Genomic DNA, 268,863 nt, shown 5'->3' on the forward strand with positions numbered 1-268,863 from the left:
TTTTTTTTGCATACAAAGTAAATAGGTAAGAAAAGTGCCGTGAACTTTGTTCAGTTAATTTAGATGGAGAGTAAAAAATTGCGGGAACGGATGAAAAGCGCCAGATAACAGATATGTAAGCCACGTTATTTATTAATAATTCATTAACTAGCTAACTGAAGTGGTTACGTTCCTAACGTGAATCGATGTCAAATTATACCCGAGCTACTTGCATATATAACCCTACATTTTCTTTTGATTGTTCGCGTCTCTGAAAATAATTATCGGTAATTATTATACTGTACAAAAATCGTTTAAATAGTCTCGTACGATTTTTTCTTTAGTAAGAGTAACAATTTGGATACTTTCCCCTCTCACTTTACAGGTTTAAACAATCGTGAATTATATTTTCACAATGATTTAAAAAAAGTGAAAATTTGATTCGCGTAAATTTTATATACTGTTCTAGGTTCTGATCGCAAAAAACATGACGCGGAAAAAACCTGACATACGGTTTTATATAAAGCAAAACAACACAAAGACAAAATGTCATTCCGGATTCGATCGAAGTGAAACTATTTTTGATTCGATATTCTTCGTACCATAAGCCGAGTTGATTTCAGCGAGTAATACTGACCCCTCCACGGTTTATAAACTATCCCCACAGCGAAGATTGATGTGTTCCCAGCCAGGTACACACCATTAGGGTTAGCACAGTGGCAACGGTTGTGCCACCAGCCTGATGGGTACAATTCGGCACAATTACCTTGTAGCAATTTATCGTTGTCTTGATCCTTTGTGGTAAACATCATGTTGTTGATACTTGCACCGAAACAATCATCTACAAGGGAAATCGCACACATGGAGCTTCAAAAGACTTTTAATTTTGAAACAGACAAGAGAGACAAATAGTCCCTGTGTTCGGCTAATACAACAATGTTCAGCTTTGATTTAAGTTGTTTACAACATATATGTATCTACATGTGATTATACATGAGTTTTAAAAATGCAATATTTCGTATTGTTTAAAGTATAAGAAGATTTATTTTCAAAAAACAAATAATTCTGCGTCCAAACTTAAAACTCATATAGTATATTTTGACTTTCAACGATATCTAAATTTTAAAATAAAACTCACATGGTCATCTTTTAAAAATAGATATCTTTCATATATATATGTGCTTTTGAAAATGTGATTCTCTCTAACCTTCGTAATTCATAATTTTGGATAAAATGAAACATCATTATGGTTTATTAGCTTCCTTAATATTTCAATAAACAAATTTATCAAAACTGAAGCGAAGCAAATTTTTCGAACGAAAAAAAATAAAGCAGTATTTTTTTAGAATTTTATTTTGCCACAAAACCTGCTAGTACATGTATGATAAATCTGCATATAACTTAAACTTTTATTATAAATAAGATTCTAAAAAAAACCATTAAGCTTTGTCAGAAGGAAGATTTCTCTTCTAAAAAATATATAGCAGATCAATTTTAACTAAGTACGACAATAACTCAATTTTGCTTTACTTTAGGCTTCTTAGCGGTTTTCCCCAGAAATGTAAAAACCATTTTTTTGTAAGTTTAGTGGAAAAAATATTTTAAAACCATAAAAATTTAAACTCAAAGAAATTCTTACCAACATTACCCGAGTACCCATGTAATGTAACACTATAGTTCGATGTCTCGTTTCCTACGTTAAAACTGCTGTACTTGACGAAACGTGTCTGGTTTTCAAAGTCTGCCATGTCCATCCGCATCTCATACGTCCCCTGACGTAGCAGATAATGGAGGATGTCGTTACCTGTAAATGAATATTTCAGTTTATAAAAGTACATTCTTAAATCATAATATTACCACGTTAAATATGTATATAAACTATTCAATAAAAAAAAAACAGCAACTCAAACATATTTTCTTATTGTTTGTGTTCGGTTCATATTGTAAAAAGTGATAAAAATGTGTCTGTAAAAAGAGCAGAACATGAAATAAAAGATTTTCTACCCAGCCAGAACTCATTTCTCAGATCTCCAAATCCCGTCTTGTATTCTTTCCAATTACGAATAAAATCTTCTGATCCATCTTGTCGCCGTTGAAACACCTAATTGTTTATAATATTCTACTTAACTATTTGTCTCATCAGCATTTTTGTTTGGCATTTTAAACATAAAACCGTTAACACTTTGCTCAAAATCAAAATCATTTGCTTTTAAAATAATTATTTGGAACACTAATTTTTTAAAAAGTAATAAATAAAAGCACTTTTGTGATAAACATGTATTTTCATTTTATAATCTTATCTCAAAAAATTAATCACAATTCAAAAGAAAAACCCTTTTATATCAATAAACGCTTTATCATTGTCATTTAAGAATCTTGGTTTTAATAGCAATAAGAGATACCAAAAAACTTTTGTAGAACATATAACAGTTTAAAGTGAATTATCTGAATGATCATACAAATAGTTCTTAAACATCTTAAAAGTCATTTACCGTCCATCCACCGCCATCTATAACCATTTCACAAAAGACGTTCACGTAATCTTTCACTGGAAGTTTCACCCTATATATGCCACTTATTAAAGTTGGTTCCTGATTACGGTATGCTATGCAGTCAGTGGGAGGAATAGTATCTGGTGAAACATATTTAATCATATCAAAGGCTAAATTATTTAAATAAACCAGAAGATATCCTGCGATATTAAAATGATGAACCATTATATATATATATATATATATATATATATATATATATATATATATATATATATATGATTCATTTTCGATTTTACTGTTTGTAATTTTTTTCTTAATTGTTTTCTTAACATATTTTTTTAAATTGAAATTAAAAAAATGCATAGCTGGATAATTAGATGGATAAAAATTTCGGATGATATATACATGTACATGGCCTTGATTCTTTTTGTTGCAGCTGAGTGGGGAATGATAACAATGAATTATTTTAAACCATTTAGATGGGTATTTAGGACGTTATATCTCCAAATTTTGGTGTTTTTTAGGTCAAATTTCAATACAATTTTTACTACTGTCCCAAATACGAATTTCAGATAAAATACAGATTTCAAAAAAATTTGGGGAAGGTAGTCACCTCCACTCCCCCAATTAAACTTCCTCCCTGTTTAATGCATACAGCATTTATTCATACAGTTACAAATTAATGTCTAAGTTTAACAACCAAACTGTCGTGGTATAAAAATGTATGAAATTAAAAAACGCTAGTGTATGCATATTAATTTGAATTTATCAACCAAAGTTATTATATTTAAAGTATCTCCCTAATGGTTAACTCGTCCATGGTGTAAATTAGTCAAACCGCGTTCCTGGACACCCCGGTGTGGAAAATAAATTCTTTCGATCAAAATTAAAATCGGATCAAATTGGTCCATTTTATTTATTTTCTTTTTTGTATTAACCAAAGATGTCCCATCCAAGGTACATCTGCCGTCGATACATAATGAACTCGTCCTATACGTTTCGGCATGACGGTAATTAGTCAAACCGCGTTCTTGGTTACCTTCTACTATTCCATTCGTTCACAAGCAGTCGCGCTTCGCTAGCTTCTATCAATCAAAACTAAATTCGCGCATTTAAGAAACGAATTGCCTTATATCTTCAGCATTTGTCAAATCTTAACTTCTATGTATAATGCATATTACGCTGGTGTATGCATTTTTTTAGTAAATTTGCAAAAAGTCTTAATTCATAAGTACTGATAAGAGGAGAAGGTTTTGATATACGCCCTACTTCTTAAAATAGAAAGTGTCTGATAATTTACATGTAGTATTAAATATTCTTTGTATTAGTTTTTTTTTTACTAACGAAAAACTAAATCATCATTAATTTTTATACAATTTTGATTGATATCGATGTATGTATACCTTTGACACAGTAAGTCTGTTTGCTTGAAAGAGTAACACATTTTTCACTTGATGAGCAAGATACACATCTATTGGTCCAATCCTAAAAAGTGCAAATTAATATCAGAAGGGTCTATTGTTTTTGAATACCCAAACAGTTAAACCTTTTTTATCATTTTGTCAAAAACATTTTAACTTAAGCAAATGGATAAAAACGGATCTATTGTTTTGATTACACATACAATTAAACTCTTCTTTTATCATTTTGTTAGAATCATTTTAATTTAAGGGGTGAAGTTAACGTATCTTTAAGGATTGTCTCATTTAGTGTATTCATATTTTAAACCTAATATGGATGAGGTTGATATATTTGTTTTCAAACTTTAAAAATGATTTCATAGCAATCCAAATAAGGATTACATATATTATCAAATAGACAAAAGCTAAAACTTACTAGGTCAAGTTCAAATCTAGTATAATCAGAGTTTGGCTCAACTTCCTTTGTGTCAGATACCAGTTCACACAGTAAGTCTTGTTTCCGGTAGTTCACTCCACGACACAGCCTCGGTCTATCCCGACATTCCCGGACACACTGCTGCTGACCCACCATCCCTACCACCCGGACAATGGGACCCAGGAATCTTTCCCCGGGAACACCTGGGTAACTTTGGTCTATAGCCTCACATATAAAACATAATCTGAGTACGAAAATCAGACGGAAGAAAATTGTTATAGGTGTAATTTGCATGGTGATCATTGTTTAAAGTATGAACTAAGGCCTAATGAAAGAAAGTTCAGAGAAGTCCTATCTTTAAATCGTTTTTACGGAAATTTATTATTCATTGACATCGTAAAAGACATAATTATACAGCAATATCTCACATCAATAAAATCAAGGAAATAAATTTCTATCGTAATTTCAGACCATAAACTAATTATCCACAAATGTGAAATCGATAAAAAAAAAAACCACGGGTCTTGTTTTATAACTCATTAGAGAGGGGTTTTTTTTAAACCACAAATTCAATTTCTTTCACATAATTTTCAAACTCACACTTATCATCTTTTGCATCATATTTGAAAAACGACAGACATAATTGATATTATCTGCAAAAGTCCAAAACGTTTTCCTTTCGAAAGGAAATTAGTCGAACCGTAATTTTGAACAACTGCTTTTGATTATGAAAAGAATTGGGAGATGAGTACAAAAAAGCAGCAAAGAACTATATATGATAGGAGTTGAATTTGGCCCCCATAATTCGCCATTATTCATAGTGTTTCGGTAACATTGAAATGTTATGTTATTTTTTAGAGGAGTTGGTATAAAATATATTTTTAACCTACTTATTTGATTTATTTGCACTCACTTGCAGTATATGACGTCAGAAGTGACGCTATTTCTATGAATCAATCAAAATCAGTCAGAAATTGACATTTTTCCTACCTTATAACGAATGGGAAATATAGAGCGCATGCTTGAACAAGGACATTTTTTTTTTGTCAGTTATTAGTCTTGGCTAGTTACATCTCTGATTAAAATATGTTGTTTGTTCAAGCATGCGCTCTATGTTTTCTGAAAGAAAAACTTCTTGAAAACAAGCTGTTTTATGCTAAAAAATGGCTGGAAAAGTCTGTCTTCATGATACCATATTTCTAAATTTTGGGCACTTGAATCAAAATGAACATAATGTTAAAACATCACATATATATCTGTACAAAGAAAACAAAGAATTACAGTAAAATGATGATGTTTATTTTAGGGGGCCATTTTAGGCCCTTATCATATATAGTCCTTTATAATAAAAACTAAGAAAGTGCAAGAAAAAACTGAACCGCGTTATTCAGCCTGTAATTATTGAACTTCATTGTTTTAACATTTGAACAAATTGTATCTCAATGTCCCAAAAATTAAAGATTAATGACCTATCCAAGGAATTTAATTGTTAAACAACTAAAGCCTCTCCATAGTGTAGATTAAAACACCTGTGTATATATTCTTTAGGAGCCTAAAACCATTTTCTTAATACCTTTCTAAAAAGTATAACGCGATTTAACTAAAACTACTGTGGAGTCATTTAAAATCGTGGGGGGCCAATTTTTGTGGATTGTTGGATTTTGCTTATTCGTGGGGATGTAATTTTGTGGATATGTTGGTTTTCAGTTTTAGTCAGAAAAGTTACTCTTTCAAAACTTGTTTTCGGGAGGACGTAAATTCATGGGGGAGGGCTACCCACGAAAACCACGAAAATTGAGCCCCCACGAATTCTAAAGATTCCACAGTATGCAGGGAATCCTCCGCAGTTTATCGTTTGCGAGATAATGCAGGAACAACTCAAACAAAGCTCGTTGCATAGACAAGCAAGTCTTTTGTTGCTGCTGAAAATCAAATAAAAAGTTGTTACATTGTAAGAATTAAAAAATGATATTTTGGCAATATTTTACCATAAAAGCAGCAATTAAACGCTTAGTTTGTGCCCGACCTTGATTGAAAAACGTAGAAAAATGTGACAGAAACGTTTATAAATCAATTCGAAAAAGTACCTGTACAGGAAATTTTTAATCGACAAAAAGTTTTTTTTTAATTTATTTAAAGACAAACACATGATTACGGTACAATTAATAAACAATTATTAGTGGAATATTAATGAAATGTGTGCAAAATCCAAATACTTTATTATCTTTGGTTGAACGGAAAATGGTATTATAATAGTTATATCAAATTTCTGCCGCATTAAAACAGACCGGTCAAAAACAAAATTTTGTAGACCACATTGTTAATTTGTGTTTCTTTTCGATAGTTCAGAAGAAAACGTCACTGAGATGATGAAAATCTGAAAAAGGCTTAATTATAGGTCGATCCACCTTTCGAAGTTCAATGCTTTGACCATACCTCTCAATGTGAAAAAAAGGTCACTTCAAAGTTTCACCTATTTTGGTCTAAATGGGAATGGGCCATGCATGTGCGAAAAGCCGGGTACAACATGTTTAACGCAATTCTTTCGCAGATGAATGCACAAGTGCTTGAGGAGAGGATCGACCCCCTTTCTCCATCACCCCACTCCAAGTATCTAGATCCCCGGGACTCTACTTATTTTTTTTCTTAAAATTATCTTTTTTGACATATATATAATACCGAGCACAGTGAAAGGCGGGCGAAGGTACACGTATATATAAGAAAATCAGTAAAAGGAGAGTTGAATCAGGGCTTCTATGGGCTAAATGAATTTTCTTTCAGCCTTCGGCGCCGCCATACTGGTCCCCATTTTGTTTTTAAAATATCAGTTTGATCATTAATTGACTAGCACTTATCGATGTTTTTGCCCCTAAACTCGATCAAAAAAGTTTTTGATGTTTCAATTTAAGGTAATTCAAATTTACAAAAAATTAAAATGAAAACAAGATAAGTTTCCATGGTGCTTTAATCAAGAAACACGACTAGTTTTACGTATGTCTTATCAAATTACTAAATGGAGAATAAAAACATTAACATCAAAGAGCGGACCTTTTAGATACTGTACGTATAAAGTATTAAAATTTTTTATCACTGGTAGTCAACATATGAATTAAATTGATAAACAATGAAAGAAGAATTATTTTTTTCGGAATTACGTAACTCTCTTCGGTTACTTCCAAGGACAAAACTTGTACGTTTTACGCAGGAAATGACGTCGTAATGTAGACTGAACACGCGACGTTTTGTTTTAACCTTGGCTAATGATGTGAGTTGGCGGATCCTACTGTGTGCGTTTCGAATAAATTGTACAAAAATCAAACTGCACTGTGTTAAATCTGCGCTCTGTCCAACGGTCACACCGTTTACATATTATAATGTATACATACATTCAACAAAATTACTTAAAACATGCAAACATTTTGAAAAAAAAAATCATATCCCCTCTATATATAATACAAAAAGGTTGCAAACTTCGTCTGCCAGCTAAAAGGTACCGCCGATGCCTATTTATTGAAATAGTCTCGTTCAACCAGACGTTCGGCTGTCTCCGTAAATCTCCGACGAGCAGAGAGTCTGGTAAAGCGTCACGTTAATAACTGCTACCGATAGGGGCGCTGATTTAGTTTCATTTTGAATTGTTGTGTCAATGTGTGCCGGTTTGAATTTGTGTGATATACAGTACTTTATTTTATTGCTGTTAAACTTAAGGAACGTTCGTCGATTTAGTCTTATACTATAGTCTTGCTTTCCACAGACTCACTAAACATGGCTGAACTTACATTTGAAGCAAGGAATGTTTGTTTACGTGTTATAACGTTACACGATAGCTAGATTTTAAATTGAAATAACTTAAAAACATTTATGGGTTCTACCCTATCCCATAAGGTAACACTGCAAATAAATAAATAAATTCCGTTATTAAACTTTCAAGTTGAGATCATTCAGTTTAAACGGCAAATTCACAAATAGTTGATTCCGTCATTGTTTATATGTTATAGGTGGTGGGTTTTTTTTTCAACCAATCAAATTCAAAACCAGTTTTTGATAAGCCTCGTTTTGAGGTCACAAACATTTACGTGACGCTTAACTAAATCCAATCCATCTTCAGCCAACGGAAGTGAGGTTTTATTTCAAGAAAGGTAACTCCACTTATAAACAGAGAAGTTTTGTGTGTACACGAAACAATGAAAAGGTAAGAGATTTACGAAATTGCATGGAAAAATCGACAACGAATAATGTATCCGTGAAGTTTGATCAATATAATAGTAAAGGAATAGTATACATGTATATGGCACAGACGAGGATTTTAAATAGATAATTGTCATGACATTGCCTATTCACTTAGAAACTTTCAAATTGTCCAAGGTCAATGGATCTTCTTAAAAAACAGACAAGTTGCTGGTTATGGATGCATGTTATTATATTTGGTCAATGGAAGATACCGATGATCTCGTCAAAGATGATGCTTTGAGGTCTACTATACTAGTACCTACGATTTATAAATATATCGAGGTCCCTGCATATTCTTAACTGATAAGGACAGTAAAGACAACGGGTTTAAAAAGACTTCCTATAAATTTGTCTTGGGTTCTTTAACAATTCTGCCATATTGAAATTTGTGTAAACGATGTATAAAATATAGCTATATTCAATCAAAGGAGAGAATTTATTTGTAACAGACAAGAATTATGTGAAAGACGTAAAGACAGACAACTGATTTCTGTTTTCATAATGTACTTATTGCATGACCTTATAGATAGATAGATAGATAGATAGATAGATAGATAGATAGATAGATAGATAGATAGATAGATAGATAGATAGATAGATAGATCTAGATAGATAGATAGATAGATAGATAGATAGATAGATAGATAGATGATAGATAGATAGATAGATAGATAGATAGATAGATAGATAGATAGATAGATAGATATTCTATAAACCTGATTGATAATTTTTCAATGTACATGTATATGCGTCAAGAAATTGTATGCTTCCTTGTCACAAATCATGATAATGATTACTGGAAGCAGTTTTCTTGTCTCTCGAGGATGTAAATGCCTAATTCAAGAGTTACTACTTCCAAATCCTTGCCAACATTCTTCAAAATCTCTTCTTTTTTTTCTTTGTCTTTTAAGGTTTTTGGTGTTGGTTTAAACAAGTATTACATTTATATTTGTTTTTTCAAGGCAAAGGAAAAAACCATAGACCAGAGAAGCATCTTCTTTAATTTATTTATCTTTTTAGATATGAAGGGAAAATGAGAATTTAAAGGTAGACATGACTATAATATCGAAACTCCAAACAAACCAGATCCTGTTGTTATCTGATATAAAATCACAAATGAACATTGCAAGTACATGTACCTGTTACATATGTACTATATATAAATGGAAGTAATTACCTTGTTTGCGTCTTTTATATTTAACGTTTATCTCAAATTTCAATAAAAAAAATAATACAGGCTGATTATGCATTCCAAATATTGATTTTTTAATACTGTGATTCCCTAGCATTTGATTTGTTAGATACGCGGGGGTGTTAAGAAGGCATATGGGAAATCAAGCGTCTTATTTTGACTGTTACATTGAAAATCGTGAAATTAAAAAACTATTTTGAATAAGATCAAAAACCTAGTATTGCCCTTTAAAATAGATGTCAGTGCAATAAAATTGGGTAGTACATTACTGCCACATTGGTGCATTATCACGTGACAACTATAAATAGCTTATATTTTCCTTAACATAAAATGTGATAGAACAACACTACCCCGCGGTTTCCAAAATAAAATAAACATATATCACAGTGCAAAATTGACTGTTCTATAATTATCTTTATTTCGGACTTTACTTTTCAAATACAACATTTGTTTTGTCATATATTCTTGGAATGTAGTGTTAACAAAGTGAATTAGCCATTGACACCTGGCAGACTCTTTAATTAATTGTAATTACAAATCAGACAGATGTTTTCCCTAAGAACTACTTATTTCTTGAAACAACATTGCGTAATTATATATATGCCATTCATGTCCTCCATCAAAGACTCATTGAGTTAATCTTATTAACTAATACCTGCCTGTGAATCTTTCACTCAATTCATTTGATTTCATCAGATTGTCACTTTCACTCATTGTTCAGATTCTTATAAATACTGAATTGTATTTGTCAATCTTCAGTTCGGAGGCCTGACGCATTACCGGCCACTTCCGTCTGTATCCCTTATTTGTTTGTTATTGTTCATCTTTTAAACTCGATTGATAATACATGTAAATACGGAATCCTTCATCACTAGGTTCTATTTCTCTGGAATTACATATTGGTGGACCCTTGGGAATACGGCATACATAACCTTAGACTTTTTATTGGTTTACTGTCAGCCGAAGTCTCAAACCGGAAGGCACGCGTAGAACACATGAATTGAGTCTACGCGTAAGAAAATAGTGCAGAAAGTTTTCATGCATTTCAGTAAATATGTATTATAAAAACACGCATTAAATCTTTTTAAGGCCTCTGTGTATGAACAAAATTCTATTTAGAAAATAAACAAATAGTTTTATTGATCAAAATATTCTTGCTCGTGTTCAAATGTGGAATGAGTTACGTAACTAAATGCACAGCGTCGTTAACGATTCAGTTGGCGTACGAGCTCATTAATCAATAGAAGAGGTTGATGGTGGAATCGAAATTAAAGTTCCCAAACGTAATGTGCCATTTTTGAAAAGTTGTGAATTTTATTTTGACAATCTTTCACCTTAATACTACCAAACTTCATGCGCAAGCCGAAATTAAATTCGGGACGGGTTATACAAATTAAATAGGTGTTTCACTGGCTTCCAGTCTACTTGCGGTATGACTGCTGTTCGTCTCGAAAGGAATTTTGAACAAAGAAAATAAAAACAAGTCTTAATTTGCCTTCTCGTTCGTTGGCTCTTTAGTTGATTAGACTGAATTTAAATTTTAAACAATGCATTGTAAGCAAAATCTATAATAGATTATACATTTTGGAAGACTTATACATATATGCAATCTTATCGATTGAAGAACCAAGTTAAATGTTACTGTTCATGTATTCCGGCATAGTTGGAATCAGGCTTGGAGTGAATTACATTGTACATGTAAAATAATCCATTACATTACCATTACTTCATGAACTAGGGCATTAAATTACCATTACCATAACTTATTTTTCTTGAAGTATTGCATTACATTAACATTACATGAGTAAAGTAATGCATTACCATTACTTTGTGAAAAGTCAATAAGTTTTAAAAAATTAATTTTAAAACTAAATAAAGAGTTTTTGTAAATATTTCATAAATAAAACATGCTTTGAATATTTACAGGTTCATGTTCATGTTCACTATCAGGTTCAAATTTAATAACTTATACAAGATTGCTGTTGCACTTGTAGTTCTCAAAGTAAGGTTGTTCCCGTACATTTACACGCTAATGGCGGAGTTGACAATCTCTGTTATTTATGTCTCTGATTTTCGGAGTATGATTTTTAATGAAAGGAACGGTTGTATCGTAATTCGTGTAGGTCATGCACGAGTTTACACAAAAAAGTAGTAAGTGGCGAACGGATTTATTTTTACATATTAATTTTGCATGAATCGCAAATGAAGAAAATCGTGTCAGATAAGTCGGTCTTAAAAATCAAAATGGCGACCGTGACAAATCTTTTTATTGTCAAAGTTCTTGGAATCTTATTGTAAAGAAATATTTTTAATGTCAGGTGCCTGTGTTTGTTATCGATATACAAATGTTCACTTTGTTTGTTAATTTATCAGTTTTAGAGTTTTCGGAGTTTTCATAAAACTTTTATTACGGATACCGTCCGACTTGTGGATTTTCCCTTGGATCACAAAATTGAATAAATCTAATACTTAAAATTATCTACTTTGATATAGTTGTTTGATTTTCCCGGTTAGTAGTAATTTTTAAAATTTTTCCTTTGGGTTTTATTTTACATAATATACCGTTGTGTCAATTTTTTACAATTATGAAGACAGGGATTGAGTAAAATTTAGACAAAGTATCAGACAATTGCAAAAAAGCCGAATTAACATATTAGATTGTAACAACTAATTCAAACTCATAAATTTTGGAAGCATATTCGAGGAAATCCAGGACAATTACAAATTCAAACTTTCAAGACCCCGTCTTTCAGTACTCTCAGTACCTTGATTAACTTACGGCCCACAGCGCGCCTCAACCTTATAATTGTTCCTTTTACGCCAACATTCCCTTCCCCCGTCCGTACAGCTCACGACGGATGCAGTTTTAGAAGAATTTCCCTAGCACCGTAAAACCTACGCGGTCACACATACCAAGTGAAGGCAAAACATTTCAGTTTAATCAAAACCGCTGCTTGAATTCTATGTTTTTCTAAATAGTAATTCATCCGGCTCTCGTAAAACCTTTCCAACCTTTATAAAGTTTGCACGGAAAACGCTTTGTTGCAACAAAACAACACAAAGCATTGGATTCTAGCAGCGCTTTTTAATTTAAGCATTGATCAAACTAACGATACGTATAAACTTTCAAGTTAAATATATACGGCATAGGCGTCGGAACCAGGGGGAGGGGGGGAGCTAAGCCCCCCCCCCCCACTTTTTTGCAAAGTTAGACCTAACCATTAGGCACATAGCATCATAGAGGGTTCAGCCCCCCCCCCTCCCACCACTTTTTCTCGCAGCAAAGATAATTGTTCCTAAATCTACCTCGAAAGAGTGAGAAATTGTCGTCCCCCACGGATTAGGAATTCCATGATTTGGTGAAAAAAAAATTGTTAGGTACTAAGAATTTTTTTTGGAAGTATAGGTATACCCCCACGGATTAGGACTTTCATGATTATGGGAATTAGTTTTTTTTTCTCAATATTTCTGAGGATTAGTCTAGCCCCCCCCCCCCCCCCCACTTTCAATTTACTTCCGACGCCAGTGTACGGGGTAGTGTTGTTCTAATCGGACACAAATATATAAATGTCAAATACTAAACGTTTTTGTGATCGGCTTCGGTCGATCACAGTTGTCTCCACATATCCGGCAAGTGTGACTGTTTGCGCACGCTTTGCGCTTTGAACTACTAATTACTATTTCATGATAGCTTCATGTAAATCTTTCATTGCGTGTAGATTACTAAAACATTATTCCCACGCGATTGCCTTGAAGGTAAAACATGTATACGCTTACATACATAATGAATAAAATCACGTTTTTCTTTACATGTGTAAAAATATTAATCGGGGATACTATTCGCCAACTGAAAGTAAAGTTTATTAATGTCTTCCTATTTCGGAAATCAACAAAACGATGCGATATATCTTACTAGTATTTATTATGTTTTTGCACGTACCAAAGCTGACCAATGATACATGTATTACATGCCGAAAATACTACCCGTGTGATATACCTTTGCTTTATCAAACGGGTACGGGTGGTGCTTTATTAAATACTTCCAGTTCGAACTGTTTTTGACACAGCCCCTCGCTTCAACGCCTCAGTGAACTATTTTCGAAGATTTTCTAGCATTTTACACATAACTAATAATATCTACTAACAAAAATAAATTAAAATGGATTTTGTCGAAGATTTAAATTTAAAATATGAAGGAAAACACATAGCTGTTAAGTTTATAAAAACTGCAAATCACGTTAGCTCCAAAGGAGTTAATTCTGACGAAGCGATGAAAACATAACAGTTTGATTGTGTTTCTATCAAGATACAAGAACTTACCAAAATAATGTCGCCCAAGACTTTTATTTCATCACTAGTAAGCATCCTTTTTTTCAATAGTTTTAACTTTGAATCATAAGACTAGTGTTTGTTAAACATCAACAACTGTTCCTCCTTTGAGTCAATTCAAACTAACGAGCATTCGCAACTTTGTGTATGTCAACAAACGTCTTCTTCTGATCAGTATTTCTATCTAATTAAGTGATAAAGGTCCATGAAAAAAATATTAAGAGGTAAATATTATTTCAAGGTTTATTTCAGTGAAACATTGCTTTAAAATAGTTAGATTTATCTAAAAAAAAATAACATACTAAATCATATTGCACAATTTTGTGTCAAACAAATCGGTTTTTTTTTAAATTGAACTGTTAACAGAAAGCATACAACTTATAGTCTTACTACAGAGGCCAAAATATTTATTCCTTTACATGTATGTTTTCCTACAGTAAGCTTCAGCTCACAAGGTCCAACAATTCAACAGCCAAATTACAACACTATAAAGCAGAATCTCATAATTAATTAAACTATGCACAAAATTACATTATATAAGGTTATAGTTTAAGAAAATCTTATGAATGTCGTTAAATAAAAGAGCCTCGTTGATATTCTACAGAAAATACTAGTATACCAAAAATATTACATTATTTTATTCTTAACACAACCTTCCAAAAAATTCACGATATTTCATAATTTTGGAAATTTATCAAAAATTATACAATTAACATACTATTTTTATGGAACATCAATTAAAAGTTTTATATTTAGCTGGCAATAAAACATGGTTTATCTTAATTGACCTGCTAGTTTTTGTTTGATAGTCTCTTGAACATGAATATCCCCATACTGCTTGGTTAGTTTTACATGTACAAAGTTTTTTATATTTTTTTTGCAAACATTGGAAAACCTGAAAATGTACCAAAAAGACATAACCTAACAGTCACTTAAAGGATATACTCATTCTAACTTTATAATAAATATTAAAATGTTGGTCCTAGCTGGCAAAACCGTAGAATCAAGTTCAACAGTACCACCTCCCCCTTTTTTCGGCAAGTAATTTTCGTAAAGTAATTCAAGTAATTAAGTGTTTTGAGATATTTGTGGTGTTCCTCTGCTTTTGACAAATATGAGCAATATATTTGTACTGAAGACACCGAACGATACTTGTACAATACTTTAATTCAAATACAAGTCATCTTAAAAGAACATTTGATGTGTTCAAAACTGTAACAGAAAATTAATAATTACGCCGTGTAAAAAAATAACCGGACACGAAACCACTGGAATTACCCTAACCTAAAAATTCAATTTGGGTCATATATGGGGCTGTCTCAGAAGCTTTATAAAAAAAAAACTAATTGTATGAGATAAATAGAACATCTATATTGTGTGTTTTTATAGTATCTTTATTCAACTCGTTGAAATGGTTATATTACCTCGGCAAGCCTCGCGAATATATGCACTATATCAACCCGTCGGATTAAGCGAAAATAAAATCACACAATATAGATGGCCTCTTTTATATATGAAGTGCATAATTTTTTTTTACCGGTATTAACCTAACACTATGTACTATTAATGCATAACAAATCAGTAGTTCCCAAAAACACTGCTTATGAAAAAATCTTGGTGAATTCAAAACATTAAATATTAAGATAAGTCTCAGACTCCATCTCGATGATTTCTGGAACGTGCGTGGAATAATTATAGTGTGGTTTAACCATGAACTGTATGGATTTCAGTGAATACAACTGGCCCCGCCATGCTCTATATGTTATCCCTACTCCAAATTGTGTGTTGTTTCCGGCTAAGTATTTGCCATTAGGGTTAGCACAATGACAACGACGATACCACCACCCAGCCTGGTATTTGTTTGCACAGTCTGTCGTTGTCTTTGTCCGGTGTTGAAAACATCATATAGTTGATTCCCGTATTTGTCGTGAAACAATCATCTAAAAAACCAAACACAGAAATGATCGGAATTTTCCGTAAGACAGAGGTAAAACCCAAATTGAAAATAATGAAATACAACATATACAATATAATGCAGCGAATAAATTTATTTCTATTCTGGTAAACCACATTTTTTCCTCTCCTAACCGATTATTGCTGTGTATTCAACTCGTTATCTTTTATTTTGTAAAACTGAAATTTGCTTTTTTATGTAAAATGGTAATTGGTTAATTGTAGCTTTTCCATCCACTTTTGAGAAAAAAACAGTTCGTCAACTTGCAGCCAAAAGTTCAAACACTTACTGATGAGCTTGATTTCTAAAGGTATCTAATATGTAAATGACATGTGCTGATAATACTACTTATTAGTACCGAACGAAAAATATCCTTCGGGACAGACTGTCCACCAGCAGAGATACATTTTCGGTGGTTAAAAATGAAATGTAGAGACGTAGGTGATTAAATCTAAAATAGAATATGAATCGCAAATCGTTTGAAAAAGCAATCAAACTTTTGCTGAGAAATGGTAAAACACAAAAATCTGTAAAATCTCACCAACGTTTCCCGAGTATCCGTGTAATGTAACTCTATATTTGGATGCCTCGTCTCCAACATTTAAACTGTTGTACTTGACGTAACTAGTCTGGTTGTCGAAGTCTGCCATATCCATCCGCATCTCATACATCCCTTGAGTCAACAGATAATGGAGGATGTCATTGCCTATTATAAGGAGTAGGAACACGGAAATATATAAACGCTGGAAAATCCCCTTGTCATGTAACAAATGTATTCGGTAATTGGTTGACATTGCAACAACTTTCAGTAAAATCTAAACAATGACGAAAAATATCTTGACATTCTTACCTGCCGTCACAACTAAAAAAACTAATAAAAAATCCAATAAGTAAAATGAAATGGACTTAACGAGTCCCTCAAACATGAAAATAAATTTAACTTTAGTTGAAAGATATCCTTTAAGCTTTACAGAGCTGATTAATTTCAAAAATGTTTTAAGCATGGATTGGAAGGTGAGAATTTTTTTAAGAAACGGATTTTTTTTTAAAGACTAAAAAATATCCAAGTTTTAATCGCATAAAAAAAAAATTAGTATGTGTTAAAAAAAAAGCATGTTTCTTTCTTATTACTTTATAATATTGCAGTTTTTATTGTTTTAAATGATCAAGGGGGTCTTGAGAAAATTTTAAAGTATACAGAGACAAAGGCAAAATGAGATAGATAGGAACATATCAAGAAATTTGAAGACTGTTTACCAAGCCAGAATTCATTTGTAAGATCTCCAAATCCGTGCTTGTACTCAGTCCAATTCCGAAAAAAATCCACAGACCCATCTTGTCGTCGTTGAAATACCTAGAATTTTAGAATATTATGAAATTGGCTACCAACTTTTCATTGTCATGCATTTAAAAAAAGAAGTAGATGGTATCATGCTAAAAGCTATGAGCTAATACTTGAAAAAATGTCAGACTAGGAAAATGACTTTTAAAAAAATTTCAAAGAAAAAAAATGTGGAAAGGTAATTAATTAAATTTTAGGACTTAAATATGTATACAAATAATCTGCCAACTTTACATTTCAAGGAGTTATTTTAATAGCAAAAGAATATTGCAAGAAACATTTTTATGTAGAGCACCCTAAACTTGGAAAAAATGAAATAATAATGCGCCAAAAGGCCAAACATTATAAAAATTTCATTTACCGTCCATCCTCCGCCGTCCTTAGCCATTTCACAAAATACGTTTACATAACCTTTCACTGGAAGATTCACCCTGTATATGCCACTTAGTAGAGATGGTTCTTGATTAAGGAGTGCTGAGCAGTTATTGGGATGAAAAGTGTCTAGAGAAACAAATTAATAACATGAAAAAGGCCAACTAATTTGAATGAATGAAAAGGGAGGGTGGATTTTGATCTACCCTCTACTTCTTGAAAAAAAAGTAATAAAAATTGCAGTTTTTTTCCTCATATTATGATTTTCCGTTAAGGAATAATTAAATCACTCTTTGTACAATTCTTATCATCGACTATTTACCTTTGACGCAATAGATCTTGCTGCTAGAAAGAGTGACACATTTTTCGTCCAAAGAGCAGGACACACACTGACTAGTCCATTTCTACAAATGCAATTCCAGTTATAACCAAAGGATCTGTTATTTTAATATTAGGCTTTCTTGAAAAAAATCTAAGGGTATTCTAAACATTTTCATATCAATCAAAAAGAAAATAACTTATAGCACCGATGAGACAAAAGCTTAAACTTACCTGGTCAAGTTCAAATCTAACATAATCAGAGTTGGGTTCCACTTTCTCTGTGTCAGACACCAGTTCACACAGCAAGTGTTGTTTCCGGTAGCTTACTCCACGACACAATTTCGGTCTATTCCGACACTCCCGGACACACTGTTGCTGACCAACTGTCCCCACCACCCGGACAATGGGACCCAGAAATCTCTCCCCATGAACACCTTGATAACTTTGGTCTAAGGCCAACACACCTAAGTTGATTAGGTCTCCAGTCTCATATATCAATCTAAGTACGAAAATCAGTCGCAAAAATGTTACCAGAGTAATTTGTTTGGTCATCATAGTTCTAAGAATGAATCAAGGTATAATGAAGAAAAATCACTGTAGACTTCTCTTGTAATTGTGTTCATGGTTCATAAGTATCGATTTTAACTTCAAAGACACATGCATGTATTATCTTACATCAATAAATTTCTTCAGTAATTTTAGATCATTATCATTTTCAACAAATGCGGAATCCGTGAAATACTGTCAAGTTTGTTTTTCCAAATGAAAAAAAAATAATAACTCAATTGATATTCCGGTGTCAGCAATTATTTTTCTACATAATTTAGTACCCAACATATGACTTTATTTTACTTTGTTTCATCTTAGAAAATAACAAACGTAATTGGTTTCTGTTTAATGTTTATAGCTTCTTCCCATCAGTCAAGTGTATCAATATTTTGAAGTATCTGTTGGGGAAGGGAGACTTCAATTTGGATATTAATGACCTCAGGCCTAACCACCCTAAGGCATACATTGTTTGGGAAACTTAAATCAAAAAGTATTATAAAATCTCGAAACTGTTATTCTCTACTCCGAGATATCAAGGCTGTCAATGCGACTATTTTCATGGCCATTATTCCAACAAGAACATATCCATTCAACTATGAAACCGTAATGTTGTAACAAATTGAAATATCTATTTTATCATGTTTTTTCACGATTTGTTAATAATCTAGGTTTTAAAATTAATATCACCTAGATAAACAACGTCCTGGAGCGCTTCAACGGATGTAATACTTGCAAAACAACCTATACCATTATTAATGATGGTCGATTAACCTTTAAACAAGTAGGAAAAATTTAGTAGGCATTTTATCGGGTCAGTATTAAAAAATTTAAAGAAACACATTGGCCTCAGCAAGGTTAGTGCAAAATGGATACCTCATCTATTAACAGAAAAAAAAAACGATTGCGGGTTGAAATGTGTAGAAAACTAAAAAAAAAATTGCAATGGACGACGTTTATCGGAAATAATTGCAGGTGAAGAAACATGGATATATATTATTGAAACTCAGAGGAATACTGATAACAAGATGAGGTTGACTAAAAAGGCAAAACGCCATGTTATAGCAAAACGATGCCAGAGTACAAAAAAGTATATTTTACAAAATTTTTCTTTTAATAGTGAAGGTCCTGTAGTTCAAGCTACTATTCCAAAAGGGCAATTAATCACCGGACATGTACATGTATACAAAAATTATGTGCTGAAGAAAGTTGAGAATCATTACGAAAGGAGAAGACTAAAGTCTGGAATTCGCAACATTCGACTTCATCGTGAAACCCCCCAGCACATAAATCCCACAAAATGATATTATCTTTGTCAGGAAGAAGATGTGCTTCAAGGAACGCCTTGGGCTCTGCCATTTAACAGTACATGAACCCCCACCCCCTCCAAAAAAAAAAATAAAACAAAAATAATAGATGAATGATTTCAAAGCTTGGGTAAATTGGTTGAAATTAAGTGTGTCTGTTAAGGAGAGTATTTTGAAGGTCATCATTAAACTAGAGGCCAATGGGCCACATCGGTCACCTGAGGAACAATAGGTATGATAAAATCAGCTCAATGGAGTCATGATACAAACTATCTGGACAATGTACAATAATACATGTAGATCCTGTATAAATAAAATCCATTTTCCCCTGGATATTCTTATGTTTATAATCATTAGTCCCTTTTCTAACAGGATGATTTTATAGTCATATCATTTGTTGAGTATTGCAGTTCTCAAAAAGATCCCTAACAATAGTTTATATACATGTATGGGATATAAACGTACATCAAACTCTGAACCTTCTCGTGAGGCCAAAGAATTGTCCTGGGGCCAAAGTCTTAACAATTATAAAGAATCATCTGGCTGATTAGTTTCTTAGAAGATTTTTAAAGATTTACCCTATATATTCCTTTGTTAAACTTTGACCCCCCACCCCCATTGTGGCCCCACCCTACCCCTGGGGATCATTATTTTCACAACTTTGAATCTACACTACCTGAGGATGCTTTCACACAAGTTTTAGCTTTCCTGGCTGATTAGTTTTTGAGAAGAAGATTTTTAAAGATTTACTCTGTTTATTCCTATGTAAAACATCGACCTCCCATTGTGGCCCAAACCTACCCCCAGGGGTCATGATTTTCACAAATTTGAATCTACACTACCTGAGGATGCATCCACACAAGTTCCAGCTTTGCCGGCGGATTAGTTTCTGAGAAGAAGATTTTTAAAGATTTACTGTATATATTCCTTTGTTAAACTTCGATCCCCCATTGTGGCCCCACCCTACCCCCGGGGGTCATGATTTCACAACTTTGAATTTACACTACCTGAGGATGCATCCACACAAGTGTCAGCTTTCCTGGCCGATTAGTTTCTGAGAAGAAGATTTTAAAAGATTTACTCTATATATTCATTTGTTAAACTTCGACCCCCCCCCCCCCCATTATGGCCCAACCCTCAGGTGAGCTAAAAAGGTTAAGTTTACAATTCAATAAGTTGGTTTCTGGAAGAACAGACTTTGAAAATTCTCGTAATAAATATTGACAAAGGACTATATATGATATGGGCCTAAAATGACCCCCTAAAATGAACATTTTCAATTTATTGTAATTCTTTGTTTTCTTTGTACAGATATATATATATGTGATGTTTTAAAATAGTGTTCATTTTGATTCAACTGCCCACAATTTAGAAATATGACATCGTAAAGACAACCTTTTCCCGCCATTTTTGCATTTTTAGCAGTTTTTCTTTCTGGAAACATAGAGCGCATGCTTGAACAAACAAAGTATTTTAATCAGAGATGTGTCTAGCCAAGGCTAATAAGTGACAAAAATGTTTTCCTTGTTCAAGCATGCGCTCTATATTTCCCATTCATAAAAAGATAAGAAAAATGTCAATTTTTGACTGATTTTAATTGAATTATAGAAATAGCGTCACTTCTGACGTCATATCCTGCCAGTGAGTGCAAATAAATCAAATAAATAGGTGAAAAATATATTTTACATCAACTCATCTAAAATATAACATAACATTTTATTGTACCCGAAACACTTTCAAAAATGACGAATTATGGGGGCGAAATTTAACTCTTATCATATATAGTTCTTTTTTACTTTTTTAATCTTTAGCATTTAAGATCTGTGTACAAACATAGAATTGGGAGCAAATCTCTGTATCTTGCTTATAATTCGAAGCTTAACACTCAAATATGGTTAGTAAATAGAAATTGTAAACAATTAAACACAAAAAACATGCACTATAACAAATAAAGAACACAATTTATTTTTTCGAAATGAATCATATATATATACATGTATATACCTACATATTTCCGTCAGCGATATCAAACTCTATTTAAATTGAATAAACTCGAGAAAATGCCGAGCATCTCAACAAAACCTATTGCATTAATCTACCATTACGCAAAAGATAATGCCGAATTACCGATAGAATGAATTGTATTTCAGTACCCCTACATCAGATTTTGCTTAATTTGCGCAGGTAAACAGTTAACTGTTTGATTTACCGAAGTCTCTGTTTGATTTGATACGTAAAAATCAAGAAATACAGACGATAGTTCCCAGGTTACAAAGCATAAATAATGAAAACGAAACGAAAATCAGAACAAGCTAACACCAACGTCATGTGTGAAAACTGTCAACGCATTGAAATATTTAGCCTTAATTTACTTCACAAAATCGGCACCAATATATGTTGCATGTTTCAAAAATTTCCCTTCATACGCGAACGGTTGCATAGCAAGCAAATTCATCATAGTCAGATCGACCCTTTTTCGAATAATGTCATGGCTGCTTTAAACAAAGAACCTCGTTTTAGAAGTATGGAATACGAGACTTGGTAAAATGGGTATGCAAACCCGGGCCGTGGCAAAATAAAAGCCGGGGCAGATCGGCAATCGTCAATTCCAAATGCGCATTATTTTGCAGCAATATTTACAGCGAATATAAATATACTGGTCCATCAAATATACCGAAATTTTAATGAGATTGGCAGATTAATACCTGACAATCTTTTGTTTTGTTCAGGCCAAGTCTTGCCTACCCATTTTACCGTATGCCGAGCCCGAAGCTATTAAACTGATTGAAACACGCCTTTCCTTTATCATTATTTTCGTAATAACTCAGATTTGAAACAGAATTAGCACTTAATTTTTGCAATTTATATTTTCCTTCCCATAAGGATAATTTATGCTAAACTACGTTGAACTGAACTCGGTAGTTCTTGAGAAGAAGATTTTTAAAAATGCACCCCCCTTTTTCTACAGTTTTAAGGTTTTCTCCGCTTTGAATACAGATCGGACTTTTATTTCTGCAATTTATATTCGCCTTCCCATAAGGATGCTTTGTGCCAAATTTGGTTGAAATTGGATAAGCGGTTTTAGAGAAGAAGTTCAAAATGTAAAAAGGTTACAGACGGACAGACAGACGGACAGACGGACGACGGACAAAATGTGATCAGAAAAGCTCACTTGACCTTTCAGCTCAGGTGAGCTAAAAAATAACAAAAGATATCTAATCGGTTTTTTGCAACAACAATGACAATATTTAGTGAACGCACCTCGTATAAGGAGAAAATGACCACACCTATTGAGACAAACGTTGGTAAGGTAAACTAAGTCTCATCAAGAATTTTAAAACCAAAAAATTAATGAAACTATGAACTGCACCTTACAAATTTGATAGCTGACATTCTTAAACATTATACTTTAAACAAAATGAAGAAAACATCCAAAACAAACCCAGACTTTGAAAATTTATATTTAAAAAAAAAGAAGTCATAATTGGAGTTACAATGTATGACATTTTTTAATCAACTTCACACTTTTTGAATGCAATAATACATGGCGTATTTTTTGCACATCTTTTTTCATTAATAAGATCCTAATTTCTTAGATGTTGAAAAATTTCTTTATTTTTTACAGAGTTAGAGTCATCTTAAAAATTGGCTTAATTTTATAAAGTTATTTTGGATAAATTTTTAATACATGTGTTACTCACTTTAGACACTTGAAAATACAGTAGTAGATATCAGTAAACTTGCCGGGAAATAGCTGTACAATCTACGGATCCATTACTTGGAAAATCGGGAGAGAACGGATTGCCTTCCATTGAATTAGATGACGTAACTATATCATTAAATAACACCCTTAAATAAGTTCTTAAGACAAAAAAGGATCACAATTGTTTATTAAAAAAAATGTTAAGAACAAGATGATTGTAAGAAATTATTCCGCTTATTTGATATCCTGCAAAAGAATGTTTCTTTAGATGAAAGAAAAAAGATGTTTCCATATTTTAACGTTTATGCTCTGATTATTCTATTATGTATCGTTTTTGAGGTTTTGGGGTGGCCAGACTGAAAAAAAAAATTCTCCTTGAAAATCTTGAAAATCTTTATCGCCCAATCCATTTGATTATTCAATAAAATATGCTTAAATTAAATTAAATTATATTAATCTAATTAAATTAAGTAAAGCTGGTATGTGACACCTTCATATTCAAACGTTCTTCTTATCAACCAAACCTACAAAGTTAATATTAGCTTTATTTTTTCCTTTCCAAATAATGTTACATAACGATGTAGCACATTTGGTTTATGCTTCAACATAAACCCCGGTCACAATTAAAAGAAAAAGACCAACAGCCGACAGTACTTAAGGCAATCAAAGTACTGAAAGTTTTCTTTAAATTCACACTATGTTTAAAGATAGCAGAATGCGTTGTGACTTCACTGTTGTTGACGAGATTTACGATTCAACCACCATTACCTCTAATAATTAATGAACACCAACTGTACATCAACTGAATGGTCAAGGGTTATGTGCATATATTTACATTATCCACTGTCTTTGCCTGTGATAACACTACGTATCGATTTTGTACTATATAACTCATAATACAAATGACGCTAAATGAGGCGCCAGCAGGGTTTGTTTATTTATATTTAAATATTTAATCGTAAGATGGCCTAAAATTATATAAATATAAGTAATAAGGAATCATTCTTGGAATATTATGAGGTGATAATTTCGGTCGGGGCGTGATCAAATCTATCATTAAGCCCTTCGGGCTTTATTGGATTTGACCAAAATTATCACCTCATAATACTCAAACAATGATTCCTTATTCCTTATTTAGTAAGCAAGAATATTTAACCAATAAAACTATTAGTTTGTTCTCTAAAATAGGTTTTAGATTTTACATAGAGTACCTATGAATATTTAATAATCGTGTTTTAAAGATTATATTAACTGAAATACATAAGAATTATTGCAAATTTTTTGGCGTAGGTTCAATTCATGTCTTCAACGCGCGCACTTCCAGTTTAAGGCTCCGGCTGACAGTATGACAGTTAACTAAAAAACAGGGTTACATGACCCGTCTAAAAATGGGATTAATTGGGCACGAGTCGTCTGTTCGTCAGATTTTGTATTGGACGATACCGACCTTTTTTTAATATACTTAAATAATTTTTTAAAAATGCAATAAATTACTGAATAAGTGGCTTGGTTATTCTTGTTTAAACAACACCCCCATGTACTGGCCATTTTGTCTAGTCTGGCAGCCTGCCATTCAAGAGAAGTTTCAAAGTACATGTTTTTTTAACGCAGTATCACATACCATGATATACAAAAATTAACTTGTACAAGTTTTTTGTCGCCTCTTTTTTTTTTTTATCTGTATTAGGTTTATATGTGAAGAACGCAACACCAATGAAAGGTTAGTCTTCATTGAAATCGAAAACATTTTCTTCCCACCTGCTAAAATAAGTATACCATTTTATATTATATTTGTCTCTATCTGGTTGAAAGCAAACACATATCCGTCTAGCATAATGTTTAATTTTAAGAAATTAACAAGAAAGCATCTTCAGAAACATAAAAAGAGTAAATAAAAATTCGTAGGTAAAAATGACCTAAGTACTAATATACGAACAAATTTATACAGTATTTTATTCATAAATTAAAGCCAATCGATGAAGGTATAAAATCAATACGCAAAAATCTTGATAGAACATGAAATAATGTATGTTAGATTTTGATTTTAAATGTTATCAAATGAACAACTACATTTTAAGATCAATATCAAATGAGAAAATAAATGCTGGAAATAAATTTGTGGGCTACGTTTTATCCTACTTCTAATCCCAACTTTAATAGAAACAAAATGATACAGAATGCATGTATATATTACACATGTTGACAGGTTAAAAAAACAATCCCCTTGCTTGCTGTTTGTTGTTTCTTTGTCTATGTGAAAATAGATATTATTCAAGGAATATAATAATATTCATTTCATAATTCCGAATCAATATCACTTTAGAAATTATATTAATTTGGTTTTTATTATTTCTACATGAATAAATCTTATCTAAATAAAAATGGTTTATAATTATTTAAAGTAGTGGTGAACGTAATTCATGATCAAAACACAAGGTACGATTGAAAATAAACCTACTGTCAAAGAAAAACATAGATAAGTTATTCTACCTATTTAACTTTATTTAACTACAGTAAGCTGGGTTTTTTTAACTATTATGATTTAATTGATATGGAGCAAACAGATAAAAAAACTAGATACGATCTCGTTACGAGTAACGAGTAGGTCTTCCTTGCGATTTCTGTTTTAAATCATACCATGAATATTCGATATAATTTCAGAATTACCCCCCCCCCCCCACACACACTTTCAGATAATGTATACACATCCCTAATTACGTAATAAATGGGTGTTGCAATGAGTTTTCAAGATAGATATTGCTACAATTAACAACTTTGCTTTTATAATGCATTACGAAATCTTAATCGTTTTTATGTAATTTGTAATAGACTTTACGAGTTTCTTGCCCCCCCCCCCCCCCAAAAAAAAGGGGGGGCCAGCCCCTTTTTCTTGATTTCTTTGAAAAGGTTTAAGAATACTAACATTTTTTGTTCTTACACCCATTTAGAATTGTTGATCATTTTTGAGATACAAATGTTTGAATATTTTAGGGGCCAGCCCTCTTGATCCTTAATGGGGACAGAAATTCGTGTTTTGATAAGTGGAATCAATTTAAATTATTAATTCAAACATTTTTTCTTCTATGATGTCTAACAAAATATTTCTACTTCTCTAGTTATATTGCGTCAAAGTTTAAGTATTTTGGCCCTTAAAAATCCCCAATTACGTAATAAATGGGCGTGGTAATAATTTTTTCTAATAGATATTGGTACGATCAACAACTTTGCTTCTATAATACATTACAAAATCTTTATCGTTTTTAAGTTATTTGTAATAGAGTTTACGAGTGTTTTAACCCCTTAATAAAGGGGCCAGCCCCTTATTTTTGATTTTGTTGGAAAGAACTTTTGATTATCTACCTCTTTTGTTATATATGTCTTAACAAAATATCAACTGATAAAAAGATACAGATGAAAACGTATGAAAATTTTGAATGAAAATTCGTACCCAATTTTCGTGCCTAGGCAAGCTCCAAGAAATGGCGCCACTGGCTTAAAACAAAATAATAGTGCACAACTTCAGACGATAGACTACCTATCCTGAAAATTTCATAGTCATATCTCTGATAGTTTCTGAGATCAGCTCTGCACAAAATAGGTCGTAAAAATGTACAAAATGGCCGATAAATCGGTACCGGAAGTGCCGACAGGAAAAATCTCAAAAACGTATGAAGTTTACATCAAGACTCATCTTCTCTAAAAAAATGGTCGAAATCGGTCGATTAGTTTTCGAGAAATCTCGTGCACAAAATTTGTGGAAAAAAATAATAATAATAATAATAAGAAATCGTACGAAAACTATAAGGTCTTCCGTTGGAAACGGAAGACCTTAAATATCACACGTTTGTAAATGTCAATCAAAGAACGGTTATCAAAGGCAGTCCCCCCCCCCCCCCCTGTATATTGTGAACACGTGTTGACTGGTCTTAACCGTTTAGGATAGTCGCATTATTTGCAATCGATGCTTAATAAATAAATAGTAACCCATGTACACTGAATAAATATACAACCTTTTAAAACACTGGACACAAAGTTTGATGAAAGAGAATTACTTAACTTTTTCGTCGTATTTTATCTTTACCAAATTATATTCTGTATTTGTGATCATGTTAAACAGTGCTTTAAACATGTAACACATAAAAAGAAAAAATATATTCTAGTTGAAATACAGAGCATGAATAATAAGGAAGAGGCAAATAATCCCACTCCATGATTTATGGAGTGTATGTGGAGAATTGGTATGGTTTAACCATAAATTGTGTGGATTTCAATGAATACAACTGGCCTCGCCAGTCTTCATATGTTATCCCAACTCCAAATTGTGTGTTGTTTCCGGATAGGTATTCGCCATTAGGGTTAGCACAATGGCAGTTACTGTACCACCATCCGGCTCTGTATTTCTTGGCACAGTCTTCAGAATCATGGATGTCGTTGTCTTTGTCCTTTGTTGAAAACATCATGTAATTGATTCCTCTATCTACTGCCGAGAAACAGTCATCTACAAATCCAAGCACAGAAATAATCAGTATTTTCTGGATATGTTAGACACGACCTATTCAGTTAGGAAATCACTAATCGTTTTCAAAAAAGCAATCACTTCTTTGTTGAAAAATGATAAAATACAAAACTTTGTGAAATCTCACCAACGTTCCCTGACAGCAGGAATAATGTAACTCTATAGTTAAATGCCTCGTCTTCTACGTTAAAATAGCTGTACGTGACGTAACGTGTCTGGTTATCGAAGTCTATCATGTCCATCCGCATCTTATACACCCCTTGACTCAGCAGATAATGGAGGATGTCGTTACCTGTTATAAATAGTAGGAATAAGGGAGTAAATATATGCAGGAAAAAATCTTGTCATTCAACACGAAAATAATTGATTGACATTATAACAACTTTCAGTAAAATGTATCTGCCGTCACAATAAATAAAAAAAATCCAATAATGTATTGAACTTATCTGAAGGGTCAATTGAAAATGAAGAGAAAAATTAACTTGAATTGTAAGATATCAGTTAAGCTTTATAGAACTGATATAAAAATTGAAAATGTTGTTCATTGCATGTGTAAGAGTGGTGGGTTTTAGTATTTAAATTCAAAGTTTTTATCGCCATATTAAAAAATAATTGTCTGTATTTGAATATTCATTTTCCTTTCTTATGTAATACTTTTTTCCGTTTAAATAGTTTAAATTGGTCAAGAGAGTCTTGAAAAGGAGTTGAAACATATACAAAGACACAGGCAGGGAAGAGAGATACAGGAAAATATCATGAACATTTCAAGATTGTTTACCTAGCCAGAATTCGTTTGTAAGATCTCCAAATCCGTGCTTGTATTCGGTCCAATTACGAAAAAAATCTACTGATCCATCTCGTCGTCGTTGAAACACCTAAATGTATATATACATGTGTGTGTAATATTTGTCTTATCAACACTACTTCGTCGGACATTTAACATTTCATAGTAAAGAAATAAGCGTCATTCCCTTGTAAATAAATTGATTAGAAGCCTGAAATGTATTAAATCACTTCTTACGACATATTTATACAGATGAATCTGCTAGTTTGCGGTTTATGAAGTTATTTTATTGGCAAAAGAATAATGCAAGAAAATATACTTGCAGAACACCTTTTTGTTTAGTCTGAAACATTGTAATAATTAATGATAATGCAAAATTGCCAATCATTAAAAAACGTAATTTACCGTCCATCCTCCACTGTCCTTATCCATTTCACAAAATACGTTTACATAACCTATCTCTGGTAGTTGCACCCTGTATATGCCACTTAATAAAGTTGGTTCCTGTTTATGGTATTTTGCACAGTCATTGTGAGGAACAGTATCTTGATAAGCAAATTAAAAACATGTTAAAGACCAACTTATATGACTAAATGAGAGTGACACGTTTCGATATATTCCATACTTTTAAAAAAAACATAAATGAAATAAATATAGTGTTTTTCTATATATTTTGATATTTCGTTAACAAAAAAACTAAATCATACTGTGTGTTATTCTTATTGATTTCTATTTACCTTTGACGCAATAAGTCTTGTTGCTTGAAAGAGTAATGCATTTTTCACCCGATGAGCAAGACGCACATTGACTGGTCCATTTCTACAAACGCATTTAATTAAACATCTATAACAAAAGGGTCCATTGTTCTAGATTATGCTTGCTGAAATAAATCTTAAGTACAGTTAAATAATGTTTAATCATTCTGTATATAAAGCCTTCTAATTTAAGCAGTGGTGTCAACATAGCTCTGAGTAATTTGCCTCATTAGGTGTAGTCAAAAGAGTTTCGTAGCAATCAAAATAAGAAATACTTATAATATTGAAAAGAAGAAGCTCTAACTTACTTGGTCAAGTTCAAATCTAACATAACCAGAGTTTGGTTCCACTTCCTCTGTGTTAGATACCAGTTCACACAGTAAGTCTTGTTTCCGGTAGCTTACTCCAAGACACAACTTCGGTCTATCCCGACATTCCCGGACACACTGCTGCTGACCGACCGTCCCAACCACTCGGACAATGGGACCCAGAAATCTCTCCCCGGGAACACCTGGGTAACTTTGATCTAAGGCCAACACACCTAAGTTGATTAGGTCTCCAGTCTCATATATCAATCTTAGTACGAAAATCAGTCGGAAAAATGTTATTAGTGTAATTTGTTTGGTCATCATAGTTCTAAGAATGAATCAAGGTATACTGAAGAAAAATCACTGTAGACTTCTCTTGTAATTGTGTTCATGGTTCATAAGTATCGATTTTAACTTCAAAGACACATACATGTATTATCTTACATCAATAAAATCTAATTAATAAATCTCTTCAGTAATTTTAGATCATTATCATTTTCAACAAATGCGGAATCCGTGAAATACTGTCAAGTTTGTTTTTCCAAATAAAAAAAAAACCATAACGCAATTGATATTCTGGTGTCGGCAATTATTTTTCTACATAATTTAGTACCCAACATACAAGTTAATTTTACTTTGTTTCATCTTAGAAAATAACAAACGTAATTGGTTTCTGTTTAATATTTATAGCTTCTTATAGCTATTTTGAAGTATCTGTCGAGGAAGGGAGACTTTAATTTTGATGTTAATGAGCTCAGGCCTACCCACCCTAAGGCATACATTGTTTGGGAAACTTAAATCAAAAAGTATTATAAAATCTCGAAACTGTTATTCTCTACTCCGAGATATCAAGGCTGTCAATGCGACTATTTTCATGGCCATTATTCCAACAAGAACATATCAATTCAACTATGAAACCGTAATGTTGTAACAAATTGAAATATCTATTTTATCATGTTTTTTCACGCTTTGTTAATAATCTAGTTTTAAAATTAATATCACCTAGATAAACAACGTCCTGGAGCGCTTCAACGGATGTAATACTTGCAAAACAACCTATACCATTATTAATGATGGTCGATTAACCTTTAAACAAGTAGGAAAAATTTAGTAGGCATTTTATCGGGGTCAGTATTAAAAAATTTAAAGAAACACATTGGCCTCAGCAAGGTTAGTGCAAAATGGATACCTCATCTATTAAAAGAAAAACAAAAACGATTGCGGGTTGAAATGTGTAGAAAACTAAAAAAAATTGCAATGGACGACGTTTATCGAAAATAATTACAGGTGAAGAAACATGGATATATATTATTGAACCTCAGAGGAATACTGATAACAAGATGAGGTTGACTAAAAAGGCAAAACGCCATGTTATAGCAAAACGATGCCATAGTACAAAAAAGTATATTTTACACAATTGTTCTTTTAATAGTGAAGGTCCTGTAGTTCAAGTTACTATTCCAAAAGGGCGATCAATCACCGGACATGTACATGTATACAAAAATTATGTGCTGAAGAAAGTTGAGAATCACTCCGAAAGGAGAAGACTAAAGTTTGGAATTCGCAACAGTCTACTATCGTAAAACCCCCCAGCACATAAATCCCACAAAATGGGATCATCTTTGGAAACAGAAACGGTTCCTGTTTTGCCACATTCTCCCTATTCAACCGACTTGTCTCTCTGGGACTTCTTTCTTTTTCCTAAACTAAAACAAACGCTTGTCAGAAACAAGATGTGCTTTGGGCTCTGCCATTTATCAGTACATGAATACCCCCCCCCCCCCAAAAAAAAAATATATATATATATATATATATATATATATATATATATATATATATATATATATATATATATATATATATATATATATGAATGCATTCAAAGCTTGGATAAATCGGTTAAAATTAAGAGTGTGAATGTTAAGGAGATTATTTTGAAGGTAATCATTAAAAAAATAACAAAAGATATCTTATCGTTTTATTTTTGTAACAACAATGACAACATTTATTGAACGCACCTCGTATAAGGAGAAAATGACCACACCTATCGCGACAAACGTTAGTAAGGAAAACTAAGTCTCATCAAGAATTTTAAAACCAAAAAATCAATGAAATTATGAACCGCACCTTAAAATTTGATAGCTAACATTCTTAAACATTATACTTTAAACAAAATGAAAAAAACATCCAAAACAAACCCAGACTTTGAAAATTTATAAAACAAAATCATAATTGGAGTTATGACACTTTTTTAATCAACTTCACACTTTTTGAATGCAAAAATACATGGCGTATTTCATTGCACATCTTTTTCAATAATAAGGTCCTAATTTCATAGTTGTTGATAAATTTCTTTTTTTTTTTACAGAGTTAGAGTCATCTTTAAAATTGCTTAATTTCATTAAGTTATTTTTTGTTAAATTTGTAATACATGTGTTACTCGCTTTAGACACTAGAAAATACAGTAGTAGATACAAGTAAACTTGTCAGGAAATAACTGTACAATCTACAGATCCATTACTTGGAAAATCGGGAGAGTATGGATTGGATTGTCTTCAAATGAATTAGATGTTGTAACTATATCATTAAATAACACCCTTAAATAAGTTTAAAAAAAGATCATAAAAGTTTTTAAAATGTTAAGAACAAGATGATTGTATGATAAACAAAGAAATTATCCAACTTATTTGATATCCTGCACAAGAATGTTTCTTTAGATGAAAGAAAAAAAAGATGTTTCCAAATTTTAATGTCCATGTTCTATGAAGCTTGCTTGCTGATCCGATGTAAAATAAATCAATTTTCAATAAGCATTTTGTCCGACAAATTAAGTGCATAATTATTTGTCTATGATTGTGTGAAACAAAATATAACACAGATTTGAAACGTTATATTGGTCGCGTAGTCCACTTTAGAAATTTTTACATAGCAATAATTATTTATTGCGTTTACAATGAAAACACTATGCTTATACATTGTAAGCATGTATTCGTAATTCTATTTAAATTTAAGCACAAAAAAGAGAAGAAACCCTAAATCAAAAAAAAATAAAAAAATATTTGTCACTCATAAGTACATGTGTATCACTGAAGACGAAATTACCAAACAAAATCATTTTAGAGGGACAAATTAGCGTTCACACAATAGAAAGCGAAAGTTTCTGTTTTTGTATGGGTCATTTTCAAAATTTGTCCGAATTCCACAGGCAATATTTCGAAAACAATATATGCAGAGTTTTATTTTTTTTTTAAGTTTTATTTTAACAAGCAAATATCAGAGTTCTATAAACAATACTTAAACACAAAGAATTATATTGACATATACTAAAAACATGGAATTTTATGTACATGGACCCAACAAGTAATGTCCATGTTTTTACTTGCTTAGAAGTCGCGTTAAAATTAATATTGACAAAAATTACAGGTTTGTAGAATCATAATCTTAACATCTTGATTAAAATTACTGAAAAAAATCAAATTGGGTACATAATCAAGAAGATTTAAAAAACATGCAGCTGTAAGAGTTTAGTATGGTAGCATATGATAATCCTTTAAAATATAACAAAATAGATTATTATCCGAATCGATAAAAACCTGGTTTTGCCAATAACTTTTTCATTTGAATAGGACAGTTTATTGTTGCAGTTCAAAAAAAAAAATTGTGCAACAATTTAAAACAAAAAAATTAGGGAAAATGTGCCAGTTAACGCCAAGGAATGCAACAAGGATATGGGCATAACACAAAGGGCAATAAAAGTTACACAAAGTATATGTTGCGCAAAACTCCAAAAGAAATAATGAAGTTCTTCACTACCCATCCTCTCAAAATAGCAATCATATTCATTTGCCAAATGGATGAAAATAAGAGCATTTGATTTCAGAAAGGAATTGGCATAGGATTTCACTTTATACATTTAAAATCTGACTAGTACCACCAAAGATAAAACAATAACAACATAGATTACAAGTTTATTCAACGTGTTAAGTGACAATATAACAAATTAAAATCAAAGTGTAATGCCCGATATCATTACATATTTTAATAATGATGATAATCACATAACCTCAGAATATTGACCAACTTACATGACTTGTATTACTGTATCAAATCAAATATTGTAACACTAAAAGATAACACAAAGGACAAAAAAAAAACAATCTTAACTTTATACAAATTTCTGCACTTGACACTTTTTAGATAATATTATTTCCCATCATAACTCATATGTACTAAATTTCTATAACTTTGTAAAACGTTTGGATACCATACAAAAAATTTCCAGTATATATAAATAGAAATATACAATCATATATACACGTATAAAAAATTAAGAGCAGACAACATCTGAATGATGTTTACAACACTGAAATTTATCCAGCTGAGGATCAGGTACTAGTAATCTTAAGCTAATACCATTCAGCGACAATTTCGCTATTATTTCATAATTTTATTTAGTAGTTCAACATTCTTTGTACTTAAGACATGTTTACAAGTGTCACTACTTTTTTTTGTATTTGTGAAACTGCGATTCTTTATTTTACAGGATAGAAACATTGATAGAAAAAAGAATATGTACGGATTGCAAGAATAATATACACTTGCAGTAAAATTCACACTTGATGAAAGAAAAAGGGAAACGTTGTCGATTGCTTCTCCAAACGCTTTGTATAATTTTTCAGCGATTAGAAATATTTGAAATAGTATAAATGCAACTGTTATTCCAGTGATGACCAGGTTCATTTTCCTTTGTTGTGTTTCCCTTCGAACATATGAAGAGTTTTGTAGAGCTTTAATTTTACGAATATGCAACGAAATCATTGTAGAGCAAACTGCACACAAAACACCCAGATTGATTATGACACGAATAATAGTTGTCAACGAATGGGCATCTTTGTTTGCCATTACATAATGAGTTATAACGCCCAAGAGAGCGTTTAGAAACCAGACTGAAAGTGAACACAAGGAGACAACTTTAACTGTTAAATGTCTCCTGCTTATTAAGGGACGGACTGTAATTAGATATCTTAAAGTGACCAGTAGCAACAAGTGTCCAGACGAATTATAATAAAACAAACTAATGGTAAATGTTTTACAAGTAAAAACTTCTAAATATAGACAAGTTGTAAACCGCACCAAACCGAGAATAATGCCTGCAAAGAAATCCGCTAGAGCTAGATATCCGATAGCAGCAAATGTCGGTGTATGGAATTTTGGTTTGTACAGGATTATTGCCATGGCAGCAATGTTTCCAGTGATACCAAGAAATGTTATGACCAGATAAACATACACGAAAGCTGTTTCAAACGTCGTGTCACCAAACATGATTTCAAAGGTAGGCTTGGATTGTAGTTCGTCATAATTGAAGTGAACAGTAATTTTATTTATAGTCGAATTGCCGCTTCTGTTGAAAATATCACTGTTCTGAACATCATCGTAAAAATCCGTAATGTTTGTTGGAACACTGACATACATGTTAGCCATTTTTATAACTTTAAGTTAACAGCAATTGGTTCTTGAAAAAGTTACCACGATACATGTATCTGCAATACACAAAATCTAGGGTTGCAAAAATAATAATTAGAAAATGTGAAATCAAAATTTAAATAATGAATGTTCTTAATCTTTGTCATTTTTATGTATTTTAAAAAATATCCTGTGTTTGACGTGGAAACATTTCTGAAATGATTGTTTTCACAACATTGAAACCTCTTTATTTAAAGAAAACGGACGTTTGTTATGTAATACAGAGGAAAAGATCTTGTGCATCTTGTGTTCTGAATTGGTAGATTCAAATTATTGATTCCGGAGATATTATCTAATATGACAAAAACTTTTTAATGAGACCTTAGCAAACGAGGCAATACTGTATACAGGGTTATTTCGCCCTGTGTTATTCTCTCCCTTCCACACATGCAATCATTTTCGCCCCATATTCAATTCGCCCAGACACAGTTCTGCGTAAAGAGGCATAATTTGAGACATTGGAATTCGCCTAGTCCTGGATTAGCCCCCTGACAACGAAGCAAAAATAAAACGAGGGCGAATATTCTCCTGTATACAGTATATAAATATTTTATTTGTGATAAGAAGCATTGATTACATAGAATGGTGACGGACTGACACAAATATCATGAAAATTAAATAAGGTAACTTTATCAAATGAAATTATCAAATTACTTTAGATTACAAAGCAAAAATATTTTTCCCCAGGAAAAGGCTTTATACGACAACGAAATACATGATCAGAAAAATTCCTGAATAATTCATAAATTTTAAATTTGGTAAGAAAAAACAAGTTAATAAAGAGGAGTTTTATCGTGGTCCAACATAAGTTGAAGAAAACAAGTCCTTGTTCGTATGTGGAACGAATTATATTTAAGAGCATAAGTGCATACACCGGATAAAACTGTGCCCTTCAGTCAACTGAAAAGTGACTGAAACGTTACTTAAAAGTGACCAAAATGTTACTGAAATGTGACTGAAATGCTACTGTCACGTGACTGAAATGTGACTGAAAAGTGACTGTCATTCAGTCATCATTCTTTTTACTGAACGCCATATGTTCATTCTGTTGTTTCTTCCAATTATCAAACCAGACTAAGATGAGCTATCCTCTCCAATCTGGAGAAGAGTGTTGTGCGAACTCCAGACAGTGACTTGAGACGATGGATCCTTCCATCCTGCCAATTTACTAACTCATCAAGACAGATTGTGACAAAGCATTCTTCGATCTTTGGGGAAAAGGGTATGTTTGAAGTTCTATGGAAGAAGTAAAAAATTAAGTCTCTGTTTGCTCTACATGTATATAGTTGCTCTAAGTGTTAAACAAATTAAGCAATTTGTTTCAATGTTTATCCCACAAACAAGTTCACATATACTAAAGCAAGAAAATCTAATGTCAAAAGAAAAGTATTATGTCCGATTTTAACTTCCTAAAGCATTATTTACCCATTAGACAGTATATTCAATCATATAATTCGTTTAATGCTTCATACACATGTGAAAGTAACTAAGCTGACGACACCGGACAAACCTGTATCATCCGCTTCCATATTTTGAGCAAAATCTTGTTTGTTTCTGTATAAGCAAATTACTATTAGAGAAACTGTGTATTTGTCAGGCAAACTTAGAGTGTACAAGATATGGTCTTGGCGAAGGCTTACTATTACGCATGGACATGCAGCTTGAGAATATAATTACATGTACGAAGGGACAGTTTATCTTTTTGGTATTAAATGTCCCACTAGAATAAACATATATAGGTTTACTTCGTATTTACATTTCCATATAGGTTTACTTCATTTGGATCTTCTTTACCTATAATTACTTCATTATCTATACTACTATATTAAAATAATAGACTCGAATTTTTGGGCTTTAATACCGAGAAATTGGAAGAGAACTGTCATTTATTTTATATATTTTAAACATTATTGGCACTTGAAGATTATCAATTCGTTTTTATTTTTTCTTAATTAAGCTTCGCTAATTAATAATCAGCGAAACTTCCTTTAAAAAATCAGGAAATCATATGGATTTTTTGGATTTTACAATCTTGCGCATGTGCATAACATTCATGCTAAATCAAGGAAGACTCTTTAGTTTTTGTTTCCAGAATATCACATTTGCATGGATAAACTCAAAAACGATATTACAAATATGTGTAAATTTGTCATATATATACTCTTTTCATCAAAGGAAATACGGGAGATAACTCTAACTCAGTGAATCTAATATGAAAAATATGAATGTCAACTCGAAGCGAGTGAAAAACGTTGCGGGAGAAAGTGTCGACTTCTTCATTAATAAGAATTAAATTCTTAGATGGAAGGTATCTACAGCCTCAAAATGGTTTATAATGAATAATTTGACTGTTATTTTCAGTGCAGCTTCATTAATTTTCTCCAAAATCGTTTCGGAGCGTTTCTGCAATTTTTTGCTACACTACGGGTATATGGGAGGCATTTTAACTGTGGTATAGGCCTGTCCCGAGTCACAGTTCGATTATTCTGTGTCGATGCATCTATTTCATAAATATCCGATATCATATACAATGTTAACCCGTGCATGCACGGGTCAATAGTCTAGTATTCTTTTAAGCATATTGCTAACAGAAAGTGTATTAAATACCAAATCCTTTAAATTTGACACATGCAGATTTTATATATATTCATTTCAATGAAATACGTGTATATATTATATACATGTATCATATCTTCTTTAAATAACAATTAAACAAAGTCGAACACTTCATCTTTTAAAATTGACCTTTGTGAGGAACAATGTTAAATATCTTAATTCTGCAACTTTTAATTTTATTTTATTTTAAGTGTATTGCCCGTTATCATTACATGTATATTTTAATAGATGATGACAATCACATAACCTCAGAATATTGACCACTTTACATGTATTACTGTATCGAATCAGATATTATAACACTAAAAGATAACACAAAGGACATTTCATAGAAAAAAAGAACAATTTAAACTTTTATACACATTTCTGCACTTAACAGTTTTCAGATAATATATTATATTTCCCATCATAACTCAGATGAACTAAAATTCTTCAACTTTGTTAAACTTTTGGATACCATACACAAAGTTTCGCACCATATGAAGAAGAGACATTTTAACGATGTTTACAACACTGAAATTTATCCAGCTGAGGATCAGATAGCCATAGTAATCTTAAGCTAATACCATGCAGCGACAATGGCATTATTTTTTCATAATTTTATTTAGTAGTTCAACATTCTTTGTACTTAAGACATGTTTACAAGTGTCACCACTTTTTTTTTGTATTTGTGCAACTGCAATTCTTTATTTTACAGGATAGAAACATTGATAAAAAAAAGAATATGTACGGATTGCAAGAATAATATACACTTGCAGTAAAATTCACACTTGATGAAAGAAAAAGGGAAACGTCGTCGATTTGTTCTCCAAATGCTTTGTATAATTTTTCAGCGATTAGAAATGTTTGAAATAGCATCAATACAACTGTTATTCCAGTGATAACCAGGTTCATTTTCCTTTGTTGTGTTTGCCTTCGAACACATGAAGAGTTTTGTAGAGCTTTAATTTTACGAATATGCAACGAAATCATTGTAGAGCAAACTACACACAACACAACTAGATTGATTATGACACGAATAATAGTTGTCAACGAATAGGTATCTATGTTTGCCATTACATAATGAGTTATAACGCCCAAGAGAGCGCTTAGAAACCACACTGAAAGTGAACACAAGGAGACAACCTTAACTGTTAAATGTCTCCTGCTCATTAAGGGACGGACTGTAATTAAATATCTTAAAGTGACCAGTAGCAATAAGTGCCCGAAAGAACTATAATAAAACAAGCTAACGGTAAATGTTTTACACATAAAAACGTCTAAATATGGACAAGTTGTAAACCGCACCAAACTGAGAATAATGCCTGCAAAGAAATCCGCTAGAGCTAGATATCCAATAGCAGCAAATGTCGGTGTATGGAATTTGGGTTTGTACACGATTATTGCCATGGCAGCAATGTTTCCAGTGATACCAAGAAATGTTATGACCAGACAAACATACACGAAAGCTGTTTCAAACGTCGTGTCACCAAACATGATCTCAAAGGTAGGCTTGGATTGTAGTTCGTCATAATTGAAGTGAACAGTAGTTCTCTTTATAGTCGAATTGCCGCTTCTGTTGAAAATATCACTGTTCTGAACATCATCGTAAAAATCCGTAATGTTTGTTGTAACACTGACATACATGTTAGCCATTTTTATAACTTTAAGTTAACAGCAATTGGTTCTTGAAATAGCTACCACGATACATGTATCTGCAATACACAAAATCTAGGGTTGCAAAAATAATAATTAGAAAATATGAAATCAAATTTTAAATAATGAATGTTCTTAATCTTTGTCATTTTTATGTATTATAAAAAACATTTTAAAAAATACCTTGTGTTTGACGTGGAAACATTTCTGAAATGATTGTTTTCACAACATTGAAACCTTTTAAAGAAAACGGACGTTTGTTATGTAATACAGAGGAAAAGACCTTGTACATCTTGTGTTCTGAATTGGTAGATTCAAATTATTGATTCCGGAGATATTATCTAATATGACAAAAACTTTTTAATGAGGCCTTAGCAAACGAGGCAATACTTTATACAGGGTTATTTCGCCCTGTGTTATTCTCTCCCTTCTACACATGCAATCATTTTCGCCCCATATTCAATTCGCCCAGACACAGTTCTGCGTAAAGAGGTATAATTTGAGACATTGGAATTCGCCTAGTCCTGGATTAGCCCCCTGACAACGAAGACAAAAGGTGCAAAAATAAAATGAGGGCGAATATTCCCCTGTATACAGTATATAAATATTTTATTTGTGATAAGAAGCATTGATTACATAGAATGGTTACGGACTGACACAAATATCATGAAAATTAAATAAGGTAACTTTATCAAATGAAATTATCAAATTACTTAAGATTACAAAGCAAAAATATTTTCCCCAGGAAAAGGCTTTATACGACAACGAAATACATGATGAGACGTTACTTAAAAGTGACCAAAATGTTACTGGAATGTGACTGAAATGCTACTGTCACGTGACTGATATGTGACTGAAAAGTGACTATCATTCAGTCAACATTCTTTTTACTGAACGCCATATGTTAATTCTGTGGTTCCTTCCAATTATCAAACCACGACCAAGATGAGCGATCCTCTCCAATCTGGAGAAGAGTGTTGTGCGAACTCCAGACAGTGACTTAAGACGATGGATCCTTCCTTCCTGCCAATTTACTAACTCATCAAGACAGATTGTGACAAAGCATTCTTCGATCTTAGGGAAAAAGGGTATGTTTGAAGTTCTATGGAAGAAATAACAAATTGAGTTTCTGTTTGCTCTACATGTATATAGTTGCTCTAAGTGTTAAACAAATTAAGCAATTTGTTTCAATGTTTATCCCACAAAAAAAGTTTACATATACTAAAGCAAGAAAATCTAATTTCAAAAGAAAAGTATTATGTCCGATTTTAACTTTCTAAAGCATTATTTACCCACTGGACAGTATATACAATCATATAATTCGTTTAATGCTTCATACACATGTGAAAGTAACTATGCTGACGACATCGGACAAACCTGTATCATCCGCTTCCATATTTTGAGCAAAATCTTGTTTGTTTCTGTATAAGCAAATTACTATTAGAGAAACTGTGTATGTATCAGGCAAACTTGGGTTGTACAAGATATGGTCTTGGCGAAGGCTTACTATCACGCATGGACATGCAGCTTGAGAATATAATTACCTGTACGAAGGGACAGTTTATCTTTTTTGTATCAAATGCCCCACTAGAATGAACATATATAGGTTTTATTTCGTATTTACATTTCCATATAGGTTTACTTCATTTGGATCTTCTTGACTTATAATTACTTCATTATATTCTTTTAAGCATATTGCTAACAGAAAGTATATTAAATACCAAATCATGAAGAGTTTATATATATTCATTTAAATGAAATATGTGTATATATTATATGCATGTATCATATCTTCTTTAAATAACAATTAAACAAAGTCGAGCACTTCATCTTTTAAAATTGAGCTTTAAGAGGACCAATGTAGAATATCTTAATGCGTAATTTTGCAACTTTTTATTTTATTTTATTTTGGTTTCTGTAATAGATTTTTTTTTTTAAATTTCTTATTTAATATCTCTCTGAATTATTCACAAATGTTATGTAATTGCATGCGTAATGTAAAGAACATACAAAAAAATAATATTTTATAACATTTATAATTACAGTTATATTCATAGAAACGCTTTATCATTCACACTCAGACGGATATTCTCGTTCAATTCCTGTTTCCGTTCATGCAATGATTATATTTACAAAATGCAATAATATATTGATATACAAAAATCAGAATAAAATTATATATCAAAAATAATAAATGTATGAAATTAAAAAAAAAATTGTGAGTTATTCAAATTTTCAAAATATATAAAAATCTGTAATTTTTTATCTTTACTTTCATTTAATTTCTTTTAAAATCAATTTATACCATTGAATTTTCCTGTGACCGGGCTACACTTATGCTTTGTTATATAACTAGCCAAAAAGATACATATCAACAGTAGGGTATTTGGTAATAATTAAACTGTTCAATGCATATAGTCACTGAAGTGCTTCAACGAAGCAACTGTAGACAAGTCAATCAATTTCTCTGTCCTGTTTAAAAGAATCTAAACCGAACTGCATATTGTCATAAATGCTCATCTTTGAAGACGACATTTGATAAAAGGTTATAGGTCGTCTGGCAGACGGATAAACAAGAGGCTTTGGTTCAAACGTGTCGTCGTTTGAAGTTTTGAAATGAACAGACTGCTGTTTTTCTGCCATCAATGGCATAGTTTCCACGGGATTATCGTAATCCATGTCTTCGGCGTACGAATTAAATCTAAAGTTGCTTTGCTGGATATCATTATGTTGTTGCTGTTGCTGCTGTTGTTGATGATGGACGATTGGTTGCTGTCTCTGATTTTGTTGCTTCAGAGTGCTATATGGTGTTGGATGCGATGAGTTCATTGGAAAAGCATACGATTGCTGCGCAACTCGCTGAGGCCCTTGTTGAAACTGTTGCTGTCTTGCATTAGATGTTGGATATTTAGAATTGAATCTGCTATTTTCATGAGCCGCAGTTCCATACTCTGGAGTTGTCCTATTATGAGATCCCAAATCTGCTGCGTTGTTTTGGGATGCATAACCACCAATGGTCACGAATTTCTTTGGTGCAACTCGACCGTTATGGATGCTGGAAGGTGAAGGTGGCGGTTTCTTGTCAATAAAAGCGTATGTCGGAATTTGATCAGAATCTCTTTTGCTGTTTGAAGATGTGTTGATGTCGCTCTAAAAATACAGAAGACATTACTACATAGGCAAGAAATTGAGTTACAGAAAACAACAACATATAATCGCTATGGAAACTAGTCTGCATCTCGATCACGCTTGTCAATGCTGATGTATCAGTATATGATTGAAATTTAAAGATGATACTTGCATGTGTAAAATCAAAGAGGAAAAATAATCTGCCATTTTTTTTCATCTAAGTGATTCGACAATCAATATGATCTTTTTGAGTCGAAAATAAGTTGTCAAATTAAATATAATTATGTAAACATAATAGTCTAAATCTTGGCCATCAGGAGTTATTAATAGAATTTAACACTGGAACCAAATATCGGCGCCACTTTGTTTTACAAAGTGCAATCTGTTTAAATTCAGATCCTTGAGATTCCGATATCTCAGTCCTATTAATTCATACTGAGATTAATGTAGATTCCAATAACAAAAAAAAGGCCCTTAGATCCTACGAACTGTAACTTACATCTTGGGTTTGCGTTGATTGGTCTTTGACGTACATCACAAAACAGGCGTGTAAGCATAACAGAAAACATGACAAAACCAGAAGCAGACCAAGGGTGAATAGTAAAGCTCCAATGACGGTCGACACAGTACTGAAATAAAATATAGAGATCACTATTCTCTCTCTCTCTCTCTCTCTCTCTCTCTCTCTCTCTCTCTCTCTCTCTCTCTCTCTCTGACTCACTCTTCTCTTTAATTCGCAAACTATGCCATGGTCACACGTACTTTTTAACATAAAGTTTAGAAACTGTCGCCTAAAAGCACATGGGAATATCTAACGAATATGTCTTCACAATATGACAAATAGAGCTACGCCCAATTCACCTGACTCAGATGTCATGAATTTCACATTTATTTGCAGGGGAGTACAAGATATTATGATTCAGCATGTTTGTTACATATCGTTGCTTACAAGTAGTTTTTGTTTTGTCTCGAGCTAAAGTGGCGCAACGTCATTGGATAAAACCCGTCGAGTGATTGTCGTCTATATTTCAAAAGTCAGCAAGTGTCAAAACAAAATAGTCGGTAAACGAGTCAGTACAATATAATATATACGTATACAATATACGGTTACATGGCGGCTGTTATACATATTTTTTTATCACACATGGATTTGTTTAATCTATTGAAAACAAACAATTGAGTTTGTTACTGAATTTCTTCGGAGATATGTCTGATCGCTAAAGAATATAGACGGCGCGGTCAATGGACTTTAGCAACCGAGCATATTTTTATTGACAGTCAATTACAAATCTTATAAATAATATTGAATATAGAGAGAGATTTTTAATATGACTATTAGAGCCTATTGCTTTCAACAGAAACCTGACCATGGGGTACAAAAAACCCCACAACTGTTGCAGCAGAGGCTAACTACATGCAATTGCTCACCATAAATATGTTTGTACCTAAATTGTGGTGTGTAATGACCAGGTGTAGAGAAAATATTAAAAGACCTGGAATGGTAAATAAGGATTTAGAATATTGTACATTTTACCAACAGCTAAACGTTATACCAAAGGACTAAGTGCGGTTTTATGTAATTTTTGCCTCCCAAAATCAAAGTTTTAGAAAGAGCTTTAAAATAAGGTGAAAGATAAAAAATCATATTGGAAATAAAGGTGTAAAAGGTAATCACCACAGTGACGTCATAATGTAGAAATGACGTCATGAATATTGCATTATTTTGATAAATTGATGTTTTGTAGCAAAATATGGGTGTTTTCCGATGGTTATTCGACTGGGAAACATCGAGCGCTGGCTTGCTCAAGTACCATTTTTTAGTATAATATGTATAACTATCTGAAGAAAAACATATGTTAAAATCGCACTTGAGCAGACCTGCGCTCTATACTTCCGAATGCAAAATATAGAGCAAAAATGAGAATATCTTCATTTGTTTGCAAATTTGCGGGAATTAGGTCATTTAGGTGACGTCATAGATAAACAGGGAGTGAGCAATGATGACTAAAATCATTATTAAAGTTATAGCATCCTCTTTACAATGATTTGTGAAGATTTCATTTTTATACGATACTATTTGAAAATTGGTTGAAATGGGGGCAGATATTTGACCATACCGCACATAGTCCTTTAGTAAATATTGGTTCAGTAAGAACTAGATAGGATATATATAGTAGAAATGCCCCCAATTTTTCTATAAAATAAACTGCACGTACATTAACAAATATCATATTTTTTATAAAGTTGATAACAAGCACTAACTATAGAAACTGTTTCATTTCTTCACAAGTGTTGGTGAAATAAAATTAAATGGATGGAATACATGCCTATTTCTGAAAAACACCAAGAAAACCACTATTTTCAACTTTCTTGCGTTCTAAAAAATATGAGCGACTAAGAATACCACAACAAAATTTCGTCTGTAGTAAGCAATAGATATGTACTTTCTTTGTTTAAATTTTTTTCGTGGTATTCTTAGTCGCTCATGTTCAAATATGGAAAATTCGGAGAAAAAATCGTGTGAAAAATTATAAACATCAGTCTGAATCGATCGGCGTAATTTTTTCCGGAAACAAACATTGTGACGGAGAAGCTGAACTTGCAGAAGTTTGGTAAGTGCACGTTATTTTATGTAGTTACATATGTGTATTTTCACAAAATTATCAGCAATGTTACTTTTCATTATGATTTAATTTAGTTTTAATCCTTTAAAGTATGAATTTTAATGTGAACAACACAACAAGTATCAAGATTGACGCGGCTTACACGTGTAGCGTTCCTGCAGCACAGCTGCCGACTGCTTGAAATGACTACATACCATATCCTTATAAAAAGTTAAAATGTACTAATTTAGAACAAATATTATTAAAAATGTTCATATGTATTTAAATAGAATGTGTTTTATTATTTTATATTTATGGAAAAAGTGGTGTAAACAAACGCATTCGTTTTTACAGACGACGATTGTCGCCTGATGTCACTATAGAAACTATAGTAGCCTCTACAGTGAAATCGTGCACAAAAGCCATGTAGTACTTAGTAGCTCGAAGTAATGTAAGTGCTGATTGGTTTTTGTTAATCCTTTTAACATTTTACAATGCTAAATCACGAATGTATTGCTGAAAAGCAAATTCATCTTCAAACCCCCGAAATCTATTTTTAGAATGTGGAAAGCCCCCAACTTTGTTGACAGTACATAATCAAAGTACTGAAAGTACTGAAAAGCAGATAGTGATTGTATTAGATTACACTGAAACATTACCATATGGATCGTTTAAGTATCAAATATAAAACAAGATTTCGTTGTTCAAAGAAGAATATATGCTTTAAAATTATTTTATACAATATTGTTTTTGTATTTCTGAAAAAGTGGAAATATGTTTGTTTCAATACATGCATAATATTAATATCAAATAAATTAATTATACATTTTATTCTTTATTAAAAATTATTTATGAAAATAAATTAAAACATTCATATTTTTCAAACCTATATGAATAAAAATTGCAAGGTACCTCATTTGGATTTTTAAAAAATGCTTTATTAAATTGTATCAATCATTATGATTGAACATCATCATAGCACAAGGGTAAGGTATTGAGCTTGTAAACAGATGTAGTGATTGAGTCAGTGACCTTGAGATGAATAGTGTCGTAATTAAAATATATAAGAAGAAATATAAGACAATTTAATCAATTAAATTGAATCAAAATAGTGAAACCTTAGAAATATTGCTTATGAATGCATTTCATGGCATATGTTTAAGAAATGTGTTTTGTATTGTTGATTTTTTTTCAGATCATGAATCTTCATTGTATGTGCCAGCTTGTGAAGATCTGCTTCATGAAAATTGGACTCAATTCAGATGAAAATGCAAAGTAAATGGCCATGAAGGAATATTACATATAACAGAATTTTTGTGACCAGGCATATACAGTAAACTAACTTTTATTTGTATGCGAGAAATTTTTGCAAGGGCTTTGTCATCTCGAATATATCTCACCATGAACCAGTCTTTGGCGTATAATTGTAATAACAAAACGTACATGGATTAGGCTTGCGAAATAAAGTCGTCGCGAATAAATGTTAGTTTACAGTATGTATATAGCATATATTTTTAAAAGTGTGTTGTTAAAAATTGATTTTTTTCTTTCAGATAAATAATTACAGTGCACATATGTACATGTAATTGTTATATGTATTTGCTAATGTACATGAATGTACCATACATTCTGTTGATAGTATGATAAATTCTGTTAATTATTTAATTTACATGTAGCCTGTTGTGAAGAATTCTTTGATGTGTATACAACATGTGTACATGTACAATCACAATGTTGTTGACTATAATATGATTTCTTGAAACCATTACTTTAATATGAATACTATATATGTTATGTGTGCTTGCTTCAGTCATTATAAGTGAAGTATAATGGACGATACTAATTTGTACATGTGTTTCATTCATGTTTGTTAATACTTTAGGGAGATATGTATCATTCTTTGTTACATGTACAGGTACCAATCATTGGGTTTGAAATATAGTAGATGATACTATTTTGTACATTATCTTCTCTCTCTGTGTGAACCAGGCTTGGGGTAATGCTAAATGTAATGGTAATGCATTGCAATGCATTACATGTTTTCAAAGTAATGCTAGTAATGTGTAATGCCACAAAATTAGCATTACAAGTAATGGTAATGTAATTAATTACTTTCCAAAATCTAGTGTAATGCTGGCATTACATGGCATTACTTTGCATTACTATGCCTATTTATGCATGTTCACTTTTAAAAATGTTATGAATAAACGAATAGTTGAAACTGAATTTGATTAAATTTTTTTTTAAAGAAGAAAGAAATCATTGAGATAAAAATGTTTTAATTGTACTATTAAAAAAAGATTTTTTAAAATTCATTTTTGAATTGTTAATATTACTAAATATAACAGCACAATTTCATAACATTTTTAAGTGTTGTTATTAAGAGTTTTTAATCATTTAAACAATTTACTGATCCAATTAGTTTGTACTTCAATAAGAAATGTGTCAACAACACACTGTGCCCCCAGGATAATCTAAGTATCAAAAAAATCTATTGTTATAAGAAGTGCTAAACACCCCAATCCCCTTCCCTTTGCTATGTCCCATAGAATAGGAGACAGACATGCACCTTTAAAAGCAAAATGAATGTACTGTCCATCCATGATGAAATTAATTATCACTTCCAATATCATAACCCATTTGAAAATAATTATAATTACTTATTGTCTCTCTCTCTGTCTCTCTCTCTCTCTCTCTCTCTCTCTCTCTCTCTCTCTCTCTCTCTCTCATTCGTATATTAAGTACACTGTACTTAAGTTTGGACTTATAGAAAATACAGGATTCATGTATTTTTTCTATTATTGCACTTAATATATCCTAAGATAAAGATCGTCAAACAGCACTTTTCAGTTCAAGCTTCGACTGCTCCTGTAAAACATTTATTTAGTATTATAAAAGCTGGGAAGATTTTCAAACTAACAGGATGCAGTTAAAAGATGAACCCTTCGAAACTTCGATCATAAAGTGCAAAAGCAATCTTTTGTCTTAAAGTGTCCTCAGTAGAAAGAAATACGATTAAAACACCGTATCTTAAGAAATATAACTGGGAAAAACCATCTGTATATGAATTAATACAATTAAGTGTCCAAAATTATATAGATTTGTGTAATCTCTATTTATATATAAATACATGTATCTCTATTTAGCTTTTAATAACCGCAACATTATTCCATGAAATGTTTTTTGTTATGCATGTAATTCTGTGTCTCTATTTCGTATCCTACATTGCATCATGCCAAATGTCTATAAATATCATTTTACTTATGTAATACGTATGTTGTTCATAATGCCACAAGATGATTATATATTGAGCAAATAAAGAATGACTCTTGTATAGTCATTGAATTTGAACCTGATATTGAGCATGAACCTGTAGATATGTTAGAGAGTGTTTCATATTTAAAACATTTGCAAAAACTCTTTATTAGCTTTGCTTTTCTAAAACAAAGTAATGGTAATGGTAATGCATTACTTCACTTATGTAATGGTAATGTAATGCATTACTTCAAGAAAATCAAGTAATGGTAATGGCAATTTAATGCCCAAATTCATGAAGTTATAGTAATGTAATGCATTACTTTACAATGTAATTCGCCCCAAGCTTGCTGTGAACACATATATTCTGGAATGTGTAGCTAGGAAAAATTCACATTTCAATTTGTAGAAAAAATAAGGGAAAAAATAACTGCAATGTTAAATACTATGAACCTTTTATACTTGTGCATGCTGTTTGTATTTGGGCTTGAAATATTATTTAATTGGTTACCGAAAAAAATCATTGAATAAATGCATTTCTGAATTTAAATTACGTTTTTCTTTTGATGTGTTAATGTTATTGTTAGTTTTAAAAGTTTAAAAAGAAGGATGATAAATACGTAATTTATTGTAACTACCATATAAGTAAAAGGACAAGGTGTTTCCTTCATCTATTTAATAACAGAACCCTCACTCATATCTTTTGAATTGCATGATTCTACGTGTATATGTAAATCAAATGGTTACCAAGAAAATCCTCTAAGATGTCGAGAACGAAGGTCAATGCTATGTTAAGCACAAACAACCTTACACATTTGCAGATCTATCTATATTCATATGGTTGCTATGGAATGTTTTTTTTTTTGGTAACAGGAAACACAATGTCATGAACATTAATGTAAAAAAAAATGTTACATTATTTATTTAAAAGCTTTTAAAAGTTTTTTTTATTAAGTTGTATACTTCACAGAATGCAATCGGGCTTGAAATAGAAGCTAATTAGTTGGTTACTATGGAAATCCATGGTTGTCATGGAAACGTTGAGTAAATAATTTTATGCATTTAATGCATGAATTCATGTTGGTACTTCAATTAAACAAACTTATGCTAATCAAATAACAGTAACTTAAAATTTCCCAATTGAATGAAGAGGTTTTTTTCTTAATTTAGACCGAAACCATGGTCACGTTTGTTTCGTTGCTAGGCAACTATACTGAAGGGTTACTAAGAAAAAAATCCTACCATGTTGATTACTAAGGTCAATACTATGCATGGTAGTAAAATGAAAATATTTGCTGAGGGGGCCAGAAATGGCTCTTATCCTATCTTATCCTTTCAGAAAAGTAAGTATTAAATATCGTGTCAGGTGAATATTGACGACAATGTATAGGAATGGGTGACCTAGATAACATAAAATGTCGAGTGTTTTTTTTTTTTACTGGGATTAGGGAAAATAATTTTAAGTGTTCCAAAATACTTAATTTATTTAGTAATATATCTTAGATAGTAGCATATAAGATGGCTTTGCAGAAATAAGATTGCGTTCTGTTTGTGAGTTTGCTTTGATGAGTTTTTTGCTTGAATGTCGACAACTGTTTTTCGCCCCTATTTCCTTCACTTTGGCACGACAACAACTGTGCGATATAACGCAAAATGCTTGCATGGATCAATCTGTTACAAAAATGTTCTTCAAAGATTACGTAGAGATTTACAATACTTAATGCACGTAGACTAAAAACACGAATTAAAGCGGTAAATGTTTCAAACGCAATTAAAGGTTGAAACACATTAAAACACTTATTTTCATGAGTAAAACTAGTGGCTTGTATATACGAACGTACATGTACTTACGTAAAAATAATCATCAAATAATAAATCTCAATATCTGTTTTCCCGTTATTTTATTTTTTTTGGGAAGATTAATAAGGTGTCAAAAGAGTAATGATAGGCAAAAAAATCAAACTTAACGACGAATGAATGAAATAGTGGTACTTCCCTTATTTAATATCTAAAAAATTAATTTTGTACACGTGTATAATTCTGCCTCCAAAGTATCTGAAAAACAACATCGCCATGCATGCTTATACATGCACCATTACCAACCAAAACAAACCCTGATAAAATCTCTGCTTCAACGCTTATTATTTTTTCTCACATACTAATTGGAATGACACGACATTTTCCCATAACGTTACTCAATCTTAGAAATAAAAAGTAGACGCGACTCACACAGAACCCCCGCCCCCCACCCCCCATCCCCCTTCTCATAAATTTGTCAGTGTAGTTCACATTGCTAGCTAATCTTTACATTTGTGCCGAGTTACGATGCGATATCCATAGTAACACTATAACAAATAACACATGTTTATTGGCAGGCTCACAGATATGAACCAGACACAGAGCAAGCATCCTGAGAGTAGCGTACAGTATAGGCAATGTTTGTTCGAATTCCCTACCGGCAACCCATGACTTATTTGATTGATGTCGTTCTATATATGTTTAACAATCTTCGGGGAAGTTGAGACATATTAGTTACTAGATATTTGTAAATTTCTGTTTTGAATAGAAAAATTAGGTGATTTTGGTCTTAATTTTCCTTCACAAAGGGAGGAATGTATTTATATATAGTTTCTGTTTTTGTATGGGTCATTTTCAAAATTTGTTCAAATTCCACAGGCAATATTTCGAAAACAATATATGCACAGTTTTAATTTGTTTTTTTTTAAGTTTTATTTTAACAAGCAAATATAAAGTTCCATAAACAATACTTAAACACAAAGAATTATATCGACATATACTAAAAACTTGAAATTTTATGTACATGGACCCAACAAGTAATGTCCATGATTTTACTTGCTTAGAAGTCGCATTAAAATTAACATTGACAAAAGTTACAGGTTCGTAGAATCATAATCTTAATATCTTGATTGAAATTACTCCAATGAAAAAAATAAACAAATTGTGTCCATAACCAAGAATATCTAAAAACATGCAGCTGTAAGAGTTTAGTAAGGTAAAATATGATAATCCTTTAAAATGTAACAACAAGATAATCATTATCCGAAGCGATAAAAACCTGGTTTTGCCAATAAACTTTTCATTTGAATAGGACAGTTTATTGTTGCAGTTTAAAAAAAAAAATTTGGAAAGATTTGAAACAAAAATTTAGGGAAAATGTGCCAGTAAGACCAAGAAACGAAACAAGGATATCTACATATAACACAAGGGACAATACAAGTAACACAAAGTATATGTTGCGACAAACTCCAAAAGAAATAATGAAGTTCTTCACTACCCCTTCTCTCAAAGTAGCAATCATATTGCCAAATGGATGATGATAAGAGCATTTGATTTCCCAAAGGAATTGGCATAGGATTTGACTTTATACATTTAAAATCAGACTTGTACCACCAAAGATAAAACAATAGCAAAATAGACTACATGTCTATTCAACATGATAAGTGACAATATAACAAATTAAAATCAAAACCTCAGAATATTGACCAGTTTACATGTATTACTGTATCGAATTAAATACTGAAACACTAAAAGATAACACAAAGGACATTTAAAAAAAAAAAGAAAAAACAATTTAAACTTTATACACATTTCTGCACTTAACACTTTTCAGATTATATATTATATTTCCTATCATAACTCAGATGAACTAAAATTCTTTAACTTTGTAAAACTTTTGGATACCATATACAAAGTTTCGCACCATATTAATTCATGTATAAACGTATAAAGAACGAATAACAGACATCTTAACGATGTTTACAACACTGAAATTTATCCAGCTGAGGATCAGATACCTAAAGTAATCTTAAGCTAATACCATGCAGCGACAATCGCGATATTATTTCATAATTTTATTTAGTAGTTCAACATTCTTTGTACTTAAGACATGTTTACAAGTGTCACTACTTTATTTGTATTTGTGCAACTGCGATTCTTTATTTTACTGGATAGAAACATTGATAGAAAAAAGAATATGTACGGATTGCAAGAATAATACACACTTGCAGTAAAATTCACACTTGATGAAAGAAAAACGGAAACGTCGTCGACTGGTTCTCCAAACGATTTGTATAATTTTTCAGCGATTAGAAATATTTGAAATAGCATAAATGCAACTGTTATTCCAGTGATGACCAGGTTCATTTTCCTTTGTTGTGTTTGCCTTCGAACACATGAAGAGTTTTGTAGAGCTTTAATTTTACGAATATGCAACGAAATCATTGTAGAGCAAACTGCACACAAAACAACCAGATTGATTATGACACGAATAATAGTTGTCAACGAATCTTTGTTTGCCATTACATAATGAGTTATACCGCCCAAGAGAGCGCTCAGAAACCAGACTGAAAGTGAACACAAGGAGACAACCTTAACTGTTAAATGTCTCTTGCTTATTAAGGGATGGACTGTAATTAAATATCTTACAGTGACCAGTAGCAACAAGTGTCCAGACGAATTATAATAAAACAAACTAATAGTAAATGTTTTACAAGTAAAAATTTCTAAATATAGACAAGTTGTAAACCGCACCAAACCGAGAATAATGCCTGCAAAGAAATCCGCTAGAGCCAGATATCCAATAGCAGCAAATGTCGGTGTATGGAATTTGGGTTTGTACAGGATTATTGCCATGGCAGCAATGTTTCCAGTGATACCAAGAAATGTAATGACCAGACAAACATACACAAAAGCTGTTTCAAACGTCGTGTCACCAAACATGATCTCAAAGGTAGGCTTGGATTGTAGTTCGTCATTATTGAAGTGAACAGTAGTTATCTTTATAGTCGAATTGTCGCTTCTGTTGAAAATATCACTGTTCTGAACATCATCGTAAAAATCCGTAATGTTTGTTGTAACACTGACATACATGTTAGCCATTTTTATAACTTTAAGTTAACAGCAATTGGTTCTTGAAAAAGTTACCACGATACATGTATCTGCAATACACAAAATCTAGGGTTGCAAAAATAATAATTAAAAAATATGAAATCAAATTTTAAATAATGAATGTTCTTAATCTTTGTCATTTTTATGTATTTTAAAAAACATTTAAAAAAATACCTTGTGTTTGACGTGGAAACATTTCTGAAATGATTGTTTTCACAACATTGAAACCTCTTTATTTAAAGAAAACGGGCGTTTGTTATGTAATACAGAGGGAAAGACCTTGTGCATCTTGTGTTCTGAATTGGTAGATTCAAATTATTGCCGGAGATATTATCTAATATGACATAAACTTTTTAATGAGACCTCAGCAAACGAGGCAATACTTTATACAGGGTTATTTCGCCCTGTGTTATTCTCTCCCTTCTACACATGCAATCATTTTCGCCCAATATTCAATTCGCCCAGACACAGTTCTGCGCAAAGAGGTATAATTTGAGACATTGGACTTCGCCTAGTCCTGGATTAGCCCCCTGACAACGAAGACAAAAGGTGCAAAAATAAAACGAGGGCGAATATTCCCCTGTATACAGTATATAAATATTTTATTTGTGATAAGAAGCATTGATTACATAGAATGGTTACGGACTGACACAAATATCATGAAAATTAAATAAGGTAACTTTATCAAGTGAAATTATCAAATTACTTAAGATTACAAAGCAAAAATATTTTCCCCAGGAAAAGGCTTTATACGACAACGAAATACATGATGAGACGTTACTTAAATGTGACCAAAATGTTACTGAAATGTGACTGAAATGCTACTGTCACGTGACTGAAATGTGACTGAAAAGTGACTATCATTCAGTCAACATTCTTTTTACTGAACGCCATATGTTAATTCTGTGGTTCCTTCCAATTATCAAACCACGACCAAGATGAGCGATCCTCTCCAATCTGGAGAAGAGTGTTGTGCGAACTCCAGACAGTGACTTAAGACGATGGATCCTTGCTTCCTGCCAATTTACTAACTCATCAAGACAGATTGTGACAAAGCATTCTTCGATCTTTGGGAAAAAGGGTATGTTTGAAGTTCTATGGAAGAAATAACAAATTGAGTTTCTGTTTGCTCTACATGTATATAGTTGCTCTAAGTGTTAAACAAATTAAGCAATTTGTTTCAATGTTTATCCCACAAAAAAAGTTTACATATACTAAAGCAAGAAAATCTAATTTCAAAAGAAAATTTTTATGTCCGATTTTAACTTTCTAAAGCATTATTTACCCATTGGACAGTATATACAATCATATAATTCGTTTAATGCTTCATACACATGTGAAAGTAACTATGCTGACGACATCGGACAAACCTGTATCATCCGCTTCCATATTTTGAGCAAAATCTTGTTTGTTTCTGTATAAGCAAATTACTATTAGAGAAACTGTGTATGTATCAGGCAAACTTGGGTTGTACAAGATATGGTCTTGGCGAAGGCTTACTATTACGCATGGACATGCAGCTTGAGAATATAATTACCTGTACGAAGGGACAGTTTATCTTTTCGGTATTAAATGCCCCACTAAAATGAACATATATAGGTTTACTTCGTATTTACATTTCCATATAGGTTTACTTCATTTGGATCTTCTTGACTTATAATTACTTCATTATATTCTTTTAAGCATAATGCTAACAGAAAGTATTTTAAATACCAAATCCTTTATTTTTGGTACATGTAGAGTTTATATATATTTATCTAAATGAAATACGTGTATATTATATATATATATATGTATCATATCTTCTTTAAATAACAATTAAACAAAGTCGAACACTTCTAATTCATCTTTTAAAATTGAGCTTTATGGAGACCAATGTAAAATATCTTAATGCGTAATTTTGCAGCTTTTTATTTTATTTTATTTTGGTTTCTGTAATAGATTTTTTTTTTTAATTTCTTATTCAATATCTTTCTAAATTACTCACTAAATGTTATGTAATTGCATGCGTAATGTAAAGAACATACAAAAAATAATATTTTATAACATTTATAATTACAGTTATATTCATAGAAACGCTTTATCATTCACACTCAGACGGATATTCTCGTTCAATTCCTGTTTCCGTTCATGCAATGATTATATTTACAAAATGCAATAATATATTGATATACAAAAATCAGAATAAAATTATATTTCAAAAATAATAAATGTATGAAATTTTAAAAAAAATTGTGAGTTAATCAAATTTTTAAAATATATAAAATCTCTAATTTTTTTATCTTTACTTTCATTTAATTTATTTTAAAATCAATTTATACCATTGAATTTTCCTATGACCGGGCTAAACTTATGCTTTGTTTCATAACTAGCCAAAAATGATACAAATCAACAGTAGGGTATTTGGAACATAATTAAACTGTTCAATGCATATAGTCACTAATGTGCTTAAACGAAGCAACTGTAGACAAGTCAATCAATTTCTCTGTCTTGTTTTAAAGAATCTAAACCGAACTGCACATTGTCATAAATGCTCATCTTTGAAGACGACATTTGATCAAAGGTTATAGGTCGTCTGGCAGACGGATAAACAAGAGGCTTTGGTTCAAACGTGTCGTCGTTTGAAGTTTTGAAATGAACAGACTGCTGTTTTTCTGCCATCAATGGCATAGTTTCCACTGGATTATCGTAATCCATGTCTTCAGCGTACGGATTAAATCCAAAGTTGCTTTGCTGGATATCATTGTGTTGCTGCTGCTGCTGTTGTTGCTGTTGTTGTACGATTGGTTGCTGTCTCTGATTTTGTTGCTTCAGAGTGCTATATGGTGTTGGATGCGATGAGTTCATTGGAAAAGCATACGATTGCTGCGCAACTCGCTGAGGCCCTTGTTGAAACTGTTGCTGTCTTGCATTAGATGTTGGATATTTAGAATTGAATCTGTTATTTTCATGAGCCGCAGTTCCATACTCTGTAGTTGTCCTATAATGAGAACCCAAATCTGCTGCGTTGTTTTGGGATGCATAACCACCAATGGTCACGAATTTCTTTGGTGCAACTCGACCGTTATGGATGCTGGAAGGTGAAGGTGGCGGTTTCTTGTCAATAAAAGCGTATGTCGGAATTTGATCAGAATCTCTTTTGCTGTTTGAAGATGTGTTGATATCGCTCTAAAAATACAGAAGACATTACTACATAGGCAAGAAATTTAGTTACAGAAAACAACAACATATAATCGCTATGGAAACTAGTCTGCATCTCGATCACGCTTGTCAATCCTGATGTATTAGTAAACGATTGAAATTTAAAGATGATACTTGCATGTGTAAAATTAAAGAGGAAAAATAATCGGCCCTTTTTTTTTCATCTAAGTGATCCGACAATCCATATGATCTTTTTGAGTCGAAAATAAGTTGTCAAATTAAATATAATTATGTAAACATAATAGTCTAAATCTTGGCCATAAGCAGTTATTAATAGAATTTGTTATACTTTCATGTTAAATACTGAAATCTGATTGGTTAAGACGCAGTTAATAATATTTACTATTACCCTCAGCGTTAGCAACGCACTTGGCAACGGGTAACATTAAAAAATGTTACATGCGCGAAAATTATGCGCGTACGGTTCGTTGTAGAATTCACGTTATTCCTATATAAAAGCAGTAAAACTTTCTTAAAAATTTAAAAAAAAAGACATTCAGTATAACAAAATAAATAGTGCCTGTTTGGGAGGATAACAGTTGAAATTGACACCCCTCGAAAACCATTGTCAACCTCCGCTTCGCGTCGGTTGACAATGGTTTTCTCGGGGTGTCAATTTCAACTGTTACCCTCCCAAACAGGCACTATTTATATATTAACACTGGAACCATATATCGGTGCCACTTTGTTGTACAAAGTGCAATCTGTTTTTAAAATTCAGATCCTTGAGATTCCGATATCTCAGTCCTATTAATTCATACTGAGATAAATGAAGATTCCAATAATAATAAATTTGTAGAAAAAAGGCCCTTAGATCCTACGTAACTGTAACTTACATCTTGTGTTTGCGTTGATTGGTCTTTGACGTACATCACAAAACAGGCGTGTAAGCATAACAGAAAACAGGACAAAACCAGAAGCAGACCAAGGGTGAATAGTAAAGCTCCAATGACGGTCGACACAGTACTGAAAAAAAATATAGAGATCACTACTCTCTCTCTCTCTTTCTCTCTCCTCTCTCTCTCTTTTCTTTCTCTCTCTCTTCTCTCTCTCTCTCTTTTTCTCTCTCTCTCTCTTTCTCTCTCTCTCTCTCATTCTGACTCACTCTTCTCTTTAATTCGCAAACTATGCCATGGTCACACGTACTTTTTAACATAAAGTTTAGAAACTGTCGCCTAAAAGCACATGGGAATATCTAACGAATATGTCTTCACAATATGACAAATAGAGCTACGCCCAATTCACCTGACTCAGATGTCATGAATTTCACAATTTTTGCAGAGGAGTTCAAGATATTATGATTCAGCGTGTTTGTTACAAGTAGTTTTTGTTTTGTCTCGAACTAAAGTGGCGCAACGTCATTGGATAAAACCCGTCGAGTGATTGTCGTCTATATTTCTAAAGTCAGAAAGTGGCAAAACAAAATATACAGTTTACGAGTCAGTACAATATAATATATACGTATATAATATAAGGTAACATGGCGACTGTTATACATCTTTTTTCATGAGGCACGTAGCATCGATTTTGAAAATGTGTGTGTGTGGGGGGGGGGGGGGGGGGGGGGGGTATATCTATAACTTCGTTTGCCGGGGGGGGGGGGGGGCAACTCCATGGTAATTCAATTTTTACTATGTAAATTATTTGCTGTGAGAAAAAGTAGACCCCCCCCCCTGATGCTACCGTGCCTGTTCATCACACATGGATTTTTTAATCTATTGATATAAGAAAGGTTTGGGTCCTCAACAAAACAAAACACTGAGTCTGTTACTGAATTTATACGGAGATATGTTTGATCGCTAAAGAACATAGACGGCGCGGTTGCGTCCCTACTTCTATGGATTTTAACAACCGAGCATATTTCTATTAACAGTCAATTACAAATCTTATAAATAATATTGAATATAGAGAAAGATTTTGAATATGATTATTAGAGCCTATTGCTTGCAACAGAAACCTGACCTTGGGGTACAAAAAAAACACAACTGTTGCAGCAGAGGCTAACTACATGCAATTGCTCACCATACATATGTTTGTACCTAAATTGTGGTGTGTATATGACCAGGTGTAGAGAAAATTATAAAAGACCGGGAATGGTAAATAAGGATTTAGAATATTGCACATTTTACCACCAGCTAAAGGTTATACCAAATTTAGTACATATTGGTTCAGTAATTTCAGAAAAGTAAGTATTAAATATCGTGTCAGGTGAATATTGACGACAATGTATAGGAATGGGTGACCTAGATAACATAAAACGTCGAGTGGTTTATTTTTTTACTGGGATTAGGGAAAATAATTTTAAGTGTTCCAAAATACTTAATTTATTTAGTAATATATCTTATATAAGATGGCTTTGCAGAAATAAGATTGCGTTCTGTTTGTGAGTTTGCTTCGATGAGTTTCTTGCTTGAATGTCGACAACTGTTTTTCGCCCCTATTTCCTTCACTTTGGCACGACAACAACTGTGCGATATAACGCAAAATGCTTGCATGGATCAATCTGTTATAAAAATATGCTTCAAAGATTACATAGAGATTTGCAATAGTTAATGCACGTAGACAAAAATCTCAAATTTAAGTGGTAAATGTTTTGAACGCACTTAGGGTGGTATTGGACACTTGTCGGTATTTATGTGTATAAAAGAACATTGTAATCAAAATGCTTTCACCGTTTTAAAACTTTTAAAGTTGACAATATTTTGACCAAAATATATGCTTTAAATTTTTTGGGAAAGGTAAAAAAGCTTTATCGAACTCATGACTTGCCGATGTGTAGTTAACGCTCTCATCCATTGGGCACTAGCTACACTGTAAGAAAAAGTTTGTAAAAGTATGCTTGATTTTATTGTTTATTTCGATCGGAAGTGTCCCATACCACCTTAAAGGTTAAAGGGAGTAAAGCACGTTAAAGACACTTACTTTCATGAGTAAAACTAGTGTCTTGCATACGATACGTACGTAAAACGTAAAAATTATCATCTAACTAATAATCTCAAAATTTGTTTTCCCGTTTTTTGTACGATTCAGAAGGCGTCAAAACAGTAATGATGGGCGAAAAAATCAAACACTATGACGAATGAACAGAGTAGGGGTTCTTCACCTATTCAATGCTTTAAAAATTAATTTTGGACACGTGTATAATTTTGCCTCTAAAGCATCTGAAAAACAACATCGCCATGCATGCTTATACATGCACCATTACCAACCAAAAAAACCCTGATAAAATCTCTGCTTCAACGCTTATTATTTTTTCTCACATACTAATTGGAATGACACGACATTTTCCCATAACGTAACTTAATTTTAGAAATAAAGTAGACGCGACTCACACAGAACCCCCCCCCCCCCCCCCCCCCCACCTCATAAATTTGTCAGTGTAGTTCACATTGCTAGCTAATCTTTACATTTGTGCCGAGTTACGATGCGATATCCATAGTAACACTATAACAAATAACACATGTTTATTGGCAGGCTCACAGATATGAACCAGACACAGAGCAAGCATTTTGAGAGTAGTGTACAGTATAGGCAATGTTTGTTCGAATTCCCTACCGGCAACCCATGACTTATTTGATTGATGTCGTTCTATATATGTTTAACAATCTTCGGGGAAGTTGAGACATATTAGTTACTAGATATTTGTAAATTTCTGTTTGGAATAGAAAAATTAGGTGATTTTGGTCTTAATTTTCCTTCACAAAGGGAGGAATGTCTTTATATATAGTTGTTCAACGAAAACAAACTAAAATAGATTCGAGCGAACCCCAACACTGTTTCCGTATATCTGTTGTCTTATATTAAAATTATTACCAAGTGTATACATGTCGAAATTATATAGTTTTAATACTTAAATAGAAAATGTACATAAGTATATATCGGCCAGGAATGCATATACAAAGGAGCGATGTTTTCAAAATATGTCAACATTTTTTTAAAATTACTTACATTTAGTAGATAAGGAATGTACAATATGATTATCTTAATCAGTAATAACTTATAAATTAAAGTACCTTACTGCTTAAATGTGCTTATTAAAAAGATATACAGCACATGGGTTAACCTTCTGCACTGAGTACCAGAAAGCAAACATCCAATTTGATTCGAAATCGTTTATTTTTGTCTTAGGCTAGGATATCGTGCTGGAATGGTTGATCCAATATGAAAAGGATTGTGGTTGTAGGATTAAACCTGATCTTTTTGCTTAATGGTATTTCATATACGGTAAAATAGCATATTAATGATTCTGAATCAGACCCTCTTGTAAAGTTGTGTTTTGTAAATATATTTTTATTCACAAAATGCTAGACCTTTATCTGCTCAAGAAAATGTGCAAAATATTGGGAAAAAATTACTGACAGGTGCAATCGTGAATGAATCGTGGATGGATGTTTGATTTTTTTAAATTAAGTAGAAACGAACCCTCTCTTCCGTCCAGATGGTTACAAACTCTATAAAAACTATGTATTATGCAAGTTGCACACTGATATTAGTCTATGCTACCTCAAGCTTTGTCGAAACAATTTGTTTACATAAAAAGGGGAGGGGCTTGCATTAGGGCCTGAAATAACAATTACAGGTTTATATATATGTACATAAAGTTGGAGGTGGAACCATAAAATGAAACCGAAACCAAAAATTATGCAACATTATGCAGCCTCCCTAGCGATATGATGAGAAGCAGTAGACTGAATTCCGAGGCATATTTTCTGAGGAAAAACGGAACAGTTGAGCGATGACAATCATGCAGATGATGAACATGTTTACACATAACAGCAGCAAGTGTTGAATGGAGATATAATAAGCTATTTATTTTGTAAGAATAACGGATAAAAGAAGAAGTGGGGATCGATGAAAAGGTCTAAAAAAAAATCAAAAAGGCGAACTAACAAGCCCTTCGTTGTTATTATATATAGAACAGGGATTTATCTCTACATATTAAAAAAGAAATGTTTTGATGTCAAGTGTTCGTGATATCATCTACAAAAATCATCTATAGCACCGGCAGTCTTTATTGGCTGGTAGCCGCGCCAAAACATTGCTCTGTGGCACCAGTTTATGTATACATTTTGATACATGCGGGGATCAAAGTATTAAAAAAAAGTTCGCAAAAACAGATAGTTAAGTTACGAGAAATAGCTCACCCCCCCCCCCTCCCTCTACAATAAACAAAATTATCCCCTCGCCCCCGCCCAGCCATCCTGGAATTTTTTTGGATCCGCACATGTTATAACTTAATATACGTTCTCAGAATGTTGTATATAATGGATAAAGAAATTGAGTTTTTCGTATTTATTTGAATACCATAATTTTGCCTTCGTCAAAAGTGTATAAATCTCTCTCTCTCTCTCTCTCTCTCTCTCTCTCTCTCTCTCTCCATGCATATTTGCATTGATAACTTATTCATTAAAAGAGACCAAGTTTGCAGAAATATATTATGAACTGTAATTGTCGAAAAAAACTTTATTAATCTACATTCAAATGATTATGAAAAGTGCTTTAAATTATAAGTTTGCTTTCTTAGAAAAAAATGTCTGATAAGAACCTTAGGAACAAATAGAATAAGAAAACAGATGAATATACCTCCCTATCACAAGCAGAACGATACCGACGATCACAAAGACCGAGGCCAGGGCAAGGATCACCACCACCGCCCTGGAGGGTATCAGCCATTGGTGGAAGTTCTTGTATATCCGTGTCCCCTCCATGTCTCCTACTTCCGTGATAACTCGGTCTCAGATTAAAAGCATGAAGAACCACAAAGACGTTTTAACGATGTTGCACCCACAGTGGTGAATCAAGAAACGATCTTTAGGCAAAACATCGCGGAACTATTATAATGACTCCGGTGTATATAGTTCCGACAACTATAAAGAAAAGTACTGAGTGGGTTTGTGATTCTTTACTTGTACGTATATATATCGTCAGTGTTTACATTTTTCAATGAGAACATTCCACAAGGAAGCCGCCTTAATATCCTTCTGCCAGTTAGGCTAAATTCACCGCCACATCAAAAAAAAAAAACCTTGCATCGCTCTTCTCCCGCAGATTCTGTGTATCGCGAAGACATATATCGTCTAAGCGCGGTATTTCGTTATTTCTGCGACGATACCTACACATGTGCAGCACGTAATAAAGGTTGGCGTGCTTGTCTACAAACCTGATAATACGTGTTCCTGCTACTGTTATACATAATTGTATAATGTCTCAAATAAATATTGGAAAAGAGATACATGGATTACACTACGAGAGGCCCAGAGGCCACGCAGCTCACCTGAGCAAAACTGCGTTCGGCTCAAATATATATTGTGCTTTACTAGCTTTATTATCAAATACAAATAAAAACAGTGATAATTTTGTTTAACGTTATCTTACAAAAGAGCTACAAGATATATTTTAAAATTACGAGGGTTGTTGGAATAGTTCGCAGACAAGCTCCATTGTGAGCGGACTATTCGCATGATACCAGCGAAACTTTTCATATTTAATCTTGACGTATTTTCTAAGAAATATGTATAGATTTGTTTATTTTAAATGCACCTTAAAAAATATACAGATTAATTATTTTGATGAGACAAGCTTCACAGAGCATGTCAATTTTAAATTGTTTTATATTTTGTACGCATTTTTCCATATTAAGGAAATGTACATTTTAAGCGCATAAAAATAAACGATATTTCATATGAGATCACAATAAGTTATGGAGGTCATATTGGGAAAGTTTCAATTAAATTGAAGCATTTCTGACCGTTTTATCGCCAAATATGGACGACCAATGCTAGAAAAATGAGTCAAAAACCAGGAGTATCGAAACCAATTGCAATGATAACATTTTCATATATGTTGTCCATTTAGAGAAGTTTAATGAAATAGTATGACATTATTCCGTGAATTTTCATATTTGCAATACAAACTCTCCGAGGGATTTTTTTTACTAATCTTAACCGCGTTTTGTAACATGATAAGGGGCATTTCAAAGAAGAATCAAAGGATTTTATCACTCTAGAAAATGTATGTGCTTCATGGTTTTTTTTTTATACTTTCCGAAAAATTAGGAAGGATGTAATGCAGCAAAAAAATTTAAGAAAAAGTACATAATTATATGACTGTATCTTAGTTAAATATTATAACAATTTCACAGTTCAAGCCTTCGTCTTCTTTATTACAAAAATCAAAGTTTTTCCCATCAAAGACGATATTTGGCCCCTTCCTGACCAAAAAGGATCAGAGTTTGAACAAACTTAAACATAGCATATATCAGGGGATATGTATAGCTGCGGTCTGTAGCTCCCGGTCTGAAAAAAAGGTCGTCCATCCGATTTTTTTTCAGACCGGGAGCTACAGACCTGCAGCTAGGGACATGTACTACTACTAGTACATGTATGTTGAAAAGGTTTTGATATAAATTTCTTAAATTTTATTTCTGAAAAGATTTTTCAACGATCTAATCCTAGTTATTTCTATAATATTCTCTCGAATTCTTTATAATCTCCCCTTAAGCTTAAAAGAACCCTCATCCTTCATTTGAAGAAACTTGAAAGCTATTACGCTATTACGATCATTGATTCAAAACTAATGTTAAAACGATGGTATAGTGAAATTGCATATCAATTTTTCATCTCGTGGAAAGGTGCTGACATAAAACTTTTAATTCAATCTCGTTACCCCTTACATACAGGCATTTTGTTCAACTTGAGCAAGATTAAGCAAATGGGAAATAATCTACGGTCTAAAACTGATTATAAAGAGATCCGCTATAACCTTCACATTGACTCGGTTCAAATTATAAAGTCACTGCACACCATTAACCCAAAAAATCGGTTAATGTGAAGTAAGAGCCAAATAGGGCCAAGTGGAAAGTATATATATGCTCTGAAAAAAGAATTTTGCGTAATTTAATACGACCTTGACACTTGATCTACAGACATCATTCAAGGTCACTATACACCCTTTGATTACAGGCACTCTGAGAGTGAAGAATGAGCCAGATTGAACCAAAGGGAAAAAAAGATATGCTCTGTACATGGATTTTTTTTATATAATTCGGCTATGACCTTCACATTTGACCTTGAAACTTGATCCAAGGTCACTGCACACCCTCTACTCAAAAGTTCTGTTTAATTAAGTGGAGAGTATTACATATGCTCTGAAAACAAGAATTTTTGCATGATCAAATATGACCTTGACCCTTGACCTATAAACTCCATTTAAGGTCACTACACACCATTTGACCATAGACACTCTTTGAGGGAAGCTTGAGCCAAATTGGACCAAGGGGAGAGAAAATATGCTCCGCAGAAGGATTTTTCATATTAATCTGGTATGACCTTCAGTTTCATCCTAAAAACATGGTTCAAGGTCACTGTACACCCTTTGCCCAAAGGCACTCTGTGGTGAAGTATGAGCCAGATTGGGCCAAGGGGAGAGAAGATACGCTCTGGACAAGAGATCTCGGATGGACAGACGAATGAATGGAAAGACAGACAGACGGACAGACAGACTGATCACTATAGGGCGCCCGCAGAGCTGTGCCCTAATAAAGTTTCACATTGAAAAACAAAGATACAAATATGAATATATCGTATGAACAACCTTTATTTACAAAAATAAATAGCTGTTGGACAGATGATGTAACGTACCATATTATACAATATTGTACAGTATAACAAAATCTGAAAAGTCAATTTTCAGATAAATAAACATGCTTTAGAAAATGAATAACTTCAATAAGCGTTCTCAGCCATTCTATTTGAATTCATATAATTCAAATTAATGAATTCAAATTTTAAGACATAACACAAAGGGGGAAGATTACTAAAGATGAAATCTACTGACATCAAAATAGATTTTAAAGCCCTGGTATAATCATAACTCTGCCACAATAAGTGGCTTTTAATCCAGTAAATCAAATGGGTTTATTTTTTACCATATATTACATATTATAATAATTATCATTTTCATTCCAATCTGTATGGCTACAGAATAACATTAAATAGGGGCTTCCTTATAAATCACAGTCATATAATAATGAAAATTTATCATTTTTGACTAAAGTCTGAATTCTAATATGAATATGAAAGATTTCCAAATCCTTTTCACATACAAGGACATGTACAAGTCAAACAACATGTCAATTGTCATCAATAAAAGCATATCATACTCTTGGAACCAATTTCAATCCTACAAACACTTTGCATTACTTTTGAAATCACATATAGAACTGACATACACATGTTTGTTTATCAGTAAAACCAATGACAGTATATACATGTATATATATTATTATTTATGTAAAATACATACCAACTCAAATAATACATGTACAAATAAATAAATAATTTTGTATCGACAGAAAAAGAACTTTTATAATTTAAAAACATTTTTGTCCATAGGTTTATCTTTTTTTTTTACAGTATGGTGTATAAACATTCAGGAATTCAACATGTATAACTTATACTCAGCAAAAGTGGATAGACTCAAAGTAAATAAAACCATAAAAATTTTAAACATATTAGGTTCATCTGCTTGACAGGGTTACATAAAGATGTTAGATCTTGGGTTTTTTCCCCTCTTTTGTGTCACAGTTGCCTATTAAAAATAAATATGTTAAAACAACTATATAATATTCAACAAAATACATTTGAATATTACACTGTAGATAAACTATGAACATGATGAAAATGAAATTTCATAATGATCATTTGAAAACTTTAATAGCTGAGGTTCTTTAAAATATGATGCATACTAATATATATATATAATACTGTTTATCCCGAAAATATTATTTCTACTGTACCTCTTGCATATCCCAAAATAAATATAAATTGACAAATATTAACCTATGGTATTCTATTACAAAAATAAACTACATGTATTGAAAACTCTCCACTGATTTTTTTCTTAAACGACAAAATCAGCAAACATTTTTTTTTTCAAATAAGGACTCCGAGCTATTTTTAGAGTGGTTCAAAAGGAATGAGATGACATATACATGTATAAAATAAAATACATACTATTCTGATGATTATAATTACATTTGTACATGTATATCATTCTGATGATTATAATTACATGTACATCACTCTAAATATAGAACATACTCTCTAAGTGCATTTGTACCCTCAGTTTTAAACCAAACTAAATTCCATTATTTAAAATCAGATAAGAACCACACAAAAAATCTAATTGAATTTGTTCCCCTTTTCATTAAAAGGAACACTGAAATTTTTCGGGCATGATATTTTCATGCGAATGCATATCATTATTACAATACACGTGCGCCAATCATGTTTTGTTTCCGCCATATCTTTAAATTGGAACTTTTCTGGTTTCCTGGATATGTTTTCGATGTAGAGTCTATTTTGAACTCCTGAGAAACTGCAGAGGGAAGAGCTCGGAGAAGGTGTTTTATTTCTATCACGATTTGACGTCTGTGGATTCTGTCGTCCCGTTCACAGATCGTACAACGATCTCAGTGGAGCCATCTACTGGTGAATCCGAGTCACTCTCCTACATAGTAAAAATAATTTAATATTAAACAATAAACTGCACATAGATCATTGAACTATGATTAAAATAGATTGCAAAAAGGAATACTTCATTTGGAGCAGACTTGATATTGGTTCAATATGAAATACATTATCATCTAATATCCATGTAACATTCATGTACTAACTGAAACTTATAGTAGTAAAACATTGCTCAGTTAAATAGTTTAATAAACAGTTTTTTTAATGTGATCTCGGTTTGCATGACACATAACTTTCATCAAGTATGAAAAACGCATGAAACAAATTTACAATGCAGGATGGCTAGTCATTAAAATGTCAATGTGTGTTTTCAAAGTCTAGAAGAAAACTAATTTTTGCTTGGTATTTGACAATAATTTAACTTTTCAAGAATAGGTCAGTTTTGGTTCACTTACAGAATTGGAAATTTGATGCTGAGTATGTAAGACAGCGTCATGTATAGACACGAACAAATTGTCCCTGTTCAGGCAGCTGAAGAAACCAGTCTTCTCAAGCATTTCACGGATACCAGCTGCCAAAACGAAAAATTATTAAGATTTTTTAAAAATAAGAGCGAGAAAATATGCAATAAACAACAAGAGGCTCATAGATTTTATATGGTCACCCGAGTGTAATGCAATATTTAACTTATGAAAAGTCAATAAATGTATAGCATTTGCATTAACATACAATTAAATGGAAAGAAGTCCCTACACTGCCTTTATTGTAATACTGGTAGCAGATAAAATTACCTTTACAAAATGCTAGGTGAATCTTGATGTTTACTTCCCTGAAGTCATTAACAACCTGTAGAAATATAAAATCAACATATTCATGTAATTACACAGAAAATTCTCATGAAAGTTGATAAACCACAGTCCAAATCTTTTCTACACATTCCCCTCGCCCCCCCCCCCCCCCCCCACCCAAACCCCACTTTACTCTACATGTAAACAACAGTGGTACTTACTGATGTTAAAGCTTTAACCCCCATGGAGTCGATAAAACTCCACGTGGAGCAGTCTAAGATAATCGTGTCGATGCCCACATCGGGAACCTCCACTGTAGGGCAGAATTCCGTGATGTCATCGTTCGTCACTCGTAGCTCCACCTCATTTGTAGTGTTCTAAAAATACATTCATCTCATTTGAGGAAAATAAGGAAAACACATAGCTACATCTATGAACATTTCATTTTAGATCATTTGTAATTATCATATCTATATATAGGCGAAAAGAAAAATGAATTCCACATTAAGAGGCAAACTCTGAGGCTTTTCCAGGACACATCTTTCTTGGCAAAAAAAGTCACACATGCAGTAAAACATAGAGATAGGGAATGCATTTATATAATGAATTCAAACATTCAGTGAGTTTATCTTCATTTATTGTTGTTTTAAACCACATTAGGAATTTACTGCATACAAGAAATTACACTCACAGCAAATTTAATTGTTAATTAAAAGTAATTCTAACTACTGACCTGGAATGTTATCTTTTCAAAGTTGGCTTTCTCCTTCCGGATTTTGTTTTCTGCCGCTTCAATGTCTTGCTTCACGTGACGGGGGTTGCACGTGTACTTAAACAACATGTTCTTGAAGTGTTCCACACTCACAAAAAATATAGCGTTCTCAAATCGGAATATCTTTACCCTGGGGATTTCTACTGCCTGTAATCAAGAGCAAAGAAATGTTAACACTTGATTAATTTTTTAACTAAAAATGGTTATTTGATCATTTGATGAATGTTAATGCACTTCTAAATCAGTGAAATCTATATGTTACAATCCATATGATTAGAAATATTTTGTGGTCATATCAAAAAGTATCCTTAGTTTAATGGCTAATAAGATTTTAACAATGATGCAATTAGATTTGAAATATCTTTCATTTGAAAAAAATTTTGAATTGAATTCACAATGTATTATACAACTACAGCTATATTTTCTGTCACTGTAGGGTGATTACCTCTTTGTAAACGGATACATCACGATAAATGTCCGTTCCTGGCATCTGTCCAAGAACGCACACATAAGGCCTGCAAAATCAATGGCACTCTCTTTCAATTTCAGAACAGACCATAATGCACTTAATGATAAATTACAACTACTTTTGATCATAATAATTAAAAATTTATAACATTATTACAATAATAAAATACTGACATGAATGCATACATGTAGTACATATAAATACACATAATACATTAAAAAAAATGTTCATGTACTTCTTAAAATAAATGAATGAATATCAATGTATTTTTTCCCCATCTTTATTGAAATATATTTCTGAATTCAAATCTAAAACTTGTTAATGTACATGTATTAAAAAAATTTTAGTAGTATTTTGTTTCGGAATAATAATTAAATACCTTTGCACTCTGTACACAATGGTGAAAATGGCGACAACAACTCCGAACAACAAACCGAGATCAACATCTAATATCACAGTGGCGAGGAAAGACAGGATCCAAATCAACTAATAAAAACAAAATATTTACATTTTATAATTTTATACATGTATATCATTGGTCATATAATCTCATAAACAGTAAAAACAAAATTTTAGTTAATTTAAAATGTGCTTATGGGTAATCAAAGTATGATTTTCCTTAACAAAATTAATTTCAAAGTAAGGGACATAACTATGACATGTATAACTTAGCAGATACATATATTTGTGCAATTTCTTAAACAGACATGCAATCTTACGAAGTCAATCTTGGACAGTTTCCAGAGTTTGGGAAGTTCCAGGAATTGTCGGAACATCCCTTTCAAGGCAACAATAATAATAGCAGCTAGAACACACTGAAAAGAAAAGAACAAATCAATTATGTCACCATCTGAATTCAAATCTACCAGAAAAATAATTTTAGCAGATTGCTCAAACTATTGGATGGCATTTTGTATGTAGATACTGTAGATTCCTTATTTTATGCAAGTACTTAATTCCGCGAATCAACTGTTTTATGTCAAATCGTAAAAATATAAAACCGTATACACTGAAATTTTTATTATACTTTCAAATAGTTAAAATCTGCCAGAAAAATTAAAGCAAGATTTTGAAATCCACAAGATGTGCTTCTTGCGATTTTACATAAATATCAATTCCTCGCGTCTAATAAGGAATCTACAATATCAACACAGGAAGTTTTCTCCCCGCGTTGTTCCTCACCTTAGGAAGAGTTTTGAAGTACGGCCCCAGAACCAGGAGGACCAGCAGTAGGAGGGCACTGGATACCAGACCAGTCAACTGTAAAACACATTAATTCATCACTACTAAACTTTCTCATCTACACTGCATATTCATGCATTGTCTCTTAGTTTTTTTCCTTGTACATTCATAATATACATATATATATACAGTAACTTGATCCCAAGGGTCAGATCTTGCTCTGTTGCCAGGTGTGGATCATCAAATCAATTGAGACATGAAGCTCTGTGTCTCATTTGAGTTGGTGATTCCCGCCTTGTAACAAGACGTGATCCGGTCTTTTGGATCAATTTAATTACTGCAAGTTATAATGATAAATTATATACCCCTTTTAAAAGATTTAATTACAGAATTCTTAATCAATTGTATGACATTTAGTTATTCAACCAATCTCTTGTTCAACGAATTATGGGTAACTTTTTAAAAATGTTCTACAATACAGAAGTTATTTAATGTGGACTATGTCATCAGTTTTACAAAGTGGTGATATGGATTTAGAAACCCAAAGTGTGGTAATCCAGAAAATTGGATCACACTCTGTAAAATTTATAGTACATGTACCAAGAAAGAAAAAAATTAGAAGTACCATGAAAGGAAAAATTGATGGGTATACACATATAGTAAATTTGAATGTTGCATTTGTATTCATTATCTGACACGTATATTTCATTCTGGCCTTGTCACAGCCAATTTTATCTTATGTGAAATTCATGTGAAAAGAGCCTAATGTGTAGCTTAATTCATGTGAAATTCAAACAATTTATCAATATGTGAGGCACTGTTGTTAAAACTTAAAAACAAATTACAGTTTTTCCATTAAACATGATTTCCCACAACAACACAAAATTCCATGTGAATTTCAATCACTTTTTAATATCAGGTACTACTGTTTGGCCATACTGTGACCTTGTTGAGTACTAACTGTTAGTATAACAAATTAGTCATGAAACAACTTTGATACCTATATTTTGCATAATTGTATTTTTTTAATGCAAAGTGACAGAATGAACTTTATGACCTGACAAAATTAAATACTTTTGTAAACACGGCCAGATTATATTGTGCTGTAGTTGTGTCCTAAATGATGTTATGCAACCAGGTGCAGGATGTGGGCACAGTAAAATACAAATTCAGAATCTATAAACAAGTTGTCATCAAGTATCATAATTGGCGACCCCAAGTCCATGTCGATAGCTCTGGTACTATATAATTAGTCATGTATTGCATGTTTTATATAACCTTTGTAACCTTTAAAAAACATGTATTTTGGTATGTTTGTACATATGACATTTCAATATGGCCCATAAACCATGTCTCATAACCATGCGGGAGGCTCCCAACCCGCATCCCTCGATTCTATGATGGACAGTTTTGACAGATTTGTTACTGAATTTAGAATTAAAATATAACTTCGGAATTTAAGCGCTAAATGCACACTCGTGATCATCACAGGTGGACAGAACCAATCAACTGTTAGTCATAAGTGAAAAGTTATATAAACCCCTGTAAAATGATGTTAGACAGATTCTTGATTTAGATTGTTATTATATTGTGACAGTTCAGATCACTTGCGGAATTGAGCTGACTTGTGCTGCTATAATTGAGTTTGAAACTTTGTTAAACTATACGATCATGTTGTGAAAAAAACTGCTTCATTAAAACTGCTTCGAAAAACTGTCATGGTTTCTTCAACTGATGTTTAGTCCAAAGCCTTACATCAACTTTCTTGGTGCCATGACCAGGATCGCTGCAGAGTTATAAGGAAAAGTGAGAACAACAAACAAAGTAGGAACCATTTCTATACGTCTCTTGTAACTATCTCAAAATAATTAAACAACTTTGTCTAGCAACCAAAATGGCTACAAGTGATGGGTATGATAAAGATGAATTTAAAAAACAAATGGAACAATTAGAGCAACAGTTTTCGCGTATGAGTATAGAAGACAAAGGGCAAAGAATAAGTCAAAAAAAAAACAGAGAAAGAAAACATTACAATAGATTTTGGGAAAACAAAAATAATAAAAACACATCATGAAAGTAAGCCGTATGAATCTCGATGCAGGGTCCCAGATAAAAATGATCATGATAAAGATTTGTTCATTGGTCCAGTTAAAGCTATGACAGCCACACTCTCTGTGCCCCTATCTTCTGTGATAAATCTTTTTGAAGGAGACTCTAGAAAATTCCAACAATGGATAAAAGAAGTCGAACAGTTTGGTGCAATTATTATGGATGATCAGCAGTATAAACATGAAAGTGATCGAGGCGTAGAGTCAGGATCAGATGAGACCTTTGAGTCAGAACAATGTGAAAATAGTGGTCAAGAATATGAGATATCCCTGAATGTCCCAAGTGTACACTTAGATGAAGATATGGAAATTGATGAGAAAGCCCCTAAAGTAGGTCTATGCTTAAAACCAAACCCTGTAAACTGCTTGGGACAATCCCTAAGCCTCGTAAAGAAAATAATAAACAGGAGTATGTGTTGGCTATAATGAAGGAATGAAAATAATAAACTAAACAAATATTAGCCCGCTGCAGATCTTGAAAATGCTATATTGCAAGCTTTAAAATAGGTATGACAGGATAGTTCCTTTGACATTTGATCAGATTATATTTGAATACTTAATATAAACATATACTAGTATTCTGAATACATGATCTGACGACTAAGTACAGACACTATAAAACAGAAGTTTCATGATTCCTGACAAACTAAAAGATATTAAAGTCTTCCCTATGAATTACTGCACTTATGGCAGAATTGCCAGTAACTAATATGTGTCCCATGGAATCATCATCTTGGGTTTTGTGTGCTTTGACTTTGGCAGAAAAAAATAACGTTCAGAACTTAGGACTTTGTATTTAGAAACCTGAAACTAATAAAAAGTTGGGGAGGTTTATGCCTTGGTGGTTGCTGGTCAGGTTGTCAAACAAGAGGCCCAGGGGCCACATCGCTCACCTGAGCAAAAATTGCCTTAATTCTGATCAAATTAGCATTACAGTATCAAAATATCTTGATTGACAACTGAGTACAGTAGATCTTGCTAAAAAAAATTTTTATCAACCTTTTATTTTTTGGTAAATACCAAGCCCCTTTTGTTGTTATACCTGTAAGAAGATTTGTCTCTATTCCTATATACCCCCCCCCCTCCCCCCATTTCATGGCCCCATTTTTCTCTAGGGAATCATGGTTTCATCAGACTTAAATCTGCATAACCTTTGCTTTCACACTAAGTACTGAGTTTTGAACCGAACACTTTCCCAGAATAGTTTTAAAGATTTTCTCTTCATATTCCTATGTAAAAATTCAAACCGCCATCACGGTCCCGCCCTACCACTAGGGACTGTGATTTTGCAAACTTGAATTTACACTACCCGAGGATGCCTCTACACAAGTTTAAACCCTTTCTGGCCAAAAATTCTTTAAAAAGAAGATTTTTAAAGATTTTCTCTATATATTCCTAAGTAAAAGTTCATCCCCCATTGTGGCCTCACCCTACCCCTGGACTATTATTTAAACAAACTTGAATCTATACGATCTGGGGATGCTTCCACTCAAATTTGGGCTTTCCTGGCCTAATAATTTTGAGAAGAAGACTTTTAAAGATTTTCTCTATCTATAAAAATTCATCCCCCATTGTGACCCCGCCCTACCCCCAGGGACCATGATTTGAACAAACTTGAATCTACACTTCCTAAGGATGGTTACATGCCAATTTGAGATTTCTTGGCCAAATATTTTTGAGAAGAAGATTTTTAAAAGATTTTCTCAATATATTCCTATGTAAAACTTGATCTCCCAATTGTGGCCCCACCCTACCCCCGGGGATCATGATTTGAACAAACTTGAATCTACACTACCTGAGGATGCTTTCATTTCAATTTGAACTTTTCTGGCCTAATAGTTTTTGAGAAGATTTTTAAAGATTTTCTCTATATATTCTTATGTAAAACATGATCCCCCTATTGTGGCCCCACCCTACCCCCGGGAACCATGATTTGAACAAACTTGAATCTACACTATCTGAGGATGCTTCCACTCAAATTTGAGCTTTCCTGGCCTAATAGTTTTTGAGAAGACTTTGGCTCAGGTGAGCTAAAAAAGGTTAAGTTTACAATGCAATAAGTTGTTAAAGTTGGTTTCTGGAAGAAGAGACTTTGAACATTTTCTTAATAAATATTGAATTTTTTTTTTAGTTTTTTAATCTTTAGTTTTTAAGATCTGTGTACAAACATAGAATTGTGAGCAAATCTCTGTATCTTGCTTATAATTCGAAGCTTAACACTCAAATATGGTTAGTAAATAGAAATTGTAAACAATTATATAAAACACAAGAAACATGCACTATAACAAATAAAGAACACAATTTATTTTTTCGAAATGAATCATATATATACATGCACATGTATATACCTACATATTTCCGACAGCGATATCAAACTCTATTTAAACTGAATAAACTCGAGAAAATGCCGAGCATCTCAACAAAACCTATTGCATTAATATACCATTACGCAAAATATAATGCCGAATTACCGATAGTATGAATTGTATTTCAGTACTTTTTTGATACATCAGATTTTGCTTAATTTGCGAAGGTAAACAGTTAACTGTTTGATTTACCGAAGTCTCTGTTTGATTTGATACGTAAAAATCACGAAATACAGACGATAGTTCCCAGGTTACAAAGCATAAATAATGAAAACGAAACGAAAATCAGAACAAGCTAACACCAACGTCATGTGTGAAAACTGTCAACGCATTGAAATATTTAGCCTCAATTTACTTCACAAAATCGGCACAAATACATTTTGCATGTTTCAAAACTCTCCCTTCATTCGCGAACTGTTGCACAACAAGCAAATTCATCATAGTCAGATCGACCCTTTTTCGTATAATGTCATGGCTGCTTTAAACAAAGAACCTCGTTTTAGATGTATGGAATACGAGTCTTGGTAAAATGGGTACGCAAACCTGGGCCGTGGCAAAATAAAAGCCGGGGCAGATCGGCAATCGTCAATTCCAAATACGCATTATTTTGCAGCAATATTTACAGCAAATACAAATATACTGGTCCATCAAATATCCTGAAATTTTAATGAGATTGGCAGATTAATAACTGCCAATCTTTTGTTTTGCCCAGGCCAAGTCTTGTCTACCCATTTTACCGAATGCCGAATCCGAAGCTATTAAACTGATTGAAACACGCCTTTCCTTTATTATTATTTTCGTAATAACTCAGATTTGAAACATAATTAGACCTTAATTTTTGCAATTTATATTTTCCTTCCCATAAGGATAATTTATGCTAAACAACGTTGAATTGGAATCAGTAGTACTTGAGAAGAAGATTTTTTAAAATGCACCCCCTTTTTTTTACAGTTTCAAGGTTTTCTCCGCTTTGAATACAGTTCTGACTTTTATTTCTGCAATTTAAATTCGCCCTCCCATAAGGATGCTTTGTGCCAAATTTGGTTGAAATTGGATAAGCGGTTTTAGAGAAGAAGTTCAAAATGTAAAAAGTTTACAGACGGACAGACAGACGGACGGACAGACGGACGGACGGACGGACGGACGGACGACGGACAAAAAGTGATCAGAATAGCTCACTTGAGCTTTCAGCTCAGGTGAGCTAAAAAAGGGTAGTGACAGAGAAAAGAAAGGTTCCTCCAAAGATGTTTCGTACTGTTCTGTGAATCCAGAGATGTGAAACTCTAGTGAAACAATTGAACTTAATTCAATACTGGAAGTCATTCCAATTCTAAAGAAACACCAGCGCAGCGGAAAATTAGAAACTCGTAAAATGGTTCATAGCACAGGAGAAATGTCTACTGAATCAGCAGAACAGTTACTTGGAAAGAGGAAAGACAAAGAATCTCAATGGGCAAAATACAGTGACAGAAGTACTATAGACCGAATCCTGAGCTAGCATTTAGGTACCTGGAAGAAAAGGCCGCCGCAGTGTCTTTAAAACAGAGGAATACAGGAGATGTTGCGCGAGAAATCGTCTCGCCATATACGCCAACACTTTCTCCGCAAGTGTCGATGATGCACGACTAATCAGGCCGCAAGGAAGTTGTTTTCCTTGTGAACAACTGAATTTTGTAAAAGGTGTTAAAGGTGAAATGACATTGTGTGTTTTATCTTGTGCTGAATTTAAAGTTTGTCTTTTGTGATTCACTCTGGAGACTTTTAGGAAGGAACTGATAGACTACCGAGGAAAAAAGAAGGTATACTGACTTACTAACCCTATAAAGACTTGAGACATATATACCTTTACTCTGTGAACTTGAGGCATGCTTTGACTATATAACCACAATATGTATTATGTTTATACTCTAATATGCTTATAATCCTGGCCTGCCTTGCTTGTAATTGCTTCTAATGATGATGGATCACAATTGTATTAAACTTTGATTATATCATCCTGGTCATTATTGTCAAACCTTAATCATTTATTATTTATTGTTTTCATGAATGTGATGCTATATAAAACTCAATCTGTATGATCTCATGTGTATACTCTGGTCACAGATTTCCTCTTTTTAAGTGATTGATGTTTTGCTTAAATTTTGTTCCAAGCTGGAATTGGAAACATGTCACTTGGTGCTACTTCTTAACAAAGATGTTCTGACTGGTGTGTCACTAGGAAGTTCATCTGACTTAAGGGAGACCAAGGTCGCTTTCCTACTACGAGCACTAGACTGGAGAAACCTCCCTTCGGAATATTTCTTTTGTTTGGGGAACGTATGTAACCAGATAGCCATACTGTGACCTTGATGAGTACTAAATGTTTGCATGACAAATTTCATGAAATAACTTTGACACCTATATTTTGTGCAACTGTTGTTTTAATGCAAAGTGACAGAATGAGCTTTGTGACCTGACAATGGTTTTGTTAGCACAGCCAGGTTATATTGTGCAGTAGTTATTATTGTCCTGAGTAATGTTACACATCGAGGCGCAGGATGCAGGCACAGTAAAATACAACTTGAGAATCTATAAACAAGTTGTCATCAAGCATCATATTTGGCGACCCTGTGTCTGCATTGAAAGCTCTGGTACTGTATAATTAGTCATGTAATGCATGTATACATGTATTCATTTGTATTGCTGTGAATAAAACTGTTTAGTGAAACTACTTTGGACTTGGTGGTTGCTTCAGCTGGATATAAAAGGTAAGTAAGTCTTATAGCCTTACAATATCAATATTTACTGAGATTAAGGCATGTTTAATGTACATGGAAAGTTGAAAATAATTTGACATTTTTCATGATATTTAATGTAAGTGACCTTTAACCCCTGACCTACTGACCTGTGTGACCCCTCCCACGTGTTCCTGGATGAGACTCCTCGACAGGGAAGCAGAGGTTGCGAAGGAAGAGAAGAAAGAGCTGCCCATGTTGGTGATAGCATAGGCAAACAACTCCTGTACAGGAAAAAAGGGTGCATGTTTTAGAGAAAACAATCACATGTACCTACAGCATTTAAAAAAAAATTGTATATTAAAACCTGTCTTCATTAACTTGTAATAAAGTAACAATTACTCAAAGTGTGTAAAAAAAAAATCCCATAGATTGTAAAAACTAAAATGTAATTTTTTGGTGACAAAAATTTCTTGATATAATATTTTAAAGAGCTTTTAAACTTCAATAATAAAAAGACCTTTAAAGCAATAAATAAATTTTTTTCTTTAAAATATTGCCAAATAGGGTCTGTTATAATCAGAGGTTGTCTCTGTTTGACATCATGTATTTTACCTGGTTGGAGTCAATTTCGTATCCATGTTTCCTGGCTAGGATTTTGCCCATTGACACAGATATAGCGAACACAACAATAGACAAAGCGAAGGCGTCACTGAGGACATCGGGCATGAGAGAGAAGTTTGGCACAGTGGGGACTGGAAGTCTGAAAACAAAAAACACTGTACAGTTAAACAGGTCCCTATCTCCCGCCATTTTTATAATCATGATTTATTTTTTAATTTGTATTTTTGCTATTTTCGTCATCAATTTTTGATCGCAAACAATACAATTAACACACAAAAAACATTTAAACAAGCCCTTATCTCCAGCCAATTTCACAACCATGATTTATTTTTTCCTGCTATTTTCATCATCAATTTTTGATTGCGAATAATACATACAACACACAGAAAATTTTGTCCCTTATTTTGTACATGTTGTCATGTTCTATAGGAAACTTTTGAAATGGCACAGGACATTACACGCAGAAGGAACTCCCCTGCATTAATCTGTCCAACTTCTACTCAATTTTCATGCCTGAGCACAGTAGAATCGATTATAAATCAATATAATATCCCTTATCATAAGAATGACCTTGTAGTTGTAAATATAAAACTTAAACTTTATAAATTATGTCCCATTCACATTGATCGTTACAGCTGACAGTTGAAACAGCACCAAATTACCAAATATGAGATATTTTCTACTGTTATGAAGATTCACATAAGAGTGCTGATAGATTATAAACAATAACTGTCACAATACCATCCCCCCCCCCCCCAACACACCAATCACTGACCATCCCTTCCCCCCTTTGACATTAAGTTATATTTCTTACCCTGTAGGAATATCACCAACAATCTTGACACCGTATTTGCTTTCAATGTTAATGAAATAGGCTATCACAGTTCCTAGGACAACCTGGAATAGATCAACACATCAGTAAAACTCATGTCAGCTGTTGGTGGCCGTGGAGATCATGTCATTTTGCCTGCTGTGAAAAAGACTCGACTGATATCACTTCTATCATACATTGAGTACATTGAGTTCTGTTCATCCCACTAAATTGTCTTCTATCCAGAAGATTTAGCATAAACTTTTGAGTAATTCTAATCAGAAATAATTCCAACCACAAATATATGTATTACACTACAATTACATTGTGAAAAAAAAAATGCTTTGGAGAAATTTTACAGCACTGCAAGGAGTAAATACAAATTAAGTATAAATATCAAATAATTACAGCACTTTGAGGTGACTAATGTTTACAGTTTATAAACATGTATCTATACTTACAGCGATGAGTTCTATACAGGTGTACTTACAGCGATGAGTTCTATACAGGTGTACTTACAGCAATGAGTTCTATACAGGTATACTTACAGCGATGAGTTCTATACAGGTGTACTTACAGCAATGAATTCTATACAGGTGTACTTACAGCAATGAGTTCTATACAGGTATACTTACAGCGATGAGTTCTATACAGGTGTACTTACAGCAATGAATTCTATACAGGTGTACTTACAGCAATGAGTTCTATACAGGTATACTTACAGCGATGAGTTCTATACAGGTATACTTACAGCGATGAGTTCTATACAGGTGTACTTACAGCAATGAATTCTATACAGGTGTACTTACAGCGATGAGTTCTTTACAGGTATACTTACAGCAATGAATTCTATACAGGTGTACTTACAGCAATGAGTTCTATACAGGTATACTTACAGCTGTGAGTTCTATACAGGTATACTTACAGCAATGAGTTCTATGGGTACAGGCATCTTGAGCCTGGGTTTTATTTTGGGGTTGTTGTTGATGTACTCCTTGACTACATAAATCATGACCATACACACGACCGAGGCGATCAGGGTCACGGCGTTGGTGTGAGGAATGTTCCCAAAGAAATCACGATATGTCTGAAAGCAAATATATTTATGGATGAGGGTACATGTACAGGGCTCTATAAAGATTTACCTATAACTGTTTTATCTATGTGTAGTATGTGAAGGACTGTAGGTATTACTAGTACCGTAGTCTGTAATGAATACTGTAGATTCCTAATGAAACGTGAAGAATTAATATCCACGTAAAATCGCGTGGATCACCCTTCGCGAATTTTAAAATCTCGGCATTATTTCTTTGAGAGTTGATAAGTATGAGAAATAAGGATAAAAGTTCCGCTTTCGCGATTTTATATTCTCGGGATTTGATACAAAACAGCATGATCTAGCTGGAATTAAGTACTCGAGTAATATAAGGAATTTACAGTATCTATCTATTTGATGTATAAATTAAGCCTTGCATTTCAGAAACAAGGACTGACCTCGTCGCAAGCCACAGATTTTGTTCTTGCATTCTATTTCCATAAACCTGTGGCTTGCGACAATAAATTACCGGTACTGATTACGTGTAAAAATGAACAAAATCAAACAAAGAAATTCATGATACTGAATCAATTTGATCATAATTATTAACTTCTGTAAAGATTGTACATCTTGATTTGTTTGTGAAGTAAGACAATACACAGCCTGACAGGTGATACATGTATCAAGAATAACAGTTCCTACACATTTAAAGACAATAATCAATTGATCTTGTACTTACATAAATAAGTTTGAAAGCCCCGCTGTACCGATCGGTTGATATTCCGAACACGTGCTTAATTTGACTAGTGAACACGTGACACGCTGCACCCGTAGTGAAGCCGCTGATGAGCGGGTCAGATAAGTAGGTTGTCACGAATCCAAGCCTGGTCAAACCCATCACAAGCTGTTAAATGGAAATGTTGCACACCCAGTAAGAATTAATAGGCAAATAAATGAAGAAAGGTCAAATCAAAGGGAGAAAACTGATGTAGAAAAATATTTTTTTCGTTCTTTATGTATTTAAATGTTGTGGCACATGAAACAGTAGTTTTAGAAAAGTAAACATTTGTTGCTACTTAGAGTTATGGAACTTTGTTCTTATAAAACGGACAAAAATTTCAACATCATTTTGTCATTGAAATGAATTTTTAAGAATTGTGTTCTTACAGCATGTTTTGTTGAAGTTAATATAATGAACAATAATTCCATTTCACTTCAAGCTTAAATATTCTTCACTTATACAGATAATAAATACAATCTGATGAAATGAAAATGTTACGTGCATCTGTAAGGATACATTTAAGTCAATGGTATACATAAAGCATATACCCCATATGTAAAAAAAACAATTTTTCAACAGTAAAAAAGTTAAAAATGTATTGCATGTAACATGCATTGAGAGACTGAAAAAAATGTAGGTCATCTCATAAAATCAATAGCGTTCAATGGACGAAGTAATGCACACCTGTATTAATCCAACCATGAAAGTGACGGCCATGGCAATCTGTAGCTTCACGGACTCCGTGTTGTCACTACAAGACAGCGAGAACTGTTGAACCGTTTCATTGGTCAGATTGCTGACCGGTGTTACGGAGCTTGTCACGTTGACACACGTTGTTATGATGTGTACGTTTGGAGACTTCAAACCTTTCTCGATGGCTGAACCCATCATCAGACAAGCTACTGCAAAGGTACCTACAGTGACAAAAAAATATTTCATCTACATGTACTGGTATATACATGTAGAATCCTATTATTTTCATTTCATAAATGGTTTCCTTTCTTTTCAATCTGTATCACTTAGAAGATTAAAAACTGCTTACAAAAAATCTTATTTATTATGAAAACATCATATATTCATTTATTATGAAAACATCATAATCTCAATAATTTTTACAGTTACAATATAAATACATGTATTAACTATTCTACTACAGTTATTGCCGAGATCAAAGAGATGCCGCGGACATTATTCTCAAATATACCACAAACGTCATCCGTAAATTATCATATAAGAAATACCTATTTGTCTCGCACTGATCATGAAAGTACAACTTCTAACCGTTAAAAGGTTTAAAACCATGTCAATTCCACGTGTTTGTTCCAGTCGAAACGACGTGTATTGCCTCAAATTTTTATTTTTAAGAGATTCCTGCGGCTATTCCTAGGACATCCCTAGCACATTTTCACTGCATATTTTTACATAAAATATATAACGTGTAGTAGTAATAATTGTATTAAATTGCCCTTAAAATATTAGGAATGTGATTCAATGATATTTTATAAATAAGTGAAGAGTATTAAAGTCCTAAGAAAAAGTCTGTCGTCTGCATGCAAGATTCCTTTGATCGATACAAATATGTAAACATTACTAACAAAACCGTTGGTGTTACACGGAACAGCCATCAAAATGACCTAGATCGTCTTTCTATAGGAGAAATGATCTGTAGAAATACTGGGCTGTTTAAGTAGAATAGAAATAAAGTTCTTGTTTTCGTGAATGTTGCAGGATAACCTCCTTGGTCTCGAAATGTTGTTTGAAATATAAAAGCCTCGGCTAACGCATCCGCTTTTATATTCCAAAACAACATTTCTCGACCTCGTAGGTTATTCTTCAACATTCATGAAAACTCGTACTTTATTTCTTAATTATACATGAATCAAATAATAATTATTTCTTATGTATAATGTATAATTTCTTAATTATACATGTATCAACATAAATATTAATTTTGTAGATTTTCCCAATATATGCAAGTCTGATTTTTCCGCTCCAGAAGGTTAATTTTCTCCTACCTATAGATATATGCCGAGACGTTCCAAAGAAGAAATAAATGATCACAGGGAAAAAGGAAGTATAGAGACCGTACACTGGATCTAAGGTGGTCAGCATCCCGTACGCCATACCTACAATGTACAACAACTGTTGAGTAATCTTTTACATTATAAATGATGATTTCAGTAGGACATTACAAAATCTTTATCACAACCAATTCTCAGTAGTTTTTTGTTTTTTTTAAATGATATCATTTAAAAAAAAAAATATACTCTTTTAGTTACATTTTATATTAAACATGCATGTATGTAAACTAATATACATGTATAACTTAACAATTCATTTTCATTTATTCGAACTTGAGTCAGGTGCCCCTTTCCATTCACACTTTTTCTTCTGCAATTGTCTTATACCCGGTACATGTAATTTAGATGATTACATGACTGTACACTTATTTAGAACTCATGCAGAATGCTGAAAGTAATTATATTTACTTTATACATGTATAAAATAAAAATTAGGTCCTAGCTCTTAGTAATCTTCAGTTCATGTATATTCAGTCAAAAGAGAATTTAAAAGTTTTCCAATAATTTTGCTCTCAAAACTGAAATGTCTTCATGTTATTTATATATTAACATGAACAGTAAATGTATTGAGTGATTTTATGTAGCTAAAGAATCAAAGTTACATCTTTATCTAAATCCCAATTCAGTAAAAATAGTCATAAATGATATTAATATAAAGCCCTTCAATTTATGTTTTTTAACTTTCGCCACTGACATGCAGCCTCACCCTGAGGAATGTGCATGATCCCCACCGTCAGCCCTGACACAATGTCCCCAGTCAGATCAGTCCGGATATTGTAGTCCTTCATGATCCCGATGAATGGGAATATCTTGTAGAGAAATCCTAGGAAGCAGTCCTTGGAACACTGGCATTTCCTGCAGGACTTAAGGAAACTTTCTCGGAATGTGGTCTGGGGTCGGGATCCGGGACTGAACCCCTCGTCAAACTTCTGCTGGGAAAACACCGGCCGCTCGATGACCACTTTGGCGTGTCCATTGGGTTGTCCGTCCAAGAGTGACTCCCGAGACTCAACATCTTCGGAACTCATCTTCCTTTTACCTTAAGTTTAGAAGTAAGAATTTTGAGAATATATGAAACCAGCTGCAACACTGTGTATCAAAAAAATCTTGGAGATAATTTTGATGGAAAGAACAGAATTTCCAATAAACATGACTTAAATACCTTCCTAATTTCGATTTGAGAACATGCAAAATGGCACATGAATTAATGATGCATGTCTATTATAGTTAGTCATGTGTCTATAGTTTTAGTAAGTTGCCCACATCTATATCCATAGCGATCGGAACAATACATTAATTAATAAACTAGACCTGGGGCTGTTCGACACGAGATTTACAAGGATCTTTAGACTGACAATGGGGGCCATTGAATTGAAACATTAATACTGCACACACGTAGAGTGCAAACATGAATTATACCACATATATGCAAGTACTTATCCTACAATGAGGCTTTTACTCACCATGCAAACGTATGAATCAAGGACTATCGAGACAACGATGAATCTCATTCATTTAAAATTCAGGCTATTGTTCTACATGAGTACATCTACATTCACAATGTAATAGCTCGCTTATCATTAGCTAGCCGTATCTATGTATGCGCATTTCACAGGTGTAGTGTTAAAATCTAAAATTTCGACTATTTTTAAAATGTTAATTTACATTATCAAAACAATTACATGTATGTGAGATTCATTTTAGTTACTAATGATCAAATTACATGACTGTACTTTGCAGAGTTTTCATGCTTACATGCTATGTATGTGTACATGTACTTGTGCATACATGTACGAATACGCAATCACAAATTAAGCTTGTATGTATATATGTACATATTAATCACATATCAAAACCTGTACGTGTACATCAGTACAGACTGATCTATACAATCATTAACACATACGACAGTACATGATGACTATTTTATAACAACCCTACCCTTGACTCTGAGATCATCACTTAGTAGGCAGGATTTCTCAGTAAAACTTGGATGCCTTGACATCTTCTGTCAATATCTATCGATGTTCAAAAATAGCTGATTGTACATCAATGACATTGTATAGCAGAGAAAGTGTCCAGTGCGTGTTTTCTTTACATAACAGATAATATGTATATACATGCATCATCATTGAGAGCAGAGAGCATCCTATTAGGATGAGTAAACCATTAGTATTAATAGTGTACATGATGTACATTTATATATACAGTATCTATGACTAATTCTTTATGCTTTAAGATAATATGTAACATTCTTATAATAAGAATGCTTAGGTTTATTATGAGTTAAATGCTGTGACTGAAGTATAGTGAAGTCTGCATCTTTAGATTGATTCCGACTCCATGCACCTCTAGTGAGTAAAGAAAATGTTCTTAATTACTTTCTCTTTTCTTGCTTTCATTAAATAAGAGTAAATGCTTGCTAATTAAATGCAGATATACATTCCACTGCTGCAGTTGCAACTTAAAATGACATGTAAAATTCTGTTGTAAGTGCGTAGAATCACAGTGGAACCCCCCAGGAAATGTTTCTTTCTATTTCGAGACATTTGTCAATGTCCTTTGTTACCAGAATTGCTCTAACAAGAGAAAATTACATGTCGTCTCATCACTGCAAAGGTTTGCAACTAAACACTGAAAAACACATGGTCTGTCTAAGAATTTGCTCTGACCCAGGTGAATAAAGATTTAAGGTATTCACTGTATGTACGTTAAACTGTAACAGCAGATACATTAATAAACTTGTTTTTTTTCTTACATCAATGACTTAGAAGTTGTTCAAGAATAAAAGCTGCATGCAGTTCTCAATTTTTTATACAAAAAATCAAAATCAAGGTCTGACTCTGTCATTTTTTTGACAATTTTTATCAGTGACCCCCCCCCCCCCTTTTTTTTTTACATACCCCCCTCTTTCCTTGACGGCACTGAATTTACAAGTATAAATGTCAAATTTAGAGAAAATTTACAGAACATTTGCACATACATATGAAAGCAAAATAACTGTGTCCCCAAATCTTCTGCCACACATCTACATGTAAATACATTGTAAATATATATTCAGCAAACTTCTGCAAAATGCAGATAGGCTAGGACAGTTGTCGGATTTACAACTGAATTTTCAGCTCTGATCAAAGCCTTCCAAATGATATCTTTAAGACTTCAGCTGATAAATCATCTTCAACATGCAACTTCAAAGAACCCAATATCTTAGGTTCTACTTTCTGAAGAACAGCGAGGCCTCCATTGGATGCAATGCCAACAACTTTACACTCTCGTTTAGTTTTTCCAAAGTGACAGATAAAGGGTACAGTGTAATTTAGGAGTTCTTTCGATCAAAGGAGACGGTGCATTGTAAAGTATCCATGCTTAGTAAAACACTTGAGAAATGATAATCTTGTTATCATATAGCAGCCTTATAATTTATAAGTTTATAACAGTACAAGCAAACTTAAAGACTGCAAGATTCAATCACCGTTACCCTTAACATTTCTGCATAATAACCCTATAACCTTGACCTTTCTTGTACAACCTCATATAAGAGCTACAAAGACTCTATCTGAAAATTATAAATGCAAATTGTGAATCCTTAATTTTTTTTTTTTTTAATAGGTGCACATATTTGAAACCCTGTAGCACGTTATACACCAGAAATCATTAAAAAAAAACTTAAACCAAAAAATTGATATCACGAATACAGATTTGGAGAGTCAGAGAAATAGATAGTGAGAGAATGAGCTATTATAATTAAGCTGAGACAGAGAGAAAAAATGAGGATGGAATATGAGGAATGAGGTCTTAGACTTCCATTTTACATGTTTCACAAGAGTTAAGTAGAGATTTATGTTGCATGTCCTTGCACATTAATATAATGATCTTACACACCTGACATGCTACTAGACAAAGCACCATCAGAGGTTACCACACTGGGGTCGTGTTAATGGACCCATAAAAGTGACCCCTAACAAACGACATTGGACGCCATTAAAAAGATAAATGGGACACCCTCTGAATGATATTACTAATTAATCTTTTGTAAACTCATTTCTTAAAAGCTGTGGGAAACATTCTCTTCACCATCAGACTTAGGCCTGTTCACATGCATGGAAAATAAATCTGTTCCGGGACATCCAAAGGTCATGTTCGGGGTCACAAGGTCAAGGTGAATCAAGGTCCAAAAATAGACCATGAACAATTCATTTTCCTGACTCCTGCTACATTTAGTTTCAACTAATACAGGTACATGTACTGATTAAAGCAAAAGAGGTGTATTAAGGTACCTCACTATACACCCAGACTTACCTATACTTTTTAAGACACTACGTCCGTCACAAGATGGCGATTTAAATGTAATTTTGCATCCAAAATTGCACATTCTTTTGCCTATTTGACTTAAATACTTCTTATCCATTATGATATCTCTCATAATCAAGTAATTTTCTGTTGATCTGAGAAAATATTTCAAGGTGTAGTGAGCCACCTTAAGCTCAGTACATTTTTTCATGTTTATTTTACTGCAATAACAGCTGCAATTTGATATGATGAAGTACCTTGAACTGATCACATATGATTAATTAGATCAAAATTATTATGATCATCGAATTTTATTAGAAGAAAGACTTCAGTTAACTATGGAATATTTAGCAGACCAACTTTTGTTCAGGACAATTCCTAAAAAAAGTTTACAAACTATATTCTTTTTTGTCATCTTTGTAGTAATTAATCACAATATGCAAAATTTTATGATAAAAAATTGCAACAGGAAAATTGCGGCTCATACTGCTTTAAATGAGTTTGTAGATATATAGCACACATATGTATTAATTGCAATTTTAAAGACTATTTCTATTAAAACTTATTAATAAACTTTCCATTCAAATGTTAATACACCTTTTCTTACTAATTTCTTTCTTGAATAAAATTAAATGTCCAAGAATTTATTTTAGGTCATAATTACATGCATGTAAATATACATTCGGTTCATATCAAAGGAAAATCAAGGGGCTTATGTTTACATCAAAGTACAGTATACCAACTTATATAACTCAATGCTAGAAACATGTATATCAATAAATCCATACAATTACTTAAATCAATTTCCAATATTTTGAACATCATTAAAATTCTAAATTACATAATATAATCAACATAAACTGACCTTATGTATCCAACTCAAAAACTGTGTCAATTTCTATAATATCACACCTTGACCCAATTTTAATTGGGGTAGTACTTTATACTGCAAAAGTATTATCTTGTGAACAGGTGAGCCTGCAGTCACAGAATGGCCAGGTGAGACTAAGACAATCTCGTTTATATCTTCGTTTTACAGGTAAGAGCACAGGTAAGTTAAATAGTGCCTGTTTCAACTTACGTACATTATAAGTTACCACACAAAAATTTACAAAGAAAATAAAATCCTTGACTGTCATTGAAATCTTTTCAAGATTTTCATCTTTACAGGTGTGATAATTTAGGAACATGAGAATTAATTTGTAAACATATCATTATGCGTTCACAGTATTGTGTGTGTATATATAGTGAATGTCGATAAAACTTGAGGGACCGGTAGCCGTACAAAGGTTAAAAACGTTACGTCATTGAGTAGTGATACAAACATTAAACACATCAACGTAAATCGTCTTAATGCTTGTAATGTTACAGTACGTGATCATAGCACATTTTACGGTGTCACTTTCAGGTCCAAATAAACAAACAAAATACATATATGCACTGTTTTCTTGAAGCATGTTTTTTATAACAAGTTATGGATCATAATGACACAATCAGTTCTTTAAAAGTGTTTCACATAACAATTCTTTGTATTGTAGATGATAGTACATTTAAAGAATAATTGACGGTAGAAATATGATACAGAAATTGTTTACCTGAGGCAAAAATTTCACACAGAAAAATAAACAAACTCCTGCATAGTAAACACTAAAGAAATTGGGATTATATATATACGTCAATTTTTTCACCCTTATATCATTCTGCTTGATCAAATAACATTTTACAGGATAGGAAAATTGACAAACATCTGCAGCATTAAGAAGCAATTTATTCAATGACCTAAAATTGACCTGCACATCAATGTTTCTATATAATATATATACATTTACTTAAATAGATATTAAAATTAGAAAGAGTATCTGATAATGATATACATTTTTTAATCAATATCATTGAGCAAAAATACCAGTGCAATATTATAGGTAGTCCACCTGAAAAATTACAAACCCACAATGAAATTCTTATGAATTAAATCCATTGAAATTACATTTAACTTAACAGTGGTTGTCTTTGCAACTTATCATGTATGTAAAAAAGTATATGCATTTAATTAATATATAACTGTTCTGCAAGTTTTACTATATGGACTTAGACATACTCAATTCACCTGACCGAAAAACTAAGTTAACTTATCATAACTGCAGGTAAAATATTTCATTTTATTTTTAGTACCAACACACATTATTAAAATATTAATTACATCCTGTCGACTTTACGCTGTTAAGTGTTGAACCTGACGTCATTCTCTCCCCTAGATTTTTTTAAAATGATAGAGTTAACGTCAAATTCAACCTTTTTAATAAGATCTGGAATTGTAGGTCCTTGCTCTGCCATTAGCCCCGACAGGTACAAACCACAGGTAACAATTAACACACAGATTGTCATATCCATGCAGTCTGATATCTTGCACTCTTACCGGTACATATTCTCATGCATTTGTTGAATGCATTATATAATGCACAAAATAAAAAGAAAGAACTGTCTTTTACATGAGAATCAATGCCTGATGGAACCATTTGTACATATGAGTGCCCTGGTAACATGTAGTCACACATTTAAGATATATATGACTTATTTCTACTATACGCAGAAAGTTACAGCACAGTCACAACTTTTTGAAGTTCATTTGGAACTATATTTGACGAGATGGATCCAAATTGTGCTAATTACTTAGTTATAACCTTTTTAAAATTTGTAACTTTTTAAGGGGTTCATTAGGCATGACTTTTTAGTGTTTTGTTTAGTATTAATGCTAGTGACATTAATAAGTAAAAAGTTGCTGGGCTGAATTCTTAGCTACATGTTGGAGAAGCTTTTCCAGGTTTAGTCAGTCACAGACTGAATGATAATACATACTTTACAAATGACCGTGCATGAACTACGCGTACTTGTAATTAACATTTCCTATTGTGACTCTTGACATTCAAAATCGCCTATTGTAATCAACGTTATAACACTGTCACGTGGCATTTAGGGGGAATGATAAAATAGGCTGTGCTTGCTGCAGAATCCAATTTTTTTGGGGATATGCAGTGGGGTGGGGGTTAGCGGAGCCTTAACCCCCAATGGTGAACTTGTATTTACGGCACCCTCCCCCATCCACCTCCAAAAGACATACAAAATTATCCCTCAGACCCCACACCCCAGTGAACTTTCTGGATCCATGCATGGAGGAGGACACACACATTAGAAAATATCAAATATTACGCACTGAAGAATTATCGGTTCAAAACCCATGCATTTATCATGAAGCTGTCTAAACTGCACTTCTTGGACACCAAAAAAAAACCCACTCATATTTTTAAATATAAATTTAAAATAACATGTTTTGAAATTATTTCACCAGCTGAAGATTATATTACATGCAAATGTAGACTTGTAAACATACAAGTTATATCACAGCTGGGTAAACAATACTAATTCACAAAAGCATGTCAGTTAATGATGAGCACCTTAAATTAATACTGAATTTCACACTATAGACCATAGTCTTCACTTTATAAAGCTCAGATATCAGTATTGATTATAAATAAAGTTATATATATACATGTTACATGTATATAATTATGTATACTACAACATTCTCCAAGAGTTTAATTATATGATTAATTATATAATGACCTAAAAATTGCATAATGCCTATTCCAGTCACAGAAATTATTACCAACTACATGTATCTGACATGTCCTTTTGTTCTGAAAGATGCAGATTAATTAAAAAACTACCAAGCATTTCAAGAGTTATGCCCCTTTTATTGTGTTTTCTACCTACCAAAAATGTGGTGGATCCATTTGGACCTGGGCTTTTTAAAATGTCTTCTATTCATTGTCACTCGACTTGAGAAACCACACAAATGTGTGTATAAATGTCCCACAGATAATATAGCTAAAGTACTTGTAATATTGTTCAATAATTAATGATCAATGTTCCTCAACTCTGCACACAAGCTGCTCCATGAAAACATACAAGACGACGTATTCATTATTGCCTCAGACAAAATCTCACCAACCATGATTATACGCCAATATGGCACAAAAGTTTTAGTATCCACAGTACATAAAAATCACAAAATGGCAGCTAGAACATGTTCTTTAAAGTTTATAAAAGCACAAACTGATTTAACGTGCCTGCATGCTTATCACTTGACGTTCCTCAAAAACACTTTTTTCTAAATACCACTGAAATAAAAAAAAATCATCCTCCATTTCCTGCTGTTACTACATTGTTAGAGTATATAATAATCCATAAGCACCTGCTGTCACAAAGGCACAAGGTATATAATCAGACACACGCAGGTTTCATATAGAGATATTAGCCTGTTTTATACAGTGCAGTTATTGATGCAGAGAGAGATATTGATCAGGCTACGAGAAAACCTCCCCCCTAACACCACACCATTGCAACGATTCGTGCCAGCTAGCCTATAATTGTTCATGTATCTAAAACAGTTAAAAACTGAATGGAGCCAGTTGGATTCAGAAACAAGTGGAATTGCTTCACTGTAGTTATTAATAGGAAGATCAGAACTTCACTTATACAACATGATCGATGAATGGATGTAAAACCATTGCTGACAACAGATTGGGACTTTATTAAAATTGGTATTTATGAAAGTTTTCCATCTCTATTTGGCAATGATCTTACATGTAATTGATTTTTTTTTTTTTAAGGTTGCTATTAGTATTTTGATTATTAATAATTTATCTGCATTAATAGAACAAATTATTATTCCATGCAGTAATTATATATCGATCCAATTTCTTTAATCAAGAACTGTTTTTAGGCAATACAATCGTAATGCTTAACAAGCTTGGAGGCTGACACTCCTTACAAGTATTTTTACTCTGATAAATCTAAACACTGCATGTAACATATCCCCATGTCTGCATGATTATATGCTGTATTTGAATCAGAGATATAGGAGAGAACATATATGGTATTTTGTAGCCTGTACATTGAATAAAATACTTATCAAAATTAAATCAAATTTGAATCTCCATATGTATACACATAATATACATTCATAAAGTTCTTTTTCTTTTTTATATTAACTAAAAAGTACATGACTGTATAAAAAATATGCACATATAATAATACAGGTTGTCAATAAGACATATACCTACCACTGCACTGAGTATACATAAACTCAACCAGCAGTGCCTGCATGACTATAACCCCCCCAACCCCACCCCCTTCCTTCCACCCACCCACTGGAATCTACACTCACCACTTGTCCATATTTAATAAAAGTTGCACAATAAATTTCGTAATTCTAAAGTTTCTTATACATGCATAATCCACTCTTTATTCTCTAATCCAAATATTTCCCAGAGGGCATATAGAAACTTAGAGATGTATGTTAGATGTACAAAATCAATAAAGCTTTATTATATGTAGGTATATTTTGGCCAAATGATGATTTAACTAATACTGTATTATTTTTAATACTATAAATTTAAAAATAAATTTACAAGTGAAACATCTCAAACTGCTACATTTTATACTACGAGCCAAATTTTAACAAATAGGGTGAACAAATTTGCATACGTGTATGTATACTTTAACTATACATGTATTAATTATCACTCATTCTTTCAAAAAGGGAAAAGGCATATCATTATAAGCATTCCTCTTCTTAAGAGAGAGAAATTGTACAAATGCATACAGTTATTACAAGACACTCAAATATTTGTACTTTCAAGTTATATTATATTAAAATGAAAAACTTATGAATATAAAATGCACCTAAATAGTGTAACAGTCAAATCATACAGGTGTGCTATCATGGTTATGGTAGTTGGGTTATTACAGATACAGTAAAACTCGTTTAGTACGAACACGGATATTGCGAATTCACGGATATAGCGAAGTCATCTTGGATCCCCAGCTATGTAAATTTGATGAATTTCTTATACGGTTATAACGAATTACGGATATAACGAAGTAATTTCTTACGTCCCAGTGACTTCGTTATAACCGAGTTTTGCTGTATGTATACCATAAATTGTACTCACACTGGTAATTGCAATTTTTATTAATCACCCTTCAACTACAGTATGACAAGTCACTTATCTGAAGAAGTGACTGCTGTCATTAAAACATCATCAACAAACCAAGTTAAACACATATAAAGTAAGAAATTAAAATATTTTGTTAACTGTTACAAAAAGAAAATTAAAAGTTAAATTATCTTTACTATTCAAAGTATATCAATATGTATGTACATTAAACATATATTAATTATGTTAAATGATCAGCACTTTTGCTTTGCATATTTAAAAAAAAAAACAATCTTGCCAAAATCTATGAAATAATTATTAAATGAAATTTTATTTTCAATATTTAAGGTATAAGGAATAATTCTTTTAGTACATGTATTATGAGGTGATAATTTTGGTCGGGGCTTGGTCAAATTCAATATGATAGATTATTTCCAATTTCTAAACTTTAAAACAACATTTTAACACCACTATTTTATCTTGTAGCACATGATATGTATAACTACATGGCACATCCAATACCATTTTTTAAGTTATGCTCTTAAACACATCCATTTTGAGTCACTCATCTTTTATCATGAAATTATTGGATTTTAGGCTCAAAATTGATTCGTAATGTTATAACAGACAAAGACAGTGGAAATGTAAATATATAACATTACGTTACTTTTGTTAATTATCATAAAATTGAATACAAAACAAAGCCTATAACAATGTAAAATCGATCAAGAGAAGGATAAAAACAAAGCCAATTACCAGTAGAATTTGCTTGGCCTTTTCCGTCTAGCTAGTCGAGAAAAAAAAAACGGTTTTTCTCAACTTGACAGAAGAATAGGCCGAGTGATGCTCCAAATGGATATTAAGCCTGAATTGTGCATTAAAATTTTTCTAAACAAATTTCTTAATATTTCAATTCTTAAATTTTTAATTAAAATGATAATTGAGGTCAGTTTAAACTCACATGAACACTTCAGCATGTTTGCCATATACTGGCATACAAACATTAATCGCCAGTGCATACGTCATTTTATAGAAATAAAAAATATGTACGAAAAATGATGTTGTTACAATTAATGCATTGGCAAGAAATGGTACTTGGGGAGAATTGGACGCACACAAGTATATAGTGATAAATATCGTACACTTACATATTTCAAGTTAATATTAAAGTAATAACACGAATAATAAAGATTTTTTAAAATAAATTGTTATACATGATGATGATGATCATGATGATGATGTAATTGTATTCAAATGATATTAACTTAAATTGTAATGTTTAGCTATATTATATATACTTACAGCCTTAACTTGATTCAATTTCTTGCCTTTTTTGAGATTGTCTTTAAAAACTAGCTGTTCCAAAATACAACCTCGCTCCAATTTGTCACCCTTAACCATGTTAACCCTTTCATCATACTCATATCTTTATAAATATTACAACACTGATTAAGTAAAATTGTTACAACCGCCTTGAAAACTTCAGATCAAACAGATACATGATGTATACAATACACCAGTGTCTAATTTTCTAATTGATTTAACCTCTTCAAAGACACAGACACCCTATTATTCTCATATCTTTTGACAATGTTTTGTGTTTGTTTATTTTGTAGGAAATTCGAATTGTCCGTGAAACGTGACACGACCACTTCTGCTACGCCAGGAAAAAAAAGAATGAATTTAAACTTACTTGCAATTCCTTACTTATCCTTGATTCACATTTTGGCAAAAATCTCTGTCCGAATTTGTTTCTGTATTTGTAGAGCAAGGATGTACACAAATCAAATGAATGACAGAATACTAGATTTTAGCAATTTTCTGCAATATTTACGTTTTAAGTTGCGCACGAGTTTCTTCCCTTTGTATTTGTTAAATCATACCGAGTGTGTTTCGATAGAAATGTCATTCACGATGCACAACATCGCAACATCCTTTCATCTTTCGTCGTCGTCATGTAATTGAAAGCACCTGATTTCGAAAGGAAAAATTTTACTAGAGATCTCATTCGATTTTTTCTGACATTATTGTCAAAGTTCAATCAAATATCCCTTTTAAAAAATATTTCAATAAATTGATGGCCGGGCATAGAGCTTGAGATCATACAGACTTGATTTCTGAGTCAGCACAGGGATCATTAAATTTCGCTAGGCGTCTGATAATTCACCAGTTTACCAGTTAACTGACTGATAATATTTTCCTCTACTTCTCTTCAATTTTAAAAATTAAATTTGGGACGAAACATTTTACACAGTGAAACTCCAGCAGTTGGGCTCAAGTACATGTACATGTACCTTCCACGTCCTTTACCAGAAGGAAAGATAGAGAATGAAATTAAAACTTTCTGACATCTTTTGGCCAAAATATAATTTTTTTTATAATGATATATAACTCAGGCACGTAGCATCGAGAGGGTTGCATGGGTGGGGTGCAGGGGGGCCTGGATCCCCACTTCTTCTCATATACATGTATAGAAACATAGAAAATTCAAAATTGAACTATGAAAGAGTTGCCCCCTACCCATCGTCTCAAGCCACGGGGTTTGTGTCCATTCTATTTCCACAAACTAGAATGGACACAAAACCTGTAGCTTGAGACGATATCGATGAATATACTAGATAAGAAGTAAATTTAAAGTTTAAATGTCATATTTGGATAATTCAAACCTCCCGAATTTTTCTCTCTGTGTAATTTGTTGATATTGTCTTATGAGAAAAGAAAAATATTCTCATATAGAAACTGTTTATCAAGTTAGCTGAGAATGCAATGAGTTCTTTTTTAAATATATCACGTTAAGCTAAACAAGGTTAAAACAATCATTTATTGTATATACAACTATCAACTATTTTCACTGAACCCTGAACATTTTTTTCAACGACGATATCAACGCACTTATGAAAAAAAAAAAATTCAAAGTGCGTAATTTTTCAAAGTGCGTTGTAACATCGCACCGTTACATACACTAGAAGGAAGAGCTAAATTTCCGTATATGGAAGTCACGTATACAACTATTTGAAAGTAAGCGAGTCCAATATTGTCGTATCGAAATATCCGAAGCATAGTTAACCTCAAAAGCACGAAATAAGACAATGTGCCCATTGTTCATTATAGGTACTTAAATAAAAGTTGTCATTAAATGTAATTAAAAGATACTGCTAAATGAATAAAGACAAAGGTTTCGTACAACTAATTTTGATTGATGGTGAAATAACTATGTGCTATATACATGAAACATGATCTTCCGAAGTATTTCTATTTATTTTTTAAGAAATATTCGATAAATAAAACTCACTATAATGCGAAAAATAATATACATGTATATACTATAGATTCCTTTTTTACGCAAGTACTTAATTCTGCGATCCAACCATTTTGCGAAAAGCGCGAGAAAATTATCGCCAGCGCGGAATTTTCATCATAGTGTCATGTTGTAAATTTTGAATTTACCGGATGGCAATAAATACAAAATTTACAAATTTTGTATTTACTGCCACCCGGTAAATTCAAAATTTACAACAATTTACAACATGACAATAGTTTCATTTAATAAATATATATATATATATAGTTCAAGTCCAAAAAATAAAAGCGGTATTTAAAAAATCAGGGTTTAATTAGGAATCTACAGTGTATTGTAACGGAATCGGGAATTTTGCGATGTTTTTTGTAGAGAATTGTAAGGAACTCTTTAATAACGAATGAATGGATTAATTATTGTATTTATAAGTCATTTATCTCTCCAATTAAGATTATATGTAATCAATCATAGTTTAAAATGCATATCTGTAGGACGAAATAGATATTTATAGACCTGAGTGTCAAAATTATTAATTCCCTTTACTTGTATATAGGCCTCTATACTTATATCATGTATAATTTATTTAATCAGATAATATACCTGTATAATGAAATAAAATACGATTAAGTAAACGACACTTACAAATATCTTTTATTAGAAAGCTTTTGACATCTTCAGAAACAATTTTCCGTAACATAACGTACAGTCAATAGTAAATGCAATCTTAATTTTTGTTCATCATTCTTTGAGTAATATGAGGTGATCAAATTTAGTTGGGGTGATCAAATTCAATAATTAAAGCCAAATGGGCTTTATGGTAAATTTGATCAAGTCCGACTGTACATGTATTTGATCACCTCATAATGACAAAAGAATGATTCCTTATTACATGTACTTATATTTATATAGTTTTCAGAAATTACACTATTATATACTACTATTAAAATAGTAATTGATAAAATGTATTGGACCATACATTATAAAATTAACTTGACTTGTAGTGTTATCACAGACAAAGACACTTGAAAATGTAAATATACGTATGCAGAAAATACTCACTAAAATCTGTAAATAAAAGAAATATATATATGGAGAGAGAGAGAGAGAGAGAGAGAGAGAGAGAGAGAGAGAGAGTGTTAAGTTAAAAAAGAGAGGGAGAAACAGATGGAATGGCCAAAAACCATATAACAATTTTACGCTGCATATCTTTTTTTAAAAATAAACTTCAAGCTATTCGTAATGACTAATTTTAAATGCTTGCATATGAAGGGAACGATTAGTCCCTCCTCATCCCCACCTAATATATAGCTTAATTTGTTCTTTTATTAGTTTTAAAGTTAAGCGGTTTTATACATGTATGTATATCTATTTCTTTTAAAATAGTTTGATGATACTGTTATACATGTATACACTACCTGTTCCACGTACATGTATACACACATTATACTGAAAAACCTGTATCAGAATTCGTGCCCATTCAATGACCGCCTAACGCTAGGGTATAAAATGGAGCAAAAGCTGTCTTTTTTTCTGAGCGTCTGGCAGATGTCCACTGAATTTAAGAATATTGGTCTCTTAAGCTTGTTTGCTTTCCGAAACTATATCATTTGCCATAACTAATAGTGTTAAAAAGCACTTAACACCTCATCCCCCAATCCTATCGAAAGTTATATGTAATTCTACAAGCGGATCTCCAGAAGATTTTTTTTCTCGAATGACCACACGCTGTGAGGGACAACATCCGTAGTTTTAGACTTTGCCATAGAGTTTTTATTTTCGGAAATTGCAAAACGGCCAACAGAGGAAGATCATCGCGATTGTGAACATATTTAGATTCAATTCGACATGCCTCCTTGTAAATTCGGTTATCCATCTATGAATAGGAAGACTCTTCAATGACAATTGAATTAACGTTAACAATGTTAAGCCTTCTCTGTTTCCTTTAATATATCACCTCGGGATGTGGCCTCGAAGTGCATGCAATACAAAAGGTGGGGGTGTTGGGTGGCAAACAAAATTCAAAGGGGTCGAAAGTTCAGTAAGATTTTGTCAGAGAAGCAGTCTGATAGATCATTATCCCCTAATGAAAGAATGAGCCCTTGGTTCTGTTGGGTATTAATAGCTATTTGCTAATCAGATATACATATGTCATGTGCATGCTATAATTAGACCAAAAACAGAAAACCCGTCAGCAACAAGACCCCCCCCCCCCCAAAAAAAAAAAACCCACAAAAACAAAACAAGAATTAAACTAAAACAACAATAATTTTTATCGTTAAACAATTGTAGCAGAAATTTTGTTTTCAAATTATATAAAATATTGTTGTTATAATAATAATTTTTATAATTTTTGGTATTGAACCATCGGTCATGCATTTATTTAGTTTGTTTAATTCGGTGATTTTTTTAAAGACCAGATAAAACTGTAAAGATAGAGACCATGCAATCGATATCCGCATGGAGATGGAAAGATTCCGCAAGAAAACTCATTTTATCTTCTTTCTTTTTTCCTTTTTTTTTTCTTAATTTGAATGGAGTCATGTTATGTAATACTAGTATTCAGACCTGACACGGTATCGATCCCGTGATTTCGGTCCGGAAAATCAGCATATCTCATCATTTATGTAATTAAAGGACATCAAGAGAGAGTGCAAGATAAGGGGAATCCTGTGAGATCTGACAGATTTCTAAGTGGAAGCCCTCGCTTCCAGTTTGTTCAAACGATCGATTATATAACCAAATTGTTCCATCAAGACCGCATCCATGCAACGAAATGCGTTAATGTAACGGTTAAATGCCGGAGATACTCAACATGGAATTATACAGATAGTAATAAAAATGCTCTTCGATATCAAGCAATTGACAATACATGATAATATGGAATGTTAAAAAATAATTTAAACAAGCATAGAAAAGAGATAATTTTACAATTGCATGTGAATATCGAAGATTAAAATATGATAACAAAGCACATGTACACCATTCACTGCAAAAAAGTTAATTTAATTAACTCGCTGAAAAACAAATGGATTTTTTAGATAACCGTTTGAATAAATAGATTTTACCAAACTACACATTTTTCCCCCCAAAAAATATGCTAATATTTCACCAAACTTTAAAAAAAATTACGGTTACCGTATCAAGTTATTTTTTTATTAGAATATCGCAAACATTGAATAGAAAATAGAATTCTAAACAAAAAAATCATTAATAGAGATCATGCTTAAATAAATAATGAAAATATATAGAGTCTCTGTAACTGTTGGACTTCTTCAACAGTCTGCCAGACAAGAGGCAGCTTCCAACAACGAAAATATATATTAAATATGAGCTACGCTGAAAATATTCACATTTCAACCAAAATTTCATAAATATTGCTATAAAGATAAAATATTGAATAGGCTGATTTACCTTTTTACAGTACTGAATTGATATTATTATTGAAAAAAAAGTGAGAGAAAATTTCAACCCCCTACCAACCCCAAACCCCTAAACCCAACATAATTAATTAATAAAACTAAACAAAACCCAAAATCACTTCTAAAAAGCCTGTCAATTGCAAATTAATTTAAGTTCAATTGCACATAGAAATATAAATCGAAAACAACAATCAACAATTATTCATAATGAAAGAAAAATGAGCGTCCATTATATTTAATAATGCCGCAAATTTTACAACAATTCAAAAATTAATCTAGTGAGATTCTTGTCGGCAAAGTTTTCTGCGTCTTCGATAAACTTTAATATTGTTTATGACGATTTTTCTGAAATGGAAAGTAAAAGTAACGGGACTAACGCAGACTTGGAGAAAAGTGGCCAGGGTTGTAATCCTTCGGAAACCCTTTGGTATCACCGTGTCTGAAAATATAAGAACAAGAGACTGTATGCAATAAAGCGACCACAAAAGGTAAACAATCAACGTCACCGCAAAGAAGAGGCGAGTCAGGTGCTCGTTTTTTCTATGGCGAATTCGGTCTATCTGTCCACTAGCACTTGATAAATTTTGGGTGATGGTTGGAATAGGGTGAAGAGGAAGACCGTTCCAAGCCATCGGGAACATATTTTGTAATCCGGGACCAGCGAAAGTCCAGTTAGAGCTCATGGAAGGGGGATTCTCAAGTGGTTTCATCCTTCGATGATGTCGAAGGAAAATGAAAATGCGACAGTAAATAAAGAAAGATCCGAATTGAACTGCGGTTAAAACGAGGAGGAATCCGAAGGTGTCGTTGTGTTTGTAAGAACTATGCTGGAAAGTACACTGGTTCTCTTCCTCAACGAATGTGTAAGATCTGTCACCGAAAACGGGCGGAAGTGAAACGAGTCCGGACAGGAACCAGCCAATGGCAACCAAAACGAGGCTTGTTGGCCCCTGAAGGAGCCATCGTTTGTGTATGTAGGGGTAGGCGACAGAGACGTAACGGTCAATTGCAATGACCAAAATCGTGATGAAGGAATTGAACACGAAGAAGAAATTGGTAAAGGCTATCACAATGCATGACACTTCCCCGTGGACCCAGCCGACATCTTGGAGAACGGAGGCAATCACGAACGGAACACAAAATAAACATCGGCACAAATCGGAAATTGAAAGGTTCAACAGGAAAAAGAATGGTGCTCTATGAAACGTTGCATTGCGTGCAATGGTTACAACGACCAGCAAATTGCCTAGAAAGCCAAACAAGAGCACACAAGTCAATGCAGTAACGTATAGCGCCGAGTCCATGATGCCACAGGACCTCAGCAAATTCAAACCATTAGCAAGCCGAGTTGCTGAGTTCTGATGTCGAGTTTCTACGGTGTTGTTAAGTGACACCCATCCATTGCAGCCGGGATGAAATAGACAGAAGCTCATGATTTTCACGAGCGTTCCACGTAATTGTTTACTAAAGTGTCCTCATCACAAGGACATTGCCCACGTGACTTGTTTGGAAAATTTCAGGATCAATAGCGAGCACCGTTTATATAAAAGTCAAACTCGGCTAAAGTCCGCTGCCAAAAAATATCGATTAATTCTTAGTATCCTTGCTCTGTCATTAATAGAGGGGAGATTCGGCTTTGATTTCTCTTCAATTGTTCGCCGAATAGCAGAAAAGGCAATTTTCAGAGAAATGAAGAAGTTACAACCACAATTAGGCAGGACCGGCGACGCTTTTCCTCGCAAACAAGCCCAATAAATCTTTGACCGTCGCTTAAAAGCACTATTGGTTTTTCTAAATAAGCACCCTCGGGGTAATTCTTAATTTATATTCCACAAATAACCATGTCGAATAAACGAATAAAAGCAGAGATGATTTATGGCTTAAATGCTGTCCGAGAAACTAAAACGAGCACCATTTTCTGTATACATTTTGATAACTTAATTCCGATCAAACCATACATGTACAAGTTCTAATATCGTGTGCATGTTTCTCATTTTTTGTTTTTAATTTACATCTGTATATGCACATCATGTGCATATTCATGTAAATTAAATGTATTCCAGATTTCAATTCGATTGATAAAAGAAAAATATGCTTAAGACGAATAAAATATCAGTTTTATACCTAACAATCAACAATCTACTTCACAACATATGCATGCATGCACGTACACCATGCAGCATATGACACGCGAATATAAATACTGTGTACAGGGTTATTTTCGCCCGTGTTATTTTCGCCCTTAAACAATTGCAAACGATTTCGTCCCGTCTTCAATTCGTTGTGTTAACAAAGATATTTTTTGTAATATAGAATTCGCCAAGTCTTAAATTCGCCCTCTGACAACGAGGGCGAAAATAAAACGGGGGCGAATATTTCCGATTATACAGTACCTCTAAAGTGTATTAATGCTTCAAAACAATTAGCCACTGTTATATATACGGTCTAGAAAGCAATACATTTTGTGCAATTGAAGTGGTTGACATTAATTCAATTTGCCTATTAGGTTTCAGTAGTTATGATTGCAGAAATCACCATAGCCAAAGAGTGGAACGTGCATAATTTTTCTATTCGATTATGACATTTTAAAATAAACTAATTTGTAAAACGTTTAACCGATCCAAAAAACGTAGTGTAAAAAATTTGTGTAATGATTTTGGTTTTAAGATTCTTGGTAGTTTATTAAACAAAAGTCTCTACTTTTTATGAATCAACGCTTTACAAAATGTACTAATACATGTATAAGCATAGCTTTTTGAAATTATTATTTTTCAGCATATTCTTAGCCAAAAACCTTCTTAAACTGTTATAAATCGCTCATAAACATATACGGCTTTTGAATCGTTACTATCATTTGTACAGGCATATTCGCTAGCCAAGGGTTTTCGGAGAGCAAAGTGGACCGAAAACCCTTGGCTAGCGAAGATGTTGTACAGGTAAAAACGGGCCAAACTACATATTACATGTATGAGCGCATAGTTCAACGTGACAATCAAATATTTATTAGAATTTAGATTAACTTTTTCCAGAATTAAGGAAGGAGTCTTTTCTGGTTTTAGACTTGTCAAACGTAAATTTGATAAATTGTTCATTAAATCAAGATGAAAGGAAATTAAAATAGTATATTTTTCTTTCTTTTTTACTATCATACAACTTGGCATAGAAAAATGTAATCAATGTTTAGAATGGAACAAGGACTATATTTTTGGCGTAGGAAAATATCACATGTTGCGCAATTCAGCATTGCTCCAGATTATATATAGATAATGAGTCTGTTTTAGCATTTAAAAAACAATAACAATAATGTTGGATTTTTTTTTACTAATGTGAACTAATAATATGATACTATGGTTTCAGAATATGTTTTTAAAATATGATTTGCCTATCAAATAACATTTTTATAAGCTTTTTAAAGCGCCCATTCTATACATTGATTTTTGTGAAAAAATCACTAAAATCGGGTTTTCTCTCTTATGAAATGGTCAATATATTAGCTTTTCTGTCAATTTATATCTTTATATAAAGTCTTCATAATACATAAAAATTAGAAATATTTTATTATTGGAAGCATAAAAAAATAATCAAAATTTCTTCAAAATTTAAGAAAATTAGAGGAAATGCGGGCTAAGCAATATCAATTTTAGTATAAATATTTATTCCAATTTAGTAGTATAAGCTGATAGACACTCTCATGGTCTATGATTTCATTGAAGATTTGAATCTTCAAATCTTAAACAAATGCCTACAGAAGTATAAAAAGCTACACTTATTTTTATCATTCTTTACGATGAGGAAAAAGGTAGTGACCTTGACCTGACCTTTATCCGAAAACAAAAAAGGTCAAATTTAATTAAACTGATAGAATCATTAAGTTATATGATCCGTTTGACTGTATCAAAATTTCATGCATTTCTTATTATAAGAAGACTTAGTATGTTTGATAATGAAAAGACTCCTTCCTTAAGAGCCCGCAGAATGAAAACAAATGAACAAAATAATAATTATAAATGAATTAACTCATTATTTTATAAAAAGCAAGTTATCATGGAGTTTGCCCCTCCACCTTTTGGGCAGCATGTAAAAAAAGTTGACGCGGAAATTAGTTTGAAATTGAAGTTATATGAAAAACGCTAATGTAAGATGCTAGCGGAATTAAGCTAACAACAAATTCGATTCGAAACGGTAGTATAGTTGTACGTCAGTTTGTTTTCATACGATTCAGAGAGCCCCATAGTCTGATCTCGAAAGCTTTACAGGTTCAAGAAGTTGAGCTTGCTCAAATGTACCAGAATTTTTTTTTACTTATAGGAAATCCACTGCTGAGCTTAATTTCTAATTGCTGCTCGATGCAAGTAAACAAATGTGTTCTGATGTCTTGGTGACTTAGTGGCGGTTGTTTTCGGCGACTTTCTATCCAAATTTTGTGGTTTTGAGCTAATAAACTATACTATACTACACTACACTACACTACACTACACTACACTACACTATACTATCCAAATTGTGATTGGTTGTTACCTGGTTCATGTAGGGCGAGATAGAACAAAGACTGAAATAACTGAATGTCTGTAATTTAAGCAAAGTATGGGCCTTGTCCTTTAGTACAGGTAAAACCGGAGTCATTATAAACATTGTACCTAACTTATTGTTATCAAATCGAAAATTATTTCTTTCCTTTAAGCTTTAGATAATGGACCAAATTATCGGTTATAGATATGTCCTTGAAATCAAGAATAGAATTTTAATACGAATAATTAAAAAATAATTTTATCGCCAAAAACCGAGCTTCTGATTAACGAAGATTTTAGAACATGGAGAGTTTTATGAAAGTTTTCAAATTTTACAAAAGATCTTACTGTCCATCAATGTATTGAGATCATAGAAGACTGTAAGGAACGAACTTTACTAAAACAGCGCGCCAGCGGTGGATTAAAATGCACGCATTTATAAAACTATCGATTTTTCATGTGGGTCGGGGTGGGTTAAAAGTCAGACACGTTTAAAAAAAAATTAGTGAAATCAATTGCATTCTTAATTTCCCTGAAATACTAGAACTATATGTATTTGCAGTAAAATGTTTTAACATGTACAAGCACATGAAACAAAGCTCGCAAAACCAACAATGTTCGAAAAGAAAGATAAGAGACGATTGCCTAACGCACAAATGTTTCCGATGTAGTTACACTAATCAATTTGAAAACGTTGATGTTAAGAGGAAAATCAACAATGAAATGAATACACGAATTCCGTTCAGAGAGAGAGAGAGAGAGAGAGAGAGAGAGAGAGAGAGAGAGAGAGAGAGAGAGAGAGAGAGAGACGGATACTCGTGTACATGTACTTTTTCAAGGTATAAATCCGGTTGGGGGGGGGGGGGGGGTTATTTAGTCCTCGTCTGAGTCAACTAACTTCACAGTATTTTACATGGCACTGAATTACCAGTACATGGCGATATGTTGTACCCCCCTGTACGAATGAATCATGTTAGCATGGCATTGTCTTCATGAATGAGCCCCCTTATTCATCTACACAGAATCGATAGGCTCCTTATCAGGAAACAAACAAACGGACAACGCGGAACTCGTGACGTCACATACCCCGAAAATGTCAATAAATACGCGATTACTGCTAAATTCTCCATTAAGTCATTTTGACTTGCCAGGAGGATTTAATAGACCATTTTTATCAAAATATTTTCAAAATGATGGCATTAATACTGACACAGCTTGATGGCGCCTTTTCCCTACACAGTTCACTGACTCTTGTTTCCGGTCTAATGATCTGCTGGGGATTCTGTAACTTCGTCATGCTCCAGTTCACCACGGCCCCCTACGGACGTTACAGCCGCTCTGGGTGGGGGCCATGGTGCCCGCTAAGCTCGCTTGGTTCCTACAGGAACTACCCTCTTTTATCGTGCCTCTGTTAATCGTCCTAGGACGTTATGAAGATTTTCACAAAATGGACATTCACGACAAGGCATTGATCGGATGTTTTCTGGCTCATTATTTTCACAGGTAAGTGTGTTACACAATGATTACAGTTTTGTAATTAATTCAGCGTATTTAACATCATGTTGGAGTATAAAAAGTTTATTTTTAAAAGCACGTTTATGATCAAAATCATACCTGGCTTGCGAAACGTGCAACTTAAAACAGACGCGTTTTTTGGCGAAAAAGTTTTTAAATTGGTGTATCAAAAAATCGTTACTAATTGGCGTAAAAAAACAAACCTTAAACAGTTTTCATTGTGAATTATCTTTTTAAGATCTGAAATCAAACTTCCACCGCATAGAATAGCGAGTAAAAATTAAAATAGTGAGCTGGTGGGTGTGGCAATCAGGTTTCTCATGCAGAGGAGTAAACTCAGGACCCCATAAGTTGTGAAAGTTCATTCTAACAAATACCGTTATACATTTATTATTACAATGTAAACGTTCTCTGCAATAAACTGTATTTTACAGTTATTAAAATATGTACGTTTTGTCTATTCATGGTGCTATTTTAACTTACAGGACGTTTATTTTCCCGCTGCGGATCAGAGGAGGTAAACCGATTCCGTTGTTTCCGTTCCTGGTCGCCATGTTTTTCTGTAGCGTGAACGGAGCGGTCCAGACTTACGGTGTCCTTCTCCGGAACCCTGAGATCCGCCACTGGTGTCCCCAGGCCAGGTTCTATTCAGGTACTAGGCGCGGATCTAAGGGCCTTTCAGCTCGCCTGAACTGAAATATCAAGAGCATGAGGTTTTCCGATCACGTTTTATCTGTCTTCTGGCTGTTCGTCTGTCTGTCATTAAACTGTTGAAACTTTCAATTTTTTTCCGAACTACTGGTTCAAATTCAACCAAACTTGACACAATGAATCCTTGACTTAAGGAAATTTGATTTAAAAAAAATAAAATAAGGCGGCCCATATACAGACCCTCTTCCGAGGGGAGATAACAAAAAATTATTTAAGAATTGTTTATTTTAAAATTATTTTGAAATGTTAAATCTGGTTTTAAAGCATATTCTTGCAGTGTAGATTCAAATTTTTTGTTCAAATCATGATCCCCAGAATGCAATAATTATTACTAAAATTTATTTAAATGATAGCAATACTGCCAGATGTTCCGAAAGACTTTCAGCTGATCAGATATGTTAGATTTTACCATAAGTTATAAAACTTCTGTTAAAATCTGTATAATTTTTTTGTGAATCTCTACGGTTAAAAAGTTGACGTGTAAATAAAAAAAAATCTTTGCTTTTCCCCCATTTAAATCGATTTCAATTGTTCTTTATATTGACAATTCGCCAAAATGTGATGGAAAAAATAATTGTTTCAGACTTAAACAAGATACATTGTATATCTGATACAAAACATTGGAGTTCCGTTATCAACTTATTTATACGATGTATGAAACAATCTTTTATAGGAATTCTGATGTTTTTGGGAGGAATGTACATAAACATCCGGTCTGACGTCATACTGACACGGCTAAAGGACCAGTCGGAGGGAACGTATAAAATTCCAAGAGGTGGGTCCGATTAACGCTTGCCTCAATAAAGTTTGGTCAGCATAACTATAGGATTAGCTACAGGTCTGTAGCTCCTGGTTTGAAAAAAATTCGGATGGACGTTCTGAGAGCTACAGTGCCTCCCATAATAAAAATCTGGTAGATTTGCATCGATCATATCAGGTCTGAATGTTCCAACATGCTGCCTTATACCAGGCTGTATCAATTAATAAATCACAGAATTCACACTGTAAAGTATTTTGCTAAGCCGAATATTGGAATTCCATTCACTTTTGAGCTAATTATATAATATACAACAATTTCACATGTACATTAAAGAGTTCTGTTAACCATTGAATATGTATTCTTTGAAACCAATAAATCTGCAAGAGGTCACTGTCAATTCATGTGTACACATCATTGACATTTGCAGGTTTTCTATTCGAATACGTATCTGGCGCCAATTTTCTAGGAGAAATCGTGGAGTGGATCGGATTTTCCTTGGCGTGTTATAACGTACCTTCCGTGGCCTTCGCTGTCTTCACCCTATGTAATATAGGACCAAGGGCGCTCCATCATCACAGGTATATGTTTAGCAGGGGAGGGTTCCAATGTCTATTTATAGAACCCCCACCCACCCCGACTCTCAAACCCTATAGATCCGCGCCGTTAATTGTATATACATAATTATGTATATTTCATATCTAAAAATGTGAAAGAAGCAAGAATATTTAGGAAGCTGTTTGAATGATGATGTCTTTTTACATTTATAATTGATTAGAATACTAGTAATCAATTTAGTATTACATGGAAGATTAATGCCAATATCCCATAACATTTACACTAATGTATCTTTATAAAGGGTTTGCATTAATGAGGGACTCTTTATCGTGCCAGCACCTTCAGTATTCAAATTACCTACATTTATATCCTAAAAACTAGTATTTTTTTAGCGCTTGAGAAGTTATTTTTTTATTTGTTTTATCAAAAACTTAAGTTTTAACACAAAGAATTGGCATTTAAAATACTCATTTTAAGACATATGCATGGAAAACTGCTCGATGCACTGTAAATTTGTGTCCAATTTATGATAATAGTGAAATTAATATTTTGAACAAAAAAAAAAAGACCTAGAAATTGGTGGCCAAATCAGTTATGCTCATTTTCATCTGATTTTATTTTGAAATGGAAATGCACAGCACTGTTCTATTTAATTTCAGAATGTTATGCATTGTTACGAAATACATTTACACGCAAGTCTAGAATGGAAATATATAAAGTTCACCACTGCATTAATTAATTTCTTTATTAGCTTGCTCAGCTGACTCCTTTTAATATTTACTATATTGTATATATTAATGCAATGTGACAGTCAAATCCTGATTATGATAAATTATAGGAGTTTTAGTTCAGAAATATAGGAGATATTAGACACAGTACATGCCACACTAATATTTTGCTTGAATATATAATCTTCCTTTTGTAAGTATTTTTATTATTTTATATTTATGAATAAGTTATTTTTTAAATTTTGTATTCTTTGATACAGATTTTACCGCCAAAAGTTTGAGGATTACCCAAAAACCAGAAAGGCATTGATACCGTTTATCTTGTGACGTCGGTCTGCCAAAATGGGAAACTGCAATCTATATTTTAAATGATTTCAAATTCACAGTTTTGATACTAAAATATTGCAAAATAAATATCATTGATTTTGTATGAAATGAAAAAAAAAATAATAAATCTTACTTTAATATAAAATGGCTCCTGGTATGTTATATGTGTGAATATTGATTTGATTTTTTTTTTCTTGATTCGTGATTGTTTAAGTTATGAATTTAGTCAGGTCCACGAACGCCCAGAACACAATTCCATTCATTATTTCGGTGTCTGCATATACATGATTGTACAAGCCCATGTTCTCTCTTTGACACCCCTGCGAATGTGTTCGGAATGTTTTCTTTATCGCTGCTAAGTAACTATAAAATAAATCCAGAGGTGCTGGAAATAAAGATCACGTGACTTCACCGAGATTTGTTCAGTTCCTGTGAAATTTCGAGCGGAAGTATAATATACTTATGTGTTCGGATAATATTCTCAAAATACGTAAGTACTGGTCCTTTTTCATATCATATCCTACTTTGACTTAATATGTTAAAACATGAAATTTTTTTTAAGATGTATGTTTTATTTCACCATCTATCAGTTATTTGAATTAAACTATGATTTTCAGAACAGAGTTATCGTTCGTGTTCAACCTCGTGTAGAGTGGTTGAAAATACATGTATAAACATTGGGTTGCTTAATAAAAATCATAGCCATGTTTGACGCTTGTTGTGTGCAATACCATGTTTTTAAAAAAAAAGATAATGGGTGTCTGTTTTGCATAAAAACTTAGTATATCGAGCCATTATCAAGGAAAAGTCTGCATAAAATAATACATGCATAGTCTGTTTCACTATTGATGCTATTACTAGGTCAGGGGCGGATCGAAAATAAACCCTTAGGGGGGATCTCCACTAAGCATGTTAATTGTTGCAACAGCAGAAACAAAACTTTTTTTTGTATTGTCATATTTATTTCTAGAACACATTTTATCCACCAATTATTCAAGATTAAGTTTAAAATAAATAAACCTCTAGATTTTATATTTGACTACAAGTACCAAGATTCTATGAAATAGATTATAAAAAGCAAAATGTTTGTGAAAGTATGATTGGTTAATATTTTCGTAAAAGGAGCATCATCTTCTGATTGGTAAAGTAACGTTTATCAGTACGTCGGTTCGTGAATGTAGGCAATATCTTAGCAGATTGGTTAATGTTTAAGCGGTATATGTTCTTGGAAATAATATTATGATTCTAGCTTTATATTAGCTAATCGCTTAAAGTTTTAGCGGTAGATTCAAGGAAATAAGCAATACGTAGCTGATTGTTTAACGTTGTTAATTAGCGAAAGTTTCTTAGAAGAAAACACTATCTTAGCTGATCGGTTATCGTTTTAGCGGTCGATTATTGGAAGTAATCAATATCTTTGCTGGGTAGTAAACGTTTTATCATCCAACATATTGCAAAACAATTTCAACAAGTGGCATCCCTCTAACTAAATAAATGATAATAATTAAATATTATTTCATGAATTTTAGGAACACTTATAAGCCTTCAAGAACAGCAACTCTCAATTTTACAATAATATTGACTATCCCTTGTTACCGTATATCCATACTACTATATTAAAATAATAGACTCGAATTTTTGGGCTTTAATACCGAGAAATCGGAAGAGTAATGTCTTTTGTTTCATGTATTTTAAACATCATTGGTACTTGAAGATTACCAATTTGTTTTTATATTATTTCTAAATTAAGCTTCGTAAATTAATAATCAACGAAAAATCCTTTAAAAAATCCGGATATCATCTGGATGTTTTGGATTTTACAATCTTGCGCATGCGCATTACATCCACGTTAAATTACGGGGGGCTCTTTGGTTTATGTTTCCACAATATCACATTTGCATGGATTAACTCAGAAACGATAATACAATACGTAAAAAATTTAATTAAAAATTTGCGATATGTTCTGTTCATGAAAGAAAATACGGGAGATAACTCTAACTCAGTGCTTTTAATAGGAAAAATCCCGTGATTCCGAATATCAACATGGTGTGTAAAAACAAGTGTTGAATCCTTTATTAATACATGTATGAATCAAATTTTTAGATGAAAGGTTTTTACAGCCTCAAAATGGTTTGTTATGAATAACTGTTATTTTCATTGACGCTTTATTGATTTTCTCCAAAACCGTTTCGGAGCAATTTTGCAATATTTTGCTACATTACGGGGAAGTGAGATTCATTTTACTGTGGTGAAGGCCTGTCCCGAGCTCGAGACACAGTTAGACGGACCCCAGTTAGATTATTCTAACTAAGCAGAGTGTAGTGAAATTAATAGCATTATTGTAGGCTTAAAGATTGGTTATGTAAATGTCAACAAAACGGTGTGTCGATGTATCTACTTGAAGTTCGTAATAGTCCGATATCATATGCAATGCCAACCCGTGCATGCACGGGTCAAAGTCTAGTGATATATTAATTTATTTTATCATACACAAGTACAATGTTTGAGTTCAGTTAATAAATTTCAAGTGTTATAATAATTATCATTTAATCATAATTTGCGCAAAAATCGGTGTTAAAGGGTGACCCATTTGCACTTGTACCATTACGGAGATCCTTCATGTATTAAGTTGAAGCCCTCTCTCTTCCAAAAAGGTACATTATTACAGTTATTCAAAGCATGACTCGTTAAAAGTAAAGCCATTTATTTCCATATAACAAACACAAATAGGAAAAATACTCCTCTCATAATATTCATCAATAAACAATTTAAAAAAGTATCATAAATATCAGTCTTGAGTGACACTAGTCAATGTTTTGTTTGATTTTCGGAGTCACTCGTCCTTCTCTTAGACACAACACTGTCTAGTCCATCCTTAGCCTCTCGGAGTTTATCCATCCACTTTAGCTAAAACATAAAGAAACTCAGCTATTATACATTGTAAAAGAAAGAAAAATGGTCTATAAGAGTGATTTGTACTCGCACGCACACTTTAATAAATAACTGTGTTAACAAGAGCTTTCAAATTGACTTTCTGTGTGAAATTGACGCTGTTTCAGCGAAATATATATAAATCCCTGTGTGAAGTCGAGCGAGTTTCATTGGGTTCAATATATTCATATCTATAAGCCAATGACTGGGCAGTAAACCATGAGTAGACCCCGCCTTCATCAAATCGGAATTCGTCACGCAGCTAGGTTAAGGACGCCCATGGATTTCCGTATGAAATAAATACACTAAAAACGGACTTTATTTCAGACAAAGTATACAAACTCATCCAAATATGGCAATGATAAAGTTTATACATCACTATGTTACTACCGATCTCCCCTACATTTTTCACCGGAACACAGTCACCGTATCAGCTGTTTATCACGTGATTCGCTAAAAATAGAGCAGCTACATATGACTTCATTTATTGCAAAAGTTCAACGATATACGATTAAAATATTAAATTGTTGTTTATATCACTTAAAAGAAAATTAATTGCTTAATCTAAAAAGTGCTGGGAGCAACTATAGCAGTGCCAGCAACATGCTTAACTTTAGCATTGATCGTTCAAGTTTAATAAATTTTTTCGATAACAGAGTTAATTCACGTGTCAAAAAAATGTTTCCTTTAAAGCAACAACTTGCTCCCAGCACTTTTTACAATCACTGGCATTTGATGAAAATAAAAAAGTTAAACACAATCCTTAAAATTGACGGGATATCGTTGAACTTTTGCAATTTTAGCCAGATGTATATGATTTTATGCAAATTAGCCGATTTTCAAACGCACTGATGATCTGGATCAAGGGCAGATAATCCGGCGTTGTGAAGCGCGGAAAATTTAAAAATTTACATTGTTAATCGTTGGTTATTCCTTACCTGTACATTTCATTAACCTTTTAAACCTTTCAATTCTTAAAATACACAGGAATATTGCCAATTTATTATTTTTTGTTCAGTTTAAACAGAATAGAGTGATAGATTCGTCAATGCACCAGAACAGAATCAGATAACCCCATGCGCGGATCTAAGGTCTGTGGTGGGTGTTGGTTTTCTATAAATGTCTTCCTTATAATTTTAGACTAATTAAAGTGTATATATAACAGGCTAAAGGAAAGAAAATAAGAAGCCAGATCCACGCGTACGTAGGATCGTTTTTGAAAGGGGGGGCAGACTCATCCAAAAAACCTTGACAAGCAAAGAAAACATATCAATATTTCTTTATACATACTCTCAAAGCAGTTGGGGGCCAACTCCATGCATATTAATTTCTTATATGTAAATCATTCCCAATCATTGGAATCATTCCCCCCCCCCCCCCTCCCCATCTTATGCTACGTGCCTGCTTCAATCTACCCCTGTTTATTAAATATGTAATTTGATATTGTTATCAAGTGTGTTCATGCGCGGATCTAGAGGAGGGGTAAGAGGGGTCCCAACTTATTTATTAAATTTACATAGTAAAATCATCGCAAATATGCCTCGGACACGACCCCCCCGGCGGCAATCACAATCATCCTTCAGACATCCCCCCCCCCCCTGGAAATTTTTTTGCATCCGCGCATGGTGTCTCTGCCACGATATAAGTTAATCTTGCTTATAACTATAAGAGTATCTCTACCATATAGTCAGAATATTTTTTTCATCATATTAAGATACAGAATTCTTTTAAAGACACACTAAACCTCATATTTGTCAAGATTTTCATAAATAATTGTATAAAATTGTCATAAAAAATAGTGCATATGATATCAATTGAATACAAAATAAAGGCATCAATATATACTTTTATTGAAAAGCAAAATTTCAAAACTCACAATTGTAATTTTTTTAAACAGCTTAAATTTTGTTTTTAATAATGTCTTCACACATTCAAAATACACCAAAGCATGATGATGAGCACCTTTTTATCCATCATGTTTATGCATTATCAGATTATTTTTTTTGTTAAATAGTCTGTAGAACACAAGGAATATGTGGGTAGGGAAGACAGGGTAACCTCAAGAGTTGAAACCACAAGAATCGACCCGCAAAACCCATGTCGCCAGGTGGTAGCAGAAGTCCATGTTGGGCTGAAATAAAAATTTTAAAAAATCAATTAGCTGTGGGAACATTTGCATAGCAAATACATTAATATTTGTTACCAAAAAAATACACTGACCATGCAGTGTCATATGTATGAAAACATGCGCGAATCTAGAAGGGAGGAAGATTTTACATTGTAAAATTATCGCAAATTATGCCTCAGACCACATGAAAAAAACAATTACCCTTCGGACCCCCTCCCCCCCTCCTGGAAAAAAATTTCTGGATTTGTGCATGTGACAAGATGGCAGTACAAAAACCAAACCACATAGCTTAGGTCTAAACTATTAACACATATCAAATTGAGAGAGAGAGAGAGAGAGAGAGTGCTTACTCAAAGTGTGATACATGTAGTAAATATTTAATTTCTTTTGATATACTATATATCTCTTCTCGAAATAATCTTTGACATATTATAATTTCATTAGTTTCATTTTTTTTTTTCTATCAATGAATTGTCCATATTAATGTCACACATAAGCTGATGTACATGTATTTGTTTTCTCAAAATAGTTTGTATACAATGTACATGTGCATGTGCTATGCATGAACACTTTACCGAGAAGTGAATCAATATGTATTTACATAAAGATAAACCATAACTCAAAACAAATAACAATGATTCTGTAAAAAAAAATCCAGAAAAGACTGTATTATGAATATCAGCTAGCTAGGGAGTATAAATACCCTAAAATTCTGACCTTAGGGTAATATATATATTAAGTTCTTTTCAATTTTAAAATTAAAATCTTCTTTTAAGAAAATACATAAATGAATTGTAGAATAGCATATAAGTTAAATTTACATTGGTTAATTTTAAAAAAAAGTCTGCTATTGAGGAAATGTATATGTTATTGTATGCATGTACATGTGGATAAGGTAGTGAATAATAATAACAAACCAGGTCAGTTTAAAGCTTGTGCCCCTCGAATATTATCTAGCCACTATAATTTCAATCTGGTCTCAAGCAGCCAAGTCTGACCACCACATACCCGGTATGTTAGGTTTTACTGGTTGGGGTTTATTATCAGATTATTATGAAGCATAACTGCACATATTTAACACATCAAATATATTAATCATATGATTTTAATGCAGGCGCACATACAAATTGAATATGTAGTACAAATCTTTCTGAATTTTTGAATTCATAAATGAGGCTGTGAATGGCAATATGATACAAAATTATTAAAATAAAGTAAAGAAATCATGATGCATACATGCACTTGATGATTACATCATTCTACACTTGTGTACCATGGGACCCCACATGTTTATACAGTGTATGCTACAAGTATTATGGTGTGTATATATACAATAGTTCAATATAAACCCGAACTAAGACACACATGTACATACAGTATGTATATATAGCATAATAACAAATAAGAATTCAAAACAGTGTTATAGATATCTACTGTAAACTATACCAGCAAAATGAATTATATCATCTAAGATCCAAAAATTTACTGAAGTGCAAAACATGTGTATAATCACCATGCAAACATGCATATGCACTTTGTAGGCCCTAATGAATTCTACAATTGTGTACCCTGGGAACCCCACCTATTTCAAGTGCAATGTTTACAGTGTCTGGTGTGTAGTTCAATACACAAAATAATAGCCTATAGTATAAGAAATAATAATTCAAAACAGCGATGATGTGCAAAACAACACTTGTGTAACGTACATGTACACTGCATGGACTGAAAAGAGCATGTGATTTGAAAAGAAAAGGTCAACACTACATATCCTGTATTAAAACATACCTTTATTATCTCTCAAACGATGGTTGAGCATCATTTTCCACTCTCGGCGTCTTGCAGGCCATGCATCTTATGAAAATGTTGACACACCGCTGTCAGCTGTTCGCAACCAAAACAAGGCGAGTGAAAGCGCTGTGTTGACGCGGATGGTTAGCAAACGACAATGTAATTTTAAGAAATAAACACCTTTAGTCACATATTTTCGATACAATATTCTTTAAAATAAAATTCAAAATGATTATTTAAAGCAGTCAATCGATAAATTTTAACAGCGATTGCTTTACTATATCGAAAGTAGGAAAAAGATGAAAACATGAATAATGGGCGGAGCTAACGTCATGAAATGTCACGTGATATTCATAAGGTGAAATCTATGGGAGGCCTTAACCTAGCTGCGCACGTACTGCCCAAAGTCGAAGCTCTTGTTAAAACGGTTCTATATAATGACGTTACAAACAAACCTTTGTTGCGTCATTTGAGCATTGAAACGTGAAGACACCAATAATTTGTTGATACCGACTGATCTGTACTAAAACAAACGCTGACTTGATCCCATTAGCTGAAACATAAGATAAATCTATGACGTCACAGAATTACAATATACATACATGTAGCAGTGTGTTTTGACATATTTTAATCGATCACGTCAATCTGGTGAAAGTACATATCTAGTATACGACAGCTGTAGAGATCTGTATTTATATTAGCTTCAATTAATCGAAACTCACTTCTCGGTCTTTTTCGACAATCAGATATTAACCATATTTTATTTAGGATCCACGGCTTCCTTTTTTCACAAACATTAATTTCCATATATCTAAAGTTTAACAATTTTCTGTTGTGATTGGAGCTTAATAAAACCTTATTTTATAAAAACAAATACCAGAAAATTATGAGATAGCCGTGAATAAACTATACTGAAAAATATTTGAAATATTTGTCAGAAGAATATTTAAAAAGGTATAAACATTTTTAAAACTGTGCATTATCGTGTCAAGATCGTGTACGTACCGGCGGTCTCGGTGGGCGGCACGTCGTGCAGACAGATCCGGTCCAGTGATATGGGCTGTTTATACACGGTGTACAGATACTTGTCCCCCTGTAGGGGGGTCTTGGAGTCACCCCCAGAGTTCTGCTGCTTCTGAATAAAAACATCAAAATTCCAATGTTTTTCTCTCTACACCGTTTTGTTATTCGCGCTTTACAGAATTTAATCACGTGACAAACCAAGTTCATATCCTGTGAACTTTCAATAAGCTATAATTTATTTCTTAAACATTATAATGAATTTGAACAGCAAAATCCAAAACCTTATCAAGTGTTTGAGATTGACACATTTTAACCGAAATCAATATATATATATATATTACGAACAACTTTTTCACTTTTTGATATATAAGACAAATGAATTATGTTCATGATAAACTATTCGCATACATTGTTTACGACTCATGCAGCATTTTAGAATTGCATGTTTTTGGCGTACTAAAGCCATGAATGTAACTTACTTTTTTAGCGGACTTTTTCATCCGGGTTATTAACAAGATGTCATCAAACAGAAACAGGTATATGTCAATCATCTTTGTGGATTCTATACAAAATGGGAAATAATATATTTGAAACCACTCTTTAACAATTGTTATATACAAAGTTGCTGGGCAACCATATTTACTTGTTTATAAACACTTATCAAAGAAGTTGTTGAAATATACATAGATAAAGTTAAAATTACATAAGTTATTGAAATAATATTAATAGCAAATTGAAATTGAATATATAGATATATATTAAACAAATTATTAAAGTATTCAAGTTTATACACTTGCATATACTTTAAATGTATGAAAACTAGAAAGATTGGTATCGATTTTAAATTTGTTATACCCCACATAAGTATACGACTAGACCTACTAACATTGTGGACCACAGCGATAAGGTTTGCTGATCTTGGATCTGTTCACATAAGAATTATAACTACCTATAAGAGTTAGCTGCCCTTCATGAAGAAGCTGTCGATCGGCGCATGCCGCTAGGAGGCGGTCACACGGCTGCTTTATTAGCGTTGACTTCAAGTACTGTAAAAGGTATGGAAATAAAAACATATGGGTCTCATGCATCAGTTCATACAACCTAAAGTGATTCGATTTTGAACATGGATTTTTAAAAAAAGAATGGACTTGCCTCTGGAATGAATACCCTGGGGTCGAGATCAGTCACCGGTGGCCATGATAGTTGCCGCGCGATTTCCTGTACTCTCTCGTAATTCTTTGCCCATTTCATTTTGTCTTCCATTTTTTCTACAGCAAGCAATACAATAAATACATGAACCTAACAGTGAAAAATAATAAACGCATACATGTATACTCCAAAGAAATTGTTTGCCAAGAGATTCTATGATCACTTCTTTTACTGCGCAGTAAACCATATAACACAAATTGTGCGCATGCTCTTTAAAACAATGTTAAGTCATCCAAGTTAATGAAAACAAAAGACGCAATAAAGGACAAAAATGATTAAAAACTTTAATTAAGATAAGACACGCACGTAGAGACATTTCCACTCTGGCTATGGATTCTGTTAATTTCTGCACCTCATCCTCGACTTCTGTGTACTTCCGGATGTTGCTTAGCAACAGAGGTAGTTTTGTGCAGTGCTGTAATGGCGCCACCAGCAGATCGGTGAGTTTTAATCTCTGACAGCGAGGGTCTTGACAGCAAGCCTGTGATAGTTTGTGTGTTAAAGAACTATGAAGTAAAAATAGCCCAATTATATAATGCATATTATTTGACGGCATTTAAACTTTTTACCTCGCAATAAAACTTGCACAAGATCTAATTAAAATTTTGTGAAGAAAATAAAGTTTTATTGACAATCTCCGTAAAAAAAGCTGCAAATTACTTTGATCATTTTGATGTCATTTAAAAGAAATGACACTGAAAAACGTTTGTAATTTCTTGTTCATACTTTTTCAAACTCATTGAAGTCGTCGTTTCTGCGCAGCCGCTCCAAATACGTCAGAGCGTTTGTGTAATTCAGGCAATACGTGTGATACACATCGCCATCTTTGGAATGTGAAGAAAACTGTAGAAACAAATAAATCATGAAAATAAAAAAATAAAAAAACCAAAATGAATGAGGAAGAAAATTTTCTTTTAATTATGAATTATTAGAGTTTCTTTAATTTCATTTAATTTTTTTTCTTTTTATCACCTAAGAAATTTACTTCAATAATACTTGATGTCAGTTGAATTTGAAATTGAATTTTGAATTTACTCTTTAAAATTTTCTCTTCAAAACACCTAGATTTTTTTCTGAGTACAAACGTCAACTACGAGTTTTATTAATATAAAGACCAAAACATCATTATTTTATTCGACTACATTGATTCTTTAAAAAAAATTCATTGAACAGAATCGAATGCTAAGTAAATGTTTCTGCACATTCTCCCTATTGCCAATCGCTTTCAAACTGTTTTTTCCATGACATATTACAAATAACTTATCTGATTTTTTTTAAAATATAAGTAAATGGTGTAAGCTACTCACCCTGTCGAACGCCTTCAGTAACACCGTTGTGCTGCCGAACTCTGTGGAACTCATTGCCTTCACCAGTGTAGCGATAAAGTCCTTACAGAATGTGTAGCTCACCTATATAGATACAAAAAGGTATACAGTCACCTTAACGATAATTCGTTAATTAACTGAAGACCGCAAGCTTTCGATGCGGTGCAACTACTAGTATTGCACTGAACCTCAGGATTAAATAAATATGAACTATATTAATGGAGATTGCATGTATAGTATCAGGCATTCGGCGAATTCACTATTTGCACAAACATTACGTTATTAAATTTGCAGCTTTGTGTAAACTGATTTCATATTTTGATGCATTTTTCTTGAAATGTGAACGTTTATACGGTGAAATTATCATTTATCAATGCATTAAATCAGGTGAAATAATTATTTAATCATGCTTAAATGCGTAAAATTTTAATCGGGAAGTACACAAGCCTCATCTTCAAAAAGTATAGATAAGCTTTTTCAGAAAACAATAAAACATCGCTATTTATGCTATTTTAAGCATGTTGTGGATTCGGCATAACATACTGAACATATTCCATGATGCTGACAGTTTATATCACATGCCGATCATTTTTCTAAAAGGAATAAAATGTTTCTGTACAGTTCACAGACAATTTTACAATTATAGCGCCTTTGAACACGAGGATATACAATGTAACATGGCATCTAGATCCCGATTCGCATAAACGTGGGCTAGCCTGGTTCCATTAGCTACCCATAATATATCGCACAAGAACCAGACTAGCTCATGCGCAATCTGAAATTTCCCCATAGCATCCGGTTTAACTTCGCTTAATATACATTTTCTGCGTGGACCTCAGGGTCCACGCATTGATATAAACTCCAAATGTTGCAAAATGACTTATACATGATTATATACAATGTAGAAATAATGCAAACTTACGTAACACAATTCATCGAGGTTGCCGAACAAATCTTCGGGCTCGGCGTACATTAAATGTCCCTCTACTTGGCACTTTTTCAAAGGTTCCATGAAGCACTGGAACAAAGGATAACTTCTGTAGATTCAAACCATAAAGCAATGGGTCAACAGTTCAGATATGTTGAATTTTTGGCATGTCTTAAACAAATTTCTAACTAGTCTAATTCTAATCGCGCATTATCATTTGAACTTATATACCAATCATTTGAGACGCTATTCATTAACAGTCATAATTTTTGTCAGTATTCATATTTTTGGGGTTTTTTTTCAGGCTGTACGTTGATTACATGTAGGTTATTTAAGAATCTCCATTCAGACAGTTACATGTATATTATGTATTAAGGAGACTGGCTTGTCAACACATTCCAATCAAAGCTACATGTACCTTAAAATAATATGTGTGTATTTTTAGGAGTAACATATTTCAGATTTTTTTTTCCAAATCCGATATTTTAACATTAAAACTTGAATAGTTCTCCATATTTTCATGCATAATCTCAGCGAGAATCGTCGAGACTTCAATTAGAAATTTGACTGAGCTGGTCAAGTAGACGAACCTCCCTAAGATTACCTTATGCACAGCTCTTGATCTCACGTGATTAAAAAGAATCTGTCCATTCTATGAAATACATTGTACAATATTCATAAACATTAGATTATAGCATGGAGAAATCAGTTAGCACAACATAGGCAATTGTTTTCCAAAATCTGATGTGTTAATGAATGCCTTCAATAGTTGTGAAGAGTGGGTATGTGCTAATCTAGTTATCATATAAAGAAAACATGTATGTGTGTGTTGTGTGTATTCTACTTTCTTTTTTAGTACTTAAACACTGACTATAATGCACATGTACTGATTTTTTGAAAACATATGATAATCAAAATAAACTTTTGAAAATTGAATATCCGCGGAAATAAATACCCGATAACTTTTTCTAAATTCACAATGCCCCCCTCCCTTAAAGAGACGTGGTCACGACTTTAGTCAAATTCTATTTTTCTCTATTTATTATTTACAAAGCTTGACGAATGAATTTCTATTGATCAAATGAAATTTGAAGAGTCAGTCGGAGAGTTATAGGCAACATACAGTACTCACAATTCTTTGTCATGTAAACACGGCTCGTGTCCTGTTAACTTTTTGTTTACATACACTCTGTAGGTTATATTAGTGAAAATCTTTTTTAATCTGATTTGTTTGTCTTTTTATTCATTCTAAGAATAAATGAAGAGTTCCTAACATTAATTTATTGAAAATCGTAAAAATGATTTTGGACCAAAATCGTGACAATGCCTCTTCAAAGACATCCGCTCTGGACCGAATAACCTGGTATACAATTTCCGGTGACACCTACGTGTTTAAGGACCATCAGATGATTCACCAGAAACACACACTCGCTTTGGAATAATTCCCATACTGCCTCGCGGCGCTTCCGCTCCACTTCCGAGAGCTGGAGTTGTTCGCTGGTTTTCTCGTTGTGTTTATCGGAACTCGCAATCAGTTCCGACCAATGGAGGTTCTGATTCAATTAATAAAAAAGGAGACAGATCATCGCATGCTATTATCAACTTGTTTCGTCGATATTGTGATAAGCGCATTCACTTTAAGGTTTTTACAATACAAGAAGAAAATCGATACATTGTAGATGTTCGTGTTTATTTCAAGATGATGCTTTACATTTATCATTGATGTTGCTAGATCTAGAAGTAAAGTGAAAAGAAAGTGTTGTTTTAACAAAGTAATTATAATATTTCATTTAATTGTCAAACGTTAAAAAACAAGTTTTTTTAATTTACGTTAGGATGTGGATCTTTACCTTGAAATTCCAGCTATCGAAGATTATAATTACAAAATTGTTAAAGGTTTCGTTAGTCTTCATAAATTGAAATCAATAAAAAAGATACAATGTATTCTATTAAATTGTCTGTCATGTTACCATATGATTAAAACAGGTGTCTATATAGAAGTAAATAATTGAAATCTTAGAATGTCCAACGATTCAATAAAATTTGCGCAGTACCTGCATATAAAGTTTTTTTTTTTTTTTTTTTTTTTTTTTAGAAAAACAAGCCTTTTAACCCAGACTATGTTCATTAAAATCAAATTAAATTTAGTTTCATAACTTATTAATTTGTTGATCAATAAATTCTGAGTCAGACTTAGAAGCTCTGTTGATTGTACCTTGTAAGCCAGTAGATGATTGTCCTTAAACTCGCTCGGCTTCATATTGGCTAACACGTCCTCTAATTTTGCAATAGCCTCTTTACTTCGGGAACGCATCTAGGGTTAAAATAATCAAGCATTTCTTTCTATATCAGATACACATTTAAGACAATACATTTGTAGATTGCTACATAGATTTAATACAAATCTTTACTTATTTAACATAGTTACACACTTATATACATGTAACTCGTAACTTGCTTACTTTATATCAAAGCCTTTTTTGCATGTATCTCAAATATTTAAATAAACAAAAAAATTCGACAGCCATTTATTCTTGTACTTACAAGTTTAAGAAGAGAAAAAGATGATTGTCGCCCCTTTTTAGACTCTGTAAGAAAATGTCTAAGAGGTATACTGTAGATCAAGGTTAAAAACAAATAATCTCCCAGAATAGTTGAACAATTGATTTAAAAATTAAAAAGAAACCAGATTCTGAACTTTATTTAGTTAACAACGATTGATAAACACGTTCTATAACTTAATATATTAATAACTTTCGTTGGCACGGACGATAGCGCAAGGGTGGGTGTCATTGATGTTGGAGGAAGCCAGACTTCCCGGAGAAAACCCACGTGTCCATGCAGGAATTTAGTTTAAAAATTAGAATGGCTCTGAATAACATACTTCCAAAAAAATGCATTTTTTTTATCATTTCAATGAATTACGCTATGTAAGTTGTATTGTTAATAAAAAATCAGTTGAATTCAAATGCAAAATAAGGACTGAATATAAGCCATTTCAGTTTTCAAAAGTTAAATCAAAGACGTGTGTAATGATTACTGCTTCAATTCATTCTTTTAAAAAAAAATTACCTTCATTGGAGTTCCCCTGCATAGAACTACGATTAAGAGAAAACTCCGCAATGGTATTTCTTTTCAGCAACTTCCGGTGATGGTCCGAAGCCAGAAAGTCACCCGGGTGTTTGTACGAGTCCGCCTCTAGCGAGGAGCGATGGCGCCGAACTCGACCGTTTCTAAATTTAAGGATAGACGACAGAAAATTCATGTCAGTGAGTATTCTATAAGAATCTGATAATGTCTTATATAGGCTGATAATGGCTAGTATTCGATAATTGCGATGTCTAACAATATATTATTCACTTTGCAAGTCTAACAGTTTATCCGAAATAACTATCAAAATAGTATGAGGTCAATAATAATCCATCTTAATTGATAAAACATACTGAAAAACATTTTCAAGTTAGATAATTACTGGTAGTTAGCATATTACAAACGTACGTAATTGCATGGTTTTTATAATTTATATCATAATAATAGTATTTTGTTTACCATATTTGGTAATAAAGCAGTGAAAAGTCCAAGTTTAAAAAAAAAATGCTCCTCATTAAAAGCAAACGTCGTGAATTTCAGACGAGATTTGTAAATGTCGTCGTCGATGTAGTTTTTGTCGACGGTAAAATCCTAATGCTCAAAGGTCGTGATTTTAGAGTGAAAGATTTGGTTTTTATTATAGCCTTCAAATTTTGCTAACGCCTCCATAAACGTTAACTTTTCTCATGAGAGGCGTTAGCAGTTACCTACATGAATATAGGACACGTTTTACGTTTTAAATTACACTTAAGTTTATTATACTCATTTACATTGTTTTATCTTTTTAGTTACTTTGAAACATATCAAATTTGCTAAGTATGTACCAAGTAATTAACACGTATCTGAAAATATAAAAATCCAATTCTAATTGAGAAAATATTAATAGCAAGCAACTCTATCATCAACATGAGACTTTATCCTGGTCAACATCATGGTCAGCATCATGCTGCATGTTACTCAATAGAGCTCTGTGTACACTGACCTCCGAGTTTCGCCCTCGTCACATGATGTAGCCGGGGAACCGTCGGGGGACAGGTTTGTCGGGGAAACATCACCTACGTTCTGTGTGTACAAAGACATAATAATAAATGATACAGCAAAGCTGAAAGGCAGACAAATAAATAATACTTAAAAATCATGTTTATATAAATCAGCGAACAATCATAGATAGTGTGATCTAACAGTTTAACAGTGAAATTTTTGGCGCAGGACAATGATACTTAACATGATACTTAACATGTATAAATCATGCTAGATTCAGTTGCTTCATTGAGTAAGAGAATGCCCTTCGTGGAGATACATATATAGACACGAGAGAGAGAGAGAGAGAGAGAGAGAGAGAGAGAGAGAGAGAGAGAGAGAGAGAGAGAGAGAGAGAGAGAGAGAGTAAATAAGGGTGTCCTTATTAACATCAGGAAGTTTTCTGTATATTTCCGGTTCAGCGCCATCTATACGCTCAGTAAACTGGACTTGTCCTCGCACCATTTGGGACCCGGTCATTTGGTTCAAAAGTATGCCTAATCATAGTGTATCAAAAACATGTGACCGTGGTTAGCACCTTTCTTTATTGTTCGTAAATCTTTCTCACCTTGGTGTCAACGATGGCTGACCTTCGACCTCTTCGCGAGATCGGCGGCGAGGGTTCATTATCACTCTCCTCAGAACAGCTAGCACTGGCCGAGGCATGTCGTCTGCGACCTCGATGCAACTACAAAACACTTAGGCGTTACTCACTAGGGACTATTTATTGTAAAAAGGGTTTATCTGTAACAAGTGCACACTAAAATTGATTTATCTAAAACGGTATATGGTTCATGCAATGTCCTCATATTTCATGACTTGCACGGCTTGATCAATATCCAGCTGTGTGCTGTATAGAACAGTTTGTCGGCAATACATTCTGCATTTATATTATATTTACCACATTGACATCACTAAAAATAACATATCACTGTGATCATTTTCTTTCTTTCATTTATTCATCTTTCTTTCTTTCTTTAATTATTAATTTTGAATTTTTCATTTTAAGACCAGATTTGACAATAGATCTACATGTATGTTGATTGTTTTCCTCATTCAAAAAAGTAAACAAACTGAATACCAAAATATACCGAAATCAGTCAATATTTTAATCAAAATAAAAGAAGGAAAATGTCACATTTTAACAAAATAACAAGAAAATATTATCAAATAATGCTAGCAAAACAGATGAAGATAAACGTCAAATTGACAGAATCAGAGTGTATCCCATTGTCACGAGTTATATTATCCTGAGGATTGACTGTCACGATATTTTGATTACATAACCTTCGCCATGAACATTTTTTAACAGCTGGAAATGGATGACTTTCACGAAACCTGCGTCGGATAATTAATTGGCATTTCAGTTGCATGTAGGTTTAAAAAAAATGATTTATAACTCTGAAAAATGCGTAAATATTGAAGAGCGCCGGATGAGCGTGGCCATTATTATTTTAGACCATGTCAATCTCCTTAAGAAGGAGGGCTCTTTATAAATACTGTATACAGGGAAATATTCGCCCCTGTTTTATTTTCGCTCCTTTCGGCCTCGTTGACAACGGGCGAATTTAAGACTGGACGAATTACAATGCTCTTCTTATGATAATCCCTCTTTAAGCAGAACTTTGTCTAGGCGAATTCAAGACGGGGTGGAAATGTATGCAAGTGATGAAGGACGAAAATAACACGGGGCGAAAATAACCCTGTATACAGTATATAGTAAATATTCAAAATTTGAAATTAAGCTACTTGGAATTGTTCTTATAGTAATAACAAATAGGCTAGTTTATGGTTTAAACAAACATATCTAATAGTTTAGTGACTGTAATTCTAATGGGGGTGTTTTTGACTATTTAACCTCCATGATATGGGTCATTATCAAAATATGCAGACTTTTGAAAAATGTAAAACATGAAAAAATTATTGCTGAAAAAATTACTTTGATTGCAAAAAACACATTTAACAAACAATGAAGTATAACATCTTAAAATTTGCAAACATTGGGATCTACCATTTGATTGATAATTAGACTGAAATTTAATGAACTGTGAACATTTTGTCAGTGGTGTAACAGGTATATAGTATAGGAAAAAATTCTTAAATAAAATAAAATAATTCTTTTAAAATGATGACATAAAGTTTATATCAACAAAATTTATTTAAAGTTATTAGAACTAGATAATAGAAAATATTTGACACATTTACATAGTGACCAACATAACATTTGAGACAAAGTCTTGATGTTACTCAACAAATTTTTAATTTGAGCATTTAAAAAGAACACAACTGGATTTTTCTTTCAATGGAGCATAAAAAAGACATTACTATAAATGCACTCGTGTGTTTCAAATATACATGTATTATTGTCAGTTTATTTTATTTGGAGAAAAATGTACACGTTACACCACTGATTATTATGTTTTACCACTGACTAAAAGTTACACCACTGACCTAGCGATAATAAATAAGAGATAAGCGTGTTAAATTTTGTAAAATAAACAAATTTCTATTTTTGATTGCATTTAAAACGTGATAAATTTGATCTTAAATAAAAGTTTTCGTGCCTCATTCTTTCATAATCTGAAGATAGACACACTGTTACACCACTTATAATCAGTGTTACACCACTGACAGAAAAATTGCATGTAGATGTTTTTTTTTACATGAATTCACTCATTCTTGAAGTTATATTTTTCTACTATTGGCATCCACACACTTATATCCACCTTGTACCGAGTTCGAACTTTCTTTGCCTCATCAATCTCACAAACAACATCGTCAATACTATACCAGCTCATATCAATCATACATTCTGGACAATAAAATTGAATTTTCTCCAATTTTCTCCAAAATCAATGCATACAACGCATATACACTTCCTCTTTGTCTATATATGTTTGTTGAAGCTCAGCTAGCATTTGTTACCTTTAAGCATTTGAAAGATTTTAGTATAACATAATAGGGAATGTGAAATGTCAGTGGAATAACATATCTTATAATACACTGTAAGTCATTAAAAAATTTGATTTTTTAATAAAAATAAAATGTGGATTATTTCATTTCTTTATTAGAATAAATTTGTTTTTACTTTTATCTTTTAATCAAGTATTTAAATGAGTAAAACATAATTAGAGCATACAAAATGTCAATGGTGTTTCAAATAATGTCAATGGCGTAACAGGTCTCATTTTCCAGATTAAGAAAACACAATTGCAATTAAATAGTCAAGCTTTCTTTATTGTGACAGTGTCTAACTTGTAAAATTGATAAATAACAATCAAAATATAAATGAAATGGGAGAAAAAGTAAAATAATTAAATAATGTCATGTGGTGTAACAGTTTTTTCAGTGGTGTAACAACAATTTTTGGTTACACCACTGACCGTTATACCACTGATGTATCCATAGTAAATGTAGCAGTGTGACCCAAGAGAACAGATACTACACAAAGCTACAAAGCCTATGTTATAATGTGATAAACATTCATCATTTGTGTGAAAAACTTTTTTGTTCTTTCATAATAGAAAACCTTAAATAGCACGTTATTCCACTGACACAGTTTACATTGTATTTTTCGGAGCATCCTAACATTTTCTGCCATATTTTCTATCACAATGATGTCATCACTGATACATTTATCTTTTTAGTAGCAGGGAATGATGCCACTATGATCTGAGGGATTCCAACTGTAGTACAATATTATTTACTTGATGTATTTTAAGATATTTTTATATAATTTGCCTTGTAACACCAATGACAAAAATTTTTTGTACAAGCATATATTTCATCAAATTAATTGTTTTTAAAAGAGAACTTGTTAAGGAGCTTATCAGGAATTAAAATATGAATGTTGGTGTGAAAATTAACGGTGATTTTTGGAATAAAACATCAATATTATTGAAGATATTGTAGGTTGAAGACGTTGGAAAAACTTAATGACAGCATAAATTCACTGAAATCTCATAACAAATAATATTTTTTTATACTTTAAGCAGTAAAATTGTCGATTTATTTGTTCAACAACATAGGTTTAAGTTTCTAAAATCCAATGGTACTGTATATATTCCCCAGAACATTATTTTTCCCCCTTTAAATTGACACTGACGCAAAAGGCTGCATATTTTGATAATGACCCATATAAGAATGGCTAATCTTTCTGGTACATGTATGAAATGCTTGTAAGGAATTCATGTATGACAAAAACTCGATAGTAACGAAGCTATAATTTTTTACGTTCCTCAATTTTAAAATTAATACACATATAAAAGTAAATTAAACAGTTTTCGTAAAAATGAAAGTTAAATCCATGTTTTTATACATCTGTATAATAGTACTAAGCAGGTGTAACTGTAGATTTATAAACTTGTAATACAGGAATTCAAAACAATACGCAGTAGCAAGGGTGATGTCTAACTTTTGCTATGGAAGAATGGGCTTTTGATATTTTTTTTATTATAACTTTAATTTTTTTTTCTAATCATGTAACTGTAAATGTCAAAAAACACGTGTGACATTGTACATAAAGATCAGTATTTAAACTGTCATCACGTGTAAAAATTTAACGTGGAGCGCAATTGACTGATACCGAGCATTACGCCGGATGATTTGGTGCAACTGCTTTATATTGGTTGTTCTCAACTAACCTTTCTTGGAACGGCCAGGAACTGTTGACCTTTCTGGAGATGTAGCAATGAACCGCTAGTTATGGAGTCCCCTGAAATAAAAAATTACAATATGTACCCCTGCTGTTACATGACAGATGGGCTAGCTGGCTCGATGAACCATTCTACATACATGCATTCAAGTTCGAATGAACTGTACTTTTGAAACTTTTTTTTCAAGAAAATGTAATTGCCTGACAAAGCATGCTAGCACTCGTTATTCAATTTGTATGCACACACCATTGCAGTTCTGAGACCCCAATTTAAAAAAAAATATGATTTAATGCTAAAATGTCATCAGAATGTTTGGTAATGCAAGTCCCTATTTTCTTAATGAATGCATTTTTGAGAATGGGAAAGTTAGTAAACAAAATGATAATTCATAAACCAGACCATTAAAATAGACCAGACATTGCCTGTGGTAAAAAAAAAAGAGCCAAGACTGACCCAATTCGCGAAGAATCAGGACTGCGTGTAACATAAGAATTTACGACAAAGTCGTAAATATTTTCAGTCACGTGGAACGGTCTTTAATAAACAGAATTTATATCAAAGCATTTATCTACAACTATTTTGATTTCCATAATTATATTTTACAGATATTACAGATGAAACATTGATTGGTTTTTGATTAAGAAACATTCATGAATTTGGTCGTAAATTCTTTGTAAAACGCAGCCCATTATCATACCTGTAAGAATGTTAAATTTTTCACAAACAAAAAGTTTTTAGATTCGAAGTCAACAGAACACCTGAAAGTGTAGCTGCGGGTCTGTAGCTACCAATTACAAAATAACAACAACAAAAATCGGATGTATGACCCAGTAGTTCCCGGTTTGAAAAATTAGGATGGACGGGGCTACACACCTGTAAGACCTGTAGCTAATGAAAGTGCTCATACATTTTAGCATTTGGACAACATTTTAATATTCATGACAAACTTTCGATGTGGGGCACTTCAACAAATGTTGTTTTGATTATTAATTAGAGTTGTTTTAAATCTCTTAAAACCAGTATGGCATTACAAAAATTTACCCGCATGACAAAACATAAAACAAAGTCTATTTTTGTAGCCGTACACTATGGAAATCATCTCCTTAGCCGAAATTGAAGACCAATTTTAAATTTGGATACATCGATACAAGAAAGAAAACAAAACCCATTTGTTTCTGAATGATATAATTACATGCAACTATTTGCATATCGATATTTCATTTAAAACAAGTGAAAGATTTAACAACAATGTAATAATATACGCTGTAAGATTTGCTCTTTTAAATTAGAAAAACCATCGGAAACCCACTCATTCTCGAATGCGTTAACTGGCAGTAGATATTAACGGACTCATGGAACCGTCTTTGTTTTCGTGCATATTAATGATTCTCAATTCATCAATAAGACGGCAAAACTCTTAATTTTTTTTTGAGAAATGAAAACCAAGATCATGCAATGAACACATTCCGATGCACACGAAATCCGTTAACACCATCTGTGAGACTTCCTTCATGAACAAGTGAAAGAGCCAATTAGAATAGGACATGTTTTCTAATTCTAGTATTTTTGTGTAAACAAAGTGTTAGCGGGTCTCGTAAGAAGGTTTTGAACAATGCCATAAAATTTGTCTGTTTTACATATTTCCTTCATCAACGTAGTCCCATTAAGATTTTTAAGGAATTAACAAAAGTGAAGAATAAATATAAAACATCAGGTCAAAACTCAAGGGGTCAAGGTTCAATATCATTTTGGGTTAAATTCTTACCAGAGTTATCCTCCGATTCTGACGTCACAGCCAGTCCTGGAATGTCGTGAAATATGTCGGGCGACACCCGCGGGGACGGTAAAATGGCGACAGAATCCGTCTCTATATCCGGGATCCCGCCCAAAAGCGCCCGCAATTCGGCATCACAAGGCAAGCTATTTCCGCGTGAAATTTCAATACCACTGGAAAAAAAACCCAGATTCTATGAATAACATTTAATAACATTTTATTGTTACAATGTATATAATTTAGTGGCTGATATGAGTAAGAAGAGATAAACACATAATTATTTACCTGGAAAAACAGCAATGAAATTCCATGATTATAGATCTCTGAAGAAATCTTTTACTAAAGTGACAGAAACCTTTGCTTCTAAACCCAAAGTAATATCCGGTGTTGAGAATAAAACAGAATAACGCCTTCTGTCATAAGAACCGACTTCTACGCACATCGTCCAAAGTGACATAATAAATAAAGTAGAAGGAAAAAACTCTTTGTTTTAATATCAAGAGATGAAAAAAAAAAGAAAGAAAGAAAATTATTTCAGTCACATTATCAAGCTGTTTATTAGAAAATGTGACGTCAAAGTCGACATTTTTCAAAAACATGATCTGCTGAGAGAGAGAGAGAGAGAAAGAAAAAAAACCCAAAGTCGATGAAATGCTTGGAATCGACTAGAAGTCCTCTTGCTTTACAGTTAACTAGAGGTGTTTGTGTGACAGGTGTTAGGGGTTAAATACATCACTTTGTTGAACCCTGTCAATGTCGATTGACATGAACAACAGCAAACTAAACGTAGTCAATACAAGCCCATTGCTGCAATGTTTTCATACACGTTAATTTATGTATCAGCCTGTTGCAAGGTAAAACTGCGGGAATAAGTTTCTGACATAGGACCATATATATACATAGAACTTTTCCACACACAGAAGGAGACAATTGCTTGACGTAACACCAATATATGTTCAAATTTCTACATTTCCATTTATTATTAAAATTCAACCATGTGTAATTTTTTCAGGACCTTTTAAATGCAATGTGTCCCTACTATATTGAACATGTTCACGCTTTATTAAGCTGAACATTTTTCATTCTTATTTTTACATTTTTAATATTTTATTGTTTATATTGTTCAACTCAGTTTTTTAAATTCTTATAATCTGCAAAGTTTTAACAAAATCTTTTGAGTTGCAAACGCGATACAGCGCATAAAATTCTTTTTCATGTAAACAAAGATCGTGTCATGTTTTAATTTACATTGGTTTAAGTTTCCTTTTCAGATTTTTTCTATTCATTGCAGTTTAATTTTGTCCAAATTTAGACATTTTAAAGAGTTGTCCACAACTCATTTTGTTTAAAAAAAGGTCTTATCTTTCAGCGATCAATACGTTACTTAAAACATGACTAATGCTTTGTTTACATAACAAAGAAATATTTTTAGCTATTTCTGTCGCTGATACATGTAACATTACACTTAATTTGAAATCCATAAGTAATTCATATGCGCTAAAAGCATTAAAGGATAGAAAAGTGTGATTTTATTTAAAACTTTCGAATCAAATCATGCATTTTACATTATGTAAACAGGCACACACATAGCACCCCCACCTCCCCTTAATCGCACCAAACATTTTCTTAAATTATTAGATAGAATTTGTTTAGGATTGCCATGGAGATGACACCCCCCCCCCATACACACACACTTTTTTGTGTAGTGAAATTGAAATGCAATACTTCTATAGCCTTAACCCCCTCTTTTATTTTTTTCTTGTGAAGATTTTTTGAATGCGTCCCTCCCCCTCCCCCCACCCCTTCGAAAACTACGCTTCGTGTCTGGTTAAATAAATATGTTAATCTAAAATGAATGCCCCTTATCTATACTTGATGGAATATCCATTCGATACAAATAATATACATTAATGGTGGTATCTTCTTGTGTGCCCCTCCATAAACATGTCCGACTGGTTGTAACTTAATTTAAGCCAAATGTAGAGCTCTTGATTAAGATACATATGTAATATAATTGTACATGAATAATTTCACTGCAATTTCACGTTGTACATGTACACGTATGAGACACGCACATGTCTAAATGGTTTTGATTAATGTAATGTAATTCTAAACAAGAGAAAAGCTGTCAATGTGACAGCAAACCGGGTTTTCTTTTATGTGAACTGTATCCATAATCCTATCAACACGTATCCAGTGAAATGGAGTACCCTATATGCAACATTTTGCCAAAAAATGACTAAGATCCAAAGCTGGTATTTTTTTCATAAATTATCAGAAATCAAAATCCTAACAATATGCACACCTCTGATATATGAACAATTGATCTGCAAAAGAACAACTTCCTATCTTAAAAACTGTAGGAGGAGTTATCCGTACAATGAGGGTACCCTATATGCAATATTTTGCCAAAAAATGACTAAGTTCAAAAGCTGGTATTTTTTTCATAAATTATCAGAAATCAAAATCCTTGCAATATGCACACCTCTGATATATGAACAATTGATCTGCAAAAGAACAACTTCCTATCTTAAAAACTGTAGGAGGAGTTATCCGTACAATGAGGGTACCCTATATGCAATATTTTGCCAAAAAATGACTAAGTTCAAAAGCTGGTATTTTTTTCATAAATTATCAGAAATCAAAATCCTAGCAATATGCACACCTCTGATATATGTACAATTGATCTGCAAAAGAACAACTTCCTATCTTGAGAACTGTAGGAGGAGCTATCCGTACAATGAGGGTACCCTATATGCAATATTTTGCCAAAAAATGACTAAGTTCAAAAGCTGGTATTTTTTTCATAAATTATCAGAAATCAAAATCCTAGCAATATGCACACCTCTGATATATGAACAAATGATCTGCAAAAGAACAACTTCCTATCTTGAGAACTGTAGGAGGAGTTATCCGTACAAGGAGGGTACCCTATATGCAATATTTTGCCAAAAAATGACTAAGTTCAAAAGCTGTTATTTTTTTCATAAAATATCAGAAATCAAAATCCTAGCAATATGCACACCTCTGATATATGAACAATTGATCTGCAAAAGAACAACTTCCTATCTTGAGAACTGTAGGAGGAGTTATCCGTACAAGGAGGGTACCCTATATGCAATATTTTGCCAAAAAATGACTAAGTTCAAAAGCTGTTATTTTTTTCATAAATTATCAGAAATCAAAATCCTAGCAATATGCACACCTCTGATATATGAACAATTGATCTGCAAAAGAACAACTTCCTATCTTGAGAACTGTAGGAGGAGTTATCCGTACAATGAGGGTACCCTATATGCAATATTTTGCCAAAAAATGACTAAGTTCAAAAGCTGATATTTTTTTCATAAAATATCAGAAATCAAAATCCTAGCAATATGCACACCTCTGATATATGAACAATTGATCTGCAAAAGAACAACTTCCTATCTTGAGAACTGTAGGAGGAGTTATCCGTACAATGAGGGTACCCTATATGCAATATTTTGCCAAAAAATGACTAAGTTCAAAAGCTGATATTTTTTTCATAAAATATCAGAAATCAAAATCCTAGCAATATGCACACCTCTGATATATGAACAATTGATCTGCAAAAGAACAACTTCCTATCTTGAGAACTGTAGGAGGAGTTATCCGTACAATGAGGGTACCCTATATGCAATATTTTGCCAAAAAATGACTAAGTTCAAAAGCTGGTATTTTTTTCATAAATTATCAGAAATCAAAATCCTAGCAATCTGCACACCTCTGATATATGAACAATTGATCTGCAAAAGAACAACTTCCTATCTTGAGAACTGTAGGAGGAGTTATCCGTACAATGAGGGTACCCTATATGCAATATTTTGCCAAAAAATGACTAAGTTCAAAAGCTGGTATTTTTTTCATAAATTATCAGAAATCAAAATCCTAGCAATATGCACACCTCTGATATATGAACAAATGATCTGCAAAAGAACAACTTCCTATCTTGAGAACTGTAGGAGGAGTTATCCGTACAAGGAGGGTACCCTATATGCAATATTTTGCCAAAAAATGACTAAGTTCAAAAGCTGTTATTTTTTTCATAAAATATCAGAAATCAAAATCCTAGCAATATGCACACCTCTGATATATGAACAATTGATCTGCAAAAGAACAACTTCCTATCTTGAGAACTGTAGGAGGAGTTATCCGTACAAGGAGGGTACCCTATATGCAATATTTTGCCAAAAAATGACTAAGTTCAAAAGCTGTTATTTTTTTCATAAATTATCAGAAATCAAAATCCTAGCAATATGCACACCTCTGATATATGAACAATTGATCTGCAAAAGAACAACTTCCTATCTTGAGAACTGTAGGAGGAGTTATCCGTACAATGAGGGTACCCTATATGCAATATTTTGCCAAAAAATGACTAAGTTCAAAAGCTGATATTTTTTTCATAAAATATCAGAAATCAAAATCCTAGCAATATGCACACCTCTGATATATGAACAATTGATCTGCAAAAGAACAACTTCCTATCTTGAGAACTGTAGGAGGAGTTATCCGTACAATGAGGGTACCCTATATGCAATATTTTGCCAAAAAATTACTAAGTTCAAAAGCTGATATTTTTTTCATAAAATATCAGAAATCAAAATTCTAGCAATATGCACACCTCTGATATATGAACAATTGATCTGCAAAAGAACAACTTCCTATCTTGAGAACTGTAGGAGGAGTTATCCGTACAATGAGGGTACCCTATATGCAATATTTTGCCAAAAAATGACTAAGTTCAAAAGCTGGTATTTTTTTCATAAATTATCAGAAATCAAAATCCTAGCAATCTGCACACCTCTGATATATGAACAATTGATCTGCAAAAGAACAACTTCCTATCTTGAGAACTGTAGGAGGAGTTATCCGTACAATGAGGGTACCCTATATGCAATATTTTGCCAAAAAATGACTAAGTTCAAAAGCTGGTATTTTTTTCATAAATTATCAGAAATCAAAATCCTAGCAATATGCACATCTCTGATATATGAACAATTGATCTGCAAAAGAACAACTTCCTATCTTAAAAACTGTAGGAGGAGTTATCCGTACAATGAGGGTACCCTATATGCAAAATTTTGCCAAAAAATGACTAAGTTCAAAACCTGGTATTTTTTCGATAAATTATCGGAAATCAAAATCCTAGCAATATGCACACCTCTGATATATGTACAATTGCTCTGCAAAAGAACAACTTCCTATCTTGAAAACTGTAGGAGGAGTTATCCGTACAATGAGGGTACCCTTTTGGCAGCCGCCCGCCCGCCCGCCCGCCATTTTCACCATTTTAATAACCGGATTTTTCCGTTGGAAAACCCGGTTAATAAAATTGAAAAAGTTTTTCAATTGTCACATTTTCGTGTTTGAAAAAAATATTTAGAATACTTCCCCAAAGCCATATCTAAAAAAAAAATCCATTTCATGGTTTGGAACGGATATTTCCTTTATTTACAATTTCTCCCTTACCAAGAACTAAAAACTAAAATATCTTTATTTATAAGGTCTAAGTTTTGGTCCAGACGACTAGACTGGTATTGGATTGGACAAATTAAATGTGAATTATTTTATTTAAATAAAAATTCCCACGGGCGTTTATCGAACGTACAATGCACGCCATACTTTAAATATTGGCAGCATGATTTTGTATTTTTAAAACATATGAGGTAAAAATCGATTCTCAATTTACGTGTCGAATGAAAAACAACAACATCACACACACAAAATTTAGAGTACTAGAAAAAAATTAGATACAACTATACAGTTAAACAGTAAATATGCAAAACTGCATTGCTCGTGGATGGTATTACATAATATGAAAAGAAGTGATTCGTCAATTTAGAATGCAGTAAAATATAACTAAAATCGTCACCAGTGTTTTAAATTGACACTCATCTGACATACCTGTTCAAGTCTTTATAACTTTTCCTCTCAGATCTCGTAGGTTTAATCACAGGCGTATCCATCCGCCCGGGAACTGCAGAGTCCACGGTGTCGGGTTCCGTCGTAATAAGGTTTCGATCACGTAGTCCGTTAAATGAATGAGGTCTGAAGCCCCGTAGCTGGTTCTGCTCTCGTGACACAGTGTCATTCAAACTTTTAGATCTCGCAACACTTTTATCATTTTTAGAAGAATCATAGGAGGAATTTACATGGTCGTACACTTCAGCGGATTCGATGGCGTCGTCTGCTTCGGTCATTTGAAGTCGAGGCCACGAGTTAGGCGACCGACGCAAATCTGGAGGTGCATTGTGGGTAAGAATATAGTTTTTGTCGGAATTTGAAGCTGAAATCCCCGGATTGAAATCACATCGGTTCATGACGTCATCTTTAACGGAATATCGTCTGTGATAGTTGTAATTGTCGAGGACACGCTCCCGATCCGAAATCAAAGAACTGGAAGATTTGGAGTTTTTAAGGCAAGGTTTTACACGCCGGTTACTGTTAGCATTAACTTTGACATTGACTGCCGGCGATTGGCTAATGTCAAGGTCGTTTCGAAAATCATTTGGCACGTTGGTCATCCCTTCTGGATTGGAAAACCGGGTAAACTGGGGGGAACCCCACTCGGTTTGTAGCTGACCCACGCACTGGTTTGAAACATCCTCGTTGTTTTCAAGCTGTTCGCTCCAATTGCGCTGTGCGTCGTACGGCCAACTGTTACCGAGCTGACCCCGAGCATTGGGCTTTTTACCGGACTTTGATCGCCGAGGCGGAACTGGCGGCGGTTTATCCTCTCCAACCCCAGCATCTGGCTCGTTTTCTCTGGTGTCTTTCTGTTCGTCTTTTTCTGAAAAAAGGGAGATACATGTATGCATTTTAATGTTTAATCTCCGCTGACTAATCGGTTGATAAACATGACATTTTACATTGTATATACATGTACATGTATGCAAATTGGCAGCACGCCAGCGCATACATTTTGTAACTATGTACATGTATATATCAATAAATTAAAGCGCCAAAAAGGGGAAATAATAATTAAGGCCATCGCAATGAAACAACAAAAAATCAAAATCAAACCAAACGATACGGAATTAATTAATGCAATTAAATAAAATCTAGGCTCAAGGGTATAGATAAAAAAAGATGTCATTTTTATCCATCACAGACTGATTATATTTCTTCTCTTTTTTTCTAAATCAATGTCCGATTCTAATTTCGAACTGTACATAAAACCAGAAATTGCAATAACAGAGAAAATATCACTGGGTCGATCTTATCATTACGTCCCTCTTTAAATACCACCAGTTTATATTTATATATATATAAAGACTGCCTGAGGAGATCGACATTCAAGAAGAAATTCAATCTACAATACAGAAATACATTTTGACTTGATGTCTTGAAATGTGAGGGGGTGACGGCCTTTCAAAAGACATCATTTAAAACTATAAAGGGCGTTTCGAAGTACGTTGTAATATTATTGGTCACTGGAGAGCTTTATTGATTTGATAACTGTTCAACGGTAATGTGATATTATACTTATTATTAATGATATAGCAATAATATCCATTTCTTTATTGAACAGGTTTGGTAAAATTCGATAACTCACGAAAAAAGTTGCATATGTTTCATACATGTACATTCTAAGTTTTGGGACTTTTGATTGGGTTTCACTGCTAAAATATAGTATCAACATAATCAGAATGAAGCCAAAATTTTTCACAAATATGAAGTAATATATAATCAAATTATCCTAAAACTTAGAAATCAACTCATTAAGAAGGAATCATGGACATATTATTTTGTAAGAATTAAGATTAAACAACAAAAATTGATACTTTCTTTTAAAACAACTCAAGATCTAGAGTGATTGTGAACAAACTTCAATATCAATTGAGATCGCATGTAACCTTGACCTCAGGTGCTGCTAAAAGTATAATTCTATAATGTGACGTAATTGATGTGAGCTCTACAAAAACAAAATAATTGAAGATTCTATAAATGTGAACGTCGGGCACAGTTATATGAATATTTTGTGAAAAATGTTGATCTAGGATTCTGACTTTTAATTAAATTTTGCAATTACACCCACTTAGTCTAGGTTTACATTACGTTTAATCAATATGACACAAACAACTAGGTATTCCCTAGGTAAATTAAGGTGCCCACGTCTAGAAAATAAAGGAAATTGAGATATCACGTGGTCTTAAAAAAAAATAAACATGGAAATGCATCTTATTCATTAACAGTGTAACATATTTTACAAACTGTGTCAGTTCGGCTAATACCACATACATGTAGATGTGAATAGACGGAAAAATTAAAAAAAATTAAAAAATAATAATGATAGCATAGTATACGTGATGTTCATCGAAAAAGTCATTTTACTTTGTAAATGAAAATATTACAGTTTATTGGGTGCATGAATCCAAGCTTTGCTGCTACCCCAGCAGGCCACAAAGGCAGTCAATTGCTTGTTGATACCCGGCGAGCGATTCCTTAAAATTTTGGATAGTTTTTGGGTTTTTTTAATGTTTGTTTTGCTTTTGTTGTTGTCTTTTTTTGTGTGTGTGTGTTTCATTTTTGACGACAGTAAAAGTCGATTGTTTGTTGACATTATTATTATGTGAGTTTTTCGAGTTTTTCTTTTTCTTAATTCATTTTTGGCCACTGTTAATGCAGATTAAATGATAGATGAATCTTTTAATTTTGTTTTGTTTTGTTTTAAGGCAGATTGAGTGTTAACGCTTTATATGAAAATAAATTTAGTGTTATATTGCGCAAAATTATTCCATTTTAATGGAATGAATCCAATTAATCCATGTAATCAAACTTGGATTGGGCGTTTACACTCTATAAATGGCGAAACTGTATATCATATTAAAAGCGTAAACTGTTCCAAACCAGTTTTTATCCGTATAGCTCAGGTTCCTATCGAATATATTCTTTATTAATTGTTGTTCAATTAATAAGAACAGAAAACAGGAAAATACGTCATTTGGAGTAAAATTGCATGTCATTGTGACGTAGACAAAAAATCGATGCATGTACTTTATATAATGATAAGCTTTGCCAAAAAAATGGTGCGTAACGAAAAATTAAAATTATGATTATATACAATTGCACATGTATACATACTGTATGTGTGTATATATATGTCCCAAGGCCGAAACATTCGAGTACAAGCCTTCGGTCTGCGTAAGTTTTGGTCAGTCCGGCCGTTTTCTAGGAAGAGAATTGCCGTTACCTACCCGAATGAGGGAGAAGTTCCCATCGGATTTTCCCTTGGGTATCCGAGACGCGACGGGCTAACCGAGGTTTCCTCTGGAATCTCCGCAATAAGCAGGACTCACTATTTCGGCGCTGCATAATGGCGGGAGCTGAGCATGATGGGGGAAACCAGACCCTTTTGCATGATTGGATCTGGGGCATATATGTAAAAGCTCTTGCGTAAACACTTCTGGTCGTTTTCAAAAATTAAAACATTCAAAAGATTTGCCAACAAAACCTCTTTAATAAGAGAATTAAAGTAAGTTTGTTTTCTTTTCTTTAAATACAAGTATTTCCCATGCCGGTCTTTATGCTGAATAGTTTCGAGAGTGGTTCGTTTCGAAACACACAATGGATAGTTGAAATATTGGTATTAGCATATCGCATATGAAAACAACCCCTTTAATGATCGTATTTATAGTTTGCCTGACTAGGAATGATCAGTCATTTTCAATTCATTCAGTGTATGATATTTGTAGACAAAAGCTAGCTTAAGGGTATATTTTTCTTATTCATATATAAGGAAATGCTTCAGATTTGCATTTTCTAGTCCCTGAGACTACCGCTGCTAAGAAGATTTATTTGCGGAATGCAGTGATGGTGGTAATTATAAGAGGCATGCGCGGACCTAAAAAGGGTGGGGTGGGGTGGGGGGGGGGGGGTCGGGAGGGAGGGTTTTACCTTCCTCCACCTTTCCCAGGATCATTCAAAGTTATTTAATTCACATAGTAAAATTACCGAATATCCCTCGGACCCCCCTCCTCCCGGAAAAAGAGATTATGGATTGGCGCATGGTGGGATGGGTGCAAAATTATTATGATAATTTTTTTTCTCGTCGACTAACTTGTTTAAAAATACCAAGTACATGTGTTTATATATTATGTTTTACATGTAAATCCTTATATTTACAGTGAACATCCACCAAGTAAGGTTCCCTCGACATTCTTTCGAAAATTGATTGAAATCTATAACTCTTTAGAAATTGAGAGAACTGAAATCTATATGAACCAGTTCTACATGTAACCAGTTTATCGATCGGTCGAAACCTTCAGCAACCTTAAAAAGAAAAATCACGGACTTCACGAAATAATCATGATGATGTCAGCAGAATCAAAAATCTCATATAAGACGACTTAGCTTTTTTCTTTTCTCTAACGTTCTTTAACAACAATTTTAACGCGGGTAATGTATTTTTTTTTTTTTGCAATGTCGCTACCTTCATATCCCGCATGAGTCACAAAAGAAAGCATTTATGGTTGATAATAAGCAGGCACGTAGCATCGTTTTTGAAAGTAGGGGGGACTCATCCAAAAAATCTTGACAAGCTAAAAAAAAATTTAAAAATCCTTAAAATCCTAATCCGTGAGAGGGGCGGTGGGCAGCACCTTTACTTTTAACTTCAATTTCACTGTTTATTTTTTTTTCAATTCAATTTATTACATATTCCCAGAAAAGTGGGGGAGCAACTCCATGTTAATTCAATTTTTTGCGTGTAAATTTAAAAAAAATCTTTGCCGCGCAAAAAAGTGGCCGGGGGGGGGGGGGGGGGCAGGTATTAGTACTTAAGTACATCGATATTGATGTTATGCAATTGAAGGCAAAACATTGCTCTTGTATTGCATGCTACATCTATATATTTTGACCTCGACCAAATTACATGTATTGCTGAAGCAATAGTTTCATCAACTTTTAAGTGTGACATTTGATAAAAAGTAAACACATACATTACAAGTATGAATGAAATTCAACAAGTTTTTATCGCTGTGAATTTGCATGCATGTATACATGTTACGAGTCTCAAGCCACGGTCCGGAGTCCGCATAGCTCTGTTGCAATCGCTTGTGAAATAATTTCAATAGTCAGTGGTTGTATTTTAATAGTGGTTGCAACATATCTCTCTCCGGATGGGAAATGATCTTACATATAAATTGGTCATGGTTTGCAACGAAGACGTTTGACATGCAGAGATTTATTATGAAACATGTCATGCATGCTGTTGACCTAGATTTTAAAATCAGACTATTCTAAAGAATGCGTCATAAAAACAACCATAATTTCTAAGTAAATAGCAAGAAGACGACAAAAGAAGCAAATAAGAAATTTACTAATAGGAATCATGCTTGAAATTTAATCAGAATAAATTTGGATGATTTTTTTTAGCATTTTAATCTATAATGAACAAAACCATTTTTCCATTATTAATTATAAATCAATGGATGTTTAACAACAAAACAAATAATAAAACAGCTGTTGAATATACGTGGCGTTTTGTTGTTGAGGGGGCAGGCGGGGGTGGGGGATTATGGATTTGGGGTGAGGGTAATTTTTATCAATTGTAATAAAGTTTAGGTGCGCTATTAGTATATATACAAATACGTTTTTGTGATGATAACTACCTGTACTAAGGTGACATTGCGATATTAAATGAACTGAACAACCGACTGACCGAGTAAGGTGACAAATAATCGGTTTACGGAAACTCTTACAATTTCGTTTTCCTTTTCACTTTCTGACAATGGAGGTCTCTCCCATAGCGCACAATCTCTCCCTTCAGAGATGACCTCTGGGTCCTTTTGTCTACCATACCATACATACATACCTAACCATTCTTGCAGACAGGTTTACATGATCTTGAAATCGTCAAAACAAATATTTATTTCGTACGTTTACAATACACAATTAAAAGATTTGTGGCGGGAGATTCAGCGAGGTGAAATCGCGCGCCAGTCGAGTCTTAGCAGACGTTCAATGTTTTCGTTTTGGCGACTGAAAATTGGGGGGGGGGGGGAAATTTCACTGAAGAATTGAAACATGTTAGAAATCCTAAATTTACCATGAGAAAGAAAAAGAAACGATTAGATTTCTCTCACAATGAAAATTTTCACGTCAAATTGAACTAAATATTTATTTGGGTATCGGAAGTTCATACACGAATTTTCAACGCATGACAACAATTGATAGTCGCACTTTCGGATCGTGGTAAAAAAGAGTTTATTTTTTTAAAACCATTTTTATTCAAGTGATGTCACCAATAAAGAAGCGTTTACAAGTTTGACTAATAAAAAAGAGTGAACCAAAAATTGAAACTGGTCTTTGTTCAAAGCAAAACAACAAAATGCATGTAAATAAAACCCATCTTTATGAATATATTTAAAAGAATATGTCTAATAATTTTGCTTGCCCTTAAAAAAAGGAAAAAATAGAAGCAAAATAATTTCATATTCTGTAAAATTTAAATGACCTTTACCTTGAGGATTTATGGCATGTTTTAAAGAACTTTATGCTTAACTGATCATACGTTTATCTTTGCTTCTGGCGGCATTTTTTCTCAACAAAAGTTTTCATTTTGTCGAATCATTCTTTGGTCATATCTTGTTTATACATAAATAATGATTTTGTGTGGAAGTTTTGCCTTGAAATGATATGGCAATTTTTTTTTCAATTCAACTTTTGCATAAATCATAAATGCATTATCAATAACCTATATTTCACATGGAAGACATAATTGAAAGTTCCCCTTGAAAATCGATAATGTTATAATGTTGATATAACAAAACACGAAGTGTCAAGATATCGAATGCATGCATTATTTAACATTCGAGCCTGTTTGGTAATGAAGTAAAATGCAAGTTATTTTATTTTTTTAGGGAAGTGGGGAAAAAATCGCAAAGTTGTGAAATTTTTCTCTAGTTATTATTCAAGGACTTTATTAATTTGCAATCTTTGATCATGACAAGCATTATATATAATTTAGTTTTGGGACTATTTTCCATGTATACTATGCAAACTTCAAGTATTTAAATTTGTTACGAGTTTCTACGAAAGTTTTTTTTTTTTTTTTTACTTATAATCGATATCCCCCCCCCCAAAAAAAAAAACAAAACAAAAAAAAAACTTCAAATTAAAAAAAACCAACAACTCATTCCTCTCACTGATCAAACAACCTGACAAAAAATTGTTGTCAACGTGAATTAAAATTTACATAATCCATATTTATCCCTATCCATCACAACCCACTTACTTTTAAGATTATCCCACTTCAGTTGCAGCCATTTTTGTGCGTTAATTAGCCGCATCTTTTCGCAGTCGAACACCTGATGATCGGCCGGCCCCATAGCTCCTTGATAATTACAACGCCTTCAACACGGAACTAATTTTATTTTTTGTTATTTTTTTGTCCTTAACTGCCTCTCGACTGCGAGACCACTTGACACCTAAATCGGTATTATAAATACTGACATTATTATTGATCGGTTTGTATATATCGACAAAATACTGTCTGGGAGAACCCATATAGAACCGAGTATTCTCAAGTGAATGATAATAATAGGAACTCCTCGAGAAGATTATAATCCTATTATACCGAAGTACTTGGGGTCAATTCTATGTTTTTATTTCGGATTTTGCGCCTATCTCGCCAGTACATACAGCGGTATCAGGAATCTTTGTGCAAATTCTTTTATATCAAATTATTGGTGATGCTGCATGGGGGTTTTACGTACATATAAATCAATATTATTTGCATTAAATTTATATCTTACATCTACTACATACGGGTACTTGCATATCGTGGTCTACTCATTTTTTTTTAAATTTCACCTTTTTTCATTAATGTACATTTGACGATGCCATATTTTCAAAAATTAAAATTCCATCTATTACCATTAAGCACGATTTGAATAAAATCATAAAATGAATTTAAATTAACAACAAGAAATAATGTCTTTGTTTTAATTTGTACATTAAAAAACTCCACATTCATATGATAAACCTTGATAAAATGAACTACTTCGTGTCTTGTGAGTTTGTCACCTTTAATTAAGTACATGTATAGATCTATATGTGAGTAAAAGATCTTAAATGATAGAACAAATCTGCCTTATCAATCAAAGCTGTCAAAAATATTTCATACACCTCGCCCTCGTCTTTCAATTACTCATTCGTAAACAAGGAAATGCAATTGATATTTGACTATCACTTTCAATTACATGTATATACAGAAGAAAGGGGGGGGGGTCTCTCAACCTAATAAATAAATTAATTTACTGGTCCATTATATAAATGAATCTGTATTTAAATGATTTGACGTTTTCTAACGTATCTATTCGAAATAGAATTCATTTTCTAACATTATCATGAATGCAATTCTCAAAAAATGTTTAACTTAAGGATATAATGACGATAAAACAAATTAACGAAATTATTGGTGAATTTCGAAATATCTAAATACTAAACATCATTCAAGTTCAGGTATATTCTATATATATATATATGTATAAGCGCCTACCGAATAAAATGTATGCCACAAAGATAAAATTGGGAAAATGAATTACACTTATAATTAAATGTAAGACAGATCCTGCAAAGGTTTGGAATGCATGGCATGCAAACAATCAACAGATGCTCAAATACACTTCATTTTCATTGGAGAGAGAATAATACTTTTTTTTTAATTCAGAAGTCAAGAAGTACATGTAATTCATTAAACTTTAATTAAAAAAATTCCTCCTCATTTATTCATATTGAAAATGCTGAATAGACAAGAGTATAAAAGCTAACTTCAGAGTTTGTTTGCCCTAACATTAACCGATACCAATACGCTCTCAAAATATATGTTTACTTTTTGCCAGACCTATATTGTGCGAAAGAGGAATGTGACCTATTGTGATAAGATTAATTAGTTAATTTCACGATAAATACGTATAAATTCTGCCAAAGCACTAGATAGCTTATAGACCCTTGTATGTTCGACATGCAGACGATCGCACGTGCTTGTGATGCAATCCAGGTGTAGACGTTTAGCGGGTTTGCCGCGTTATTTAACAAGGCACATGCAACATTTATATCTTTTACAAGTCTCAAAACCTACTTTTTAGCCTATGCAAAATCTTTATAGATAATTGCCGAATGAATAAAAAAAACATGCCTTCAAAAAATCTTTCAGGGCAGGTAGGGTACGTTCAGGGCGGGTTTGTACTTAATTTCTAATTTAAAAAAAATTACACCTTTCTGAAAATTTTAGGAGTGGTGGTGGTGGGGGGAGGGGGCTGGGGTATGTGGTGAGGGTTCTGACCCCCTGATGATCAGAGCCCCCTCCCTCAATTATTAAACAGCGCATCGCAGTTTACAAAGTGTTAAATGGGTAATGTATTGTCTGCAATCTGCAGTTGAGATTGACATAACATGCATTCTGGTTTTCCGATTCACCACGCGGATACGTCGCCAAACTATTCTCATATTTTGCCACAATTTCCGTACCTGACAGAGAGAGCTAATGAACCAAGTAACTATATTGTTCTCGCTATCGACCAGGAAGAGTGAGTAGCATAGTACAACATGCGTATATTCTTTAATTTTTATACAATAAAATATTAACTCAGCTCAAGGACAATTAAAAAACACGTCTCTCTCTCTCTCTCTCTCTCTCTCTCTCTCTCTCTCTCGTTCGTCTCACCTTCTTCAAACGCCGACTCGGATATAGTCCTTACACGTGGATAAAACAATTTCCCGTACAAACGTCGCACGGAATCACCGTCTAGCCCCCCACCCCCGGGGTAGCCATGCCCGTGGGTCATTGGATCCACATCATAGGTCCCGTCCCAAGATCTCACCCTCCGACGAGAACGCAGGTCCAGACATGGGGCACTGTTTTGCTTCTGCAGTATCCGCGACCTTGGAAAATTCATTTCACCCGACACACACTAAATCATAATCCTAGGGTTGAATGATATTCGTTAAGTATTTACTCAATACTATAATAGAGGGCCATCTCATTCTTTTTCTCACTCTCACATTCTTTAATAAAGGAGGCTAGCGGCAGAGTATTTTTTATTCTTGATCCTTGTGTGAAAGATACTTCTCCCGAAATCACTGGTCCAAAAAATCATCTAAAGTCCCCTGATAAAACACTTTGCCCAGCTTTCGGCGTCATTTTCTAATGTTTCACCAACGAATTAATTTCCTAAGTGCTTCAAGTCTCCGAGCGAAGCAATTTCCACCAAAAATGTCTATACTTCTTCACATTGTAAATAATTCATAGTAGCGAGAGAAAAAAAAAAAAGAAAATTTTCGCCAAAAACAAGTGGCGGATCATCGTTAAAAAAATATCCCTTCAAATACAACGCTGCAGATTAATTATTTGGCCCTCTCTGTTTGTGGTCACAATATCATGTTCTCATATTTTTATATCCAGTCCACACATGATGAAATTTTGGCAACATTGGCCACCGGCGTATTATACATGCAAAAATACTTCGCCCCTCTGTTGATCCTGCGCGCGGGGTGAATTATCGCGACAATAGACCATTGATCACGTACAGAAAGGAACAAATTGGATAAAAGCGACAGTCTATGGATAAAGTGCAAAATGCCAGATTGGCTTCTATTGTGGACTGAAATTGAGAGGTGTAGCTACGGCCCCTCGCCATTGCAAGATCCAGCTAGCCGCACACACAAACATTTCTTATTCTAATTGGAAAGTCTACAAACATATATTAACGAGACACGGATTAAGAAATCCCTCCTAATCGGTTTCGTTCTGGAGCAAATCTGCGCCTCCAGTTGGAATTTCGTTACCTTTATTTTTTTTAAATAAACAATTTTGAGTGTATTTGTTTGGCTTAGAAAATACGGCGTTTCAATTCTTGAGTATGTACTCTATACTCTATCACTTTAGACAAGTTGAGAAGTATGTACATTTTAATTCCCCCCGAGTTTCTTAAATTTATATAAAAAGAAAATAAATATTGGCTGAACAATTTTAGAGGACTAAGAGAGATTCTTGAGATTCGATAATTAACATCATAACACTTGTAAATTTCGTCCTTTTCACACGTACCCGTGATATACACACGGGAAACGTTTTTCGAAAATGACCCCAACTCTCGTCTGAGATTAAAAGTCGTGTTCTGATTTGGACAGTTTATCACCCCCCCCCCCCCTCGTTGTCTGCCAGGGCGACGCTAAAACCCGCAAAACGTCTCTCAAGACAACGAAAATTAAAGCCCCCCTTGTGTGACAAAAGAGGTCAAAATAACACGGAGTATCCGTCGCTGATAAAAAGCACAGGACTGGAGCCACTCAAGAAAATGAACACTGAAGTTCAATGCTTAATTTTCCATAAAAATTCAACGCTTTTGATAAGCGTATCGGAGTTATTTGACCCAGGTATATCTATAGGTTTTTGCTTTTGTTTTTATTGCCAACGTGATATTTGACGATGTGAGGAAAGATGGTGTGTATTTTTGTAAACATCTCAAGATAACAGAGCATTAACCTGCTCAATTATCTCTGATCCATTAATTCAGGATACGATAACATCTTTTCATCAGGTTTATATGGAAAAAATTGATATTCGAGTCCAATAGGACAGATTAAGTTGAAAGTGATCTTTTAATGGAAAGTGGGTTTTTTTCCTAAATAGTTACGGACGCGTGGGTTGACAAATTATACTCTACTTTGATACTTTTAAAAAAATTAATAAAATTGATTTTAAGTTTTGTGATACTTTTCTTTCATGCAGCCAATTACAATTGATTCGTAAATTTTGTACTTAAAAATATTTCAAAGTTTAAAAAATCGAATTAAAAGGTGGTGGATTGCGTTTCTGAATTTTATGTCATTTTAAAATTAAGACACACATGAACCTTGCCAAGTCAAGTAATATTTTCAGAACATAGACACAGAACCATATTACTTTTATTTTGAAAAAAAAATATAGTTCAAAGTAGGCGCTCCGCCTGCACAATGGTGCAGGGAATACAACAAAAAAGTCATTGAAGAAGATTTAATTAGATTCCTCTGCAAGATGATTAACTACACTATGTTTCACTTTTATTCTTAATCTCAGAGGATCCATTCATGAATGTCATTTTGTCTGTTCTGCGATATTGATGGAATATCATAACTCTGTAAAATGGAGTATTATGACGATTAAAATTGCTGTTTCCGCCTAAACCATTTATAACAGCTCTGTTTGTCCACAAACAAATGCAAATTTGAATCAAAACAGGCAAAAATAAATGATTTAATCAAACAACGTCCGAAAAGACGGACGAAAGAACACAAAGAAAGTTCTTCAACTGTTCTCTAAAGATTCACAAATACATGTACACTGCCAAGATTGCGTATACGCATCAAAAGTTTCAGGATCATCTCTCTCTCTCTCTCTCTCTCTCTCTCTTTCTCTCTCTCCGGATTTATTGATGTTCGCTCAGATTGTTCCTGAGTTCATAACAATTAGGTCCATTGCGACAGGGACGATGCAACAGAACACAACCAGATCGAGAGGAAAAAAATCAGATTCCCCCGCGGGATTATTTGATATTCAATTTCGTAAAACGTAGAAGGGGCATGAAAAAACGTTGATATTTAATTCCGATATTTACAAATGGTTGCTCGCTAGAAAAGTTTGTGTTAAATAATTGAACGGTCTCCGTTCCAGTCAGTATAATATGCATCAGTTTTCTCCCTCGATAGCCTTGATATTGTGAATGCAAATTGCACCTACTAATATATGAATATTCATTAATCTTTGATTGTAAAACTTTTCAAAGAGCATGCAAAGTGATACCGTCTAGTGAAGGTTTTTAAAGTTTTAATTAAAATTGTTGTCAGAGAGAGAGAGAGAGAGAGAGAGAGAGAGAGAGAGAGAGAGAGAGAGAGAGAGAGAGCAGTGGAATTAAAGAGACGGTCGTATAATTTAACCCCCTCCTTTTTCAACTAGCAAGCTTGAGGCAGGGATTTTTACTACATATGTACGCTAAAATAAGTTTTGTTTTGCATGCGTATAAAGATAAGAAAAGGGGCTAATAAGGAATAAGATAAAAAATTGTTTTGGTTTTATCTATGCAACAGTTTGAACTGAGGTCCTTTATGGTATACATGTATATGTATATGTATGCATTCAGTAATGCCTCACGGGGGGCCCGACAAGACAGTAGAAACTCGAACTTAGAAAATGAATTATGTGCCAATTGCTTCAAGAATGATGCATAATTAAATTCAATCACCATGTATATCGGATGAAAGAATGCATGGGACCAAATAAATGATCATCCCTGTATTTCGTGGTCAATCCCTGTTCGTCATTCTAAAATCTCGCGAGAGCGAGAAGAAGGCCAAAGCGACAGTAAAAATTTGCACATTTCACCTTATTAATTGAATTTTTATGATTCATTCGCATGAAAATTTAATCATAATGGAGTTAATCCATCAGTTATAACATAAGAACAGTCTGCAACGTAATGATAACCCAGACTTTCTGCTTTGACCGCCAATGAACACTTGATTTGTATTTTTGCTTTTTAAATTTTATATACATGTACTAGTACTTATATATTTAATTAAAGAGAACTCGAGCCCGAGGTACTTCGGTACATTGTATGACCAGTAATTCAGGGGGACTATAATATCATACTTAGATCTATATTTGTCAGTGCCTTTGTCTGTGATAACACTACGTATCAATTTTGTACAATACATGTACATTCCAATGAATTTCAATGACGTATACTGTAGTTTCATTTACATTTAAGGGTATATCAATTTTCGTGGATAAAGTGAAAATCGCGGTTTAAAGGATACATAAATTCGTGGCCAATGACCCTATCAATACAAATTGTTAGTAGAAATTGCACTTCAATGAACATTTAATTTTATGGATAAACTTAACAACGAAATCCACGAATATTTGTATTCAACGAATATTGATGAAACAACGGTAATTGGGGCGCAAGCGGGCTTTGCTTATTCATATTCAAATATTCAATCGTACAATTGCTGAAAATTATAGAAATGTAAGTAATAAGGAATCATTCTTTGAATATTATGAGGTGATAATTTCGGTCGGGGCGTGATCAAATTTATTGGATTTGATCACGCCCCGACCAAAATTATCACCTGATGATATTCAAAAAAAGATTCCCTATTCCTTGAGTTCATTTAGATTTTTTCCAAGGGGGGGGGGGGGGGGTCCGAATTGAAATTCGGAGCGGGGTGGGGCTACAGTAATAAAAAAAAAGGATAATTCCCAAAATCATGAAATTCCTAATCCGACCCCCTCCCCCCTCTAGATCCGCGCATGCCTGATGTCTTTATCGGGGTGGGAGGGGGTTCCTGTCCTCAAGTACCTATATATGGTTTACAGGTACATTGTGACATCTAAATGGAAAAAAGAAGACTCTCTATGTTATGCAAAAAATATACTTAAAATCCCAATGTCAGAATTGATACTATGTGACAGCACACTTGCTAACGGGGAACATTTTTTTTCCAATGAATATGGTAATTCTTTGAGCCTGCATAAAAGTAAATTGAATTAATATCATAAAAGGATAAAAAGATTGAAATGATTTGCATACAGCATGCATGACAAAGAAAGATGCAGCAGAACAGAAGATTGACTCACACGCAAAAATAAAGTTGCCCGCGATCAATTTTGAAGCATTTGCCTAGACAGAGTTTAATGATAATAAATGCTCCATTTTCAAAAGATTTTTAATGAAGATGTATATTATCCTAATTTTTTTTATTTTAATGTTTTTTTTTAAAGTGTAGGTTGACATATACGTCTACATTGTTAAATATATTGAATTTCGGGGTTGTTACATGCATATATAGGTCTTCACAACATTTTAAGTTTGCATTACACGCATGATAAAATATTGGCACTATGCAACGCAGACTTCGCCAAAAATTGATTTTATATGCATATCTATATGCATAAATATCATCAGCAGATTACAAAGGCAACATCTACATTTGTACTTAATTATACAGCTCATACATCTCATAAATATGAATGATATAGAAAAATGGAAATGAAATATTAAGCATATCCCTCGTAGATGAGCTAGAAGCAATTCTAGCTCCAGTGTGTTTTTCAGTCTTTAATTTCTTTTCCTTCTTTTTATCCGACAAAAAGAAAAGGAATTCTTGCATCGCAGTTTCGAAAATGTCAGATATCCGTTCTAATCGTTACCGAGTGATTGATGTTTATCTGTATCGTCAAGCAAATATCATAATCTGATAGCATATCTATTGATATCCTGCCTCAAACTGTTGGAAATATTCACGTTTTTATTTGCTACATGTATATCACACCTTTAATCGATGCATGCTGTAGATTTCTATTTTTTTTATGGAATTTCAATATTGGAATGATTTCAAAAACATATTCTATAACGTTGCAATAATTCAAATGAATATTAATGTCGAAAAAAACATGCTTTTTTTAATTCAAGACCACTGTTCTAAAAAATGAAAGCAAACAATGTATAATTATTATATTTATTTAAGATTTTAATATAGTAAAGTCACCTGATATCTCTGGAGAGAGAGAGAGAGAGAGAGAGAGAGAGAGAGAGAGAGAGAGAGAGAGATGAGTGTGGGGGATATCTGGATATCAGGGAATCAATTATTAATTTTTGATCATCTTAAACAGTAAAAAAAAGTGCTATATATCAAATTAGTTACAGACTGATACACTTTATGCCAAAGGTATTCATATTGATGCAACATGTAAGTCCCCTTGCCCGCATTTTTCTTGATTCAATTTCAAAACAAGATAATACAGTGTGATTAGATACCCCAGGTCTGAGGATCCTTGAGTTTGAAGTCAGATGAAAATAGAATCATCAGAGGAATCTCAACTAATTTGTTCTAAGAGGGCGGGGGAGGGGCTGGCACATGAAAACGTATGACGAGCGATCGCAGCATTGTTTACATACCATTACACCATTCCTTATAATTGTCAAATTTTTATTCCAGATTGGTTTCTGATGCGCAGATGTTTCAGGGTGATACAAAAAAAATTACATCGCTCTCCAAAACAGTTACACATTCAGTTTAAAGATGTACTTTATATAAATCGATTCTTGTCGTAAATGCCAGTGCTAATTACAATGAAATATGAAATTGTCTATCACGATCGAAGAAAAATCTTTGACGCGGCCAAAAATCCTACATTAAATTGTCACTGCCAATGACAGAATAAGTGTTTTAATAGTACTGTTGTATTGAAGATTATAGTGCAAACTGTGTATGTGTTAGAGTTACATGTACGATTTAGAACCATTTTAACAAGAGCTTTGACTTTGGGTAGTTGTGTCAAACAGCAATGTGACGTAGGCCTGTCTATCTCATTGCTGGCCACTCAGCCATGGCTCTTTGAAATCAACAAGATTTGTCTGGCTTTTGAGCTAAGAGTACGCAATCGGTGCATATTTCGCTTGAAACCGCGTCATTTTAACTTATTTTGACGCAAGAAATAGATAGCTACGTCCAACCGAAAGTCCAAGGTCTTGTTAAAATGGTTCTAATTAATTTTTTTTTTTTGAAATTCCCAGTATTGCATGTATGGTCCTTTTCAGATAGTCGATACACCGTCGTGTAGGCCGTGCGACTGGCAACCATGTAAAAGGACTACATGTAAAAAACGCTTTGCAAATTTGCTATTGATTTTGTTACTGAGTGATTGACTTATGGTTAAATGATGGCGATCTTGTGAGTCTCTATTTAGATATAATTAATTGGATGATGAAGGAGTATGAAGGTCTACGTCCTAGCCAACCAATAAACTCACGGGCCAATAACAGCAAACCTATTGTAAAAACCTAGGAACGTCTACACACAAAGTATCATATGGCTAGATTCGAGGTGAACGCCATGAAATCTAACGGCATACATTTACTTGTACCTTAAACTTGAAGACAGAAAAGTCAGTCAACTTCATGTTGGCAATACATCATATGTAGATGGGGCAGCATATCTTTTATTGACAAAATTTTAACATCACGTCGAGGTGATTTTCCGAACATTGCAGAAAAGTCCAGAAAAATTGCGAATGCAACCCTAACAGTACAAAAAAAAATATACTGCTTGTACATTGTATCTTGTAATCTTGACTATACGTCAGTCAGACCATCAGAGCCATATCTTAGTGAAAATCGGGTTAAACTCTTCTTGTCCTTCTTAATTATCGCGCATAGCATGGAGCAGATCATTTAATTTGAATTACATTATATCCTTTAAAAAAAAGGCGCAATCTGAAATAAAATTTGAAAAAAAAACTTTGCGATGAAAAAAGGGAAACGTATACTGAAATAAAGTTTAAAATAATCAGCTCGATGCCCCGAACCAAAGGTACCAGTTTAACATATCAAACTAGGACCATTTTAGTTTGGTCTGTGCACATACTAGTACATTGAATTATTGACCATTTACATACAACAGTTCTTAGAGTACAACGCAACCAAACTGTAGTAACTGTTATACATGTACTATGACTTTCTTTGACCTAGTACTAGGTCGTGCCAACTACTGTTAACAGCTATATGACATACTATAACTGTCATAGTCTCTAAGATATTGCTGGGTAAACCTTAGAGAAGTTTTGACACGTATAATTCCTCTGCGTTCTCCGGTTGAAGCGCAGCACACATCGTGTACAAACTATGGAAGACAGATCAACAATGGGTTATACAACCGAAAGAGACAGGAACCTTGCCACATCTCAATGATATTATTTACATTCAGTATACGCGGGGGTCTACTGCTTCTTTGTTTTTGTAGTGTTATGTTTTGACACGAAGTCTTCGCACACAACAAAGGGAAAGGGGAGAAATGGATGGATATGAAAACAAGCACAAAGACGGAGTTTTCCTTTAAACGCCGGAAGTGCTTTGTAGAACCATGATGTCTGATCTTCTAGAATCTGTCTCTCAGTACAGATATGTCATAGAGCCCCCCCCCCCCCCCCCCCAAAAAAAAAAAAAAAAACTACAGAGGGATCGATTTTAGAAACACCGTAAAACAACGTAACTCTTACAATGTATTTTGTCCAATCTACTATTAGCTATTCTTGTAGAAAAAAGATCGTTGAAACATTTTGATCAAGATCGTGATACACCGTACACTACATGTAGAATTCTTGATCTCCTTACATGTGTATATAATTTCAACATAACAGTAATTGTTGATAAAATTAGTGCAAACATTTGGTCGACTTGTAATTTCATTAGGTTGTGAAGTCCTATGAATAAATAAATTAATATGAAACATTTTATGAATAAACACATGTGAAGACATTTCAAAGGTATAAGTTTTAGACTATCTATCCAATACCTTCAAGTAAAATAAAAGCCTAAAGCACTCTGTGTATACTTGTAAATGGGTACCTTATTTTGTCACCTAATTTCATCGGCCTTGTAATCAAGTTTGATACATGTAACATTACGACGGTAAAAATGGTACTATATAAATAGTGCCTGTTTGGGAGGGTAACATTTGAAATTGACACCCCGAGGAAAATATTGTGTTCGCGTCGGTTGACAATGGTTTCCTCGGGGTGTCAATTTCAACTGTTACCCTCCCAAACAGGCACTATTTATTTTATTATACTGAATGTCTTAATTTTAGAGAATTTTTATATATTGCTTTTATATAGAAATAACGTGAATTCTACGGCGAACCGTACGTGCATAATTTACGCGCATGTAACAATTCGTTGTGTTACCCGTTGCCAAGTGTGTTGCTAACGCTGAGGGTAATAGAACGGATTATCAACTGCGTCTAAACCAATCAGATTTCAGTATTTAACATGAAAGTATAATAATGTAAAATAATGCACGCAAGAATTTTATCTTTAAAAAAAAACCCACTTAGTTTGCCTGATAATTATGCCAGTGCCAAGGTAGCATTTTTGCACGTATCTTAGCTATATGTATCGAAAAATTCAAATATGCCAAATGATAGCTTGTTTAAGGAATTTATAACCACTTTATTATCATACATTTCAGGTGAGATGCTTACCTTAAAAATACATTCGTACAGCTAGGAAAATATTTTTTTTGATAGGTAAAATAATTTTCCTATAGGATATTTGGAATTTTCTACCGGGATCAAAAAAAAATAAAATAAAATTCTGAAGGAGTTTAAATTCCGATAGGATTTAAACAAAACCCATTAGGATTTTAAAATCCGATAGGAAATCTTGATTTCCTACAGGATAACTACCTAGTCAGTGACAGCTTGTCAGTGTCTGAAACAAATTCCTGCAGGAAATCATTTTGTCCTAAAAGAAGTTTAATTCCTAAATGATTTTTACAAAATCCTATAAAATTTGTTAATATTTCAGGAATATATGCAGGAAAAATATTTCTCCTGTGAAAATTATTGTTTTTCTTATGGAATATTAATTTTTAAAGGTAAATATCTTACCTGTCAGGTGAAACACACTAAAAATCAAAGTGGTTATATACTCTCTAGACAATGGTCTATCATTTGTTATATATAAGGATTTTTATTTTACAAAACTGCATCCTAAGCAGGTGCATAAATGTCACTTTGACACTGGCATACATGTAATTATCCGGCATAGTGTTACAAGTGAATTAAAACATAAGTACCAAAACGCAACAATGAATTAGCACTTTAAAGTGCTCCAATTGATAAGATCATAATTATGTTCATCCCAAATCAGTTTAGAACACTTTGCTTCATATCATTGCCGATCGCGAAATGAAGATAGGAAGAAAATTCGATCATTCTTTTTTTTTCTTTAAGGTTGTCGTTTACTTTTCTCACGTTCATATGCATGCGACTTTAATCAATTAAATATGGATTTCTTACAGCAGTACAATTGATATACCATATTTGACGTAACATGTATTAAAAAATCAAGCATTTATGATCGTCACGAAGAAAAATCAGTATTCTTACATAAAAATTAATTTTTCATTTTTATGATTAGTTCCACAGAATCGTGAAAACTGAACGAAAACAAATAAAATCGAACATAGAATAACATACATGGGGTTTTCTGTAAAGATTTCCCGCGTCACTTACTGTTGCCGAGTGCTCGAGACTTCCAGATTTTGGACTTGACTTTGGCGTTGACGACTTGGACCCACTTCAGCATCCCCGAGGAATTATCACCGAGCAAGAATAGCGACGTTTAACGTAGACAGGCATGAGGAAGCTGCCGGGATGAAGTGATCCAATAAAATGGCTGTGAAGAATACGCAGACGACACAACAGGCTTGCTTAACTAAGCTTGTTTGACGAAAAGGATTTTTTTTTCAAAGAAATAGTGTCCAAGATGGTGGGACCTGATAACAGGTGCGCAATTTACACACAAGCACAATGTCTTCTCTTTGAAAAAAAAACCCCGAACCGTACGTTAAGGAGCACAATATTCTCCAACACCTTTTTCTTCTTAATTTTTTCTTTTACATGTTGCAGAACATCTCGATTCAATCGTTATACTGTAGATTTACTGGCGTATCATCATCAAGGCATGGTGCGTGTTACTATAGCCGAAATATCTATTAATACATCATTCCGCATCAGCAGCTATGCAAAGAAGGCGACACGTCTATTTAACAGAAACAATGTCATTTATGTGCGAAACGAGCAATTCTGTGATTAAGTTGTTATCACTATCTCAGCACTTAATTATCACCAATCTGCGCTTCGACGGCAGCAATAAAATGAAAGACTCTCTCTCTCTCTCTCTCTCTCTCTCTCTCTCTCTCTCTCTCTCTCTCTCTCTCTCTCTCTCTCCAAGAAGCAACAGACGATGTTATTAAGATATATAGACTTTTATAAGAAGAATCGAACGATGTTAAGATACATGCGCGGATCTAGAGGGGGGGTCGGGGGGGTCCCGACCCCCCCTGGAAAATGAAAATTTATTAAATTTACATAGTAAAATTATCGCGAAAATATGCCTCGGACCCCCCCCCTGGCAAACACAATTATCCTTCGGACCCCCCTGGAAAAATTTTCTGGATCCGCGCATGAGATACATAATTATTTTTAACATATATCCCCCCCCCCCCCTCTCAAGAAAAAAGAGAAATTTCTGCTGCGTCGCTTCAGATGGCAAAATGGCCAAAAATTACTTGGGATGCGTTGAAACTTGTGTTTTACCAATAGACGAGCCGCCTACACATGCATAATACGATACCGCCATTGTATGGTTAGTGATTTGTTTGGAGAAAACGCAGACCTCATTAGAGGAAACTTCAAACCCGAGGCTAATTAAACACTTGTCATGCATTTCCAAGGGATTCTCGTAATTAGCTTGGCGGAAATCAATTATCCGGATGAAAAAAATTGCATAGCAAGATGGACAACTCATATAAGTCAAAATACACGATTTGACTGAGTATTTTTTTATAAAATCAAAATTCAAATTGGAAAACTGTCCGGAGGTAATAAGACTCTGTATTGGGCTTTAAAAGTATTATATTAAATTCAGCTTTTAATTTCAATTGTACCTATTACATGTACCTTTAAAGTCCACAAACTGCAAAGTGTTTTTTTAATACATGTACCAAATACTAACTGTTTTGCAATTATTATTGGTGTTTGTTTGCCCTTATAATATTCATAAATTCCCCAAACGTTGACTATTTTGAACTCTTAACAATTTTCAGTTTTATGTTTGAATGATTTATTTTTCATTCATTCATTCATAGTTTATTTCCCTCATATGAGGATTATTTCAGAACATACAATTATACATACATGCAACACATATAATTATAAGACAAAGCATAAGTATTTACATATATACAAATAATAAAAAAAAGGCGAGGGGGGGGGGGGGAGGTCCTACACGGGGGAAGGGGCACACACATACACAGGTTATGCTGCTAACATTCGGTTAGGTTGAGATTTGAGGGTCTGATTATAGCGTGCAGCAGTGTCTCGAATGTAACGAAAGTTAAATATATGTATGTATGCATGTACATGTTGCAATAAGCGGTTTTTGTAGGTCAAGACAAACAGAATTAATAAACATTTATTTTTTATACACAGTAATGGATTGACTACGTCAAAGAGACATGATTGAATATGCATGGAATATTTCTGTCCGAAAAAAATCTTCTATACATTTTTAGATTTAATATGATGTCAAGAAAATTCTTGCAATACATCTCATAGCATTTGTTTGGAACTTATAAATAATTATCTTGTTGATAGTTTTATATATGCATACTGGTGACATATTATTGCGATGAAATGTTATGGGGTTTTTTTTTCATGTATATAGATTAGACAGCAGCAAAATCGAGAAATAGAATAAATCATAACGAAAAGACATATGTGCATATAACCTGCCCTTGTCTCTGCTCTATAGATACCTAATCTGTGCTTGAAGATAGGTATGTAAAGGAATACGTGTCACTGGCGTCGGAAGCAAAATGAAAGTGGGGGGGGGGGGGGGGGGGGCTAGACTAATCCTCAGAAATATTGAGAAAAAAGTAATTCCCAAAATCATGGAATCTTTCCTGCGAGAAAAAGTGGGGGGGGGGGGGGGTGAACCCTCTATCATGCTATGCTTCTAATGGTTAAGTATAACTTTGCAAAAAAAGTGCCCCCCCCCCCCCCCCCGGTTCCGACGCCTATGCGTGTATATGATAAGACATATAGATACTCATCAATGTCAATGATTTAAAAGCTAAAATATTAATGTCCAAAATTCTAAGTAAATAAAGCAAGCAGATATGTGAGAGATTACATAATATAATCAATAACTGTTTACATCCAATTTCAAGGAAACTCTTCTTTTTATCAATCATACAGTCTTTTTAACACGGTCATTTCCATCGCCGGTTTGTTTCAATTACTTCTTCATCAGAGCTAAACTCGATGAAGGCGCGGCTAATGGAATAATTCCGGGGGGGGGGGGGGGGTGTGGGTGTTTTCGAGGTAATTTTTCCCCTCACCGGGGGGGGGGGGGGGGTGGGTGGGTAGGGGGTGGGTGTAGGGGAAGGTAGATGGGTAGATATTTAATTGTGGTAAAGTCAGTACGTATGAATTTTCCGGTCGGAAATGGGGAGGGGGAGGGTGTGGGTCCCCTTTGATCCCGTTTTTTTAATCAGCACAAAGTTAAGACTAGTTTAATTCCTATCGTTTGAATTTTTTTACGGGTCAAGATGGGGTTATTTCGTAAATACAAAGTAATTATCTTTAAATTCGTAGCTGCTAATTGTGTTAATGTCTCACAAGTTCACAATGAACGCAACTTTAACGATTAATGAATTAAAACTGCTTCATTTTGGTTTGATGAATAAAATTGATACATACATTTAGGAATAACGACGAAGATGAGGCAAAGAAAAACTATGACACACTCACAGTTTAAATTCATGATCAATTGCAATATATGATTTAAAAATGAAATATTTACATGTTGAACGTTATCAACATATTCATGGAGACGGAAGCGTCAGAGCGTATATTTCTAAATCTCTCAAGAAATGAGAAGAGTCCTAATAAAACGGAATTTTACCTTAGACTTACTGCATATTTATTTTTTTTTAAACAAAATTCATGAAATCTATATTGGTTTTGTATCTCACATGAACAGCAATATGCCATTACTGTGTAAATGGCCAAAAAAAAAAACCCAACCAAACCCCCCCCCCCCCCAAAAAAAAAAAACCCCCAAAAAAACACACAAACGTCTGAAATGCATTTTAACTCATACAGTGTATAAATATTGCAGATAATTCCATCTAACTTTGCTTAATTACTCAAACACCAGTATAACTTTAAAAGAAAAGAATTAACAAAAAAGAAAGAATTGAGATACCATACCTGGAATAATTTGAAAATTTCGATAAGTATACCACTGCGGTTTTTCAGTCCAATCCATCGATTCCAAAATCAAACCACCAAAACAAGAGCACCAATGGTGTATGTCCTTGGTGAACTACATGAAGTACTTCTCTTTTATCACCTCGACAGTACTTAATGCCCGCTTGTACCATGCAACCATTGCAGTTTGAGCGCTTTTTAGATACAACATTTTTATATAAATATACATGGAGGAACAACGTACAGTTTGAAAAAATCTAAAGTTAAATATTGAATTTCCATAAATATTGCCAAAAAGGCACGGGAGAAATTGTTTTTTAAGACGGTGCCCATTGCGTTACTGGTTGTTTGAATCATGTGACTCTCTGTGTCATGCTGATTTTCCCGCCATGTGTCGCCGTGGAAATGTAATAATAGACGTTGGAGAACGCAATTAAGGAAATTAAATCAGAACATATACAACACTTCTGGGTCAAAGTCTACTGGTAAACTTGCTAACGCAACATTTTTGTTAAAGTTAAACACATATGCCCTCAAACATGTATCGCATTTTTTTTTTACAAAAGCATTAAAAATAGAAATAAGTAAAACATTATCTGTTGACATTTGAAACACATTAAATTACAAGTTAACGATTTATATGTTAGAATAAATTAAAGAAAAAATGTATATAACTCTCACTGTCTCCCAAATATTTCAAAAAAAGATTTGAATAACCCTAGCGCATGTATCTAACATGCAGCACGATTCTTCAAAATTAAAAAAAAAGTTATTGTGACGGAGAGCTCCAAAGGGAAAAATTGAAGCAGCCAGAAGATTTTATTCTATTCAACACATGCGCGGATCCAGAATTTGTTTAGGGGGGGGGAGCAAGCAAGGGATATCAGTATTTGTCTGGGATAACTATTTTCGGTAATTTAATCTGGTTAATTTTAGAAATTTAACTTTGAGATCGAAGGGAAAGGTTCTTGATCCGCCCATTCAACCCATTTTTTTTTCAAGCAGTCGAAATTGGACAAGATTTCCCGAATCACTTTGCGTGTTATTGTTCTGCTTAATACGAAAAAGGCGTCGGTACAAAATGTTGTCTCGACGAATCTTACACAGATTAAGCATATTAAGCAAATGACACAAACCTTGGTTTTGAACGAAGTCAGTTAGATATAAAAAAAAATGTGGATATGTACATAAGTCTGAATTTTAATAAATGAAATTATTCATTTAATTAACGACACAACGAAATACATTTTTATTTATCCCCTTAAGAATCTCTCTCTCTCTCTCTCTCTCTCTCTCTCTCTCTCTCTCTCTCTCTCTCTCTCTCTCTCTCTCTCTCTCTCACACACACAATTTTTTTGCCTTGAGTATTTTTATGTTTCATCAGTAAAAAGATCATAAGCAGCCGTGAAGGAGAGAAGTGTGGTGAGTATGATAAGAGAGCCGAGTGAGGCACGGGCGTCTGCCGTTTATTTCTGGAATATTAGCCAGCGCTCGTGCGCCATTGATCAGATTCTCTGCTCCCCAGCGGTGGAAAAATTGTCAGAAATTTTCTCAGAATTCCAGTCTGTTTTATGCAAACCACGCAAACAGTGTCAGCCACTCAATTCTGCGACAAAAATCTGCATTGATCCACCGAGGAGGAGAAAATAGTAAATGTGACGTCACAATCGGCAGGTGCCCGTTTTCCGACCAGAATATATATGCCGCTCGAGAATTTATAAGGTAAATTAAATTTAAACAGTAGAGTTTACGAGTTTTTGGTTATAACGATTTATGATGTTGGTTTTATAAATTGAAGAATTTTTTTTCCCCAAAGAATTCCACATTTTGATATTTGATTGTCGGAAAGTGCTTAAAAATGCAACGAAATGCATATATAGATCTCTATCGACCAGCATGTTTATGCATCAATGAGTTGACTAATTTTGTTTCCTTTCTCTTCTAATTCATAAGTTATAACACTATATCATACTTATGGATCGCCTGCTTTACAAAGATCGTGTCTAAAGATATATCTACTTAAGGGAAACAATGTGATGTAATTGCATACAATTCAAGTTATATGAATAAAATAAAAGAAACACATACATGTATGCGTGTACATGAAACTTGAGAAATGAAACCAGGAAGTTAAAAATAAATGAATGTATGCTACAATATGTGGTTTACTAATCTTATCTTCTTAATCTATCCATTCGTGACTGACAAAAAAACCCCTCAAAAACAAATGAATATATCGGACATAGAAAAGACAAATAAAATGTTGGCGATCTATTCTGTCGAAGAGATGCAAATTGATAAAAACTGCTTCTGTTTGCAGTATTGACTTCCTACACATTCCTGGGTCCGCTCGAGGAGAAACCGGAATCTGGTTAACGATTTTGCGTCAGTTAGTCGAACTCCCCGATTGATGTTTCATGTGTATTTACACTGAACTTATTTCCCGCATATTTTTTTTTTAGAAACAAGCTCGAGTTAATCCAATAAAAATACTCCGTAGATGAGATGCAAGAGATATCGCGAAGTTTTCGTAAGGCAGCTAGGGCTGTATAATCTCTCTCTCTCTCTCTCCCTCCCTCTCTCTCTCTCTCTCTCTCTCTCTCTCTCTCTCTCTCTCTCTCTCTCTCTCTCGCTCTCTCTCTCCTTAGACGCTATTGGGTTTTATCATGACAATGATGCTTAAAATGTCACCTACATGTAGAATCGCGGATTACATAATTTACAGACACAGTAAACTAGATAATTACGTACACAGCGGCCAGTTATTCCCTGTAATTACTGAGTTATTAGGATGGAACTTGGTCATAATTGCAGGGCACCTAGTGTGTTAGGCAATTAATCCTCTTCATCGGTCGATTCATTTTTCAGATTCTTAAGGAAGTGAAACCAGAAATATATTTCTTCCGTAACCCGAGCTGTATGTATATACATGTACACCGACATTCATATTAATTTACCGCTATCATACGTAAAAATCTTAAGACAAATTACTATTGTGTCTTATTGATGGACCCTTATGGTACGGAAGACCCTGTGTAATTTCTATAACCATATCTCATTCATCGACGGTCATTATTGATCTAAGAATTCCCAGGATAAACTGATGCCAGTTGGTTCCCCGAGTTCGTCTTCCCTCTTGCTCCTAATCAACATTTTATCATTTGAAGATGTGAGCAAACCAGACATAACCAAACCATAGGCTAGGAATGTGAACTTAAATCATGTAAAAAAAAAAGTCTCTGATTTTTAACACATTCATAATGAACTGATGTTCACCTTTCGATGCCTTTGAACTGCAAGCAGGTTTTACAGGTCAAAGTGATTTTTTATAAATTTGTTTGTTTTACAGATCTCCTAAAAATGGCGGAAGAAGTTAATATGGAAAATTTCGAAGAGAAAATAACCTTCGGAGTTGATTTGGTCGAGGCTGCTTTGAAACAACTGAGGATTATAAACACTATAGAAAACGACAACCGATTTTGTGATGACAAGTTTATACAACGCGCAGTGCAAAGGTACGAAAAATACTGGCTCCCTCTAGCGGCCGAAAACAAGGATAAGATTTTGCCAGCGCCACTGGACGTTGAATGGGTGTGGCACTGCCATTTACTTACGCCCGTGAACTACGACGAGACTTGTCGTGAAATGTTCGGTCAAGCGATCGATCATAAACTCTTCTCCAGCGCTGAAAGAGAAAAAGAAATTTCAGTTGCCAAGATCCTGTGGAAGGACAAGTATCCGGATGTTCCGTTTGACGTGGAGGAAATTCCGGAAGAAGTTTCTGAGTTTGAAAGTAAGATAACGTACGACCTTCCAGGTGCTGCTAAACGACAGCGAGGTTTTAATTACCAGGTGTCTTTGCCACATTTTAAAGACAGAAAATATCTTGAGGACGCCGTCAGGCGATACAAGAAAATGCTTTACTTGAAACTGAAGAACCCGGGGGAATTTTTGGTTCCATGTTACGACATGGACCTCGTTTGGCACTCGCATCAACTTCATCCGAGTGTTTACAAACAGGACACAGAAAAAGTTCTTGGGAAAATCTTCAACCATGATGACTCCGTCGTTGATAGAAATCTAGGATCAAAGCTGAACAAAGCCGACGAGAAAACGCGGAATCTTTGGAAAGAAACCTTCAATGAGAATTTTTCGAAGGCAGGAGCTATGTTCCGGGGGGATCCGCCCTACGACTCTTTGACACCTCCGACTAAAGAAGAAGTCCGGGCATTCTCGACCAAGATTGCAAGCATTAACTTCGATTACGTAGAAATAGAGGGATTACCCGATGAACTGAGAAAGTTTAAAATTAAAATCCACTTGATGGCGAATGAGAGGGAAGGCCCACAGGTCGGGGCGCTTAGGGGACCAAACAGGAAGTGGGACAAGAAGAAAAAACTCAATTTCACTTTTGACACAAAATCATACAATAGCATTAAATTGACCCTCCTTGAAATTCACAAACCTCTCTGCGTTTCGACTTCAGAGCAACTTGGTCAGTGTGTGTTTCAAATGTTGGAACACGTGGAAAACGCACCTATCGAAAACGAGACTGAAATTTCGGAGATATTGACAGTAGATGAGGAACGGCAGATTCGTATACAAATAAAGGCAAGCTTAAAACTTACGGCAAAAATCGGACCCTGTTTACTTTTCCTGAAAAACGGGAATTACGATAATAGAATCTGCATCATGCCTGAACATGTAAAGCAAATGTGGGGACCAATTCCGTTACCAAGGTTACCGACAGGAAAAGACAACCAATGCATTGTTGCAACACACAAGTAATCATTCAATTTGTTTGCTCAACATGCATGCGTGAACCCAGATTATTTTTCCAGAGGATGGTCCGAGAAATACACGATACTTTTGTTTGTCGGTAGGGGAAGGGGGACCCACTTTTGGGAATCTTCTTATATTTTTTTATTTTTATGTGATTTAAACTTTGAATTTTTAGTGGTCCGTGCCCCCCTCCTCCCCCCCCCCCCCCCCAACCACACACACACACACACACACTCGCACGCGCGCGCTCTTTAGATCCGCGCATGAATATACGCAATCTAAAGAAAATAATTGTGCTTCTTTTTCAAACAACATGCACAATGTATATAATGGTAAATCTAGCAAAATTTAGCAAGCGATTAATTAATTGGATTTCATTTACTTATTGTACGAAAACCTGAACATGCTCCGCTTATCATGAAACTCTTGACTGTTACATGTTCTATTTCGCATACATGTATTTATTTTCAGATTTCTGAATCATAATGGGGATTTGACCTTTACTTGTCGTGTGATACACAGCCTTCCTCTCCTATTGTCCGCCATTCAAGTGTTCTACCACGACAAAATGGCGGCTGTGGGTCACGTGATCAGCACAGATCAACTTCCGCTGTCCTCAGAAGTTTGTATAATTTTATAATTCAAAACACTTAAGTTTGATGAAAGAGAATTTATGTATTGCATATGGATGAATACACATATGGAATTTTGGTAATTTATGTATGGTTTTATTTATTAATAAAATAATTACACACTTATATGACATGCATGTGACATTTGAAAGAAATGGTCAAGTTATGTGAATAATCGTTAATTTATATAATCTGCCAGCATTGACAAAAATGGATACAATGCAGATATGCAATTTTCAACCGAGTGAATAAATCAAGAGGAGATACTGAAAAGCTTGAATGAAGAGCCTGTGGTTGTTGTTAAAACCCATAAGTGACTAATAGAATCATTCATTATTACGAGTGTGGGATAGTGAAATTCCACCGAGGGGACAAGATTCACTGTCTAGGACGAGGCTTTGCCGAGTCCTAGACCGTGAATCTTGGCCCCGAGGTGGAATTTCACTATCCCACACGAGTTTATAATGAATGATTATTTTTCTCGCATTATATTAGCTTAAAAAATGATGTTTGACAACTTTCTGTTATGACGTTCAAAAGATTACTTTCGGTTTATCCCCCCGCGTGCTTCAAATAGTGCAAGTTAAATGAAAGCATACGACAGTTCTTTCAATTAAAATATGAAAAATTGTAATTAATTATGCAACACAATTACTTAATGGATAATCTCAATGCACAATTGTGCATTTCCCTACCGTCAGACAACATTTGTTTACGTTTTAAAACGGCGTAGTAATACACAGTGTAAGACAGAAAAATCTCACACTGCTGTCTCACACCGGACAAACCGATCTCACACCGGTGATAATGCGAGAAAACCGTGTGTTTACGGTGCTACTACTCGGTCGAATGTAACAATAAATACCGTGTAACCTGTTTTTTTTCTGCAGGATGCGAGTTTTCAATGTTAATAAATTAATGCATGATTGTTTTTTTTTTTCTTCCAAAAACCCTGTCAGATATTTTAGAAAATATTTTGACAATAGAATAATTTAAAACCATTTATCGTAAAAAAAAAAAACTGAATTACTTGGAATTGCATCGCGAAAAAGGGATATATCGTCAGTAAATTTATAACACCCCCACCATCCCCCGTAGCAACTTGAAAAAAAAGTTTAATTTAAGGTTTGAAGGGTTTGTTTCAGTCATTTGAAGCCGCGACATGCAAGTATTAACCCATAAATAACGAATATTAAGCCATTTTTGACGAAGGACTACTGTATTTAAGTAAAGGAATTCTGGGATGCAGTTGAAATTTCTTGATTCATTTCGAATGAACAGATTTATTTACATGTGGCTACAGCTCGTTCTATTTCCGCGCCTTAATCTATAGAACTAGCTTCTTTCCATTAAATTGCTATATAATAACGGTAGCGGTTTTACAGAAAAATCAAAGCAAAGCTTTTTAAAGTTTTCTTGTCTTTATTGCCATTCATTTTTTTGTTTTCTCGGACACTGCTTCATTAAAGCATTGACTTGTCTTACAAAAGCTATTGTCCTAGTGTAACATGAAAGTGAAAGAAAATTATCACCTCTCAGTTTCATCTAGGATATCGAAATTTTTTTTTCGAATAATCTTTTTGCTACATATCATAATCAATACAAGTGAAACGCAGTTATCTTTTCATTCTTTGACTAGCATGCTCATTTGTTTTAATAGCTAGACGACAACATGTCCATTTGTTTTTATAGCTAGACGACAACATGTTCATTTGTTTTTATAGCTAGTCGAGCCAAAGAACTGCCCCGCAATAGTCCCTCTGTCTGGACAGAGATCAATTCTGATTAAGAACAAGGAGGGAGACTGGGGCATCATAACGGGACAATGGACGGGATTCCGAAGGGGCAAAGGGGGCCTACCAGGTAACAGCTACGAAGTTTTATTTGAATGTCAGACAATAAACGTGTTTACAATTTACAATTATATTTATTGTAGCTGTAAATGTAATTACTTCTTGCATAAATAAATTATAATGATTATGGTACAATATTTAAATATAAAACTTTGAATTTTATAATGAAAATCACTTTGACAGGAAATAAGCAAAATAAAGGGAGAAGAGGGGTCCCCGGAAGCCCTGGAACACTAAGCATCCGGTTTTTCAAGTGCATCCGGAATAACTGGGATGAGCTTGCTTTGCCCTACCTTACAAATGTGTTTAAATTTCATCTTCATGACGTCGATGTTGACCTGGAGCATGGCGTCATTCAAATTGTCTCAGAAACAAATGAGATTGCGGAAAACTTGACTCTGGCATTTAGCGTAGCTCTGTTGCATGTGCTTTGCCAGCCGCGACCTTTAACCCCGGAAGGAACAGGCGCCACGGCAAATTCGGGAACTCCAATCAGGGGGTCTAAGGAGATTAAACATATACCATCGGAAGACCTCGGACTTGTAGTTGCAGCCGGATACACAGAAAAAACGCCAAATAACCAGTATATATACAGAAAACATGGCGCCGAGGGAGCTTCCGGATCTAAAACGGACCAAAATGGCGTGGGATACATGTACGCCATTGATCCTGTGGACGTCATTGAGTCTGCAGCAGAGGAGACTCCGGCGACTGAAAATCATACTGACCCGACAGACGAAATTCGACCTGCTACGGAAACTGCTGCCGAAAACGGAGACCACCAGACGGATATTCCAGACACGGCCGGATGTGGCGGTTGCGGAGGATGTGGAGGTTGTGGGGGTTCGTGTGGGAGCTGCGGTGCCTGTGGTGGCTGCGGTGGTTAATTGGCAGTGATCTACGTACATTTTAGATTGCTCCTTTACACATAGTCTGACTAATTATTAATATGTTAGGGAGTATACATGTAAGCAGTACATTGTACATGTACTTTTAAATAAAGTAGCTGATAGACAGCTAGCATACATGTATGGATTAGCTTAATCTACTACAAAGTATTATCTTAATTTAGGATATTTGATTTATTCGTCACATATGTGTACAAACCGATGGCTTATTTACGGTACCGTAGTGATTAATTTGTTAATTGATTAAGACTTTTTAAAATTTATTTTAATACTAGTATATCAATATGTAAAGAAGAACAAATATAATTGAATTTGAAAACTTTTGAGAATAACAAAAGAAAAAAAAATCGTATATTAATTTTCTGTCCCCTATGGGGAAGTTGTCAATATATGTAAGATAATTATACATAAAATATAAAAAGAAAATGAATATGCGATACAAAATTAAAGTTTTGATTTTATATATTCAAGTATACAGATTTAAAATCAGTAATTAATTGTTTCTCTATTTCTCCAAAAAATTGCTTGATGCAATGTTTATAATTAGCTTTTTATATGGCAACTTTAATTCTATAGTTGTTATAATAAATAATTTGTTCATGTTCATTAATGTCTTCATTGTACTTTTGTAGCTGCAGGTCTGCAATTTACGGCGCACAAAAAATTGCGCTAGTTTTGGACTGGTTAACCTTATTTACACACAAATTCAGTGAAAACAATTAGTACCATTAAATTCTTCAGACAATTTACTACTGATATTGTTACTTTACTTGCCTCAGACTTTCTTTAACACATGCTAAGTAACCGACCTCGGAAAATAAAGTATTATATTAATTCACGTCGAGATCGAGAGTCGCCATTTTTACATGTAAACAAACTGCACCACTTCACTTTACAGGGCTGGTGATCGTGTTTAAAAGAATATCAGAGGCAAGTGAAGTGACGATATCTGTAGTAAATTGTGCGAGGAATTTTTTGGAATCAAATATTTGTACAGAATATGTTCGGAAATGAGATTAATCAGTCCAAAACTAGCGCAATTTTTTGTGCGCCGTAAATTGCAGTTTTTTTACTATGGGAGGCACTGTAGCTCCCAGGTCGTCCATCCGAATGTTTTCAGACCGGGAGCTACAAACCTGCAGCTATGTACTTTCGCTGTTAATTTTCGTGGATTATTTCTTAATTAAGTATTCAATGTATAACGACCACATTTTGCACCTAATAAATGAATGGCCCGATGATCTTAATCATGATTATATCATTTTGCAGGTGTTATCAAATAAAAATGCTCCACCATAGGAATTTTCAGAATTTTGATTATGGTCCAATTTAATACACCTTGGATTTTGCATTGAAGTCTATGGGCAACTTATGTTTTATTAAGATATTGTAGAAAGTAACTTAAAATTCGTTAACTCTCCTGATTAATACATACATAAATTTTCTCTTTGTCAAAATATGAAATAAAATGAATCATTTACCGCAGATATTTTGACGAAATTAAATTTTTCTTTTTTTCATAAAGGGGAAATAACTCTTTAAAAAATTTTAAGGTGCAAAATATGTTGTCAGTCAATGTGAATTTGGTTTATTTCACTTTCAATGTTATCTAGGAATACATATTAAACTATTTTAAAATGATTCAAAATTGTTTAATATCCCTTCATTATACATTGAATACCTTAAACGATCAAAAGTATAGCTAGTATATTGAGAGCACGAACTTCACGGACTTGCACGGGCTGACCATGCTAGGACAGGATGCTCGAGAGTTCTAGCTAAACAACACAAATTTTGGCGAATTTCCCAGTTTTCGTAATGGCCCCGGCTCTGATGTTTTCCTGGCATGTAAAATATCAAACTCGTTAAAAAAAGGCCAGGCAAATTTTTAGAATAAAATTTATTGGACTATACATTACAAAACCGAATCCTAGTGTTGCGTGTATCACAGAAAATTAAAGACAATGAACAATGTAAATATAAACATGTAAAAGTTATTACGTCAAAAAATCTCACTTCCTTGATCCGATTTCCACAGAAAGTCATTGTTATTGTTGGTTTTTTGTTTTTGTTTTTTTTTTTTTGGGGGGGGGGGCATACTTGTAAAAGAAGCATGACACAGGGAAAAATACATATAGAACCGACCGTATCTCTCCATATAGGAATAAGACCGAACGTGACTTTCTGAATAAAAGTTAGACTGGTTGGTCAGGAGAAGAAATCGTTTTAACACAGACAAGAGTCTGAACATGACATAATGTCACCATTTATATTTATCATATGACCGATTTTTTCTTTTGCGGGCTATAAGAACAAGAACATGCTTCTTCAAGTTACATTGTTTTTTTCCTTCTTACGTCGACATCCTTCCTGACAAAACAATGTTACCCACAAAGTACAATGTACCATGTATAACTTAGTAATCGTACCACATACATGTAATAATCTCCGGCAATATGCGTCATTGTTTTCCTTCAGTATAAATTTCACGAACATCTAATATCTGAACAGGTTTTTTTTTAGACTGTGATTGTAAATAGAGGTAAGATGTTCATTTGCAAAATGAGTAGCTGTTTTAACGAATTTACGTTTGCCTTAATAACTAAATATGTTATTGTTTTCAATTCATGACATCATAAAAAGTCTAGATCTGTCTAAACGACTTCCAGTATATTTAACTGACAATTCGATTTTGCAATCGAAAGTAGTTTTTGTCAAGTAGGATAACTTACAGCTAAATAGCCTTTTTCTCGATCAAATTTTATCGAAGTGAACCATTGCATGAAATGCAATCTCTTAGTCTATATAAATTTAATATAATAATCAGAAAGAAAAAGTTCCCAAACATATCAGGAAATAATATTTCGACCTTTTTGCACTAGTCTAACAAAACGCTATCTTCAGATACATGTACATGTAATTCATTTCAAAATTAGAACAAATTAATTATACCAGATCTATAAATTTTAAAGTAGTGATAATTGATGTAAAATTTTATAGATGGAATAAAATATGTTAACTTAAGGCAAATGAATTGAAATTAGTTTTTTCTTGACTTAAAGAAATTTTTAAAAAATCGAGGAAAATAATCATAAAAAAACTGTTAAGATATGTTCCTATATTACTCTTTCTTTGCATTATAATTTAAATTTAGCAAAATTAATAATTATAAATTGCATACCTTGAAATCAGGACATATCAAAAACATAAAATTTAATAGTATCATACATGTAACAAATAAAGTCTTGGTAGGGGCCTGATTAATATCCTTGTTATATCACTAATTAATTGCCACAATCGAGTTGTATTACAAAGGATACCCAGAAAACAAAAAAACCTTATTTTAGACTAACGTTTCCCTGAGTTTGGGTTACATGTGACAACGATGGTTAAACCATATCACAAATGTACCTTAATCACTTATCTTTCTTAAAATGTTTGATTTAAAACATCTAAATTAATCTCATGTTAATTATCATTTTATTATAATATATTTACAGCAGACTTGTTCATTGTGACGCAGGAAAAATTCAAAAGCACCAAATCACAGAAAAGGGTCAACATTAAAGGAAATAAATGGCTTTCACAAATTCAGATCGCAACGCTTTAGATGATGATGATAAAAACCGCACTGTTTTACTTGGAATCAACAATACAACCTCTGGAATAAATACAACTTTCCCCGAGTACGATCCGGAGCAACAAACAGAGAAATTGCCACTAAACAGTTCTTTATTGTCCGTTTGTATCCTTGTAGCAGCCTTGGGCATCACTGGGAATATCGTAACAATGGTTAAAATCGTGTACGATTCCAAATTACACACACCAACGTTTGCTGCAATCGGGCACCTCGCGTTTGTAAACTTCTTGGCACTTATTGTTCTCACCGTTCATTTAATTCTGGTCGTGTGGGTAATCAAAATCAAAAACTTGTGGACACAGTTGACCGTCGTGTTTATAAGCGATACATTATACTTAAGCTCTGCCTGTCACGTGTTGTTACTGTTGTCCGTGAGATATTTGATCACAGTCCATCCTTTACAGAGCAGACGACGTTTAACGGTAAAAGCAGTGTCTTTGTGCTCTATGACAGTGTGGCCTGTAAGCGTCCTGTTCGGAGCCATCAAATCATATTTTTTCTATGTCCATAAACAAACCGGAAGCCATTTCATGATGCTTATCAATAGCATCACCTATATTATCTTTTTGCTTTTAGTTTGTTTTATTACATTTGCTTTGCATGTTTGGAAAATCAGAGCTATACAAACATCTCGCTCTGCTACAAAACGAATACAAACGAGAATGAATCTTGTTGTAACAGCAATTATAACCGTTTTTGCGATGTTTCAGATTTTTGCTATTGCAAAATCCCTTTACATTTACAAAGGTTATTGCTCTAAATCTAAATATGTTGGAGTGTATACCTTTTTTCACTTAAGTATGATTCTGTCTGGATATTTGACGTTTTCTCTAAATCCGTACATATTCTTTTTTCTGTCATTTTTTCGGTCTTGTACAATGAAGAAGAAATTAAGTGCCCCGGAGTCAACGGAAATTCCAACATTAGATATGCGTAGCCCTATAAGGTTAATCAAAATGGTAAACCATTTTTCTGAAACCAACCGTAAACAATATGTATGTAAATGATCAGAATTGAACAAATGATTTTATACCTGTAGTACACAAGTGTCGATATTTTAAAGACTTAGTGCTTTTATGTATACTTTCTTGAATGAAATCAATGGATCATGAAATGTTTATTTTTTTCGATCTCAAATTTTATTATTTAGTAATGTTGTAGTTTTACTGTTAGTGAGTCAAAATAAATGATAATTTATAAGAAAAACTGTAATGTTTTTTTAACCGTCTGCTCGGTAGAACAAATCTACATACTGTTGTTCAAAACTCAGCCCCGACGATCGGTGTAATTCATGAAGCTATGAACATTGTCACAGTTGTTTATGTTATTACCAAGATGACAATTAAAAGGGTATGTCACGATTTGGTCAAAAATTCTTTTAGGTCAACATTAAAATCCAATAAGTAACTAAAATTTTAGTGTCATTTGTTGAGTTATAAGCGAGTTAAAGGGCTTACAATTTATCGCTATGTAAACAAAGCTTTTGTTTACATTTTGAATGTTGAAGTAAAAATTCCAGTTTTAGATCTAAAATGAATGTTAATCGTTAGGAACTGTTTATTTATGCTTAAAATAAACAGGAATATAGACAAATCAGCTTGAATAAGATATTTTACTGGTATATTGAACCTATGTAAACAAATTTAAAACAGGGCACGGGCCTTGTTTACAAGACAAAGAATTGTGAGCCCTGTATCTTGCTTAAAACTCATCGACTGGCACCCAAATTTCATTTGATCATTAGAAATACATTCCTAAAGCATTGTAAATAATAAAAACAGAAAAATAAAATTCGACCAAAATCGTGACCATGCCACTTTGAGCACCCGTCTGTGGTGAAGGTTTCACAAAACTCAAATATGTAAAAAAAAAAAAAAAAAAAAAAAAATCAAAGACCGTTTCTTCGAGAGATTATACCCAATTTAGATAATGATGTCTACACCTATCATGTGAGAAATTTATCTCAAATTTTCTAAAGATGTTCCCCCTGGAACAATAAACGTATTGATAAAATGTGTTGAATGTCCTGCAGTATAGATAAAATAAACAGACATGAAATATATTATATTTCATAACAATAAAAGTATTCCCAGCACATTTTAATTCCAAAAGAATTGAAGAAAACTCTATTAGGATATTAAAATCTGATGAAAGAAAAATAATTATTAAAGAAAACTACTCGTTATATATAAATATCTGTGGGAAATACATACGTTTGTGTTAGATTAAACAAAATTACGACATAATTTTTGAAAAAAAAATCTATTTTCCAAAATATCCTGTAGCCAAATTATTTTTTGTTTCCTTCAGAATTATTATTTTGAAATATAATATGAATTGTAGAGAGATATTTTCTTTATTTACCTTGCAGGTGAGACATATATTTACGAGAAACTAGTGTTTTATATGTTCTTTTTTAATCCATCAGCGTGGATTTTAAAGAAAAAAAAACGTCGAAAGATGTTCAAAATACCACATGACTACTACATGTACATGTAGCATACATGTGATTTCTCTGCAGAGTGTAGTTTTTTTTATTTTGGCCAAGTGCTTTGTAATTCATGCATATACATGTCAGGATCCTGACCACTAAATCAGTAGATGTATGATTATTAGAGCTTACTAACTAAAGTTGCATACATGTTATTACACTAAAATATCTAAATTCATCTGCCGTTTTTTTATTTTTATTTCGTGAGATTTCAATTAAGAAGGTCCTCAACACTATTTATGTCATTATACAATGTATCAGCAGAAAAATTGGAACATGATATCTTTACTGATATGCTATTGATATCATAGGCAGAACTAGTCAACAAATTTGTTTCCGCTACCAAACTGAGGATTAATAAGACTAGACTTATGCATACCAGTATTATATCCAAACTAGTACGTTTATAGTTTGGTTCCTAATTTAGAACCATTTTAACAATAGCATGGACTTTGGGTGGTTGTGTCACACAGCAATGTGACGTAGGCCTGTCTATTTCATTACTGCCCACTCAGCCATGCCTCTTTGAAATCAACAAGACTTGTCTGGCCTTTGAGCTAAGACTACATAATCGCTGCATATTTCGGTTGAAACCGCGTCATTTCTAACTTGTTTTGACGTAAGGAATAGAAAGCTGCGCCCTACTGAAAGTCCAAGGTCTTCTTAAAATGGTTCTAAGTAGTATTTTACACAAACATAAACAAATAAAAGAGAATATTTGATCAGGAACAACAGTGACTGATCTAACAGTCATGCTATAGTTTCTTTAGTTTTATGGTCTTTAGGATAACAACTTAGGTACATGAGCATTTTAGTTTACATACCGCTTCCAAAACACTTAAATAAATATTTACATTATTGGCTCAAGATATAATTTATTTCATCTAATCTACTTTTCTGTCGAAATCTATCCTTATAAAAATTGCGGTGTATTGTCATGTTGTAACTAGTTGTCATGTTGTAAATTTTGTATTTACACCCAGTAAATTCAACATTTAAAACATGACAATATTATGTTTGTATGCGGAGATATTATGTAAACATGTACCTATATTTAAATGTACCTAGTTTAAGTTTGCAGATAAATGGCACGTGATTCAAATAGGTTTGTTTTGACTCGATAAGATTGAATTAATACCAAGATTTATGATATCATATCAGAACAAACAATATAAATTATATATTTTTCAAACATTAAAAGACAAATATATATATATATATATATATATATATATATATATATATATATATATATATATATATATATATATATATATATATATATATATATATGTTGTTGAGAAAAAATGTATCGTATAGAATATTTTTCTTTATTTTAATTATATCAATAAATTTTATATCTATATAGGTACCCTTTAATTATGATATATCATATACATTCATGTCAAAAATGAAAGTTTTCTGACAACAGTTGTTGTTCTTACCTTGCATAAATTTTAAAATAAATTATGATAAAAAAGGCATTTATTAGAAAGCACTTCTTCAATTTTAACGTATACCTTCACTTCATATATGGGCCCAAGGACATAAGTCGATGGAGTGTCTGACACATTTACCGACTTAATAACCTACTCGGATGCTCTGGTTATTGGGATAAAGAGATATCAGTGGTATATCACTGACCTAATGAGACGGGCAAATCTTACTACAAACTTCATTTTTTTTCGTTAAAAAAGTACCTTGTTATCCTAAAATTTAAAATCTATGGTGGAATATCTCTGCCCCTTGTGTGCAAGTTATTTTTCTATCAAATATGTCGACATGCAAGATAAATATATGTTGACATGCAAGATAATTATGTCAACATGCAACATAATTATGTTGACATACAAGAAAATTCCAATCAGATAAGAATTGTAAAAAATCTCAAATATCACCCACCTGTTACATCCAAGATGCTAGATGCTACCTTTTTATGTCGACATGCAACTTATTTATGTTAACATGCAACTTATTTATGTCGACATGAAACTTACTTATGTTGACATGCGATATGAATATGTTGATATGCAACTTATTTATGTCGACGTTAAACTTACTTATGTTGACATGCGATATGAATATGTTGACATGCAACTTAGTTATGTTTGCATGCGAGATAAATATGTTGACATGCAACTTATAAGTTGTTTATCAACATAACTAAGTTGCATGTCGACTTAAATATGTTGCATGTCAACATATTTATCTTGCATGTTAACATAACTAAGTTGCATGTTGACATAAAGAAGTTCCATGTCGACATAAACAAGTTGCATGTTAACATAAATAAGTTACATGTTGACATCAATAGGTAGCGAATCTTATAACTCTTATTTGACTGCAGTTTTCTTGCATGTCAACATAGTTATGTTGCATGTTGACATAACTATCTTGCATGTCAACATACGTATCCTGCATGTTGACATAATTAATAGAAAAATAACTTGCAGACAAAGGGCAGAGATATGCTACCATAAAAATCTAACCATAAACGCAATCAGAATATTGTTGTGAAGTTAGCATGTCTTGTCTACAATTTTTAAGCAATGAGATGCAATCATGGAGAAATAAAAAAAATTTCTATACCCTTAAGAGACAAATTTAGAATGATGTTTTCAGATCCATTTACCGTCAACCATAACAACATAAGGTCCCTTATTTAAAAGGCTGAGGCGTTGTTTCTTTTATAAAAAGAAAACTCTCGTAGTTGAACAGATTTTGCAAATTTTGGGATAAATATTTTGTGTTGGCTATAACAAAGACCAGTGGCTCTTTTAAAATGTGTCTATTGGGACCATTTTGCTAAAATAAAATGACATAAAATTAAATGCAATATTTTAAAATGTTTTACAAATTATTTCCCCTTCTCGAGATAAAAAAAAATGAAACTTTTACAGAAAGGTTCTGAAACTGGTAAGTTACCGGTGATGAATGCTGGTTTCCTGCATAAATTTTCTATTGCTTTGCGCCGTAAGCCAGCTTTTCTTTTGATTTCTATTTTGAATATGTCAAATGACCGATTGCTGCGAGGCGTTGAAGAATCTCGTATAAGTACAACATTATCAGCATTCAGGTTACGGGGTTCATAATTCCATTTACGCCGGGACTGTAAAATGTATCGGTATTTTGTCTTTGAATGTCGTCAAAACTTCATCAAGTACCAACACATACTTGTCTAGCATGCGGTGGATGTCTGCAAAATTCAATGATTCGGACACAACACTCAAGGAATCCACTCTTCCTGCCATAAGCATGAATGGAAAAAAATCAAAGTACTGAAGTACTGAAAGCCGGGCTCTTTTGGTGTGTCTTTATGCATATTGTGTAGTACTGACTGAAAATCTCTCTCTCTCTCTCTCTCTCTCTCTCTTTCTCTCTCTCTCTCATGCTTTTAATGTAGGCAAAGCATCAGAGAGCGACCAATTAAATTTTGTAAGCGGCTGTAAACAAAAAATAAGTCTGTCTAGTAGAAGTTAAAAAGTTCAACAGTTGCTGCCTTGAATTTTGCAACAAGCATTATATATTCAATCCCCGTTTCTTCATCGTGCAGCAAAGTAGTTCATGGAAATTCATGCGCATTGTATGTGTCCAAAATGCATAATAATGATTTAAAAACACGTAATTATTAAGAAAACTAAAAAAGATAGACAATTCATTCGAAATTTAAAAAAAGAAACAAAATGCTAACACTTTTGACAAAACGTGGCTCTTTGTGTAACTATTTGGTATAGCGGAAGCTTTACCTTGACGCTGTTTGGTTTTTTGTTTATTTGTGCTATTTGTAGTAACATTGGTGATTGGCCTGCCTATAGCCAGGACTCTGCTTTCAGCAGAGCCCGGCTAATCATTGGCGTATATTTGGAAAATTATGCGAGAACTATTGATGATGAAGACTTTACGTAAAAAATCCAACAAGGGTCTCATGTATTCTGATCGATATTCAAGCAACATTGTGTCCCACATCTCTTTAGTTATCGCTTTCATTTTTACCCAAATGCTTTATATTATATATACTTGCTTTTCGTTATTGTATTCAATTTCACTTTTCATATGTTGCAAGAAAATTTGAGTTATATTAAAATGTACCAAGTTCTTGTCCTGTACTTATTATTTCCAAAATACTAGTAGTTAGCTCTTGCTTATTTCCTCTGTTTTATTAGACCCAGCATGAATTATGAAATACATTATTGTCTGTGTTACGACAAGTAAGCTGTTAACATTACTTTTTAAAATGTGTACCAAAGTAGTTACAAACCAATGACATGTCTTTTTTGGAAGAATGTATGTAAGTTAAAAACATTGTGTCGTTCTTTTTGTCGAAGTATTACAACTCGTGATTAAATAATCATAAAAAATGACCAGATACACTGTTGATTTTTTGTTAAAGAAAAATTATATAAAAAAATGACTGATGGATTATAAATAATAAAATGATGAAATAAATTTCAAGCGACATAAAGCATTACCTCTTTATATGGCATATAATATGTCGTTAATATTGTTAAAAAATATTTTTTTCTTTTGTTTTATCTTTTTTAAGCGAAGATGAACTGTTCAAATATTCATTTTAAAACAAATGTAGTTCGTACTTCACAAAATGATTTTGATATTTTCAAAATATTAACTAGTACAAATGTTTGCTTCAATGTTTTGATAATATGTTTTTCCTATTTACTAGTATAACATTAATCAGAAGGTCAATCCATGTAACTTGATTAAACACTTACACACTCGAGCAGTGATATGAACAATTTTTACACATACGATGCATGATCATAAAAAGTGCTTTTTGTATCAGAAAGATGCTCACAACTCACAAGGTACCATGAATATGAATTTTGATTTAACACTTATTTCATGATCATATAATCCAAAATGAGTAAAGTTAATTCAGACAATCCGTTGCCTCATAAAGCATAGAATATATACACCTTATATGTCCATTATGATTCTAAACCAAAACTAAAACCCGTTACATCCTTAACTGCACTTAGAAACTTAAAGTACATAAACATTAGCCACTGATGGACTATATATTAATATCTTTTTTTTGTTTGGGGGGGGGGGTCTCAAACCTTTCTACATAACTGTTGGTGTTAGTAGAAGAAGTAGGAGAAACTCCGACACCGGAAAAAGCTTCCTTATGATGACCGCTGAGTTCAAGGTTTACCACTTAAGGTGAACAATTGGAGCATTTTCTATATTGATTTCCTTTACAATCGGAGAACAATTAGCAGCGGCAATGGTATACTTTATCTGTATCACAACATATACAGTTATACCAAATTTCGGGTTTTCTCGGGGAGAATGAAAAGTGAGTAGCTTTTATGCCTTTGGTTTTCTTAGTCTTTAATGAGAAAAAGTATATTGACGTCATGGGCATTTTTAAAGTCTTAAGACAGCTCAGTACATGTATGTATAAAAATTCAATAATAAAATTTCGTGGTTGTAGGTCTCACTGTAAATATATCCTTCTTTTCTTGATAAAAAACAAAAGATTAGGTTTCTTTTCGATTTATTAAGTTAGTTTATTTTGGTTTTTTGTCCTTTGATTTAGTTTATCTTTTTATGATAGACATTTATTTCATACCAAATTTCACCAATACATTCCGTAATATATTACAATGTCTTAAAGGGTCATTAGTTTGACTAATATTTAAACTCGTTTCAGGTTCTTTTTCTGATGACCAATGCATTCTTCTGTATCACTTCGATAATACTATCAAATGGCTGAGCTGAATTTTAATCTAACGTCAAAGCACGTTGGAGATGCTGAACACAACATTTCTTACAATGGAAAGAACAATACACCATTAAATGTAAATATGGCTGGTCATCAATACTATGTGGATAATCTTTTTTATGTGCATAAATCATTAGAAGATACCTTTATGTGCATTTGTTTCATTATCGCTTCCTTTGGGTTCGTCGGGAATCTTGCTACAATAGCTAAGATTGTGCACGATTTAAACTTACATACACCGACCTTTACTGCAATCGGATGCCTGGCAATGGCAGATGTTTTGTCAATTGTTAATCTCAACTTCATTATTGTTACAAACAATGAAAAATTTGCCGAGACATGGATAATCTTGATGAGGTCGTTCTTTTATTATATGTTTTATTGGAGTTCGTCCGGTCACGTGTTGTTGCTGTCCATCGTCAGATATCTACTTACAGTGCATCCATTACAAAGCCGACGATATTTAACTGTGGCACTGATAGCTTTGTTTTCTCTGGTAGTATGGTTTATAAGCTTCCTTTTCGGAGTGATCAAAACTTATTTATTCTATATTCATGTAAACAATGGAACCAATGTACTGGTGTTAGTTAATGGTATCGCCTATACCATTGCACTACTTTCAGTCTGTTCTGTCACGATTTTGTTGCATGTTTGGAAAATTAAGGCCATACAAACTTCCCCGTCTATAACTAGACATACACGAAAGAGAATGAATTTGGTGGTTACTGGAATTATTATTGTTTTTGCACTTTATCAAATTTTCACTATTGCGGGAGTCTTTTACACATATATGTGTAAGGTTTCTGAAGATTGCAAACTAACAGTTTTTAATGTGTTTACTTTCGGTGGGATATTGACGGGATGTATAAGTTATTCTGTCAATCCTTACTTATTCTTTTTCTTATCGATATTTTTATCCCGTTATGATAAATAACGTTACTTGTTCATGCATGCATAGATAATCGAAGTACAACTATCAAAAAATGTATAAAGAAGATGGGTGAATAAGGCGTGTAAAATGCCCATATGAGAAATAATTAGATACTGCAAAATTAAAATATCATTAAATCTGATACTTTAAAAAAAATAAATTAAAAACAATGTATATTTAACGTATCATCGGTTTGTAATCCTTAAATATTTTAAATACTTGCAATATGTGGATTCAAACTCTCGTATGCGTGTCGAAACCTCCAAATAGTGTCAGTTTTATAACTTCAATGCATTTTCTTTCATAGAGAGGGTCTGAGCTCCATATTTTTGTCATAGTCTAAATGCAGTTTAATGGAATTTAAACCGATTTTAATCAACAAAAATGTGGAGAGATGACCCACTATACTTTAAAAATGTCATTTTGTAGCCCAACAATTGAACGTTTTAGAAAAATAATACAAGTCCGTAAATTCGTGGCCAACGTCTCATAAAGCATTTAAACACCGCACTTTGTTGTGAATGAAATGGCTCAGTGGTTAGAGCAACAGACATTAGTTGACTTTATAGAACTTGGGTTTTTAGGTTGTGGGCTCGATACCACCAAAACTTAGGATTTTTGAAAAAATAATTCTTATCGTTTTCTTTTTTTTAAGATTTCAAACTGAATATAGTTAGAAATTACCCTTTTGTAAACTTGTTTTATAACATATCAAATATATTTAATTGAAAAAAATGTTAAATTTGAAATTGTATTTTACGACTAAACCAAATGGGCAGTTGCGCTATCTTATTCCCCCATCTTCTTTATAATGTCCGATTATACGTTTTTCACAGGAATATATATACCTATCAATAAAATTACAAAATTGATGTTTATACAGTTTAAAACAAATTTTCATGTTGTGTTTCTAACAACAAGTTGAGTTTCTGACAACAAGTTTCTAACAACTAGTCTAGTTTCTGACAACTAGATTCTAACAACAAGTTTAGTTTCTGAAAACTAGATTATAACAACTAGTTAAATTTCTGACAACTTGATTCTAACAATAACAACCAGTTTAGTTTCTGACAACTTGTTTCTAGCAAACAGTTTAGTTTCTGACAACTTGTTTCTAACAACCAGTTTAGTTTTTGACAACAAGTTGACAACTACATGTAGTAAAGTTTCTGACGACTAGATTTTAACTACCATTTTAGTTTCCGACAACTTGTTTCTAACAAATAGTTAAGTTTCTGACAACTAGTTTAGTTTCTGACAACTAAATTCTAACAACTAGTTTAGTTCCTGACAACTAGTTTCTAATAACTAGTTTATTTTCTAACAACAAGACTAGATTCGAACAACAAGTTGTTTTTGACAACTAGTTTCTAACAACTAGTTTAGTTTCTGCCAACTAGCTTCTAACAACTAGTTTAGTTTCTAGTTTGGAGCTAGATATTTTGAGAAAATGCAATATCGCTTGCCCTTTTTATGGTGTTAGCTGATGAGATAGGTAACAAATAACATTTCCTCCGAATATTTTGTCATGAGGAATACAAACTGATTTTTAAGAATTTTTTCCCCTCTATAGTGCTATATAGTGAAAACAATTACCGGTGTGATACCTTCAAGGGCTGTGTGTTAAATTGTAAAAATGCATGCAGATGCAAGTTTTCAGTATTTTATGTCAAATCTTGATGACAGAAATTAGTTTCTGCAGTCTGAAGATAGAAAAATGCTTTTAAAATTTTGTAATGAAAAAAATATGAAAAATGATGATTTTTGGTGTGGAAAAAATTTAATTTTCAATATATGATAATACAAACCTTTTGAAATGGATGATATGAAGTCACTGGAGCTTAGAATATTGGTTTCTGTGTTCTAGATGCTGTAAAAGTGTGCAGATCAGTTGTCGCAGTCATATATGGTGCCCCCAGACTTTGTCGTAAGAGTACGCAGCGACTAGTTTTTCATCGAATGACCAATATTTAGGTTTACGGGCAAGTTACAGAATTAGGCGACAAGTGCGAAACAATGCGAAGAAGAACATGAACACTCTAACGAAGGATTCTTTTGACAAAAACTTTAATTTTTTTGATTTTTGCTCACCTTATGTGAGATTTCATTTCATTTCCTACATAGTCATGATTCAAGGAATGAGAGGATTTGGACAAATATGTGCTATGTGTATGTCTATTTTACATTGAATTATCCATTTGTAATAATTTAAGGCAAAAACATGCTTTAACACCATTTACAAGATCACACAGATGCATATTTTGTGTAGAAAAGAGGTTTCATGCATTTAGTTGAGAAGGTCATTATGAGTCAAGTGTATATACTATCATCATGATTGAATCTAGGAGCTTTTCATGGTTTTCATCCTTAAAAACTGATGAATTTCAGTTTACCAGAAAATGTTTTTATGCATTATAGCCAAAAAATCAGTTTCTTCCCACATTTTGAGGGGAGTTCCTTATTTACAAAATACAAATACTGATATTTATGTTTGAATGACCTAAGATATTGAAACATTAGTCATTGTTAAAATGTTTAGAAGGAGATATTACTATTTTTTATATGGTAACCTCAGCACACCTGTCCTATTCTTAGTAATGAAAGTCAAAATTTGATTGAAATCATTTCATGTAACATGTATGGGTACAATATAGATGCCCCACCCATATCCACAACTATGGGGGTTGGTATGATTCTTTTTTTAGTATTGTGATATGGCATGCACTTATGTGATTTCTCTTGTAAATATGCATAAGAAATGCATTGCCTTATTGAATTACTCCATGTATATGCTTATTGCTCTTGCTGTAAATTATCTAACATGTGTCAATCATCATTGATCAGTAATTCTCTTCAAATTCTATAGGGATGGCCTGATGAGGGGTATAATTAAGTGTGTCCAATTGAAATTTCATGGCTACTTTTGCTCTACAGATAGAATGTTACATAAATCACAGAATGAAGTTGCATCCCAGTTGTTTCTTTTACATTTCTTATCATCAAAGCAAGATTTATGGTTGTCAGAGCAGATCTGAGCTCCATTACATGCTGATTTCATTTTGGCTGTCCTGTGTTACAATGCTGCTTTTAGATAAAAGTGAGTATGGCAGTGTGTAGACAAGTAAACAGGCTTTACCTGATATATAAATTTACCAGATACAGATTTCATTTTTGACCTGATAATTCACAATATAGTTATGAAATGTGTGAACAATAGGGGTAAATTTCTTCTTTGTTATGCAATGATTGCATAATGAAGTGACTCTAATGGAATATTTTTATTTTGATTTAAAGAAAAATGTATGTGCTCTGATTTGGTACCAAGGTGATTTTGTATCTTGTTGTTTTAAGGATAAAAATTGGCTTCAGGTCATGCATGGTGTGAGGCTCCAAATGTGTTTCATCTGTGCTATTTTCTTCAGTCTGAGTAAGGAAGATAAATCCTCAATAGCTAAAGAAATATTGGGAGCCTGGGGACAGGGTTTTGGGGATTTGGTGACAGTTGATTGGGAATTCTCAGGTGCAAATTTGAAAGGGATCTGACATCTTTAGAGTCTCTTCAAGGTATCACACCGGTAATCGGCCAATCAAAATGAATTTAGTCAATTGTAGTTCCATATATACTTCAGAATTATTTTTTTCCTTGACTGCATTTTTACATTTTCCTTTACTCAGTTTTAAAAATTTTTGTACCACTGAGTAGGATATTTCATGTACTTTGTTAGGTGATGATCTTTTTTCACAGGGACTACTTCTTTCAGGGCACATGCAGCAGCTTCCTGGGGAGTGTGCAGTCTGTTTACATACAAATGGAAAACACGTGGTTTTGAGGGTAGACCTGTTTGGAGCTAGATATTTTGAGAAAATGCAGTATCGCTTGCCCTTTTTATGGTGTTAGCTGATGAGATAGGTAACAAATAACATTTCCTCCGAATATTTTGTCATGAGGAATACAAACTGATTTTTAAGAATTTTTTCCCCTCTATAGTGCTATATAGTGAAAACAATTACCGGTGTGATACCTAAATCCATTTTAATTTGCATAAAAAGAGTAAAAAGAGTTTCTCGTGTGTTGTCAAAATAACAAAAAATGCTGAGTATATAAGCTCAAACTAAATAATTATATTATGAACAAAATTACAGTTTTTTTTTTTAAATTGAATGTTTAGAATTTGAATTTAGCTACTGAAACAAATTAATACACTGCTTCGCATTTTCTTTAATCGTTAACATTTAACACATGTTTATAGAGTTGTAATCAAAACTAAACTGAAGTTATTACGTGCAATACGGAAGTTGTCTTTTTGGATGAACAATTACTAGCTTACGAATGATTTTACAAAATTTTATCGTGCACAGTGGGTTCATTTTTGCAGTTTCAAAAATTGGATAATTATTGGATATAAAAGGGTATACTAATATCTTAGCACAAATTAATGGAAGTTATTGCTTAATTATGTCTTCTAAGTCTTGTGATAATATGACGTTGAGGAAAAGTGTTCGTATTTTTGCTATTATATTTCTAAAATTGCAAGTGCCCTTTAATTCAAAATGAATAAATTGTCTTTACTATCATATATTAATTTATATATGATATAGCAATGTTTTCCTGGGCATGCTTTAATAGTGCATCAGGCAATATAATACAAGTCGTTGACAAGATACAACTCTTTGCAAATTTTTATCAAAGAACTTCAATCAAATTGATTTTAGGAAAACATAAAGTAGCCAGAAATCATTGTCTGGTCGCCATCTGCTGTATAATCTTGCGCTACCCTCACGTTATCATTTCTACGCAGGCGCAAAATGGCAAGATTAGAACCACTATCATAACCTGCAGTGTGACCGTCAGAGACCGTCCTCCCGACGATTGAGTCGTTTACTTCTAGGAAACTACGGAGGTGTCTAGAAGAAACCTCCATGTTCCAAAAAAAGAGATAGACACCATCCTTTGGCGCTTGGAAGGATGAGATTGAAAAAGAGCTGGTTATATCCAAAGCTTCTCTGTTGAAGCGTATAGGGGTTGTACTAGTTGAGGAGGAAATGTACTCAACAAAAGCCGGTGTGTTTGATGTTGCTACAATTAGAAACAGGAATACAAAAGCCGGTGTGTTTGATGTTGCTACAATTAGAAACAGGAATACAAATTGTTTTCTTTAAAGGCGTGATACAGTTGTACATGTATATACATAATTATAAGAGGAATTTATGTTTTTTTATCGATGCAAGTGAAAAGGAAGAACATATTTTCAATCAGTATCTGATTTTGATTATTGAAACTCGTATATTAAAGGTTAAAAAATATATACAGTAAAACACGGTTATAGCGAACACGTTTATAATGAATTGACGCTTACAGCGAAGTGAATTTCATTCCCCAAGTCTCTATTTCATGTTGTAAACTTGACGGATATAACGAATCACGCTTATAACAAAGTTAAATTGGCCGTCCCTGGGACTTCGTTATAAGCGTGTTTTACTGTATTCACAATCAAGTTTAAAAGCGTACGGTTCTCTATGCGCCATCCAGAGAATGTAGAATGAAAGGGTTTGATACGTGCATCACTCTCAGACGGATAAAGATATATTTTGTCTCCTCTAGTCAGAAGGAAGATCTGAAGAGTGGAGGAAGTGTCCTGAAGCAGGCCGTTTGTAGAATCAGGCCAGACCCCAATCTCATTTAACTTGCTTCCTCCACGATAAAAATAAACCATAAAGTCAAGGCCACTTGTTTCTACGGCGAAGGCTAAGGCATACAGACCCGTCTCAGGACACGTGAATACTCCATTTGTGGAATCATAAACGTTTCCATTGTTGACAACGCTTTGAAATTCAAAGCCGTGAGATGCTGATGAAGGCCTATCCAGGGATGACATTGCTTTTGCATAAAAGGAAGAGTTATCTGAAAGAAAATAGAAGATATAAAAGTTAATATATGGCCTTATTATTGTGTTTTGTTTCGATATTACCACAGAAGCTCTTTGAAGTTGCTCATATAATAATAATTGAAATTTGAATGCAGAAAAGAAAATATAGTTATTCTATATGTAAGTAGTATCACGTATTGCATATCTTTTATTGTTTTCCCTTGCACTGAAATGTCACATTTTCATTGGTTTAAACATAGCACGTGATTGCCTCATATATCTCTATATTTGTTCTGTGAGAAATAATATTAGGCAATATGGCCGTCATTGGTCGACGCTTCGCTTATTCATTTCGACATTTCATATTATTTTATACATAAACTGCATGCCGTAAGGTCTTAAAGTATTTGGAGTAGTTGCCCTTTGAATTTCTTTTAAAATTAGAGTAGTTGCCCTTAGAATATTGACGTCACATTGTTTTGTCTGGAGCAGAACAAAATGACAGCGTCGAAATTTGCTCAAATCTCTACAGAGGAAAGGGAGAAAACATTTAAAATTGAATAGCAACAAAACATTGTAAGTAAACATGGGTGAAGCAAAGATTTTGAAAGAGTATTTGAAAGGTGAAATTGAAAATTTTGAAGAGTTTAAATGATGATCGAGTTAAATTGGACGAGATGTTAGGCATCTTATACATGGCTTTGCTTAGATCATCGCTATTTGTGAATAAATATGTCGCTTGATAGTCTTCGAGAAAACAAAACACTTATTAGGTTAGTTACTGACTCACTACGGACATATATTGGGTTGATCAATCTCATAGAAGGCTCGGCTTCGCCTCGCCATCTATGAGATTGATCAACCCAATATATATCCGTAGTGAGTCAGTAACTAACCTAATAAGTAATAATAGTGTACCGAATTATTTCTAAATAAAATGATATCCTTATATAAGTGAAACTTAAATTTCATTGTGTTTTTAAACAGTAAAAATTAAAGCCTGTATGTGTAAAATGGTTAATTTATTCGTTAAAGAATGAATCATCTAAACATCGCGATCTCACCCCTTAGTAATCACTAGAATCGGCTCTTTAAAACAAATAAACAGGCGTTGCACAATAGTTACCTGACTTTTGGAAGCCATGTTTAATATCACCGGGTGTAAATCCGGCCAAAATGGCCTCCTAATGCATGTAAAATGTATAGTTCCGGATTAAAATACACTGACCGCTGACTGCGTTAGACAGGTGACCGCCTTTTAGAGGGCAATCTTATATGATTTATAATCGGGTGATATATAAAGACTGAATACCAAAAGTAAACCCTAAGTAAACCCCGAAAGCAAACCCTGGGTTTAGTTGGGTTACTCTCGTGTTAGGTTGGTTCTGCTTGGTACTGTAGGGAGGTAAAATGTGAAATTGAAATTTTAAAAACCTCAAAGTTTGAAGAAACAAATGAAATAATATGACGAAAGTCAATTATTTGATTCCTTTGCAAATTATAGAAGGCCGATTTTGGATGTTTAGAGGATTGCTTCATTATACACTTGTGATTTTTTTGCTCTGTACAAAAACTTTAAATAACTGGTAAAAAATCTAGATAGTAAGTGTTCATGATCGAGAGAAATGCAAAATGTAATTGTATCAAATAACATTAGGTGTTAGAGGCTTTAATTTATATATTGTTTATAACAGCTAGAAAAACGAAATAAAAAAGAAACATACTTTGCTGAAGCCTCCATCCTGAAAACGTAGAATACAATGCATCAGCTGTTCCGTTGATATTGACTCTGACTTTGTCGCCGACCTTGAGGTTATACACAACAAAGCCAGTGCTGGAATCCGCTGCTACACTACTACCTCTAGAGTCTGTAAATGACGATCCAATCGCAACGTCGTTCAGAACAAGATCTGCGTTTGTGTATCGCTGACTACTGGTTGCAATCGTCCAAGAAAAGGCATGAGCACCGCTGTATTTGCAAGTGAAAATTCCTGTAGTCCCGCTGTAAGCTGATCCCTCATTGGTTGTGACATTTTTGAAAATGACGTGACCAGTTTGTGCCATTAAAGTAAGTTGAGCGTAAAAAGCGTAGTTTCCTGGTCTTTCTTGTACACTAGTACCGGTTGGTGCTTAATCAATCAAACATCTTTATTGCAATTTAATATATATGCATTGAAATCATAAAACGAAATATAGATAGATGGTATTTTTAGCAACCAAATATATTTGGTGAAAATGTTTATCTAAAGTTTCAAATTAATAAACAAAAGTTTTTTCGGCCCAAGAACTAAACCACTTACGTAGGCAATAATGCCCAAATTTGAAAATATTAGTACTGAAAATGAAACATCATTACAACGAAAATGATTGTATTCCTATGATATCTCTTAGCTGGAAACCAACGCTTATTGCCTTTATTTGTTCATTAGAAATTACAACTTACATGTATAAAGATAATACACTGTACATATACCTGCAGTGCTTCCAGAGTTTACAACAGTATTAGGGGTGAATGTTGCGTTACAGTTGGTGTTACAGAGGTCTCCATGGCAACAACCAGAACAGGGTGTATATGACCTTTGACCTCTAAGTAATCGTTTCCGTCCAAAGATTATAGGAGCAGAGGCATGATTTTCGCACGCCTGTGCATACAATCATAAGGGATGTTTTATTTAAAGTAGTTTTATTGGTGATAGTTATTTTAAAATTCGTTCTACAATAGTCATATAATTTCCTAAAACGTATTTGTGTTACATGTTGTAAGAATAAAACAAGAATTATATATTCTTACTAATATTTTACATATTTTTTAGATAAGATTTGTAAACATAATTACGTGTACGTCTTCACAGTGGCTTGTAAAATACCGTTGACCGAAAATCGGTTTCTCTCCAAGAAAACAGAGCTAAATAAGGGAAACACAAGTTTGATCTGAACATATGTGCATAATGAGTCCCATTACAAATTGTTTAAAATGAATCACAGATATAAGCAATCGAAGTATATTTTAATACAGACTTTACCTCATTGGCTCCACAGACAGTCACGTGATGACAATCACTTGGGTTCAAGGCGTGAGCACAATTGAAACACATCGGTCCCCTTGAGGTGGGGAAACCTAGAGAAATTATTACGTGGAACCATGATTATGATTATTGATGAAGTAGTGAAATAGTAACACTGTGCCAGATAATTATGCCAGTGCCAATGTGGCATTTTTGCACCCGTCTAAGCTGGATATATAACGATAAATTCAAATATGCCACATGATAGATCACTGCTTAGAGTAAACAACCACCTTTGTTATCATCGTAACTCATCTGCCAGGTGGGATATTTACCTTTCAAAAATAAATTCATACAGGAAAATAATTTTTCCCATAGGAAAACAATATTTCTACAGGAAATTTGAAATTTCTTATCGGAATACAAGAACTTCCTATGGAATTTCAATTCCGTCAGGATTTTTGAAATTTCTTAACGGAATACAAGAACATCCTATAGGAATTTCAATTCCGTCAGGATTTCATAAAATCCGACAGAAGATATTAGTTTCCCATAGGAAAACTGCCTGTCTGAATCACATTTCCACGGGAAATACCATTCTCCTACAGAAAATATAATTTCTTTAGGACTTTAGAAAATTCTATAGGATTGTCAATATTTCCTGTAGGAGAATCATTTCTCCCATGGGAATTATCATTTTCCTATGAGATATTAATTATTAAAGGTAATATCTCGCCGGTCAGGTGAAACACATTAAAACAAAAGTGGTTGTATACATGTACTTATCTATAACTACAATTAAAAAAATGTTGTCGCCAACACGTATTACACTGGTTTTAAAACTTATGCCATATCATTGTTCATTGTTGTAGAGTATTTAAGCAATTTTCAAGGTATAATATCAACAGCAGACAATCAACATCTACTTTTAATTACTATCTTGTATTAATAGATAATCAACTAATACAGGACGATAACATTCACTTTAACTGCTCTTATTGGTTCGTCTAAGGATTCTAAGCGTACAATGCAGGTGGCGTTTAATATCAATGAATTTAGGAAGAGGCGAAGAATATATATATATATATATATATATATATATATATATATATATATATATATATATATATATATATATATATATATATAACTTTTATATAAATTCGGATTCTATAACGTTCAGCATTTACCCGGCGCCCCACATCCCTCGGAGTTACAGAGATCGCCATTACAACACTCCTGGCAGAGAACAGATCCATGTACCGCTCTCCTGCTGTTCGTTGTAAGTATCGTTCTATTTGTGACTTTGGCACAGTTCTTTATGCAAATAAAAAGTATATATATGAAAAACATAAAGTTTAAAGGACAATATCTGGAACTGTACTTGTACCAACCAAAAATGAAAATTAAAAAGAATCTGCATTGTTACGACTTTCACATTGATGCAAAGCATGTTTAATGGGGGAACAATTAATTGACCAATATTCGGTTTTTTTTTCTTTTTTAACAAGAATATAAGGTAGATGTAGAGTTCTCTAAACATGAGACACAATACTAGTGAATAAAGAAAGGATTCACAGAATGAGAGAGAACTTCAACTTACAGAGTGTGGTAGACAACCTGACCAGAAAGAGACATCGCCGTTCTCCTTTCTATATCTCTGTACACCACAGACCTAGGACAGGTATATGAAAATGTGTGTAGTTTCATTAAAACAATTCTGAACTTCCAACAACTAAAATTATCTAGCGTTAAAATATGCTGTTCTGGTATGCTACCGCTTTTAAAAAGCGGCAGCGCATAAGTGCAGATGACTTTATTCATGAGATCGTTCAAATTAAAACTGTTCATGTTCAAGAAACAACACGTGCAATATGATCTCGCCAACTTACATCTCCGTCTTGGCAGTACTCAATTCGTTCACAGAACCGAGGCTCTAATACGTCATCACAGCGTAGACATTTTAATCCAAACCCTTAAAAATAGTAAATATTACAAACGTTTCTCTCAACTATTGTTGCAAATGTTTGCAGAATAATAAAGAGAAACTCTACATGCAATGAACATGTCGCTGGTTCTCATTATTATAACAAAACAAGAATAAATTTGTTTTAATCATTAAATCATCCGATTTGCCTTGAGTTTTTACGATAGTCTTTTTTCTTATTTAGACCTATATACATGTATATACATGTATATATAGCCAAAAAAAATGTTGGTATTATAGTGGTATGGGTTAACTAGGATGAGGGGGTATAAATAGTTGATATATTTAACATCGAATGGCTACAATTATATACATAGATGGACGTTTTAAAAGTGTTTGTTACATGCACAAATATATTTTCCCAATCATTCTTAAAGTGGCTGAATTGTAAACAAATTGACCACCAAATCTGCCTTAAATTTTTAAACACGATAAATTGTTTTGGGCAATAAACTTCCATTTAATAAAGAAAAAAAAATTAAGCTTTAAAATTTGAGAATTTTCCTTTTCCTTTTTAATTTCATTCATTTAATTTACATTCAAAATAAGTTGTAAGCATTTTTCACAATAATTGTGTATATAGCAAGACTTGGAGACAAGACATGAGATTAAATCTAATTTTTCTTGTTTATAATAATTATCATAACATTGTGTATGAGAGGTGTGGAACGCTGTGGCGGATGACTAGGCCAGTGCCAAGGTGGGATTTTGCTCCTGTCTATTCAGCATATAAGAATATGCGTCATATTAAACACCATTTATTAAAGAAGTTTATAATCACTTTTGCTAATTATACATCTCACTTGTCAGATGAAACACTATCATAAAAATAAACTCCTAGAAGAAAACAATTAAACAATTCTTCCTACAAGAAAAACAATTTTACAAGAGAATATTTAAAATTTACTACCGGAAATAAAGACTTTCCTACATGTATTGAAATTCAAGACAAATCCGATAAGACATATTAAGTTTCTTTAGGAAAATTACTTGCCTGAATCAAATTTTAGCAGGAAATGCTTTTGTCATATATGAAATATAATTCATTTAGGATTTTCAAAATTTCTTGTAGAAAAATTATCTATCCTATGGGAATTATTACTTTCCTACAAGGTATTTAATTCAAATGGTAAATATCTCACCTGTTATTAAGACAAACTTATAACAAAAGTGGTCATATACTCTCAAGACAATGGTCTATTACTAGGTATACATTGATTTTTACGAATCTGCATCATAAGTGGGTGCAAAAATGCAACCTTGACCCTGACATAATTATCCGGCACAGTGTTAAAGGTATAATTATTTGTATTAAAAATATTGAAATTAACAAGAAAAAATTGTCTGACGTTTTAACTAGGCTTAGTGTTTTGAAAGAAATCTTTTACGACAATGGCAAGATTGCATATACATTTATTTACGTAATGGAAATGCTACAAACTTTTATGCAAACCATGTTTTTAGCAAAGTATAATAATTAAGAGAAAAATTACAATACTACTATTATTTGATTTGTGCATGTGATACTTGTATTTAACTGAACATATACTTAAATATTTTGCATAGTTATATATCCTTTAAAAGAAAAGAACCACTTGTATAAAATGTTTACCAATCTTTGCTCTCTTAATACTTACATCTACGATAAATGTTATAATGATTAATTAAAAAATATTTTCATTATTGCAAAGATTTTGTGACCAAAAGAACAAATCGGGTTCTTTGAAAGTTTCAATAAAATATTCATCGCAGAAAATAAAATGGAAAACACCCTACCTTCTACTTCCTGTGAGGCAAGTACAATCAAACCTGGAAACAGATCACGAATTCCAATTAATATGTACGCATGACATATCTTATTGAGAGAGAGAGAGAGAGAGAGAGAGAGAGAGTTTGTAGAAAGACTGAAAAGTAGAGAGAGACGAAGGAATAGAGACAGGAAGGGAGTTTACAGAAAGACTGAAAACGAGAGAAATAAAAGGAAAAAAAGACCATATATTGTGCAAAGACAACGAAACATATTATCCAAAGAGATCAAAATGGCTGTTAGATTTCCAGATCGCCTCAAATACCAACGTGCAATTTCAAAATTCTTATCAGAGGACTGTTGTACTGGAAATAAAGATAACACAGTATAATGCGGCTAGGTAGTCGAAACCAGGTACTAATAAACGGTATACGGTTTTTGTATAAGTGATAATGCTGTAAAATGGTTTCAGTAACCGTATCAGATGAATTAAATAAATTGAAATCAAACTTTTTGTTGTTAACATTTGATCAAGAATCATCTCCAAATTGTTTTAGCTCTTCAAAATGAATGTTTTATCATCACGAGATAAAAAGAAACCAAACAGGTATATAGAGATTAAATATTATAGACTGCCTCAGGTAACTGTTTCCCAAACAAATCAATGAAGAAATTTTTTTTCCTGAGGGAAATAAACAAGAATGGAAGCAAATTGCTTACGGTTTATAAAGGGAAATGTTGAGAACTTTTCTGCATTCGGAAGCACTTTGCCCTAATTTTAGTCTATTTTTTAAATGTGATCATCTGAGTACTTTCATGTTTGTTGCAATGCAAAATCACCGTATAGTTTGTTTTATTTTTGATTTGTTTTGTGAAACCTAGAGAAGCCGTTTTAAAAGCGAATTCTTGGATTCTTTCATGTCACTAGGTGATCATCGTTTGAACCGTTAGCTATTTTTAAACATCAAATAATAAACCAAAATGTGAATTTTTTGTGATATGATATAAGATTTTAAATAAATAAATGTGAAAATGCGCTTGCATATGAGTCTTTATTGAATGCTATTCAAACTATCTTTTCACAACATTTTTTTTTTTTTAGAATTATATCAATATTATCATTATTATTGGAATATGAGGATTTACAATGTACATACATGTATCAATACTTATAAAAACGCTGGTAGATTATAATTAGGACAAAATATTGGTACACAATTCACTTTAAATCTTTTACACGTTGCTTCAAAATCCTGAATTTTATGTATTTATCATAAATCCCATAATAACTTGCATATTAAAATATTCAAATTAACTTCAATGCAAAGGCATGTGATGCAGTTGAGTCATGCAAGCATCAGAATATCTTTAGAAGAGTCATTTGAATGATCACATTTTTATTAACAATGTAATGTTCTATCAATATGCAAATATAAATTTCACTAAACAGATAAAAGAAAAAAAATCAAAATGTTTTATTCCATCGTTCATTGTTCATATAAGTACAGGAAAAAATTCCACATCTTTGACCAAAAATTTTCATTAACAAAATAAACTCTACATTATGTTTTTGATAATTTTATAGACAGAAAAAACAGGTTTGTGATACATTTACAAAGTTACTTCTATGTAAACAAAAACAAAGTTTATGTTTTGATTATTTAACTAGAAATTCTAAACTGTAATATCTAACTTTCATCTTAATTATTGAAACACTAGAAGCAGGGGGAAAATACATCATGGACATGTATCTTTGACATGTTTGCAAAAAATGTTTAACTTCCCAAAAATAAATTGTTGATGTGCAAAACTTGACAACACCAAAACATGAAAATAAATGAATCAGTCTAAAAACGTCATGCGTTTGTAAGAATTTATGTCTGTAATATCTTTTATTAAAACAAAACGGTTGAAACAGTGATATTCAGTCACGCTGAAAATTATCAAAAGAGGGGAATGAAAGAAAATAATTTAACTTCATTCTGTCAGTGATGTGTTTTTGAAGTATTTAGAATAACTTCGTTATAACTGTTAATAAGCATGCTGCCGCCTTATCTTATGCTCTCACGAACAATTTTGTCGTGTTTATAAATCGTGATATATTTATATATAATAATCTCGTAAATATTTTTCTAAGAACATGATATTGAATAAAACTTTTGTTGCTCGTATATTTTAATAATCTCATACCATTTACCCATTTGATGAGACTATAAATATAAATCACGAAGGTGTGTCCATCATTGACAACATAAAAGTTGACTTCACTGGAACAAAGTTTAAAACAACGTTGTAACAATGTTACGAAGTTTTGCTCTTGTCTTTCTTTGTCTGTTTGTTGTCTCTGGTGACGAATCGTGCGACCGAAGTGAAATGGAGAACACAATTTGCAGTCTCTGTAGCCAACGAAGAGGAAGTGAGCTTCTTGAAGCAGGTAATTGTTTGACATAAAACAATAATATCGCTATGTTTGTCATCGTCCTTTATAGAAATTAATTTTCAAGTTCTTCATTTTGTTCATTGAATTTTTTGTAAAGTCAAGAGGGACAAAAGTTTATTCATTTTACAAATCTGATTTGAAATCGGTGCATACATTGCCCGCCCCCTCCCAAGCAGGATATAACGGGGGGGGGGGGGGGTCATTATTCTTAATAAAAAATTCTAAACAATCAATTTAAATTCATGATTATGAGTCATATTTATTGCACCATAGATTTTTCGCATCTATCATTATGGTAGCACTCTACAGATTTCGATTTCCGTAGAGGTAATCACCGCAAATCCGGAAATATTTACGTGTTACGTCGAATACGTACTCAAATGCACAAATAAATGAGCATAGCCATTTTGAAATGAACAAACTTACTAGAAAAACATTACGGACACTATAATGGATATTTTAAAGAATTTATTTTTAGAACATGAATATTTAAAATTTAAACACTATCGTCGCGTTTCTATCTTATTCTGCACATTTGACTTTGAAGTGATGTAATGCAAAAGTTTATTGTACATATTAACAAGACTGTACATGCATGGTAGCATGCGCTTATTATAATATAGTAGATGTCTTTGATTTCACATGAATAAATTTTTTAAAATTGTTTATAGTTCAAGATGATATTGCTTTTAGGGAGATGGGATTTCTAGTTTAGAATAATAATGATTTAATCAAAATTATTTCATTTGAGTAATAAAACACTACATAATTGCTTTATTATCAAATCATGATAATGAAGTTTGTATTAGCTGAAAAGTATAGTATATGTAAACTTAGAAAATATTACTGAACCATATCCATAATCATGGTTTCACAATTTACTGCAATTATTGTGAAATGAAAACTCCATCATTTATTTCACGTCACTAAATTAGAGAGAACAATTTAAACGCTTTGCAATTCTTAGTATCATTTTTTAAAATTAAATTGATAAATTAACAAATATAAATAAAACGATTTATACATGTATTGCAGGACATCAGATTGCCTTTTTTGCCTACATGACACAAAATGTTCAAATAAGTAGCATTTCCAAGCATATAGCATTTGTATACGATCGGGTAGAAACCAACCATGGCAATGGATATGATGTACAATCTGGCAACTTTACAGCTCCAGAAAACGGGGTGTACGTTTTCCATACCAGTTCGACTTCGTATTACAAATCTTTCTGCTCGGTAGAAGTTGTTAAGAATGGCCAGATTAAGGATATCACTTTTGCTGACTCAGGACAACATGATGACAGAGCGATGGCCTCTTCATTGACCATTCTCAGTTTGACGAAAGGGGACATTGTTCACACCCGGGTGGGTGAAGCAAGAGGTGGAAGCCATCTTGAGAGTAATCGATACACCAGAATGAGTTTCTCAGGATTTAAACTGGCATAAAAAATATAATTATGTTACTTTTACAAATATCATATATTTATGTATGTGAATCTAAAATATACAATGCATTGATTTGCTTCTTAGATTTGTATTATCTTGTTTTATCTGATATCATTTGTGGTTCTGAATCCAAATTACATTTAAATTGTTCTACAAAAAATGATATAAAAGTTTTACCAAAAAGTAGATGTTAACCAAGTTTTCATTTATTCTGTTGACTTTTAGCATTGTCTATTTGTATGTTTGTTTGTTTAGGTTTTGTTGTGTTTTTTGGGAGGTGTTTGTTTTACTGCTATTGAATTTTTTTTTTTTTTTTTTAGGTTTTAACCGTTTATAAAATAATCAGGATTATTTGTTTTTATATCAAATAGTCTGTATTAATTTTGAGACACACTGTATATTCGGAAAAAACTCAATACGAGCTAACCATTGGCTTATCCGGAAGCCCCTGCAAAAACCCCATAGTTTTCTTCAAATTTTGGCAAGGAGCACGTGTTGCCTTTTTAAAGCAGTTTTACACCAATTTTTATACGTATTTGCCTTGCAACTCCCAGCAAGTGTTGGAAAGAATCCACCGTTCGCGATGCCCCCAAAACGCAAAGCAGTGCCAGCAAAGCGTAAAGCACCCTCAGGGACTCCAGCCCGAGCGCCAGGGAGAAAAGTTCCCCGCCATTGCAGAACAGGCACAGGCCCCGCTGCGGACCCGCCACAGGCCCCAGTGGAGGTTTTACCACCACCCCAGGCTCGGGCTCAAGACCAGTTCCCCCCAGTGGTTCACCCCGAAGTCAACAACAACTCGGGTGAGTGCGAATTTGTACAACATTTAGTAGGCTTGCCATATCAACAGACATCTGCCTCAGACGGCATTGCATCTCACGTACCATTAAAGTTAAAATTAAAAATCTGGGAGGGGGAATTTCTTGATATGTCTCTGTTGCTAAAGTCGGCCACCGAATTGGAAGATTTTGATTCTCAAGGCGAAGTACAGTTTAAAAATGGCCGCCTCTGTGTAGTTAAACGTAAACAAAACTCGCAGTTGAGTATTGAAAAGTGGACATCCGCTTTCATGATATATATGAGCATTATGTTTGAACACAACCCTGCTTTAGCACAACAAATGCTTAAATATCTGCGCGATATCAGAATAGCTGCTAGTCGTTCACATTACTGGTACAAATACGACGAACAATTCCGTCTGCGCAAGGTGTCCAACCCAGCTATGTCTTGGGGTGATATACATAATGAATTCTGGCTTCTTTATGTCACAAATCAATCAACCAATTTCATGTCACAGCAAGGTTCTGATTCTCATTTTCAACAACACAACAAACCTATAACACATGGGTATTCTCCAATCCCAACACAAGCTGATGTTAAACAAACCTGCAATACTTACAATAGGGGTAAATTCTGCACTTTCTTCCCTAGATGCCGCTTCAACCATGCTTGCAGCCATTGCGGAGGAAAACACCCCAGAGTTACTTGTGCACGAAAATAAACATTTGTATACATTGGGACACACTCCCATAAAAATTCAGGCACTACAAAAACACTCACAGGGTTATGAACATTCAAAATTCTTGCTCAATGGTTTCAATTTTGGTTTCAGGCTTCAATATCTGGGTCGTAGGAAAGCTCGAATAAGTAAAAATTTACCAAGTTTGTATAAACATTTGCCCATAGCATTTGAAAAAATCAACAAAGAGTTACAACTCAACAGAGTAGCTGGTCCCTTTCCACAACCCCCTTTTGTAAATCTTCAAGTTTCCCCCCTTGGGCTAGTACCAAAGAAGGATGGGGATATGCGCCTCATACATCATTTATCATATCCTAACGAGGATTCCATAAATTTTTTCATTGATCCCACTGCATGCTCTGTCAAATATTCCAGTATCGACGAAGCAGCAGACATGATTTCAAAGTTAGGGGAGGGCTCTCTTATGGCCAAGTCAGATATAAAGTCCGCATTTAGACTCTTACCTATCGCTCCAGGTGATTTCGACTTGTTGGGTTTCCAGTTAGAAGGTTACTTTTATTTTGACAAAATGGTCCCATTTGGTTCGTCGATAAGTTGTGCACTGTGGGAAAAATTTGCTCTTTTCTTGCATTGGCTCACTCAACAACACACAGGCAACATCCATATTTTACACTACCTGGATGATTTTCTCTTCTGCGGACCTAGACAGGATGTGGTCTGTCAAAATACACTTGACAAGTTCAAGTCACTCTGTCAAGAACTGGGGGTTCCTATTGCTTTAGAAAAAACTGTAGAACCAACTACAAATCTTATTTTTCTCGGCATTACTTTCGACACCAACGACATGACCATGTCTCTGCCATCAGACAAATTACACAAGTTAAAGTCAGTTATCAATTCCTTTCTATCAGCAAAAAAAGTTACTCTTCAAGAACTCCAATCACTCATAGGATAACTCAATTTTGCTTGTAAGGTGGTAGCTCCCGGACGTGCCTTCTGCAGACGCCTCATAAATGCAACTATTGGAATTTCAAAACCCCATCACAGAATCAGGCTTAACAACAATATCAAGCAAGACTTGCGCATTTGGCAAATTTTCCTTCAATCTTACAATGGTGTTTCTGTTATACGAACCCAATTTTTGGATAGTCAATCCATACAGCTCTTCACAGACAGTGCAGGGGGTCAGAATGGGGGTTTTGGTATCTATTTCGGTGGTAGGTGGGCACATGGAACATGGCCTCACTCTTGGTTTTTACAGGGTCTTACCAGGGATATGACTCTTCTTGAAATTTTTCCAGTCCTAGTAACAATTACCATATGGCACCAGAGTCTACAAAACTCTAGAATCCTTTTTCACATCGACAACACTGCAGTAGTCCAAGTGCTCAATACACTAACTTCCAAGTCCGATAGGGTCATGTATGTGGTTAGAAAACTTGTTCTTCTGTTACTAAGACACAATATTCAAATCAAAGCAACCTATATACACACAAAAGCAAATTGCATTGCAGATGCCTTATCTCGTTCACAGTGGGCCAGATTCCGAAGTCTTGCACCGGAGGCGGACCATTGGCCCACCCCTCTACCACCTCACATTTGGAACATTTGGAGCAAGAGGCATCAAGACTTCTGTACAGATCTTTGGCCCCAAACACCCACCAGTCTTATAACACCGCTTTAGCAAAGTTCAATCAGTTTAGGGCACAGTATGACTTGGCCCAAATCTGGCCTGTACCTACAAACCAACTCGTACATTTCATTGCTTATTTATCAATCAACAATTTATCATACAGAACTATATGTCTATATATAAGTGCAATGTCCTACCATCACAAAATTTTGGGTGCTTTAGACAACACTAGGCATTTCATAGTTACAAAGTCTCTCGAGGGTGTCCGGCGGTCAGTCGGTGTCAACAAGGACATTCGACTCCCCATTTCAATCCAATTATTTACAAAAATTATCCATTCCCTCAATTCAGTATGCCGCTCACCCTATGAGTCATTACTTTTTGCGGCAACATACACTGTTACCTTTTTTGGCTTGTTACGAGTAAGCGAAGTTCTTGCATTGCAAGCAAATCACATTTCTCAAAATCAGTTGGGTCAGTTTTTCATTACTATCAGCTCATCAAAGACCGACCAAACAGGCAGGAGCTCGGTTGTGCAAATTCAACAGCTACCTCAAACTCATTTCTGTCCATCATCAACAATCACTCCATTCCTCCAAGCTAGACCCCCGAGAAAACCCACTTTATTTGTTCACATTGATGGCTCACCAGTTACACGTTCCCAATTTCAGGCAGTTTTGGACAAGTCACTCTCTTTTTTACAGGTCAAAGGTCACTACAAGTCTCACAGTTTTCGCATAGGCATGGCTACTGAAATGGCAAATCAGGGTTTTTCTAATGAAAAAATTCAAGAATTGGGGAGATGGACATCTAATTCCTTTCTTACTTACATCCGCCCTCATAACTCTCATTAGGTTTCCAGTTACATTCCCAATTTATCTAGCACCACTGTATTTTGGATAACACTACATACACACAATGAATACATACATCAGTAGGACTCAACACTAATTTTAACAAAGCCTTTTTAGATTTATCAGCCTGGATTGTGGGGTCCTCAATCCCCTATTGGGCTGAAATTGCAGCAGCGGATAGACCGGGGGGGAAAAACCTTAACCTGCAACCACCTGTAACCATTCAGTGGAAAGGTATCCTTGGACTACAATGGGAAGATTTCGACAAGATGGTAACATCAATGTCAAAATACCAGACTCCACCAGAATTCTTCATCATTCACCTCGGTTCAAATGACCTAACCAAAGATCAAATGACTTCCAAATTGTTTTCTGAAAATGCACAATGTTCATTGTATAGATTGCATGCTTTATGGCCAAAAACAACCCTCATCTGGTCTGCCATCCTACCTAGAAGATATTGGCATTTTGCCCCTTTGGGTCTGGGAAACAAAATCAATAAAAAGCGGGTCAGAATTAACAAGTGCATGAAAAATTTCATGGCTGACCAGGTAGGGGGTTGTTACATCGGCCATGACCACAACATCAAGGCAACCGAGCTTGAGTTGTTTCGATCAGATGGTACACACCTGTCGAACACTGGTAACAACATATATCTCAACAATATTCAATGCGCTCTACAATATTTCATTGATGGACAAGGGAACCAGTATCCAGTGGTTAACTAAAAAGCAACTGTTCACAATCCCATGCTTCACATATGTACAATTTTTATGTTAGTAATCAGAAAGTTCTGATGCTTGCCTTGCGCCCACGATAGGACCAATGTTTTGGCCCAAAATTTTATTTTACTTCAAAGCATAATGTGCTGCCATACTTGGTTTGGCCTTTGTTTCATGCTCTTTTAATTTCATGTACAACCTAAGGCAAATATAAATATTAACCGTCTCTGACAATTTTGCTTCTTTATTTACCAGCATCTACACAAATTATTGCATGTATATGTATTAGTTTTACATATATAATATTAATTTTATCAAGGGTTTTGTGGGGGACATTGTCCCAATATCTGTGGCGGGACTGGGGAGTCCGCAGTGGTATGTGTTGACACTTTCTGCTCCAAAACCTGGGTGTCTCCCCCCACTTGCTTTCAAAGCTAGGGGATAGTATATAAATTAAATCATTCAATATGGTTTATAAAAGGCAAAGTTATTACAGTTAACTGCGCCATGTGGTTACAATTTAAAATTGGGTTTATTGTATAGTGGGGCCTACACTGGGTATAGGTGGGGCCACATCCACCTCACTCCAGTGAGGGGATGCTACAGGCTGGTGCATGTAATAATTGGTTGATAAAGTAGCCTTTGTCATGCAAAGTTCTAAACCAGGTAGCACTGCAGGAGACAGGGTGAGAAGGGCAGGTCTCACTACCCTCCTTAGAACGCTGGGGATCGTTCAGGTTCGGGCACTGATGTTTCATACTCGGGCCCACAGTGTGTCCCTACATGGGTAGTTAAACTGGCACACTGGTCGGCTCCCCAGTTACCCCACAAAAAATCATTATGCGGCCAACATCCACCAATTGTTTGTAATAGCGGAGTAATAAATATTTCTCATACTATTTATTGTTAAGTTCTATTTCATTATTCCAGAATGTTGCCAGGCTCTGTGTCTTTCAAGCGAATATAATGTATAGTGCTGGGTTAGCTTGGTGAATTCAATAATTAATCAGGATTATTTGTTTTTATATCAAATAGTCTGTATTAATTTTGAGACACACTGTATATTCGGAAAAAACTCGGTACGAGCTAACCATTGGCTTATCCGGAAGCCCCTGCAAAAACCCCATAGTTTTCTTCAAATTTTGGCACCCACCCCCCCAGCCCGCAATTTTTTAACTATTTCAAACTTAAATATTGATATCTATATTTGTGCTTTTGGTTTCTTTCTCGTTTTTCTTTTCTTTATTTTGACAGGTCATTGAGTAGCAAATTGAGAGCAGACTGGAAATCCACTAGTAGACCAGAAAAAACAGCCAGACAGGATGACAAGCAGCTCGGTGTCATCTGGACTCGTGTTCAACAGTTTATCTTTTTTCAATAGACTTTCATTTTTGTTATACTTGTACATGGACCTTTTTCTTGTCGCATCACAATTTTAGGGGGGATGGGGACTGGGGAGTCCGCAGTGGTATGTGTTGACACTTTCTGCTCCAAAACCTGGGTGTCTCCCCCCACTTGCTTTCAAAGCTAGGGGATAGTATATAAATTAAATCATTCAATATGGTTTATAAAAGGCAAAGTTATTACAGTTAACTGCGCCATGTGGTTACAATTTAAAATTGGGTTTATTGTATAGTGGGGCCTACACTGGGTATAGGTGGGGCCACATCCACCTCACTCCAGTGAGGGGATGCTACAGGCTGGTGCATGTAATAATTGGTTGATAAAGTAGCCTTTGTCATGCAAAGTTCTAAACCAGGTAGCACTGCAGGAGACAGGGTGAGAAGGGCAGGTCTCACTACCCTCCTTAGAACGCTGGGGATCGTTCAGGTTCGGGCACTGATGTTTCATACTCGGGCCCACAGTGTGTCCCTACATGGGTAGTTAAACTGGCACACTGGTCGGCTCCCCAGTTACCCCACAAAAAATCATTATGCGGCCAACATCCACCAATTGTTTGTAATAGCGGAGTAATAAATATTTCTCATACTATTTATTGTTAAGTTCTATTTCATTATTCCAGAATGTTGCCAGGCTCTGTGTCTTTCAAGCGAATATAATGTATAGTGCTGGGTTAGCTTGGTGAATTCAATAATTAATGGCTTTTTGTTGTTTGCAACTTCAACTTCTTTCTTTGTTATCTATGCTATACCTGTATATCTGTAATATAATTTGCTTGACATGTTTCGAGGGACATACAGAACCTTCATAGTGTGACCCATGGTCTTTCAGATGTCTCATTCAATCTTATTGACTTTTTTGCATTACATATAAATCATTTTATGTCAGACGTAAAATGTCTTTTTACGTTAAGTATTTTTTGTCATGTGTTAGGTTATGACAAAGTCCCTCAATGCATCCAAGAATGTTATATGTGTTAGTGATTATATGAACTGCAACAAAATAACAAAAATTACTAAAGTCGTTACTATTTTCTTTTAAACATACCGTAAAAATTCTATATGTGATAAATGTTCATATCATTCAGTGAAATCTTTCTGTCCTAGAATCACATTAGTTGTCTTCCCTGACGAAGGCAAATTATTTCGTATGCAGCTGTCGATTTTAATTTGATTCTAAGACACCTGCTTGTGTGTTAGTAACGTTACATGTACGAGAAACAATATGAAAATACAACACCATTTAAGAACTTTGTTTCGATAACTGGAGGAAAGCCTAGCATAAGATAAATTTAATTCGTAAGTGACATCAAGGTTTATGAAAACTTAACTTCATCCAAACTGGTTTTTGGTTATATTGGAGATTTAAGGTGAAGAAATTATGATTAAGAGCTGTGTAAAGATATTTGAAAAAGTAGGCATCGTCTCATATAGCACACAACGCCTCGAAAAGGTGCAATTATGCGTCAGACGTCCAAATATAAGTTACGAAATGACTCGGAAACATCAAACCTCGCATCTTGCATGAATGTAAAGATTTTCCAAAACTTAAAGAGGAAGTGTAAATTTATTTATGAAACCAAAGTAAGATATAAAGATATACAATACCGATCAGACCCAACCTAACAGAAAGTAAACCCCAACTAAACCCTGGGTTTACTTTCTGTGTTTACTCTGGGTTTACTTCGGGTTTACTAGAGTGGACCCACACTCCAATGCATACAGTTGACGTCAAAAGCAATTTCAAAGTAAACCCAAAGTAAACCCCTAGTAAACCCAAAGTAAACCCCAAGTGGACCCAAATTTTCAAAAAGTAAACCCAGAGTAAACCCAAAGTAAACCCAAAACGTAAACCTGGGGTTTAGTTGGGGTTTACTCTAGTGTTAGGTTGGGTCTGATCGGTACTGTAAGAAATAAAGTCTTGGTAGTAGGAGAAGGATGAAACAATTTGAAAAAAAACAAAAGCTGTGACAGCAGATTGACAACTTATGATTTAAAAGTTTAAGGTCAAAGATAGCATTATTTTCTCTTAATGTCTGTTGGATTTTTTTTATTTTGAGGATGTGTCTCATTTTGGGGTATTAAACTTAAAGTGATATTGGGTTTCTAGCGGATTGTCAAACAACATCCAGTAAGATATATATCAGTATTTATGTCCTTTTTCCTGACATGACTCGCACTAACGGTTGCTCTGTTTGATGTACTATACAAAAGTTTGATAACAACACAACATAGCTTGAAGATAAAACGGGTCATTTATTTTTAAATATAATTTGAAAAATTATTACAGACTTGAAAATTGAGATTTTTAAGTTTACATTTCCAAATCAATGATAAAAGTATAACCACTTGCTACCTCAAAAAAATCCAAACATTACTGTATATAATGTTTACATCAAAGGTGGGTAGGGTACAAATGCCATACAATCAAAAGAAGCATTGATGATACGTACTTCTTAATTATTTACAACAGTTGAGGAAATACATATTCTTCAGAACGAGGGAGAGGTGAGAGGGTTGCTAGAAAAAATGTTAGAGCTATCTTGCTTGCCCCTCTTTAACTACACAAGAAATTGGCGTAAAATTATTTGTGAACATAAATTAAAAAAAATTGAATCATTTGTGTTTGTTTCATATATCAAACAAATGATTATGGGGTCCACATTTATACATATAACTTTGGTTCAGTGTATACAAGCTTGTATTCTTGGGTTAAAATAGATGATAAATAACAATATGAGACATGAAATTAATAGAAAAAATGTACAAGATGCATGATTTTGCACGATAAAAGTATATATAGTATGTAAGTATTTTAAATAATTCACTTCATTAAATAAGAACACCCCCTCCCCCCCCCCAAAAAAAAAAAAACAAGATTGATATTAAATGAAACAAAAAATAAATCATAACAATTTGGCGGCAATTGTAAAAGCAAACACAAATTTAGTATAAAAAAGATTCTGATGACGAAGTTTGAATAAAGATGGCATTGTTCAATGACTAGAAACTTATAAAATGTGAAACCGCCGCAAAGATTTTCTTCTTTTTAAAATACAGAAACATCCACGTTTTAGTGTAATTAAATCAACAATAGTCAAGAGGAGACAAATCTCAATTCAAATCATTGAAACAATTGAACGAGATAAAATTGATCATAATGACAAGAATAGTATGATAAGGCATAGTATATGCATTTCTACAGTAAGTGGGAAAATGTCTCTCAATATTTCTCCCTATGTGCCAACAAACATCTTATTATTCTAAATCTAAAAGCTGTATGTGTTAATGAAATAGCATAGATACATATATTTCCTTTAAGCACTGAACAGTTAGCAGAAGGCAATTCTATGACGTATAAAAACGGAGAACTTCATACAGCCATCCAATAATAGCAGAAATGAGGCAAATAATTATATCCTTTATGACGGAGTGCCGTTTGTTCCGATGCTGCAACAAAATTAAGATATTTTTTTAAAAGTGCACCATCTTGTTGTTAAAGGGGACAGTTGGGTATAAAAGTTTCAAGGCTTTTGTGTTATAAGTGATCAGTATTAATTTTATGCATAAATCATAGGCAACAAAAAAAACCCAGATGTATTTTCATTAATTGTCTAACAATACTGTTGCCGTTAATGTTTTTGTTTTTGTTAAAGACAAAAATCAGTTAAAGCTATATGTGGTAATACATTGTAATAATGTTCTAATGTACAATTTTAATTTTAATTGGATACTTCTTTTACATATGTACATATTATTAACCATCGAGGATATGTCTAATCAAAAGTTTACATCCAAACAAAATTGCTTCTTCAGCTTCATTAACGTTTGCGGTAACTTAGGAAAAAAATTTTTGTTTTTTTTTTAGAAAAATTTAACTACTGCGAGCTAGCATATGTTATGTATTTTAAAATTAGACAAGTTTAATCTGTGATTAATGTACTCTATAGAACATTAATCAAATATTGCTGATGAATATACACATTTATCTCTTAGTTATTCTACATACTTGTGATCTGATTGGCCTAGACATTAACATAACAGGGCAAACAAAACGTCGCGTTTACCAAAGGAACATTGGGATTTTTCATTTATTTGGTATGAAAATGCCGGTATGACTATGACAATCGACTTAAACGAACAAGTTTATATATATCTATCTAAAATCTAATTCTTCTTATATCGGAAAGTTGATTCAATTGTACATGATTCTAATTACACGAACAAGACTAGATTCGAATAACAAGTTAGTTTTTGACACTAGTTTCTAACAACTAGTTTAGTTTCTGCCAACTAGTTTTTAACAACTAGTTTAGTTTTTAACAACTAGATTCGAACAACAAGTTTAGTTTATAAATGCAGTTTTCAATCAAACTTATTTACAAACACTGTTTTATTTTGTTACACTTGTAAACCATAAAGTTTGTATATTTGATAAAACACATTGACATTCTACTTGTTATGTGGGGGTTTTGGATGTAATTATAGAAATAAATAAAAGACTAAGATTTTTACTTATACATTTTAAAAAAGCCAAAAAATATTTAATAAGATTATAGGGAAAAATGTTTGTCCTGAAGTCTACAAATGTATATGTCGTATCGAACTTAGCAATATTTGATTTTGCTTATTATTCTTTGTTTTGTTAAATTTTTCATTTGCATGGTAAGTTTGTTTTCCTGCATGGATATCAAAACAATGATTTTTTTTTTGTTTTGAAACAATTGTAATTTTTTTTCTGTTTGCATTGAACAATTAATATTTGGGTCGTATTATTGGCAGTTGTATTTTATACTGCTTTGTTTGTTAATAAAATTCAATAAAAAAAACATAAAATACAGTTACCGCATAAATGTACAAAAATTAAAGAATTTTTCAAGACTGATTCCATTCAAATTTCATAAAAAGAGTTTCTCGTGAGTTGATCTAAAAAGAACAAATTATGCTGAGTAAATAAGCTCAAACTAAATAAAAATATGAAAATTGCAGTTTATTTAATTGAATGTTAAGAATTTGAATTTACCTACTGTAGAAACAACCAAATTAATATATTGCCTTGCATTTTCTTAAATCGTTTACATTAAGCATATGTTTATAGCGTTGTGATAAAAGTTAAAATGAAGTTATAACGTGCGAAACGGAAGTTGTCTTATTGGATGAACAATTACTAGCTTACAAATGATTTTACAAAATTTTATCATGCACCGTTCGTTCATTTTTGCAGTTTAAAATATTGAATAATTCTTAGATATAAAATGGTTCATTAATTTTTTTAGCACAAATAAATGGATGTTATTGCTTAATTATGTCTACTTAGTCTTGTGATAATATGTCGTTGAGGAAAAAACTATAAGGAAAGTGTTCGTATTTTGTTTTTATATTTCTAAAATTGCAAGTGCCTTTTAATTTCAAAATGAAAAAAATGTTTTTTTCTTTTATATAATTTATCAGCAATGTTTTCCTTGGTATGCTTCCATTGTGCATCAAGCAAATGAATATATATATTACAAGTCGTTGACAAGATACAACTTTTCGCAAATTTTTATCAAAGAACGCCAATCAATTTAATTTTAGGAAAACATAAAGTAGCCAGAAATCATTGTCTGGTCGCCATCTGCAGTATAATCTTGCGCTACCCTCACGTTATCATTTCTACGCAGGCGCAAAATGGCAAGATTAGAACCACTATCATAACCTGCAGTGTGACCGTCAGAGACTGTCCTCCCGACGATTGAGTCGTTTACTTCCAAGAAAGTACGGAGGTGTCTAGAAGAAACCTCCATGTTCCAGAAAAAGAGATAGACACCATCCTTCGGCGCTTGGAAAGATGAGATTGAAAAAGAGTGGGATATGTCTAAAAATTCTCTGTTGAAGCGTATAGGGGTTGTACTAGTTGACGAGGAAATGTACTCAACAAAAGCCGGTGTGTCTGATGTTGCTAAAATTAGATAAAGGTATACAATTGTTTTCTCTAAAAACCGTGCTACAGTTGTACATATAAATACATGTAAGAAGATTGTTTGTTTTCATCGATGCAGATGAAAAGGAAATATACAGTTTTAAATAGCATCTAATCATGATTATTGAAACTCATATATTAAAGGGTAAAAAATATATGAAAAATCAAGTTTAAAAACATACGGGTCTCTATGCGCCATCCAGAGAATGTAGAATGAAAGGGTTTGATACGTGTATCACTCTCATCAGAATAAAGATATATTTTTTCTCCTCTAGACAGAAAGAAGAGCTGAAGGGTGGAGGAAGTGTCCTGAAGCAGGCCGTTTGAAGAATCAGGCCAGACCCCAATCTCATTTAACTTGCTTCCTCCACGATAAAAATAAACCATAAAGTCAAGGCCACTTGTTTCTACGGCGAAGGCTATGGCATACAGACCCGTCTCAGGACACGTGAATACTCCATTTGTGGAATCATATACGTTTCCATTGTTAACAACGCTTTGAAATTCAAAGCCGTGAGATATTGATGAAGGCTTATCCAGGGATGACATCGCTTTTGCATAAAAAGAAGCGTTATCTGAAAGAAAATAGAAGAGATAAAAGTTAATAAATGGCCTTATTATTGTGCTTTGTTCCGATATTACCACAGAAGCTCTTTGAAGTTGCTCATGTAATACTGTGGTTTCTTTAATATTAAAGGGTATCAATTTTCGTGGATAAAGTGAAAATCACGGTTTCAAGGATACGTAAAGTCGTGGCCAGTGGTCTTATGAATAGAAAATGCTATTAGAAATTGCACTTCTATGAACACTTAATTTCATGGTTCAACTGAATAACGAAATCCACGAAAATTGGTATTCAACGAATATTGATGAAACCACAGTAATAATTGAAATTTGAATGCAGGAAAGAAAATATAGTTTTTCTATATGTAAGTAGCATTCATGTTTTGCATATCTTTTAATAGTGTACCGAATTATTTCTAAATAAAATGATATTCTTATATAAGTGAAACTTAAATTTCATTGTGTTTTTAAACAGTAAAAAGTTATGCTAGTATGTGTAAAATGGTTAATTTATTTGTTAAAGAATGAATCATCTAAACAGTGCGATCTCGCCCCTTAGTGATCACTAAAATCGGCACTTTAAAACAAACAAGCATTCTGAGAGTATTGCTTAAGCAATACACGTCCCCTACCGGTTTGTAGAAATTTGTGAAAACAATGCACTCTTATGCAGAATATCATTTCTTACCGTCTTCTGCACCCCGAATCAACAGACCAACCCGATAACGAACCCGATTGTAATGATACAAAAAACCCTGTCGATTAAATTTACAACACAATGCTTGACACTTCTTTACAGAACTTATTTGTTTTTAAAAAACAGTAAAAGGAATGGTCCTAGTAATGCACGATATTATTACTGACTACATACTTTCCTCGTTTATTCAATACACACCGAACCCGATAACGAACACGAATATTTAGAGATTGGAATATAAAACATTAATTTTCTCGAACATTAATTTTGTAAACCAGACGCTACAAAAGTGTAAACTTGTTCTGTAGTTTGACATTTTGAAGCTGTTCAGCAAATTTCATATTATTCCTCAAACGCATAAAGAAAAAAAAGTGTGGGAAACTGAAGTGGGACAGACAGACGGACAGCGGACTGATGGGCGCAGAGGAAAGCGAAGAGGAAAGTGGTGAAAACCAGAAGGGGACTAATAAACAGGCGTTGCAAATGGTTACCTCACTTTTGGAAGCCATGTTTAAAATCACCGGGTGTAAATCCGGCCAAAATGGCCCCCTAATGCATGTAAAATGTATAGTTCCGAATCTAAATACGCTGACCGTTGACTGCGTTAGACAAGTGACCGCCTTTTAGAGGGCAACTTATATGATTTGTAATCGGGTGAAATATAAAGACTGAATACTAAAAGTAAACCCTAAGTAAACCCCGAAAGCAAACCCTTGGTTCAGTTGGGTTACTCTGGTGTTAGGTTGGTTTTGCTTGGTACCGTAGGGAGGTAAAATGTGAAACTGAAATTTTAAAAACCTCAATGTTTGAAAAAAAACCAAATGAGATAATAATGTGACGAAAATCTTTTATTTGATTCCTTTGCAACTTATAGGAGGCCGATTTTAGGATTCCTTCATTATAAATGTATATGTTATTTTTTCACTCTGATTCAAAAACTTAAAATTTCTGGTAAAAATCTAGATACATGTAGTTAGTGTTGATGATCGTTAAAATTGTATCTACTCTTGATATGAGAGTTATGCAAAATGTAATTATAGTATTAAATGACATTAGGTATTAGAGGCCTTTGATTTATTGTTTAAAGACAAACGAAATAAAAAAGAAACATACTTTGCTGAAGCCTCCATCCTGAAAACGTAGAATACAATGCATCAGCTGTTCCGTTGATATTGACTCTGACTTTGTCGCCGACCTTGAGGTTAAACACAACAAAGCCAGTGCTGGAATCCGCTGCTACACTACTACCTCTAGAGTCTGTAAATGATGATCCAATCGCAACGTCGTTCAGAACAAGATCTGCGTTTGTGTATCGCTGACTACTGGTTGCAATCGTCCAAGAAAACGCATGAGCGCCGCTGTATTTGCAAGTGAAAATTCCCGTAGTCCCACTGTAAGCTGATCCCTCATTGGTTGTGATATTTTTGAAAATGACGTGACCAGTTTGTGCCATTAAAGTAAGTTGGGCGTAAAAAGCGTAGTTTCCTGGTCTTTCAGGTACACTTGTACTGGTTGGTGCTTTATCAATCAAACATCTTTATTGCAATTTAATATATATGCATTGAAATAATGAAACGAAATACTGTGGTTTCATCAATATTCGTTGAATACCAATTTTCGTGGATTTCGTATTTAAGTTGATCCACAAATTTAAATGTTCATTGAATTGCAATTTCTATTAATAATTTGTATTGATGTGTTCATTGGCCACGAATTTACGTATCATTGAAACTGTGATTTTCACTTTATCCACGAAAATTGATACCCTTGAATATTAATGAAACCACAGTATAGATAGATGGTATTTTTAGCAACCAAAATATTTGATGAAAATGTTTGTTAATAAAGTTTGAAAATTAATAAACAAAAGGTTTTTCGGCCCAAGAACTAAACCACTTACGTAGGCAATAATGCCCAAATTTGAAAGTATTAGTATTGAAAATGGAACATCATTACAACGAAAATGATTGTACTCCTATAATATCTCTTAGCTGGAAACCAACGCTTATTGCCTTTATTTCTTCATTAGAAATTACAACTTACATGTATAAAGATAATACACTGTACATATACCTGCAGTGCTTCCAGAGTTTACAACAGTATTAGGGGTGAAGGTTGCGTTACAGTTGATGTTACAGAGGTCTCCATGGCAACAACCAGAACAGGGTGTATATGACCTTTGTCCTCTCAGTAATCGTTTCCGTCCAAAGATTATAGGAGCAGATGCATGATTTTCGCACGCCTGTGCATACAATCATAAGCAATGTTTTATTTAAAGTAGTTTTATTTGTGATAGCTATTTTAAAATTCTTTCTACAATAGTTACATAATTTCCTAATTCCTAATATTTGTGTTACATATTATAAGAATATTACAAAAATTATATATTCTTACTAATTTTTTACATATTTTTTAGATAAAATTTGTAAACATATTTACATGTACGTCTTCACAGTGGCTTGTAAAATACCGTTGACCGAAAATCGGTTTCTCTCCAAGAAAACAGAGCTAAATAAAGGGAAACACAAGTTTGATCTGAACATATGTGCATAATAAGTCCCGTTACAAATTGTTTAATATGAATCACAGATATAAGCAATCGAAGTGTATTTTAATACAGACTTTACCTCATTGGCTCCACAGACAGTCACGTGATGGCAATCACTTGGGTTCAAGGTGTGAGCACAATTGAAACACATCGGTCCTCTTGAGGTGGGGAGACCTAGAGAAAATATTACGTGGAACCATGATTATGATTATTGATGAAGTAGTGAAATAGTAACACTGTGCCGGATAATTATGCCAGTGCCAATGTGGCATTTTTGCACCCGTCTAAGCTGGATATACAACGACAAATTCAAACATGCCATATGATAGATCACTGCTTAGTAAACAACCACCTTTATTATCATCGTAACTCATCTGTCAGGTGGGATATTTACCTTTCAAAAATAAATTCTTAAAGGAAAATAATTTTTCCCATAGGAAAAACAATATTCCTACAGGAAATTTGAAATATCTTATCGGAATACAAGAACTTCCTATAGGAATTTCAATTCCGTCAGGATTTTTGAAATTTCTTAACGCAATACAAGAACATACTAAAGGAATTTCAATTCCGTCAGGATTTCATAAAATCCAACACGAGATATTAGTTTCCTATAGGAAAACTGCCTGTCTAAATCACATTTCCACGGGAAAATAATTATCCGGCCAGTGTTTAGTCTTTACATGTGAAAAAGAACACTTTATCCAATAAAAGAAAGAACGTTTTAAAAAATAAAATATAATATAAACCAAATCAAAACTTAAAAAATCTTTTTTTATTCATTTTTAATTTTACGAATATCTATAACTACAATTTAAGAAGTGTTGTCGCCTACACGTATTACACTAGTTTTAAAACTTATGCCATATCATTGTTCATTGTTGTAGAGTATTTAAGCAATTTTCAAGGTATAATATCAACAGCAGACAATAAACATCTACTTTTAATTACTATCTTGTATTAATAGATGATCAACTAATACAGGATGATAACATTCACTTTAACTGCTCTTATTGGTTCTAAGCGTACAATGCAGGTGGCCTTTGATATCAATGAATTTAGGAAGAGGCGAAGAATATATATATATATATATATATATATATATATATATATATATATATATATATATATATATATATATATATATAAACCTTTTATATAAATTAGGATTCAATAACGTTAAGCATTTACCCGGCGCCCCACATCCCTCGGAGTTGCAGAGATCGCCATTACAACACTCCTGGCAGAGAACAGATCCATGTACCGCTCTCCTGCTGTTCGTTTTAAGTATCGTTCTATTTGTGACTTTGGCACAGTTCTTTATGCAAATAAAAAGTATATCTATGAAAAACATAAACATTAAAGGACAATATATGGAACTGTACTTGTACCAACCAAAAATTAAAATTAAAAAAAATCTGCATTTTTGCGACTTTCACATTGATGCAAAGCATGTTTAATGGGGGAACAATTAATTGACCAATATTCGGGGTTTTTTTTTTCTTTTTTAACAAGAATATAAGGTAGATGTAGAGTTTTCTAAATAGGAGACACAATACTAGTAAATAAAGAAAGGACTCACAGATTGAGAGAGAACTTCAACTTACAGAGTGTGGTAGACAACCTGACCAGAAAGAGACATCGCCGTTCTCCTTTCTATATCTCTGTACACCACAGACCTAGAACGGGTATTTGAAAATGTGTGTAGTTTCATTAAAACAATTCTGAACTTCCAACAACTAAACTATCTAGCGTTGAAATATGCTGTTCCGATAGGCCACCGCTTTTAAAAGCGGCAGCACATCGGTGCAGCTATTTTTAATAATGAGATCGTTCAAATTAAAATTGTTCATGTTCAAGAAACAGCACATGTGCAATATGATCTTGCCAACTTACATCTCCGTCTTGGCAGTACTCAATTCGTTCACAGAACCGAGGCTCTAATACGTCATCACAGCGTAGACATTTTAATCCAAACCCTTAAAAATAGAAAATATTACAAACGTTTCTCTCAACTATCGTTGCAAATTTTTGCTGAATAATAAAGAGAAACTCTACATGTAATGAAAACATTGCCGCTGGTTCTCTTTATGATTACAAAACAAGAATAAATTTATTTTAATCATTAAATTATCATATTTGACGAGTTTTTACGATAGTCTTGAAGCGGAAGTAGTAAATGAAAATCAATAATCCCTTTCTGTTCTCTAGAGTATGTTTTATGACTTCCTGTTCTGAACTCCGTACTGTTCTCTGAGTCTTTTGTCACGTGACAGAAGGGTATATAAAGCGGAGATAGAACGTTGAGAGTCAGTCTTGGAGTTGAAGTCGACTGGTTAACATCGAGGGAAATAAGGTAATAGTAAAAGCTAGGTCTTACGTGCCTGAATAAGGCTTTCGAGACCTGAAAATAAAGCTTTGTATCTATTAGATAGTCGACTTGGCATTACCTATAGTTTATTCGGGGTTGCGCGCTTTTATAGTGCGGTAATACATCAGAGCGCAATAGAAAGGCGCGCGCGCTCCAGATAGAAGAAAGGGATTGTGTACATATTGTTGATTTAAATTTGTGATTGAGAAAATTGATTAAATTTATCATAGCTCAAGTAGAGCAGCCGAATTAAAACGAACTCAAAAACGTTACATAAATTTGGTGGCAGCTTATTGGGATTCGGCGAATTGATTCATATTGTAAATTTCAGTTTAATTTGTAATCAGTTATCATGGATAGAATGATAGATGAAGAGATTTCTTTTCTGGAAGAGGGCTGCGAGCGATTGCGCTTAGAAATACAAAATCGGTCAACTCCGATTGCTAATACGCGAGTGCGCGACTCGGGTATTGCGACAATGGCAAGCGCAAATGGTAGTTATCACGATGCGCATTCGCCAGCTGCCGAGGATACAGTAGTTTCGCTTGGCATGAGACAATCTGATAGTCCGGCAATCATTGGAAATTCTGATGGAGTAACTTTAAGGAAAACCGGAGCGCAAAAGAAGAGGGGGCCTGCGAGCCATGTAGCAAATGCGCAATACTTGGAAAGTGCCATTAACCACAGTGATGCGCATCCACTAAGAGCTAATGCGCTTGATCATGTAACGGCGGATGCGCTACATCAAACACCAGCGCATGCACACAGGCCGTTAGAACGGACAGAGAGGTTGGAAGTAAACGCTGATGCAGAGAGCACATTACCTCGACGGATAGACCGCATTGAGGATGATTATAAGGAAAAGAGAGACCACGATAAAAAAAACTACTGCCAAATGTAATATTAAGCCTGCAACGTTTGATGGGACTCATTCATGGTTAGATTATAAATCCCATTTTGATGCGTGTGCGTCTCTTAATAATTGGAATTATAAGGAAAAGGGTTTATACTTAGCTGTGTCGTTAAGAGGAGCGGCACAAGGGATATTAGGAAACGTGTCTTCAGAAACCGGACAACAGTATGACTTGCTAATCAAAGCGCTTGAGGAAAGGTTTGCGCCACCTAATAAAACAGAGTTATACCGTGCACAACTAAAAGAAAGGCGGCAACGCGCATCAGAAACATTGTCCGAGTTAGGCCAAGCGGTGCGAAGATTAACACATCTTGCCTATCCTTCAGCACCGGCCGAAGTAAGAGAAACCCTTGGTAAAGAAGCTTTCATAGATGGCTTGATTGACTCCGATATGAGACTGCGCATAAAACAGAGTCGGCCTCAGAGTCTGAATGAAGCTATACGCTTGGCAGTAGAGCTCGACGCTTACTACAAGACAGAGAAAAGAAGCCACATTCGTGCATTTGATTCTCATGAACAAGCGCCTGCGGAGACTGCAAATTCTGATGATTTATATGCGCTGATGCAGAAAATGCAAAACAAACTAGAAAACTTGGAGAAACAGGTTCAGAGACATGCTAACTTTAACAGAGAACCTTTTCAGAGTAATTATCAAAATCATCAAAGAGGGCGAAGAAGTAACAGTGTGAAATGCTACTACTGTCATGAGGAGGGGCACATTAGAAAGAATTGCCCAAAATTGAAGAACAGAGATAAGGAAAAAGAGAAAAGGGACAATTCAACAAAGAAAGATAATGGAAGCGCATGTCAGATCCGCAGTAGGCGCAGAAGAAAGAGAAATTATATCAAAGGTCAAGTTGGTGCAAACAATTTATGCGATGAAGCTGGAATATTTGTTCAGGGAAATTTGAATGGGAGCAGTGCAAAATTGTTGATTGATACCGGGGCATCCCTTACTCTTGTTTCAAGGAGATTTTATGACAAATTGCAAAATGAGGAAAGACCCGAGTTAACAGAGAGTGCGCAGCGAATATTAAATGCAAGTGGTTCTGTGGTGTCACACTGTGGCAAAGGAACATTTTCTTTTCAGATTGGGAAATCGAGTCAAGTTTTAGACGCAATTGTTGCAGATATATCTGTTGACGGAATCATTGGGCTTGACTTTCTTAGGAAATGTAATGGAAATATAGATCTGCAGGCGGGTTCGCTTCGATTGAATGATGAAGAATGTGCATTTTCCTGGGAAGGCACATTAGGATGTTACAGGGTTACGGCAGCAGATGACATTTGCATTCCACCAAGAAGTGAGATTGTTATTCCAGCCAGTGTGACAGGAAAGAATAATTACGGAAGTAGAACCAGAACCTAAATTTTTAGAATCAGGGCGTGCACTGGTAGGTCGCACTCTTGTGAAAGGTAATGATAAGGTTCCTCTTCGGCTGATGAACGTCACAGATGATGTGCAGAAGATTTACCGAGAAACTTTGATAGGTAAAATGACCGCAGTTGAGGAAAATCTAAATTTGACAACTTTTGCTGAGCAGTCAAGTGGAGAACTGCGCAGTGATTTGAAAGATTTGCTAGATCGAAGTATAAGTAACCTTTTGCCTGAACAAGTGTCAAAGGTTGAGGAGTTTCTGCGCAGAAATCATTATTTATTTGCAGCTTCTAACTACGATTTAGGACAGACAAATGTAGTGCGCCACAAGATCAACACAGAACAGGCCAAACAACCCATTAAGCAAGCTCCTAGGAGAATTCCTATTCATTTGACCCAAGAGGTTGATGCCCAAGTAAAGGAAATGCTCGAGAAAAATGTAATAGAACCCTCAAACAGTTCCTGGGCATCGCCAGTAGTTCTAGTACGCAAGAAAGACGGTTCAATGCGCTTTTGTGTAGACTACCGTCGACTGAATGATATAACCATAAAGGACGCTTATCCTCTGCCAAAAATTGACGAGGCGTTTGATCATTTGTCAGGACACGAGATGTTTTCTACCCTTGATCTAAACAGCGGATACTGGCAAGTTAGCATGGAGGAGAGCGATAAGCCTAAAACTGCATTCGTAACTCGTCAAGGGTTATATCAGTTTAAGGTAATGCCTTTTGGCTTGTGCTGTGCGCCTGCTACGTTTGAGAGACTCATGGAAACCGTGCTTGCAGGACTCCAGTGGGATAAATGTCTCGTATACCTTGATGACATTATTGTTGTGGGCAAATCATTTGAAAATATGATGGAAAACCTACAACACGTTTTTCAAAGATTGCACCAGGCCGGTCTAAAATTAAAGGCAAAGAAATGTAATTTGTTTGCTACAAGGGTATCCTATCTCGGACATATTATATCAAAGGATGGCATTTCGACGGATCCAGAGAAAGTGAGAGCAGTGGCTGAGTGGCCAGTTCCGGCTACTGTAACTGAATTAAGATCTTTCTTAGGTCTTTGTAGTTATTATAGGCGTTTTATTCAGAATTTTGCCGCAGTTGCAAAACCACTGCATCGACTCACAGAGAAAGGTAGGAAATTTCTTTGGAATAAAGAGGCACAAGAAGCGTTCGAGGTTTTGCGCAATAAACTTATAACAGCGCCAATTCTAGCAACGAGGCAATAGGTGCTGTTTTGTCTCAAAACATTGATGGTACAGAACGCGTTATAGCATATGCTAGCCGTACCTTGACAAAGTCAGAGAGAAAATATTGTGTGACCAGGAAGGAACTATTAGCCGTCGTTCACTTTGTGAAGCACTACCGCCATTATCTTTATGGTAAAAGGTTTCTCCTCCGCACAGATCATGGATCATTGAAATGGCTTTTAAGGTTTAAAAACCCGGAGGGTCAGTTAACCAGGTGGCTGGAAGTCATTAGTACTTACGATATAGAAATAGAACATAGACCCGGTAAAAAGCATGGAAATGCGGATGCGTTAAGTAGAGTGCCATGCGCTCAGTGTGGTTTTGATCCTTCTTCAGAAAACCATACACTGACAATTGAATCCTCGGTGAGAACTGCGCAGAAATCAGAGGTGAAAAGCGACCAGATTGATAGTTGTCTGCAGGAAGCTCAAGAGCAGAATAGAGACATTAAGCTTGTAAAAGATTGGGTCGGAAAAGGTGAGCGCCCAAAATACGGTGATATCTCTAGGTATGGCTATGTAGTAAAGTCTCTGTGGAATCAATTTTCTAGACTCGTAATGAAAGATGGTCTGTTAATGCGCAAGTGGTCTGTGCTCCCCTCAAATAAAGAAACTCATCAAGCCATTATACCTGACCAAGAGCGCAGACGCGTCTTGGAAATGTGTCACGACAATCAGACCTCAGGGCACTTGGGAGTGACAAAAACGTTGGCTAAGATACGCCAAAGGTATTACTGGCCAGGACTTCAGAAGGACGTATATCAGTATGTTACAGGTTGTGACAAATGTACTAGGCGTAAAAATCCAAGTCCTAAACATAGAGCACCAATCCAGATTACTGGATCAGGTGCGCCAATGGAAAGAATTGCGACCGATATATTATGTGAGCTTCCTGAGACTGATAGAGGCAATCGCCACATTTTGGTTGTGTCTGACTACTTCACAAAGTGGACAGAGGCATTTGCTCTGCCAAATATGGAAGCTGAGACAATTGGTCGCACTATTGTTGAGGAAGTTTTTGTAAGGTTTGGTATCCCCTTCATCATTCATTCGGACCAAGGAAGGCAATATGAGAGCAAACTCTTCCTAGAGATGTGTCGGCTGTTAGGGATCAAGAAAACCCGTACAACACCCTACCACCCAAAATCCGACGGGATGGTGGAGCGTTTTAACCGCACGTTGCTCTCCATGCTAAGCACTTATGTACAAGAAAACCAACGTGATTGGGATCTGCACCTTCCTTACATACTTATGGCTTATCGTTCTACTGAGCACGAGACCACTAGTTTCTCACCAAATATGCTCATGCTGGGACGCGAAGCGACCACTCCATTAGATGTAATGTATGAAATGCCTCCCGATATAAAAGATATACCAGCTAGTCAGTGGGTTTGGGTTTTACGAGAACGATTAGAGTCGGCGCATAAGCTGGTCCGCGAAAACATACAAGGGGAAATGTTGCGCCAGAAAAGATACCATGACACAAAACTGTCATGGTTCTCCTTTAAATCCGGAGAAATGGTATATGTGTTCTTTCCCACAGAAAGAGTGGATGTTCTCCTAAATTGACATCGTTTTGGAGAGGGCCTTTCTTAATTGAAGAAAAATTGTCTGACGTCCTATATAAGGTTGCATGCGGAACAAAAGGGAAAAGCACTGTAATTCATTGCGATCGCATGCGGAAGTGTAAAGCGCAGACACTACAACGGGAAAATGATGTTAATATTAGAGAGTGAAAACAGTGAGGAATATGAAATTCCAGAAATGCTGGAAGTTCATAAAAAGGAAGATCACACTGAAATCAGAGTAAACAAGAGCGATAGCGTTTTAGATAGACCAAAGCGCACTAGAAATGTACCTACATGGCATGATGATTATACTGTAGAGTATATGTATTAGTCTGTTTGATCTTGATAGTATTGTTTTTAACCAGAGACTTATCGTTTTTATTTGAGTTTTCAGAAACCATTTGAGATGATTATTGATTGTTGTATTTTGTAGATCATGGCAAACACCAAAACCACAAAAAGAAAAGAAGGACATCTCTGCCCCATGTGTTCATTGCGGATTCAAGAAGAATCAGAGTGGGAGAAGCACGTGGTTGAGTGTGGTAGAAAACGGAGACAAAAGCGGTTTGAATGCAGTCATTGTGAATATGCAACCAACAAGAAGAGCGACATGGACAGGCACTGCCGGACGCGCCATGGCGGATACGCTAAAGCTGACAGTGAGAGTGAAGAAGACTGGGAACAGTTGGATCCCGGGACTCTTTCGGATGTTGTGGGTGAGACAGCTTCTGCAACTTCTCCAGAGATGACACAGAGGAAACCAACGAGACCTGATCCCGTCCACACTCCAAAATCTAAGCTGTTGAACAAGCGCTCTATGATGCCAGTTGCACCAACTCCTTTCAAGCATCCCATGACAACTGTGAAGGAGAATGATCCATCGGCGACGGTTCCTACTAGTATGCAGGATCGCTGCGTGCAGGCATCCTTCCCTTCCAATGGAGTAGACAAAAGTACTCAGACTCTTCCTTGTGAACACGTAGAGCAAGCCTCTCAAACCGATGGGTCAAAGAGAAGGCGTCTTGATCGAATTCAGGAGTCTTACCAAAGAGATGGAAAATCAGTTGTGGAAATACATGAAGATGAACTTTGGTTTTAGTGATTGAATTGATCAGATTTTGCAAGTAGCAAGTCTTACATTCTGGAAAAATCGTTCAATACGGTTGACATCTGTTTATGCGCTGACAAAACATGTTCACGCATAGTCAGGAAGACTTTGTATTTTGTGTAAATATAAAGATTGTATATTTCCTATTTTGTTTTCTTGATTGTTTATCGTATCGAAAATGCAAGACGCATTTCTTGGAGGCGTGGGTAGTGAAGCGGAAGTAGTAAATGAAAATCAATAATCCCTTTCTGTTCTCTAGAGTATGTTTTATGACTTCCTGTTCTGAACTCCGTACTGTTCTCTGAGTCTTTTGTCACGTGACAGAAGGGTATATAAAGCGGAGATAGAACGTTGAGAGTCAGTCTTGGAGTTGAAGTCGACTGGTTAACATCGACGGAAATAAGGTAATAGTAAAAGCTAGGTCTTACGTGCCCGAATAAGGCTTTCGAGACCTGAAAATAAAGCTTTGTATCTATAAGATAGTCGACTTGGCATTACCTATAGTTTATTCGGGGTTGCGCGCTTTTATAGTGCGGTAATACATCAGAGCGCAATAGAAAGGCGCGCGCGCTCCAGATAGAAGAAAGGGATTGTGTACATATTGTTGATTTAAATTTGTGATTGAGAAAATTGATTATATTTATCAGAGCTCAAGTAGAGCAGCCGAATTAAAACGAACTCAAAAACGTTACAGTCTTTTTCTTATTTAGACGTAAATATGTAGCAAAAAAGATGTTGGTATTATAGTGGTAGGGTTAATTTGGATGAGCGAATATAATAAGTTTATAGATTTTTAACTTTCTCAACATCGAATGGTAACAATTATATACATAGTTGGACGTTTTAAAAGTGTTTGCTACATGCACAGATATATTTGTCCAATCATTCTTCAAAGTGGCTGAATGGTAAACAAATTGACCACCAAATCTGCCTTGAATTTTTAAACATGATAAATTGTTTTGGGCAATAAACTTCCATTTAATAAAGAAAACATCCAAATAATTAAGCTTTAAAATTTGAGAATTTTCCAATTTCTTTTTAATTTTATTTCATTTAAATTGCATTCAAGATAATTTGTAAGCATTTTTCACAGTAATTGTGCATAGCAAGACTTGGAGACAAGACATGAGGTTAATTCTATTTTTTCTTGCTTAAAATTACAACATTTTGTATGAGGGGTGTGGAACGCTGTGGTGGATGATTATGCCAGTACCAAGGTGGCATTTTTGCACCTATCTATTCAGCATATAAAGATATACGTCATATGATACACCATTTATTAAAAAAGTTTATAATCACCTTTGCTTAATATACATGAATATCTCACTTGTCAGATGAAATACTATCATGAAAAAAATCCTAGAAGGAAACAATTTTTTCCATAAGAAAAACAATTTTACAAGAGGATATTTAGAATTTACTACCGGAATTAAAGACTTTCCTACGTGTATTGAAATTCAAGACAAATTCGATAAGAAATATTAGGTTTCTTTAGGAAAACTGCTTGTTTAAATCAAAGAAGATGGGGAAATAAGATGGCGCAAAAGCCCATTCGGTTTAGTAGTGAAATACAATTTTGAATTTATTTTCCCCCTATTAAACTTATTCAAATATATTATAATTCCACTTTTGCAAAAGCAAAATTTCTAACTATAGTCAGTTTTTAATATATTTAACAAAAAATAAGAAAAAAGATGTTGTCGGAAATTTTGGTGGTATCGAACCGTTAACATAAAAACCCTAGATATATAAGGTTAGCTTATGCCAGGTACTCTAACCACTAAGCCATTTCAGACACAACAAAGTGGGCTTTTCAAATATTATGTGTGACTAAGGCCACGAACTACCGGACTTGTATTATTTTTTCAAAACGTTCAATTATTGGGATACAAAATGATATTTTTTGAGTAAAGTGGGTCATCTCTCCACGTTTTTGTTGATTGAAATCGGTTTATTTTCCAATAAACCCTAATTAGACTATGAGAAAAATATGGAGCACAGACCCACTTTATTAAAGAAAATGCCTTGAAGTTCTAAAAAATGACAGTATTTGTAGGTTTTGATACGTATACGCCTGTTTGAGTCAGCATATTCCAAGTATTGAACATACCTTTAGGCTAAAAATCAATGATTTGTTAAATATATATTGTTTTAAATGATTAAAAAAGAACCCATCAGATTTATTGAAACTTTAATTTTTCAGTAGCCTGTCCGACAGCGTATGGGCATTTTACACGCCTTATCCACCCAATGCATCTTCTTTCTGCAGGAAATGGTTTTCTCTTATAGAATTTTTTTTTATTTAGGATTTCAAAATTTTTTGCCACCTTGTCCCTGCCATGATTATCCGGCACTGTGTTAAAGGTATGATTATTTGTATCAAAAACATTGAGTCAGACATTAGCAAGAAAAATTGTCTGACGTTTTAACTAACATTAGTGTTTTGAAAGAAATCTTTTACGACAAAGACACAATTGCATTTATATTATTTTATTTACGTAATGGAAATGCTACAAACTTTATGCAAACCATGTTTTTAGCAAAGTATAATAATTAAGAGAAAAATTCTATTTGATTTGTGCATGTGATACTTGTCTTTAACTGAACATATACTTTAATATTTTGCATAGTTATATATCCTTTAAAAGAAAAGAACCACTTGCATAAAATGTTAACCAATCTTTGCTCTCTAAATACTTACTCTACGATAAATGTTATAACGATGTATAAAACATATTTTCATTATTGCAAAGATTTTGTGACCAGAAGAACAAATTGGGTTCATTAAAAGTTTCAATAAAATATTTATAGCAGAAAATAAAATGCAAAACATCCTACCTTCTACTTCCTGTGAGGAAAGTACAATCAAACCTGGAAACAGATCACGAATTCCAATTAATATGTACGCATGACATATCTTATTGAGAGAGAGAGAGAGAGAGAGAGAGAGAGAGAGAGAGAGAGAGAGAGTTTGTAGAAAGACTGAAAAGTAGAGAGAGACGAAGGAAGGGAGTTTACAGAAAGTTTACAGAAAGACTAAAACGAGAGAAATAAAAGGAAAAAGTGACCGTATATTGTGCAAAGACAACGAAACATATTATCCAAAGAGATCAAAATGGCTGTTAGATTTCCAAATCGCCTCAAATACCAACGTGCAATTTCAAAATTCTTATCAGAGGACTGTTGTACTGGAAATAAAGATAACACAGTATAAGGCGGCTAGTTAAGGTAACTCCATACTCGTAAAATTCTCTGATGAAAGTTGAACAACCGAACTGATTTCAACTTAATAGACTTAGATTAAATCAATTGTTAGAAAAAATATACATGTCATTACACTTTTTGAGATGCCAGATGAACATAAACTAAAGCATATTTTAGCATCAGAAAACCGTATTTTTTTGTTAAAAGTAAAATATTTGTAGGCAGAAATTTGTTTATCTTGTTTAATTTTATTGTCAACTTTATCAGAAACAAAAACTACAAAAATATTTTAAAATTAATCGCTGGGATAAGAAAAACTATAATGGCATTTATACATACAACTGAAAGAAAAGTCAGAAAAAGAGTTATTTCCCCTTAGCATCGATAAAATGTATAAAAATGGTAATTTAGGATAAAAATTAAGCTGCGAAAATATATTGGAACTAAACAGTATTTCGTATTACATCCATGTGATTATATTCACATATAATAAATAAAACTATCTTGCACAAACTTTAAAGAATTCAGTGTTTTACAAAAAAGTATGACATCACAGTACACTGGATCTACTTTAAGTCAAAACCAAGTTCAAATAAACGTTATACGGTTTTTGTATAAGTGATAATGCTGTAAAATGTTTCAATTCCATTATCAGATGAATTAATTAAATCAAAAACAAACGTTTTGTTTACATTTGATCAAGAATCATCTGCAAATTGTTTAAGCTCTTCAAAATGAATATTTTAACCTCCAAAGATTAAAAGAAACCAAAAGATTACCGTTTTCCACAATATTGACTAATTTTACCGAGAATATACAAATCGATGAAGAAAAATACTCCCAAATTTCTTCAATGACACGTTGTCTTTTTTACCAAGGGAAATAAACAAGAAGGCAAACAAATTAATTGCAGTTTACAAAGGGAAATGTTGACAACCTTTCTGCATTTGAAAGTACCCGGAACACTTCGCCCTATTTATTGCACGTGATCATCTGGGTACTTTCATGTTTGCGTCACTGCAAAATTACCAGATAGTTTGTTTTTAGTTTTTTATTGTGAAACCTAGAGGACCCGTTTAAGAAGCGAATTCTTTGATTCTTTCATACATGTATCATTAAGTGATCATCGTTTGAACCCTGAGCTATTTAAAATGCGATTCAAAGATGTTTTGTGATATGATATAAGATTTTAGATCAATAAATTTGAATATGAATTATTGAATGATATCCATAATATAACCTCTTATTTTTTAGAATTATATCAATAGTATCATTAATATTGGAATAGTGAGATTTACTATTTACAGATAAATACTTATAAAAATGATGTGTTATAATTAGGACAAAATGTGGGTACAAAATTCAATTTAAATCCTGTACACGTTGCTTCGAAATCCTGACTTTTAGATGTTTCCTATATCATATAACTAGTATATTAGAATAATCAAATTAACTTCACTGTAGAGCCATGTGATGCAGTCGACACGGCACTGTGTTTAAATGATATAATGATACGTGAAGAGATTTATATGAGCCTCAAAATATCTTAGAGCCTTTTGAATGATCACATCTTTATTAACAATGTAATTTTCTATTAATATGCAAAAAGCATTAAATTTTTACTTAACAGATAAAAGACAAATATTAAATTGAACTATTCCATTGTTCATCGTACATATAAGTGCATGAAAAATATTTCCACATCTTTGACCAAAAATTTCTCAAACAAAATTAACTCTTTATTTTTCTTAATAACTAGACTTTACCCGTGCGTGTACGGGTTGACATTGCATATGATATCGGGCATTTACAAAATAGATACATCGAAATACGGTATAATATTGTTGACATTTGCATAAGCACACTTCAAGCCTACAATAATGCTATTAATTTCACTACACTCTAGAGAATCGCTCCAAAACGATTTTGGAGAATTCAAAATTAATAAAGTTGCATTGAAATTAACAGTCAAATTGTTCATAACAAACCATTTTGAAGCTGTAAATACCTTTCTTCGAAAAGTTTAATTCTATAATTGCAGAATTTAACATATTTCAACAACGTTTTTTACACACCATGTTGACATATGAAACTCTCGGGATTTTTTTAATAGTAAATGCAGGTTGTTAGAGTTATCTCCAGTATTTTCTTTGATGAACAGAAAAAAATTCCAGTGAAAATTAACACGCATTTGTTTTTGTCGTTTCCAAATTTATCCATTTAAATGTAATATTTGCGGAAACATAAAATAAAGAGCCTCTGGTGATTTAGCATGAATGTAATGCGCATGCGCAAGATTGTTAAATCCCCAAAAATTCAAATGATTTTTTGAGGAATTTTTTGAGGAATTTTCGTTTATTATTAATTGGCGAAGCTTGATTGAGAAAAAAACAACAAATTGGTAATCTTCAAGTACCAATGATGTTCATAATATATATATAAAACAAAACACAGTACTACTCCGATTTATCGGTATTGAAGCCCAAAAATCCGAGTCTATTATTCTAATATAGTAGTATAGATTTTATAAACAGAAAACATACGATTTGCCGTATATTTACAAAGTAACTTCTATCAAAACAAAAGCAAGGCCCATGCATTGATTATTTAGCTTAAAATTATAAACTCTTATATCTAACTTGCATCTTTATAATGAAATAGCACTGAGAAAATATATATCATGGACGTTTCTTTGACATGTTTGCAAAAAAAGTTAAACTCGCAAAAAGAACTTGTTGATGTGCAAAATTCGACACCCCAAAAAGAAATGAAAATAAATTAATCTGCCTGAAAACGTCATGCTTTAGTAAGAAATGATGTCTGTAATATGTTTTGTTAAAAAAAAACAAGGTGGAAATTGTGATATTTAGTCACGCTTAAAATCATTCAAAGAGGGAAATAAAAGAAAATGATTCAACTTCAATCTCCCAGCGATGGGCTTCTAAAAGTCTTTAGAATAACTTTGTTATTACTGTTATCAAGCAGGTTGCCTCCCAATCCAATCTTCTCACGGACAATTTTCCGGTGTTTATAAACCGTGGTATTTTTTTTATATATTAATCTCGTAAATATTTTTCTAGGATCTAAATAATGAATGAAACTTTTGTTGATCGTTTCGTTTAGTCATCTCATACCATTTACACATTTGATAAGACTATAAATATAAAGCACGATAATGTGTCCACCAGTGACAACATAAAAGTTGACTTCACTGGATCAAAGTTTAAAACAACGTTGTAACAATGTTCCGAAGTTTTGTCTTTGTCGTTCTGTGTCTGTGTGTTGCCTCTGGCGAAGAATCGTGCGACCGAAGTGAAATGGAAAATACAATTTGCAGTCTTTGCAGTCAACGAAGAGGCGGGCAGTTACTTGAATCAGGTATGTTATGTACATAAAACAGTTCAAGTTTTCCATGATTTCGGTATTTTGTCTTACTTATGTTTAGCATTTTTGGCATTGTATTTTTTTTAAATAAAGAGTAAATAAAATTCGTGGGGGTTGAATCATAATAAGGGGCGAAATAACGCTGTACCAACTGATGTAAAGTGCGATTGTAAACAAATTTGGCATATCATTTTCCAAGCTTATTGACCGGGAAGGCTACTGTAATGCATATGACAATTTTTATAGACACATACAAGTAGAGTCATCGTTAAAAGCGCGCAAAAAATTTGACATATAAAATCGAATCAAGCAACTTTAAATAACTATGATTTTATCCAAAACGTTTTGAGAGAGCAATAAAAAATACACGGCTTTTTAAAAGCAAACTTTAATTAAGCAAAATGATATAATAGTAAACTTGGTTACTGTTTAAACCCATTTGATTCAATTATATTGCTGCACTATATTCACGATGGTTAATGTTCCCAAACAATTTCTTAACCGCAACATAAACTTACAAACACCGTAATGAATTCAACGTATACTGTACTAGTATATCACTAAACAAGAGACATTGCAGACGGTTTCATTAATATTCTCCTGTTTATAATATCTATATTAGAATAAAGAATATATATAAACAAGTTCTAAATATTTCGTACATGTAATAAATATTATTCTTTTATTTAAAAAAAATCATTTCACAGAGGTACCGTACTTGCGGTTTTTACGCGTTACATAATTTAGGAAAAATAAGAAACTGTTTTTAATGAAACAGTTTAACAGCAAACAATATCGAATAATATTTCTGCGAATTACATATTTTGCGTTATGAAAATTTCGCGAAAAAAAGCAAAATGATATCATTACGGAAAGTACCCGATGTTCGGTATCCCCTTTGAAGTGTTTCTATTTTAAAAAAAAAAACTTTAATAAGTATATTGAAGCTAGATCGGAATGAAAGAATATAATTTATATATGTATAACAATCTTATCCAATCACAAACGTATTTCAGTGAATGCAAGATTTGTCGACTGAGCACCAAGAAATTAAAGTAAAAGATTTATTATAATTTCAGGACATCAGGTTGCCTTTTTTGCCTACATGTCGCAAAGTATTCAGATAAATGCCATTTCCAAATACATGACTTTTGTCTACGATCGAGTTGAAACAAATGTTGGAAACGGATATGATGTACGATCTGGCAACTTTACAGCTCCAGAAAACGGGGTCTACGTTTTCCATACCAGCACAACTTCGTATGACAAATCTGTATGCTCGGTAGAAGTTGTTAAGAATGGCCAGATTAAAGATATCACTTTAGCTGACTCAGGACAACATGATGACAGAGCTGTTGCTTCCTCAATGACTATTCTCAGTTTGACGAAAGGAGACATCGTTTTAGCCCGAGTTGGCACAGCGCAATCTGGAAATTATCTGGAAAGTAATCAATATACCAGAATGAGCTTCTCCGGATTTAAACTGGCATAAGGGATAATAGTACATTTACAAATATAATTCATGTACATGTATGTATGTGAAATTAGTTTTATTTAATGAATTATTATGCTTTTTACTTCTACTTAAAAATTCACTGAATTATTATCAATTTGAAACATTCATTTAAAAAAACTCAATGAATGTCAAACGATTTGTTTCTGTTTCTATTTGTGATTCACGATAAGAACTACATGTAATTCTGTTAGTCATAATACAGTATATATGTATTGCTTTAAAATGACTAAAATATCTGCAATAATTTTCAATTTTAAAAACATATCTTACATTTGTTATATATTTATTTAGTGTTCTTATCATCCAGTGTTATCTCCCTGTCCTTGAATTGCCTTTGTCGTCTTCTCTGACAAAGAAACATCATCCTGTAAGCAGCCGCCGTTTTTAATCTGGTTCTAAAGCGCCTGCTTATCTCTTAGTAAAGTTCCGAGATAGCGTATAAACATGTGAAGATAAGACAGTATTTGCGAAATAGAAAGTAGTAAGACAAAAAGTTCTAGAAAAGTTGCATGTAGCATTATGAAAACAGGTACCTTGTAATATTGGACCTTCTAGGTAGAGAAAATGATAAATAAGAGCTAGGTAAAGATAAGGACACCTCAAAGTGGTGATTTACAGAAAGTAGATGTTATACTCTATTGTAAACCAAGTAAACCTAAATGTATGTTGCTACTTCGGAAAAAGCAGCGTCTTTTCTCTAATTTACAAAAAGCCGGCACTACACTTAATAAAAAAGTGTTTACCTTGATAAATAGAATAAATTGAAAATAATGAAGAAAATAATATGAGTTTTTCAAAACTTTGTAACCGATTTGTTTTCTTAACTGTCAGGTATTCATCCAAAGTCAATTAAAGTGCCCCAAAACCGGTTTTCGTTGTTACAAGCGATTTTTGAAAACAAAGGCGTCGAGCTGACATTTTCTTTTAAATAGATTTATAAAATTATATCAATAATTTGAAGTTTTGTACTAATAGTCGCGTATATCAAATGATACATATTAGAATTAAAAAAGTAAATGATTAATGTTTTGTGTGCTTTAAAAACAAAAAATCAGTATATTTCCTTATAAATTAGGTTGTGATGCGTTTATAATACAATAACTCGTCATGGTTGCAAAAATCTAAGATATTTCAAATTTCAAAGATAAATTATATTTTCTTTCTGCTTTAAACAGTCTTTGAACATATTTCAAGGTTCATAACTTGAATACATTTACAGTGTGTCCCTATTTATAATAATAAAACATACTTTTATTTATTTCAATTCCCGTTTAAAACAAGATTACCTATGGTTGTTTACAAACAAATCCACAACACGTGCTATTTAAAATGCTCGACCAAACTGACTGCATTATCGTGTTTATTTATTGCAAAAAATCACTAGATACGTTTATCGTTTACATTCATTTTGGAGGCCGTGCCCGATAACAAATAAATTTACATATCAAATTTTATTTCTATCGGGCACGGTCTCCAAATAAAATGTAAGCGATAAACTAAAATAATATTTAATGAATGTTTACACCTTATTGTATTCATCCGCCATTCTTTATTAGGCAAATTTATACTTATCCAATGAGTTGTCAATAACCAGGGAGGCAAAGTTGGATTTTTTGTACACAATGTAGTTGAATAAATGGAGTAAAAATTTTGTAATACTTTTAATAATTTAAGGAACTTATTTCTTGTGCGCATTTAAAAGGCGGTGCAGAGCATTAATTTTTGGACGATTGCCAATCCAGACGATTGCTAGAAGGCTGCCGAGCATTAGCTCGACACCTTAAATTGTTTTTTTACATTTTGAATTTCTCCATGAAGTTACGTATTCACTTCTTAAATTAAACTGGATTTGTTGAATGTGTCTGAAAAATATAACAGCTTATTTTCCAGAGCTCTGATATGTGTCTTCTGGTCATTCAGATGTTGCTTTATCCAAATTTATACATATCCTGCGATATCTTTGAGCCGTTCTTCGAAAAAAATTGTGGCACTTTAACTGACTTGGATGTATTAAGACAATACCGATTGAAATTAATTACCCGTGACAAAACTTCAAAACATCGAACTTATATTTTGCATGCAGCGTGTGCTTTATGATAATGGTTTTTTTTTATATTGGATATTTGTTTTTGGTAACAGTGTTCCATGTTAAAAACGGGCATATTGACCGTTGAGTAAAGACACTTTGTCGAAAAAATATTAGTGACTGGATTGGTCATACGACAGGTCGTACACAATTTCAATCCATTGTCAATTTTCTCCCTGACATTGTTTAAAATATTTGAAAATCTGTAAAAGTTATTTCAAAATTTTTCTCTCCTATAAGTGTCTCGATATTTTCACCAGCAAACCACAACAATCTGAAAGCTTTGGGCGAAATTTAACGAACCCAGAACTGTACGTGAATGTCCGCAAATGTCAAGGTCAAACTGTGGTCAAGGCCGCTACATCGTCCCAACCACTAAAAAAATAAGTAAAACTCGGCTACCATAGCAAAGGCATGAAAAATTATGACTTTCAATTGCCGTCTTATATTTTCTCAAAACGCCCACTTCAAAGAGGTACATTGGCAAGTCAGACGCTTATACAAATGTTATGACTTGAATCAGAAAAAATCAAACTACGCGTCTGTATTAATGAAAAGATATCTAAGATTAATAGAAAGATGTGTAAAACAGATGATGCAGCAGATGGGACAGCCTACGATTCAGAGGTACATTGTTTCAATAAAGTGACCTTTCTTTGCAGAGATTAGAGTCAGACGTGGTGATATTTTGTTTTTCTAAATTTGTCGTTGCTTTTTTCATTATTTTGATGGTTTGACATGTTTTGAAATTTTTGCCTTAAAGTAATATAAATTACTTTGCGGATTTTCAAACTGTATTCATTTAGAAATATGTATCACTATCTATGAATAAAAACTGGTCGTGATTTTTTTCATATATTAACTAACAGATTATTTGGTGGACAAATATAACTTTGGTTCAATGTATACATACTTGTAAAAAGTCACTAGATGCACATGTGGTTAATCAAAGTAAATAAAAATTCAAAACGAAATGATTGAAGATTTATAAGTAAAATATTAATCTTCTATTAGTTAGAAAGTATTTTAAAAGGCTTACATTCCAAAATATATTTATTAAGAAGTTACAAGTTCGTATTGCTTTAATAATAATAAATTTGTAATAAAAGATAAAAAATAAAAAAAAAAATAAAAGATTTGTATATTAAGCAAATAAAAAATCGTATTAAATTAAACAAAACGTTTAATCAAGACAATTTTGCTACTAGTAAGTAAACATAAACAATTTTAAGCAACCTTTGGGTACCTTTTGTCAGCAATTGTAAAACCACATAGACAACTATTGTTAAAAAATATTGATGTAGAGAGAGATGCTTGAAATAAGATGAGCCTAACATTATAAAGTTGTTTAATGGAAAGTTATGAAATATTAAACCACCACCTACAATGTAGATGTGTCTCGTTCTTCAAGTACATGTATACACCAAACGTCATGAAACATCCACCTTTTAGTGTGATAATGTCATAAATAGTGAATCAATAAGACAATAATTACTTAGTATAAGGATTGTAAAATTAGAAAAATAAATCTTTGAACATGTATTTCCACAGTAAATGCATGCTTAAATGTCATACATGTTTTAAATACCTTACCATTCTATACCTAAACTTAAATTTTCATGTGTCAATATAAAAGTATGCATATTCCCATTCAGTACTAAACAGTTGGCAGAAGGCAATAACTTCTGTGAGGTCTAAAAACGTATGACTCCAAACAGCACTCCAATGACAGCAGCAATGAGGCAATTACATTCTTTATGATGGTGCTCCGTTTGTGCCGAGACATCTGATACTGCAACTAAATCAAGTGCATTACCTAGCTGTTGAAAGGAACAGTTTGGTAAAATAGTTTCAAGTCTGTTGCATTATAAATTACCAGTATCAATTATATGCATAAATAATAGGTAAGGATAGAAAAACCAAATATTTAAATATGTCATAATTTGCCTTACATTATGACAATCGTAATTTTTATTATTTCCATCAACATCGTGGATATATCTAGCCAACCAAAAGTTTACATATACACAAAATTGCTTCTTCAGCTTCTTTAACGTCTGCAGTTACTTAAAATAATTTATTCTTATTTTAGAAAAATTTGGCTCCTGCGAACTAACATTTGCAATGCATTTTTAAACTAGACTAGTTTAATGTATAATTATTGTTTCTTTATAGAACATTCATTAAATATTGCTGAGCAAAATAAAAAAAAATACATGTTTATTATTCTATAGGCCTATACGTGTCATCTGTTTGCTCCAGACATTAACATAACAGGGCAATGAAAACATCGCGTTTACCAAATAAGCATTGTGATTTTTCATTTCTTTGGTATGAAAATGCCGGTATCACTATTCGACGTAAACGTGTATATGAAAATGTATTTATTTAATAATCTAATTCTTTTTATATCAGAACATTGATTCAACTGTGCATTATTCTAATTACATGTATGAAAGAAAATGTATAATTAAGATAGGAAATTAAGTTTTCCTGTTGCTTTTAAAGAGATGGTTTTGAAACTGTGAGAAATCGACCATTTTTGTATACGTATATGTCGTTTCATTTAATATAATTATCAAGTTATTAAAAGTATATTTGGGATATTGGAAGGGATTGCCGCTGGGAAATCAAATTATCCTTGGGGTAATGCAAAGTATCACCATCTTGCAACAAATGTATATGTACAGTACAAATATAAATTTAATATATTATAATATAAACTTTCTCTACAGCTGTTTTGTAAATAATTTAAATTTGTTGAATGTCTTATGTTACTTGTAACTGTATTTTTTTTAAGAAAGACAAATCTATGTACATACCGTGTCCCACCGTGAAATCCCTTGTAATAGTAGGAGAGCATGGAAACAATAACTGTTTTCATTCTTGCAAAGACAACGGTCCTGTCCTTAATCAAAGTATGGATCAAAAGGTAAAACCTGAAAACAAATGATACAGTTCTCGTCAATACATCAACTAGGAGAGAGCATAAATAGGCATTATGCCTTCTGTTCAATCCATTTCAATGTATCTATATACTTGAATAAAATACTTCTTAAATTAATACATCAGGGGTCGTATGCATAAAAATTCTTAAGTGCTTAAGCATATTCTTAAGTACAGAATTTGTACTTAGCAGATTGAAATTTGACTTAGCATATTGCTTAGTATGTTGCATAAAACTTCTCAACTCTTAAGCATATGCTTAGTATATTCTTAAAGTTAAGCATGGTATTTACTTGTCATAAGTTTTTAAGCATATACTTAAAAGTAAATCCAAAATGGCTGAAAGAAGGAAGAGAACATTTAAGCCAAGAGTTGATCCATTAAGATCCATGTCGGCCGCAGAATTACAGGCAAGATTTAGGTTTAATCAAGAAGGTATTGACTTTATAACAAATTTAATTTGTGATTTTATTGAGCCTCCGACAAACAGAAATTATAGTATTCCAGCACATGTGCAAGTTATGGTAACGTTGAGGTACTTTGCAACTGGACGAATGCAGCTGTGCAGTGGGGACAATTTTGGTATTCATCAATCCACTGTATCGAGAATAATTCACAGGGTGACCACTGCTCTCGTACAGCCTCGTATTGTTAGAAGGTTTATATCCTTTCCAGTACAACCAGACATGATCAGGAAGCACCAGGCTGATTTTTTTGGCATCGCACAATTTCCGGGGGTTATTGGGGCCATTGACGGCACCCATGTACGCATTATGGCTCCATCTGAACATGAACCAGAGTATGTGAATCGTAAAAACTTTCACAGCATCAATGTCCAGCTTGTTTGTGATGCAAGCCATAGAATTCTTGACTTAGTTTCAACCTGGCCTGGAGCGACACATGATGCAAGAATCCTTCGAGAAAGTGGACTTTTCCAACTATTTGAAAGACGTCTCTTGCCTGTCAAGTGTCATCTCCTTGGGGACAGTGGATACCCTGCAAAAGACTGGCTGTTGACTCCATTTTTAAATCCAGCTAATGGACCACAGTCTCGTTTTAACAGGTCTGAAAATATGTAGAAGTAGATAAATTCTAATATGTTTGCACTACACATTATAGATAAAGTGTTACTGTTTATAACATTACAGTAGCTAGTGACATTGTGAGTTTAACTGAACAGATTACATCAAACAATGTAATAGTATGTACATTTATTTCATAGTGAATTTAAACGTAACGTTCGCAACGTCAACAAAAATGACGTCATCTTATTGTTATGTTATTCCGTCAGTGCGAGAACAAAAATAACGTAATAGTTACGAAGTTTTAGACACCGAGGTATTGAAATATAATTATCTTGTTTACACATTACTGATAAAATTGCATACTCCTACAGCTTTAAGCAGACATGTAAGTTTTTTTGCCAGCTTACCTTAATATATGAATGGACTTTACATCCCGAGTCACGGAGTGATTTATTCTTGTCCCAATTTTCTCAAAATTTTCTCAAAACTCTCCAATCCCAAATAAAAAAGATGAATAAATTTATTTGAAATAACGAACCCGACAGTTTAAATTGCAAGTGTATGCTACTATTAACGGATCCGCCACCCGGGTTCGATTTTCTTTAGAGTCCCGGCGTATCCCCCCCCCCCCCCCCCTCCTCCCAACACAGATTCAGTAAAGAGCTTCCACCAATATCAGAATAGTAAAGATACCGAAATAGGCATCGGACCCCCCCCCCCCCCACCCCTCCGAAAACATAATAAACCCCCCCCCCACACACACACACACACCTCGGGAAAATTCTTATGTTTTCATTATTTAATGCATCAGATATAACGTAAAAGCCATTTGACCTCTCTTTCATGATATTGAATTAATTAATTAAGGTCGCACAAATGCACTAGAACAATTGTGGAAAGAACCATCGGGCAACTGAAGAGACGATTTCACATCCTCCATGGTGAAATTCGACAGAGCCCTGACCGAGTCAGCCAAATCATCACAGCATGTGGAATTCTTCACAATATTGCGAAGATGTTTAACATCCCCGTACCACAGGAGCACGGAGATGAAGACGACAGTGACGATGGACCTGACGACAATGACAATGCAGACCACTTAGTTGGAGACTTCCAAACTGCTGATGGTCGCGCATACAGAAACCATATTGTCGCAACCCATTTCACTTGAATGACAAATGAGGTATGTACATGTAAATAATTTTTAATTTTTTTCTTTTATAAATAAATAAATATTTGCAGTCTCCTCTATTTATTAAGAAAACCGATTTTAATTCATGGCTCCACTGAAACTGACAGGACTGGAATAGTTATATATGATCAAATGAAAACGTGTTACTTATATTGTTTAATCATATTCTTCGTAATTTAAAGCTGCATTTCTATAACACCGGTAAATGCTATTTTTGCCCTGTTGGAAACCACATGGAATTAATGGGCCGGAAAGTAATAAATGTAATTTGAAATAGTTTTATTTTAGATTTAGTTTTATGAAGTAGTACTTTTAAATGCGTTTGAATTTATTGTACAACTTAAAGAAGGTTTATACATTATGTACCTAAAATATTAAACACGAAACACAACGAAACATTCTTTCTTTTAAAAACATCAATTAAATTTTGCATATAGCTTTATATATAACATTAAAACTGTTAACAACACGAATGTTCACTTTCAATTATCGTAGAAAACTTTAAACTTCATATTCAACATATACAATAAATAATTTCTTAATATACAATAAAATAAAATAAATATTTTAAAATACTATGTAATTTATATTTAATTTAGATCATGTAATGTATCCACCAAATCCATCACTCTGAGTCGTTCTGTAGCCTCTCTATCTGGAGTTTGACAAGGGTATTTCTAAGCGTGAAATTTTTTATTTCCAGTTCTAATTTTCTCTTCTGTAGGTCACCCATACAGGAATCGATGCTGCAGCTACATGTATTGCACTTCCGTGCAGGGAGGGTAACCAAATTAATTTGCCCGTCACCGCTTTCATTGGTGCTTAATATTTGGAGATCTTGGACCACTGCACTAGGCCGCTGTTCAACTGTTCTCGTGCTGCATAGCAATAATAAATTTGTATTGATTTTCTTTCTTTAAAAAGTTATTGATCTTATATTTAATGGATTTAAGGGATGCTTTAAAATCATTTCAACCCAACGGCAACGTACCCCCTATTCACAAGTCGTGAAATTTAGCCTATACCCGGTATTATAGATCAAACATACGCTATATTTGCTGTATTGTGTTCATTGTCAAGCATTAGGAAGGTTGTATCGACTGCACCAGGTATTCCAGATATGCTGATGTTATCAGTTCCGATAACACTCTCTACGGCCTCTGCTAATGGGGTAAGGGGTTTTCCTGCTGGTCCGCCGCCTGCAAATTTGGTCAAAAAGATTGATTTCAGATGTACACTAAATTAAAATTTCCCTTTTATTACATAGGATATATTATCTATCATAGTCGTCGGAACCGCGGGGGGGGGGGGGGGGGCTGGGGGGCTTACCCCCCTCACTTTTTTGCAACTTAAGTTAGACCTAACCATTAGGCACATAGCATCATAGAGGGTTCAGCCCCCCCCCCCCTTTTCTCGCAAGAAAGAAAATTGTTCCGAAATATACATTGAGAAGACGGAAATATTGAAATGTTGGAGTCATACTAGACCCCCCACGTATTTTGAAGGCACATGTCTATTGTCTCCAAAGGTGTATGATAATACAATATACTAAATTCATCATTATTTCTGAAATGCTCCCCGCCAGTTAAAAAAAAAAAGCAAAACCATGCATCAAAAACACAAACTTCGTAAGTTTCAAGAACTCCATATCTTAAATGCAAACAGAGTGTACCAGATTAAGGTCATATATATATATATATATATATATATATATATATATATATATATATATATATATATATATATATATATATATATATATATATATATATATATATATATATATCACAAGTAGGATGTTTTCAAAATTCGATAAAAATAGTGACAGTTATAGGAAATATTTAATATTTGTACCCTATGGAAATTAGAAAAGGGGGGGGGGGGGTGGACAAACTAAGGGGCACAACTCCTAAATATATTGATTACGTCATTCAGCAAATGGGCTATGACGATGCAGAATACTCAATACGAATAACAAGTGGAATTTTGGGCAATGGAAAAAGAAAGTGTGAGTGAATTCATATTGGAAATTCTATCACAATTGTCACGGTAAGCGACGCACTGTACGAAATCCATCAGTTTTATTTTATCATGGACATTCGTTATATGTAATGTGTCTATGATGTTATGCAAAGGTTTCTTACATAATTCACATACGAAATAACATTTTACTTGTCATGAGTAAAGCTTTAATCAGTCTACTTTAAAATAAGCTCATAGGTCATAATCTTGTTAATTTTGCTATATGAATTTTGCCGGGGGGGGGGGGGGGGTTCGCCCCATCGAGATCCGCGCATGATACAATACAGTATAGTTTCGTTACCTGTTTTTTTGGCACTGCGTCTTGCGTCGGCAATCTCCGCCTTTCCTCTCATCTGAATGTTGTGCCACTTTTTCTCAACTTCCTCTACCGAACGTTTGGTAGAGGAGGTGGCATTGATGGCATCTGTAATTTTCCCCCAGGTTTCCCTTTTTTTAACTGTCGTTACCCCTGTCCCAAATTTAGACCTAAGTACGCTTTTGTTTTCATCAACCAATTTGCTTAGATATAAACATTCGTCTGTCGTCCAGTTTGGTTTCCTCTTCTTCGGTACGCTACATGTAGGACCCTCATCTTTGTTTTCTGCCATTTTCAACGCCGGTCAAAAGCAGACGATAATATCGCGTAGTGATTATCCGTATTACAAAAACCATAAACATAATAAATCATAGAAAAACATATTAATTATTACATTTAATTTATTTTCAAATGATACAGTGACAAATTGTTGGGATTTGGCTAAAACCACATGCGTTATTTGTTTACAGTAAAGTGAAAGCGGAAGTGACGTTTGACATAGCAACGATATACTTAAGCAGATTGTGATATGCTTAGCTAAGAACAACTAAGCATATTGCTTAGAAGTTTTATGCAACGTAAATTAAGCATATTGCTTAGTTGAGAATATTCTTTAGAAAGTTAAGCATAAACTTAAGAAAATTCTTAGAATTTTTATGCATACGACCCCAGGTTTTTGTTTCTCAATTCATTCATTACAAATGTTTTCTCCATTTTCATTGCAACCATCATAAATGTGTTTCGCTTGAACGATCGTTAATGTGAACAATTGAATAAGTGAGGATCATTTTGTGAATGATTTGTGGTACCTTTTGTAAATCATTCCACAGCTATCTAGTGTGAATACGGATTTTAAAAACATAAATAATTTTATTTCAAAGTGCGTTTTTATATGATAATTTTGGCCAGTGTCTACGAAAATGAAAGGTTATTGTCTTTGTCAAAATAGACCTTAAAATAAGATATATAATAATTTCAACTTTCTTTAGCACAAATGGATAACCTGATATACAACAGAAAACCCGTGAGATTTTATTAAACATTAATAAGAATTTGCAAGATTTACACACAACCTCAAACTTTGATAATAGGATATGACATATCTCGTTTAGCCGTCATGTGTATTTCCATATGTGTGCGCATGCACTTTTTTACTTTGCTATTACAACACATAGGAAATCAACGCTTTTAATAAGAATTTGTTTATTTTGAATTAAATATTGTGCCATGTCAGACTTAAAATAACTCTCTCTCTCTCTCTCTCTCTCTCTCTCTCTCTCTCTCTCTCTCTCTCTCTCTCTCTCTCTCTCTCTCTCTCTCTCCCTAATGTATTGATTTGATTTTTTATTGGTAGACTTATAAAAAGAAACCAAACCTGTGACAGGAGCCTTTAGTGTTATCTTTAATCCAGGTAAATTATTATTCATCGTAAAATAATTATATAAAATTTTCTTGAAGAAAGGAACGCTGGCCATCGATTCTGGGTCCGCCGCCATAAAACTTTAAGAATTCTCAAAAAAATTCTCAACTCAAGTCTTGAGAATTACTCAGCTAAGAATATTCTCAAAACCACCGCCATAAAGCTACTTGAGAATATTCTTAGCTAAGTAATTCTCAAGACTTGAGTTGAGAATTTTCTCAAATTCATGTTCTCGCGAGACGGTTTTCGCGGATTTTTTCCAACGCATGAAGCGGCCCCATGGAACTCTCTAGTGTTGAAAGAGCAGTAAAACGCATTGGACAACGTGTAAACAAAACGTATACCCTCTTATTGTCTGCTTTTTCATTAAAAAAAAACACAAAAATGGACGACAAAGCAATTACGGGTAAACGCCGATCTCAGAATTGGCAAGATGACGAGGAAGTGATGTTAATTGAGGAAGTTAAAACAAGATCGGGGGCCTTGTTCGGCTTGATGAAAGGGAGCGGGGCCAAAGGAAAGCTTAAAGTAACGCGAGAAAGGAAGTGGCAACTGATTGCCGATAAATTGAATTCGTTAGTATGAAATTTTGCCGGAAAACTATATTCGTTTCTATAAAATTTAGAATATATAGTTGACAAATTCGTATCGGTTTAACAGTTTTTAAAAGAACATCGTCGAAGTGATTCTTCTTTGCCCGTATACACACAATTAACTGAATAAATTTATACAAGAAACGTTTTACGATATATACACTGAGGTGCTTAAAAGAAAGACAAACTAATTATGAGAAAAAAGGATAGATGCATTGGTTATCAGAAGAAAAAAACCCACCGCAACTGACTGATCTATTTTTATCTCTGCTTTGTGGACACTAATAAAGGGGTGGATCATGTATTTCTTGAATTTTGTAGACTATACGACACCAAAAGGAGGACCTGGGAGGAGGTTAAGAAAAAATATTATAATGTCAAATCAAGAAGTAAGTATGAATTCATTTTAATTTAAAAGAGTAGGATCTGTATAAATATGGATTTATAACAAATAATTAAATGATTATATGAAATATTGCCAAATTTTACTTGATATGATCTAATTTATTGAGAGCATAACTATTTTTTTTTCAAACATTTGTTGTCACCAGGAACAGGAAATTCTTAACAATTAAGTGCATCACTTAATAAAACATTTTTTAAATGGTTGATGATTTGAAGAAAAAATAGTTAATATGTTCTAATTCGACACAAATTTGACACTTCATTTTTCTTTTTCTTTTTGGGGTGGGGTGTATTTTTTTAGCATAAGTTTTAAATGCATATAAATTATATACATGTATCATGGTCAGAATACAATTTAATTGAAGCTAGACCTTTGTTTATATATAAGCAGGCATGGGCACGATTACTTAAAAAAGTAATTGATTAATAATCGATCACTTCGGGGAATTTTGTGTAATCGATTATTTATCAATAACACTGAGAATCATTTTTGTCCAGTAATCGATTACTTTATAACATGTAATCGATTATTAATAGAATACTTTAGAAAAAAATTCATTAAAATGCGCATGGTACCTGTTCTGAACATATCATATAAAAACTCTTCAAGTTAATTTGGTTTTAGATTTAAAGGGGTATTTTCATTATGGATGATATGAAAATTTGAGGCTTCATATTTCAATCTTCATAAAATAACATTTTATAATTTCTACTGCTTATTCAAATGTCAAATTATAAGCAATTATATATATAGAGCTCTGTCATGTAAACAAGTTTTTTTTCCTGGACGTTAACGAGTTAAGATGAAATCTTGACCTTGCACCTTTAGCCATACATGTATTTGGTTGTTATTGGTAATACGAGAATTGAATTTGATTGCAATTTTATAATTTTTAAAAATATCATCAGAAATATGCAAAGAACTTTTAGGCAGCCTTGCTTCATGAATTGAATGAATTGTGTTTGGAGCTTGTAATTGTTTTGATTTTTAAAATAGATCTTTGTTGGGGCTATTTTAATTGTTATCTAAACGTGATTAGGGGGGTCACACCTCATTAACTGCTTTGTGGATTCTTTACATGACAAGGACAAACACACTTACTGACAATTTACACACCCTTTCGGGTTAAATTTGTTTCTTTCTCTGGCAAAATAGACACAAAATATAACTCTCTCTCTCTCTCTCTCTCTCTCTAATAATTGTCAGTAGCTTAGTGGTTTTTCGGAGCCACACTATGTTAAATAATAAAAAAAAAAAAAATGCAAAGAAGTGTGAAACATGGAGTAAACTGATTATCTGATTATGTACTCAATGACATGTGAACCAATATTTATATTTTAGGTGAAAGTGGAAAATCATAAAAATGAATATAAACAATTTTATTCAATGAATTGTATTATAAACAACACTTGATGAGTATTTTTTCATACAATAAGTGCTTCACAATATGTTTATGTGAAGAGTAATCGTAAGAAATCAAAAAAGTAATTATAATTACACTAAACTTTTTAGCTGTAATCGATTAAATTACGATTACAAGTAATCGAAAATCTCTTCGATTACAGATCACTGTCGATTACTTGAAAAAGAGTAATCATTACAATCGAATATGATTACTCGATTACCCCATGCCTGTATATAAGGAAACATATAAATTACATATTATATATGAAGAGCAAGATGAAGGTCTAAATTTATAATTAAAATGCATGGAAAAGATAAATGAGTTAAAAATTGTTTTAAAAGAGGCATTTATGATTGGTATCAGATTGTTGGTTTATACTGATTATAGACAAATTATATTACATTCATATTTTTTAGTAGTTTTTACTTTATACTATATATTGTCATAGGCAAAGAAAAGCTGGATGGAGTTAAACGCCCAAAAACTGGTGGTGGTCCCCCTCTCCCCCCTCTCACACAAGGAGAGGAGACATTTCTGCGTCTTGCAGATGGAGAGCCACATCTCTCTGGTCTACAGGGGGGTATTGATACAGATGGTGATTTGCAATTTGATTATTATTTAAAAAATTTTAATTCTTCAAAAAAGAAGAAGTGGAAAACCAATCAACCTTGATTGTTATATCAGATGAAATCATTTTAAATGTTAAAAATTTATGACTTGTTAACTTGCTATGGAAGTTTCCATTGACTACTGTACATTCTCTTATTGGAAGCATTTAATTATTTCTAAGCTCCAAGCATGTCTTCAGTTTTTCAGACAGTTGACCCTGCAGGTGACCACCTCGAACAAGGTACAATTTAATACCTTTAGTTAACTTTTTTTAACATCAAACCATTTAAAGTTTTTTATAAATGGTCAACAATGAGATAGATTTCATTTGAAAAAAAAAAAACTTTTAAAAGATTACACTAGTCTTAGTTTGTAAATACATGTGTATCGATTATAGCTGCAGAACTGTAGGCTAGCTCTGAGGAAAATTCGGTTTGATGGTCAGTCAACCCGAATTTTCTGTGGAGCTACAGTTCTGCAGCTAGTTATGTGCTCAATAATGTCAATATTAAGGAAAAAAGGATTTTACAACTTTTTAGCTCTTTCATTTTTTTAACTCACCTGAGCTGAAAGCTCAAAAGAGCTTTTCTGATCACTTTTTGTCCATCTGTCTGTGTGCCTGTCTGTCTGTTAACTTTTTAAATTTTCGACTTCTTCTCCAGAACCACTGTGCAAATTTTAAAAAAACTTGGCACAAAGCATAATTGGGTGAATGAGATTCAAGTTCGTTAAAATGAAGGGCCAGACCCTCTTTTAAGGGATGATAATTAAAATTATTAAAAATTTGTTAGTATTTTTCAAAAAAATAAATCTTCTTCTACGAAACCATTTGGCCAAGAAAACTGAAATTTGAATGGAAGCTTTCTCAGGTAGGGTAGATTCAAGTTTGTTCAAATCATGATCTCGGGGGCAGGGTGGGGCCACAATGTGGGTCAAATTATTACAAAGGAATATTTAGAGTAAATCTTTTAAATCCTCTTCTCAGAAACTTGTACTTCTCAAATGGTATGTACAAGTAGGTCATTGGCCCCAGGGGAGGTCCTGCCCCCCTCGAACAGGAAGTGCCCAAATATCTTGAAAATGGTCAAGATCCCCACCCCACCATATATATTCTTTTTCCGTGGGTCATGTTTGTTCACCTGATATATAGTAAATGACCCCTGGGGAACATCATGAAATTTCAGAAAAAGAAATAATAAAGTTTTAATTAAGCAATATTTACATTTGCAAATATGTTTCTTAATATGAACCTATAGAATAGCGAAAACGTTCAATTCTGTATGAACTTTTTGTGACGTCACAATGATCCTTCATTCAAACAAAGGTAATTCTATTTGGATTCCCTAGATACACAGGTACTTATAAAGTACACGTGTATTTATAGTAGAATGTAGAGATTCATTGATTTTATTGAATGAAAACTCTATATTTTCAAAGCCAAAAAATCTAACCCAGGTACATGTTGCTGAATGAACATCATTTGATCGTTATTTTTGTTTCATGTACGTGCATTATGATTTCATACTTTTTTATTGAAGGCTCACAAGCATGTCAAAGTGGCATAATGGATTTTGTTGAAAATTCAAACCCTATCCGAGGAAGGTAATAAATATATTTATTTATGAAAAAAACTATCAACAGTAGAAAAAGCAATTGTTTGTAGATTTTCTATGCAATATTCCTCACCAATCAAGGAATGTTATCTACCAGGTAATAGTAACACATGTGATGTGATATGATATTAATTGTAAATCTATACTACTATATTAAAATAACAGACTCAAATTTTTGGTCTTTAATACCGATAAATCAGAAGAGTTCTGTCTTTTGTTTCATATATTTTAAAGATCATGGGTACTTGAAGATTACCAATTTGTTTTTATTTTTTTCTCAATCAGGCTTTGCTAATTAATAATCAATGAAAGTTCCTCAAAAAATTCCGGAAACCATCTGGATATTTTAGATTTTACAATCTTGCGCATGCGCATTACATTAACGCTAAGACACGGGAGGCCCTTTAGTTAATATTTCCACAATATCACATTTGCATGGATAAACTCGGAAACGATAATACAAAAACGTGTAAATTTTCATTGGAAATTTGCTACATGTATATTCTGTTCATCAAAGAAAATACGGGAGATTACTCTAACACAGTGCATTTACTATGAAAAATCCCAAGAGATCCGAATATCAATATGGTGTGTAACTTTGAGTAAAAAAGTGTTGAATCCTTCAATGATATGAATTAAATATTTAGATGAAAAGTATTTACAGCCTCAGAATGGTTTGTTATGAAAAATTTGACTTATTTTCAATGCAACTTCATTAATTTTCTCCAGAATCGATTTGGAGCAATTCTGCAATTGTCTGCTACATTACGCGTATATGGGAGGCATTTTAACTGTGGTGAATGCCTGTCAGATTATTATAACTAAGCAGAGTGCAGTGAAATTAATAGCATTAATGTAGGCTTAAAGCTTTGTTATGTAAATGTCAACAATACGGTGCGTCGATGTATCTATCTTGTAAATGTTGATATCATATGCAATGTCAACCCGTGCACTCACGGGTCAAAGTCCAGTAAGAATAATAAATTTTGACTTGTGAAAGAACTTAATCATTTTAAGATTGATAAAGCCACAAAAGGGGCAACTGTTTCTTTAAAAGATTTCTTGTTTTAAACTCTATTTATGCAATAACGATTCTTTGATCTTTTGCAGTTTCATACCATTGTTTTCCGTCTCTCAGTTCCTATGATGAAAGCAGTCAACTTGATAGGTTTGTTTCAATCTATTTTGTGAATGTTTTTCTTGTTTGATAATAGGTTAGTCATAGCTGTAACAATGTAGCCCTCTCCGATTTTTTATATCTGATGTTTACTGCCCCCTCCCCCCCGAAAAAAACCCAAAAAAACGGGAGAGGGCTACATTATTGCAGCTAGGTGTTAGGCCTCTGGCTTTTGAATGACAATGTATAGATGGAGTTATTTCCTTATGACTTGTGACAGAGGCTGTTGTGCACAATTCTATTTGACTTTCAAGAAATGTTCAGATAGTAATGAAAATGTAAAGTGTTTAATTACATTTGCTGAGTACAACTTTCAATACTGTAAAAGGGATTATTTACATGTGAGGGAAAATTTATACTACAGCTTAAAACTGGGTAAAATACCCCGCATTTGCACATGCGAATTTACAGGAAACAAAGCTTTAGTGTGGTAAATCACACATTCACAGACTGTATATGTATTTCTTTTTTTTTTGTTCTTCATTAAATAATTTTTGGGAGTTGATTTTAATCAACTATCCTATGCAGTTACTCTGGCAAACCGAAAGTGAAACAGTGTTTGGACCTAAACACAAATCGTCACCGCTGACAAGACTTAGTTCTTGAAAATAATAGAAAAATTCGATGTTATATATGCTGAAGCATTGTTTTTCAAGGAAACTTATCTATAAACACTTTGAAAATAGTCAAATTTTATTTTATACGAACAATTTATATATTTTTGTAGTCTCATGTGTTCCTACGCCAGAGTTTAATAAAGTCTCGTTCAACCAGACGCTCGGCTCTCTCCGTAAATCTCCGACAAGCAGAGAGGCTTTCTTGCTTGTCGGAGATTAACGGAGACAGCCGAGCGTCTGGTTGAACGAGAATTCGATATCAATAGTACCTGGATCTATACGATTCTTAGAATTGTTTCGATTACTAATACATAGTTTGAAATCTATCTTTAAATATTACACAACATGATTCATATGGGGTTTCTCGAAATTCTTGTCGGAAAAGTCTAAAAATTCATATAATATAAAAAAGCGTAATTCAAATACAGACTAGAAAATAATTGCCATGCAAGATAAGTTGATTTTAAAATAAATGATAATCGATAAAATCAACTCCCTTCAGTACTTCAGTACTTTGATATTGTATTTGACTTTGAATATATTTTTGAAATTTTATCTAAAAGGGTCAGTGTCGGAGTTACATGTACACAATCCTAAAGGTCCAAGTACAGCACCTGAATCACATGTGACTAAAGAAGATTTGATGTCCAAACCCTGCAAGAATGGAAGTGCAAATGAATCGGATGTTACACCACAAGGTGATCAATCTTTTTTTTATTTGTGTGAATGTGTGTGTGTGTGTGTGTGGGGGGGGGGGGTAATAGAAGTGATATTATTGAAATGATTAAAACTTTTCTCAATAACTTTCTTTCTTTATTTAAGATGATAATGGTTCATTGATTTGCATCGTTTAATAATTAAAACCCACCCATAATGGTTTCTCTTTTCATTAGGTTTTATGCATGCCTGTCCTTAGTATTTGCGAAGTAAGATATTCATGATATTGTTATTACATAGTGTTCCTTTGAGATCGAAGACGATGATGGAGCTAAAGTTCTTGCAAGCCCAGTTGCAGCCAAGAAGACTAAAAGCAGCTCAAATGATATATCTTTGTTGAAGGGTCTGTCTATCTACAATTTGACGAATTAGCAATTTATTGCTATCCGTTTTCATCCGTCGTTGTGCCTCGTGCGTTAACAATTTTACTTTTTTTACTTCTTAAAAACTACGGGGCTGATTGTTACCATTTTTGGTGTGGGCATCTCTATGGTAAGAGGAATCTAAATTGTGAAATGCATGGCTCTACCATCCCCGGGGCGTCACATGTGGGGCCAAATATGCAAAAAAAGCCACATTTTCAAAAATCTTCTTCTCTAATCCCAAACATGAGGGCAAAAAACTGAATACATGGTTATGATGTTCACTAACCCCTCTACCTAAATTGTGAAATTCATGACCCCTGGGTCAGGGATTCAGGACATGAGGGGGGAGGCAATATGGCAATGTAGTGTTAATGCATATAATGTTAAAATCTAAAATGTTCTTCTCTATTCTCACACATCTGTATAAAAAACTGACTTATAATTATGTTTACCAGGAAGTCCTCTACTGAAATTTTAATTTTCATGTCCCCTGGAGTATGGGTTTTGACTCTAGGGCATGGCAAAAATGGATGTGTAGGTGTTAATGCATATAATGTTAAAGAATTATCCTTTTTACTCCCACACACCTGAAAGGAAACTGAATTCATGATTTTGTAGACCAGATCTTTTAAGTTTTTTGCCAAAATTGTAGGTTTCACAGTTCTCTTTGAAAGATTTCAGGCAGGGAGATGGCCGTCATTACAAATTTATCATTTTCTACTCCAGAATGAAACCTAATTAATTAAATGCATATACGAGACTCCTCGACAAGTTTGTGTATGGGTTATATGCTACTCAGGTGACCGTTAAGGCCTATTGTTTACCCTATTTAATCAAGTTACAATTATTGTTTGGGTGTATTTAGCAGAAAATGTTTTGCTCTTAATCCCTTGATAGATAAATTGAATTAAAACGGCCATTGAAAATTAATATAAACTGTCTATTCGGCAATCCGAGCTCTCCGTGTACGCCGCCATTACAGATGCTATTAATAAATCTGTGCAATAGAGCTAAAATGAATAAACTCGGTGGGTTGTTTTTTCTTCATTAATTTGAAACCTGGAATAAGAGGCCACCAGTCTTAAGCCGCCAGTTTGTCATTGTTCCACAAGTGGCCGCTTAAAACAGGTGTGACTGTATAGCTAAAATCAATTTGTATGCCTTACATGTGTACTGACTAAAGAGCAGCTTTGTTTATTAGTTATCTATTCTTCATGTTATCTTTCATAATAAAATAATTTTTAGGAACTTTTTCTAAGCCTATAGAGGCATTTAAGATAATGTACAAATTACATGTACTTGGAATAACATAAAAGTAACATAATTAAGCCTATTCATAATTAAATGTACCTGTAGATAGGTGCATAACATTACCATGTACATGTACATGATATTTAGAGTATAAAGTTTCTTTCTAAATAGTCAAATGCAATACTTTTACAGAACCTTGAAATGGTAAAATTTAAAATTGATCTCTTAATGTCAATTTTTTCCAGTTAAATGGTCTAAAGATGAGACGGAAGCAATCAAATGCTTCTTCCAAGGTACATCTTTGATAGAAAAGACAACAATACTGGTAACCTACCTAGAAAATATGTTTTAAGGTCACCTTTATTATTAAGTGATAATTTCCTATTTTTTCTGCTTGTCACCAATTGTGTATTGCTATTGAAATATTTAAAACTTCTTGAAAATGTCAATGTCATTTGCTTTCTACTTTAGTACAAAACGTTTATGTGATAAGAACACACCTTTTTAAATTGTTTACAAACATAGCATGGTGAAAAACATGTGCAAGTGAATATTAATAGTCTGTCCCAAGTTATTTCTTCCATTACTTTTTGATTATTTTTAATAAAATTAGTATACATATTTGTGAAAGAAATACAGTTTAAATTGACAAAAGGGAAAATATCCAAGACATCTTCATTGACATATTATCATTTTTCACTCGTAAAAGTTCACAGGAATGGAAACAAATTTCTCATGGAGATTTATAATGTGAAATGTTTACATCCTTTCACCATTCGGAACCCACTTGGAATACCTCATACAATTTTTCAACGATGTCATCCAGGCTATTTCATGGCGGATGCAATGCAAAATCCCTATAGGCTTTCTATTTTGGGTTGTGTATTGAAGCCTAAAGCGGTAGAGGGGACATTTCAAAACAGATAATCTTGATAAAGTGGATGAATGTAGTTTGAGCATGAATGTATTTATGATAATCAAAATAATAAGCAAGAAGAAGTGGGAGCAAAAACTCGTGACAGAGTATGATATGCCTTGTTTCTATACATAGGTACATGTATTATCTTTTTTACATGCATATGTGACAATATAATAATTCTGATTGTTCATATCATTTTTAAAATCTTTTCAAGGTAAAAGAAAAATCCAGGAGTTTTTGGAAAAACATAAAATGTATTCATTGGAAGGGCTTAATGAGAGGACCAAATTATTGAAGATTAGATCTAAAATCTTCAACGAGAGAAAAACAACAAGACTTAGGACATTTAAAAAATTAAATGAAATGAAATCAATGAACAAGCAACAATGAATCTCATCATTTTACATGTAATGTAACTGTAATGTAACAACAAGACGTAGGGCTTGTATGATAATATATTTTTAGCTCACCGAGACGAAGTTGGGGGGAGCTTATGCTATACCGTCGGCGTCTGCGTCCGGACCTGGTAAAAGTTTTTGTTGCAGGTCCTCTATCTAAGTTATTACTTATCCTATCTTCACTAAACTTGCATGTATGATGCATCTGGACCTTTTTATGAACTTGAAAGACTTGGATGCTAAATCTGGGCCATGAATTTCAGATGCTGGAGGAGGTTAAGGTTTTTGGAACATGTTAAAGTTTTTGGTGCAGGTGCCCTTTGGTGGCAATTTCTAAGTTACTACTGATCCAAACTTGCATGGATGATGCGTCTTATGATACTGATGCACCATACAGGCTTGAATGCTGAATCTGAGCCATAGGTTTCGGATGCTGGAGGAGGATAAGGTTTTTAGAGCTGGTTAAAGTTTTTGGAGCAGGTGCCCTCTAATGATTATATCTTAGCTACTACTGGTCCTAACTTCATCAAACTTGCATGGATGATGCATCTTATGATACTAATGCACCTGACAGGCTTGAATGCTGAATCTTAGCCATAGGATTCGGATGCTGGATGAGGTTTAGTTATATTTGAACAGGTCACATCTTTTATAGATAATAGCTTGCATAATAGTTAATTTAATTATAATATAATGAATCATAGAGGTAGCTTCAGATGCAGATCCTGATCTCTATTACCAAGGATGTTTTAAAAAAAATCTCCTACCTCACTCTAACCTGATTGATAGATGTGTTTGTTGTGAAATGATATAACATGATTCATATAGTATTGTATGATTTGATACACTATTGTTTTATATAATACAATATTATATCATATATTATATCATAAAAAGTTATTCAATACAAAGTGATATTGTATCACTATTTTTGTGCATTATGATATGATATTGTATCATTATATTGTTATGAAAAGTATTTTTTATAATGATGCAATAATGTATAAAATGATATTGTATTATATTCTATTTTATCACATGCTATTGTTTCATATTATATTGCCATACATAATATGTTATAATATGATATGATGTTGTATTGTGGTATATAATATCTTATCACATGATATGATATTGTATAAAATGATATTGGTTTATATGATATATTATTGTATTACATGAAGTAGTATTATTTGATATAGTAATATATAATATTGTAACATGATACGATATTGTATAATGTGATATTTTATTATATAATATATTAATGTATCACATGATATTGCATCATGATTTGATACAATGTTGAATCAAATTATATTGTATCTTATGATACAATATCATATTATGTATCAAATATGATATAATATCATACAATACAATATCATACTTAATTATACAATATAATATTGTGTGTTACAAAACTGTGATGTATTATGTGATATGATATTGTATCATATGATGCAATACTGTATCATATATTATGATGTCGTATTATGTGATCAAATGCAATAATGTATAACATGACATGGTGTCATATCATATGTAACAATATCATATTGCATCATTATTTAATATAGTATTTTATTTTATTATATGATATGTATATTGTAAGTATCATAGGATGCAATATCATATTTTATATTTTGTATTGATTAAGATTGTATCTTATAATACCATATGAAATGAACATATGATTATTATACAATTTTTTAACATATGATAAAGTAACATGATATTGTGTTGAAACAGTATCCATGGATATCGAAGATCATTAACCATGATTTTCATGTAATATGATAAAAGTGGTCTCATAAAGGTGGTACTTTATAAAGGTGATGCTTTATAAAGGTGATGCCTCATCTCGGTGCTTTGTAATCTGTGATTACCTTTGTTTCTTATAAGGCAAGAAAGTGGCCCCTAAACGTGATATGTTTTGCAGACGACATCCTAATGTCTTTATGTTTGAAAAAAATAAATATTTTTTTAGCTGCATAATCCTTTTCGTCCTTTAATTTTTTTTTATGCCATGCATTTGATCAGTCATTTTTGTTCCCAGAGTAACTTTCAAACTTTGTCAATTTCTTACATGTGTACTTATTATATATGTTATTCATTAACATTTGTTAATGAATGGTTCATTCAATACATGATCTTTGATCACCTATTTTGATTGTTTTACATGAATTATGAAGAATAAGTCAATCAATTTTAAGAACTTTATTTTCTTGAAATTTATGAAATTTGAAATATAAAGGTTGAGAATAGATTATGAATATTTTGATTTCATAAATTTACAGATCCTTACATACATGATTTCGTTGCACAGAAAAAAATGAAACTGTATAATTGAACTGTAAGTTCACCAAAATAATGGACATGTTATGTACATTGAATTTTGAATGCAAATGATTGCTGTATTAATAAATTTGAAATGATTAATTGTTTAAACTTTCAAAATTGAACTAATGTTTTCACCCTGGTCCATAAATTATGAATGAAATCTATTTGAAATTATTTTTGATGATTAGTAAAGTTTGTTCATGAACTTGAAATGTTTTTTTTTCATTTATTTAATATGTGAAATTCTAAAAAAAACATTAGGACACATGTAGAATGGATTGAATTAAGAAGATAATCCTCAGTAGGGACGCAAATTAAAAATGCTACATGTTTTCCCCATTTTCACAAATTTTGTGACGCGAAAAAAACCCCGGATATACGGTATAAGACTGAAGGTTTTTTCAAAGGTGTGGGCATGATCAATACAGGTTTAGGTATCTCCACACAGTGAAAAGGGCTTGCAAATCACGAAAGTTATGGTAAAAAAAGAATGGTCTACCTAAACCCTAATTAAGTAATATGTTAAAAAATGTATGATCGGTTTCCAATAGCCGCACAAGACAATAGCAAAATAATAGAGGGATAATATAGTATATTTTTTAGGGCTAGTAGTAATGAAAAATCAACAGATGTGAGATTATTGTCATTCCACAGACCTCTAAATGACCATCTATGAATATTAAAAGTCCACACCATCAACTATGTGAGATATTAACAAAGCTTACATATACATGTACATGTGCACAATGACCTTGCATTATATCTTATTTCTATGTTGCGTGGCGATAAAAAATGATAGAGCACTTGCAAATCATGAAAATTATTGTAAAAAAGAATGGTCTACTTAAGCCCTAAAAATATATATATATGAAAATATATGCACGGTCTCCTTAAGCCTTATGAGAGAATAACAAAATATTAAGGAGACCATTTTTAGCTCACCGAGACGAAGTCAAGGGGAGCTTATGCTATACCCCCGGCGTCGGCGTCGGCGTCCGGACCTAGCAAAAGCTTTTGTTACAGGTCCTGTATCTAAGCTATTACTTGCCCTATCATCACCAAACTTGCATGGATGATGCATCTGGACCTACTTATGAACTTGAAAGACTTGGATGCTGAATCTGGGTCCTAAATTTCAGATGCTGAAGGAGGTTAAGGTTTTTGGAGCAAGTTAAAGTTTTTGTTGCAGGTGCCTTTTGATAGCAATATCTAAGTTACTCCTGGTCCTAACTTCACCAAACTTGCATGGATGGTGAGTCTTATGATACTGATGCAACAGACAGGCTTAAGTGCTGAATCTGAGCTATAGGTTTCGAATGCTTGAGGAAGTTAAGGTTTTTGGAGCAGGTTTAAGTTTTTGTTGCAGGTGCCCTTTGATAGCAATATCTTAGTTACTCCTGGTCTTTACTTCACCAAACTTGCATGGATGGTGCATCTTATGAAACTGATGCAACAGACAGGCTTGAAGGCTGAATCTGAGATATAGGTTTCGGATGCTGGAGGTGGTTAAGGTTTTAAAGAGCTGGTTAAAGTTTTGTTGCAGGTGCCCTCTGATGATAATATCTTAGTTACTACTGGTCCTTACTTCATCAAACTTGTATGGTTGGTGCGTCTTATGATACTTATGCACCAGATAGGGTCGAATGCTGAATCTGAGATATAGGTTTCGGATGCTGAAGGTGGTAAAGGTTTTAAGAGCTGGTTAAATGTTTTGTTGCAGGTGCCCTCTGATGATAATATCTTACTTACTACTGGTCCTTACTTCACCAAACATGTATGGTTAATGCGTCTAAAGATACTGATGCACCTGACAGGCTTGAATGCTGAATCTGAGCCATAGGTTTCGGATGCTGGAGGAGGTTAAGGTTTTTGGAACAGGTCACATGTTTTACAGATGAGAAACTGCATAGTTGATTTAACTATATTATAAATGAAAAGCAGAGGTTGCTTAAGATGCAGAGCCTGATCTCCATTATCAAGGATGCTAAAGAAATCTCCTACCTCACTTAAACCTGCTTGATAGAAAGATGTGGTTGTTGTTAAATGATATAACATGATTCGTATGTTAAAGAATTGTATGATATTAAACACTATTGTTTTATATGATACAATATGATATTATATGTTATATTGTAAATAGTTATATGATACGATATGAAATTATTCAATATTTTTGATATTTTATGATAAGATATTGTATCCTGATATTGTTCTGTATAGTATTGTATATTGTGATACAATATTATATTGTATCTTCAATATTGTATCATACTATATTGTATAATATGATATTGGTTTCTGTGATATACAATTATATCACGTGAAATTGTATTATATGATATTGTAATATTATATGTTATCGTATCATACGATATTGTATAATATGTTTTTGGTTTATATGATATATTATTGTATTTTGTGATAGAATATATATATATATGTGTATATATATATATATATATATATATATATATATATATATATATATATATATATATATATATATATGTATAATATAATATTGTATTATATAATATTTTACTTTATCACGTGATATTGTATCATTTTATGTGATACAATTATCAAATTTTATTGTATCATATGATACAATATCGTTTTATTTATCAAATATTATACAATATCATACAATACAATATCATACTATATTAAACAATAGTATCATATGTTTCAATGTTATGATGTATTATGTAATATATTGTTTCATATAATTCAATTATATTGAATTATATATAATGATGCTGTATTATGTGATCAAATACAATAAGGTTTAACACAATACAATGTCATTTCATATTAACAATATCATCTTTGTTTATTACAATATTTTATTGTATTAAAAGATATATATTGTTAGTATGATAGGATGCAATTATATTTAATTTTATATTATTATATTGATTAACATATAAACCTATGATTATCATACAATTTTTTAACAGATGATATATGACTTTGTGTCAAAACAGAATCCATGAATATCATAGATCATAAAGTATGATTTTCGTATAATATGATAAAGGTGGTCTCATAAAGGTGATGTCTCATAAGGGTGACGCCTCGTCTCGGTGAGCTTTGTAATCTGTGATTACCTATGTTTTCTGTATATTTTTGAGGACAAGATATATTGAAAAATTAAAACACATGTAAAGTTATTTGTATCTTGAAGACCTCTAAATGACTATTTGCAACAAAAAATAAGCACATATAAAAATTGTGTATATTGTCTCCCTAAACTACATTTTTGGGTATGGTCCCCTTAATGCCTAAATCAGATTTATATATATATATATATATATATATATATATATATATATATATATATATATATATATATATATATATATATATATATATTTATAACATTGCATCAGTATCATAAGACGCATCATCCATGCAAGTTATATAAAGTATGGACCAGTATTAACTAAGATATACAACGTAACCATCAGAGATCACCTGCCCAAATCAATTTCACAAGCTCTTAAAAAATAACCTCCTCGAGCATCCGACACCTATGGCTCAAATTCAGCAATAAGGCCAGTCAGGTGTATTGGTGTCATAAGAAGCATCATCCATGCAAGTTTGGTGAAGTAAGGAATAGAAATAACCAAGATATAATCATTAGAGGGCACCTGCTCCAAAAACTTTAACCAGCTCAAAAAACCTTAACCTCCTCCAGCATCCGAAAACCTATTGTTGAGACTCAACATTCAAGCCTGTCAAGGGGGTATAGCATAAGCTCCCCTTGCTTGTCAAGCGTTTTGATAAGTCTAACCCCACTTTCAACTTGCTTCCAAGATGCAATCATCATTTCCCTTGTTACTAGGACGATTTGTCTCCGGTTGTACATCCTTTTAGAAATTAATACACCACCCCTTTAAACTGAAAATGGATATTCTTAATCTGTATAAAATACCTCGTATTTGTAAACAAACTGCATTGCCAATATTCTTTACACGGTTTAATTGTACATGCCAATAACGTATATAAATTAAAAACTAAAAAGAAATGAACAATAAACGCACATATTTATGAAAGTCCTTTTCTCTTCCATGTTTCCCAGACGTGCGGATAATCGTAAGCTATTTCGTGTGTCCTGGCAAGGAGTTCCCTTATACGACAGTACATACAGATATATTTTTGATCGTCATCGAACACAATTAAATGGGGCTGAAACTGTACGAAGTCAATGTTATCAATCAGCGATGTTGACGTCAGTATTTCTATGACGTCAAATTCGCATCCTTCACAATTAATAGTCAGTAGGTTCAATGAATTACACCCTAAACCAATCTGTACGAAGAAGTCTACCACATTGAATATCTTGATAGTTTCCGTTTGAACCCCTTCTCTTTTGTCGTCTTTCAGCAGAGAAGTTGCCTCTTTGCGTAGACTTATTTGGAGTTCCTTCTTAGATTTAGCTAGACCGAAATTGTAGGTAGTAACTCTTGATTGGAGTGAAAGGTCTTCGATCCTTTTGGATAACTGTTGATAGAAGCTAGGAACGGGCTCTAGAGCGACATACTGTTTCGTTCCAGTTGTTTCCACCAGCTTTGGTAGCAACACACCCAGGTAACCTCCAATTTCGATGATGGTAACCCCCTGTTTCTTTTTCAGGTCTTTAAAATATGCATGGGTTATTGAGCGATCCAGCGTTTTCAAAGAGTTGTCTCTCATAGATCGCATTACTTTGTTTCTTTCAACACAGTTGTAAAGATTGTGGTATTTGTTTGATGAAAGTTTTCTCATTGGTTTTGCTTTGATATTTCCAATACATTTATCTGCTCTTGTATTTGGCCATAGTGGAACCACTTCTTCAAGCTCCGGTGGCATCTTTAGGGTAATGCTTTCAGGTCTGACTACGATGGGATCTAAACGGCAAGTGATGTTCTCCAATGATGAAGTTTTTCTGCTTTCTCCTTGTTTTGGTTCTCTCATAACAGAAACATCCGTTTGGAGCCGATACGAACTGAGTAAGCCAATGATGATACTCACAATTACAAAGGCCACAATCACTTGCTTCCACTTGGTACTTATCTGCATCATACTCCTATAATGATAAAAAGATAAACATATTAGAAAAAATTGTAAACTGTTATATAACGTATGTGATGAATACGACGGAATCGTAAACATATCTGTGAACAATGCTTTTATATGAAATAAAGTTTAAGATGAACATGTAAATTCATAACAGCAAAATTGTTCTGTAACAGTTGTACATTATGGCAAAGTCATGAAGACTCACAAACTTCGGATGTACTGGGGCTAGTATGTAATATATAGAACGAACTTTCTTGTTTAATGATAAGAGGTGTGCATTCTTTTTCTCAACATTTAAGTTTTCCTGTGTCTCTATCTGTGTTGTGATGAAACAACCAATCAGTTTTAGTTTGTATGGCTCAATGGTTCCATCATAGGAACATGACCTGAGAGGGGCGTGTTTAACACTATCATGTGGTTGCTTTGATTAGCAATAAACCGTTTGTGTAGCTTTGATCTGACTACCTACAAGTCTGTAGCTCTCGGTGAAAGAGTTTTAATAATATCAAAGACAACGCGTCTAAAACTCACTCGTCTCTAAAACTTGCAATATTTCAAAAAGATGCGGTCCAATATAATTCGTTTTCATTGTGTTTTATTTTGGCATAAGGTAAAAAGATGACAATGATCCTTAAAAAAAAACACAATTATGAACATCCTAGGTTGCTGACTATATAAATGTTAATATACATTACACAACTTTAAGAAACATCATAGCTGGTGTTGGTTTATTTTAATATTTCAAAAAAATCATCACATGTATCATCATCAAATATACTGATATAATATGAAGATGTCAAAAATGTCGTATTCTGATGGATGGTGAGACGCAGCGGGAATCCGGGCGTGATTTACATGGTGTTTCTCTAGTAAGGGGCTCGTGTAAATGGGGAACTGGAATGTACATACGATCGGCTGGAGGATGGAATTCCTCCCAAAAAACAAAGTTCTATAAAGGGGGGGGGGGGATGAATAAAACTTTTCGTTTTCTACTAAGGTTATTTGGGCAGACCTTTTCTTGGGCTATAATATAAGGTCCTACTACCTAATAAATAAAGTTCTGTAAAAGGGAATGTTTATATTACTTTTCTTCTGCTATTTAGAATATTAAGGCGGGCCTTTTCTTGGGCTATAATATAAGGTCCTACTAACTTATAAACAAAGTTCTATAAAGGGGAAATGTTTAAAAATGTTCGCTTTCTATTAAGAATATTAAGACCTTTGCTTGGGCTATAATATAAGGTCCTGTTACCTATTAAGGTATCCGATCTATAAGAGCCTCAGATTCAATGAATCTGGGTGCATAGCAGGTATGTATGGGCTTAATACTCAGTATACTTGGACATAATTTTCCTATTTAAGTATCAATATGTAAGTGTGGAATTTGTCCGAATTAATGAGCTTTTCCTTTTTTGAAGAGTTGTCCCCCTTTGCTTTTATTTTATAAAAACTAATTCTAAAAAAATGTACACGATATAAAATTTATTTTCAATAGTTTTAGTATTCCAAATGATAAAATATATCTTTCCACCTAAGCATTTTTTGACATTTCTAGTAATTACTTTTTATATCTTAAAAAATATGCTTGTCTCCATAGACCTTAATGCAATCTTCATTAATTAATTACTGCTCAGTTAATAATATTTTTAAAAATTTTTCTCGGTAAATCTTTTTTAAATGCTTTAAATAAATATCAAAGTATTAAATACATGATGGATATTCAAGGTTGGAAAAATTTGGTCCTAATATGGATCGGATACCTTAAACAAAGTTCTATAAAGAGGGAATGTTTGAAAAAATTTTTAGGATAAAAAAATACCTCAAGACTGAGGATTGGAAAACCTAAATGACAGTTTGTTGGGACTCTTGAATAATAGAGCTTTGTAGCAACCTCTAATGAAACAACGTCCACTAATGATATAATGTTGCATTAGTGGTCAGGATGTTGACCACTAATGATATAATTTTATCATTAACGAACAACCTAACCGTCCGCTAATGATATAATTTTAGATTTATATCATTAGAAAAATTATTAGAAAAAAATGAGAAATAAGGACTACCTTGACCACTAATGATACACATTTGCACACATTTTCAATTGCATTAGTGGATGGATTTGCAACCTTTAATGATATGATATGATATAATTTAATATTAAATTATATATATATATATATATATATATATATATATATATATATATATATATATATATATATATATATATATATATATATATATATATATATATATATATATATATTAGAAATTTTAAATCGTACTTGAGTATACCTGAGCTATATACTTACAAAAGCAAAGTATCAAGGAAAAATTACGATATTTACATTAGGAAAAAAAAATACTTAAGTGACGTCATAGATGGAGAGGTCATGGACAATGGTGACTAATGTTGAGTCTAATATGTTAGACAACCTCTGTATAACGTTGAATAAAAATTTGATTTTCATACGATACTGCATAAGAATTGGTTAAAATTGGGGGGGGGGGGGGGGGGGGGGGGCAGTTATTTGATCATTTACATTTATATAGTCCTTTATTGTAAAATACACCATTCTGACATTGCCCCTGATATTTTGTCTTTTTACTTGAACTGAAATAGTCGTATACAGACAAAATAAATACAATTTATGACTTCGTCTGTTTACTTGAAGATCCAAATTGATTATCATTAATCAAAAAGGAGTTGTTCTAAATATTTTTAGTTGAAGAAAGTTTGAAGAAAAGCAATTTTACGATATTAAAAAATTATTGATAAACTTTTAGCGGGATTTTATTAACATAAAAAAGGTCCAATTCATAAGACTTATTCTGCCTGGTGCAGGCAGATAGCTAACCTTGCACAACGCAAACAAAAGTCACACGGGTTTCATATTTTATTTTGTGTGGAAACGTTGCCGTCATGAATAATATTGGTAAAAAACTACAACAAATAGAAATAACAAATTACTAAATAGGAAAATGTAGAATGTTACTTAATAACTTTAGACTGTAAATTACTTTTACGACCAGTATGGTGTGCCATACTTTTAAGAATGTTTTATCTGTAAAATAAATTTCCATCTGTAACTATACTTCAAAAATACAATTTAATACTAAAAAAATTGAGCAATTACTTCAATAAAAAAGACTTACTTAGTGGTTTGAGGCACGCATCTAACAAGATTGAAGACGATTGACTAAGTGAGACCGGACTGGTCAGTAAGGCTGACAGGAAGTGAGTGATTGACCAGATATAGTTAACTTGTACCAAAAATGATTACCGGGTATATTAAACTCAAAGTGGTTAGCTTGTAAAAAAAATATTTCTGAAGAATTTTAAAATTAAACCATAGACAACACAAGACTATTTGCTTTATGGTCTGTAGCACAATTGAATCACTAATTTGTTGTTAAGTTGAATATTTTGGTTTGTTAATTATACATTAGAACAACAAAGAATATGAATTAATGTTGGTTGAATTACAACTACTTCAACAATGGTGATTATGTCGGTGTAACAAAAAATGTTAACCATGGTTGAAAATTGACCCGGGTTTGATAAAATTATATCATTAGTGGTCAACATTCTGTCCACTAATGCAACATTATGTCGTTAGTGGACGGTGTATCATTATATAAATAGTGCCTGTTTTGGAGGGTAACAGTTGAAATTGACACCCCGATAGAACCATTGTCAACCGACGCGAAGCGGAGGTTGACAATGGTTTTCGAGGGGTGTCAATTTCAACTGTTATCCTCCCAAATAGGCACTATTTATTTTATTATACTGAATGCCTTAATTTTAGAGAAATTTTTACTGCTTTTGTATAGAAATGACGTGAATTCTACGGCGAACTGTACGCGCATAATTTACGCGCATGTTACAATTCGTTGTGTTACCCGTTGCCAAGTGTGTTGCTAACGCTGAGGGTAATAGAACAAATTATCAACTGCGTCTAAACTAATCAGATTTCAGTATTTAACATGAAAGTATAATAATAGAGGTTGCTACATACCACGTTTTCAGTCAAATGAAATATTAAATGATTGAAGTCAGAAAAATCAACCTTTGAAATGTCAAATTACCCAAGACGGCAAATATAGCGGATAGTATGAAAGAGTTAAAGTTTTGAAACCGAAACTTTTAAGTACACACATGTACAATTAAACTGTGAAGAGCAAGTTACACTTCTGAGCAAAGACAGTTCAAAACTCTGAAGTCGGAGTCAATTTTCAACAGGGTCAGTTTTCAACGTGTCGATGTCATTAGAAGTTTGAAAAATATTCTGTTGAAAAATGACGTTTGGTCGCAGTTTTAACGTTAGAAAAGCCCCCCCCCCCCCCCCCCATATCCCAAATCAATGTTGAAAAATGAAATCCGGGTATACATTTCACGACTTTTGGTCTCAGTTTTCAACGTTAAAAAAAGAAACATTATATCGTTTGTGGACGTTGTATCATTAGAGGTTGCTACAGTGCATGTTGGTTACTGACATCATTAGTGACGTTGACGACAGGGACTGGAAAAGTGTCATTGCCGTTTTCTTGCCATAAAAAAATAATTGCCAGTATATACACACTAGGAAGTTAAATGTTTGTATCAGTCCCAGCTAGATCAACAATATTACATAATAAAGCATTATTGTAAATGATGTCAATTGTGATTTAAATTTATGCCAGTTCCAAAACATAATAATCTAGTCAAAATATAGCAGTTATTCTTATTCTTGGGTATTTTTTTTAATATCTAGCTGATCGTCTTCAATTGTCAACAACAGCCAATCAGACTGCGGCATTTAGTCGATGATTACGTCATTTTAACTTTCAACTGTCAACAAGTTCGTAAATAACACAACCAACCCATCCTCCTTCCCCCTCAAGATCTTTGTAGTAAGGGACAGTAAGGGATTCATTTTGCATTGTATTATATATGTGTATTGCTGTTGATGTGTGAAATGCTGATTTTGTTCAACAATATTTTGTTGTTGGTATATTTGGTACATGTAGATAATGTAAACATCTTTGTTTTACCTGGGGGAGGTTATTTGGTAACATTTTATAACTTACATTCAATGTCTGGTAATTAATATATTGACTGTTAAAAGACCTCCACTTATTGCCTGATTTTTTTTTATTATCAAATTAATGGCAATATATACACACAACCATGTTTAATGTTTTATATTAATTAGTCCTAGTCAGATCAACAATATTGCATCAAGTGAACTTATTTTATCTAAGTTCACGCTCCTTATCCGTTACATGTATAAAAAAATATCATCGATGAATAGCATAAAAATAAATAATGTTAATGTTAATCAGTTTTACGGAATGTTTTAAAAAAATACAGGTTTTTAAACTTGACCTTCATTCCCGTTTTAGTTGTAAACGTAAAGGTATTCATTTTTTTTTCAAATTGATGGAAGCGTACGTTGGTTACTGACTCTTACATCTTTTGTGACGTTGACGGCAGACACTGGAGACGTATCATTGACGTTGTACAGGCTGATGGTGTATATGGTAAACGGGAATTCAGTGGGAGCCAAAGCAAACACCACCTTGATCTGGTTAAAAGGACCCGAGTCGTTCGTGAGGGCTTTGTTCATAATGGTCGTGACCCACTGACAGGAAGGCGTCCGGATGCCTAGAATGATATAAAGTTAACGTCTAGAAAGATACATTTAATGTTGTAACATTATACCTGTAGTCATGTGGTATATTAAAACATCACACGGTAATCTTGTGCTTTGTATATTTCTAAATACTTCGAGTTTGTAGTAATATAAAGTTGCTGAGCGGCGGAATACGTCATTTACACTAATAGCCTAGGTCATTCTAAATTCAGAGATTCCGTTATCAAGTTCAGAGTAAAATTGTTGCGAGAATTGTTTTAAGAGAAGTTACAACAGTTAATCTGAGTTTGTGTGTCAAAAATATTACTACATGGCGATTTCTTCTATCTCTTTACCTCACCAACATATATATGATTAATACGCATATAAACTCAGTTAACTATTTAACAATGTCTATTTGGTCTATAATGACATATTATTATAAATGAAAACGTTTTCAATACAAATCAAATGAACCAATATATCTGTACGTCATGTACTTACTTATACAATCAGAATTTGGAGGACAGAATCCCCATTCACCCCACGTCCAGACGTTCTCTGTCGCGTTCAAATAGCGGTCATGTTCCGCTGGGGCTGGAGGAAGACTCCTGCTGACCAATAGAACAGCGTGGGCATCGTTCACCTTCATAGGCCATATTTCAACCTAGAAGTCGGTCTGTGTAGGTATCAAACAGAAGTATTTTACGTAGCTTGACATTGTTATATATTAATATCAATTACATGACAATCTATGAAATATCTTTAAATTTGTATTTTTTAAGAGAAACGAAACACACAGTTCAAGCTGACAGTGTAAATGAGATATAAGATATTTTTTTAAAATATGATCAAGGATAACCTTATCTCAGTAAAATATGCTAACATAATTAATATATTTCTATGATAATTGTTCTCATAAGAATTAAATGTAGAAAAAAAAATTTAAATTGTTTTTTTTTCATTCTATTAAAAGAAAATGATGAACAGTCTAGCCAAATTCGCATTGAATCAACCTCAAAAGAATTTCTAAGAGCCAGAAATATCTACTTGCCTCCACAACATCCGTGTACGTTAGTTTAGCAGCAGATAAATCAAAAATCAGACAGCCATAGTTGTTTTCCAAATTGTAGGAAAAGATGAGTTCAAAACCTTTAAGAACCTCAAAGCTCACTTAAAAAAAATAGCATAATGCTTTGATAAAAAGAAAAAAATATATAAAACATAATTTATAAAATAAAGAGAATAGTTTCTTTCTCAGAAATTCAAAGTATAAAACCAAGCAAGTTAAGGTTGACTTAAAGACTTGCCAAAAATCAAACCTGTGACAGAAGCCTTCAATATTATCGTCAATCCTGGGTAGTATTTATTGTTCGGTGTATATTTCTTGTGAAATGGATTGATGACCATTGATTGTGGTTTTTCCGAAAATTTATTTTCCTTCGAATTCGACACATCATACAGGTGAGGGAAAGCGGTAACTGCTTTAGCTGAACATCCTAAATTCAAGTAATGAAAATTTATTTAAAATTATTACAAGTTATTACGTAATACATGTTTTATGTAACAAGAAACATGGATAAGAAAAAATGTACAATTACAAAATATTATAATATCATGCATATAATAATGTATAACATTGAAGATTTTTTGTAATTTTCTTATATTCATAACTAATGTTTATAAGTCGCTTTATTAATCATTTTCACTTTTTTGACATTCATTTAGCAGGTTTAAAAAATGGAGGTGATAATAATGAACATGTTCATTGCTAAAATAAAAACTTTTACTCATTTTGTACATACAACTATACATTTTATATAACCGGTATCATATTGCTTCGCACAGCGGTTTGAAGGGTACACGTGTAATTAATAAACAATGTTTAAATAAACTTTTGTTAAACATCTTATTTCTCGGTAGAAAGACAGAACTTGTGTATATTCAGTAACCCCTGAGATTGGCCTTAACCCGGAAGAAGAAAAATATAGGCCGGTGCCGATTTTTACCTATATAAATAAACTTAAAAGATTTTCTCCAAGTAAGCCCATTGACAAGGTCTTCAAAAATCGTAAATCATTTGTACTATCAATTGTCAAACTGTTAACATTTTCTGTGGTGTCTTTTTAAAACTATTTTTTTAACCTCAAACACGTCAAATATATTGAGAATAATATAAACGTCAATCTCTCTCTCTCTCTCTCTCTCTCTCTCTCTCTCTCTCTCTCTCTCTCTCTCTCTCTCTCTCTATATATATAAAGCACTGAAAATGGCTAACGACACGAACAATAGAAATTGTCAATGTCAAATTTTCGGGACAACCCGTCCCTTCTTCAGGACCAAAAAATAAATTACATAAGTAAAAAACAAAGAAAGCAAAATCTAAAGCTACTACTAAACTACTTAAGAAACTATGAAAAAGAACAGCTACATTATACACATCATTTGATCACATTCTTAAAGGTGTTGATACTGTCGCCGATCGCTATAAAGTATATATATATATATATATATATTTATATACACTAACAGCAATACATACCTTGATATTTTATAAAATAAACAAAACAGGTAATGTTTGGCTGAAAAAAAAACAAAAGAACTTAGACAAGTTTATTGAAGTAAATAAATTATTACATTGTACGTGTAATAGTAAAAAGTATAATTATGCAGCTAAAAAGGATTTTTTTAAATGATGTGATATTGTATTACCAATTAAAATACACACGCATTTGATCCAAATTAGTGTAATTTTAATTGATGTTTTACCATACCTTCAAAATGTTTGAAGACAGCTGGCTGATCGTAGCCATTTTTTGATTATAATCTTTAGAAGGAGAGGCTTGTAAAAATATATAAATATATCAAAAACTATTTAAATTCTAAAGCTGTATATATTTACATATACCAAGTATTATTTCCTCTAATTCTTACGGAAACTTATAGTTAATTCATAGCTCTATAGAAACAGCCAGATTGAAATCTATACGCCCCGTTTATTGATTGGTCGAAATCTACAGCGGCTGAAACTGACAAGAAAGTGACAGTACCAAACTTGACACGCCCAGTTTATCGATTGGTCGAGACCTACAACTACCTAGAAAAAATCAAGGACTGCACGAAATAATCATGACGACGTCAGACTCAAAGTCTCACAGGAGACGATTTGGCTGTTTCTTTTAGTTAACGTACTTACGTACATTAACAGTAATTTAGTGAATTTTACTTACTTTTCATAATCAATATATCAATTGGCACTGGAAAGTTTAGAAAAAAAAATTCATATAGAAACAAGTTACGTACCCTAATTACCTGTGGCGTCCTTTTCTATAAGTAGGTCATACATAGATAAGATTACACTTCAGCATACCGATACACGTATCCTATGGTTTCTTCTCTAAAACTGACACCACTTGAAAGCGAAAATCCCTCTTATTTTTAATACGTGTATGTAGATAGTAAATGTTTCCCTAGGTACGCCAACCTATCTATCTATCTATCTATCTATCTATCTATCTATCTAATCTATTCATCTATTTGGGATAATAATGTGAGCATAGCTTTCATGGGCAACAATCAAAATTATTCAGTAACACTAACAAGCAAATTGTACTACATACTTTTCAAACGGGGAACAATTATAGACCGCTATAAACCATATACACCAAACTACTACGCCAGATGTGAGTAAATACTATGCATGACAAGGTAGATAAAATATGTCGAGTATAATAACGCTCTGCAAAAATTAATGGTCGATTATAAAAAAAATTAAAAAGTCGTGCTATCTCTCTCTCTCTCTCTCTCTCTCTCTCTCTCTCTCTCTCTCTCTCTCTCTCTCTCTCTCTCTCTCTCTCTGCACTTTT

General features: G+C 33.3%; 19 protein-coding genes, 2 long non-coding RNA genes and 3 pseudogenes across 29 annotated transcripts; 10 read left to right on the forward strand and 14 right to left on the reverse strand.

Moving 5' to 3' along the window:
• Window positions 1-554: 554 nt before the first annotated feature.
• LOC128158377 (ficolin-2-like) lies at window positions 555-5,097 on the reverse strand. The gene is made up of 6 exons (XM_052821167.1): window positions 4,311-5,097; window positions 3,878-3,959; window positions 2,472-2,611; window positions 1,984-2,080; window positions 1,619-1,783; window positions 555-820 (listed from the first exon to the last, which is right to left on the reverse strand). Exons 1-6 carry the CDS (start codon window positions 4,611-4,613, stop codon window positions 555-557), a joined length of 1,053 nt encoding a protein of 350 aa, XP_052677127.1. The 5' UTR covers window positions 4,614-5,097.
• Window positions 5,098-15,692: 10,595 nt separating this feature from the next.
• LOC128160942 (fibrinogen gamma chain-like) lies at window positions 15,693-30,293 on the reverse strand (annotated as a pseudogene).
• Window positions 30,294-34,188: 3,895 nt separating this feature from the next.
• Window positions 34,189-35,450, reverse strand: LOC128158375 (trace amine-associated receptor 7d-like). The gene has a single exon (XM_052821165.1). It carries the CDS (start codon window positions 35,448-35,450, stop codon window positions 34,404-34,406), a length of 1,047 nt encoding a protein of 348 aa, XP_052677125.1. The 3' UTR covers window positions 34,189-34,403.
• Window positions 35,451-38,721: 3,271 nt separating this feature from the next.
• On the reverse strand, window positions 38,722-39,763 carry LOC128158378 (lysophosphatidic acid receptor 3-like). Its single transcript, XM_052821168.1, has one exon. The coding sequence runs from the start codon at window positions 39,741-39,743 to the stop codon at window positions 38,757-38,759; it is 987 nt and encodes a 328-aa protein (XP_052677128.1). The 5' UTR covers window positions 39,744-39,763; the 3' UTR covers window positions 38,722-38,756.
• Window positions 39,764-41,762: 1,999 nt separating this feature from the next.
• On the reverse strand, window positions 41,763-43,744 carry LOC128158379 (uncharacterized). The gene is made up of 2 exons (XM_052821169.1): window positions 43,372-43,744; window positions 41,763-42,893 (listed from the first exon to the last, which is right to left on the reverse strand). Exons 1-2 carry the CDS (start codon window positions 43,642-43,644, stop codon window positions 42,198-42,200), a joined length of 969 nt encoding a protein of 322 aa, XP_052677129.1. The 5' UTR covers window positions 43,645-43,744; the 3' UTR covers window positions 41,763-42,197.
• A 7,749-nt stretch (window positions 43,745-51,493) lies between these two features.
• Window positions 51,494-53,839, reverse strand: LOC128158376 (trace amine-associated receptor 5-like). Its single transcript, XM_052821166.1, has 2 exons — window positions 53,813-53,839; window positions 51,494-53,688 (listed from the first exon to the last, which is right to left on the reverse strand). Exon 2 carries the CDS (start codon window positions 53,627-53,629, stop codon window positions 52,631-52,633), a length of 999 nt encoding a protein of 332 aa, XP_052677126.1. The 5' UTR covers window positions 53,630-53,688; window positions 53,813-53,839; the 3' UTR covers window positions 51,494-52,630.
• Window positions 53,840-55,665: 1,826 nt separating this feature from the next.
• On the reverse strand, window positions 55,666-63,054 carry LOC128158381 (uncharacterized). The gene is made up of 3 exons (XM_052821170.1): window positions 62,423-63,054; window positions 57,676-57,805; window positions 55,666-56,806 (listed from the first exon to the last, which is right to left on the reverse strand). The coding sequence occupies exons 1-3, from the start codon at window positions 62,545-62,547 to the stop codon at window positions 56,111-56,113; spliced, it is 951 nt and encodes a 316-aa protein (XP_052677130.1). The 5' UTR covers window positions 62,548-63,054; the 3' UTR covers window positions 55,666-56,110.
• A 2,362-nt stretch (window positions 63,055-65,416) lies between these two features.
• LOC128159546 (sulfate transporter-like) lies at window positions 65,417-95,244 on the reverse strand. Of its 4 annotated transcripts, none has more exons than XM_052822656.1 (18): window positions 95,023-95,244; window positions 83,747-84,079; window positions 82,975-83,085; window positions 81,644-81,873; window positions 80,918-81,082; window positions 80,068-80,229; window positions 79,146-79,228; window positions 78,323-78,470; window positions 77,878-77,991; window positions 70,520-70,597; window positions 70,057-70,152; window positions 69,717-69,823; window positions 69,314-69,383; window positions 68,830-69,015; window positions 68,318-68,473; window positions 68,100-68,154; window positions 67,764-67,879; window positions 65,417-67,348 (listed from the first exon to the last, which is right to left on the reverse strand). In XM_052822656.1, exons 2-18 carry the CDS (start codon window positions 84,066-84,068, stop codon window positions 67,256-67,258), a joined length of 2,292 nt encoding a protein of 763 aa, XP_052678616.1. In that variant the 5' UTR covers window positions 84,069-84,079; window positions 95,023-95,244; the 3' UTR covers window positions 65,417-67,255. The 4 variants fall into 4 exon arrangements, with proteins under 4 accessions (XP_052678616.1, XP_052678619.1, XP_052678615.1 ...); XM_052822659.1 differs by having other exon boundaries at window positions 95,019-95,244; XM_052822655.1 differs by lacking the exon at window positions 95,023-95,244 and adding an exon at window positions 91,102-91,190.
• Window positions 91,189-95,137, forward strand: LOC128159547 (uncharacterized). Its single transcript, XR_008240157.1, has 2 exons — window positions 91,189-91,931; window positions 94,946-95,137. It is a non-coding gene; the product is annotated as an uncharacterized LOC128159547 (long non-coding RNA).
• Window positions 95,245-99,742: 4,498 nt separating the features above from the next.
• LOC128157721 (probable G protein-coupled receptor 85) lies at window positions 99,743-102,115 on the reverse strand. Its single transcript, XM_052820326.1, has one exon. It carries the CDS (start codon window positions 101,477-101,479, stop codon window positions 100,322-100,324), a length of 1,158 nt encoding a protein of 385 aa, XP_052676286.1. The 5' UTR covers window positions 101,480-102,115; the 3' UTR covers window positions 99,743-100,321.
• Window positions 102,116-105,680: 3,565 nt separating this feature from the next.
• On the forward strand, window positions 105,681-109,238 carry LOC128157722 (3-oxo-5-alpha-steroid 4-dehydrogenase 2-like; annotated as a pseudogene).
• Window positions 109,239-111,834: 2,596 nt separating this feature from the next.
• LOC128160446 (uncharacterized) lies at window positions 111,835-157,351 on the reverse strand. 4 transcript variants are annotated; one of them, XM_052823762.1, is made up of 20 exons: window positions 157,107-157,351; window positions 136,950-137,835; window positions 131,013-131,194; window positions 129,236-129,306; window positions 125,161-125,280; window positions 124,555-124,634; window positions 123,555-123,715; window positions 123,027-123,070; window positions 122,698-122,796; window positions 121,871-122,035; window positions 120,477-120,572; window positions 119,537-119,638; window positions 118,956-119,072; window positions 118,536-118,710; window positions 118,173-118,288; window positions 117,970-118,066; window positions 117,500-117,582; window positions 117,003-117,132; window positions 116,453-116,550; window positions 111,835-112,057 (listed from the first exon to the last, which is right to left on the reverse strand). In XM_052823762.1, exons 1-20 carry the CDS (start codon window positions 157,177-157,179, stop codon window positions 111,959-111,961), a joined length of 2,994 nt encoding a protein of 997 aa, XP_052679722.1. In that variant the 5' UTR covers window positions 157,180-157,351; the 3' UTR covers window positions 111,835-111,958. The 4 variants fall into 4 exon arrangements, with proteins under 4 accessions (XP_052679722.1, XP_052679719.1, XP_052679721.1 ...); XM_052823759.1 differs by lacking the exon at window positions 157,107-157,351 and adding an exon at window positions 146,716-147,039; XM_052823761.1 differs by lacking the exon at window positions 157,107-157,351 and adding an exon at window positions 144,283-144,470.
• Window positions 157,352-162,275: 4,924 nt separating this feature from the next.
• LOC128161188 (uncharacterized) lies at window positions 162,276-170,675 on the forward strand. The gene is made up of 5 exons (XM_052824415.1): window positions 162,276-162,593; window positions 164,221-165,655; window positions 166,125-166,275; window positions 168,010-168,148; window positions 168,322-170,675. Exons 2-5 carry the CDS (start codon window positions 164,232-164,234, stop codon window positions 169,023-169,025), a joined length of 2,418 nt encoding a protein of 805 aa, XP_052680375.1. The 5' UTR covers window positions 162,276-162,593; window positions 164,221-164,231; the 3' UTR covers window positions 169,026-170,675.
• Window positions 170,676-172,547: 1,872 nt separating this feature from the next.
• LOC128161163 (C-C chemokine receptor type 8-like) lies at window positions 172,548-173,857 on the forward strand. The gene has a single exon (XM_052824392.1). The coding sequence runs from the start codon at window positions 172,623-172,625 to the stop codon at window positions 173,691-173,693; it is 1,071 nt and encodes a 356-aa protein (XP_052680352.1). The 5' UTR covers window positions 172,548-172,622; the 3' UTR covers window positions 173,694-173,857.
• Window positions 173,858-186,518: 12,661 nt separating this feature from the next.
• Window positions 186,519-194,801, reverse strand: LOC128161262 (uncharacterized). Of its 2 annotated transcripts, none has more exons than XM_052824516.1 (11): window positions 194,706-194,801; window positions 194,490-194,522; window positions 192,619-192,701; window positions 192,330-192,401; window positions 191,917-192,043; window positions 190,745-190,839; window positions 190,558-190,626; window positions 190,195-190,363; window positions 189,446-189,850; window positions 187,364-187,756; window positions 186,519-186,931 (listed from the first exon to the last, which is right to left on the reverse strand). In XM_052824516.1, exons 1-11 carry the CDS (start codon window positions 194,731-194,733, stop codon window positions 186,564-186,566), a joined length of 1,842 nt encoding a protein of 613 aa, XP_052680476.1. In that variant the 5' UTR covers window positions 194,734-194,801; the 3' UTR covers window positions 186,519-186,563. The 2 variants fall into 2 exon arrangements, with proteins under 2 accessions (XP_052680476.1, XP_052680475.1); XM_052824515.1 differs by having other exon boundaries at window positions 186,519-186,976.
• A 1,957-nt stretch (window positions 194,802-196,758) lies between these two features.
• Window positions 196,759-198,348, forward strand: LOC128158058 (complement C1q-like protein 4). Its single transcript, XM_052820744.1, has 2 exons — window positions 196,759-196,894; window positions 197,936-198,348. The coding sequence occupies exons 1-2, from the start codon at window positions 196,759-196,761 to the stop codon at window positions 198,346-198,348; spliced, it is 549 nt and encodes a 182-aa protein (XP_052676704.1).
• A 421-nt stretch (window positions 198,349-198,769) lies between these two features.
• On the forward strand, window positions 198,770-204,439 carry LOC128160531 (uncharacterized). Its single transcript, XM_052823869.1, has 2 exons — window positions 198,770-199,148; window positions 201,360-204,439. The coding sequence occupies exons 1-2, from the start codon at window positions 198,932-198,934 to the stop codon at window positions 202,310-202,312; spliced, it is 1,170 nt and encodes a 389-aa protein (XP_052679829.1). The 5' UTR covers window positions 198,770-198,931; the 3' UTR covers window positions 202,313-204,439.
• Window positions 204,440-209,955: 5,516 nt separating this feature from the next.
• LOC128157909 (uncharacterized) lies at window positions 209,956-225,966 on the reverse strand. The gene is made up of 11 exons (XM_052820567.1): window positions 225,863-225,966; window positions 225,633-225,665; window positions 216,099-216,181; window positions 215,810-215,881; window positions 215,394-215,520; window positions 214,282-214,376; window positions 214,094-214,162; window positions 213,728-213,896; window positions 212,768-213,172; window positions 210,576-210,968; window positions 209,956-210,372 (listed from the first exon to the last, which is right to left on the reverse strand). The coding sequence occupies exons 1-11, from the start codon at window positions 225,888-225,890 to the stop codon at window positions 210,005-210,007; spliced, it is 1,842 nt and encodes a 613-aa protein (XP_052676527.1). The 5' UTR covers window positions 225,891-225,966; the 3' UTR covers window positions 209,956-210,004.
• A 3,196-nt stretch (window positions 225,967-229,162) lies between these two features.
• LOC128160145 (complement C1q-like protein 4) lies at window positions 229,163-231,012 on the forward strand. The gene is made up of 2 exons (XM_052823420.1): window positions 229,163-229,376; window positions 230,462-231,012. Exons 1-2 carry the CDS (start codon window positions 229,241-229,243, stop codon window positions 230,872-230,874), a joined length of 549 nt encoding a protein of 182 aa, XP_052679380.1. The 5' UTR covers window positions 229,163-229,240; the 3' UTR covers window positions 230,875-231,012.
• A 5,254-nt stretch (window positions 231,013-236,266) lies between these two features.
• LOC128159213 (putative nuclease HARBI1) lies at window positions 236,267-239,002 on the forward strand. The gene is made up of 3 exons (XM_052822276.1): window positions 236,267-236,993; window positions 237,823-238,138; window positions 238,872-239,002. Exons 1-2 carry the CDS (start codon window positions 236,320-236,322, stop codon window positions 238,124-238,126), a joined length of 978 nt encoding a protein of 325 aa, XP_052678236.1. The 5' UTR covers window positions 236,267-236,319; the 3' UTR covers window positions 238,127-238,138; window positions 238,872-239,002.
• LOC128159214 (myb-related transcription factor, partner of profilin-like) lies at window positions 238,487-241,152 on the reverse strand. Its single transcript, XM_052822277.1, has 3 exons — window positions 240,471-241,152; window positions 239,196-239,346; window positions 238,487-239,025 (listed from the first exon to the last, which is right to left on the reverse strand). Exons 1-3 carry the CDS (start codon window positions 240,775-240,777, stop codon window positions 238,773-238,775), a joined length of 711 nt encoding a protein of 236 aa, XP_052678237.1. The 5' UTR covers window positions 240,778-241,152; the 3' UTR covers window positions 238,487-238,772.
• Window positions 241,153-242,181: 1,029 nt separating this feature from the next.
• On the forward strand, window positions 242,182-246,510 carry LOC128159215 (uncharacterized; annotated as a pseudogene).
• Window positions 246,511-247,265: 755 nt separating this feature from the next.
• Window positions 247,266-252,936, forward strand: LOC128159216 (uncharacterized). Its single transcript, XR_008240129.1, has 4 exons — window positions 247,266-247,699; window positions 248,889-249,023; window positions 249,283-249,385; window positions 250,904-252,936. It is a non-coding gene; the product is annotated as an uncharacterized LOC128159216 (long non-coding RNA).
• A 5,349-nt stretch (window positions 252,937-258,285) lies between these two features.
• LOC128159212 (uncharacterized) lies at window positions 258,286-264,998 on the reverse strand. 2 transcript variants are annotated; one of them, XM_052822274.1, is made up of 2 exons: window positions 264,836-264,998; window positions 258,286-259,389 (listed from the first exon to the last, which is right to left on the reverse strand). In XM_052822274.1, exons 1-2 carry the CDS (start codon window positions 264,874-264,876, stop codon window positions 258,369-258,371), a joined length of 1,062 nt encoding a protein of 353 aa, XP_052678234.1. In that variant the 5' UTR covers window positions 264,877-264,998; the 3' UTR covers window positions 258,286-258,368. The 2 variants fall into 2 exon arrangements, with proteins under 2 accessions (XP_052678234.1, XP_052678235.1); XM_052822275.1 differs by lacking the exon at window positions 264,836-264,998 and adding an exon at window positions 262,539-262,738.
• Window positions 264,999-268,863: the final 3,865 nt, after the last annotated feature.

This window comes from Crassostrea angulata, chromosome 8 (assembly GCF_025612915.1).
Source record: "Crassostrea angulata isolate pt1a10 chromosome 8, ASM2561291v2, whole genome shotgun sequence".
Classification (NCBI taxonomy): Eukaryota; Metazoa; Mollusca; class Bivalvia; order Ostreida; family Ostreidae; genus Magallana; species Magallana angulata.

Bases quoted from the DNA above. Each gene is read 5' to 3' on its own strand.
- LOC128158378 (XM_052821168.1), bottom strand. From the start codon at position 39,743: ATGGCTAACATGTATGTCAGTGTTACAACAAACATTACGGATTTTTAC.
- LOC128158381 (XM_052821170.1), bottom strand. From the start codon at position 62,547: ATGGAGGGGACACGGATATACAAGAACTTCCACCAATGGCTGATACCC. The intron at 57,806-62,422 runs GTATATTCATCT...ATTTTTTTTCAG, and splicing joins GTTCTGCTTGTGATAGGGAG to TACTGTGTCGACCGTCATTG. The intron at 56,807-57,675 runs GTAAGTTACAGT...CTGTATTTTTAG, and splicing joins AATCAACGCAAACACAAGAT to AGCGATATCAACACATCTTC.
- LOC128159546 (XM_052822655.1), bottom strand. From the start codon at position 91,156: ATGAATAGAAGACATTTTAAAAAGCCCAGGTCCAAATGGATCCACCAC. The intron at 78,471-79,145 runs GTAAGAAATATA...TTTTGTTTTCAG, and splicing joins GTTGGTGATATTCCTACAGG to ACTTCCAGTCCCCACTGTGC. The intron at 77,992-78,322 runs GTAAAATACATG...TTTCCTGTACAG, and splicing joins ACGAAATTGACTCCAACCAG to GAGTTGTTTGCCTATGCTAT.
- LOC128161163 (XM_052824392.1), top strand. From the start codon at position 172,623: ATGGCTTTCACAAATTCAGATCGCAACGCTTTAGATGATGATGATAAA.
- LOC128158379 (XM_052821169.1), bottom strand. From the start codon at position 43,644: ATGTTAAAAAGTACGTGTGACCATGGCATAGTTTGCGAATTAAAGAGA. The intron at 42,894-43,371 runs GTAAGTTACAGT...CTGTATTTTTAG, and splicing joins AATCAACGCAAACCCAAGAT to AGCGACATCAACACATCTTC.
- LOC128159214 (XM_052822277.1), bottom strand. From the start codon at position 240,777: ATGGCAGAAAACAAAGATGAGGGTCCTACATGTAGCGTACCGAAGAAG. The intron at 239,347-240,470 runs GTAACGAAACTA...CCAAATTTGCAG, and splicing joins ACGCAGTGCCAAAAAAACAG to GCGGCGGACCAGCAGGAAAA. The intron at 239,026-239,195 runs GTATGTTTGATC...ATTGCTATGCAG, and splicing joins CACAATACAGCAAATATAGC to CACGAGAACAGTTGAACAGC.
- LOC128161188 (XM_052824415.1), top strand. From the start codon at position 164,232: ATGGCGGAAGAAGTTAATATGGAAAATTTCGAAGAGAAAATAACCTTC. The intron at 165,656-166,124 runs GTAATCATTCAA...ATTTATTTTCAG, and splicing joins TGCATTGTTGCAACACACAA to ATTTCTGAATCATAATGGGG. The intron at 166,276-168,009 runs GTTTGTATAATT...TTGTTTTTATAG, and splicing joins AACTTCCGCTGTCCTCAGAA to CTAGTCGAGCCAAAGAACTG.
- LOC128160531 (XM_052823869.1), top strand. From the start codon at position 198,932: ATGCCCCCAAAACGCAAAGCAGTGCCAGCAAAGCGTAAAGCACCCTCA. The intron at 199,149-201,359 runs GTGAGTGCGAAT...TCTCGTTCACAG, and splicing joins CGAAGTCAACAACAACTCGG to TGGGCCAGATTCCGAAGTCT.
- LOC128159213 (XM_052822276.1), top strand. From the start codon at position 236,320: ATGTCGGCCGCAGAATTACAGGCAAGATTTAGGTTTAATCAAGAAGGT. The intron at 236,994-237,822 runs GTCTGAAAATAT...TAATTAATTAAG, and splicing joins CCACAGTCTCGTTTTAACAG to GTCGCACAAATGCACTAGAA.
- LOC128160446 (XM_052823759.1), bottom strand. From the start codon at position 146,947: ATGAATTTTCCAAGGTCGCGGATACTGCAGAAGCAAAACAGTGCCCCA. The intron at 118,711-118,955 runs GTATGAACAAGA...AAACTATCACAG, and splicing joins ACTTCAATGAGTTTGAAAAA to GCTTGCTGTCAAGACCCTCG. The intron at 118,067-118,172 runs GCAAGTCCATTC...TACCTTTTACAG, and splicing joins CCAGGGTATTCATTCCAGAG to TACTTGAAGTCAACGCTAAT.
- LOC128160145 (XM_052823420.1), top strand. From the start codon at position 229,241: ATGTTCCGAAGTTTTGTCTTTGTCGTTCTGTGTCTGTGTGTTGCCTCT. The intron at 229,377-230,461 runs GTATGTTATGTA...TTATAATTTCAG, and splicing joins CGGGCAGTTACTTGAATCAG to GACATCAGGTTGCCTTTTTT.
- LOC128158377 (XM_052821167.1), bottom strand. From the start codon at position 4,613: ATGATCACCATGCAAATTACACCTATAACAATTTTCTTCCGTCTGATT. The intron at 3,960-4,310 runs GTAAGTTTTAGC...TGCACTTTTTAG, and splicing joins CTAGATTTGAACTTGACCTA to GATTGGACCAATAGATGTGT. The intron at 2,612-3,877 runs GTATACATACAT...ATGTTTCACCAG, and splicing joins ACAGACTTACTGTGTCAAAG to ATACTATTCCTCCCACTGAC.
- LOC128161262 (XM_052824515.1), bottom strand. From the start codon at position 194,733: ATGTTTCGTTGTCTTTGCACAATATATG. The intron at 190,840-191,916 runs GTAAATGCTGAA...TAATTTCTCTAG, and splicing joins CGAGGGATGTGGGGCGCCGG to GTTTCCCCACCTCAAGGGGA. The intron at 190,627-190,744 runs GTAAAGTCTGTA...TCCCTTATTTAG, and splicing joins CTGTCTGTGGAGCCAATGAG to CTCTGTTTTCTTGGAGAGAA.
- LOC128159212 (XM_052822274.1), bottom strand. From the start codon at position 264,876: ATGATACGTCTCCAGTGTCTGCCGTCAACGTCACAAAAGAT. The intron at 259,390-264,835 runs GTAAGAGTCAGT...TTATCATTATAG, and splicing joins CCGTCAACGTCACAAAAGAT to GAGTATGATGCAGATAAGTA.
- LOC128158375 (XM_052821165.1), bottom strand. From the start codon at position 35,450: ATGGCTAACATGTATGTCAGTGTTCCAACAAACATTACGGATTTTTAC.
- LOC128158058 (XM_052820744.1), top strand. From the start codon at position 196,759: ATGTTACGAAGTTTTGCTCTTGTCTTTCTTTGTCTGTTTGTTGTCTCT. The intron at 196,895-197,935 runs GTAATTGTTTGA...CATGTATTGCAG, and splicing joins AAGTGAGCTTCTTGAAGCAG to GACATCAGATTGCCTTTTTT.
- LOC128157909 (XM_052820567.1), bottom strand. From the start codon at position 225,890: ATGTTTCGTTGTCTTTGCACAATATACG. The intron at 216,182-225,632 runs GTAGGATGTTTT...TCTATTTTTAAG, and splicing joins TTCCTCACAGGAAGTAGAAG to GGTTTGGATTAAAATGTCTA. The intron at 210,969-212,767 runs GTATGTTTCTTT...ATTTTCTTTCAG, and splicing joins AGGATGGAGGCTTCAGCAAA to ATAACGCTTCTTTTTATGCA.
- LOC128157721 (XM_052820326.1), bottom strand. From the start codon at position 101,479: ATGAGCTTCTGTCTATTTCATCCCGGCTGCAATGGATGGGTGTCACTT.
- LOC128158376 (XM_052821166.1), bottom strand. From the start codon at position 53,629: ATGGCTAACATGTATGTCAGTGTTACAACAAACATTACGGATTTTTAC.